We start from the raw sequence: 288,358 nt of genomic DNA, 5'->3' as shown, positions 1-288,358 counted from the left end.
GCAGCTCATTGTATGTAAATTACATGACCTTGGATAACCAGGGCACCATGGAAGAAGTCCCATTCTATCATTGTTGCAGAATAGAGTGAAATCTGTGGGATTTTTAGTGCCTTTTGGGTGTATTACTTTAGGAAGGTTATTTAAGTGCAGGCAGAGAGTAGAGAAGAGATTTACTAAGATGATGCCAAGGATGAGAGGAGACAATTATGGGTAGATACTGAGTCCTCTTTTCACAAGCACACAAGGATTAAGGGGAAGTGTAAGAGATGTATTCATAATTGTGAGGAATTTTGATAAGATAAATGCAGAGTATGTAGAGGAATTGAGCAAGAAATTGGAATCAGTAGCACAAATTTTTTGAGCACTCCATGTGCCCTTAAGAGCTCCTAAATGGCACCTGTGGCACATGCTCATATTTGTGGAGCAATTCATGCCTGATGCCATGTTGGTGCAGGTGTTAGTGCACACACACTGAACTTCTGCCAGAAGTGTGCAGAGCAGGCAGATCATGCTGACAATCAGGATGAAACACTGATTTGACATCAGCGGTGTTATTTTGGAGCTCAGCTCTCTAACTTAGGCACTCTCTTAACTTTGCATCACTGAACATGCATTTAATAGCAGGAATGACTAGCACCACCACCCCCAACACCCCATCACCACCCCACACCACCAATGCTATTTAAAGGGAGCATCAACTACTTATAGTTTGACTCCTTTTGCCTCTTGCTATGATTCTACAAGTCGTTGGTGCATTTTATCATTGGGGTTTCATGTTGCAAAAGTCTACAGGGAGCGGTGTGATAGGTGCTGAAGTACTTTTTGCTGGCACCAAGGTTTTTGCACAAAACCAGCTGCTCCCAGGCATGGGAGCAGTGTGCGTTCCCTTGCAATACAGCATAGCTTGGAGAATGAGCGGAGGTCACACACAGCAGGCCAAGCTGCTGGAAGAGGGAGGAGGAGAAGGGCTCTCAGCAGGAGGCCATATACACCCAGAATGTTCATGAGCAATCCTCCTACCTGGCCCTCCATGAAGAATAATGTGTGAGGCATCTGCACTTCAATAAGGATATTCTCACGAAATTTGCCACTTGATGCAGCCACTACTTCAGAGTAAGGCAAGGAATACATTGTCAGTGGCTGTGAAGGCAACCATTGCGATGAACTTTTATGTGCCCGGTTCCTTCCAGGGTGCAGGGTATTTGCAATACCTCGCAGTTTGTCAGTCACTGTTATGTAAGAGAGGTCACTGAGGTTCTTTAATCAAAGAGAGCTAACTACCTTACACTCTCTCTTGCCAGAGAGAAGCAGGCAGAGTGAGCATGCAGCTTCACTAGGCTTCCCCATGGTGCAGAGTGCCAGCTGCACTTAAGCCACCGTAATAAACCAAAGGATGGCTAGTAAGCAACAAGGGTTGTCCGCGATGAGATGCTTTTGAGCCCCATGCACAACACTCCCATATTTGTATAGCATGCATACAATGAAAGCCATACTACCATACGAAACCTCACCATCAACTGGGGACACCCTTGCCATCAGCTATACACAAGCAACTGAGGAGTAGGAGCATCATGAGGAGAAGGAGGAATAGGACAAATAGGAAGAGAGGAGGCAAATAGTCCCTTTCTGCCCAGGCTGTCCATAAAGAATTCATCCGACTGACATACCCGTAACCACAACCCCAATTTCATCAGTCATCAACAGTCCCACACCTTCTCTTTGTTGCTGACCATCACAGTGTTCTTTTGGCCACAATAAAAGTCAACATAAAAGAAACATTCCAAATTAAATTTGCATAATAAATTAAATCATACCATACTGCAGTCAAAACTAAACTAATCACCCTTGTGTATTCCTTAGTTCCTGTCCTCCATGTGCTTTTGCCTGTCCTAGTGCTCTCTGCAGCTCCCCAGTAACTACAGCAAGGCTGTTGGAAGGCTGCTGATATTCAGTGGAGGTGACTGCCAATGGGCTTATGTGATGACCTTGAATTGCTCCAGGTCTAGAAAGCCTAGGTGCAGACTTCACCATCTCAGCAGGAGTGGCATGATGTGAGGAGGGGGTGAAAGTAAGAGGTGCATGCTTACACGATCTTCAGCTTGTAGATCAGAAAAGATTGTGGGATAAGGGAGAAGATACATTCACTAACTTTGACGACTCATGTCAGGTAATTGAACTTCTTGCAGCACTGCATCCAGGTCCTCAGGACTTGACTCCTGGGATTGACCTCCAAGGCTATCTGCTCCCACTGCCTTTTGACCATTTGTCTGGAGGTCTTCTTCCCCTCTGTGGATATCAGGCATTTCTACCCCTCACCAAGATCTCCAGAACAGTATCTCAAAAACTTACTCCTCTATTGTGCCATTCCTCACTCTTTCCCAGACCAGATTCTCTTCAAGCACAATTCAGCACCAGCTACTTTAAGGGGTATAGGTTAGATTTAAGCAGTTCAGGCTAACTTTGGTGATGTTATGCACTTACAATATTAGCCCCCTATCAGCCAATGAACCTCACAGTTAGCATTGACTAGACTCATATATCATTCATATGAGCTGACAGCTTGAAGCTGCCATACTTTCTGCATTGCATGCACCATCCCCACACCCGTTTTCAGGGGCTATCCAATTTAGCCCCCCAACACTTTTACAATCATCACCAAACAAAGTAGGAGAAGGATTAGGAGAGTTTTATATAAAGTATTGTTAGAACATACAATGCTCTAACAGAAACAGGGGTTGAAGTAAATCTGTACTAGATTTTAAAAGGGAAGTGAAGAAGCAATTGAAAAAGCAAGAAAAGAAAAATGTATTGGTTAATGGCAGATAAATATACCTGGGTATATCTTTCAGAAACTGGGCGTAGATGTAATGAGCCAAACATTTCCTTTGATCTGCAAAATTCCATGATTCTTTTGTTCTTGCAAAAAAATAATGCCCTACTTTAAGTGGGATATTTAAGACCAGGGAGAGATGAAAGAGGAGATTTGCTGAAATTATATCAAGGATGAGAAGCTTAACTATGAGTAGATATGAGAGAAGCTGGGTCTCTTTTCACAAAAAAAGAGAAGCGTCATTTTCCTCCAATATACAATTTGTTCACCTCACTTTGCAAGAATTAATCTCTCCAAATTTCCCATCCCTATTTCCATTCCTCCTGCCCCAACTCCCCTGCCTATCTCTCCTCTCTTTTCTGTTTTTCGTACGAAACATCCATTTCCCCAAAACAAGAACTTGCCCATCATGATTTCTTTCTGGATAAGATCCTCCATATCCTGGACCTAAATAAACTTGGCTCACAGAAGTTGATTATTTCCCTTATTCCCCTATCTTTAGGCCCCTATCTCCTCAAAAACTATCTGTTCAATTGGACATAGGACATAGGAAACATAGGAGCAGGAGTAGGCCATTTGGCCCATCAAACCTACCCCACCATTCACTTAGATCATGGCTGATCATCAAACATAATGCCACTTTCCCGCATTATCCCCATATCAATTGATGTCATTCGTCTTCAAAAATATATTGATTTCTGTTTTTAACAAGCTCAGTGATTGAGCTTCCATAGCCTTCTGATGTAGAGAATTTCAAATATTTTCCACTGTCTGAAGAAATTCCTCCTCATCTTGGTCTTAAATGGCCAACCCTTTATCCTCAGATTACGTCCCCTGGTTTTAGACTCACCAGCCAGGGAAACATCTTATCTACATTCACCCTGTCATGCCCTGTAAGAATTTTATAAGTTTCAATGAGGTCACCCCTCATTCTTGGAAATTCTAGGGAATACAGACCCAGTCTCCTCAATTTCTCCTCATATGACAATCCCACCATCCCAGGGATTAACCTGATGAACCTCTGTTGCTCTCCCTCTATGGCAAGTATATCCTTTCTTAGATAAGGAGACCAAAACTGTGCACAATACTCCAGATGAGGTCTCACCAAGGCCCTTTTTAGCAGCAGCAAGCTATCTTTACTTCTGTACTCAAATCTTCTTGTGATGAAGGCCAACATGTGATTCGCCTTCTTAATTGCTTGCTGCGCCTGCATGCTCACTTTTTATGACACATGAACAAGGAAACCCAGATACCTTTGGACACACACTTCTCAACCTCTCACCATTTAAGAAATACCCTGCCTTTCTGTTTTCTCCTGCCAAAGTGATAACTCAAGGCTGATTCACCTTATATTCCATCTGCCATATTCTAGCCCATTCACTTAGCCTGTCCAAATCCCCTTGAAGCCTCCTTGCATCCTCCTCATAACTTACAACTCAGTTTGGAATCATCAGCAAATTTGGAAATATTACAATTGGCCCCCACATCCAAGTCATTCACATAGATTGTGAACAGCTGTGGATCTAGCACTGATCCTTGCTGTACCCCGCTAGTAACATCCTGCCACCTGAGAATTATCAATTTATTCTTAATCTCTGCTTTCTGTCTGTTAACCAATTCTCAATCTATACTAATATATTTCCCCTAATCCCATGTGCTGTAATTTTATTTACTAACGTCCTATGTGGGACCTTATCAAAAGCCTTCTGAAAATCCAAATAAACCACAAGCACTGGTTCTCCTTTACCTATGCTACAAGTAACATCCTCAAAAAGCTCCCAACAAGTTTGTCAAACATGAGTTCCCTTTCATAACTCCATGTTGACTCTGCCAAACTTAACCATTCTTTTCTAAATGTCCAGTTATCACATCCTTTATAACAGATTCTAACATTTTCTCTCTTACTGACATTAGACTAACAGACCTGTAGTTTTCCATTCTCCTTTTTCCTCCCTTCTTAAATACTGGAGTTACATTTGCTACTTTCCAGCCTGCAAGAACCTTTCCAGAATCTATACCCTTTTGAAAGATGCCTCCATTATATCTCTAGCCACCTCTTTCAACACTCTGGGATGAAGCTCATCTGGCCCAGGGGATTTGTCAACCTAAAAGGCAATTTATGCTAGATCAAAGGCTAATTTTAAAACTGGGGTTGATAGATTTTTATTAACCAAAGGTATTGTCGGATATGGGGCAAAGATGGGTATATGGAGTTTGGGTGCAATTCAGCCAATGATCTTTTTAAATGGTGGAACAAGCTGGAGGGGCTAAAAGGTGTACTCCTGCTCCTATATTCCTATAATAAATGTGGAGCTCATCCTTCCTCTTTCTCCCTCTTTTACTTTAGAGGCTCCCAAATCTCCTTGTGAGATAACCTACACATTGCTGGGGCTGCCTGTCATTGTCCCTCATCATCTTTAGTTGAGTTATTATTGGATGCTTTCAACATCCACACTGTCTATGTCTTTATCATCCAGAAAAAAATTTCCAGATGTTTCATGATGAAAGGTCATTCACCTATAACATTGGCCTTGATCTTCACTTGGGGAAGGGACGGGGCAGGATTTCCAAGCAGGGGTGAGGAGTTCTGGTCATTCAACATGTGTGTTTTCTTTTCAACAAGATCCCTGCTGGAAGCGAGTCTGATTGACAGGCTTGGTTCCCTGTTGGGTGGGAAATACTGCAGAAGAGGCCATAAGCCAGAAGCAGGTAAGCTTATGCTGCTGGGGTCGAGATCACAAAGTAGTGTGGGTGGTAGGTAAGCCATGACTTAGAGGGTCTAGGTTTGATTGCGGAGGATCAGAGCGGAATTGTTGGCAGTAATGGGGGATGATCACTATGGGGACATCAATCTTGGGGTTTCATTCACTGCAGGGAGGTCAGATCATGGAGGGGGTCAAAGATTGTAGGAGGGAGTTTGACTGTGGGGTGCCCAATCATTCAGGGTGGCGGGGTTCCAATCATAGGGGAAGATGCAGGTTAACATGCTGGTCTGGGGGACATCCTCCTTCTTCTCCTGGCTCACGTATAGTGCTGGAAAAGCACTTACCTCCTCCATGCATCAGTGCTCATCTCCCTGTATCTGCTGGGGTCCCAAAGCCCAGAAAACCCGGCCGACTGCCATTAAAACTGGGAAAGAAATGAAACAAGGTGCCACCTCAAAGGTTACTACACAAAATCAGAGTTCATGGTGTAGGGGGTAACATACTAGCATGGATAGAGGATTGGTTAGCTAATAGGAAACAGAGTAGACATAAATGGGCCATTTTCTGGTTGGCAAGATGTGAGAAGTGGAGTGCCACAAGGATCTCTGATGGGGCCTCAACTATTTACAATTTCTATCAGTGACTTGGATTAAGAGTCCAAATGTATAGTTGCTAAATTTGCTAAGGATATAAATATAGCTAGGAAAGTAAGTTATGAAGAGGATATAAGAAATCTGCAAAGTGATATATATAAGTTGTGAGTGGGAAAAAAAATTGGCAGATGAAGTATGATGTGGGAAAATGTGAAATTGTCCACTTTTACAGGAAGAATAAAAAAACAGCATATTATTTAAATGGAGAGAGATGATAGGACCCTGAGATACAGAGGAATCCGGGTGTCCTGGTACATGACTCACAAAAAGTTAGTATGCAGGTACAGCAAGTGATTAGGAAGGCAAATGGAATGTTGCCATTTATTGCAAAGGCGGGTGGAGTACAAAAATAGAGATTTTTTGCTACAGTTGTATAGGGCATTGGTGAGAGCACATTTAGGGCACTGTGCACAGCATTGGTCTCCTTATTTAAGAAAGAGTATAAATGCGTTAGGAGCAGTTCAGAGAAGGTTCACTTGAGTTATACCTGGAATGGGGGTGTTATCTAGTGAGGAAAGCTTGGGTAGGCTGGGTCTGTATCCATTGGAGTTTTGAAGAATCAGAGGTGACCTTATTGAAACATATAATACCCTGAAGGGATTTGATATGGTGAATGCTTAAAAGATGTTTCCTCTTATGGGAGAGACTAGAACTAGGGCACAGTTTTGAAATAAGGAGTCTCCCATTTAGGATGGAGATGAGGAGAAATGTTTTCTCTCAGAGGGCCGTGAATCTTTAGAATTCTCTTCCCAGAGAGTGGCAGAGGCTGGGTCATTGAATATTTTTAAAGCAGAGTTAGATAGATTCTTGACTAACAAGGGAGTCAAAGGTTATTAGGGGTTGGTGGGAATGTGGATTTGAGGTCACAGTCAGATCAGCCATGATCTTATTGAATGGCAGAGCAGGCTCGAGGGGCCAAATGGCCTACCCCTGTTCCTAAGTCATATTTTCTGAGGCACATAGCCTGATTAAAATATTTACCTAAGCAATCTATCTTCCAGGAGTGTGTTGGTTGACCTTCTCCAGTACCACCTCTGTTAAAACCAGAAGTAGGTGTGTCTGAGTTGTGTTGGGCTCGAGTTTGAGATTTTAACATTTTTTTCCATTCCACCTGACCCAAACACCCCCATATTTGGGAATTAGCTCATTTTCACTCTCTACTGATGACCCCTGGCCTACTGAGTGTTCACAGCATTTGTATTTTCTTTTCAGGTGCTTCGTCGTAGCTTATTCCTTTCATCTTGAAAATGTTACATTATACTGATGATCACTGCTTTGCTTTGTCTGTAACTGTGTAATATTCCCTGCTGTACTACACTATATAGCATTTCTGTTAATGTTTTTTTTTGCATGATTGATATATGTTTATATGTCCTACTGTGAGTTCTTTGTATCATACACAATCTAATTAAATGAAAGTATACTAGAAAAAGCTAAAATAACTTTACAAGTACAGGATCAGTAACTACTTATTTCATAATTGATTTGCTGCTGAGTAATTGTAGTCTGGGTTGACCTGCTCAGAGCAACATCAACTGCTCTAACCTACAGTGTAGTCAGTAAATACTGTAATTTAATGCTGCAAGCTTATTCTTGTTATTTGTCTGAAACAATTTTATACACATACATGATTCCATGCTTTTAGCTCTCCAAAGAATGATAGGTTTTGGTTAAGCTATAACTAGCAAACCAATTTAGATTTAAATCCTGAAATAAATTGTGTTTCCTTTTTCAGGGATTACAGCATATTGTAGAGCAAAATGGGCACCTCTAAATACCCAATACAATCCTAAAGTATTTTTTGACCTGCATCTTTAACATTGTTATTCATATTCTATTGAGTGGGGTTAGGACGTTCAATGCCTTTATTAGTTAAATATAGTAGTTCGTTCATCCGCTTCCTTCATAGTCAAATATATCTCAAATATGCCCTTTTATTCTAAATTGGGTTATATGAAAGCTATTACATTGCCTAAAAAGTGCACCTGACTGGTGCTAAATTTAATGAATGAAACAGTCGGTGTGAATGACATTTTGCGCAACTGAATAAGTACATCGTTTTCATTTTCATTTATTTGCATTTAAAATGGTGGGCGTGCTACAGATAGTTGTTCAAGTGCCTAGTTTTTTTTTCACTTGCCATCATGATCACAGCATAGTACATGCATTAAGAAGTATAGCTACCAGTTATACATATTCTTAAACTAACACATCTAATCATGACAATATAAACTGGATAACTATGTATTATAATCCTTTGGCTATGCCCAGTTAGGGATAGTAATAAGTGGATGGAGTATCTACTTTGAGTCCTTTTTACTACATTCAAGTATTTCCCTTTTCATATTCTATTTGGTGAGCAATAACTACATATTATTTAAGAGGATGAGTTCAATGTTCTAGAGTCTGCAGAATCAGACCTTTCATCATAGTCCTCCTCTGTATAAATGGGTTGTTTGGTCACCATTGAACAGCCCTCATCAGCAATTGAAAGCCTAGGATCATTGGTAGGATGAGAGGAAAGTACTGGGGAACTGCGAAAGATGCCAGCTGAGGTGTTTGGGAAAGGGGTGAGATATTGGGATCTGAGCTGGTACTGCTGTTGGAGTGTCATGGTGTTCCATAAAGCAACATCATTTGATATAAATGGACTTCCCTGGTTTCTACTCAAGCTGTTCCTCAGGACCAGTGGGTAGCGAGGAGGCTGAGGAAATGGGTGTTGTAATGGCATGGCCAGCGGGCTTGACATGACATTGCCAGGATCACTGGAGAATCTCAAGGAATCTGGGACCCTGAAAGCTGACCCAACAGACCACTTAGAAGAGGCAACGGGGTAGGAGCCAAAAGCATGTTCAAAAAACGTCTGTCCATTAGAAGATACAGAGAGGACATCCGGAGCTTCTGCAGGTCTATCTGAAGCCAAAGCAGAGCGACTTGACAGAAGAATTTCAATGGCACCAACAAGGTCACCCCCACAACCTTTCAAAATCAGCTCAAGGACTGTAGCTTTGTGATTTGGGAATATCTTCTTCAGCACTTCAATGGGAGGCCTGTTACCTTTTAGAGAGAAAGGAATTGACACAGTTCCAGATAGACCCTCCATCAGTAGTTGGTTTTGGTCCAGATTAAATTTGGAGCTTTCTGGTACTGTTTCCAAGCCGTTGCCATTCTTCTCAACTGGAAATCGTTCTTCATCAATCGCTGCCATTTCAGGGCTTTCAGCTGTGTAGCAATTCTTGTCTTTGGCCAGATCTGGAGAATTTGTTTGTCCTGACTCTTTGTCACTGTACGTTTCCACGGTCTCATCTGCAATCTGGCTGTCTAAACGTTCCGCGTTTAAGTCTAAGGAATAAAAGAGAAAAAGATGAATCTGATGATAAACACCTTAAGGATTTTATCAGAATTCTAAGCTTAATAACGAACCCTGTGGTAAGTCTAGTGCTAAACCATTGAATTGTCAAGAAGCCACAAGCTTAAAATAGTCATTGTATGCTGAGCTATTCTGATTGTCTTAGAATATTCTAACCCAATTAAAAATATTAAATAGTTAGTTATTTTTACTCCTCTGAGCTTTTTTTATCAGCAAGACCTTTTTTTTTTGCAAGAATGTTACATGCTGGGTGTTAAGCCAGTGCATCTATTCACGTATGCTCACATATTTACTAATAATTTATTGATAAGGCTAATGCAAATACTTTGAGGATGTCAAGGCTAGAACGGAGGAAATTATCCATGTGTTGTGCATTGATTTCATCTGTGCCCTAGATGGATCTCAGTCACTTCATGCATGTAGGGCAAGAGAAAGGAAAATGGGAGGAACAGATTTCATCCCCCACATCCATGAGGTTGTTCGCTTCCTTCGCCTTTTTTCAATTATGCTTTTTACTTTCTCAGCTTTTTACTAAGGGAAACCATTTTATTTTGTATTGTCGCACAAAATGAACATGCTTTCAAATACATATTTGTGTATATTATGTAACAAAAAAATGTTTAAAAATCATATTATGAGCAGAAATATACTAACGCTACTATTAAAGTCACACTGTACAGGACCATGAGCAGTTTACTGCTGCTCACTTCCTGAGTTTAGTAAGGAAGCAAATAATGTAATTCATAGCTTCTCTGCAGTATCAAATTTTAAAAGTAGATTGATTCCCAGCATTATCCAGATACCCAATGGCTCTGTGTTGTGTCTCCTTTTGAAATATAACCTGACATTTAGAACTAGTAAAGAAAATGCACAACTTATAATGTTGCAGTACAAACACATGATCATACGAAATCGATGGGCAGGAAAAGTCCAGCTGGTCCATCTTGCCACCTGACACAACCACAACGTAGCATCAAAATTCACCACCAAATTTGCCCACAGGTTCACATAGCCAGCTGCCCACCATCAGTTACATCACCTGAAGGAAAGGTAAAATAAAAGAACCCAAGACCAATCAAAGGAAAACAAAGCTGGGAAATTCCTCGCCAAACCCCATTGGCCACTTAAGCCAATGTATCGAGGAGCTTTTGAACTTGTTATGGGACTGTTACATTTCTATTTATGCTTTGAATTGCTGTATGAAACAATCAGGTCACATTTCTATGCAGCCACCATTAGGCTGAGCTGAGGACAAACGGAGTACAGCTGAACTAACTGAGTGAAGACTTGGGGTAAAATTTTAAGCTCAGTGGACGGGCACGGACTTGACCCGGCTGAGCATAAAGTGATGCGTGATGATGACAGGTGAGCGTCCTGACGTTATTATGCACTCGCACAATATTTCGGGCGGCAGGCACACACTGGAGTCAGCAGCGTGACAGCCGACAGTTAAAAGGTCTGTTAAGACCATTAAAAAGTTAAGTAAAAGAAATTTTTTGCTGCCCGTCCAACCTTACAATTGGTGGGCAGGCGAAAATGCCAAGCAGCCTTTGCACTTTTTTGGAAGTCTCATCCACGGGCGGGATGAAATTTCTAAAAGCAAATCAAAATAAAATTAAAACTTTTATTTTCATAACATATCCCTGCACATGTGACAGAGGCACATGAGGGGGCATGTTTTATAACATTTATTAAAGCTTTAATTTTTTCTGAAATCTGTTCATCTGCCTCAGGGAGATTTGCAAAAGGCAATCGTGAGCATGCGCGAAGTTCACGCTCACCCTGCTCACACTCCCTCCCCAACGCCCGCACAGGCAGTGCTGAGGGCTGAAGCTTGTGTTTCACACTGGGCAGGCCTTAACTGACCTGCCAGCATGAAATCGCGGTCTGTCCCCGATTACAGGCAGCTTCCCGACCACCCCCACCCGTCCCTGTCCCCACCCCCACCCCCATCAAGCCCACCCAACATGGGGGAAATTCTCCCCTTGGGCTTTGATGAGAGGGGAGTTTGGTGAGGGGGAGTGGTGGGAGGAGGATATGTTCACTTCCTTTTCCTATCTTTCTCATCCCATAGAAATTGGTTTTTGCGCAGGGAAAGGAAACAGCTCTTTGGTGAGTATGTGGTAAGTGATTAAGTTCTATTCTATCCGTAAGATTTAAAATAGTACACAAATCAGTAGTAAATTTAATAAAAATACAAGAAAGCAACATTTAAAAAGTGATTAATATAATCAAGTAATTATTAAAATCACATTAAGGATGGCAGGGCAGGTGATGTGTCAAGGCTGCAGCATGTGGGAGCTCCTGAATAACTATGGGCAGGATTTTACGTATGGCTGGATGTGTGCCTGACCTGATCGGGCATAAAATCACATGAGATGATGTCGGGCAAGCGTCCCGACGCCATTGTGCACTCGCACAATATTTCACTCATTGGGCACACGCAAAAGTCTGAAGCGTGCCTGCTGACAATTAAGAGGGCAATTAAGCCCATTAATGGTGCAATTGTCTGCGATTTTTTGTGGCTGGTCCAACCTTACAGTTGGTGGACAGGTGAATCGGCCTTTACATTTTTCATCAAACCTCATCCAAGGACAGGGTGAAATCTCAGTTATGAAGTAAAGTGAAAATAAATACCATTTATTTTTTGTGAGGTATTTTTCAGGTGCTTTATGCATGTTATACATTTTTTTGCCGCTTTTTACACCTTTATTTCATCATTTGTAGCTCCCTGAGCCAGCTGTCTGCCTTCAGGGAGCTCTCTCGCAGTGCTTACCCGTGCCCACAGTAACATCACTGCCCACCCTCTTCCCGCCCTTACCCCAGCAGCGCTGAGCTTTTCAACATGCAGTTCACACTGGCTGACCGTTAATTGACCAGCCAATGTGAAATCGCGGTTGGGGGCCAGTCGCAGTCGACACTCTGTTTCCCAGCCACTCCCAGGCCTGCCGATTGCGCACACCCACCAAGGGTAAAATTCAGGTCATTGTGATCCAGAGCAAGCAAGTCTGCGGTAAGTGTTTGCAGATTGAGGAACTTCGGCTCGGTGTCATTGAGCTGGAGGCTGAGCTGCAGATTCTTGACACAATACGGAGGGGGAAAGTTAGCTGGATGCTTTATACTAGGAGGCAGTCACCCCGCTTATGATAGGATCTTCTGATTTGGTCAGTGGCCAGGGACAGGAGGGTGTGACTTGTGAGTGAGGCAGGTAAGGGGACCCAGAGGACAGGAGTATGAGCCACTGTAATTATCCAATAGGCCTGAGGTTCTCTCAGCTTATTCAGATGAGTGTGGGGACTGCAGGGTGGATGAGCAAACTGACCATGGCACCATGGTACAGGAAGCCATCCAAGTGGGGGGATCAAAAAGGAATGTATAATAGTCAGGGACAGTATAGTGAAAGGCATTGACGCTGTTATCTGTAGCAAAGAGCAAGAGTCCAGATGGCTTTGCTGCTTGCCCGGTGCCAGGGTTTGGGACATTTGCTAAGGGCTGGAGAGGACCTTGCAGTGGGAGGGGGAGGATCCAGTGGTTGTGGTCCATGTAGATAACAACGACATAGGCAGGATGAGGAAGGAGGCTCTGCATAGTCAGTATGATGAGCTAGGCATCAAATTAATAAGCAGAACCTCAAAGGTAATAATTTCTGGATTATTAACTGAGCCATGTGCAAATTGGCATAGGACAAACAAGATTAGAGAAATGAATGCACGGCTCAAAGGCTGGTGTGGGAGAAGTGGGTTCCGGCTTGTGGGGCACTGGCACCAGTATTGGGGAAAGTGGGATCTATACCGTTGGGAAGGTTTGCACCTGAGTTGTGCTGGGACTGGTGTTCTCGCAAGCTGCATAACCAGGGAAGTAGAGAGGGTTAAAAACTGAATAGTGGGGGCAAGAGATCAAATCTGGGAAAATGTGGTAAACCAAATAGTAGAGACAAGGCAAGAGAGAAAGGTATTAATTTGGGAAATGAGAGACTATGACAGGAAGGGACAAAGAGTACAATTCTAATAGTAAATCAGTGGATAAGGCTAGATGCTACAAAAATAATGAAAGGACAAAACCAAAGGCTCTGTATCTAGATGCAGATAGCATTCAAAACAAAACAGATGAACTGATAGCGCAAATAGCAATAAATAAGCATGATCTGAAAGCCATTACAGAGACATGGCTACAGAATGACATAGATTGGGAACTGAATATTTAAGGGTAAGTGACATTTAGGAAGGACAGGAAGTTAGGAAAAGGTGGAAGGGTGGCTCTGTTAATTAATGATGATATTAGCACATTAGAGAGTGATGACTCAAGTTCAGGAAACCACAAAGTAGAAACGGTTTGGGTTGAGATGAGGAATGAAAACGTCAGGAAGTCACTTGTGGGAGTGGTGTACAGGCCCCCTCATTGAAACTACACAGTAGGACAGTGTATAAAAGAAGAGATAATGGGACCTTGCCAGAAAAGTTCAGCAATCATCATGGGGGATTTTAATCTACATATAGACTGTAAAAATCAGACGGGCAAAGGTAGCCTAGATGAGCAGTTCATAGAATGTTTTTGGGATAGTTTCTTAGAACAGCACATTCTGGAGTCAACTAGAGAGCAGGCTATACTAGACCTGGTATTGAGCAATAAAATAGGATTAATTGATAACCTCCTAGTGAAGGCACCCCTAGGTAACAGTGATCATAATCTGATTGAATTTTACAGGGAGAAATGAGTGCATTCTAGACTAGTATTTTAAATTTAAATAAAGGCAATAGTGAGGGCATGAAAGCAGAGCTAGCTAAAGTGAACTGGCAAATGAAGTTAGGGGATGTGTCAATAGAAGTTCAGTGGCAGACCTTTAAAGGGATATTTCAGAATACACAGAAAAACTAAAGGAAAATTCCAAGGGGAGGGCCCATGATCTGTGGTTAACTAAAATTTAAAGGCAGTATCAAACTTAAAGAAAAAGCTTATAGTTATGCAAAGATTGGTGGCAGGTCAGAAGATTGGAAAGAATATAAAGAACAGCAAAGAATGACAAAAAGATTAATAAGGAAGGGAAATTAGAGTATGGGAGAAAGCCAGTTAGTAATATGAAGATGGATAGTAAGAGTTTGTATAGATATTTGAATAAGAAATAGAGTTAACAAAGTGAGGATTGGTCCAAAAGAAAGTGTGTCCGGGGAATTAATAATGACAAACAGGGAGATAGCGGATGAATTAAACAGGTATTTTGGTTCAGCCTTCACTATAGTGGACACAAGTAACATCCTGGAAATAGCTGCAAATCAGGAAATGGCAGGGAGGGAGGAACTCTGGAAAATTACAATAATCAGGGAAGAGGTATTAAGCAAATTGTTGGGGCTGCGGGCTGACAAATCCCCAGTTCGGCACGGACTTCATCTTAAGGTCTTGAATGAAATGGCTAGTGAGATAGTTGATACACTGGTTTTAATTCTCTAAAATTCCCTAGATCCGGGGAAGGTTCCATTAGATTGGAAAATAGCAAATGTAACTCCTTTATTCAAAAAGGAAGGGGGACAGAAAACAAGAAACTACAGGCCAGTTAGCCAAACATCTGTCATAGGGAAAAGGTTAGAAGCCATTATTAAAGATGTTATAGCAGGACACTTAGAAAAGTTCAAAGCTATCAGGCAGAGTCAACATGCTTTTATAAAAGGGAAATCATGTTTAACCAATTTATTGGAGTTATTTGAAGGAGTCACATGTGCTGTGGATAAAGGGGAACTGTGGATGTACTGTATTTAGATTTCCAGAAGGCATTTAATAAAGTGCCACATCAAAGCTTATTGCAAAAAATAAAAGCTCATGGTACAGGGGATAACATACTGGCATGGAAAGAAGATTGGCTAGCTTACAGGAAGCAGAGAGTTGGCATAAATGGGTTTTTTTCTGGCTGGCAGGATGTGATTGAGTGGTGTGCCGCAGGGATCAGTGCTGGGGCCTCAACCTTTTTTACAATTTACATAAATGGCTTGGATGAAGGGGCCAAAGGAATGGTTGCTAAATTTGCTGATGACACAAAGATAAGTAGGAAAGTAAATTGTGAAGAGGAAGTAAGGAGGATACAAAGTGACATTGATAAGTTAAGTGAGTGGGCAAAGATCTGGTAAATGAAGTATAATGTGGGAAAATGTGAAATCATTCATTTTGGCAGAAAAATAAGCTTATTATCTAAATGGTGAGAGATTGCAGAGCTCTGAGATTCAGAGGGATCTGGGTGTCCTAGTTCATGAATCACAAAAGGTTAGTATGCAGGTACAGCAAGTAATTAGGAAAGCTAATAGAATGTTATCATTTAATGTGAGAGGAATTGATTACAAAAGTAGGGAGGTTATGCTTCAGTTGTACAGGGCAATGCTGAAACCACATCTGAAGTATTACGTACAGTACTGGTCTCCTTATTTAAAGAAAGACGTAAATATGTTAGAAGCAGTTCAGAGAAGGTTTACTAGACTAACACCAGGGCCAAAATTTTTCCCTTGGTGGGCGGGCGGGCCCCACCGGCTCGGCGGCGGTTGGGCAGCTGAACTCGCCGCCGAAACGGGGCCCACCGCCATTTTGAGTGGGCGGGCCAATTAAGGCCCACCCAGTGGCCTGCCTGACAGGAAGCGCTATGCTTTTTCATGTGTGCGAAAGAGCGCACACCTCCCTGAGACTAAGTGCTTGTCTCAGGGAGATTACTGACAGTGTAAAAAACATTAAAAATATAAAAATATAAAAATTGGCCATTGACAAGTCAGCGGGCAGACAGCTGATTTCACTGTCCGCCCGCCTTTCTCAATATTTAAGTGGACCAGGATGATGTCGGGGGTTCCTCCCGATGTCATCCCGCGGCATTTTCCTGTTGGCGAGCGGGCCCCGCCCCCAAATCACCAACGGGAAAATTCTGCCCCAGGAATGGGTGGGTTGTCTTATGAGGAAAGACTGCACAGGTTAGGTTTGTACCCACTAGAATTTAGAAGAGTAAGAGATGACTTAATTGAAACCTTTAAGGTCATGAGGGATCTTGACAGGGTGGATGTGGATAGGATGTTTCCTCTTGTGGGAGAACTATGGGTCACTGTTTAAAAATAAAGGATCGCTCATTTAAGTCAGAGATGAGGAAAATTTTTTCTCTCAGAGGATTGTGAGTCTTTGGAACTCTCTTCCTCAAAAGGCGGTGCATGCAGAGTCTTAGAATATTTTTAAGGCAGAGCTAGAAAGATTCTTGATTAACAAGGGGTTGAAAGGTTATCGGGAGTAGGTAGGAATGTGGGGTTGAGGTTACATTCAGATCGGCCATGATCTTACTGATCGGCAGAGCAGGCTTGAGGGGCCGAGTGACCTACTCCTGCTTCTAAGTCGTATGCTTGTATGTATGGATGAGTTGATATAGCATGCTATTAGTCAAAGTTGGAAGCATATCTTCTTTCTTCAATTCTTGTTTATTTTCTAATTGCAAAAATGCATTTGTTTTCATTAAACGAAGCCAGTTTTAAAGTGTGCTATTCATTAAAGTAATCTGGGCCTTCAAGTTGCTCAGTCAATCTAGCAGAAACCCACCATAAATTCATTAGGAGTCCTTCAGGTGTCCTCAGACTCAATCAAAACCTGGTTACTCCAGTTCATGTCTTAGGGCTTAATAGACATACGAACATACAAATTAGCAGCAGGAGTAGGCCACTCACCCCTCAAGCCTGCTCCGCCATTCAATAAGATCATAGCTGACTTGATTGTAACCTCAACTCCACATTCCTGATAACCTTTCACCCCCTTACTTATCAAGAACCTATTTGCCGCTGCCTTAAAAATATTCAAAGACTCTGCTTCCACCGCCTTTTGAGGAAGAAAGTTCCACAGATTCACAACACTCAGAGAAAAAAAAAAATTCTCCTCATCTCTGTCTTAAATGGACCCTTATTTTTAATCAGTGACCCCTAGTTCTAGATTCTCCCACAAGAGGAAACATCCTCTTCACATCCACCTTGTCAAGACCTCTCAGGATCTTATATGTTTCAAACAAGTCACCTCCTACTATTCTAAACTTAAGCAGATACAAGCCTAGCCTGTCCAACCATTCCTCATAGGAAAACCCTTCCAGTTCTGGTACTAGCCTAGTAAACCTTGTCAGAACTGTTTCCAATACATTTACATCCTTCCCTAAATAAAGAGACCAATACTGTACACAGTGCTCCATATATGGTCTCACCAATGCCCTATATAAATGAAGCATTACCTCCTGACTTACTCACAATAAACAATAACATTCTAATTACTTGTTGTACCTGCATACTAACTTTTTCTGATTCATGCACTAGAACACTTAGATCCCTCTGCATCTCAGAGCTCTGAAATCTCTCACCACTTAGATAATATGTTTATTTTTTTATTTTTCCTGCCAAAATGAATAATTCCACATTTTCCCACATTATACTCCATTTGCCAGATCTTTGCCCACTCACTTAACCGATCTATGTCCCTTTGTAGCCTCCTTATGTCCTCTTCACATCTTACATTCCTTCCTATCTTTATGTCATGGGATGATCTCATGGGGAAGCTGTCACCTTCCTTTCAAAGCTGTCAGTGTAAGAGGGTAATGGGTTGTTGGGGACGGTGGTGGCTGTTCCCACATCCTGGTCCTCAGTTGGGATACGGCTTAGCATCAAACATGTTTCATCAACCATATCTGGTCAATACCCAGTGAAATGGGGTTAGTTGAAAGGTGAGTAAGGACTGAATTTTTTTACCTAATTCATGTTTCTCATCCTCCACCCCTCTGAGCTGGCCACCTTTTGCCTGCATTTCTACAGTCTTTTGTGTGAGGTGGGTTGGGGAGGATATTAATCACCAATGCACCCCCAATTAGCCAAATGCTTCTGCCCCTACCCTCGGACATTTTAATTCTTGTAGGGCCAGCAATGGAATTCCACAGCAGCTAAAATTCTTATTTAACTACGTTGATCACAACTTTGTGGTTTATGATGCTTGGTGAGTAAATAATTTATAAACCCTGCAGTACTATGCTTAGCTTTGGAGCAGTAGAGCAAATGTCTGAAGAGCCTGTATCTTTCCTGTACCTGGAATACTGTAATTGATTCTGATTACTTAATCATAGGAAAGCTATTATGTCCCTTGAATGGATACAGAGACCAAGAAAGATGATCCTTGAGATTTAAAATGTGAGGAAAGGTTAAGGTATTTGTGTTTATTTGACTTGAAAAAGTGAAAACTGAGGGTGATCTTACTGAGCTTTCAGGACTTTAAAGTGATTTGATAAAATTCATTCCAGTAAAGCTCCCTATTCTCTGCCTAAAAATGTGTCAGCACTAACTTCAGATGAGCATCTACTTTCTGATGGTGTCAATTTTCTACACCAGCCGTCCAGTGGCTTCTGGGAAGCTGCCAATTTAACGCCAAGTTAGGGCATCTTATTCTGCGGCTTTATGCCCTCTAGGGGCAAATAGCTCGCAGGCATTTGTTCTGTCAGTCTGAACAAGATTCAAACCCAAACTCCAGATGTGAAAGCCATGTATTGAACCATTCAAAACCTGGTGGTTAGCAGAATCGGGGCCATGGAGTCCTATTTCTTTTAAGGTTCCTCCTTAGCCAGGGAGAGCATTCTTGCTCCTCCGTGTCCACATGGGGGAGAATTTGCTGCACGTCGGGCGGACCAGTCAGGAGTGGGTGTAGGCAGGCGCGGAGCAAATTGCTGCCCGCAATCAGCTGCATGCCCTCATTTCACCTGGGCTGGCCAATTAAGGCCCACCCAGCATGATGCACAGCCGGTAGTGCTCAGCGCTACCTGTGCAGACGGGGGGAGGAGGGACAGTCAAGGCCTGTGCTCTTTTACAGGCGCGCTAAAGAGCACAGAAATCTCCCTGAGGCACGGAACTGCATCAGGGAGATTAAGTTCGGATTGAAATTTTTTAATAAACACAGATGGAAATTATTTACACATGCCCCTTCATCTGACAGTATCACATGAGCTGGGACATGTTTGTCAATTTATCAGAATTTATTTATTTATTTAATTAAACCTTCAGGAAACCTCATCCCACCCATGGATGAGGATTCCTGAAAAATGTGAAGGCCGCTTGGGCTCTTTGCCTGCCCACCAACATTAAGGTTAGACAGGCAGCATTGATAAGTGCTTTAATTGTTTTTTTAATAGCCTTAATAGGCAGTTGATAGTTTGGCGGGTGCGCAGCCACCTCCAGCATGCGCCCACCGAATGTAATATCTAAATGACGCGCTCTGATGTCGGGACACATGCCCGACATCACTGTGCATCATTTCAAGCACACCAACATCAAAATTCTGGCCCTGGAAACTTTGGAACCCCTTTGCCCCAACTTCCCCACATTCTCTGACTGCGATCATCAGAAATTTCCAACCCCCCGCCTCCCACCACCAACTCTCCCACTTGCCTTGCTCAGAACCACATCAGCCTTCAGCTGGGCCCGACTTTGCATTCCCAGGCTTCAGCCTCCACGTCATCCACACCAGCGTCTGAAAGCAAATCAGCAACTGATGCTGGGAGTAAAATTTACCCCAGTCTTATGCTGGTGCCATTGTGTGTGTTCCCCTTCCACTCCAGTCAACTTGTGAGAAAAGATTATGGAATTTGTGCTTCTTTTCGTGGTACACTCCCACCCCAGGTTAAAATTGGTGCTTAAATGCACACTGCAAGTTTAGTATTAGGCAAACTGAAAATTTCTTCAAACCTATGTATATAAATGCACCCTTTCTACACCAATATACAAATTTTCTGTTCTCACACTGAACTTTTTACAAATATTCAGCACGGTATGTAAAGTTGTTTTCAGTTTTGAAGTCTTGGGCCTGGCTGAATAAAAGTGAGAGGGGCAGTACAGACAGTGCAGCTACTGGTTTGAAACAAGAGCTACAGTTCAGTTTCCAGCCAGCAGGATATTTGTTTACATTGCTGGCTGCAGATTTAACTTCCGTTTGTGCAAATGTCCTGCACATGGCTAGGCATTTCCCAAATCCTGGAATTGTAAATGTTTGGATAATACGGAAGAAAGAATCCCTGCTTCCCACAACATTTCAGTTAAGGTTAGATTGGTCTATAAAATGTCCAGATTGTCCAGTGGTACCCAATGGTTATCCACAGGTCTGACAGCATCTGTGGAAAGAGAAACAGAGTAAACATTTCAAGTCTGTATGACCCTTCTTCAGAACTCTGAAGAAGAGTCATACAGACTCGGAAAGTTAACACTGTTTCTCTCTCCACAGATGCTGTCAGACCTGCTGTATTCTTCCAGCATTTTCTGTTTTTTTATTTCAGATTTCCAGCATCCACAGTGTTTTGCTTTTATCCAACGTTATCCTTTAGGCATTAACTGAGGGAGTGCTACAATGTCAGATGTTAAACTGAAGCTTTATCTGCCCTCCCAGGTGGATGTAAAAGATCCTGAAGCACTAATTTGAAGAAGAACACCTGGTCGATATTTTTCCCCTAATCAACATCACAAAACAAACAAATTGCCTGGTCATTATCACATTGCCTTTTGTGGGAGCTTGCTGTGCATTTCCTACATTACAACTGTGACTACACTTCAAGAACAATTTCATTGGCTGTAAAGAGCTTTTGGGATGTCCTCCGGTTGTCCACAGGCAACATAAATGTAAGTCTTTTTTTTCTTTTTTAATGCAAATCTACATAACAATTGCAGACATGATGGGGTTAGATTTTGGTTCCAAACTAAATGGTAATCTGATTAAATGGATTGCCTGCCTGCTATAGATGCCATGTGACTTTCATTCTATTGAAATCAGTGGATTGAAAATCAGTTATTTTTGTACTAGGTGAGCAATCCACTCCACCAGTGAAGACAAAAATCAGCCCCATGAAGTTAATATAACATATCAAATATTACTTAGGGCTGTTTGTTAAAGCCAGTGTTATCAAAATGAGTGGTAAAACAAAAGACTAATATTTATATAATACCTTTCAGGACTCCCAAAGTGCTTTACATCCAATGAGAAACGTTTTGCAGTTTTGTCTTTGTTGTCATATAGGGAATTATTACATACCACCTAGTATTTTGTAACTCATGTTGACAAAGTTTGTAAATCACAATTGGTGTTAATGTTTCTGCCTATACTAAAAAACTGGCAGATGGCTCCAATTGGTCTTTAATTATTTTTTAATTGAATTATTTTTTTTTAAATTACTTCTCATTAATTTAGAATTTGTCCAAGTTATGCTTTCCTGATATAATCTGAAGTAACTTTCTGAGCTTAACCTGTCTATTCCACTTAATATTTTGTATATTTTGCGACGGTCCTCTCCAGTAATCCTCTTTCTGGACTCTATGGCTTATGGGCGGAATGTTACAGCCCCGTCACAGTGGGGGTGGGGCCATGAAATGCAGCGAGCCGTTCAAAAGCCCATTGACTTCGGTGGGTGGGATGAGGCTTCCAAAAGCAAAAAGAAACTTTTAATTTTTCGTTAATAACATGTGCCTGCTCATGTGACATGAGGGGACATGTTACATTTTTATTTTTTTATTATTTCTTTTCATATCTTTTCATCACCTGAGGCAGCTCTGTGCCTCAGGGCGTCTATGAAGCGCTCACTCACGCACATGCATGCAGTTTGCACTGGGCCCGCTCTCCCTCCTCCCACCCCCAAATAGGCAGCGTGGTCTGGTGCCGATTGTGGGCGGTGGTCAGCTTCCCGATCGCCCCCACTGAGCCCGCTCCCGCTGAGCCCGTCCATCAAGGGCAAAATTCTGCCCTAAGTTTCAATGACTTGAACTTAGTTTACATTTAGATTTATAACTCCATTGCATCTTCTTCTATACTCAAATCTATTTTATTCGCATGGTGACTACAATTGAACACAATATTCCAATGTGACCAGACCAGCTGATTTCAATGCCTCAAATTAACCTGCAAAGAGTGGTAATGTCCCAGTTATAAATCTTAGATTTCTATTCACTTTTTTAATTATTTCACCTTGGTCAGACATTGAAAGTGTTATCGTTTCCAAACCCTTCCCCAAGATTCCTTGTCCAATCCAATCCCAATCAGTGTGTATTTATGGAAGATGTTTTTGACCAATGTCCACTATTTGATGGGACTGAACTTCTGTTGGATTCTCCTGATTTCCCACCATAGGTTTATTAGAAGTTTAGTAGACGTCCCCCTGGAGAAATTGCAACTTTTAGCCATTTATGCCATTTCCCTGGGGATTTTACCAATCCTCCTCTAAAGTTATAGCAGAAGATTTGGAGAACCCAAGTGGAAATTCCAAGCATACACTGTTAAATTACAATTGTCTTTTGTCTGTTCAGTTGCATTAACAAACTAAGGGCAGGATTTTTCAGTGAGCGGGTAGGAGCCTGACCGACCGAACATAAAACAACGCACGATGCTATCAGCTGAGCGTTCCAACATCATTGCGCACTTGTGTGATATTTCGGTTGGCAGGCACGCGCCAGAGTCAGCAGCGCACCCGCCAACAATTTAAAAGGCCCATTAAGGCCATTAAAAAGGTGATTAAAATAAATTTTTCAGCTGTCCATCCAACCTTACAGTTGATGGGCAGGCAAAAAAGCCAAGCGGCCTTTGCATTTTTTTTGGAAACCTCATCCACGGGCAGGATGAGGTTTCCAACAGCAAATAAAAATAAAATAAATATTTTAAAATTTAATTAATAACATGTCCCTGCACGGAGGGGACATGTTTCATAACATTTTAGAAAGCTTTATTTTTTATTTAGAAAAATGTTCATCTCCCTGCGGCAGCTCTGTGTCTCAGGGAGCTTTTCCAGCGAACGTGAAGTTGCACACTCACCTTCCTCCCCCCCACACACACAGGCGGCACTGAGCGCAACCGCTCGCATTTCACGCGGGGCGCCCCTTAATTGGCTCGCCAGTGTGAAATCACGGTCCTGCCCCAACCACAGGCGGCGGTGGGCTTCCCAACCTTTCCGGCCCGCCTCCGCCGAGGGAAATATCCTGACCTAAATCTTTTGCCAAATACTGCACACCCTTTAATAATGTAGCAAGTTTACATTAATCTCAATATCCTGATCTTGAATACAGAATAGAAGTAACAGATTCCTAAGCACTAACCAAGAACTCCAGTCAACACCCCCTTCCAGACTATCACTGTTCCTCCCTCAGTACTCCATTTTGAACTAATTTGCAGTTCCATAAACTACCTTGGATCCATGTGGTTTTAATTTACTTTGAAGAATTCTGCAATTGCATAACTGTAACATAGAGAGTTCCACAATCTGCTTCATTTGTAACACATTCTAAATAATCAAGGAATTTTATCAGTCAGTCTTCTTCCCCTTCTAAATCTGTACTGTAATACTCTGCAGATATAAAAATCAGTTATAAACATAGTAGTAGTCATGACGAACATTACACTGTACCTACATCATTCACAAATGCCATTTTCCTACAGTAAAGAACAATGCTGTAAAGAAAGGGAAATCAAATAAGCTTTATTAATAAAATAGAAACAGTAAATGGTATCATTATAACAACCAGGGTGGTAGAAGACAAATTAGGTAGACCTTGGTCCTTCCTCATCTCGCAATTCCTATGCTTATAATAAAATCACTTGTGTCTGTAATATACATTGAACCTGACCGAAATTATGAATGTCATGTCATTGGTCAGTTTTTTTCATCCTCACCAGCTAAGTTTTTAAGTATTCATGTTTTCTTCCTCTATTGTAGAATTGTAATTCAGCAACGATATTTTGCAAATTATTTCTTCCAATTCAATGTATCCTCCATATCACATTCTACTAAGAAACTTATTTGACAATATAGTGACAATGACAGTTCCTCACTCGTTCCACTCCACATCCCTAAAAGTAAAATTATCGCATAGCCAAAAAGTCAGAAATGTCCCCCTTAACTTGGCTTCACAACCTTCCCTTTCCTTAACCATCATGAAGTCAGGTCTCCAAGTATTCTGGTCTCCAGTTGCAAATTCCCCTCATATTTCATGTTTCCAATTCACCCAGCTAATTCTCTAATTTAAGCAAGATAGTATAATCTCTCAAATAAACAAATAAATGCCTCAAATATAATTGACTGCAACTCTCAGTAGCCACATCGTGGCATTGACTACCACTCTTTGGGATAATTATCCAGGGACTCTTCTGTGGTTCTATTCCTACTTATCTGAATATCTCAGCAATGGATTCTGGTTTCCCTGCACCATCACCTCTGGAATCACTCAAGGATCTATTCTGAACTCATTCCTCTACCTACTATCTTCCATCTTGGTAATATCATTCATGACCAGGGGGCCAGCTTTCATATACATGCTGATGATACCCAGTTTTATTTTACTTAACCAACTGAATACCTCAATATTGTCAGGCTGTTTATCTGATATCAAGCCTTGGAGGAGTCACAAATCCATTCTGTAATCATTTTCACTCCCCACCAGAAATTCTATTCTATTATCATTAACTCAATCTCCCTCTCCAGCCACTTTCTCAGCTGAACCGAATCATTTGCAGCTGTTGAATCCTGTCCAATCCTGAACTGAGCTTTAAACTCTGCTTTCTATCACTAAGACAGCTTACTTCCATCTCCACTGACCTACACTTGCTCCCCATCACTCATCAACTTCAGGTCCTGGCATAAGCTCGTTTCCATTGTTACTTACTCCATTTCTCTCCCTGGCTACTCTCCCAAACTGAATCAGACCATTAACAACATTATTATTCTGTTCACCCTGACTTGCACTTGAAATGATATAACATGTCCTTAACCAAGAATCCATGTATCCACCTCTACATTATTGAGTTGAAGGAACATGGGTTCATCCAAGACTTGGTGAAAAATACGCTAATTATTTTTACATAGTATAGTTTGTAAAAGAACTGTGTAATGAAGAAAGGTTTAAGTTTGTTTCTCCAATGGACAGTCTTTAATACATTAAACTCTGTAGTCAAAGCCTCCCTGCCACACTCTGTTTTAGACCGTAAGTTTAATCATTTCCCATCTGATCGAGAGGATCCTCTGGTCTTGGTTAAATTGGCTCTCCTAATTGTTCACTGGCACCATAATAAATTATGATGATCTGCTTTATGTGTCAAAAAAAATAGAATACAACTTTAAAATCCTATTCTTCAGCTATAACTATTCATGGCCTTGCCACACACTATCTCCACAATCTCCTCCAACCCTACATCCTCTGCCAAGTCACCATCCATTCCTGACCCCATGCTTCTGCACACCTACTCTAATTTTCCTCATTAAGAATGGCACAGTCTTCAGCCATCCCCGACTACTTTTGGTTAGTTGCAATTAGAAATGATGGACAACTATAGGGTTTGATTTTAATAGCCTTTAGGCTACAAAGTATCTGAAAGTTTAGAAACACATTACATTGACCATGTGGAGTGGATATGCTGGTTAAAGGTTAGATGCTGTGAGAATGTTTCCCCTAGTGGGGAAATCTAGAACTAGAGGGCACAGTTTCAAAATAAGGTGCCACCCAATTAAGATGAAGATGAGGAAGAATTTCTTCTCTCAGGATGTCATTAATCTTCAGAATTCCCTTCCCCAGAGAGCAGTGTCATTGAATATGTTCCAGGCTGAGTTAGACAGATTTCTGACCCAGAGGGAAGTCAAGGATTATGGGGACCAGCAGGAAAGTCACAGTCAGATCAGCCATGATCTTATTGAATGATGGAGCAGACTCAAGGGGCCAAATGGCCTACTCCTGCTCTCATTTCTCAAGGTCTTATGTTTTGTAAAAAGGAAGAGTGAAATGAAAAACCAGATGCTATTCAGAGATGGTGGTTAAGTCGAGAGAGAGAGATCTCACATATGTGACTCAGGGGAGTTGGAGATAAAGGGGCATTCCATTAGTGAAAAATAGAGTGGAGTGATCTTATTTGGAGGGATAGAGAAAAATAATTTATTGAGCAGGAGACATTTAGGAAATGGAGAGAAATAACCTTATAAAGGACAAATACTATTGAAGAAGGGGAAGAGAGTCTGTTGGGTAAGAGGAAAGAAAAATACCTAGTTGAGATTAAGAGGGCTGCCACCAGCTTTACTTTGTGTAGTAGGGTGGCTGCACATTGAACTTAACAGATCATATTTATAAACAGTGCATCATTAACTTTTGATGAGTAATCCCATGGGAGATTCACTAATATATCACAATCAAGCCATTGGTTTGTACTGGATGTTAAATTTCATCTTTCATACATTGGATTCTGAGATTTTGATAGATTAGGTTGAGGAATTCATTTTACTATGAAAACTACAAACCAATGGTTCTGATTATAAAGAATAATGGTTACCAACACCATATGATCCTTGAATTATGGTATTTGAGATGATTCACTTGTGTGTAAAAGGAACGTGGTATAAAAATGTAGCACGTATTAATAATTATCAGCATCAAACCTAGAATCTAAGTTTAACATCTAATTAGAAAAATGAATTTGATCTGAAGTTAATATTTCTTGTCTAATTAATCATGTTAACAGATTTTAATAAACCCCCTCTCAATCTATATTAATATTGATTCATGTAGACGTTTTCTCTGCCTTCTTGAGGCTTTTTCTCATATTCTTAAAATAGAATAACGAGATGTTAAGTGAATAAATCTTATTGGGCAAGATGGGGTCATGGAAGACACTGTTGACCCAAAATGCACCATTATAATGCACCATTATAACATTTAAATAAATTAATATTATTTTGTTTCACATTAACCAATATGAGTCACCATGGGAACACCCTGGGTTAGATCATATGATCCAGCCATGTCTTAGTTCTCTGAGAGGCTCCTCTGATTTTAGATAATGGATACTCCTGAGAAATCGTAATAATCAATTTTATGCGTTTAATCACAATTTCAACATATTTATGTGTGAATATGTTTTAAAGTAGAATGTGAAAATTCTTGAGTGTGTCATTGCTTAAATTTACAAGTCTGTTCTAAAAAAAAATGATGACCCTTCCTTTAGAAAACAACTACAAGTCCACAAAATAAAAAAGATTTTTTGAAGTAGAGAACGGAGTTTGTTGAAGTATATATTCAATAAACTGATGAAAATGGTATCGGAATGTACAAGTTCTCCTGCTAGGATCAAAGCAGTGGGAGCAGAATGCACATATTCATTTCATCTTTATTTCTCTCTGTGATTTTATACTTTGGAGGAACATTCTGATTGCCTTCGTGGGAATTGTAACTGAAAACTGAGACCTTTCACACATATTTTCTTCTCTAAAACTCATTATGTTTCTTTGAATTAGTTTTCTTATATAGCATCATTTACCGTTTGGATGTTTGATATTGCACGTTTTACACTGCCTGTTTTCACCCTTACTCTTGGTTTTCATTTAGGGAATTATGTTACAACACGGCTGCTAGTTTTAGCATTTATCTGCAATAGAATTGATTTAGAAATATTTATTGAGTTTTTCATCATTTGCCAGCTCTGCCGTGAACTTTCCTTGTTTGGTAATTCTGTGTTGTTTCTAGTTTTGTAATAAATCTGGCCCAATTGTTTTAACCTCAAAATAGAATGCAGTTTTAAATATAAAACTTTGCTCCATTTCAGGACGATTTACCAACGGCCACCAATACTGGAAATCTGAAATAGAAACTGAAAATATTAGAAATGAAGGTTACCGTAGCCTATTTTCCCCTTCAGATGATGATCGGTTTAGGATGGGTTTCCATCAATTTAATTTTGCCTTTCGCATTCTGGTGCCATGGACTCGAGTACAAGTCAGACAGCAATTGTGTTTAACGTGATAAACGTGTTACATTTAGAGCAGTATTTAAATACGTTGTAAACTATAACTTTATATAAAGCATATTTTAAATGTTATTAGAAATGTCTCTGTATAGTTACGCTGTTTGAAAAAGTCAAAGCAGTTGTATGTTACTGTTGTTTTTTTTATATATCAATTCAGGCATTGAAATCTCCCTATGAATTTTCTTGGCGCCTTCGCTTGATTTCCGTGTCCAAGGGAGAGAATTTCAGCTCCTCCTATAATGTGTGCCGCTTTGCAAAATGTAAATGCGAGATTTAAAAAAAAATCCTTGAAAACAAAGTGGGTAACGTTTGGGTACGACAGAGGGAGACTGGCGAATCAAACCAGAGAGAAGTTCGGTAATGTTTGGTAGTGGGAGCTATGAAGAATGTGGTATTATTCCGGCAATCTCTTCACAACGAGAGATACTGCCTTTAAATCTGAATAAAGGATCGTTTGGGACAATAATCTCTTCTGACCTTGAATTTCGGTGGAGAAATGCAACATTTACGAATCAATGTCGAAAACGCCAGTGCCTTTGTGATTGATGGCGATTTACTCTCCCTTCTCTCTGGAAGGCTGTTAGGAGAACTGCTGACTGGATGGCAAAGCGCTGTACATCAATGCGGATATGATTATATTTCCAAAGAACTCGCCTGTTGCTTGGTAACATTTCAGTGTTGTTTGACCTTTTTTGAAGAAGTTATTGTTGTCCCACTTCGATTGAATTTGCTCCAGTCTGATTGCTGCAATTTGTTAAGAGTCTTGCATTAAAGCGCGATTATTAATCATCTGATCAAATCCAATACTCCATTCGTCTCATCTATTTTCACATTGAGGTGTTAAAGTCTGCCAGCTGTTAATGCGGCAATGTTTCTTTTTAAAATAAAGTGCTTTTTGGAACCATCGATAAATCCCCCACCGCAACAGCTAGAGGCACACCACAATCAATTTACACATCTTTCTTTATGTATCTATAAATCAGCATTTTAAACTTCGAAATAAAAGCGCTGCATAATCGCAAACCAGCATTCTGTAGCAGGTACGAATAATGTTTTCTGTAACGAATTAAGTTGTATGGTTACAAATATCTCTCTCCTCCGGGCCTTTGGAACATAATTTAATGAAGAATTATTGTCTTCTGTTTTACTAATGACACTGGCTCCTTTATAATTGTGTGCATCATGAAAACAAGGAAACAAAGGTGCTTAATATTGCGGGAAACACCACTTGGCCTGACCAAGGAACGCGTACATAGCATCACATTACATTCTTGACTGTTGGACTACTTCGGGACCTTTCCGCAGTTAATAATATCGGCCCCGGCCTCGACCCCAAACAAACAATTGGTACAAGGTGTTTGAATGTGGAAAATCGCTGGTTATGACGCAAATTTAAATGTATTGTTGCAAAACCTAGCGTAGCAATGAGTATCAGCTGCTAATTAATTACCGTGTGTGAATTTAATATAGTTCAGTTTAAATCAACACCACTTCATTCCTAAATGTCAGAGAATGTATCCTGTGATATAGTGACTGTGAAATTACTGGATTAAATTCCCTGCCGTGTGCTAGTTCTGAGTATAACGATTTCAGAATTAGTAAATTGTATTTTCCAAATCCCACAGACAAATGTGTCTTTTCCCCGAAACTTCCGACCTCCCTTCTGTGCCGCCGAGAAAGAGTACGCATTGCAACAAACCTCTTTACTTTGTAGGCGAGGCTCTGGTTAATCTTTCTTAAATAGAAGAAAATAAGGGGCGATATGTTAGCCGAAGGTTTATTTTATTATTGTTTTGGTAACAGATCACAGTGAAGGCTGTCAGCTCGATTTAATCTCGTGTGTATTTTAAACCAAGGCGAAATGCATATGTTTAAAATAAGTGCATCATGGAATGCCGCTTAAATAATATTATATAAATAATGATCACGTGAATGAAATGAAGCCTGGCCTATAAAATTCTTCAATAACCGGCTCCTTCCTCTTACTGTTCACATCACCTTGCCTGAAACGAAAATGGCCCATTCCAGCCCCTAAATGGGTCACTGCAGGTCTAATTGGATAAGTAGCACTGGTAAAAACACCACAGTTAAAATTTTATCCAAGAAAATCGTTACTACATTATAGCAAAGAGCTAACAATTAAATTAGTTAAACAGATGCAGTTTGGGGAAAAGAGGATTCATCAAACCCCTAATTAAACCAGTGAATAAGCAACACCACCTGCACCTAATGAACGACTCCGACATTAGAACCATCGTAATTTTCTCTAGCCTAACGAAATGTTAGTAATCTAAAATATTTCGATGAAGATGTTCGTTTAAAGATGTTTTAATTGCTACAACAACGTTAAACAACAAAAGACCCAAGTCCATGATCGTCACAATACAACAGATATTGGGTCGCATTAAAACTAATGTTTTATTCATTCAGTTATGGTTTTCTTGTTAATAGATATGTAACGAGTACACAAAAATACACCGGAGCTAAATAACCAGCAAAGCAGATTACCAATCGCACCAAAAGCGACACAGCGCGGAATGCATTTACTGGAAAGATATTGAGGTCTCTGTTAGGAAGGCACGTTCCATATACAGATGAAATAATGGTGGTTAAGCAAAATTCTGCTTAAATTTGCTGTGAAAAATCATTAAAAATATTTTTAAAGAATGATGAATTGGAACACGAGTTTTTCTGCAGAGTGGTGTTTACTGGGTTTAATTTAAGTGAGTGTTGACATATTGGGGTACTGGCCCAATAACTTGCACTCAGATGAAATGAATAACTGAAGAAAGCATTTTACAGCAAGTAAATACTTGTAACATGCGGATACACGTCCAGTAATGGAGGGAAACGTGGCGGAGTTACACACAGCAAGCTCCCACAAAGATGGACGAGACAATGATTCGGCACTCCGTTTTAGTGTGGGACAAATATTTAGCAAGTCACCTGGAAGAACTTGCCTGCTCTTTTGCCAACAGTATCCACCTGAAAAGGCAGACAGTGGCACCATTTAATGTCTCAGTGGAAAGCGAGCACCTCTGACTTTCAGGGCTCTCAGTTCTGCGCTGAAGTGTCAACCTAAATTTTGTCTCCGGACTGGGACATGACTCACAACCTTCTCATCCAGAGGCTGGAGTGTTAACACGGTGCCTCAGCCGACGCGAGGTAACCGAACTCGCCATTTTAATTGAGTTTTCTTTACCCGTCACAGCTTTCAGTTTCGGCATAATATGTCCCCAACACTATTGATAGATATCAAGAAAGCAAAGGGCTATTTAATGTTAGTTAATTCTTGTAACCATTCGATTTTAAACCAATATTCAGAACCAGATTTCCTCTTTAAATTGAGTATTCTTCATCTTTAGACATTAATCTTTACAACTAATTTAGTATTAAATTTAATAACTTGTGATGAAACTAGTGTAGTATTGTTAAGTGCACTCTCCCCGTTCGGTCATATTTCCACTTGAATGATACAGCTGTGATATCATTTACAGAAAGACTCCTTTCAAAGTCCTTCTCCAGTCCTGAAAGCTTTGCATCGAGGTTAATATTAGATTTAACATTGTGATCATATCCAGTATAAATTTACAGCAACTGGTATTGCTATTCCTGTGTACTGCACTCCGACTCCTATCTTGTTAAACTATTTTAAAATGTTACAGCCATTCCAAGCCTGGGTCTAAAACAGCGATGGGATTGCTGCCAGATTGATGGTTACGTCATGTTGTGTGCTGCTTAAGTATGAACGCATCGATGATGTAATTCTCAACGAATTTCAAGACGGAGAGATTTTTATTTATGTGTGTACTGTGCTGGATGTTTGGAATACTTGAACATTTCATGAAAATGCGATAGGCTTAGGATCCTGTTCAGGCTCCAGTTTGCACAGCCTCGCCTCGTCTATTTAAGCGTGGTCACGGAAACCAAATTCATACTCGACCGAGTGCAAAGTCCTTGACTGTGCCGGACTCCGTGCTCGATGTTTGCACTGTACACACGGCTCTTCCGATAGAAAACAGAGCTTGGCCTAAGTCCTGGACATTTTCCAAACGCAGTGCTTCATTTACAGAAAACCCCTGTTTACCTGAAATCGTCCTAATTCCGATCTATTAAACGTATTTGTTTTGTAAGTAACGAATTTTAAAACCATACATTCGTAAAACAACCAAACGGAATAAAAAGTCGATTGTTTCGCATGATCAGATTGTTGGGAGTTTGCCTGTGGATGGATTACTTCCTAGCTTCCAGGTGAAAAGGTCACGGTTGCGTGTTTCCACCCTCCATTCTGACTGCATTAAGCCTGTCCGCAGAGCTGCCCGAAGTTTCATCATTTGTAGGATCAGTTATTGTCTAAAATGAAGATTGGATAAAGACTATTGTAGAAGTGCGGGATTTTGTGTTCAAACTTCCCTTACTCTCCGTATCAAATGAGAGAACAGAAAACGGTTAAATCCTCTTTGCCCCTTCTCCAAAGAACTTAAATCAACATCCTGCATTAAAATAACTCACTTTGCTTCCATCCAAACTCAAATTTTCACTCAGCTCGTGAAACATGCCGGCGGATTTTTCGCTGTTTTTTAAAATCTTTACATATAAAATAGTTCCTCTGGTAAATTGATTTATCCAAATAATCGGCCTTCAACACACAAAGATCATTTCTAATCGCGCATCTCCGCCATTTCACTGATCCCTATCGAGTGGGCCTGGGAATCCCCTTTGGAGGTTATTTCTTTGGCCTTGGTGAGCACTTGGGGGCATTAAACCAATCAAGCGGAAAGTAAAGTACAGTCAGCAGCCCGGTTAACCAGATCTTGTTAGCAAAGATTACTTCAGTTAGAACGGGTATGTTTTTTAAATCATATTAAATGAAATTACAAATGAAAATGAATTCGGATGAAATCTACGGGGAGTTACATATTAAAGGCTGTCCAAGAAGTGCCCGTATAATTATTCCCTAAAAAGGTATCAATGCTATATTTTTAAAATATCCACTAATTAAATCCTTCAGTAGTAACTGCTGTAATACGCTGGTTCTAATTTACAAAAGCAATGGATTCGGCAGACTGGAAGCTGACTGAGAACCAATGCGGATGGAGTGCTACAAATCTCGGTGCTGGTATAATTTGGCTGGAAGCAGTGAAACTTTTTCTCTATTTGAGTCTGTAGTGAACAGGATGAGAGTTTGCAGCAAAGCGCTGCACTTTGGGGGGAAGAACAAACTCCACCTGGTCGCCTGCGGTTTGAAAAGATTTTCTCTGCCTTTCATACCTTTGCTACCAGAGGAAGTTCAGGTCTATGTCCGTAGAAGTTGGGGCTGAATCACGGTTTACACAATGTGCAGGTGTCGGTGTGCGCTCCAATATACACTGTAGGGCTTTGCAACCAGGTCTGCCTAATGATGCGCAATAAAATTTAACTTTCCTAGATCACAGCAAACCCCTGCCTTGTTAGATATCATGGATAAGTTTAGAACATTGAATGAATTTGCTTAGTAAATTATTGTAATCAATTATTTGATTTTTTAAAACTACATTAAACTTAACTCGGAGGCTCGCGACCACATTTGAAAATATAGGCTGGGTGTCAATGTATCGAGCGGGACGTTTTGTTCCCTGTCCAATGGTTTCTACTTATTTTCCTAGTTTGAAAATTCACGGTGTGTTTGTTCTCTGAGCCCTGACAGTGACGACTCGTATCGCTGTAGGAATTTTTTTTTTACAAAATGCTTCACTAAATATGTCAATCAGAAAAACGAATCAAACCAAGTTGCAGTGGGTACACAGGTCAAACCTATCCTCAGTTTGGTTGTCCATTATAGATCCCACATCTAAACCCACTCCATCCACTGTACTTTCAATCGTCATGGCAATCCATGCTACCCAAACCAACTGTTCTGCGGTGGGATCGAATCAAGGTGAACACTTGATAAAAAGTGAATTAAATCAGATTTTAAACAAAAAAAAACTCAATCCGGTGTTTCAAACCTATTTCCTTCCGATTGGTGCATGAATGGAGTTTCCTGATCCTTACCGGCCCTGGCTTGCTGGATGCTGTCTGGCTGTTCCTGCTCCCAGCGCAGCGCCGTCTCTCCGCCTTTGGCTGGAGTGTGGCGAGACTCGGCGGGACCGGGAGCGGCAGCCAGCCCCTGCACGGCTCGGATGCTGTCAGGGATCAGGCTGCCGATGCACTCGTTGGCCTGCTGCCGCCGGAGGGCCACCTGGGCGGCCATTACCCGCTGCCTCTCGATGATCAGGATGCACTTCTCGCACGTACAGTCTTTGAAGCGGCAGTAGCGCTTGTGCCCCTTGAGCCAGGAGAGGACACCGTGATTCCGGCAGCGGGCGCACTTGGGGGTCCTTTGGAGAGGGGGTCGGGGCTGGGACACCGGGCCGGCCATGTACATGTAGGGAGATCCGTACGCGTTCATCTCGCACATGGGCAAGGGGTGAGCGAGGCTGCAGGTGGGTTAAGAAGGGGAGGGCTCTATCTTTCAGCAGGCTGGGAGAGGATCCAGGCCAGGAAAACTCACAAAGTGCAGCAAGAGGAGGGGATCGGCGGAGCCCGCTGGCTACAACTATCTTTTGAGAGAACTTGGGGGTGGGGGGGTGGGGGGCGGTGGTTGGGGGGTGGAGAGAGAGCGATCAGGGCTGGGTCAATGCGATATCCGGCGTCCAGGCGTTCACATCAGCAAGAAGGATCTTTCACACTGACTCAATCGATGAAAGTATGAGCGGAGAGTTGGATGTGCTTACACTTGCACCAAGGCGAGACAGGCAAGGGATCGCCTGAACTGAGAGAGACCCACCTTCCACACAGCTTACACCCTTTACATCAGAGCCACATGCAGACAGGAGACTTAAATCGGTCAGTTTGTCACCGGCTTGCACGGTCATTGTAGTCAACCCGTTTGGTGCCACAGCTCTGCCGTTCCCACCATTCAGGCAGATGCTTTTCTTCTGACAACGAACCGGAGGAGGGGGAGAGGAGAAGGCGCCGTCCCTCACTCCCTCCCAAGTGAACACTCACAATGCAGAGCAAGAGAAGCATCCATCACTGGGGGCGCGCTCCAAGCCTAGCCCTGCCTCCTGCATCACTTCCAACTGGCACCAACTCACTCAGACAAGGTGTCCCTCCGGGCACTTTCAGTTCTGCCCAGCTCGCTCGGCCTTTTTTTCACCTGATGAGACGCGCCCAATGTTAAACCCTGTTCCTCGGTTTGGGAGCACAATGGGGACACACTCTGAGCGCCATCAGTCAGCTCAGAAACAAGCCTGGCATGTCTGTGAATGGAAGAGCCGCGCCTGCTATCTTTACTATTGGGCCACTACTAATTGGTTTAACACAATAACGATCCTAATTTCAACAGAATTCAATGGCGCAGCTGACCTGTCAGGTATTCTGGTCAGTCCGCTGCTCTCGGTGTATCGCATATACGCAACAGCAACAGACACAACGGATACTAGAAATCCGAAATAAAGGCAGAAAATGCTGAAAATGCTCAGCAGGCCAGACAGCATCTTTGGGGAGAGAAATAGAGTTAACGTTTCAGTCGATGACCTTTCGAATACACAAGCTTGCCTTCTGTTTTATGCAGGTTAAGCTAACATTACTAGAATGAACGCTCAGTATTAATATGAACTTCAGTTCCAAAATGTTTGCAGCTTCACTGACAATCCGTGCGGAACGCTGCGGTGTCAGTGCTGCCAAATGAAAACCCCATCCCTCCTGAATTATTACTATATTATTACTCTCGCTCTATTCCCTATTTTAAACATGAAGTGCTATTGAAAGAATTTGTCATATAGCATCTTCCGATAAAGCTGAATAAAAATATTCAATGATAATGAGTTCTGAAGAAGAGTCATATTGGACTCGGTCTCTCCGCAGATGCTGGCAGATCTGCTGAGTTTTTGCAGCACCTTCTGTTTTTATTCAAAGTAATGCTATATTGAACACTGAACTGAATGTCCTTCCATGAAGCTGCCATTGAGAGTAAAGGATTATCTGGCCTCTGCGAGGAAGACAGATAAATAGCATTGCTCAGTGGCGCTTTCACTCAAGCTGCCTGCCTCCTGATATAACTGTTGTTTCAGCCTGGCCGCCCGGTTTTACTATTTCACCAGGGCAATTACATCCTACAGGATCCGAGAATGATACAGCACTGAAGGAGGTCATTCAGCCCATCATGCCTGTGCTGCCTCTTTGCATGCAATCCCTTGCTTTTCCCCACAGCCCGTTAATTAATTTCACCTTCAAGCATTTATGCAACTCCCTTTCAAAAGTTACTAGTGAATCTGTTTCCTTCACAATTTCAGTCACTGCATTCCAGATCATAACAACTGGCTGTGCAAAAATGTCACATCTGGTGCTTATGCCAATGGTTTTAAAACTCTGTCCTCTGGTTAACAACCCTTCTGAAAACAGTTGCTCCTTGTTGATTCTATCAAAACCCTCCATGACTTTGTAAACCTCAATCAAATCCCCTCCTAACCTTTCTGCTGTAAGGAGATGAACCCAAGCTTCTGCAGTTTTTACACATAACTGAAGTCCTTCACTTTTGGTACCATTCCATTAAATCCCTTCTGTGCCCTCTGTGGCATTGACATCCTTCCTAATGTGTCATACCAGAATTGAACACAATGTTCCAGCTGAGGCCTAACCAGTGTTTGATAAAGATTTTGCATAAGTTCCTTGTGTTTATATTCTTTGCATCTATTAATAAATGAAGGATCAATTTATTTTTTTAATTGCTTTCTCAACTTGTCTTGCCACCTTCAAAGATTTTTTATATACACCCCAGGTCTTCCTGTTCATACACTTCCTTTAAAATTGTGCTACTTAATGCTAGAATTTCAAATGTCTGAACAGGCTTCATGGTGATAACCTCTCACAGTCAAATAGCCGACCAACACACACGGTAGTATGCTGACACATGATAAACCTTACAGTCAAGTTATTGGATGGCCATCATTTTTCATAGAACCCTATGAATCATTACTCTGATCATTAATCTACTCAGGAGCAGAGAGTTAAAGGAGAACACTAGATAAAAAGCCACAATTACAGCAGTCAATTTCTAAGCTCATTCTTAGTTGCAATAAAGCCCTCAAAGGATTTCTCACATGGGGCTGAGTTTATATAACTGGAGCCTGATACATACTGTCATTTTAAATGTTCCCAGGTGGTCTGTTGCTTTTAATATTAGCAAAGAGCTGACATTGTGCTCATGTTCTCTTAACATTAAAAATCAGGAGCAGAGCTCTATGTATGCAACAAAAAAAGTATGCTGAATGTTTCTTTCAGGCTGCCTTATTGCAATCCGAAGCAATTCACACCCAGCAGTATATCTCAAATCTTTAGATTGTACATTACACTTTGGGGCCTTGAGTCTTAGATTGGTAGCATTGGTATAACTTTAGCCTTTCCATCAACTTGCATTTTCCAATTATATCCTTCTCTTGTCCTGCTTTTCGATTATCTCAACAGCTTTGAATACTGAAATAAATTGAATGCAGTTCAACTGGATTTAGGATAGGTAGTGGGTAAAATTCATCTTCGTGTACAGTCAATTCAGTAACTGGCATTTAAATTATGTCTATTTGTTAATGCACTGTCCTGAATAGATAGCTTTACTCTGTGTGTTTCCTGAAATCTCACATATATTAAGATGTGCTAAATCTAGACACAATATCATGGCCAATATAAAATCATTGGAAAAAATCTTCCTTAGCTAATTAAACAGCCAATTAATTGATGTAATGAACAGATGCTGGGGCCATTCTAGCTGGAAAGTGGGAAATTTTTGGGTGAAATGGGGGAACAAGAAAGATGATTGTGATTGTAGAGGTCAATCATCTCAACTCTGTGACATTGCCATAGGAGTTCCTCACATCAGTGTTCAAGGTTCAGCTTTCTTCAACTGCTCCATCAATGATCTTACCTCTGTGAAAGAGGTGGGGCTCCAGTACGAGGCTCTGGGGAACCCTAATCAATATCTCTTCCCCATTGTAATCAAGCTCACTATGAGTACCTTTATCTTCCTTTTATATATTGACGTCTAATAGTTGATACCTACTGACCTTAGTTTTTTGAGACACCTTCGCAATGTTTTCTCAAAGGCATTTTTTGGAAGTTTTGGTGTGCTACTTCTTAATGTTTTCCTTTACAAAAAGTAGAAAAAATGAGCCATACATAGGTTGCCATAAACATAGCAAATTGTTTACGCCAATAAAAGTAATTTATAAATTGATCCAGTAATCTGTGCACAAAGGGAAGGAACAAAGATTGTTAAGAGCTTATTGAAACAGGGCAAAAAAGAGAAACCTAGAAAGGTACTGGTGAGAAAGTTTGGGGACTGATATTATTCACATATACAGCAAAATATCTCTGCCACAACTCAAGCCATTGCCTCAAGATGTTCTTGTAAAGAAATGAGTGCTGTTGGCATGTTTGGAATTACTGACAGCACAGTGTTGATATTGCTACAGATGTGATCAGGAGAAAACACAATTTTACCAATAGCTTCCTTGGTGAGGCAGAGCCTTCTCATGCTGAACTCCTCAGTGAGGTTGAGGTAGCCCTGTTGCCTGTCATTGATACACAGTGAGTCTAAGTAGTCCTTCTAACTTGGAGAGATCGTAGGAACACAGGCAAAAAACATTATTAATATAGTTATAAACTGTTAATATATAAAAATAATCCATTTAATTGCGCATTCGGCACATGCATGACTTTCAGCCCTCAAAGCAGACAATTTGGGCTTTTCCATAATTTTCATTGACACTATTGAATATGATGGCCCAATATCAAGTAGTTCCAAAGTTATTGCTTAAGAACTGCAGTATTTCTGCACATTAAACTGATGTGCTTCTGTGCAGTCTGTAAAATGTGGCTGACAATCCCAAGCATAGATTGTGGATGCTATCTAGACAGGATTTACCCAAACACATATCAGTAAGTTCCTAATAAATTAGTTCCCTTTAGTAAATTGATATATTTGTCAATTAAGTAACTTATGAAGCAAAATTCAAGAAAAGAAAACAATTTCAATCCCTAGGAGAATTTTCTATATTAACTGTCTTCTTCATCAAACAAATCAATGCATTAGATGGTTTAGGTTATTTAAGCTTCTTCCTTCTTCAAATTGATCCACATTTTCTCTTACTATGACACCCTTGATTACCATTTGCAGTATATGTTATGGAATGAATAATGTATTGTATTTGATAAATCAAGAGACTATCTGCTTTGTATTTTTCTTTATAATTAAGGTATTTTTAATATGCATATTTTGTCAATGCAAGGTGTTGATATTTTTGCAGCAAAAAATGGGTGTTGAGTCATTTTATATAGATGCCATTCACTTTTCCAGTGTCATTAAACTGCAGGTATAATAATGGATTCTAGACATACATATTTTAGTTTGTGAATGTATTTGGTAATATCAGTGAAAATAATGTTGAAACTATGAATATGTTTACACTAATATGAAGGAAAGGAGAGGGTTAATCTAATTGGTATAAATTGCTGTGTATATTTTAATTAGATTCTTGTCTTACTCCTATCCTTTCATTTAAGTCTCCGGTTATACATAGAATTCAGAGTATGCAAGGTTTGACTATGTTGACTCAGATGTGTGTGATACTGAAGTAATTGTTACTAAACTGCAGTGATGCCTGCTTAATGAAATTTGTGGCTTTCTGAGATATCTTTCCTACAGTTTGTAATGAGGTCAAGTACTGAAGTACTCTGCTCTCGGAGGACCAGATGAACTTTTTAAATTTGAAAACTACACCTTCCTTCTTTTCACAGAACATCTGCAAATGGTTTCTGTACATTTCAGATGCTGCATTTCCTGAAGTGGAGTTATTTTTGGCTACATAAATAGATGGTTTAAAATATCTGAAGAATTATCTTGTACATCTTTCAGAAAGACAAGTGCAACCCTAGATGAAGCTAAGGACAAATAAAATACACTGTCAACTGATAATCATATTTGCTTTATTTGCATGATTTCCATTCTACTGCACATACCAAGGAACATTGCTTCAGCTGTAGAGAAGGTTCTGAGGCCATAGAGCAAGTTTCCATAGATTAGACAAATGTGGGCATTTAATTGCTGCTAATTTGCTGTCCTCAGGATTATGAGGTTTTCCATGCTTAAGAATCCCAAACACCTTCATTTTGATCTTGCAACATTTAGGAGGCTAGCTACTCAAAGTTGATGTCCATCTTAAGTGATGTGTTTTTTTCACTTTGTGTTTGAGACTTCCACAGCAGTTGAAAATGGAGTAAATACCAGTACAACATGCCAACAATACTATGAAATACTTCTTGAAGTATTGTTTTGTGAGCAAGTACATCAGCCATTCTGTGCCAGCAAGTTCACACAAATAACCAGGAGACCATTTCTTGGTTCCTTTTGTCTTGTTTGCAATGGTATTGGTTAGGGAAGGATAAACAAGAGGTTAGCTTCCACATCTATGCCAATGACTCTGAATTTTATACCTCCAACCCTATCCTGCTGTCTAACTGCCTGTCTGACACTAATTCTAGATGAACAGGACATTTAGCAACTCAGAATTGGCAATATCAAAGCCATCTTGGTCAAATCCCCCTGGTACATGACTCCTTTATCATTGATCAAGTCTCCCTTCTTGACTGCTCCCTCAGGAACTAAAGAGTACAATCTCATTGCCTGATTAACCTTGAGCTGAGTCCCAACTCCACATTTAGTCTCAGAAGCACCACATAATTCCATCTCCAAACTCTAATGCCTTTAACCTACCTCATTCCATCTGCTGCTCAAATGCCCATCTATGCCTCCATCACCTTAATGCTCAATCCCACCAATGTTCTTTTTACCAACAAATTCAGCTCAACCTTACACTACCACCAATTCAATCAGAAATCTGTGACTTGTGTTCTATGCCATACAAGGTCCTACACACCCATTACTCTTGTCCTGATGACCTAAACCAAAATGCGTCAACTTTAAAATCCATGTCAGTGCCTTCAAATCAAAGCCTTCTCCAGACTATCGCTGCAATTCAGTGCTGCTATCAGGTTGTACACTGTAATTTTCCAACTCCAGTTTACTGTCTGTTACCTCCCCCCCCCCCCCCCCCCACCCCCCCCCCATCCCCCCACCCCACCCCCCCCCCCCCCACCCCCAATCTTTGATTCCTGGCCTTCAGTCACTGTATCCCTATACTTTGCAATTCTGTTTGTACCCCCTCCATGTTGGTGTTAGTCGATAAAAATACAAAGACAGACTTGAAAAGTTGAGCCTGTTTCCATTAGAACAATGCAGATTCTGGGATGCACATTATGAAACAATGGGACAGGGGAGATGGAAACTGACTGCTTCTATTTGTTAAAAGCAAAATACTGCAGATACTGGAAATCTGAAGCAAAAATAAAAATAGCTGGAAAAACTCAGCAGGTCTGACAGCATCTGCGGACAGGGACACAGTTAACGTTTTGAGTCTGTATGACTCTTCATCAGAACAGAACTTCTGTTGAAGAGTCATACGGACTCGAAATGTTAACTGTGTTCCTCTCTGCAGATGCTGTCAGACCTGCTGAGTTTTTCCAGCTATTTTTATTTTTGCTTCTAGTTGTTGATGGTTCAAAACAAGGAGCTGTAGCCACATGATTAGGTGCAAGAGATTTACTAGTTCAAGCAAAAACTGTGTCATTCAAAATTAAGTTGGATAGGTGAATAAAGGAATATTGGAACAGGGTGAGTAAATGCGACTAGGATGATTTGCTCACATGGAGGGTGTATGTTGACATGGTGGAGTCTAATGGCCTGTTTCTGATTTGCAATTTCTATGTAGAGCCTGTGTATAGCCAAATTTCATCCCTTCAGTGTTTTTTCAGTGTTGCAATGCAATATGGGTTAAAAGTAGCAGGGAGGCAGGGATGCATCAACAACACAGTACAATGTAAAATAAATAAGGGATGTGTGTCATAAACATTCATCAGCTTTATGATAGGATTGAATATAAATAGTAGGCATTTGGTCTAGTAATGAATTATAACTGAGGACTTAATATATGCTCTGATCTTTTCATTGATCTGCCTATTTGCATTTTCAGTTTACTGTAAACAGCAGAGATGCAAATGCAAAATCAATTGGGAACAGGAACTACTGAATACAAGGTTAGCTTTTACAACAAAAAGAATATGATTTCAGAATGTTAAACTGCAGACTGACTTCTGTATGCAGCAGTTAAATTGTTTTTGGTGAAAAACTGTAACAATGCCCACCCACTTCCACTTTGCATTCATACTACCTTTTGTCAATACAGATTGTCACCTGTAATCTATGTTCAATTAGTACAATAGCACCTCTAGAAATACAATATAATCATAACACACAATGGATGACACTGAGATTAGCATACTGCATAATGACTTCTTCCTCAGGGATTATTGAGTCTGTCATTACCCCTCACCCAATTCTCCAACCAAAACTATTGAATTAATAACCGCTGAAATATGTGGGGAATTAAATCTCATTCTCAGTATTGATTTTAAATGTCTGCTTTAGATTACCAGGACAACAGCCATTGGAATGAATTAAATGATCCAAAGTATTGCTAACGTCAATGGCGTATTAGCAAGATATTAGTTTATCAAATATGATTTTGCCTATTTAATGAAATAAAAATCTTCCCAGGATATAGGCAATGATGGCAATTGAGTACAGGAGCAAGGATGTCTTACTGCAGCTATACAGGGCTTTGGTGAGACCACACCTCGGGCAGAATTTTTAGCTCAGTGTGTGGGCGTGCGCCCGACCCTACCGGATGCAAAATCGCACAATATATTTCAGTCAGCGGGCATGCTTCTGACTTTTACACACACCCGCCGACAATTAAGAAGGCAATTAAGCCCATTAACGAGGCAACTGACTCCGGTTTTTCATGATCCATCAAACCTTATGGTTGCTGGATGGGCGAATTGGCCAGGCAGCCTTTACCTATTCATGAAACCTCATCCATGGGCAGGGTAAGGTCTCTGTTATTAAATGAAAGAAAAAGAAAAATTTATAGACAGCATTTTTATCATGCATATGTTTAGGTGACTGATTGCCATCTTTTTCCTGATTTTTAAAGCTTTATTTAATGTTTTTTGGTCTTCAGCTCTCTGAGGCAGCTCTCTGCCTTCAGGGAATTTGTGTCAGCAGTCACCCGCACCTGCACTGATATCAGCGCCCACTCTCCTCCTGCCCCCACCACGGCAGTGCTGAGCTTTTTAGCACATGTTTCACACTGGCTGGCTGTTAATTGGCCAGCCAGTGTGAAATCGCGGTTGGGGGCTAATCACGATCGGTGGTCCGTTCCCCAGCCATTCCCGGGCCTGCCGATCGTGCCCACCAGCCAACCTAAAACCTCTGCCCCTGCAGTATTGTGTGCAGTTTTGGTCTCCTTACCTAAGAAAGGATACACTTGCCATAGAGGGAGTGCAGCAAAAGTTCACCAGACTGATTCCTGGGAAGGCCGGATTGTCATATGAGGAGAGATTGGGTCTACTAGGCCTGTCTTCATTGGAGCTTAGAAGAATTAGAAATGTATTGAAATGTATAAAAGCCTGACAGGGCTGGACAGACTTATGCAGGGATGATGTTTTCTCTGGCTGAGGGGATCTAGAACAAGAGACCACAGTCTCAGGATATGGGGTAGGCTATTTAGGACTGAGATGAGGAGAAGCTTCTTCACTCAGAGGGTGGTGAACCTATAGAATTCTCTACAACCGAGGGCTGTGGAGGCCAAGACACAGAATACATTTAAGAAGGAAATAGATAGATTTCTAGACTTTAAAGGCGTTAAGTGGTAAGGGGTGAGAGCAGGTGCATGGCATTGAGATAGAGGATAAGCTCTGATCATATTGAATGGTGGAGCAGGCTCGAAGGGCCGAATGATCTACTCTTGCTCCTGTTTTCTATGTTTTTATGTACCTATGTTTCTATGGCAACACTGAATTCATTTTGAGCTGAGAAGGTGGTCAGGCTAATTCTTGAAGCATTGCAGACTTTGCTGATGGTTTTAGGTCAGAAACTCCAAGATTTTGACCACTGGTAATGAAGGAATGGAGATACATGTACAAGTCAGGAAGCAATGTAACATGGAGGAAGATTGGAGGTGATTGCATTTCTATGATATTGAAGCTGATATCCTTGTTGGTGATGGAGACTGAAGGTTCAGTGAAAATAAACTTTGTGAGTTTTTGCCATGTATCCTGTGGATTGTACATATACATCAGTTTATCAGTTATGGAGTGATTGGATATTGTGTACATTGGCGGGGCCTCTGACCAAATGAATTGCTCTGTTTTCACAGCTGCATAAATCCATGACAGTTGTGAGGTATTGTCAGAGGTGGTGGCTTTCAGGTGACACGTTAAATCAAGGCCTTATCTACCCTGTCGGGTGGAGATAAAACATCCCATGGCACTTTTTAGAAGAAGAGCAGGGGAGTTCTACCCAAGCTTCATCATTCCACTATCACTAAAACACATTATCTGGCCATTTTTGCATTGCCATTTATGAGCCCTTGACATGCAAAAATTGACGGTTATGTTTCCTGTTACAACAGTGACTATACTTCAAAAAGTACTTTGTTGACTACGAGATTTTGGATGCCCTGAAATTGTGAAAGCAGCCATATAAGTGCAAGTTCTATCTTTAGTTTATGCTGCAGATTTGAGTTTTGTAAATAGTTGAAAGGCATTCGGGGTCAAGATGCGAGCCACTTGTCACAGAAGGCCGAGCGACTGCCATATTCTTTTTGTTGCCATGTTGTTGAAAGGTCTGATTCAGTAAAGCTTCTGGTTAATAAAGTCTGCCCCCACCCCCACCCCTCCTCCCTGCAGGTTGTGACAGTAGGTAGCTCTGCAATGGCAGTGCTATTCATGGCCACAAGAGCTAGTAGTTGGGGCTTTGTCTTTTTGGATGTGGTCACTGCCTGACACATAGGTATCACAAATTTTGCCTGCCATTTTTTAACCGAAGCCTTGCTTTTTTTGAAGTCCTGGTGTAGGCTGGCATGAACTGCTTCAGTGTGCTACTGAGAGCATGCCATACTGCCAGAATCTTTAAAAATATTCCTTCACAGGATGTGGACATATGAATACAAGAGATAGGAGCAGGAGTAGCCCATAAGGCCCATCAAGCCACCCCTGCCATTCAATATGATCATGGCTGATCTTGGGCTTCAACACCACTTTCCCACCTGCTCACCATACCCCTTGATTCCCTGAGAGAACAGATTTATCTGTCCCAGCCTTAAATATAGTCAACACTTGAGTATCCACAACCCTCTGGGGTACCAAATTCCAAAGGTTCACAACCCTTTGAGTGAAGAAATTTTTTCTCATCTCAGTCCTAAATAATTGGCCCCTTATCCTGACACTGTGTCCCCGTGTTCTACATTCCCCAGCCAGTGGAAACAATCTCTCAGTTTCTACCTGTCCCTTCAGAATCTTGTATGTTTCAATGAGGTCACTCTCATTCTTCTAATCTCCAGAGAATTTAGATCCAATTTATTCAGCATCTCATCATAGGGCAACTCTCACAGGGACCTATCTAGTGTCCCTTTACTGTACTGCCTCCAAGTATACCCTTCCTTAAATATGGAGACCAAAACTGCACAAAGTACTCCAGATGTGGTCTCACTAAATCTTTGTACAATTGTAGCAAGACTTCCTTATTCTTGTATTCCAATCCCCTTGTAATAAAGGCTGACATTCTATTTGCATTCCTTATTGTTTGCTGAACATGCATGCTAACTTCCTGAGTTTTGTGTGCACATAAACCCAAGTCTCTCTGAACATCAATATTTACAAGCTTTAGGTGCTTTAGAAAATATTCTGCTTTTCTATTCTTACAAAGTGAAAAAATTCACACTTCCCCACATTATACTCCATCTGCCATCTTATTGCCCATTCACTTAACCCGTCTATGTCTCTTTGCAGCCTCTCTGTATCCTCCTCACCACTTACATTTCCACCCAGCTTTGCATTGGTTGCAAACTTAGATACATTCCTCTCTGTCTCTTTGTCTAAGTCTTTAATATAGATTGCATATAGCTGAAGCCCAGCACTGATTCTTGCGGCACTCCACTAGTCACAGCATGCCAACTTAAGCATGTCACATTTATGCCTAATCTTTGCTTCCTATCATTTAACAATCCCCTGTCCAAGCTAATATATTACCTCCAACTCCTTAGGCAGACTTTTATGTCCCGCAGGCAGGCGCAAGCCCAACCCGATCAGGTTTAAAATCGCATGAGAAGACATTGGGCAAGCGTTCTGACATCATCGTGCACGCACATGATATTTCAGTTGGTGGGCACACATGAAAGTCGGAAGTGCACTTCCGACAATTAAAAAGGAAATTAAGCCCTTAGTGGCGCAATTGTATTCGATTTTTCGTGGCTTTTCCAACCTTACGGTTGGCAGATGGGCAAATCGGCCAGACGGATTTTGCATTTGTCATCAAACCTCATCCAAGAGCGGGATGAGATTTCTGTTATTAAATAAAATAAAAATAAAAATCTGTGGCCAGCATTTTTATCATCTATATGTTCAGGTTCCTGATTGTGATGCTTGGACATTTTTTTCTGATTTTCAAAACTTTATTTCATGGTTTCCGGGTCTGCAGCTCCCTGAGGCAGCCCTCGCCCATGTGCATGCTGACGTCATCACCTGCCCTTCTCCCGCCTCCACCCCAGCAGCGCTGAGCTTTTCAGCATGCACTTCATGCTGGCTGCCCGTTAATTAGCCAGCCAGCATGAAATTGTGGCCGGGGGCCGATCGCGATCCATTTCCCAGCCGATCCCAGGCCTGCTGATCGCGTCCAGCTGCCAAGCTAAAAGTTCCGGCCCATGAGATCTTATCTTGCCTATTAATTTTCTGTGTGGCACCTTACTGATATGCCTTTTGGAAGTCCAGGTGTACAGCATCTACCAGTTCCCCTTTATCTACCCTACTAGTTACATCCTCAAAAAACTCTAACAAAATTGTCAAACATGGTTTCCCTTTTGTAAAATCATATTGACTTTGTCTGATCATACTATGATTTTCTTAGTGCATTGTTAAGACCTCCTCAATAATATATTCCAGCACTTTGCTGACTACTGATCTTAGGCTGATTGGCCTCTAATCCCCTATTTTCTCTCTCCCTCTCTCCTTGAATAGTGGTGTCGCCTTGACTAACTTCCGATCTGCTGGGATTGTTCCAGAATTTAGGGAAGTTTGGAAAATCATTACCAGAACATTCACCTTCTCTGCAGCTATCTTTTAAACCCCTAGGATCTAGGCCAACAGATCCTAGGGGTTTGTCGGATTTTAGTCCCTTCAGTTTCCCCAGCACTTTTTCTCTGCTAATACTCATTTCTTTAATTTCCTCACTCTTTTTAGCACCTAGGTTACCCTCTGCTTGTGGTATATGCAACTTGTGTCTTCTACTGTGAAGACTGGTACAAAGGCCAGGATTTTGCCCTCATCAGGCGGGCACGGCGGATGTGGGCAGGAGCAGTCGAGAAGCTGACCGCTGCCTGCGATCGGGACCCAACCGCAATTTCACGCTGGCGGGCCAATTAAGGCTCTCCCAGCGTGAAACGTGCACTGCAGCGCTGCCTGTGTTGGGGGGGAGAGGAGGTCGAGCAGGGAACTTCATGCACGTGTGCGAGTGCGCGCAGGAAAAGCAGGAAAAGGATGAAGATTTTAAGAATTAAAAATAAAGTATTTAAAATTGTTAAAAAGTATGTGACTCTGTCGATGACATCGTGCAATGATGTCGGGCGAGCGTCCCGATGTCTTAGCACGCTTGTGCGATATTTCGGTTGGCGAGCATGCTGTTGACTCCTGCACACTCCTGCCAACCAAAATATTGTGCAAGTGCACGATGACATTGGGACGCTTGCCCAACGTCATTGCACATCATTTTACACTTGTTCGGGTCAGGCATGCACCTGCCTGATGAGTTAAACATTCTGGCCAAAGTACTTGTTCAATGTGTCTTTGATTTCCTCGTTCCCCATAATAATTTCTCCTGTCTCTGCTTCAAAGGGACCAAAATTTACTTTAGCTGCTCTCTTCATTTTTATACATCTGTAAAAGCTCTTGCAGCCTGTTTTTATATTCCTGGCTATCTTGTGCTCATATTCCATTTTTTCCCCCTTTTTATCAACTTTTTGGTGGCCCTTTGTTGGTTTTCAAAACACTCATAATCCTCAGAATTACTACTATTTTTTGCAAAATTTTAGGCATCTTCTGTTAATATGATACTCTCCCTTTTTAACTTCTTTGGTAAGCTACAGATGGATCTTTCCCACTGAATTTTTGCTTCTCAATGGAACACATTTTTATTGAACATTTTGAATTTTTTCCTAAATGTTTCTGACTCTTTATTTACCACCATACCTTAGTCAACTTGCTCACTCAACCTTAGCCATTTCACCCCTCATACAAATGTAATTGACTTTGTTGAAGTTTCAAATCCTTGTTTGTGATTGGAGTATGTAACTTTCAAACCTAACATGAAATTCATTGCATTATGATCACTAGATCTTTTGCTATGAGATTACTAATTAACCCTGCCTCATTACACAATGCTAGGTTTAAAATGGCTTAATTCATAGTTGGTTTCCACAATGTATTGGCCCAGGAAGCTGTCATAAAAACATTCTACAAACTCATACTCTGGACCACCGTTGTCAATGTAATTGGACGACCTATATGAAGATTAAAGTCCCCCAGAATTTTTACATCGCCTTTGTTACAAGTTCCAATAATTTATTTTTAATGCTTTGTCCAACTAACACAGTTAATGATCCCATAAACTGTTCCCACAAGTGTTTTTTTTTAATTCATTCATGGGAAAGGGGCTTCATTGGCTGGGCCAGCATTTAATGCCCATCGCTAGTTGCCCTTGAGAAGGAGGTGGTAAGCTGCCTTCTTGAACCACTGCAGTCCATGTGGTGTAGGTACACACACAGTGCTGTTAGGAAGGGAGTTCCGAAGTTGATGTCAGGAGGTCCGTCCAGTTTCATTTTCTGAATCTTGCTATGCTTCATCTCTATCAATACTGATTCTACTAGATGATCTAAGTCAAGATCCTTCCTCACTGATGTCCAAATGTCATCCTTCACTATCAGGCTTCTCCTCCTCCCTTGCCATTCTGCATGTCTTTTCAAAATATCATGTACCCTGGAATATTTATTTCCCAACATTTGTCACTGTGTAACAATGTCTATAATGGTGAATAGATCTAAACCATTTATCTCTTTTTGTGCCACTTGTTCACTGATCTTATTGCGGATGATTCACACATTCAGGTATAGAGCCTTTAATTTAGTAAAAGCAAAATACTCCGAATGCTGGAAATTTGAAATAACAATAGAAAATGCCGGAAAAACTCAGCAGGTGTGGAGAGAGAAACAGAGTTAACATTTTGAATCCATATGACTCTTCTTCAGAACTGAAGAGAGGTAGAAATGTGATGGATTTTGTACTGTTGAAAAGAGGGGTGGGGGAGGGGGTGGTCACGTAGGTGGAGCAAAATAAAAGGTCAGTGATGGATAAGAGAGATTTGACAAGATGGACACAAGACAAAGATAGTGTTGATGCGGTGTTAAAGACTAAAGAAGGTGTTGATAGTGGCATAAAGGTAAGATAGCAGAATGTGCTACCAGCATAACAAGGTCAGTGCTCTATGAGAGCAAAATATAAGGACATGTCACAGATGGCCCTGTGCAGGGGGAGGGTTGGAGGAAAAAAATTAAATAGGTCAAAATGGAGGAGAGAGTTCATGGCCTGAAGTTGTTAAACTTAGTGTTAAGTTCAGAAGGCTGTAACGTGTGTAGTCGAAAGATGAGGTGCTGTTGTTTTAGTTTGCATTGGGCTTCACTGGAACATTGCAGCAAATGGAAATGTGGGCATGAGAGCAAGATGGTGAGTTGGAATGGCAAGCAACAGGAAGGTCTGTGTCTTCTTGAGTACTGAGCGAAGGCGTTCTACAAAGTAGTCACCCACTCTGCATTTAGTCTCCCTAATGTAGAGGACACCACATTGGGAGCAGTGAATACAGTAGACACAGGGGAGGCAGTGGCATTGTGGTATTGTCACTGTCTAGTATTACCAAGGTGATAGTCTGGGGACGTGAGTTCTAATCCCACCACAGCAGTTGGTGAAATTGAATTCAATAAAAACCTGGAATTGAAAGTCTGATGATGACCTTGAAACCATTGTTGGTTATTGTAAAAACCCATCTGGTTCACTAATGTCCTTTAGGGAAGAAAATCTGCCTACATGTGACACCAGACCCACAGCAATGTGGTTGATTCTTAAATTTCCTCTAAACAAGGGCAATTAGGGATTGGCAATAAATGCTGCCCTAGCCAGTGATGCCCACATCCCATGAACAAATTTTTAAAAAGACCAAATTGAATATAGTGCAAGTGAATCACTGCTTCCATGCGTTCGGCTTAGGGGCCTTGGACGGTGCGGAGGGAGGAGATGAAGGAGCAGGTGTCGTGGGAAGGGGATGAGGCGTTGAGAGTGATGGAGGAGTGGACCAGGTGTCATAGAGGGAACAGTCCTAATGGAATGCTGATTGGGGAGGTGGGGGGAAGATGTGTTTGGTGGTGGCATCATGCTGGAGTTGGTGGAAATGAGGATGATCCTTTGAATTTGGAGGCTGGTGGGGTGAAAAGTAAGGACAAGAGGGACACTATCATTGTTCTGGGAGGGAGGGAAAGGGGTAAGGGCAGAGGTGTGGGAGGTGGGTCAGATACAGTTGAGGTCTCTGTCAAGCAGAATGTGGGGTAAACTCAGCTCAGGAAAAAGACAGACATGTCAGAAGCACCATGCTGGAAGGTAGCATCTTGGAACAGATGCAACAGAGGTGAAGAAAATGGGATGGAGTCTTTACAGGAAGCAGGAGTAGCAGTGGGAGTCAGTGGGCTTGTAATGAATATTGGTGGACAATCTGTCACCAGAAATGGAGACTGAGAGGTCAAGGAGGGGAGGGGAAGTGTCAGGAGATGGACCATATGAATGTGACAGAGGGTGGAAATTGGAGACAAAATGGCTGAATTTTTCCAGGTCCAGATGAGAACATGAAGCAGTACTGATACAGTCATCAATGTATCGGAGAAAAGGTTGTGGAATGGGGTCTCAGTAGGACTGGAACAAAGAATGTTCCACATACCCAATAAAGAGGCAGGCGTAACTGGGGCTCATGCGGATACCCATAGCCACAACTTTGATTTGTAGGAAGTGAGACAAGTTAAAGGATACATTTTTCAGTGAGCGAACAGCCTTTAATTTAACTTTATCACTAGTATTCCTGCACTGAACCTTACTTGCTGATGCACAATCACTGTTAAACTCTCTGTCCCTTCCTGTCCCACTCTGCTTGTGTTTGCCTGCATTGTTACATTGTTCTGTTGCTTTGACCTTTCTCTTTGGATTTCTAAATCTCCTTGCACCTCAACCTCGTCTCCCCACCTTTAGTTTAAAGCCTGTCCACAGCCCTGGTATACAATTCACCAGAACATTGCACTTTAAGTGGAGCCCATCCCAACGGAACTGTCTTTCCTGAGTACAGGTACCAGTGCCCCTGATTCAGCACTGGCAAGGTCAGCATTTATTGCCCATCCCTAATCGTCCTAGGTGAAGGTGATCTACCTTCTTGAGCACAACTACATTTTTATTTGGCTATTTCAGAGAGCAGTTAAAAGTCAACCAGGTGGCGTGGGTCTGGAGTCATATGCAGACAAGACCAGATAAAGACAGCAGATTTCCTTCCCTACAGGATATTAGCGAACCATGTGGATTTTTATAACAATCTGGTAATTTCAACTAAAACTAGCTTTTTATTTATATTTTAGGTTTATTTAAGTGACTGAATAACTTGGAAACATTCTCTTTCCTCGTTGTATGATAGAATTGATATCATTAGTGAAGCAGTTGAAGTTTATTATGATCAGGTGAGGGAAGGTGGAATGGCTCCCCTCTTTTAACCACAACAGTTTTTTTTAAAGGTGTGCTTGCCAATTCAGTGAATGATTAGCTGTGGTTGTGTTGTAACTATAAAATACACAAACAGACAAGTTTCCTTGAGTTTATTTCAAAAAGGGAAAGCAGTCTAAGTAAAATAATAAAAAATGTTCCAAGTTTCACAAACACACACTCACGCTGGTCTCAGTGATCCTTCTGGTTTGACGTCAAGGCAGTTTTAAGACGTAGACGGATAATTTATCTGTTCTTCTGGTGATAGAAACCACTGGGCTGAATTTAAAAAAATCTCTGGCTGCGGCACATGGATAGCCAAAAACAGCTTGTAAAAATAGATCAAGAAAGAGGGAAAGAGCAGCCCACACAGGGATCTTCTGTTCTTTTCATTTCCAGACTGGCTTGTTTCTCCCTGATTCTTGGAGTAAGTAAGATTTGTAATGTGAAGTCAGCTTTGGTCATGTGACCACATGGATAATATTTCCATTGTCCACATAAATGATTCGAAGTTAGAAGTCATTGCTGCACAATGTGAAATGCATGGTGCTGTTCACACCTACTTATGGTGAACTGGTTCCGCTGCAGCTCACTTGTTAAGTGCTGCTTGGGGACATGAAGTCTGGACATTGAATTTTGGGTACGTGCACAGACAATATAAGGTGTGAATTTCACAGATGGGGCAGAATTTTGCCCTTGGCGTGCAGGATCAGTGGGGGCGGACAGGGGTGGTCGGGAAGCTGAGTGCTGCCTGTGCAGGCAGGAGGAGGAGGGCGAGCAGGCCTCGCATGAACTTCATGCATGCAAGTGAGAGAGCGCAGAATAATCCTTCTGAGGCATGGAGCTGCCTCAGGGAGATGAAGGAGATATTGAAAAAATTAGTAAACAGCAGAAAAATATCGTGAAGCATGTCCCCCCATGTGACTCTGTCCCTCATGAGCAGGGACATGTTTTTAATTAAAAAATAAAAATGTCATTTTTTTGTATTTGCTTTTGGAAATCTCATCCTGGCCGTGGATGAGGTTTCCAAAAAAATGCAAAGGCCCCTTGGCATTATCGCCTGCCCGACAACCATTAGGTTGAACGGGCAGTGAAAAATTAAGCACAATTGATAACTTAATGGCCTTAATAGGCCTTTGAATTGTCAGCGGGTGCACTGCTGGCTCTGGAGTGCACCCGCTGACCGAACTATCGTGCCACTTTGCGTTGACGTCGGCACACTCAGCCAATGTCATCGCATGTTATTTCACGCTCAGTCGGGTCGGGCACGCGCCTGCCCACCGAGCTAAAAATTCTGGCCATGGTTTCATCTCAGCTTTTCTAAACGGAGGGCATCCTACCCAGGGTCATTTAACTAATAACTTTCTGAAGACTTGAGGTAATTCTGAGTCTGTGCAGAAATTTAAAAAGCCACCTGTCTCTCTGCAGCCAATTTCATAGCTTGCTGTTCCAGTCCTTTTGAAACTTAGCAATTTTCAGCCAGTTAATACATAGAATCATCACAGATTTGTGCTAAGTGCAATAGCAGGCTGAAAAAAGGACATTTTACCCATCGGCCGCAATGGTGGCTTTTCACGTTGCATCATCCCAATCCTGCCTCATTAATCATGTATTCCCAGAAACCATGCTGTTTTGAAGGGCTATCATTGCCCACCAAGCCATCACCTCGCCGCTTCCTTACACCAGGAGCCACATTTAAAGTGCAGTCACATGCACTTCTTTCAGTGCTTCCAGCCCGGGACTGCTACAAAGAAGATATGGCCCTGAAAGGCAAGAAGACTGCAGCCCCCAGTTAAGTGATGCATCCCTTGAGTGCCTTTTGGACACTGTGGATGCCCATTCTGATGTCCTCTGCCCCCGCTTTGGCTGCAGGAGGGGCAGCAACATTACCAGTCTGGCTTGGTAGGCGACAGCAGTGGTGATCAGTGCCAATGCTGCACTGAAGTGATCGGCCATCCAGTGCAGATGGAGGATGAATGATCTTATCCCTGCCACCAGGGTAAAGCAACCATCTCATCACTCTAAACTCACATATTCACAAGCCCATCACACATTCATTGGCATCTCACTCACTGCCAGCTCAAGGGACATCACCACCCACTCTCACACACACTCTCACAGCTCCATCTGGCCTCATCTCCTCTGAAGACTGCCCCCTCAGCTATCAAAATCTTGAGACCACTTGCACAGATCAACTTGTGCCCCCACACACAGCCTCGGATACACTCCTTCCCCAGTACAGTTCTCATCCTGCAGCCTCTTCCGTTGCCTGAGGCCACTTCTCCCCCTTCCCCAAGCAAGATCTTGCCCTTCAGCTGTTGAAAAATCACCCCAGCCTTATGCTGGTCTGCAAGTGACCTGCCCATGAGTGCCCCTAAAAGTGATGTGGTTCTGTCTGTGAAGCCTGGCGCTGATGATGTGGGTGCTACCTGAAGCAAGGTGGGCAAATAAATTTCGAAGTCCTGAGCGAAGTGCAGCTTGCTGAGTGCATGTAGCTTATGTACAGTTGTGAAACACATCGGTGTACAATCACGCCGATCTGTTCAGATGATCCCCTGTGGAGAGATGATTTCGGCGAGCTGGGCTTATAATGATATGCCAATGTATTACAATGAGGTTCTCGACATCCAATGGCAGGAAACGTGACCCACCATTGACTGGCAGAGCGGACGATTGGAAACTGGTTTCATGACATCATGAAGCCGATTTTTGACCTTCTCGCCATATTGTCTGCTCACACCATCAAATACACCCGACATCAACGGGCACGGAAAATTCCACCCATAAAGTCATTTTTATAAAACATGGCTTTGTAACACCACAACAACCCCTCCCCAAAACATCCCCTCCCCACCCCCACCACCACCACACAACACCACAGAGAATTAAATGCTGCTATGCTGGCATTTCATTACATTGTTGTTCCAGATAAAAAGGAATAAACACCCATGCAGACTCAGTCACTCACGTATCAATCTTACGCTGCTACAGCTATACTCTGTTCAAGTTCAAATTCCTCACCATCCTCCTTGGATGGGAGACAGTTATAATTCAATCTCTTTTTTGTGTTGGGGTCTGGCCCAAGGGAGGTTTTCGTTTTTCACCTGGTGCCTTCTGCCCCTTTTCTCCCTTCCACATCCCAGTTAGTTGTTGCCTAGTGAGTTGGGTTTCCACTAGCTTCTATTAGTAGTGTTTTGGATATTTTAATGCAACAGGCATACCGTTTTTTGTGGGATTTTAGATAAGTGGAAATTCAATTTCAATACTTGAGTTTTTGAGGGGATTGGATTTCGCAGTCTGCCAAGGAGATAAATTTTCTGCTCCAGGGCTGGACTGCATTGTTGCATTGTCTGTAAAGTCCTTAACCCCTAAATTGCTGTTTCCAAAACCTATGGGTTTAATCATTCTGTTTCTGGTACATGGATAATTTTTATCTCTGGGGTGACACTAGGTGATAAATTGTTCTTGAGCCCCTGTGAGGCACCAGAGTTTTCCTCCTGATCTTTGTCTTTAGTGGGTTAGGAATCTGAATTTCTGGGCTTAGTTAGATTTGAATTTAGAACTCAACCATTTGATTTTTCAATGGGCAATTCCACACTGCCCCTGTGGTATTTCCCCTGTGGTTTCCAGAAGTGTTGCCTGTCTTAGAATGTATTACCTACTCTCTTTCCTTTATTTTGGGGATTGGATTTCCCCCAATCCTGGGGGAAGTGTCCTCTGGGGCACGACTGGTCTGCTGCACACATCTGTAGCACTTCAAGGAGGTAAGGCTTCTCCATCACTTTCTGTTGGCCTGTTTGGGAATTTTCCTGGTCCCCATATAAATCTTGGAAGAAGGTACTTACTAATCATACCTCTCCTGCATTTCCTTCTCCCTCTGCTGCTTCTATTCTAGCACCCTTGCTTTCCTCTGGCTCTATTTTGGCCTCTTTAAATTCTACAGCTCTATCCTCATCTTTTTAAATGTTGTGGGCTCTCTCCTGGTTTTTTAAAATTCTATTAGCTTTCCTTTCGCTTCCTTTATCTTCACTGGCTCTAGGGCTTCCTATGGGATTTTTGGGATTCCCTCAGCCCTCTGCAAATGCACAGAATTTTGCTTGTTCTCCTTAGTCTTCCCAGTCTCCATGCACTGCCATGGACTCCTTGGGGATAATACCTTACAACTGGCTAAGTCGTTACCTAATAAAAGGTTCACCCCCCCTACATGGGTAAGCTTAGGATCATCCCCACCATTGCTAGCCTCATAACTAGCTCACTCTGCAGATATAAATTTATTAAAGGGACCTCTATACATTCTCTAGTAAGTTACTTAACCAGGGCTGTGGCATCCACTCTGCTTTCAGGCGCAAAATCTCCGCCTCCTGCCATGAGCAAAGTTTACAAGCAAGCAGTTTCTCTGACAGTGCTTATCTGCTTTTCCGGCTTTTTATAAAATACAAGGGGTCATTTTCCCTTTAAACAAAAAATCCTGACATGTACTCTGACCCTCTGCCACATTGGCATATAAGCTTATGACCTTCATGGTTATAGGTACTGACTTGACTGCAGCACCCCCTGTTGGTGTTTTGAAATGCAACTTTCCCTCAGGTTTCCAGGCTTTCCACACTGATAACACGTTGGATGTTCCCCTGCAGTCTACCATCTAGGTCCTTTCTTTTAAAGTTGGGGACTGATCTGTCTCTCTTTCACTATTCTCCTTTTCCCTCAAGCCTGCTTTGGCTTCATCTACATCCCTCCTATTTCTCCCTAGCCTGTACCAGATACCAGATCTCAGTTTACTTTGAGTCAGGGGTCTGTGTGTTAGCTCATAGTTGTCTGCTATGAAGGCTGCTTGTCAGGCTTCTGAAACTCTTTGTTCTCCCAAACATGTCTTTATTGAAAGGAGAAGTGAGTTTTTTTAACTTCTTCAGGAGAATCACATCTCTGAGGTTCTCATAGATTGGATCTATCTTAAATTCCCATATCCATCAGTTGAAAGTGAGATGTTTAACCCTTTCCAACTCAATGTAAGTTTGTTTGAGCTGCTTTCAGAAAGTGCAGAGTTTTTGGTGGTATGTCTCCAATGCCAGCTCATACACCCTCAGGATAGCATTTTTGGTCACCTCATAGACTGATAAACTCTCATCAGACAATAGGGAATAAACCTCATGGGCTTTCCCGATTAACCTACTTTGCAGTAGAGGGGTCTAAACCTCCATTGGCCATTTGAACTTCTTGCAAGAGGAAAATGCTTCCACATCCCATCACCAAACTTTGGTATCAGTTGTGAGCACTTTTAAGAGCTCAATACTCGGACCTGAGTTAGGGGCAGTTACCTCACTAGTGATGTCCTCACTGGGTACAGGGGACCTTTCCTTACTCAGTTCAACCTGCCTTAATTCCATTTCCTGCTTTTCCCTTTGGAAAACTCATTTTCTCTCCTTTTCCAGGAACTCTTTCCTCCTTCCTTTCCTAACTCTCTCTTTCTGTTCCCTGGAATTTGCTTTCCGTTTCTTTTTCTTGTTTCTCTCTTTTTTTTTAACTTAGAATACTAGATCTAATCCAGCTGTACCATTGCCAATGCCAGCCTGCCCACTTCAGATTCCAAGCCTGTCTCCTGTTCTTCAGGTGCAATTGCAAAATAGATGGCCACAAGTTTCAGGATTTCAGTTTTTCTAGCTTTTGGACGAATACTTTTCTCTAAATGTCCAGCTATACTCCACAACTTTTCAATGGAAGGGGCTTGTAAACTGTCCCAAGTAATTTCACTCTGTTCTAGGAAGGTATTGGCCTAGAATGTCGACATTTTAAATACTCTATCACTGCAAACTACAACAAACTATGTATGGAAGTTTTAAAATTACTTATACGAATCAATTTGATTCCCACTTTCCAATACCATGTTTGTCTATGGGTCCAATCATGGGCATAGCCCCGAAATTTCAGTTATGATTAGGTAAGGAGGATTTAAATGGCTGCCTCTTTTCCCACTCCTCGTTTGACCACAACAGTTTTTTTTATTTCAAAAAGGATATGCTTGCCAATGCAGTGAATGATTAACTGTTTATGTGCTGTTACTGTAAAAGACACAAACTGACAGGTTTCCTTTGAGTATTTTTTTAAAGAAAGAAGGTAGTTTTTATTGTACTTAACCTAGTCAAAGTAAAATAATAAAAACATACCAACTTTCACACTTACACACACACCCATACACACACTCTCTCACAGATTCACACATACAAAATAGATTACCATGTGGGAGGATAGATTAAGTGATATTTTCAAAGTCCAATAAAGATTAAAGTGATACAGTTCTCATAGGTTGATGACTTGTCTGGATCCAGGCTCAGGTCAGCGGTCCTTCTGGTTTCATCATCAAGGCAGTTTTTTTGATGTGAACAGATGTTTTATCTATTCTTCTGGAGACAGCATCTGCTGAGTTGAGTTCTTTTAAAAACAATGTCTGGCTGCAGCACATGGATTGTCAAAAATGGCTGACGGGGTTCAAGCTTGTAAAAATAGGTGGAGAGAGAGGGAGAGAGGGGCCCACACAGCGATATTCTGTACTGTTTATTTCCATACGGGCTTGTTTCTCCCTGGTTCATGGAGTAAGTAAAATTTGGTGTCTAAAGTCAGTTTTGGTCTTGTGGCCACATGATCAGTACTTCCATTGTCCACATAAATTATTTGAAGTTAGAGGCTATTGTTACACAATGGGGAATGGATTGTGGCTCTTCACACCTATTTATGGTGAACTGGCTCCAAAGTTCTCTTTGTAAAGTGTTGCTCAGAAGCATGAAGTCTGGATTTTGAATTTTGGGCAAATGCACAGGCAATAGGAGGTGTGAATTCCACAGATGGTTTCATCTCAGCATGTCCATTCAAGGGAAGGCACCCCAATTAAGACCTTTCTGGACACTTAAGGTAATTCTGAGTTTGTGCAAAAATTACAAAATCACTTGACTCACAGTGACCATCTTATCAGGTTGCTGTTTTAGTTTTTTTAAAAACTTAGTCAGTAATTTTCAACCAGTGATGACCTAAAATCATTTTTATAAAGCATGGCTTTGTAACAAGTTGACTAAGCTAACTGCCCTGAGGAACTCCTGCAGCCCTGGAGCTCCAATGCCTGGTCCAACAACCATGGCTATTTTCCTTTGTGCCAGGTATGACTCCAGTCATTGGTGAGTCTCTCCTTCTTTACTCAATTGTTTCTGGAGCTTCCAGATATAATACTCAGTCGACTTTGATGTTGAGTGCAGCAATTTTCACTTCTCCTGTCCACATTCAGCTCTTGTGCCCAGGTCTGGAAACAGGCTGTAAGCAACCAAATGATTCTGTCAGAACTCAAACTGAGCATTAGTGAGGAGATTATGAGTGAGTAGATATTATTTGATTGCACTATTGATAAGTCCTTCTGTTATTTTAAAGAAGAGTAAAATAGACTGATAGGACAGTAGTTCACAAAAAGCTTAGCTTTCTATGGATAGGACACACCTGGGTAATATTTTAACTTTGTCTGGTAGATGGCAGTGTTATGTCAGTGAAATACACTGCAGGTCAGTCAGCATCGAAAGAGAGAAAAGAATACTAACAGACATATTCTATGTTTCAGAAGTTTATATTTTGATGTCAGATTTTCAGCATTTGCAGTCTTTTAGAGAAAAAAATGCAGTGATGATTTTATATTCAGCTGAAAAAAATGGGACCAATGTGTGTGTATGTTTAGGTGACTTGGTGAAACAACCTCAGGCTTTAAGGTAGTACTGAGGGAAAAGTAACATAGGAACTTTTAACATATAGATAAACAATCCTTTGCCCGCTAGTTTAATTGTTAACTAAACTATTCTGTAGTTATACTACAAATATCAATTTTGCTTGCCTGCAGTGATCAGCAGGCAGACCGGAGTTATATGGCTGATTGTGCATCATACTGCATTTAGTGGAAAATAATTCAGCAAATACTTGTTTGATACATGTGTAGAGGTTCATTTCCTCACTGTATTAACTTTCATAAGGTAGTGGGAATCCCCAGCCTTGCCTAACATTTCACAAAAAATCAAATAGTATGGTTATAAAATCTCAAGCTGGTTTAGTGGACTGCCTCAGATCTTCCTAACTTTTTCTGTTTTTCATGCAAACCATGTAAAATTGGCTCCTATAAGGTATGTCACAAATTTGACTGGACTCCTGTGTCGAGGACTCTTGCATGTTGAAGCACACTTTGAAATGTTTCATGGCAACACAAAAGTAGCAGTATATTGATAAACTTAGCAGTATTGAAGAAGCATATGTTGTATTTAAATTAGATTCACAGAGCTGTCAAAAAAGACGAAAAATGTTCGAAATGATTTTTATGACCTGAGTGACAGAGATTACAATTACATTTAAACATATAAGGGTTCTTTGCACCACTTAAGTAAAAAACGGTCACATTTATCATTCTTACCAGGCCTAAGTGTATCATTTGTGTCACCTTGGCTCAGTTCGTAGAGCATTTTTGTCTCTGGACCAGAAAGTTGTGAGACAGTATGCACCTGAGTTTGTAATCCACACTGAGAACTCAGGGCAGTTGTGAGGGAATACTGCATTGTGAGATGTGCCCACTTTGATCAGATGTTGAACAGTGAGGCCAGTTCAATGGAGCTTAAAATACTGCTATTTTTGCACATCGCTGATCTGAGATTGGTGGCTGCAGTTATAAAAAGACGTTGCTGTTGAGATTATCAGAAAAGGGCCGCAGATCTAAATTTCTGTTCGGTGTGAGTGTGTGATTTGTTAGACGCAGAGTGCTGTTCCTGGCTGGGAAATGTTAAACGTTTTGGAAATCTAAACGAGTGGGAACAACTTCAAAACACTAAAAAAATACACAGACCCTGTTTCAAACACAGCTTCACACTGCCCTGGAATTATTGTATACTTCCTCTAGCCTCAAAAGCTATCGGAAGATTGCAAAATGGAAATGGTTAGCACTTAGTAAGAACAAACAATTCTCACGTCCTGGCCAATATTCTATAGCTAACACTTTTTTAGCCCTGACTGGTCATACTATTTGATGCTTTTCCCCGCATAATAACAATGGCTACACCTTAGGCTAAGTGCCTATAATATGTCATTTCAAAGCTCCTTGGGGCGATTTATAAAGGGGCTATATAAATGCAAGTACTTGTTATTGTTTTAGACCTCCACACATTATAAAGAGCTTTATAAACGTAAGTATTATTATAGAATTGTTCATATCATTTAAGTTTAAAAAACTTAGAGGACCGTGCGTGATTACTGAGCCTTAAAATACTGTCAAAGCTGAAGCTCCCGCGCAAGTTGTTTCAGTTAAAATTAGGAATACAGAACTCTTTAAAAGCTGCAGTGTGGAACTGTTGATGTTTGCAGTCATGCCGTCGATCATTCCGTTTACTGGAGGCCCACAGGCCCAACCCAGACCCAATAGCACAGAGGCAACTGAAGTCATTTATTTCCAGAAGATCAATCGGTCGTCTTAAAGGTGATTGACGCGCGTGTTTTGCTGAAATAATAATTGTCGCCAGTACCTATATTTCTACGCCGGACCTTCCGAAACAGATCATGAAACCGAAGAGCTTTTAAAGTTTTCTTTAAATATGTGTAGAAAGCGCGTCTCTTTGACGAGATTTGCAGCTACTTCTCGTATTTGGCGAATTGCAATGACAGTTTTCATTGAAATAAATCCGGGTGTATTCTGATTCTGCACACTCTCCAGTGGTTTTTGTTTTAATCGTACGAAGAGTCGTGTTCAGTTAGTTCACAATGTTGATAGTTTAGAATAATTAATTCTATTTTATTTGCATGAGAAAGACAAATAATTCTAAATAATCTCTTACAGAACGTACTTCATTGTGACTCCATAATATTGCATTATACATTTATACATTAAATCATCACAAAGTACGTTACGGGGTTACTTTTAAACCAGCCTATAAATGGCCTGTGCGACTCAAAATCGGCAGCTTTGAGCATTGGGATCCTTTTTCAGTTGCAGACTTCTCCCGGGAGGTTCCAGGTCCATGCTAAAATTTACCACAACATGAGCACAGGCCATGTGTTGGAATCTTGTGGTTACTTCATGTCGCCATAAGTTTTCATTCGATTCTTATTATTGTCATGTATGGTTTTCGATTCCACAGCCCCCTTGACTGTTGACTTGGATTGATTTTAAAATTGGGGATGAAAAGCTGGGTAAAGGATGCAGCAAGTATTCAATTGTTATGAATCGCAGATAGTCAAAGGTCGAGAAGTAAAGATATGTTTGGTGTCTGTTGAGGAAACATTTAAGGGTATTGGCCAATATTAGGGACTGAATAAAATCAGAGCGTGGACAATATCAGAGAGTGGCCAATATCAGAGAGTGGACAATATCAGGGAGTGGACAATGTCAGAGAATGGACAATATCAGAGAGTGGACAATATCATAGAATGGACAATATCATAGCCTGGACAATATCAGAGAGTGGACAATATCAGGGAGTGGACAATATCAGACAGTGGACAATATCATAGAATGGACAATATCAGACAGTGGACAATATCAGGGAGTGGACAATATCAGAGAGTGGACAATATCAGAGAGTGGCCAATGTCAGAGAGTGGACAGTATCAGAGAGTGGACAAAATCAGAGAGTGGACATTGTCAGAGGGTGGACAATATCACAGAATGGACAATATCAGAGCCTGGACAATATCAGAGGCTAGACAATGTCAGAGAGTGGACAATAGCAGAGGCTGTATAATAATGGGAGTGGACAATATCAGGGAGTGGACAATAACCGAGCGTGGACAATGTTTGAACGACTTGGTCCCATGGAAAAAACTGACCGATCATTAAAAATCGAACGGCGCCGCCTGTCCAAACGCCTTTCATCTTCTGCTGGAAGTGCCGCACCATCCGCTTGGGTTTGGTTTCGATTTCTCATTTTTTTTCTCAGTTGTAATGCGACAAGCCTCACCACCCCCCCACCGCCCCCCACCCCCCCCCCCCCCCCCCCCCACTCTGCCCCCGCCCCCACTTTCCCCAAACACCGGGACACTGTCAGCGATTGCATTCCACTTGGCTGCGTGAGATGCTGGAGATTTAAACAGCAGCGACTTTACAAACTCTAATCCCTAAACTGGTTTTATGGGAGCTAAATGAATAAGCGATAGGATTTATTTACTTTTTTTTCTTGTGTGTGTGGTAAATATCTCAGTAGTTTGGCCGGATTGGCTGTGGGTGTAGTTTGGGAATGGTGAAATGTCCCCTGTGTGAGTCAGTATTGTGCAAGAACACCTGACGCCCCCCCGACTCCTATTTCTGTTTTTCAAAAGGGTTTATTCAAGCAAATAATGGGATCGCAGCAGAAAACGTTTCAGAGCAGGAGGCAATGTTAAACTTCACCACATGAACTCCGTTTCCAGGGCTATTAAGCTTTTAATTGGAAAATAGCGGACGGGAGTTTCAAGGTGACTATAATGGGCTAGGTGCAAATTCAGATGTGAATTGTGCACATCCATTGCCAGTGACGCGAGAGGCGGGAATAAACAGTGCAATGCTGTTCAATGAGGGTCGTGCTGTAGTTATTTTGATGGCATGCATGTGATGCGGGCATAGAACAGGACGCTGCACTTTGAGTGAATATTTCGATAGCTTGCAATCCGCAACAAAACACTCATTAATGAGCGAAAACGTTTTTATTTTGAAACAGTGCAAAGATTTAAACAAGTTTAAAGATGATTTCAACGGCTGTATAAGGATACTGTGCACTGTTCTGCATTTGAGGAGCGGATTCTAGGAAGACAGTGTGCACTTAGACCTGCTGAGTTTTTCCAGCATTGTGTTTTTATTTGCACTTAGATGTGGCCTCCTTTGGAAAGAGCCCAATTTGTATGCCAGCAATAGATAGTTTGCATTAAGCAACCGAGCGGTGTAATAAATAGATTTGACCTGTACAAATGATGCAGAATTTGAAATGTGTGAACTAGGAACACACGCGACAAATTACTCAATAAGGTAATTAAGTGCAATCTCCCGAGCACAGGGCCGCTGCAGCACGGGTTACAATTTGTGCATGTGTAATACTTCTGAGAAATTGATGTGTTTTTTTACGCGACTAAAAGCAGTGGCACGAGTAGTGGACGAATTGCACAATAAAAATCAGACATTGTCCTGACAGCTCAGACCCTACTTCGACATTTGTTAGATGGCAAGCATTCAATGAAAAGTTCGGATTGTGTGTTACTCAGCAGGGTTTAGTGATTGATCCTCTATTCACGGTTTAAATTGTGGCAGAATGATGTTGTGCCAAGAAGTAATGTACAGTTAATTTGTCATGTTACTGAACGATTACGACTTCTGCAGTTAAAACTCAAATAACATCATTCGACAAACTCGTTTTCAAAGTAATCGTTCAGTAAAAATCATTTCAGCCTTTGTGAATCTCGCAAATTTTAGTAAATGCTACACTTTACAAAGCATTGAAGCCAAGGGAAGGTTTACAGTTTTACACTGTATTTTATAGGATTATAATGGTTTTGAACATAATCTGTTTTTAATGAAAGTATAGTATCTGACATTTGGAAACGAGTGTTCAGAATCTGTTTTTTAAAATCCTTACAAGGTAGATTAAGACGATAGAAAGCAAGTCTCCACACTGTTTGAATCCTCAATTTGATCGGTAACCTGGCGATGAAACAGATTTATTTACCAGCAATCATTGCCTGGAGAATAAGGGTCCAGGAGATGTGTCAACATTAGACATAATTAAAACATAAAATTAAGACATTAAAAATTGCTCATTAATTGGTTGATAATAATTCCCTTTGGCCACTTTTCGAAATATGTAAAGGTGCGGTGTGTTAAAGATTCAACTTTAGTTTTTGTTTAAAATTGACTGTACGCAAGATTGAGGAGTCAGTGTAGAATTTTTTAAATGAGACATTGAAAATAAATTCACGGTTCTTCAGACACAATCGGAATACACAGAACAAAATCCCTGTAAATGGGGTAATTGAGTGTACACAATGGTCACTGAACTTTAAAAATAATTTGTGTGAAATACCTTGAAAATTCAGCGTGATAAGGCGCTAAATTAATCCAAAATCTACAGGCTCCTATATTGTAAAATACGAGAATAACTCAAGCCAATTGTTACATTACTCAGAACGTGGTGTTTTTTTTTAAATTGAACATACCCGCGTTGTTATTCTGTATACTATTTGGTATTCTGTCCTTTTCTCAGTTTTAGTTCGCCATTGACATTCAGATCTTCGGTTGGTACGGTCACTTAATCTTGTGGCACGATTTGAGAATTAAACTTTTCAGGCCTTGTGTGAAGTGCTTTCCCTGATTATAACACCTTGGCGCGTGTTAGTTAATTAAAATGATGCCGAATTTGCAGAATCTGATGTCACCGTTTCTATCAATCTCGCTGGATGAAGTTAAGGTTGTTTTGGAAGTGCTTTCATAAAGACTGTTGTTACTGGGTGTGTCACCATGCAGTGAAGGTGGCAGCTCATCACTTGCGTTTCACAGCAGAAGCGAGGAATATCCTTTCCCTCCTTGGGACAAACGCAATGTTTCTGTAAAACTTGGCACAAGTAACTAAAAAGCCAGAATAAGAAACCTCAATTCTTACCTTATGTCAGTAAACCACAAGTCAGTGAAGTAATCTGCCAGAAAATGCACTATTTATGCAAGTCGTTGCTTCGGTTATGCCAGCAGCAGACAGCTAGTAATAGCATTTCTCATACTTTGGGCAGTACTTATTTAACACCGGCTGCAACCTTGGCCCTATTCTCACAATAGTGTGAGCATGGGGTCGTCTCTTCACTGTGCCCCTGAGAAAGGCAGGTCTTCCCTTGTGGGGTACAGCGTACCATCCTGATCGCTGGAGCGATCTTTAGTTGCCACGGTAAATTTTTAACTTTCAGAAGAGATTTTCACTTTCACACCGTGATGGATGTGCGTCCTTTCACACTGCAACTTATGCACGACCCTTTATAATGTAAGTGGTGCTCAATCACTTATTTTTCATTAGACACATTTTATACAGAACGATTGGGATTGGGTTGGTGTTAACGAAGACACCGCACCAACGGCAAAAACGCAATGTAAAATATAACGGGACTACTTGGTAAATGTGATTAATTGAATGCCAGACTATAAGCATGTAGTTTAGTAATTTTTGTCAATGTTAGTGTTGCAGGCAATGATTTACTGAAAATACAGTGAAACATATTGGCACGGTTTGGAATGCACGTTCAACATTAAGGGTAAACATTTGTTCCCATTGTGTTAAAATTCCGAGATATTCGGATACTTTATAAAAAATATTGAGCACGTATTCTGATTGGTGTTCATGTAGCAAGTATTTACCAACCAGTTTTTCAGTTCAATTTCGTTTTTGAAATGAAAGTAAGATTACTCCACGAAACGTCACCAGGCCTTAATCCATCAATTCAGTTTGCCTCAATAGGCAATGATCCAAAACCAACAAATCCCTTGATGAAACATTTTTAACGGGGCATTGTGGTGCAACACCAAGTAGGCTGAAAGAGTGCCCTCGTGATTTCTTTGACATAAGAACTACCTTTCACCTGGCTGTCACTACACACCCTTCCAATCTGGGATGGAGGCTGACCCCAAATCTATACTGCAACAATAGTATTATTAAACCATTCTTCATTCATTCACAGAATGTCAGCATTGCTGGCAACGCCAGCATTTATTTCCCATCCCTAATTGCTCTCCACAGGGTAATGATGAGTTGCCTTCTTGGACCGCTGCAATCCATGTAGTCAAGGTACAGCCACAGTGCTGTTAGCAAGGGAGTTCCAGGAATTGGACCCAGCCACAATGAAAAAATGGTGATATGTTTTCAAATCAAGATGGGGTGTGAGTTGGAGGTGAACAAACTTCTTGAGTGTTGTTGGAACAAAGACTTCGGGGAGTCAGGAGGCGAGGCATTTTCTGCAAGAATATCCAGCCTCTGACCTGGCAGGTCCAGTTAAGTTTCTGGTCAATGGTGATCGCCAGGGTCTGAATGGTGAGGGGTTTGATGATGGTGTATACTGATGAATGTCAAAGGAACATGGATAGACCCTCTATTGTTGGAGATGGTAATTGCCTGGCATGAATGTCATTTGCCACTTATCAGTCAAGCCTAACTGTTGTCCTGGTCTTGCTGCATGCAGACATGGACTACATCATTATCTGAGGAGTTGCAACTGGAACTGAATACTGAAAAATTATCAGCAAACATCTGCAATTGACCTTATGAGGGAGGGAAGGTTATTGATGAAGCAACTGAAGAAGGTTGGGCCATAGAAACTGCTGCTAGGAACTCCTGCAACAGTGTCCTAGGGATGAGATGATTGGTCTCCAAAACCCACAACCAAACTGCCAAAGGCAGTTAGCAGCATTTTCTGCAGAGATTCTCCCAATTGTTCACTGCAACTTCAGTGGAATCTTTAGAGAAACAGCATAAAAGGCCGTTATGCTTTCTCTGGGCATTTCCCAATAGACAGTACATGATCAGGAGCACCCCCACATAAATTCTATTTCAATGTTTCTGGCAAACAAAATGAGAACAGAATCTTCTATCCACACAATTTTCTCCTTACCAACATTTTCTGTTACTTTAGCATTAGGACAAAAATAGTTTTGCACCTTACCTTTAAAACATTTTGTGACAGAATTACATAGAAGTAGCTTAAATAAAATATCTTATTCAATTCAGATCAACTTTCTGAAGGGAGGGGAGTGCAAAATGTGGGTACATTTTTTACTCTTGCATCAGATGTTTACGAGGCTGGCTAGGCCCTGAGAAGCTGGTGGCCGGGCGCCTTCTTGAACCACTGCAGTCCACGTGGTGTAGGTACACTCACAGTGCTGTTAGGAAGAGAGTTCCAGGATTTTGATCCAGCGACAATGAAGGAACGACGATATAATTCCAAGTCAGGATGGTGTGTGGCTTTGAGGGGAACTTGCAGGTGGTGGTGTTCCCATGCAGCTACTGCTCTTGTTCTTCTAGTTGGTAGAGATCCCAGGTTTGGAAGGTGCTGTCAAAGAAGCCTTTGTGCGTTGCTGCAGTGCACCTTGTAGATGGTACCCACTGCTGCCAACATGGATTGGAGGTGGAGGGAAAGTTTAAGGCGGTGGATGGGGTATCAGTCAAGCAGATTGCTTTGTCTTGGATGATGTCCAGCTTCTTGAGTATTGTTGGAGCTGCATCCATCCAGGCAAGTGAAGAGTATTCCATCACACTCCTGGCTTGTGCCTTGTACATGATGGCAGACGAGGTGAGTTACACACCGCAGAATTCCAAGCCTTTGACCTGCTCTTGTAGCTACAGTATTTATATGGCTGGTCCAATTCAGTGTCTGGTCAATCGTTATCCCCAAGATATTGATAATGGGGGGTTCAGCGATGTTAATGCCATTGAATGTCGAGGGGAGATGATTACATTTTCTCTTGTTAGAGAAGGTAATTGCCTGGCACTTGTATGGCACAAAAGTCACTTGTCACTTATCAGGCCAAGCCTGCATATTGTCCAGGTCTTGCTGCATATGGACATGGACTGCTTCAATATCTGAGAAGTCATTAATGGTGCTGAACTTTCTGCAAATCATTAATGAACGTCCCCACTTCCAACTTTATCACTGAATGAAGGTCACTGATGAAGCAGCTGAAGATGGTTGGGCGTAGGTCACAACGCTGAACAATTCCTGCAGTGATCTCCCTGACTGAGATGATTGACCTCCAACAGCCACAACCATCTTCCTTTATGCCTGGTATGACTCCAACCAGCGGAGAGCTTTCTCCCTGACTCCCACTGATTTCAGTTTTGATGGGCTTCTTGATGTCACACTTGGTCAAATGCTGCCTTGATGTCAAGGGCAGTCACTCTCACCTCAATTCTTGAGTTCAGCTCTTTGGTCCATGCTTGGACCAAGGCTGTAATTAGATCAGGAGCTGTGTGGCCCTGGCGGAACCCATACTGAGCATCAGTTAGCAGGTTATTGCTAAGTGCCACCTCATAACACTGTTGTCAACATCTGCCATCACTTTGCTGATGGTCAAGAATAGACTGATGGGGTAGCAATTGGCCATGTTGGATTTGTCCTGCTTTTTGTGGACAGCACATAGCTGGGAAATTTTTCACATTGCTGGGTAGATGCCAATGTCATAGCTAGTTAGGGGAGTGGCTATTCCTGGAGCACATGTCTTCAGTACTATTGCCAGAATGTTATCAGGGCCCATATCTTTTGCAGTATCCAGTGCCTTCAGCTGTTTCTTGTTATCATGTGGAGTGAATCAAATTGGCTGAAGATGGCATCTGTGATGCTAGGGACCTAGAGGAGTCCACTTGGCACTTCTGGCTGAAAATGGTTGCAAATGCCTTGTCGTTTGCACTGATGTACTGGGCTCCACCATCACTGATGATGGGGATATTTGTGGCACCTTCTTCTCCAGTTAACTATTTAATTGTCCACCACCATTCATGACTGGATGTGACAGGACTGCAGAGCTTTGACCTGGTTTGTTGGTTGTGGGGTCACTTAGCTCTTTCTATCGCATACTGTTTCCGCTGTTTGGCACAAAAGTTATCCTGTGTTGTAGCTTCATCGGGTTGACACATTTTCTGGTATACCTGGTGTTGCTCCTGGCATTCTATCCTGCACTGTTCATTGAACCAAGTTGGTCCCGAGCTTTATGGTGATGGTAGAGTGGGGCACATGCTGGGCCGAGGTTACAGATTAATTCTGCTCCTGATGATGCCAGTGCTTCATGGATGCCCAGTTTTGAGTTATGTCTGTTCAAAATCTATCCCATTTAGTACAGTAGTAGTGCCACACAACACAATGGACATTGAAGTCCCCTAGCCATATTCCATTCTGTGCCCTTGCCACTTTGTGCTTTTTCCAACTTGTGTTCAACATGGAGAAAGTACTGGTAATCAGCAGGACGTTTCCTTGCCCATGTTTGATCTGATGCCATGAGATTTAATGTGGTCTGGAGTCAATGTTCAGGGCTTCCAGGGGAACTCCCTTCAGATTGTATTACGACTGTGCTGCCATTACTGGTGGGTCCATTTTGTTGGTGGGACAGAGCAAACCAAGTGATGGTAGTGGTGTGTCTGGGATATTGTCTGTAAGGTATGATTCCGTGAGTACGGCTATGTCAGGCTGTTGCTTGACTCGTATGTGAGACAGCCCTTCCCAATTTTGACACAAGCCCTCAGATGTTAGTAAGGAGGACTTTTCAGGATCGACAGGGCTAGGAGCACCATTGTCATTTTTTCCAGTGCCTAGGTCAATGCTGGGTTGTCTGTCCGGTTTAATCACATCAATTTTTCCTGTGGTTTGATTCAACTGAGTGTAAGTCACATGTAGGCCAGAACAGACAAGGATGGCAGATTTCCCCTAAAAGGGCATTAGTGAACCAGATGGGTTTTTAGGACAATGGCTTCATGGACACCATTACTGAGGTTAACTTTTTAATTCCAGATTTATTCATTGAATTTAAATTCCACAAGCTGCTGTGGTTGGATTTGAACCTGTGTCTCCTGAGCATTAGCCTAGTTGCATTGTGGGTGCTGTGACACTACCATATGCCACTGCCTCCCCATTAAGAAAAATGTGATTTGAACAAGAAGCTGAATACTTTTGTTGTGTAACCTACTCTTTTTATATTCCAGAAATACATCACCAGAGGAACCTCTGCAGCGGGCAGCAGAAGATAGTATTTGACTGGTGACATGTCAATGTATACAATAGCTCATTGCATTTCTTAAAGAGAAGATTTATGTTGTGTCTGCATCAGAACAGAGAGCCACACAAATCACACTTCCGTTTCCAAGACATGAGCAATACAGAATAATAATGGAAGCAACGTAAAAATAACTTCATTTATATAACACCTTTCAGAACATTAGGTCGTTCTAAAGTGCTTTACAACCAATTAACTACTTTTGAAGTATAAGACGGAATCTTAATGGTCCTGCTGGGGCTGCTTTAGAGATGGGAACTGAAGGAAAGTTGGAGGGGAGGATATTGGGTTGGCGGACTGAGAAGTTCTCACTTCTGGCCAACCAGCCTCTGATTTGATCTGAAGTCTCAGAAAGCTGCCTACTGTGCTTAATTAGATGGCAGACACAGCCAATTAGGAGGTCACCTCCCATAAGACCACTCAGGCGGATACACAGCAAGTGTATTGTCAGACACAGAAATGATCCCAACCAGCAGTTATTCTTAGAGTGGATAAGATTCCACCCATAGTCACTGTTGTAATGTAGAGAACATGGCAGTCAATTTTCACATAGTAAGATCCCACAAACAGCAATATGATAAATAACCAGATCACCTGTTTTGGATATTGGTTGACGGATAAATATTAGCCAGGACACAATGAGAATTTCCTATAGGTCTTGTGGTGCAGTGGGCAGTGTTCCTGCATCTGAGCCAGAAGCTCTGGGTCCAGGACTTGATGGCCAAGGGAGGTGCGTTCATATCACAACCAAACAGGTTGATTATTAATCTGTAAATCCTTCCAATATGCCTATGGCAAGTGGTAAGAGCGGGAGAGTCTCCTGGTCAGTCATGCTTGATGTGGAGTGATGTCCCTTAAGCTATAGCGACAGGTTAGTGACCTGTTCTAGGAAAAAAACTAGCTACAGAAACAGATGTAATTTCTAGTTACGGGAAGAAAATCAAGACGACAATTATAGAGAGAGAGCTCTTGAGAATTTTACACAAAGAAAATGTTGAGAATTTCCTAACTCTTCTTTGAATAGCATCTTAGGATCTTTCACGTCCACCTGTGATGGCAGAAGAGGTCACAGTTGAACATATCATCTGAAAGATTGCACCTACTACTGTGCAGCACTCCTTCAGTACTGCACTTAAGTGTCAGCCTAGACTACTTGCTCGAGTCCCAAGAGTGGGGGAAACTCACTATCTTCTGACTCAGAGATGAGCGTGCTACCAATGAGCCATGGCTGACACATTGGCCTGGAATTTGCAATAAGAGTAATGGTGAGGCTTATAGTGCTTACTATTATTAAGGAATAAATAAGACAGCAACATCTGGAATCCACATTATGTGCAGTTAAATATGGAGACGCTTATGTTGCTGCTAGAGTTTCTCATGTCTTCCAGAAGCCTCACTGCACTTGTATCTCACTGAGAAACTTGGTATTCAGACACATGAAATGTGTTAAGTTGTGATACTTACTCTCTAGATGCCTAACAAACACTGTAGAATATATTCTGGTTTGTCCAATCAAGTGAAGTAATTTTTTTACTTGGCGAGATAAGTAACGCAGAAGTTGAAAATATGCCATGTAAAGAACAAATACACTGCGCGTGAGCAATGGTCCCTTTAAGATATGTACCTACATAACAGCGCAACAAGCCGGCCACGCATTGCGAACAGAGGTTAGAAGGAACGTTGGTGATGAGTCTTAATTGCTACTAAACAACCACTCTGGCACTTTTAAATTTACCGATTTTAATTATTGTTAGGTATTTAGGTATTTACTTTCTCTTTCTGTCTCCTTTGCCCCTATCTTTTATTTCCATCATTTCTTTGCTCTAGTTCACTTTTTCTACTTGATTTGGCAGTCAAGAACAATTAGAGATGGGCAACAAATGCTGGCCTTGCTAACAATGCTTGCATCCCATGAATGAATTTAAGAAAAATACATTTTCTAGTCTATTTTTACTGGACACAAATTCCATCTCCATAGTGCCACTCTTGGCCACAATATGTGAGCCTTGCACTCTACTGAAGCTGCGTGCTGGACCATCAGCTGCTTCCCGAATGGGTTTCCCTGTGTAAGCCAGAAGCAAGTAAAGGGGTACCATCTTGATGTTATATAGTCCAATCAACTGATGTGACACTGGACTTCCAAATTTGGACCATGCATGTCCAGGCAACATATTTACACATCACTCTACAAAAAAGAAGCATCAAGCTGTAAGGGGCCCTCCAATAGCCTTACTGAAAGAGACAGGTATCCAACTTACAGGTACGATAATAAGATTTTCTGCTATTGCAAAATGTCCAAACATTGTGGGGTGCTTTTGGAGGTGTTTTGGTGAGTTCCTGGATTTGCCAATGTTGCTGAATCTGCTGAAGAATGTCAGAGGAGTACATGACCAATTCACACAAAGGTGGCAACAGGTAATAGGGTTGGAATTGCAGGGCCCCTGAGTCAATAAGGGTACTTCAATTGGATTGGTAAAGGAGTCACACCATTAATTGACCAGTTTATACATGTCACAGTCAATAGTTTACTGGCAACATCTGAAAAATCCAGGCATAAAAATGCTGCATTTATACATTGTAGAGCGAAGATGTCCAAACTATGACCAAAGCTAAAATAAACACAGCAGTTTGCATTAAGAAGTCCCCACAACTAAGCAAAATATTTTAAAGTTTTAGAGATCATTTATTCTCCTCTGTTCAATAAATATTCCCTAATTGAAAGCCTGAATTTCGTAAAGATGAAGAAGGTCTCTGACTTAGCCAGAATGGCACTGGAGAACCGATTCCATAGGTCCTGCTCCTTGCCTGGCACTCACTATTTTTGCTGGGGAAAAGGGGATGGAAATGAGAGCAGGTTGTAGTCTGTACATTTGAGATTCATGGAAGCAGCTGCTGTGCGCTTTACACTTTTCAAGAGAAAGTCTGAAGCTGGAGTTCTTTGGAAAGGTAGGATATCCTTTTGGAAAGGTCCTGGAAACCTTTGGGAGAGGTCATGTGCCCTTTGGGATTGTTTAAAATAGATATAAATGAGTGTAAAAAGTGGATAAGCTCATCGGAATTGTCAAGCTCATTGAAACTGTCAACTTGTCAAGGAAATTGTCAAGCTGTCAAGGCATTTAAATCTAGTGGCATTTAGTTTTTTTTAACAAAAGCTGTCTACAGTTTTAAAAAAATCAGTGCTTGCTATTTCACTTTGTTGACATATGCCTGGGGACTGTTGTTGCAGGATTTATGCTGCACGGCTGATTCCACAACCTTTCATAATCACAGTGGAGTGCCTGTCAGTTCACAGCTTGATTGACAGATCCAAGTGATTATAAAGTCTTTGATATGGGACTATGAATTCAAATGCTTGTTATAAGAAATTAAGTGAATGAAATTTTTATTTTATAAGGGGTTAAGCACTTGAAGGTATATACATATCATGAATGGGTTTTTATGAGCGAGTGTATTTTTAAAGTGAACTTCATTTCATCTCAGCATGGGTTCTGAGATCTGCCCCTGGTGGCTACAGGGTGAGTTGGCAAGGAGGGTGTAAGGACAATGGATGGTGGGTGGGGCATGAGTTGGAACTAAGTTGGCATGGGGCTAAGGGCCATGGAGTGGGTGGAGGAGCATAGGTTGGCATGGAGGGTATGACAGACAATAGGGGTGAGTAGGGATACGAGGTGGCATGGATGAGACATGGGGAGTGTGTGGGAAGGGTGAGGGAGTGTGAGTGTTGGAGGACAGTTTTTGGTTTTATTGTTTTTACTTAACAGCTGTGACAAAGTCCTGGAGCACTGACGCAGGCCTTTCACACAGCCCACCAACGCACCTGGCAGCCCCTGTGGCTGCCTCCATCATCCTTCGGGGTGGGGGGGTGGGGGTGGAATCAATTCTTGTTAACACCCACTCCTCCCAGAACGAAAATCCGACTGTCCAGAGCCCCTTCTCCTGAGTCCAGTTTGCAGAGCTGGGAATTTTCTCGACTCTGTGCCAACTTGGGAGAAGTTTTTGAATACCATTGTTATAATGAAATTGATACTGAAGCATTTTTAATCTTAATATATAGTACCTAACATTACTTTAAACAATCCTCGCCCCCAATGATCCTCTACTTTGTGTACCTTTATTCCTGTAAGTCTGAACTGAAAGTGGGAGGTTAATTTTGACTTTTGGACGAGTAGGTTGATTTTGCAGCTCTGACCAGGCTAAGCCAGTGAGATGAATAGCATCTAAAAGACACCCCAATACAGCTTGCCAGATTAATATTGGGACACACTAGATTTCAGCAAGCTAAGTGTTGGGGAGCATGAGGGTTCACAATCGCTGGAAAGCGGAGCGAGAAGAATGCCCCAGTATGGCAGCAGTCCAATTTATTTTTGTGAGGCCTGGGCAGCAATATTACCAACATCATTTCGAAGTTGCTAATTCCCCATTAACATTAGGCAACAAGTCAAAATCACCCACATTATCTTATTACTTAACTTGCTATTTAACTTGCTCCTTTATAAAACTAAAGGGTTTCATTAACTTTATTTTGTGAGGGCATCAGATTCATCTATTTCCTTTCTGAGTACTGCGAGAGACTGAAACCAAAATGAGAGCCAGGTCATCTGTAATGCCGTTATCAGTCAGCCTCAGGAAGACTCAAAGTTGGCACAAGCATTTGTCCCATGATCTGAAAAAGATTTTGCATTCACGTATAAGGACAAAAAAATATAGCAGCTCTTGGTGCAGTGCAAAATCTTCAGCCAGGTACGATTTGTATTAGTGGGTTTGCCATTGTAGCAACAACACAGGTCTTGTTCCAACAGGGTTCCAATTAGTTAGGTGGACAGAACTGGGGAAGGTGAGCTGTTCTTAGAGCAGCGAAGGCGAAGCAAAAATTTGACAGCAGTATTTAAAATCATGGAAGGTTTAGATAGAGTAAATAAAGAGAAACTGTTTCCAATGTCTGAAGACTGATAATCAGAGGACACAGATTGGCAGATGATTAGCGAAAGAACTAGAGATAACATGAGGGAAAACTTAAATAAAAGCAAAATACTGCGGATGCTGGAAATCTGAAATAAAAACAGAAAGCGCTGGATATACTCAGCAAATCTGGCAGCATCTGTGGAGATAGAAATAGAGTTAATGTTTCAAGTCAAACATGGCTTCTTCAGAACAGAAGGGAATGTGATGGAAATGAGGTGGAAGTGAGAAAAAATGTTTTTACACAACAAGTGATTAGGGTCTGGAATGGGCTGCCTGATAGGATGGTCAATAGCAGATTCAATAGTAGCCTTCAAAATGGAATCTGATAAAAACTGGAAAGAATGGGATTGTGGGGCCAACTGAATTGCTCTGGAAAAGAGCCAGTGTAGACTCAATGGGCCAAATGGTCTTCATCTGTGCTGTACTATTTCCTGATTCTATCTTGAAAGAATTTTGTTGTAAAGCTCCCTTTTGCCTCCTGAGCCATTCCAGTCTTTGTGCAGGTTCATGAAGAAATATTTTCCAGTTCTCAGCTGCAAGCCTTTTCAGAATAAACATGGAATGATGACATCAATCATTAATCCTCTTCCTAGGAGGATCATCACACATCATTCCAACAGTTAGCATCATTACTAGCACAAAACAAATATAAAGTGAATAAAGCTACACACTAAATTAAAAAAAAATATAAATACAGATGTATACAACAGAGTAATTTCAAGGTGGTATAACATCGATTTCAGATGACAGCAACAAACTGAAGTTAATGCTACCTCCTGAATCCCTTTATCAGGTTACCACTGTGCATTCATTTTGAGTTAATCACTTTATTTGATTTTCTTTTTATATGCGTTGAGTGTTTCCTCTACGTATAAAGGTGATGACTTAATGCAGAAGAATGGAACAGTTTCTCACCTTTATGAATTATCACAATACTAGACAATGGAAATATTGTTCTGTCCCACATGGTGTATTTTGAAATTTCATGAGTGCACTTCTCCAAGTTAAAACCAGATCGAATTCCTGATAATCTCTTATTCCTCTGCACATGCATAAAACTCTATTACTTTTCCCTTGATTTTAACCATTTTTTTGTAACTGAATAAAATGGTGACACCTCAATAACAGTGATGCCATTGCATATCGTACCATTACTTTAGTATCACATATCCCAGGAATTAGTCAGAAAATCATGACAATTAATTGTGAGCTTGATACCTGAAGGTTTATCCCCTTACATAATAATTTGCAGTAATTGACACTGCTTAACCAGGTTTTATGATTTCTTAAATCGTTACAGGAGATTTAATTTTTACTATTAATTATTCACTAATAATAAGCAGCATCTTGTGGATTTCATTTTGCCTCAGGAGCGATTTATCATTTCTTTAGAATATGTTTGAAACATAACATGAAAGTGCAACAAAGTACTGGTCATTTTGATTGTTCAAAATGTGTTTTATTGATTTTAATAAGATATTGCAACAGACAGGTATGGAACGAACACCCAACAAGGGCTCCTATCTTGGCTTCTCTACCACTGAGGCTTGTTACTACAGGGCCAGGGCACACTCTTGCTGCAGCATGACAAGTGTGATGAAATGGTCTTTCTTAACTAAACTCGTAAACCACAGGGTAATAAAACTCAATCTTCTGTGAAATCCAATTAAGTCATTATCTGACTGATTGTATCTTTAATTGAAAACAGAAGTGACAGTAAATTTCTGTGATATATCAGGATCAATCGATACTACCATACAATTTGGTCTCAAGAAGTGATTTATAATGTCAGACCTATATAGGTAACTCAACATTATTCTCCCTAAAACCACTGGTGGATGAAATTAAGAGTAAGTGCATTTAATAAAAAAAACAAGATGGCCAAGTTATTGATTACAATGGATGTGGTAAAATCAAAGAGACATTTTTAATGCAGAAAGCAAAGAAAATACAAGTAATTTCTTTTTTTTTTCTATCCAGCATCAAATATATATCTGCCAAGAAATTCAATTCAATTCAAAAATTTCATCCAACATTAAGTCAGTGGCGACTGTATATGTCTTCGATGCTTACAATCATGTTATTACAGATATTCTATAAAAGGACAAAAAACTTACAACACAGAACCAAATTGTTCAAAAACACTTGGTAAAATGCATCAATGTAAACAACGCCAGCAAAAATGATTACTGTTTAGTAACAGTATGCAAGGCATGATTTCTTCAAGGTTTTTTTTTAATGAAATTCAGGAAATCATTTTTGTGAAATCCATATAAAAAGCTAAAATTGGGTGAAAATATTAAATGATCAAAATATCTAGTTTGAGATTCACTGGAGACATTCACCAGAACTTGCAACTTGAGTGGGGGTGTAAACGGGTAATATTGGATGGGCTGCCTGTTACCCACCCCATCGAGTCAATGGAAAGTTGGCTGGTCACTTGATCCTGTATTGTTCTGTTTACACCCTTGCCAACAATGGAACTTCCGTCCATTGCTGTGGAACAAGTAGGGTGAAATGACTCTTTTAATTACACCTCTTTAATTAAAGACTTACGAATAGGAAATCAGAATCACAGTATCCTGCTTTTTTGTCAGGTCATCAGCAGAGCAAACTTTGGGAGTCGGGAAGATCTCATCTGGGTGCTAAGTGTTAAGAGATTGTAAATACAACAGGAAGATTTAGTCTTGTTGATACTCCCAGTGAAATCATAAATATACTCCTTCGGAACACTTTTACATGAAATAGTGAATACAGAAAATCTTCCTGCTCTATTTACAATGTTACTAACACAGCGATCAGAAGAAATGTTCACTAGGTTTCAACAGTTAAAAGTGGTTCGCCATTTTGGGTACATGGTTTTAAGGCTTGGCAGCTGAGTGCAATGGTTTTAGCCTTTTCAAAGAGGGACTGAAGAGGAATAGTGTCTGGTTTTACCAGGTTTAACCCTAAAAATTCATGCCTTAACAGTAACACTTTCACAAATAAGCAATTTTTAAAAAAATTTTCTGCTTATAACTATTCCAATTCCCTATATAAAAAATAAACAAGTTCATATAGTGAGTTATTTTAATGAGCAAAAAAAAAGAGCCAGAAAAAGGAACACTTTGTGTGTACTCACATTACAAGTTTAGCATCAATATGCTTTGCCTGGTTCCAGCTTTCATGTCACTGCTAAACATTTGTAGTAGAAAGCAGTATTAAGGGTGGAAGTGACTCTGAAGTGAAGGGGAATGAGACACCTCCTCCCATTTTGCTTCAGTGTCGCTGCATGTACTCTACAACTACAGGATGGGTCCAAATCGAAACTTCTTCACACCGACGTTATAGCTGCAGTGTAAATGCATCTTCTAACAGATTCAAAGAAGCTATACTTTAGTCAGTCCCCTTTAGTGATAGAATGGTTCACACTGCAACTCCAAAGATGATATCAGCTTCTAATTACATAAGGAAACCAAAGCTCCACTAAGAAGTCTAAAAATAAAAAAATGGTGCAGCAATGATCTTCCACTCTGCTAGGGCTTCCATTTTATAGGAATTAGGCCACGGCAGACTGTATTTTCCTCCCCTTTCTACAATCTTCCACTCTGCTAGGGCTTCCATTTTATAGGAATTAGGCCACAGCAGACTGTATTTTCCTCCCCTTTCTACATCTCCTTTGCAACTAACCAATTCCATGGACATGAATTGCATCTGGACAGATATATAAGTGAGGTTATTGCATCTGTCATTAGCAATATCTGACTCTTAAGAATGGAAAGGGCTTGTGGAAAAGGCTAATAAGAAGGGTTTGCTACACTAAAGAAAAATAACTTCAAAAAATCCATAGGTGAAAGAGAAAAATAAATGAACACAAAGGAGGGAAAACACAAAACATCCTGGGGATGAATTTCAATTTGGGAGTTGGTTGGGGGGGGGGGGTTAATTTGCAATCATTTGCTGTAACATTGATGGGACGAGCTTTACTCCCTGGAAAAGGGTGAATCTGGGATCCCATGGCCCTTCACCGGAGATGTAGGACCCTGCAGAAAGTCCTCCTCTACCCGTGTAACCTTTTTAATGTCAGTGAAAACAGATAACACACAGAGGTTGGGCTCTTCCCCAGACTGAGTTGTTTTCACTTAATACGAGCATGTCTTAAATTTAAGACACAAAAGGAATGGTCCACCTGTGTCAATTTGTTCTGAATTTGCTGCAGTGTAACCAAACAGTTACATCTTTTGTACATTCTGGTGGAAAAATATCAGACACACACACATATATATGCAAATAAATAAAAATAAAATTAACAATAAGTGCACATGCATCAAACCAAGTGCAAAAACACCCTGCCTACATTAGAGTTGAAAGTTACTTACAGACACAAGTTCATTATTAAAATGACCCACTATATGGCAACGCTGCAAAATATACTTAATTTTCACTTGCCACCCTAAACTAGTGTGCGACAAAAGCCTGATGAGGACAAAGTATCAATGCCTTCAGCATTTGCTTTCGACTGTGTCACAGTTATTATATGCAATACAATACTATACATTTTCAACTTATTATACAAGCATTTTAGGTTGCATACAAAGGTCTTAAGTCCTGTTCTGACATTTTGAACTCTGTAGCTCTGTTTAATGATTTCTCTGGGTACAGGGGGGAAAAAACTGTGTTAAACAAATTCTGGGTCTGATTTTCAGAAAGTTCATGATACAAGAACATCTTTCACTTGTGATTTTCTTTTATGTAAAAATTTACATCCGTATCTTCAATGCTTAATTTACAAATGTAAATGAATGATTATTGTAAAAAACATCATCCACTACCACTGGGGGACATGTGGAAGTAGCAGAGAGGATTATTCGTGGGTTGCAAACCTTAAACATGGTTGTACTTTTGATTCTTTAATTTTTTCCAGTAGTAATTTATATCAGGAACAACAGAAAGAACCCAGGACATGAATCCAGATGCTTGTTATTTTAATCTGCAGTTTGAAAGATTTTACTAGATTGTGTTATTAATTATGGGTAGAAATACCCAACACTCCTGGGTATCAAGCCTAGAACCGTTTTTCACTTGTTGTTTTGGTTATGTATTATGCAGGTGGAATTTGTTTCGCTTGATTAGTGGTGAAGATCTCCTCATGTTTATGCCAAACATGTTTGCCCTTTTCAGTAGAAGTATTTCTTTTTTTTTTGTAAATGGGCTGCTACCTTTAATGAAACAGCAGAACAGGGGAATTTCATGTGAACATGCTATTAATATTGCACAGTGGAATTTCAACTACATGGTCGGCTAGGGTGAAAAATAGCAAATTCATGGGTTACGCATGAACTTAATAAAAAATATATCAAATCTGAATATCCAACTTCAATTTTGCCCTGAGAAAAATTAGGAAGAGAACCTGAATCCCATGTAATACAGATCCATGGGTGTGGACATATGTTTGGGTTTCAAACCAATTCAGTTGCCTCGTGTTTACCAAAGACCTTGACAAATCCTAGTGTGAAGTCCCTGACTTTAGTGATCAGTTCTTGCTGATTTTACAGTGATTTTTTTTGGAAGATTAATTCTACATAACCTTTGATTATAAAAAAAACGTGCAATCTGTGAGCCTGTGAAAAGCTTTCAGTCCAAGTTGAGCAAATGCAAATTGCAGTACAAAAAAGACCACAGAATCTGTCTGTTATGGCCCAAAGAGTTATTAGACCTTTGAAAATCAGCCCATTGTTCAACAACTAATTAGACTGCCCATGTGTACACATGATGTTTAAAAATCTGAATCTGTTAATTCAGAGCTGAAGAACAGTGTATGCAGCCTGGCAAAAAATACATTATAGTACATTTTATTTTTATTCTATCAAGTAATGCTTTCAGTCAGGGTGGCAAAGGGTTAGTAATTAATTGCTGTGGCATTATTTATTGAACTGTAGTTTTTGAAACTATTCAACAACAGTGTAAGAAATACAACAAAAACATTTTTTTCTCCATTTTAGCAGAAGCTAAAATTCTCTATTCAGATTCATGCTTTGTATAATCCAGCAGTTTAAACATCACTGTCATTACTCACTCTGCACTCTCAATAATGGAATCGACAGAGAAGGTGCCAGACTCGGTGACAGATTCACACTCTTGTTTAATGCTTCCGGTGCTGACAGGGGAACTGCTGGACAGAGAGATCAAACCTGAGTCCTGACTACTGGAAGGTGAAAATACTGAAATGAAACAAATAGTGAAACCTGGTTTAATACTTTACATGCCTCTGATAATTCATGAAAACATAGCTTTAGCCCACATGTAATTCAGATGTACACAGCATCTGGTAAGCCACATGTTAAGAAAAAACCCTATGGGGGAGGGGGGGAGGGGTTGTGTGGGGGTAGGCATGGGCGGAGCCGATCGGCGCCCCCAGTTGGCTGGGCGCCGCCATTTTACGTGGGCCGACCAATTAAGGGCCACCTAGCCTGACGCGCGCCTGGAAGCATTGATCGCTCCCTGTGCGAGCAGGAGGGGGTTGCCTGAGTCGGGAGTGCACGCTATCACGCATGCGCGTCAAAGAACACAGAAATCTCCCTGAGGCACACCTTGAGGTGCCTCAGGGAAATGAGTTTTAAGTATCAACAGTTTAACAAAAACTTTTTATGACACATCCCCTCATGAAACTGTCACATGAGCTGGGACATGTGCATTCATTTTAATAAAAACATTTCTGAAATTTTTTAATCATTCATGAAACCTCATCCCACCTGTGAATGAGGTTGCATGAAAAATCCAAAGGCTGCCTAGGCTCTTCACCTGCCCGATAACCTTAAGGTTGGACGGGCAACTTTGTCAATAGGCTTAATTCATTCATTAATGGCCTTAACAGGCCTTTGACAGTTTGGTGGGCGCACAGCCGTCTTGGCTGCCCGCCTGCCGAACTGAAAATCTAAATGATGCACGGGATGAACATTCAGCCCATAAGGGATTCTTGAAGCAGTGGGTTAGCAAATTCCTTCCTTTTACATCCAGGGTCTAGTGTGAAATCTACCCCAGATAAATGGGATGAAAGTGTTGCCTAACTTCTAGCTATAGCTGTCTTCTGTGGAATGACTTTGGGCAATCTTAGTCTGATTAATGGACTGGATATGGACCAGCTGCATAAAACCAACATTAAATAGGAATCTCAGTCAGAAAGACCACAGGATGATTGCCTGTGGGGAAACTTACATTTAAGGAATGCTCTTCTGTGGTTCAGGTTAAGGCACATTATTGTGAGAAGCGTTCCCTAAACTGGTTGTGGTCTTGGAATGCTTGGTGCTGACGATGAATGCATAAATTGGAAAATGTTCCATTCCCCAGCACTAGCATCTTTATGAGAGAAGAAATTCACCAAAATATGGCAAGATAAATGTTTTTAAAAATTAGATTTAGGTGAGGTGAGAGCTGAAGATCTAGTTGACAGATGGGGGGGATCATAACAGTTTATATCAGATATCATCTATTGGTAATTCTGTGGTAAACCCTTTTCTGATAAAATCGTGTTTGCCACCAGCACACTTCCTCCTTTATTGGGAAGGGCAGATCGCCTGGGATGGAGACAGAAGACATTTTTCTCCAGCCACCGTCAACAAATGTAGTCACTGGCAGTAGGAGGTTCACCTTATTTCTATTGTAATTGCTACATTTCCTGGAGTTTTTATTTTTTTCAAGAAATATGGGTTTGCAAACTGAGTTCAAGGTAGAACATTAAATGATAATTGATGTTTTGAATGCAATGACTGTCATTATTCATGACTTACAGCAAAATGAAAATTACAAAATGTCTGGTTAATTAATATTGAGCCTACTGAAAATGAAAATGCTATGTAGAGTTGTGGGGCTGGATTTTACTTGCCGTGCAGGGTGTGTTTTCGGTGGGGGGGCAGTTGGCATGTAAAATAGGGCGGGAGCCCAGCCACCATCTTCCCACCCACCCGCGAGCTCACCCCCATAATGGGAGGTGGGCAGGCGCTGAAATTGGTAGCTCATCTGCCATATGTAAATAAATAACTAAGGGTCAACTGAGCTTGTTACCAGGCCAATTAACCCTGATAATACGCTGTCCACACCATAATATGGTTCCAGTGGACAGTTGGAGTGGGTAGTCCGTTTTTTAAAAAGTTTTTAAAAGGGTGAGAAGGGGGATACTATCTTCAGAAGGTGCCCTTTACGCATCAGGGTCAGCCCTCCCCAAAGGTTGTTCCCCTCCTTTCTTCCTACCTGACTGCTCTCCAAAACTCACTACCCCCACTCCCTCCCTAAACTGGCCAAACTCTCCCTTCCCAATACCCCGGATGTACCTCACTTGGGATCCATTGGATCTTCTTCTTGGGACTGGCTGCATTCCTGGCAGTGCTCACTATTGAGGTTTTGGCGTTGCCAGAACTTCTGATGCTGCCAGCCAATCCGATTGGCTGGCAGCTCCCAAGGGTGGGATTTCCTCCTGAGTGATGGGTGGTCCCACTCTCCAACAATTTAGCCCACCTGCAGGTGTTATGGCTGCAGGGCGGTCTGTCATGGAGCGAGTCAGCTTCTAGCTGACTTTCCTTGTGGGAGGGGCAGAGAAGGGGGGAGGGGAGCAAACCGTCCGACCCCCTCCACCGCTGTAAGATGCAGCCCGTGAATTTAGTTACTTTCGTCCATGAAAACAGCATCTCCTCAGCAGTTTGGTCAGCCTACAACATATACAAGTTCATAGGCTAGAGAGGAGGAAGACAAATCTGCTCCAATGCAAAGTTCTTTGGTAGGCTTTTATGACATAGTATTTCCCTTGATTTTTTTTTTATCCTTACTGATGAAGGAGATCCAATTTGTTTTGTGTTTCTCCATAATGCCACAACCAACTGATTCAATGTCACAGCAAAGTGATTCAATGTCACAGAAAAATAATTCATTGGTATCACCTTGCCATTTTTTTGCCCATTTCCAAGGGGCTCACATCGTTTGGTCTCATTTGCATTTCTCGACTTGCCCTCATGATCTTTCTATTGCCATTGTCCTTCGGCCTTGCTCCCTAGTGACAGTGGCCCCTTGCTTTTTGACCAGTTAGCACCAGTAAGGAGCACAGAGGGGCAATGGAAAGGGTGGAAGAGGTTAAGAGGTGACCCTGGAGTGAGATGGGAGGTCAGAATGTTGAGGCCAGGCTGCAGCAGCTCTCTGCTGACTCATGGTAGGGAGCACCATAGAAGATTCACTCTTCAAAAAACAATCCTAAACATTTTTTGTCCATTTCTTCTTCCTTTTGATTTCTGAACAGTTTAAATTTAAGTTGGCTGTACTGACACTCTTCTAACATTAATAAACTGAAGAGCAGAGTACAGAAAATTGATGACTGAGAAATCTCACTGTCTTGACCTGCTCTCTTCACAGACTTTATAGGATCCAGGGATTGAAAACCTATGAGTTGTATGATACAGCAATCTCCATTGATGATGACCAACACCAAAGCATCTGACTTAGTTCCATCATTAGTGAGAAATGATCAAAGAAAGATTTCACATTAATTTTCATTACATAATTGTTCATAAAACATGGGGTTTAGGGAAATGTTTGAAAAATGAAACATGATCAGCACAAACCTTTTGCTGAATCAGAACTATAGCTTGTTCATGTATGGATATTCACATACTTTGTGTCAGGTACTAGTCCTTTTACTTCTAGACACCGGCTGAAATCTAGCATGACTTGTGGGACAAAAATTGTGTCCATCTAATGCTGGTAATGGTCCTTTGTAAAATAGGTTTGGCCAGCTTCAGCCCACCTACAGCTACTAATTACACACTAGATCAGCATTCTCACTCACAGGTTATGGAGAAGGCTGGAAGTGAGAAATGGGAGATCATACTGCTTTGCACGGTGTTCTTCTGAGGTTGGGGTGATGATGTTTCGATGGGCAGAGTGAGACAGCACTCTACATCTATACATGACCTGAGTGTCTGATACTTGAAAGCATTCCGCTCCGAAGCATTAACGTCCCTCACACTAATGACTACAAAAACTCATTACAACAAAAAGTTCACTCTCATTTCTGCTACTCATCAGTTCTTGGGCCTCATTGCCATCTGGGAAACCACTTCTTGATGTAAAAACAAACATCAGGGATGAGTTCTGGTTTGCAATCTCCCATGCCAGATCCCATGCTGGAACTATTCCAGCTGCCAAATGGGAAGCTGGCAACGTTTATTTGTGTGAGAAGACCTGCCTCAAACAGGTGCCATGTACCTAGCATATGCAAATGGGGATCCTAAAACTGGTTGTATGACCCAAAATAAAATTAGTGTATAAGTGGGTGAAGTTTGTGCCATGCCTGCTGTGCCTAATCGTTCTGGTTCAGGCATCCTAACCAGCATCTCTTAAAGAGACTGTTGTTAAATACAGTCAGCAAATCTTTTACAAGTTTCATTTCTGTGGAGCCAGGAGCAGCAGAAGAGGATTGTTGTGGGCTTGATCTTGGCCCTCTCCACATCACCTCCCCCGACAAGAACGTGCTTGTGGGCCATGCCAGCCCAGGCTTGGATTGTGCCTGACTTTACCCTCGGGTCAACTCAACATTACAGCCAGCTGCAAATGCTAAGGCATAGACTGGCAAGCTACATCAGATTGCCGATTGGCACCCACAGCTCGCCTGTTTCATTCACATGGGGTCCAATGCTGAAACCGGCTCAGGCCTCTCACTGACGTCTTCGGTGTGTTACCCGTTTGGTACTGCAAACCAGTGCAAGTTGAATTCCTCCCCCAGTGTTTTCAAAGGGTGGGATAGGGGGAGGGGGAGGGTGAGTAGGGGAAAACTGACAGAACGACAGGCAAAAGAAAGAATGTATTACGAACATATCACTTACTGGCAACTTTCTCCAGTATTACTATAGTGAATCCCAATCTTAAAAAGGAATATCACATTCGTAAAGTTTCTTAGCACAGCAAGTAAATTAAAATTGACAGTTATTCCAGCTGGGTCCTTCTGTTATCTTTTATAATTTGATTTCATTAAACACAAGAGTGTTTTATTGAAGCTGTCAAATAAACCAAACCACACAAATAGACCCAGTAACTTGAAATTTTGTCACATTTTGTGTGTGGCCTATAACTGGAAGAATACTACAATAAAAACTTCAAAATCGAGAGTAGCCAAGCCACGATATTCCTGGGCCGTAATAACCTATCAGATTACCAGCCACGGAAGATACATGAACCAATTGAAAGGTTCTTGACCCACCTAACCTTTACAAATAACAGCTGAGTTCAAATCCACCCACGCCTCTTATTCTTGCCTGGCATAAATGTAATTATGGAGCAGGCACAGTGGTAATTTTTCTCCTCATTAACTTCCTGATTGGTTTCATCCTCGGGCTCCCATAAGGCTGCAATCTGTCAACAATTGCAAGCAGCCAATCATTTAACAATAATGTTTGTGTAGCTAAATGCATGAGGTTCTGGTTGTGTTGCCCGTACAAATGATAATAGCGCACAGGTACATTAATGCCCTGGTGTTAATTTGGCTTGAGTTCATCAAGAGGAAATCTATGATGCAATTAGCAAAGTGCACAGGTAGTAGGATGGTTTGAACTGAGCTAAATCACAGCAGCCAATACAGCACTTTGGTGTAAGTGTCAGTTTATTATGTTTGATTATCTGCGTTCTACCATGCAATGTAAATTAGTGTCAAGGGACTCTCCAACAGAACTGAACAGTTTACAGGGCTACTCCACTATGTAAAAGATAAAAGAGGTATTGGGTCCACACATTTGTTTGTGCTTATAAAAACAAAATAACCTTTATTCCTCAGTTTAAGCAGCAATATGCTCATAAATAGAAAAGGCAGAGAAATAGCAATGTACCAAGAAATTGTAGCCTGCTCATTCAGTAAGATGATGATCCTCCGTTGTAAAAATACAATGTCACCAATACCAAAGAGACATTTCATTTATTTAAAAGAAGTATGGTCAATGACTGAAGCCAAGATCAGGTTCCAATGCAATGTAGACCTACACTCAAGCATTCCCATTTGTTTGAAGAACTGAAAGGCGTGTTACTCTTGCAACTTCACAAAACATCACCAAAAGTCAGCAGGTACGGTAAGCAATTAGAGAGGCAAATGGAATATTGGCTTTTATTGCAAGAGGGATGGAGTATAAAAGTAGGGAAGTCTTGTTCCAACTGTCAAGAGCATTGATAAGACCAAACCTAGAGTACTGTGTACAGATTTGGTCATGTTATTCAAGAAAGGACATACTTGCACTGGAAGCAGTTTAGAGGAGGTTCACTAGACTGATTCTTGGGATGAAGGCGGTTTCTTATAAGGAAAGGTTGACCAGGTTGGGCCTATACTCATTAGAGTTTAGAAGAATAAGAGGTGATCTTATTGAAACATGTAAGATTCTGAAGGGGTGTGACAGGGTAGATGCTGAGAGAATATTTTCCCTTGTGGAGGAATCTAGAACTAGGGAACACAGTTTAAAAATAAGGGGTCTCCCATTTAAGATGGAGATGAGGAAGAATTTCTTCTCTGAGGGTGACTGGTCTTTGGAATTCTCTTCCCCAGAGAACAGTGGAGGCTGTGTCACTGAATATATTCAAGGCTGGGTTAGACAGATTTTTGATTTACAATGGAGTCAAGGGTTATGAGGGACAGGCAAGAAAGTGGAGTTAAGGCCACAATCAGATCAGGCATGGGCCTGAATTTCACAGCGTTGTGGGGGGAGCGTAAAATTGCAAGGACAGGATTCCCTCCGGGGGCAGAATTTTACGTCCTGCAGGCAGGCGCACGCCTGATGCCAACGCCATCGTGCGATATTTCGCTTGGCGGGCATGAGTGTGTGCCGGAGCTGTGCCCGCCATTAATTAACAGGCCACTTAAGGCCATTAGCAGTCCAATTGACGACAATTTTTCGTTGCCTGTGCAATTTCACGCTTGTTGCATGGGCAAAATGGGCCGGCAGTCAGCTGACATTTTCAAAAATCTCATCCACGGGCGGGATAAAAAAGGTCAGCAGCATCACCAGTGTGAGTAGTGAGGAGTTTTGGAGATAGTTTGCTGCTGGTTGCTTACTGGTGCTTGGCAGCCTCATCTCTGTTCTGGGCATCATTCTCAGCATTTCCTGGATTCATTTCAGGACTCATTAGTATTTGCAAAGCCACTGGAGAATTCAGACTGTGTGGACTCTTCCAGGTATCAGACAGCCTTCCATTGCCCTTGTAATGATAATGATTGTAAGTGGTTTCCGCTGGAGCAGAGGGGCAGAAGGGAGAGGAGGCCAGGTGTCCCAATGCAGCTTCCAGGGGAGGGACCTGTTGGAGGAGAGGCTCAGGCACAGGCAGCGCAGGACCAGCAGCAAGTCCAAGGCAGAAGGGGCCACAGAAGACACTACTGTCCTGCTGCCAGGGTTTACAGGTGGCGATGCAGCTACCTCAATATGTCTGAGGTACAGATACTGTACAGGGTCTGTCAATAAAAAGGAGAATCACTGAGCAGCAGACATGCCATGCATTAACAAGCCTTCAAAGCAAACCCACCACGATTACAGTTTACCTCAAGCATAAAGAGGTGATGTCACAGGTCACTGAGTTGATATCTTCTTCCAAGGGCCATGGACACCATGAACTAACATGCCCTCCATTGTAGTGTGCTGACCCTGGTTACCAGCTGCCACCTTAAACAGGTTGAGAGATACTAAAGCCTTGGCTTTATGGGGGGCAGCGCTGATCTGCACTGAATTGTTCTCCAGTACACCAGTAGCAGTGAAGTGCAGCTGAGACACCAAACAGCCTCCAAAATGTAGAGGATGTCAGCCAAGGGCATCTCAGTAGCCAGAGTAGGGATGGGAGCAGCCTGCTTCTACCACTGCTGAGGCCTCAGGGAAGTCACATCAAATTAGCAGGGAAGAGAAGAATAAGGCTACGTTGTTGCACAATGATATGTATATGGGTGTGTGAGAAAAGGTTATTTTGGTAAGTTTTTGTTTTTTTTAGCTTATATGTTATTTTTCACCACTCTTCTGTCATGTCCATTCTTGAGCTGTGTGGTAATTGGCCTATAGCTTGTTTGATTATGAATTGAAGACACCAGCTGATGGGGACCAATGGGGAGGATGTTGAAGGGGTGGTTAGTAAGTTATAGGGCTGGTTTGTGTCAGTGACATTGGTAAAGGGCAAGAGATAAGAGAAGTTTTTTGCATTTTCTGGTGACATTGGTGCAGTGGTGCAAGCTAAGTGAAGCTTATATTAATAATGGCATCCCTCACAGCAACGTGAGCAGCTGGGGGTGCACTGCATTCATCACCCACCTAACCTTCTACTTCCTCCCTCTCCGAATTGTCCGAGGAGCATCTGAGCTGTTCACATTGTTCTACTAGTATGACCAAGCTCACTGCTACACCAGTGTTGTGCTGTGCAAGAATGCGTCGCTCATTCTGGAGACCCTCGCTGGCACATACCGAAAGAAGCCTCCAGATCTGTCGAAACAGTGGAATTACATCTTCAGCATGCCGAATGACAGTTCAGTCATACATCTGGTGGTGATGTAGCATTTAATGTAGCCCTATTGAGTTTCAGAGGTTGGATTTCTGGCACGTGTCATAAGCCAAGTTTGCAATGTGTATCTCTTCACACCTCACAGCACCATTAAATCTGCTTCCAGGTATGTTGAGATCAGACAGCTGGGACAGCTACAGGATGATAGCACCATTTCAACTGCCCAGGATGGCAATCTTTTTATGGGTGCTGCACATTGATGGAGCGGAAGTCCTTGAGGCTGATAAATATGATTAGTTATTTTAGGTGTACCCGGATTGACACGTGTGTGCAATCAATGGTGTCTTGGCATCTGTGGGAAATCAACCAGAGCCTCAAAGCTCAGTGCTTGTTCACTCTTACTGGCATCATCGGTGGCTAAGCTGACATTAATATCACCATAGCAAACAAGCCATCAGTCATCTGTCTTATGAACTGATGTGTGGCTGACTGGGAGATTCTACATTCATCTGCAGCAGAGGCAAAAAGGTTGAGGGCAGTGGTGGCTTTAACAGCCACTGGTCGTGTGAGGCCAACCAGATGAAGCTGGCAGCAGGATATTTTCTAGGACACTGCAGATCTCTGACAACATCTGACATGATGTCCTGAGCCTCCTGAGACACTAGTATTCAGACATTTCAAGAAAACTCATTGTGTGCCTGTAGACTCTGTTATGTGGGTAGGGCTGCACACCACTCTGCTGTGCAACTTCAGGTCTATGAGTAGTAGTCAGCTACAGGTTCTATTGCTGATCATCTTGGTCTTCAACTGAGGTCCAAGCTAAGGCAACATAAGCAGCACCTACTCTGATATGATAGAACAAACCTCCAAAGCATAGGAAGTGACCTTTAACTTGAACATAAGATCAAAAGAATTAGGAGTAGGGCATTCAGAACTTCCAGCCTGCACTGCCATTCAATCAAATCATGTCTAATCTTTATCTCAATTCCACCTTCCCACATTATCCACACATCTCTTAATTCCCTTAATATCCAAAAACGTATCCATCTCTGTTCAACGCCTGAGCATCCACAGGTCTTTGGGGTAGACAATTCCAAAGATCCACAGCCCTTTAGAGAGAAGAAATGTCTCTTGATTTTAGTCCTAAATTGCTGGATTCTTATTCTGAGATGGTGACCCCTAGTTCTAGATTCAACAGCCAGGAGAAATACCGTTCCAGTACCAACCCTCTCAAGCCGCTTAAGAATTTTATGTTTCAATTAGGCCACTTCTCAATCTTTGAAATTTCAGGCCAATTTGGCCTTGTCTACTCAATCCCTCTTCATAGGAAAACCCCCTCATATAACAAACCAGTTTAGTGAACTTTTGTTACACTCCCTCTAAGGCAAATATATCCTTCCTTAGGCAAGGAAAACAAATATGTACACTCATATGGTCTCACCAAAGCCCTATATAACTGTAGTTCAGGCTCCTTTTCTGTTATATTCCAATCCCTTTGTAATAAAGGTTACCATTCCATTTAACTTCCTAATTGCTTAGCATACCTGCATGTTAACTTTCTGGGATTCATGTACAAGGGCATCCAAGTTCCTCTGAATACCAACATTTCCGGTCTCTGACCAATTAATAAATATTGTTTTGCTATTTTTCTGACCAAATTCGAAAATTTCACAGTTCTCACTATTATATTCTATCCGCCACATTCTTGCTCACTCTCTTAACCAGTCTATATCCTTTTGCAGCTCCTTAGAGCTTACTTTCCCATCTAAATTTGTATCACCAGCAAACTTGGGTACATTAAACTCGGTTTCCTCATCTAAGCCACTGGTTTGGATTACCAATAGCTTAAGCTCTAGCAGCAATCCTTCTGGTACCCGACTGTTTACACCGAAAGTGACCGATTTATTCCTATTTCGCTTATTGTCCATTAACCATTCCTCAGCCCATGCTAGTATATTGCGTCCAACCCCATGAGCTCTAACTTTGTGTAAAGAGTGCACAAAGTGAACTCTTAGCGAAAATGAATAAATCTTTTCTCACTAGCAGTTAAGAAAGTAACTGTGAGTATTGAGTACCCTTTGACATCTTGGACTGGGATTGTTTCAATTCACAAAACTCTACTGTGTACTTCCCTTCAATACACTGGTGACTTTCAGGAAGCCAGGAACTCTCTGGACCCAATGTTAGAATGAAAACAGTGTGTCAATATTGGTCTAATTGAGCGATTAGCAAATGGATATAGGTAACCCACCTTTCCCAAGGGGGCTGTGCGCAGGCAGCCTAATGTGCTGGAGCCAAATGAGGAAGTCATTGGGTTGGAGTCGACTTCCCGATGGGCTGTCAGATTTACCAGTTTTAAACCCACACTCGCTCCCAAACCTACATGCTCCTACAGATTAAAATTCAGCCCTATGTATCTGGGATACAGCTCTGCTGATTTGTGCTGCAGTTTTTGCGGCTAACAATAGCCATTGCTTGTGACAAGTTACTTTGATACTCAGTTAAACAGCAGCAGGAAAACAAATTAATTCAATAATGGTGAGGTGTCATCCCACACTGGTGGGTAATACAAACATTCATCTGAAAAGCCCCAGTAACTCTTATGATTGTTGTCATAAAATTGTTTTACATCAGTCAAAGTGAAAGAAAAATCTAATTCCTCGCCCTTTGACGCCCACTAAGAGTAACTGGGAGGCTAGAATTCTACATCATAATGAAATGTTGCTGCAGGAATCAATCAGGGGGACATGACAGCATAAAGTAAATAAAATAGATTAGGATAAAAATTAAAACAAGAATACAGTCTGTGCAATGACATAGACAGGCCAACGTTAGTATATCTAGTCCACTTTCGTCAATTCAGGAGTAATTTTATTTTAACTATCCCCCACCCATTGTGCACATACACATTTGCACACACTTTGCTAAATAAAGAATAACACTCAGTTTGTTTCGCACACCACTTGTCCACCCAAATGCCTGGTAGCCAACACAGCCCCTTAAATGCAATTATTTCAATACATTTTACTTTTATTTTTGCTGTGATATAAACGGTATGCTTGAGCTAACTTTGGTTAACTTCTAATGACAGTCTCTCAGTGATTTTGTCTAAAACAATTACATTGATCCAAATACTCGTAAAAGCCAAGAACTCAGGAATCATTTAATGTGGACTGGACGCTATAGGAAATTATCATGTAGAGGGCAAAGGGTAATTAATGGTTAGTGACCTCCAACCTGGTCCATTTTATCTGAGTCCTGCTTACATCTAGAAATACAGACTTTAAAAAAAATATTGACTGAACAGTGCAATACAAATAAAGCTCAATTTCTGCCAGGTCTGGAAATTGCCTCAAGCTATATAGCTAATCGAGACCTAGTATACGGTGTTACAAGATCACACACTGTTGTTGCTGACAATTACTCTAGTATTAAACACATTATTGCTCATCAGTACAGTAGTCAAATTGGCATGGTGACACAGAAATAGCTGCACAACACTTGCCTCCAGCTGTTTCATGTGTGGGAGTTGTGAAATAGAATGCAGATTTATTTTACACAGAAAAACTCACCCAACTTTTAGAAAAGCACCCTGTGCTAAACCTACAGTTGATGGCTTTTATTTTCTCACTATCACTCAACTGTGCCACTTTATTTAAATAAATAGCCAGTAAAAATTAATCTTTTACTCTCAGTGGAAGTTTTTGCCCCTTCAAATTGTATTCATTTTGGAGGGGTAATTTTAACTTTGGGCGATTTTATGAATTGAGTGATATCATCAACTATCTATATCTATCCTGATTGAGTAAGGTAGATAGTACACGTACAGGTTTAGGTCAGACAGTTTAGTATTTGTAGGTGGATTACTTTTAAGCGTTCCATTTTTTCCACTTAATTTGATATTGAACAGCAAAGCATGCATCAACATTCACAATCAGTTACAATTAAATTGACAAGTTATTGAGTAATCCGGCTGCCCTAATCAGAGCTTTTTAAAAGTCTGTTTTGTCCAAAGCTCATACAAAACTGAAATTATGTGAGACTATTTACCAGAATTTAATACAACTTCCTACTTGGCATCAAAAGAAACCTGGGGAATAACATATCTTTTACGCCTAAGATAAACCTCAGTGGTGCAGTATGATACATGCAACAGCCTCTTTCTTCCCTCTCAATTTTCAGAACAATTATTTACAGCGTGGAATTCATAACATTGATCAATAAACACAAACATGCAGAAAGATCTGAACATTAGGGCGGCATTGGAGAGTGATGGACAAAGATATCCACTGAATGGCAGATTGGAGGTTAATGCCAATGGAGTGGCGAAGCAAGGGTTAAAGTTCATGCAGTGCTTGAGCAGAGGTTAAGTACATGGAGTGGTGGACCAGAGATTAATGTCCACAGATCTCTAGGCAATGAGTGTCTGATTTTAGCTATGATTCTCTAAGAGCTGTAAAGCACAGAGCGGGCACCTTCTACATGAAGATTAAGGAAGAAAATAGAGGGTACCTTATTATGAGATGTTGAGAAATATATAACAGCCAACTAGATAGTATGGGATTTCAAACTGAATCCTGGCAAGTTGGATGATAGTTCCACATCATCTTGGCGTCACAATGCTGCTGCATAAATGCAACTAGCACAAACCAAGTTTTAAAAAGTCCACAGGCATCAGACTAAAATACCCTTTAAGTCTTCATTTTAACTTTTTTTAAACTAGAGACGTGGACGCAGGTCTGCAGCTTTTTCTCTTGGCTGGAGAGGGTATGTGACTTAGACAGATTCTGCAAAAGGGAAAAAAAATGTAAAACTCACTACATAAAATGTCATGAGAGACGTATTGGAAAGATACTTAACTACCTCTCACTGGGAGGCTACTAAACATGTCTTAGCCAGAGGTACTGAGCGAATTCTAATAGCCACATACATAGATTTTTAAAAACTAATTATGGTAAATTTTTGAGAGATTTGATTCCACTGTGGAGCCTTGCTGAGTAAGAGGTCGTAGAATCAGCAGCAGAGATCAAAGCACACCATTTGCTTCCACAGATCACTAATTTACCCTACTATTCTGAAAGGGTAGCTTTATTGTTCTTTATTTAAAATAAAATATTTGAGGAGTTCCACTTACTTGATGTTCTCAAATGATGTGGGCTGCTTTAAACCCACTGTGTATTCTGAGAACAAAGGAGAGCCATATGTGAAGGTTACAGTGAAGGAGGGGAAACAAGAAAATAAATAATATTTTCATATGCCATTAACTTTGATCCCTTGTGGTAGATCCTCTGCTTAAAAATATAATTTGCTAATGGATTTTCTAATTATTAACTACTTCTAATACAGAGCGGCAGCGCTGGTTCCAAATCCTAAAAACCTTCTTTAAAACTTTAGGTACACATTTGACAAAAATGGAGTGGTATTGGATTATGGTGATCTTTGCTCAAATCCTTGTTATTCATAGGGGTAAATGAACTGAATTCAACTATTCTATTACGGCAACTTCTAACAGAAAAATGAAGCTGTATATTACTCTGATAAAAAAAATGTTACTCATGCATTATGATCCTTTGCATTCTAGCAGATTTAGCACACTAAAGTTCCATTGCAAATTTTTGTTTAATTCCTCCTTGTTAACTCTGAGGATGCTATCGTATGCGTGCATCCCCCAAACTTCTCTAGCCAGCATGACCTGAATCCCAGAATAGCCATGCCACCATTGTTGGGCCTCTTTGCCAATGCAGCTTTGAGTTAATTATCTGGAGGTATTTAACAGTGATCCAAGATACAACTTTCCCAACTGTATGGAAGGTAACTGGCATCCACTTAAGTGCTACTCCACAGCAGTGCAACTAAGATAGGATCTCACCAGCAGAGCGAATTGAAGTTGTACTTAAATGCAATGCTCAACCAGTGTTGAGTCAAAGATGGGGGTGGGGTCCTGCAAGGAGAGTAATAGAATTGTTTGTTATTGATAGTCACTTTAGATCTGGCTTAGGTTCCACATTCAAATAGGCTAACAGATTATTAAAATTAACCAACATATGCTACTTTACTGATTGTATAGTTTATAGCTGTGACAAAATTAAATTAATGAGACATAGTAGGGCACAATATCAATAGAGGATTGATATCAATTTACCTAAAAATATAAAGAATTTAAAGTTTAACATGAAAAACGTTTACAGAAGTGGACAAAGCACTAAGGTTTAGTTTCCAAGCCTGAATAATATGAGAAATGTAAATCGTCATTTGAACCCTTCAGCAGGCAGGTGTTCTAAATACTCTGAACAGATTTTGTTATTGCCATACAAAATGGTAGCACAATAGTTTATGACTAATTCCCAGTCAGCTTACAATAAAGGGAATAAATGGAGATTAGGGGGGTAGATTTTAACTTTCACTACCAGACAGAAAACTGGTGGTAGCAGATTGACTTTGAATGAACACAAAATCGGGTGCAGAGAAAAACAGGCCATGATCCAATTCATTATAAGCCTGTTTCTCGTTATTGGTGTAAATCAATTTAACCCTGAGGAGTTTCCCCATGTAAAGATGAGCGTGATGATAAAGCAATCCTGACTGCACAAAGACGACATTGTGCGTGTCCGAAAATTAGCTGTGGGTGTCAAATAATATAAAGTCAGTTGATTGTAACATTTTAAGGTTTGCTCCCAGCACATTGCTGAAGGCCTGCTACATGGATCAGAACAGTATCAAGCTCGGTTACAGCGACCCCCATCACCCACCAGTCCCAAAACAGTCAAACAGCCTGTTGACTACCGTGGTTTGTCTGCTATAACTTCAGTGGCAAAATCCTCAGATAAAAATGGTGAGGCTTTTGCCGTTCTTCTGCCAAAATTATATCAAATGAGCAGAAGAACTCTTTCACTGTCCAGTTCTCTTAACTGAAGATATTTTCTTCCACACGAGGCAAGAACGCCCATTTTAATTTTACATACAAATAGGCATGGAGGAAAACAGATTGCCAAACTGCTGAGTTTGCTTCCTGCTCCAGGTGCAGACCTGTTTCACCCTGAGGAGTTCCCTTCCCCACCCTGGGTGTTCCACTACCTTTTTGAGCTACAACGCTAATACTATGCATCCTTAAAAGTGACCTGATTACTTTGCACTACAAAATGCTTGGACAACTGAAGGAAAGCAACAGACAGCATTCAATAAAGTAAGTGGAGCGCGTGTGCTCATTATGTGCCAGAAGTGTACTGCCTGCTATATTGGTAAAGGCAGAAAAAAGGCATCTTTTACCCGTACCCAAATCTGGCATTAAGCCTTTTACATATCCAAGTAATGTCTGTCTGAGTCTTACCATGCTAAATTGGAATACAGCTGCCGCCGATCTACACATGGCCTTAAAGGGTTTGTTGCAGATCATATATTCAAAAGATGCTTCTCTGAATGTCTAACTGTGCAGGGTGCTCCCCTACTGGCTCCACAGCAGTGTCAAACATGGTCGCCGACCCCCATCAGACCCTCCCTTTCTCCTGAAGTTCTCTTCTTCTCCTGGAATCTACCCAAGGACCAGAATCAAAGTGAGTCAGAATTGAAAGTTTTTCCCACAGCATTCAAGAGGAGTCTGCAGTTTGCTGGCCTCCAGTATTTTAAATTAGGTCCAAATTTAGGTTGACAGGCCAGTACACACCAATTTCTAGGTCAATGTTGCTTTAACAATGTGCATTTAGATAGTGCCTTTAAAGTAGTGAGATATCCCAAGGCACTTCACAGGAATGATTGTCAAACAAAATTTGACAATGAACCACATAAGGAGCTTTTAGGAGAGATGACCATAAACGTGGACTGAGAGGTGGCTTTTGAAGAGCATCTTAAAGGTGAGAGACATAAGGAGGCAGAAAGGTTTAGGGAAGAATTTCCAGAGCTTAGAAGCTGGGCAGCTGAAGGAACAGCTGACAATGGTGGAGTAATTAAAATCTGGCATGTGCAAGAGGTCACAAGCATCTTGGAGGGTTGTGGGGCTGGAGGAGGTTTCAGAGATGGAGAGGGGACGAGGCCGTGAAGGGATTTGAAATCAAGGACAAGAAATTTAGTATTAAGGCATTGCCAGATCAGGAACCAATGTAAGCCAGCAAGCACAGGGATGAGTGAATGTGAATTGCCGTGAGTTAGAGTATGAGCAGCAGAGTTTTGGATGAGAATAGGTTTACTGAGGGTGTAAATTGGGAGGCCGGCCAGGAGAGTATTGGGATTGTCAAATCTAGAGGTAACAAAGGGATAGATAAGGATTTCAGCAACAGATTATCTGAAGTAGAAGCAGAGACAGGTAATGTTAGAAAGGTTGAAGTAGGTGGTCTTGGTGATAGAGAGAATTGGGGTCAGAAGCTCAGGGTCAAACAGAATAATATACTACAGGAAGTGCTGGAAACACTTTCTGTTTTTATTTCAGATCTCCAGGAACCGCAGTATTTTGCTTTTGTTTTAGAATAATATTCTGGTATTTTTTAAATGAATGTAGATTTTGAATACAACGTATGCACAATTCTGTCACAATACATATTCAAACTATTAATTCAAAGAACAGCTACATTCAAAGATACACAAACACATAAATGGCATCTAGTCATGCAATGCAATTCATTTTAAAATTTGAAAAAGTTTCACGTTATTTCTGAGTTATTCCATGGTCCAAAAGAACACAAGTGCCCCAAGTAACATCGAGACGGTGGTAACGACTTCACCCTAACGTAGCTTTGAGCAGTTCAGCGTTATGTCAACTGCACTCATGCACAGATTCAAGCCCTGCATTCCTTAATGATATATTGTAATGTCAGGTGGCAATGCGGATTTACAGTGAAGACTGCCAAGGAGTTTTAGAGCAGTATAGACTCCAGTGAGGCGTATTTCACACTGGGCTGGTTTTATGAAGAACACTTCACCGCCCTGCCACTGTGCCCAGATGATGAATTGTGAAAGAAGCATGACAAGCTCCATCATCGTTTGTAAATCTTAACTGTTCCTGCTCACTAATTCTGGATGCAATTTTCAAAGACAACAGCCAACAGAAGGACAGAGCTTCAGCTCTGAAGGTTATTCAACTTAACGGTGAGCTTAGCAAATGGAGCAATGGTCACACTTTACTTACTACACAAATTATATCCAATAGTAATCATACTTCACACCACATCCTGTTTGACAATACAGTTTATAATATCGAAAATCTCAATGTATTTACACCTTAGCTTCCTTGCGGACCTGAAAGTGTAATTATATTGGATCTAACTTTAAAATATCTATGGAAAACCCTGATGTATCAAAGCATTTTTTTCTGGTTGCATAGCCTAATGCTTGCATCATTGACATGCAAAAGCAAAGCCAAATTAAGGGTCAAAAGACCAGTCAGCAGTTTTCTGAGCTGTAACTATTTTTATCTGGATATCACTGCAATCCTCTCCAACTCCCCAACTGCAACAATGGGGATGTAGTATGAACACGGTATCATATACTTTGCTGCAATATGTGCAACTAGCCCAAGAGGCAAGAGAGAAATGGCAAAGCAAAAGGCACTTGAGAGTTTTGGCTGCCACTGATGAGGTCTACAGTGGTACATGGCTAAACATCCAAGTTGCTCAGAAATGTGGTGTGGTAATATGGTAAGTGAATATGGCAAAACTCTAACAGTATGCAAAATCAATGGCAAACTAAAACAGTCAAATTCGGTAACTAGAAGTACCAGCGATAGTGATTTGCATAAGCAATAGTCTTCCAGGAGTTTCCTTCTCCTGTTTGTGCAATAGCTTGGGGTTGCTGAGGACAACTGTAGTGCCGCTGTTGACCATCTTTATAATTCTAAGAAATGAGAAGACAAACTCATGCCAAAACTAGCTAAAAAACAATAACAGCATGTTAATGATATACGCTATTATTAATATACAAATTAGCCAGTAAAGTCGGATGATTAAGAGGTAAGCCAAGCCACAAGCTCCAATTCTCCAGAGCTTGCTAGTTGATTTACTACAGTTGTTTGCTTTTGTTCTATTTCACTTTCTGGGCCTGACTTGTCTCTGACTTCTCCAACGGTCCTGTTTCTTTCTCAATTCTTAAATCCCACTTGTTAAGGAGATCAGTGGGACCTGCCATTCACAAAGTTCCTGGATGCCCCGTTGCCCTCGATGCGTTGATAGCAGCTCACTACAGTGGAAATTAAATTTGAGCTGATAGATGTAGGTAAAAATCCAAATGGTGCATACCGCAAAACGTTCTGCTCCAGCTATATTTGGCTCATAGTTGGAATGTTATATAGAGGTGGTGGTCTTATCCGCGGATGAAACTCAGGGGCGAGCCTGTCTCCACGTCACGTCACAGCAATTTAATGACCTTCAGGCTGATAATAGGCTCAGAGCAAGGCTTCTGCACCCCACCCCCACCCACCCCCCCCAACGCTCTGGAAGGTGGTGGCTAAGTGGTGTTGTCACTGGACTAGTAAACCAGATACCCAGGGTAATGCTCTGGGGGCCTGGGTTCGAATCCCATGGCAGATGGTGAAATCTAAATTCAAGAAAAAAATCTGGAATTAATGATAACCAGTAAACCATTGTCGATTGTCGTAAAAACCCATCTGGTTCACTAATATCCCTTAAAGAAGGAAATCTGCTGTCCTTATCTTGTCTGGCCTACATGTGACTCCAGATCCACAGCAATATGGATGACTCTTAAATGGCCTAGCAGGCCAATCATTTCTCAAGGGCAATCAGAATGGGCAATAAATGCTGGCTTAGGCAGGAATGCCCACACCCCATGAACGAATTAAAAAAAAATCTGGAAGAAAGTCCCACCTCTGAAATTTGCTGGCCATTTGCCACTGGGAGTGGTGGCCACTCCTGGGACTAAGGGCAGTCCCCTTTAAGGCAAATCCAGGGTTTTGCCGGGAGCAAGCTGGTGGCAGTTGAGAACGGACCACCTTGAGAAATTGAGGGGGTGTCTACTGGGTGACCAATAAGCAGGCACAATTCTGCCCCCTCCCCCACCGGAGCCACCAACAAGCTTGTTTTACTTGGTGGCCTGCATACATGGCCCTGGCAATCACCGTCATGGGTACAATCCCAGTGACAGCAGGTGGGTGACAGGCCTGGCGCCACACCATGGCAGCCAATTTTACACCTTCTCACCACTCCACCCACCCCCATGAGTAGGGAGATAAAGTTCCACCCATTCATTCAATAGTCACTGTTGAAGTCTATTCCATCATGGTACACGCCATTTTGAACAAGATTTGATACCGCATTGTTAAATGGTTAACATTAATGTTTTGAATGCTGAGCAGTTTGGCCCATTTTAATGATTCTTGTCAACTAATTTATTTGGATTCAAAGAGCAGAACTCCCTATCTAACAGCACTGCGGGAGTACCTTTACCACACAGACTGCAGTGGTTCAAGGAGGCCCCTCACCACCAGTTTCTCAAGTACAATTAATTGAAGGACAATAAATGAAGATAAAATAAAAATCCTTTATACTGTCACTCCAGAAAGAGGTAAAAATGAGGGAGAAGAGGGTAATGACTACAAACTGTGACAGCCAGTCATTTGATCAAATGAGACAATGATAATAGGAAAGAAAGTAGCCCTGATATTCTTTAGTGTTAAATGATGATGAATACATGCAACTGTGTCCCAGTTCATTACAAATATGCAAGAAATAATCAAACTTAAGTGTCTACCAGAAAGCAAGGAGAGATAAGTGGATATAATTTTGACTTGCCTACTATAAAAGCGTAAACACTTTTAAGTACCATACTGTTTTTAAACCTATTTTGCTTGTTACTACAGTGTATTGTACAGTATTATACAAAACTAGAGAAAGAGGATTCATTGAGAACATAGGCAACAAAGGAGAAGATGAAAAAGTTCAGAAAGAAATGAAAAAAAATTAGAAAGGCAAAGAGAAATGCAATTAAAATACCCAAGGAGTATATGAAAGAAATATTTTACAGATGCAAAAAGAATAAAAGAAAAATCAGGATGGAGTTGAGCTACAAAGCGATACATATGGCAAACTCATCGGTTATGACAGCAAAATGGCAAATATGTAAATAAATACTTTGCCTTGGTATTTACCTGGGAGGCTAACATGGTGGACCTGATGTTGAAAGAAGAAATCAAGAGGTATAAAGATATTTAGGACAGAAAAGGGGCCAATAATTGATAAACTGATCAAACTAAAATAAGCTAAAATCCTGCAGTTGATTGCATCCACACACACTACAAAGTTAGGGGAGATATCAGAGGGATTGTTACACGTGCACAGAAATTCATTGGAAAAGAGAAAAGAGGACTGGCACACAGCTAATATGTTTCCTACATTAAAAAGGGTAGATAGAATAAGTCCAGGGATCTACAGGCCAATTAGCTTAATGTCAGTGGTAGGAAAGATAATGGAATCTTTAACCCAGACTATAAAACATCCAGAAACTGAAAATATAATAAAGCGTAATCAAAAGTGAAGGTCGTGCTTGGCCACCTTATTGATTGTTTGAATAAGTAACGGCAAGGGTAGATAAGGGCAACATAATAAGATGAAATATATTGGGATTTCTGTAAGGACTTTGATAAAGGACTGCAGAGTAGGCTAATGACTAAGGTCAGAACATGTGGAGTCAGGGAACAAGTTGTAGAATGGATAGTGTTACGACCAGGTAAGAAGGGGCACAATGGTTCCTTTCTTCCTCCACTCCTCATTTGACTGCAACATGTTTTTTTTAGGAAGAGTACACTTGCCAATTCGGTGAGCGATTAAGCACTATGACTGTAAAAAACAAACAGGTTTCCTTGTAAGTTTATAAAAAATAGTATTTATTGTACTTAACACCCAAATCTAGAGAGAAACAATAAAATGGTCCAACCCTCACACACACATGCATTCAAGGGTTCATACACATACAAGTTACACAGTGGAAGACAGGCTGAGTCAGCAACTGCTGGGTTGGTTTTTAGACGCTGCCCGTGGCTTATAGCTGGTCAAACAACAGGCAAGGCTCAAGCTTGCAGGATAGGTGGAGAGAAAGACAAAGAATGAGAAAGAGTGTGTCCACTTGAGGACATTCTTATTGTGTCTCTTCTGTTTTGTGGCCTGGAGAAAAGCAGTTTCTTCAAACACAAAAAAAGGGTTAGTTGGTTCATCACATGATCCTCTCTCACCAACTGACTAATTACCCAAACATAGTCATAGCAAATTGATTGCAGGTCCATGGTTTAGACATGATTAGATTATGGCTGGATGAGTTCCCTCCTCAGCCAGAGTCCAATGTCCAAAGTGATTGTGCCTAATGGCTCCACATCCAGCTGAATACACAGGTTGCCTGGATGTTTTGTGAATAGGTCAGGAGATGGGCCATTCACATTCCTCTAAAGTGAGTATTTATGATGGGTTCTTCTAAACAGGGTGGCTCTATTACAATAGCCATCTTAGAAGTTACTGTTTTAAGTCACTAAAATACTGTTGTTCAGTCTTCTAAAACTCAGTCAGTGGTTTCAGCTCAATACATACATAAAGTTGTTTTGAATATAAAGCATGGCTTTATAACAATAGCAAGACGGCTGCAAAACCAAAGAAGCAGACAGTAGGGATTTAAAATAGTTATTCAGACTGGCAAAAGGTCGGGGGTTGGTGCTTCCACAAGAATCAATGCTGGAACCACAGTTGTTCATCACTTACAAGAACGGTTTGGACTTGGGAATCAGAAGAACAATTTCAAAATTTGCTGACAACGCTAAATGATAAGTTGTATTTAATAGAAAATGACTGCGACAATTTACAGGAAGACATTTAATAAAAATGCAGAATGAGTGTGTAATTGACAAATTAACTTCAACATAGATCAGTGTGGCCTGGTATATTTTGGTTCAAAGATAAGGATATACTCCTTGGAAAGTAAGTGATTAAATGCGTTTGAGGTGCAGAGGGATCTGGGGGTACAGATACACAAATTATTAAAATTAGCATTATTGTTCATAAGGCCATAAAAAAGCTAGGGTTTAATACTAGGGTTTATTTCTGGAGGGATAGAATTGAAAAGCACAGAAGTTACTAAAACTTGTACAAAACCTTGGTTGCTTGGAATACTGTGAACAATTCTTGTCTCCATATTATAAAAAGGGCAGAGACACTAGAGAAAGTCCAAAACAGATTTACCAGAATGATACCCAAACTTAGAGGTATCAGGCAATATAAAACACAATGCAACTCTTTTCTCTAGAAAAGAGAAGACTGAGGGGTGACCTGATTGAAGTCTTTGAGATTATAAAAGGCTTCTATAGGGTAGATGTAGAGAAGATGCTTCCAATTGTAGGAGAGGCAAGGACTTGGGGCATAAATATAAGATAGTTACTTTCTCTCCCCACCACACATATGTAAATATAAGGGCTAGACAAGTACATGAGGGAGAAAGGAATAGAGGGTTACGCTAATAGATTTATATGAGGAAATGGAGGCTCAAGTGGAACATAAACCCCAGAATGGACTGTTTGGGTTGTCTGTGCCATATATTCATTGTAATCCGATGTAATATATGTAGCTAATGAATCCAATATGGAATTCAGGAGTAATTTCATAACCAGAGGGTGGTTAAAATTGGAGCTCATTACGAGAAGGGATAGTTGTGGTGACTGGCAAAGATACACTTAAGAGAAAGCCACATAAATACATGAGGAAGAAAAGAAAGATATATTGATGGGATGAAATGAAGTAGAGCAGGGGGAAGCTTAAGAGTATAAACACTGCCATGGGCCTGTTCAGCCAGCTGGTCTGTTCCTGTGCTTTAAATACTGGGGAGGAATCTGTTCTCTTAGTGGCCCTTACAACAGTGCTATGCAGAGAGCGCCATGGGCCCTACCTGCGTGCCCAACATGGCAGTCTTCACTGATATTGATATATTCCCCAACTGTTTAAATGGGTAACTACATGCTATTATATTTAGCCCAGTTCCAATAAACACCAAATATGTTGTTGCTGCACAGTGTTGTATACATATTTCAAACATGTTAGACCAATTTACACTGTTAATCTTAGCATTATGAGCTTTTCTTACAAAATGTATACCCTCTGGTTATTTTTCAGTAATGTGAATTCAATAACATACCACAATTCATCCTATCAAAGCTCTGATATTTAGATCGTTCAATACATCAAGGTGTCTGATATTTGACAGATTAAATATATTGATGTTTTAACTTCAACCCCCATAATGTTGATAAATGAAGACTTCACTGATTTCTACAGCATAGTGGTAAACATGTAGAGCCTCTTTTTTAAGTCTATCACTGAGCTATGTAGCCTGCTGTGCAGTTATCTTGCATACAGTTCTACATTGAACAAAAATAACTGCAATTACGCAGTGCGTTTAATACAAAAGAATGTCACAAAATGCTTCATAGAGACACAATCCAAAAGAAAAGCAGCTCAAGAGTGGCTCAGCTTCACAATCTGGTCACCACATGGACACAGGTCTGCAGCAGGAGGCAGGTTCAGCCAAGCTTCCTGGAACTCAGAGGACTGCTGAAGAAGAGGCATCTGTGAGGCCCAGGTCAGATGATGAACCTCTAGATTTGGCCTTCCAACTCATCCTGGGGAGTCAGCAGAGGGTGGGGATACATAACGCAGAGCTGCTAGAAGCTGTCAACAAAGTGGCTCATGAGTCAGAGGAATCTCCGCTTGCTCTTTGATGAAGTGTTGCCCACATCTATGCGTATGGAGGTCTCCATGGGGGGGGATGGCAGGCACAGCAGAGACCCTGGTCCAGCAAAATGCGGAGATTTGTGCAACCATGGGTGAGTTCCTGCAGTGGCAACGCGAAAGGGAAATGGGGCACCTTGACATTCCTCCAGCTACACCTTCCCCTCATGGAGGCAGGCCAGGCCCCCCAAACACCCATAGGGAGAAGGAGCGGCAGCTGGACACCCCTGGGTCATCCACTCAGTAATCTCAGAGGCTGTCCTCTTCCTCCGAGTCCCCTTTGGCTGTGAGCCCCTCAACCTCATCCTCTGTCACCACACAGTGAGCAGCTGGCCAATGAGTGATTCTAGACAGAGAACTGTGTGGTGACAGGGCCCTTCGGAGCCTCAGGCAAGCACTCTCCCATGCATGCGGATCCTTCCTGTATCACACTTACCTCAATGTCCTAAGCATTTTGAATGCTGCCTGCTGGTTTCAGTTGTCCATCTGAGTTGACCTGCATCTCCGTTCACACTTGCATGAAGCACCTGATCTCACCCACCACAACTTGTTTCATTTTCAATTTAGATAGCATGGTGGTGATTCAGTTTTTCATTCGCTCACCAGTCCTTTCTCCTCACCCAATCCTTTTCTCCCATCACTGTTGACCCCCACGGCATCACCTTCCACCTAACCTCCATTACCTGCCGGTCACAACTATTTTCCTTCAGGGATGTCCAGGTGAATGTGCATGTTCCCTTCCTTCCTGAAAATCCCACCCCCATCCACATTAACCTCCCACCCCCAGGTTTGGTGTCTGCTTCTGAATTCCCACCAAACATCCTCGCCGTCCCTTCTACCACTACCGTCAAACCTTCACCCTCCCACCTTACCGCCTCACTCTGCCCTCAGTCATTCTCACCATTCCCTCATACCATGTCCACCCTCAGTTCACTCCCCAGGAGCAGTCATGGACTCAACAGACCCAAGACCCCTGCTTTGCACATTCACCTGGACATTGCCCCCACCGCTCACTCTCTGGACACCCCCCCGCCCCCCAAGGATGCCTACCCCTGCTTAATCCTCACCCACCCAGACCACCCACCCCGCTTAGTCCTTCCCCACCCCATCAACTTTGTTCCTCCAGTCTTATTCCTTCCCATTTCCTCACTCTTTCAGACACCCTTACTTGTTCCTCCAGCCTTACTTCCTCCCTTCTCCACACTCTGTCCTCCCCTGGACTCTCTCCTTCCTCTCCATACTCCTTCCTTCCCCTGGACTCCCTCCCCTCTCCACGCACCTACCTCAGGACTCCCTGCCCTCTCCGCACTCCCTTCCACCTTCAAACTCTTTCCCTTACACACCCCCTTACACCTGCCTCCCCAGTTGACAGCTTAACCCCATTACCTCCTCCACCCCGTACTCCCTCCCCCATCACCTTTGCTCCCCCCTCCTAACCTCACCAATGCCTTGGCACCCCCCCCCCCAACCACACCAAACCTCATTTCCCCTGACACCCTCTTCCTCTCTCAGGCGATCCTAGACCTCCCTCTCCCACACCCCGGTAAATCTTCCTCTCTCAAACACAGCTGGACCTTCCTCTCCACCCCCTTAACCATCATCTGTTGTGAGCAGACCCCTCGATAATGTTCCAACTTCCGTGGGCTGCTCCACAGCAGAGAATCCACCACGCATGCCATTGCGTTACTCCAGTGTGCCACTGTTGTTGGGCTCTAACATCTTCTGTTCCTCAGATGTCCATGATGTGGGCAAGGCACTAGCTATAAGTCCTGGGTTCTGTATTTCACACTTGTTCTGCACCGGCGTGACTTCCTGCTGACATGGGTGCATGATCCAGCAAGCAGGTTGGGGGTGGGGGGGGAATGATTCTGGCAGGCTGGCCTTATAATGATGTGCATATGTATTACAATGAGGTTCCCGATGTCCGACGACAGGAACCGTGGCCCACCACTGACGGATTGAGTGGACGATCGCAAATCAGTTTCACAACGTCATGGAGCCGATTTTTGGCCTTCTTGCCATATTGTCCGCTCATGCTGCCGAACATACCTGAAGTCAACAGGCACGGAAAATCCTGCCCAGGGATTGGGTAATATGCCTATGACAAGTGGGCTCTGTCTTGTCCCTATTGAAAATAAACGATGCAAAATAGCTTACATTGGAACCAATCAGAGGGAACACAATAGCTGGAATTCTCCCATCCCGCCCACAGCGAGTTTCGTGGCAGAATCCAGAGACAGATAAAAAATTGCAAATCTGCCATCATAAAAACAAGTCACAATTCTCCTGAAGGTGTGTTCATGGTGAGTTGGTTATCCCGCTGACTAGTGGCTCAAATGCCATTTGCATTCATTAGCATGTCACGACTGCTCATTAAAACAGCTGCTCGCCAGAATCTTGCCATACCTTCCAATCTTCCGTCATGCCAGCGGCAAATTAAATCCGTTTGGAAAAGGGTGGCGTGCACAAGTCGGACCTTAGTTCACTGGTAACTTCGAGGTGAGTGGAACATACCTGCCATAACGCTGCACTGGTCATGTTGCGATGAATGCCACTCTGTTGGGGCTATAGGGTTGGACACCTCCTTCTCTTTGCTTTTATTGTCCTGAGGCACACCACTGTGCTGTGGTACTCATGCAGGTCTTCAATTTCAGAGATCAGTACTTCAACCGGGGTGGGCTGTGAAGCAAGGGTCGGGTTGACAAATACAATGGGGGCAACGGGGAGGGAAGGCTGTGGAATGGCAGTGAGAGGGAAGGGCGAACACAATGGGGGAAATTGGGAGAGAAGGTGATGGAATGGCAGTGGGAGAGAAGGGCGAACACAATGCAGTGAATGGGGAGGGGGGGGCTGTGGAATGGCAGACAGAGAGAGGGGCGAACACTATAGGGGCCTTGGGGTCCACTATAGGGGTCGCCCTCTAATCTCTTGCAGCAGGAGTGGGCAGGAGTCTGCTTCGAAAGAAAGGAATGCCTCCTTGCGATGAGAGCCACTTAAAGCCAATTGCCTCAGTAGCACTGTTAAAGGGCTACTCAGAACTCATTGGCTACATATCACAGTCACTGCATTTCAAGAGTAACACATAGGAATGTAGAATTTGGGAATGCAGGCAACAGTGAAGGAGGCACAACTGTATCATATATGGCATTCCATCATTGAAGGCCTGTCACGTGTTCACCAGGTGTGACACTCCTAATGGGCCAAAGGGCATCCACTCATTGACCATGAGCAACTGACTGGTCATTAAAATGCCACATCAGAGATTGGAGCACAGAGCTAGCTTGGGTCACTCATCTCACCTAAACTTTATAATCCCACGCAGGGTTCAAGATGTTACATATTTGCGATGCCATCTTGGTCACCTCGATGTGTGTGCTAGTGTCGCAGGGACAAGGCGCCTTGCAAGTAGGGCTGGAAAAACTATGGATCCTTACAGTCTCGAAACATGTCAGCTTCTGAGCTTCGCTTTCTTGCCCCTTGAATCATTAATGTTTTCAATGTTTCCTTTCAGAGAGAAGACAAAAGCAGATATTGATCCAGGACTTAATTCTGCCTTTGTCAGGGTCCTAATGCAATGGAGGTGGCAAAGGAGGGAGGGGCAACTCTGCACGCAGATCCAGCAGGAGGGACATAATCAAGTGGAGCCACAGCATGAACAGGAGGGTCAGGAGGAGAGACACAGATAACGGGGGCAACTCGTCAGGCCTAGGGTTTATTGTCCAAGAGTCTATTTACAAATGAATGAGAGGAAATACCACGTACATCTGCACTTGTCCTGAGATCTGATACATAACATATGCCACATTCTTCATGAAGACATGACGCCTTGTGGAGTTGGAGGGTATCCCGTCAGTGGCTTTGATGGTGACCGCTGCACTCAATTTCTTGGCCTCTGGTTCTTTCCAAGGATCAACAGGTGACCTGTATGGCATCTCTCAGTCTGCAACACATAGATGCATAATGGAGGTCACTGATGTCCTTTACAGGAAGGCCCATCATTATGTCAGGTTTGCTCTGGATGAAGATAGCCAGGCTGTGAGATTCACCAGCTTTGCAGCCATCGCAGGCTCCCCAAGAGTGCAGGGTGCAATAGACTGCACCATGTAGCTATACAGACTCCATGGCAGCAGGTCCTAATATTTATAAACCGCAGGGCTATCATTCCATCAATGTACAACCGGTGTGTGATCATCGGAAGCACACAGTGCACATTAGAGCACAGTACCCTGGGAGTTGCCATGACTCCTACATCCTGAGTCACACCCAGGGGCTTGAGATTTTTGAAAGGCCATTACATCTGCAGGGATGGCTGCTTGGGATCCGACTGAAAACTTGGCTGGATGATACCAGTGCATCGCCCTCAGAGTCATTCCAAGGAGAGGTGCAACACTGCTCACAGCTCCAGACACTCCCTTACAGGGCAGACATGAGGGCTTCCGAAGATGTGTTTCAGATGCTTGAACCACTCAAGTGGCTCACTACAATACACTCCCGACAGGGTTTCAAGCAAGCAGTATGTTGCACCCTTCACAATCTGGTTATACAAAGAGGTGACCCCCTGCCAGAGGATGACCTGGAGAAGGATAAGAACTTATCTGAGGATGAAGATCTGGAGGCCCAGGAAATTCAGTAGGCTGCTGAGGGTCAGTAAGAGCACAATTACGCCATTGGGGAAGGAAGACATGGGAGACGTGCCCCTGCTAAGTTAATCGCTGACAGGTTCCAGGAAGAGTGAAGTCAAGTGAGGGAATATGGCCACATCTCTTCTAGCCCTCAATGCTATTTTCTTTCAACTCAGGGGATTTCCACCAACTTGCAATGAGAAGGAGTCCCACATTCACACGTCTTCTGAGTCGCTAGTTCATGATCTTTGCTTTGGTCTGTGGGACCCTGTGAGTAAGCTCACTCTGGGAATTGAGACCCCACTTCGGAACAAGATCAATGTGGGAGAAGCCTTGAAGCCTTCCCCGCCATCTAAAGGTGCAAACACTGCTGTGACTGAGATGTGGACTTGCCTAGGGAGCTCCTCCTCCTGTGCATGTACTGTCTTCTGCCACTATCAATGAGGAGACACAAATGCCGCTAGATTATCAATGCTGATGAGCTGCCCTCGCTCAATGATGTTCTTTGAGGAAGAAGGGTTAGAAACGCTTACATCACATACTTCCAATAAAGTTTTAACACATCTCCCTGACATCACACAAGGGGTGCGGCGACTGGTTCAACTGAGGCTGACATCACAGGAATGTGAATCTCATAGTGGAACACTATCACTGAGTGGGAGGAAGGCTAAACCTCAAAATAAGAGGATTTCAAAGGACAAAATAACAACGCCTTCAGTTGACAAGAACATTCACATAACCATCAAATGTATTAACAAAAGTGCAGTTTAGTTACATGTCTAGCACACTCCTGACCCAAAAGTGACATCAATTTTTCTTAACTTTCCTAACTCTAGCACTACGCCTGGATGCAGCCCAAAAGTCCGCAGCAGAGGTGGAGGCAGCCTGATCTCTGTGATGACCTTAGCGGACGTCCTCTGGTGGCCTCTGGCCTGGAGGGCCCCGGCCTGATAAGGATCACCTGCTCAGGGCAAAAGCGCCCGCAGCGGCCTGAGAAACTGGAGTAGATGGGGTCACAGACACAGGGGGCTGTGAGCAGCTGCACACTCTTGGAGTGTCCTGAGAGGAGGCCCCCGGGGTGTCCAGCTGATGCTCATCCTCCCTATGGGTGCCCGAGATCCCCGCCCTGACTCGTGCAGGAGATGGTGCACCTGGAGGGAGGTCAAGGTGCCTTGTCCCCATGTCACCTACATCCTGATGGTGCCTACCCCCCAGGATATGTGGCCATGGAGTGCAGGGCCGAGCGCAAATCCAGCAAGATCTGCTTGATCAAGGTCTCCATGGTGGTTGCCAACTTTCCCAAGATGACCTCGAGGCACTAGCATGTCGGAGCCACGACATCAGACAGAACGAGGATAGACTCTTCCATCGGTCGCTCTAGTCTGCTGAGTGACTGTCCAATCTCTGCCTAATGTTCCCGCCTGTTGTTGCATCTCCAGCATTGGGTTGACGGCCGCTTCCAGAGGCTCATCGTTTGACTCAGACCTAGCAGGTGGCTGATCCCCAACAGCCGTCCAATTGTTGGAGACCAGGGCTGTCCCTGCCTCCGACTGCTGCGGAGGCGTGTCATTGAGGTGTCCCCAAGAAAGTGAGCCCGAGCCTAATCTATACCTGCAACCAATCAACATGTGTGTCAATGATCTGGAGGGTGCGTGTGAGTGCCGTGTCAGTTCTTCTGGAGCTTCCTCCTCGGATGAAGTTTGGGGGCTCTCACTGGTCGTGCTGGACAGGCTTAGGGGCCTCAATCTCCTGGTGCCTAGAAAATAGAGTTTCAGTTAATGAGCATAAGCTAGATCAGACTGCACGAGACTCACTGTGAATGTCAGGATTTGAAGAACTGATGGAGCTGTGATTCATATTGGGTTGGTGAGAGAGGCCGATCACTTCTTCCCCACAGGAGTGATCCCTGTCCTCCCCAGCCAGCTTGGCTGCAGCCTCTTCAAACTCAGTGAGGGCGATGATATCGGCTGTCCATCCCCCGGTCTGTGTTCTCCCATACAAAAACAGAATTACCTGGAAAAACTCAGCAGGGCTGGCAGCATCGGCAGAGAAGAAAAGAGTTGACGTTTCGAGTCCTCATGACCCTTCAACAGAACTGAGGGGTGAAATATAAGCTGGTTCAAGGTGGGGCGGGGTGGGGGAGTGTTGTAAGGACAAGCAAGCAGTGATAGGAGCAGATAATCAAAAGATGTCACAGACAAAAGAACAAAGAGGTGTTGAAGGTGGTGATATTATCTAAACGAATGTGCTAATTAAGAATGGATGGCAGGACACCCAAGGTACAGCTCTAGTGGGGGTGGGGTGGAAAGACTAACAGGGCATAAAAGGTATAGATTTAAAAATAATGGAAATAGGTGGGAAAAGAAAAATCTATATAATTGATTGGAAAAAACAAAAGGAAGGAGGAAGAAACAGAAAGTGGGTGGGGATGGAGGAGGGAGTTCAAGATCTAAAGTTGTTGAATTCAATATTCAGTACGGAAGGCTGTAAAGTGCCTAGTCAGAAGATGAGGTGCAGTTCCTCCAGTTTTCGTTGGGCTTCACTGGAACAATGCAGCAAGCCAAGGACAGACATGTGGGCAAGAGAGCTGGGTGGAGTGTTAAAATGGCAAGCGACAGGGAGGTTTGGCTCTTTCTTGCAGACAGACCTCAGATGTTCTGCAAAGCGGTCGCCCAGTTTACGTTTGGTCTCTCCAATGTAGAGGAGACCACATTGGGAGCAACAAATACAGTAGACTAAGTTGGGGGAAATGCAAGTGAAATGCTGTTTCACTTGAAAGGAGTGTTTGGGCCCTTGGACGGTGAGGAGAGAGGAAGTGAAGGGGCAGGTGTTGCATCTTTTGTGTGGGCATGGGGAGGTGCCATAGGTGGGGGTTGAGGAGTAGGGGGTGATGGAGGAGTGGACCAGGGTGTCCCAGAAGGAACGATCCCTACGGAATGCCAACAAGGGGGGTGAAGGGAAGATGTGTTTGGTGGTGGCATCAGGCTGGTGTTGGAGGAAATGGCAGAGGATGATCCTTTGAATGCGGAGGCTGGTGGGGTGATAAGTGAGGACAAGGGAGACCCTATCTTGTTTCTGGGAGGGAGGAGAAGGCGTGAGGGCGGATGCGCGGGAGATGGGTCAGACACGGTTGAGGGCCCTGTCAATGATCGTGGGTGGAAAACCTCGGTTAAGGAAGAAGGAGGACATGTCAGAGGAACTGTTTTTGAAGGTAGCATCATCAGAACAGATGCGACGGAGGCGAAGGAACTGAGAGAACGGGATGGAGTCTTTACAGGAAGCAGGGTGTGAGGAGCTGTAGTCAAGGTAGCTGTGGGAGTCGGTAGGCTTGTAATAGATATTGGTGGACAGTCTACCACCAGAGATTGAGACAGAGAGGTCAAGGAAGGGAAGGGAAGTGTCAGAGATGGACCACGTGAAAATGATGGAGGGGTGGAGATTGGAGGCAAAATTAATAAATTTTTCCAAGTCCCGAAGAGAGCATGAAGCACCACTGAAGTAATCATCGATGTACCGGAGAAAGAGTTGTGGGAGGGGGCCGGAGTTTCACATGGTCCACATAAACTGGGCGACCGCTTTGCAGAACACCTGCGGTCTGTCCGCAAGAAAGAGCCAAACCTCCCTGTCGCTTGCCATTTTAACACTCCACCCTGCTCTCTTGCCCACATGTCTGTCCTTGGCTTGCTGCATTGTTCCAGTGAAGCCCAACGTAAACTGGAAGAATAGCACCTCATCTTCTGACCAGGCACTTGACAGCCTTCCGGACTGAATATTGAATTCAACAACTTTAGATCTTGAACTCCCTCCTCCATGCCCACCCCTTTCCATTTCTTCCCCCTTCCTTTCATTTTTTCCAATAATTTATATAGATTTTTCTTTTCCCACCTATTTCAATTATTTTTAAATCTATACCTTTTATGCCCTGTTAGTCTTTCCACCCCACCCTCACTAGAGCTGTACCTTGGGTGTCCTGCCATCCATTCTTAATTAGCACATTCGTTTAGATAATATCACCACCTTCAACACCTCTTTGTTCTTCTGTCTGTGACATCTTTTGATTATCTGCTCCTATGACTGCTTGCTTGTCCCTACAACACTCCCCCTCTCCCCCTCCCAACTTGAACCAGCTTATATTTCACCCCTCTCCTGATATTACTCAGTTCTGCTGAAGGGTCATGAGGACTCGAAACATCAACTCTTTTCTTCTCTACTGATGCTGCCAGACCTGCTGAGTTTTTCCAGGTAATTCTGTTTTTGTTTTGGATTTCCAGCATCTGCAGTTTTTTGTTTTTATCTCTGTGCTCTCTCATGCCTGTTGTGTGCCAGCTTGGCCTGTATGAAGAAAGAAAGTCATGTGATGAGAAGGGATGGAGCAGAGGTTGGATGACATGCATGCTCCAGACAGGCCAGAGGATGGAGTGTGAGCACAATGATAGATGGGATGGTGGTGACGTGAAAGTCTCGGTGAGAAAACAAGTGTTATATGTGTCCCCCACTAATGGTTGCGTGGATTCCTGAAGAGAGTAGCTGTTTGAGTGCATGATGCCATGATGAGAGTTTGATATTGGAGGGAGTTGAAGGATGACTTACTTTGGAGGAGTGGATGAGATCATTCATCCTCTTCCTGCACTGGATGACATTCTGGGTGCAGTCGCCAGCCATGCTGACCTGCCTCCGGGGCCTGGGAGCTGAGACTGCTGCACTTCCTGCAGCCATCCTTGGGTTAAAGCACGTGCCTTTGCGTCTGCACCACTCTGATTAAGGCTTGGAGGGCCTTGTGCATGAAGTGAGTTGCTGCCTTGTTCTTCAGGCTCTCAGCCTTCCTCTTCTGGCTGCCAGACATCTCTGGGGGGTTGGAAAAGGTGAGATTGTGTGTGGGACTGCCATTTAAATATAGCACCCAGGCCTTTGAACCCACTAGCTGAAAGCGGCCACACAAATCAACTCCCAACCCCCTAGGCGATTCGGACCAATAAGCGCCTTTGCATAATTAATGAGGCTCCAAGTGCAAAATCGGGCCAGGGTTCCCGCCATTGCGGACAGCACCACCGAAACCACCCACCAACGTACTTATCTCATTTATGGAAAATTCTGCCCAATGTTGATTTCTGGGACAGTGCATTCTTATTCCCCATTTAGCCTGTGTATGAGGAACACTGCATAATTCATTTGGCATTGCACAGGCAGAAGATAGCAACAGCCCCTCAAGCCTCTTCTACCAATTCAATTAGATTATGGTTGATCTGCACCTCAGATCAGGTCTTGCATTTGACCCCAAGATGAAATTGCAACCCCAAATCTGCTCCATCACCAAGAACACCTACTTAATTTCTCTGTAAAATTGCCTGACCCCACTCATGACTCAGCTCATCCACTCCTGAAACCCTAACCCATGCTCTGGTATAACTAAACTCGACTATTCCAATGCTCTCCTGGCCAACCTTAAGCTCACCTGAAACTATGTTGGCTATATTCTAATTCACACAAAGTTCCATTCACCCATCACCCAATGGTTGCTGACCTACATTTGCTCCTGATGTGGCAATATCTCAATTAAAAAATTCTCATCACTCGTCTTAAAATTCCTTCATAGCCTCACCTCACCCTCTCCGTATGGCTGGAATTTTCTGCCCCCCTTGATGGAGAGCTGCAAGGCCAAAAATCGGTTTCTATGCCATCATGAAACCAATGTGCAATCGTCTACTCCGTCTGTCAATGGTGGGCTGCCTTACCCGCCGTCCAACGTCGGGGACATAATTTCAGGGCATTTGCATCTCATTACCTTGCCCGCCCACCGGAATCATCCCCCCAAACGTTGGCATGGCTTCAGAACGATGTGATTCATTTAAAGGCGTACACCTGGCAGGCTGAACCTCAAGGAGAAATCGGAGGTGAGTGCACACTAACATTGCGCAGCGCTCGTAAGGGTCGCCCGTTTGACTTCAAGGAAAATGCACAGGCAAGCCGCTGACAGTGCGGTGCAAGGGCAAGGACTGCACTGCAGTTGAGGTGGGGTGGGGGGTTGTGCACAAGGCAGCACAGTCTGATGGTAGTGCGCAAGTACACGTGGGCGAGGGGGGGGGTGGGGGGAGAGATGAGGAAAGCAGCCACGCATGAGGGAAACCTTGTATAAAGTGAGCATTCTTCCACAGCTTAGACAGTTCAGGCGCAGCCACATTGACATGCTTGGGGTCAGTCCTCTAGCTTATCTGCCCAGTCAAGCAACGTAGAGGCATGAAAGTGCCACCAACTGCTCCTGGACTTTTCACCCCTCAGGTACCGACTGCAAATTAATGAGCGTTTCAAGGGGCTGCAGAACAATTGGACAACTGGGCACGTTGTACAATCTCTTTGCGAAAGCTGGCCATGGAACAGTCATTGGTGGAGGTGCTCACAGCCCCTTTCTAAGACTTCAGTCAGGTTTGCATCAGTCTCCCCAATGGTTCAAGCTAACAGTCCAGCCTTGCAGTGCAGGTTAGGAGAATAACTGCGCCTGAGCTGACAGTACAGTGTGCAGTCCAGTGGGCAAAGCTGCTGCCAATCCCTCAGGTCGAGTAGCGCAGTGGGCGAGGTTTTGGGCAGCCATGCATTGCACTAAACTCTGGCAATCCAACTGGTGGCCAGCACTCTCTGGCATGAGATAAGAGGCCTTGAGATGGAGCCGGAGCAGCACACATAACCATAAATGGTCGCTAGGAAATCAATGCTAACTCACGTATCTCTCTCTTTCAGCCTGCAGAAGCCTGCTGGCCTGGCTGTATGCCTCATGGCTTAAAGGGAGCAGAGGTGAAGGAGAAGAGAGTGACAGAGGCGCCTGGCTGGGCAGAGGGAGGAGCAGCACCCTTAAGGAGGGGCAGCTGGGGCTCCGGCATATGCCGCATTAAGAGCCACAGCGAGACATCATGGGTCGCCTAGGTAGACCCAGGGTCTACAGTCCTTGACATTCCTGCAGATGACCAAGAACCAATGTCGCAAAGACTGCGCATGTCCAGGGAAGTGGTTGGTGACATATACCACGTGCTGCAGGATTTGGCGCCATGGGGACTTGGAGGGCAACCAATGCCAGTGGCCGTGAAAGTGACCACTGCGCTCAATTTTTACGCCAGTGGCTCCTTCCAGGGCTCCACCAGTGACCTCTGCAGGGTCTCTCAAGCCTACACACATAAGTACATCCAGTTGGTCATGGACACCATATTCATGAAGGCACAGAGCTTTGTGCATTTCACCCTGGATCAGGCAAGCCTGGAAGCAAGAGGGCTGGGATTTGCGCAGATCTTTGATTTTCCACAGGTGCAGGGTGCCAATGACTGCACTCACATGGCGCTTAGATCTCCATGGCAACAAGCAGACAACTATGTCAACCACTAGGGCTTTCACTTGCTAGATGTTCAGCTGGTCTGCGACCACAGAAAATGCAGGCCTGAAGGCCTGCAAACGATTCCCTGGGAGTGTCCACGACTAAAACATTCTCAGTAGGTCTCGAGTCCTTGACATCTTCCCATGCCCACAGAGGCTGTAGGGTTGGCTCCTCAGCCACAAGAGCTACCCACAAAGGATATGCTGATGACGCCCGTGCGGTGGCCTCAGAGTGCAGTGGGCAGTAGGTACAATGAGGCTCATGCTGCAACTTGCACGTTTGTAAGGCAAACCATTGGGATATTGAAAATAGGTTCTGGTGCCTGGACTGGTCTGCTGCAGCCCTGCAATACAGTCCACAAAGGATGTCACACATTGTCATCGCCTGCTGCACCCTACACAACCTGGTGCTCCAACGGGGGGAGGAGTTGCAAGAGGAGCAGATGGAGGGGCTACACATATCCTCCAATGAGGAGGACATTGACAGAGATGAAGGTGATGAGGTTATAAAAGGTGAGGATGATGGCAATGAGGCCATCGTACTAGCCAGCAAGGCAGGTGCACTTGGGAGGCCCACATAGCTGCTAGATTAGTGGAGGACGACATGCAGTGAGGAGACACCATAGATCTTCACAATACATCTGTGAATGTTTGTCTCCTGCCTGGCTGATGGCAGTGCACATACCCTCTGTGATAAGACCCCTGAAATGGAGATGCAGCAGGTGCCCATAGTCTCTACATTCCAGGAGGATGATGATGACATGCAGTGGGGACACTCCATGGATCCTCACATAGTGTATGTGAATGTCTGATTCCTGTCTGACCCATGGCAGATCGCTTGTGCTCTGTGAACAGGGTCATATCATGGAGATGCAGCAGGGAATCTTTAACTTCTGATCCTATGGCACCCTTTGTGAACTGAGCCCTTCAGGACCACACTGTCACTGGGCACAAATGCTGATGAGATGGGGGCCAGCCGTGCCTTAAAGATGCTAGAGCACACAGAGAGAATGACGGAACTCTGTGCTGCTGGTCCAGGATATTCTGACAGCAATGATAAACCTCATTGAGGTGCAGGCATGACTGATGTATCCAGTGACTGTGACGGCACACCATCAGTGTGCTAGGAAAGTTGCACAAAGCACAGGGAGGAGGCCCTGGGCTGAGACACCTGCCTTTATCTTGTGCAGGAACCAAGCTTTAATTTCAGACTGACATAAATACTGCTCAACAATAACAAGGAGCCATAGGCAGGGATAGATTGTTGAGAGTTTATTTCAACAGTCAACGTTATGAACCTGTGATTAATTCCCAGGTCCACATGGTGAAACTACGTTTTCTTAACTTTCCTAACCCTACCACTACATCTTAGTGCTCCCTGGACATTCACAGCGGAGGTGGAGGCAGTCTGCAGATTGCTATGCCCTGTCTGTGATGACCTTGGCGGGCATCCTCTGGAGGGGTGAGACCTGGAGGGCCCCGGCCTGCGTTTGGGGTCCTGCTGTGTGGCAGTGGCACCCTCCTCAGCCTGTGGAGCTGGAGCTGCTGGGGTCATAGGAAGAGGGGATTCAGCTGGGCCAAACACTCCCGGAGTCAGCTGGGTGGATGGTCTGAGGGTGTGCACCAGCCGATCCTCCTTCCTATGGGTGCCGGAGGGCCCCAGGTGACTCCTTGATGAGAAGAGGAAGCTGGATTGAGATCAAATCGCCCTGCACCCCTCTCGCATACACACTGTTGGATGCCAACTATGACGTCAGCAATGGAGTTCAGTCCGTACAGCAATGCAAGACAGATATCCTGGACCAAGGCCTCCATCCTACCAGTGTTGACCTTGGTGCATTTGCATGCCGGCGCTATCATTTCAGACTGATGGCGGACAGATTCCTCCATTGTACCTTGCAATCTGAGGAATGCAGCGGACATCCCTTCCTGATGTTCCCAATCTTGCCTTTGCAGCTCCAGCAACCGAGATAAGACCAAGTCCAGAGGCTCGTCATCTGACTCGCACTCAGCAGTTTTCTGGTCTCCAGCAGTCCTCCAAGTGCAAGAAACATGGGAAGACCCTGCCACTCCCTGCTGTGGATCGGACAGTGCGAGGTGCTCACCAGATTGTGACCCTGAGGGTACTCTAGAACTAGGTCCCACCAAAGTGTGCATCACTGCACTGGTGGAGGGTGTGGATGAGCACTGACACAGGTCTTCAACTGGGGTGTTTTCAGGACCTGAATCAAGGACCTGGGTCATGGACCCCTTGGCTGCTTTCCAGATGTGCCTGCGAAAGCAAGGAGAGATAATTAGTACATGACAGGGGACTGCAGAACAGGGGAACTCAGTCATAGCATGGTTGTCTGATGGATGTTGTACTGCTGGATTCTCACTTGGTTGAGCAGCACCAACCACCTGGACAACTCTATTTTCAAAATCTGTGAGGGCTGTCAGGCATTCCTCCACAAGTCCGCAACCTCTCTCTTTTGTTGTGTGCCTGCTTGTCTTGCATGAACACAGATGGAGAGAGTGTAAGGAAGACGCCTGCCAGGCCAGATGATAAGGATGTTTGTCATGTGTGGGTGGTGAGTGGTGCCATGGATAGAATGAAGACACGATCCGCAGACGAAGGTGTGTGTGAAAGAGTGAATGGTGATGTCTCTTGAAATGGCAGTGAGTGAGATCCATGTGAATGTGTGATGGGCTCGCGAGTGTGTGTGCTGAGAGTGATGAGAAGGGTGACTTACCCTGGAGGAACAGAGGAGATCATTCATCCTCTTTCGGCACTAAGTGGCTGTCCTCTATGGCAGGACGTTGGCACTGACCACCACTGCCACATCCTCCCATGCTGAATTTGTCATCTTGCTTGCTGGTCTTCGCCAAGAGCATGGGTAGAGGGCTTCACGGCGGGCCGCCACACTGTCCAGTCAGCGCCCAAGGGAGCCGTCGCTAACTTTGGGGGCAGCATGTTTCCTCCCTTTGGCAGCCATCACTTTCCAGCAGCTTCCAATGTCTGAGAGAGGGTTAGTTCTGTGCAGGGGCGCCTTTTAAATACAGCTCCCGGCTTATTGGAGGCCTGAGGTGACAGTCGAGCGGGCGAATCCAAGCCCACCTGCCAGTAAACCAGCGCGAAAAGCCAACATTGTGGCCGGAGGGTATAAGGTCAGTTTTCTCGCCCGTTACCACACTTAGTGCAAATCTGGGACAATTCCGCCCCATGTCTGTAACCTCTGCCAACCCTACAACCCTTCAAGATCTATGTGCTCCTCTAATTGTGGACTCTTGTGTATCCTTAATTTTAATCCCCCCACCATTGGTAGCCATGCCATCACTGCCTAGGGTCTAGGTTCTGGCGTTTTTGCCAAAAAACCTCTCCGCCTCTCAACCTCTCTCTCATTTATGATGTTCTTCAAAACCTACATCTTTGATCAAGTTTTTGGCTATCTATCCTCATATCACCTCTTGTGGCTGGGTCAAATTTTGTTTTATAATATCCTGTGAAGCATCTTAGAGCAATTTACAATGTAAAAGGCACTATATAAATGAAAGCTGTTATTGTTGATATAACTTAGCTGCATATAGCCTTTCAAATTCATTTAACATTTTAATTGCCATGTGGGATTATCCCATAACCGTTGAAATTTAAGGGAATACAAGGCAAGCTTACAAACCTGTCTTCATAATTTACTATAACCCTGGTATAATTCTATTCAATCCAAAGCCAATGCATCATTCCTGAGGTTTAAGGCTCAAAAACTAAATACAGTGCTCTAAACGGGGTCTGACCAAGGTTATATATGACTGTCCTTTGTATTCTAGTCCCTTGAGATAAAGGCCAACATTCTATTCGCATTTTTGATTAATTTTTGCATCTGTGCCCTAGAATTTAGTAATTTGAGTGTGTGGACACCTGAATCCTTTCAATACTCCACAGCTCCTAGTTTCTCACTATTAAGAAACTATTCTAATTTGTCTTTCCCAGGTCGAAAGTAGATGATCTCACACTTCCCACACTGAACTCCATTTGCCACGGTTTTGCCCAGTCAGTGGGTGGAATCTTCCAGGCCCCCAGCGGCAGGCAGCTTGGTTGCAGGGAAACTTAATTTTTCAGGAGGCCAAAAATTAGTAGTCCGACAGCTAGTGAACTTCAGCACTTAAGTTCTCAGAACGCTAAAGGTGGATTAAAGGAAGGATCACATTTCCCAACAAACAATATTGGGAAGTCTTTGACATGCATTAGAAAATCATGCATGCTCAGTAAAAGGCCACCTCGTCGGAATTAAGCACCCCCTCCAAATTAAGATCCCTCCAGCAAGAAATTAGAACATTCACTTTTACGACTGCACATAAGGGGCATTCACCTGGGAAGGCAGAGTTCTTCAACGATTAACGATGAGTTGCCAGTGCATTTTCTTCTTTCGGGAACGTCTGTAAATGACAGCCTTTCCTTGAGGCCAGGTGGCGGCAATGCAAGTTCCATGGAAAATGACCAAGGGAGGGAGGAAGGGTTAGCGGAGAAGGTTGGAGCGATGGCCGGGCAAAGGTGAAAGTGCAGTCTCTCCGGGTGCTCTATAAATATGGCGCCCAGACATTTGACCCCCACGAGGTAATGGCGGGAACAGCAACTTCCTGCTTGCATCCGCCATGAGATTGGGCGAGCTCCTTGCGGGTGGAGATGTGATGAGTTGAACAGCACAAGATCGCGTGGGGTCAGCCACACAGTGGAAATCACCCCCACTTCCACACCCGCCATCAAACATAAAACTCTAGAACGGAAGATTCCGGCCAATGTGCCTATGTCCCTTTGCAATTTGTTCTTATCATTCACACAACATAAATTGATCATTAACTTTTTCCATAAATTGAGTGAAAAGTATTTTTTCTGTGTCTACTGTTAATTCCCGATTTAAAGGAAGGCGTGACAGACTTCATTCATTTCTTTGGCCTGAATTTTTAGCTCAGCGGGCCGGTGCAATCAACAGGCCTGGGATCAGCCGGGAAAACGCACCCAATTGGGCCCCCAATTAACGGCCAGCCTGTGTGAAAAGCTCAGCGCTGCCAGGGTGGGGGCAGGAGGAGGGCAGGCAATGACATCAACACAGGCGAGCGCTGAGAGACAGCTCCCTGAAGGCAGAGAGCTGCCTCAGGGAGCTGCAGACCCAAAAATGTTCCAATAAAGTTTTTTTAAAAATGTTCAAGCATCACCATCAGGTGCCTGAAAATATTGATGATAAAAATGTTGCCCATTTTTATTTTATTTCATAACAGGAACCTCATCCCGCCCTTGGGTTTGGTTTCATGAAAAATGTAAAGGCCGCCTGGCTGATTTTCCCGTCCACCAAGGTTGGACAGGCGATGAAAAATAGCACACAATTGCGCTGTTAATGGGCTTAATTGGCCTAATTGTCGGGGTGCACGGTTCCGGCTTTTGCGCGCGCCCACCGAGCAAAATATCGTGCGAGTGCACAATGACGTTGGGATGCTCGCCCGACATCATCTCGCGCAATTTTATGCACAATCAGGTTGGGCGTGCATCCGCCCAATCGACTTAAAATTCAGCCCTTTGTGCGCGATTTAAATGCAAACCCAAAAAACGTGTAGCATTTGCCATATAAAATAACTGAATATTTATTTGTAAGATACAATTATTAATTATTTTACTTAGTTTGGGGCTCAGATGATTCATTTGATTTGCTTTTGAAATAGCAGCATAAACACTGGCTGTTTGTACCCGCCTTGAGATTGCTCATTGCACATAAATCTCCAAACTAGATATATAACTAGAGAAATGGAGGACTGTATTTCCTTTAAAAAAAAATGGCCTCAGGAAAACATTAAAAAACACAAAAGTGTTTTCCACTTAATATCTATCATATTCTTATCAGCAGTTGCGGTCACCTGATTCCTACTATGTAATCAGAACTATTTTTGTTGTGTAGCTTTAGGCACTACTGCAGCTTGGAGACAATAGATAGAATGTGTACATGCGGTGTCCAGCATCCATACTCACAACAACATTCCTTACCATTTTTAGCCAGAATATATAGTTTGCAGGATAAGATAATTGGCAATTGGTTTCAGCAAGTTTCTTGTATTTTAATCTATGAGTATTTTTTAAAACATTTATTATTTTCAAGTTTCGAAAGACATTCTCTCCTGGTCAATTCTGGCATCATTATGAAAATTGTTCCAACAGATGATATGTAAGTGTAACCAAAATTCCTTTTGCCACCTTGTACGATTTACTGCAGATTTCTAATTGGAGATAATGACACCGTCTAAACATTAGGGCAGGAAGAGATTAGAATAGTCTGATCTCAGCGGATCTTGAAAACAGATCTGTAAAGCATACTACCCTGAAAGGATAGCTTTCTAGGTCCTTCATTCTCATAAGAAAACAGAATTAATTCAGTAGATGACCCAAGCTATCTTGAGTAGATAATGGGCAATGTCTTCATGTAAGCAACAGTATTTCTGCTAAGATACAGTGCTTCTGGTGCCTGTTAGTCATTCTTTAAATTTACTTGCACTGGATGAAAGTGGAGAGGGAAAGCTGGAAATCTGTTGGCAGTGCTCTCTTCATTATGGTCGGATGCAAAGGACAATTGTAATGAATGAAGACATGCTGGCCATGCTTCAAAATAAATACAATTGCAAAAACAGTCATCGCAAGCATTCTAACTTCCTGAAATATCAACCCAAAATAACTGTCCTACTTGCCTGAAAATCCTGCTGCTATTGTACCAATTACATTTTTGGTCATTTGGTAAAATACATTAGTGTATCACTCTAGCGTTAAGTTGTACATTGACATTCAATGCAGCCACCTCTTCATTCATACATTTACAGGTATATTACATGTTTCCATAAAGGCATAAACAAATGTTCTACTCAGACAGATTATTAGCAGATTGTGCAAGTATCAGAGTTCAGAAAAGCTGTACTTGGCAATTAGACACAAAGCCAGAATCAAGCAGATGTCCATAAACTATCTCTCAATCTCATTTATTAAGGCACTGAGCTGTAACATTAACCACCGCAATATGCAAACAGGCCTTAGCTTCCAGCCTTTTAATCTTCAAATTCACGCTGAACAATGCAAGATTTGCTCTAACACACACACAAATGAAATGCAAAAATAATTGTTAATCATATTACAATGATGATTAAATTAATTCAACCAATTTAGATCCAATCCATTTACTATAAGTCTATAGCACTTTCTTATAGCTAGGCTCTTGTTCCATTATAATAAACAATTAAGAATTTGGCTGGTGCTCAGGTATTATAGAGATCAGTTACTGGTTAGTCTTCACCTCACTACTTGGCTGAATGAGAAGGAAGTGGTGAGCTGGAAGTGATATGTACTTGCTAAGTGACTTCATTGCAGTTCTTTTAAGTATGTCTCAGTTTGTAGCTACGTGACCACAACCTCTCCTCTCCTAGAACTGGAAGGTGTTAGAAGTTCCAGATGAATCTATGTAACTGACTCCATTAATGTGGTTTTGCCATCTTTTCAAACTATGTGAAGAAATCGTGCATACAATTACCTTCTTGAGAAATTCATCTAGCATTTGGAACATGTTTTAGACAAATCCATAGTTTTTGTTCATAGAAAACAGCAACAAATAAAGTGATGAACAAAAATGTTGACTACAATTAACGGACAGAAGAAACTTTTATTTGTTATGTAGTCCCTGACATTACCTCTGGTGATGGAACAGTTTCAGGCTGAGAAGTCCTCACACTCGTATTCCTTTGGCGAATCTGGTAAGCAAACTAAACAGTGTTTGTACGGCTCATATAGTACTGCCAACATAATGTTTCCATTCCTTTACTAAAGTACTGGAACATTATATTCCTATCAACAGTGATAACTGAGCACTTTCAGAAGAGAAAATGTGGCAAGGACATTTTCAAGAAGCTTTACCTTCATGGACTCAGAGGTTCCTGTCTCCAGAGACACTCAGCAGCTTGCATTGAGTGGCATTCCTGAAGGGTGGTCAGGGGTTCTGGATGTTGTCTAGTGTCATCAGAGAGGATTCTGATCTTGGTGTATTGATGCAAACAACTATTTTAATCGCTGCAGATCGTTTTTTTTCGATGAATTTTAGTCCTCATCGAGAAATGGTAGTGCTGGGGGAATGGAAAACTTTCCCTTTTCAGTTGCCCAGTATCAGCATAAAGAGCTCCCAGGTTAGGCACAGCAACAACAGCTGCACAGTAAAGCTCCCTTTACTTTGCTCTAACAACACGCCTTAATCCTAACCTCAGGAGAGTACTTCCTACTACCAGTGCAATATTTCCATTTCCCATACACCAGTCTCTCTGAGTAAGATTGCCAATTAGTGTCAAATTAAGTGCAGTTTTGTGCTGTGGGTCCATACCCACAAGGAACTGAGTTGAGACTGCCTAGATTCATTTCACATGGGATCCTTACAGCAGCAAAGAGAGGAGATCTTTATCCCATCAGCCTGGGCTGATTCAAAACCAGATACAAGAAGTGAAACAACAGTGTACTAAAATATTGAGCTCCTAACTCCCAGTGTATTACATGAGACAGGAGACTCTCAGACAGGAAACAGTAAAGCTCTTACTTTTACATGCATACATCCTCAAATAAACAAATGAAATTAAACTAGAAACATGGTTAAAGGGAATCTAAACAGCAGTATTAAATTCATCTCTTTTGTCACACAAATCATCTCTTCTGCTGTTAGTTTTTGTGATTTTTTTTTTCAGCAGTTTTGCATTCCTCTATGTACCAAATTTCTGATCTAGTCCATAACTTTTTTTCTCCTGTTGACAATTAGTGTCCAATATTATAACAGATGTAACGTCTAGAGGGCTGAAATTCATTAGGAGCCATCCTGGGGGCTATCCACCTGCCCCTTGCCTGTTCCTTTCTTTCTTGGAAATTCGCTGCTGCCAGAGGAGGTGGTGGAAGCAGGTATGATAGTGGTGTTTAAGCGGCAGCTTGACAAATACGTGAATAGGATGGGAATAGAGGGATACGGACTCCAGAAGTGCAAAATGTTTTAGTTGACGCGTAATATGATTGGCGCAGGCTTGGAGGGCCGAAGGGCCTGTTCCTGTGCTGTACTTTTGTTCTTTGAAATCAGGTACATTTAAATATCTTGGGCAGGTGCCGACACAGCTGGGACATTTACTCTGGCCATGTTGAAGACAAACGGTGGCTGTGCCATGATATGGACGCCGCCCAACCATGAGTCTTTTTTTTTTAAGTGCCCCACAATGTTGAATGCCAGTTTTGTTAACACAGCCAATCACTCTACAAAGACATTTCTAAAACTGGCTATTTAAAATTTACATCCCCTCCCTAGGCCCTTAGCAATCCTGGATGTCAGGGACACACCAAAGGGTTACCAGTGACTGTGCTGTTTCTGATGAAGTAGGAATAGGGAAAATGATACTTGAGGGTATTTGTGGTAGCAATAACATTTTCCTTTAAAAATTGGAGGAACTTCTTTCACAGCAAATGCGAGCACCTTTTAGAAAAAGTACTTTTTCCCACTCGGCAATCAATTTATATTCCACCTCAACTAGTTTCCTACCCCCTGAAAACTCTGCCTCTTGTTGCAGGATAATTCTAGGGATACTGGCATCTCTCTGGTACCTTGTTCAATGGTCTATTCCTCATTTATGAGTCAAGACAATGAATGCTGTTAAGCTTTTTATCTGCGAATAGCATCATAAATCCAATCCAATCTTCACATATATACGCAGATAAAAATGCACCTGCCAGCACAAACTACTGGATATTCTTTTCTTATTCATTCATAGGATGTGGGCTTCGCTGGCTAGGTCGGCATTTATTGCCCATCCCTAATTGCCCTTGAGAAGGTGGTGGTGAGCTGTCTTTTTGAGCAACTGCAGTCCATGTGGTACAGATACACCCACAGTGCAGTTAGGGAGGGAGTTCCAGGATTTTGACCCAGCAACCGTGAAGGAACTACGATTTATTTCCAAGACAGGGTGGTGAGTGGCTTGGAAGGGAACATCCAGGTGGTGTTTATCCCATGTGCCTGCTGTCCACGTCCTTCTAGATGGAAGTGGCCGTGGATTTGGAAGGTGCTGTTTAAGGAGCCTTGGTGAGTTCCTGCAGTGCATCTTGTAGATGGTGCACACTGCTGCTACTATGCGTCAGCGGTGGAGGGACTGAATGTTTGTGGATGGGATGCCAATCAAGCTGGCTGCTTTGTCCTGGATGGTGTCAAACTTCTTGAGTGTTGTTGGATCTGCACTCATCCAGGCAAGCGGAAAGTATTCAATCACACTCCTGACCCTGTGTCTTGTAGATGGTGAACAGGTTTTGGGGAGTCAGGAGTTGAGTTACTTGCCACAGGATTCCTAGCCTCTGACCTGCTCTTGTAGCCGCAGTATTTATATGGCTAGTCCAGTTCAGTTTCTGATCAATAATAACTCATGTCGATGGTGGATGTTGATAGGATGTTAATAGTGGGGATTCAGTGATGGTAATGCCATTGAACGTCAAGGGGCAAAGGTTAGATTCTCTCTTGTTGGAGTTGGTCATTGCCTGACACTTGTGTGGCACGAATCTTACCTGCCTCTCATCAGCCCAGCCTGGATATTGTCCAGGTCTTGCTGCATTTGGATATGGACTGCTTCAGTATCTGAGGAGTCGCGAATGGTGCTGAACATTGTGCAATCATCAGCAAACATCCCCACTTCTGACCTTATGATGGAAGGAAGGTCATTGATGAAGCAGCAATTGAAGCATTGATGATAGCAATGAGAAGCAAAAGAGCAAAAGCCAGGCTACTATTTCCTATCTCTGGTCTAAGGGCTCTGAGTTAGCTAAGAGAAAATTGTTGTACCTGAGCTTTAGTGCAGCTGAGATCAGCAAAAATCAGAACAGACTAAGCCTTGAACTTATGCTCTGTATGACTTTGTGCTATACTCTGCCTTTAATCTCTCATCATTTGGAAGGAGTCTAAATTATATCTTTCGGTTATACAGTGTTTCATCCTTTAACAGTGTACAGCATACCACCTAAAGATTACGTGGTTAACCCATGGCCGAAAACAAATTCTACACTCGAGGGGCTCACAGTTCAACAGGAACTGGCACACTGGTAAAGCAAGCCTGCTGTATGCACATTTTCAAATATAAGATTTGAAACTGGGAACTGTAACAAGCCTCGGCAAATTCTGGAGAATTGTTCCAAGTGTAGGAACTAAACTGGATTGAGGTTTTTGTTTGCTGGATTGTTTGTGGACAGCAGGAAGTCCAATTCCCTCAGTCTAATTCCAGGATTTCCGAAAGGACTACAACTAAAATGCACTAGAATGATAAATATATTCTTCAGAGTGTTACTATATTAAATCTCTGAGCACACATGTACGGCATCATATTGGTGGGCAGCAAAATAATAGCAACATGTTTGCAGAAAAAAACACTGTTGGAGTAGGAGATCTCCAAAAATTGTGGATGACTAGTCTTGCACAAGGTGGAATGGAAACTCACCTCTTTGTTAACTATAAATATTATAACAAGTTTTTGGCAGTCTCAAACCCAATATTTTGCCATAATTTAGCTCAATTGACAATTGCTCAGAGACTGTAAGGGTGCCAGGTGTGGAACGAACATCCACAAAACACGCAGATTTGCACCAGAATCCTACACTTTAGAATCTGTCCTGCCGTGATGAAGGACTTATCTTTAAACACTGCCACTAAAGAAACAAGGAGAAAATATTTATTGTCTTCCCTCAGTTTCTCAGTCTCCTAACAGCATCTCTCTCACTTAGTAGGCTGATTTGCTTTCAGCAGAATGCACTCACTCTACGCACATTAGTGGTCAATCATGTTTTCTCCCTCACATCTGAAGTAAATAAGCATTTCTCTAGCGGTAGAGGATAGATGCCGATGAGGAATGCCAGGCTCTAAGTTGCCTACCGTAGGAATCCAAAATCATTCAATGGAATCCAATGACAAAGGAGTCCTAGTTAGAGTAATCATATCCCTCATGCTAGGACAGCCATGGCTCAGCAGAATTCAGCCACACAGCCATAGCTTGAGATTTTTAAAAAGGCCAGTATTGCTTATGTGCAGAGTGAGTGTACAAGTCATGAACTGACAATATTAGGGGTGCAAAGAGTGCAGTGAAAGGGGGCTAAAGTCAGATCAAGGAACAACAGGAGAGGGAAGTATTTATTTTAATTCCCAGCAGCTATTTTTAATGATGTTAAATTATTAAATGTTTAACGTTTATTAAACAAAGACAATGATCATTCAGTTCTGATTGAAATTCTGGTGAAGAACTACATTTGAATTGTTAATCACACTTTGCTTTCAGATGCTGACTAACTTATTCTGCACTTGCAGCATTTTCTCTTTGGATTAAAGATTTGTAGCATTCACATTGTGTTTACATATAAAAGCCTTGTTTCAGATATGAGCAGGGTAAGCTGGTAAGTTTTCTTTTCGATTTCTATTTTTATTTTGTCATGGATGTTCTTCCTTAGCTAACTATGGGCGGAATCGTCCCAGATTTGCAGTAAGTGCAGAAGCAGACATGAAAAATGACGTCTTACCCGCTGGCCACAATGGCAGATTTTCACACTGTATTGTTGCCTTCCCGACACGTCCCGCCTCATCAATAATGCATTCACGAGAAATATGCCGGATCACTGGAGGACTGGCTCAGAATTGTCCACCACGACGTGACCTCAGCACTTTCTCACTCCGGGCGCCCTATTTAAAGCACATCAGAATGCAGCCTACTTCATGTCTTCAGACCAGGACTGCTCCAGGCGACCCCAAAAGCAAAGAAGACGGCAGCCTCCAAATCCAGTGACGCCTCTCTCGGGCACCTGCCGGACACAGTGGAAGGCCACTGCAATGTCCTCTACCTCCGCTCTGGCTGCAGGAGGTCCACCAGAGTCACCAATCCGGCCTGTGGAGCAGTGGCAGTCAGCACCACTGGAGCACAGAGGAGGTCAGACATTCGGTGCAGGAAGAGGATGAATGCTCTCATCTGTCCTGCCAGGGTATGTCAACCACCTTATCACTCTCAACTCACACACTCACAAACCCATCACACATCCACAGGGATCTCACACTTCAAAGGGCAACGCCACTAACTCTCACACACACCCTCACATGTCCATCAGGCTCATATGGTCTGGAGCTCACTTCCTTGTTCAATCCATGGCTCCGCTCACCACACAAACATTCCACACAGTGCCATGCATCCTGCTCACACTCTCAACATCAACAGCAGGGAGAGGTCCCAGACCGATGGTGGAGTGGCCCACATTAAGCCCCTCACTCACTTTGAGGAGCATGCCATCTCGCTGACTGGTGAGGATATGGACCATGCTTGCAGTGATGGTGAGGCCAGTGGCGAACTGTCTTGTGAGGATCCTGCACACCATCATCCCCCTCTCAACACAACTGTTTGCACTCTCTCTCCCTCCTGCTTTTCACTCTGCTGCCATGCACTAATTATCTCTACTTTGGTTCACAGGGAGCTCTGTCCAAGCGACTGACACCCTCAGCCAGCCAGACCCTCAACTCCTACCACGTCCTCACCTCCAATGAAGAGGGCACCTCCTTCACTGAAGAGCTGGAAATAAGCAGCAGTCATAGCAATTCCCCACACCCTCCAGCAGCGCAGAGACACACACGTCGGTGAGACCTTGACCTAGAGCAGGCTCGGGTTCACAATCTGATGCTCACCGCACGGACATGTATCCACAGCAGGAGGAGCCAGTTTCAGCCGAGCTCCCGGGCAATCGGGGGACGGCTGGGGAAGAGACATCTGTGAGGTCCAAGTCAGGTGACACGCCTCTTGATTCAGCCTTCCAACTCATCGTGGAGAGTCAGCCGAAGGCAGGGGAACAACATGCAGAACCGCAGGGAGCCTTCAACAGAGTGGCACGCAAGTCAGAGGAGTACGTCTGCCTGCTCTCTGATGAAGTGCTGCCCACATGTGCACGTATGGAGATTTCCATGGGCAGGATGGCGGATGCCACGGAGACCCTGGTCCAGCAGAAAGCGGAGATGCAGGCAGACCTGCACTCCATCGCAGTAGCCATAGGTGAGTTCCAGTAGTGGCAACACGAGAGGGAAACGGGGCACCACGACATCCCTCCAGATGCTCCTTTCCCTCAAGCAGTCAGGTCGGGGCCCTAGACAGCTGGACACCCCTGGGTCATCCACTCAGGAATTTCAGAGGCTGTTCATTCCCTCTGAGTCTCCTTTGCCTGTGACCCCCTCAGCCTTGTCCTCTGTCACCGCAGAGGGAGCAGCTGGCCCACAGGACAGTCACAGCAAGCCGGACCCTGAGGGCCTCAGCTCTCCAGAGGATGCAATTGCAGTCATCAGAGGCAACAGGGCTAACTGTTGCACAGGTTGTCTCCACCCCTGCTGCAGATGTCAGGACAGCAACTAGAAGAAGTGGTAGGCCTAGAAATTTTAAGAAATTCTGATCACAAGTAGTTCTACAGATCAACATATTTTGTCGCTTTATAATCTGAAAATATACCACTTTCACTGAATAATGCTGTCTTTCAGCTCAATCTGCCCCCTCTCACACTCACCATTCCCTCTAAGCACACCCACCCTCAGTAGACCCTTCCCTTTCACTTGGACATCCCCCTCCCCCCTTGCTCCGTCCTCCCCTGAACACCTTCCCCTCTCCGCACTCCCTTCTCCCCCAAAACACCTTTGCCCCTCCGCACTCCCTCCCTTACTCCTACCCCGAGTTGCAATATTCTTCCCCTTATACCCTCCTCTTCCCGTACTCCTCCATCCCAACATCCCACCCCCCCCAGAGCTGGACCTTCCTCTCCCACACACAGCTGGAATTTCCTCTCCCACCCGATCATCTGTAGCAGCCCATGGCCAAGACGGTGATGTTCCAAAGCAGACCTGAGACATGAACGGAGACCCCCAACTACCGAGAGCTGCTTTGCAGTGCAGCTGTGCCCGTGAGGATCCATCCAGCATGCGATGCATGTGTTCTTCCAGGTTCCAGTATCTGTAGGACTCCAGCATCTTCTGCTCCTTGAATGTCCACGATCTGAGCAAGGCCCTGAAGGTGAGTCCCACTTCTGTACACTTTGCTTGTCCAGATGTATTCTGGGCCTGCGTGTTTTCCCACCAGCATAACAGGAAATATGGCGTGGTGGTGGGGGGGGCGGGGGTGCAATTCCGGTCGGGTTTTCCTATGCATCCCATTATCAGGATCCAAATTGGGTTCATGTCGACCTCCAGCAGGATTAGTGTTCCGCCATGACAGGCGCCATCTGATGATCCCGCTGTGAGTTCACGCTGGCATAAATCTGATTTCTGCCCCTCCCGCGAATTGACCCTCCCGCCCCCACCATGGCACCTGCCGCAAACAGGACTGGACAATTCCGCCCTTTGTTCTAATGTTTTGAGATATAAGTTAATTGAATAATAAACTACTTCTGGAACAATTTATATGCATTGTAACTGCAGTGTTTTGATACTTGCTGTGCTTTCAATTTTCATGGTGAAAAGGAAACTAACATCTAAAAATGTTTAACAGTGCAAAGGGAGGGAGGTTAAAAAAACTGTACAACAAGATATGGGAAACTGAAAAAGTCGCTCTGGTGCAGTGGGAAGTACACTTTTGAGGCCATAATTAATGCACATTCTTTGGACAGAGCAGAGGAAAATTTACCCTGTATCTGTCCTCTGCTATATATGATCTCGGGAGCGCCTGATGCTGACATTCAATTAAGAAAGGAAAAATGTTCTATTGCCCAGTTCTATTCACCTTGATGTGCACATAAGTCATCCACTCCAAAGAAGGTCTTTATGTGCATGGCACATAAGTTGACTTTGAAAGGGATGTATGCTGAGTCAAGTTGTTAAAACATGCCTTATTTAACACACTGAATTTTTAATAATGGGGGAGAAAAAAATGTTAACCTACCATTGGATTTTACATCCGAGAAAGAGGAGCCATCTTCCAGAGTAAACAGCTGAGGAACACAAGCAGCTGTGCTTAGGCCTTGACCCAGGTATGAGGCAGCAGAGTAGTAAGAATGCATCCTGTACTGTGGTGTCACATTGTGGCCTGAAAACCGGTTCTCTGGAGTTTTCATTTGCTGCAATTAAAAGCAAAGGCATTATTCACCTATAAATCCTTTGTGCAGAAATATAGGAAAGTGTCTCCAGTGTTTGGTATTTTTTTTATTTATGGCATATTACCAAAGTATGAACCAACCCACCGGGATAATTAGACATACAAAGAGGCTATATTGTGCTATTTGTTAAGTTTAGCAAAATAATTCAGAGCATGAAGTTCAAAGAGTTGCTTTATACTCGTAGCTACTTTCATAGTTGAATTAGTGAATAGGGAAAAATGTAATTCAAAGTGGATATACATCAGCACATGGAGGTTTACAGTAAGTAAATGACTGAGGAGCTCCCCCTGTGGATCAGTATGTAAAAATAGTTAGTAGGGCACCTACTTTTGAGACTAGAGTTTAGAATGCATTATGCATGATTTTACAGGTGGCAGGACTTCCCACCCCATTGCTGATAAAGTCGCTGTAAAACTCGTCCCCACTTGGCGGGATGCCCCACAGACATTTAACGCTCTGATATTTAGCCAACTGGACAGGAAGCCTTGCCTCAGAGCTGCCAGCCAACTCTCTGACCCCAGCAGCACCACCAGGAGCAGGTAAGCCTGCTTGGGCCTCAGTAGGAGGGGGTTGGAAAGGGGGCCTCGGATCGGAAAAAGAGGCAGGGAACAGCCATTAATTGGCCGCTTCAGGGTTTCAACTGGCATAAGGGTGGGGTGCTGCCCGTGGATTTGCCCGCCACTCGTTAAATCATGGATAGATTGGCGGGGAGGTAAGGCACCCAGGTATTTAACAGGACACATCACCCCCACTCCCCCTGCAAACCCACCCGCAGGGAACCATAAAATTTTGCCAGTTATTTGGACACAGTAGAGGGAAGTTTAATCTGTAGATGGCCTATGCCACATGAGCCCACAAAACATTAAAAAAGAGTCCAGTTTTTTTGGCGGGTCGTCTTTGAGTTAACTTATCTCATGTGGGCAACAGTACATGTTCAGCTGCTGGGAGAGAAACCAGTTACTATTCAGTGGCTCTCATTAGAAGGTCAGTATGTGTGGATACCAAGTGAGGACAGAACCAGGTTGGCTCTGATTTTTTTTGTAGTTCACTACAGCCGAAAGCCAAGTTTTACTCAATTATTAGCTAACAAGCTGTAAAGCTCCACAGGTTGATTGAGCATTATAGGATCTAAGTAGTATAATTATACGCTTTTAAATAAACATTGAGAAATACAAGCAATATATTTCACTATTTATATACTGAACAATATGTTTGTACTAATCCAGAGAATAATTGAACATGATGCTTCATCTAATACCAAAAATAACAGAAAATGGTTAAATCTACAAATTACCGTTTCTCACTGGATTTCTATTGCATGGTTTCTGGTGTTACGTTGATCAGGTTAGCACTAGTGCAGCTTTGTAAACTTTACAACACAATGCTAGTATTTTAAGCATCAGAATTTCAAAATTACTTACATTTAGCAAAAAAATTTAAAAAACTCCATTTAAATAGTGATTATACAAAATCGTTGCAAAGCACTTCACAAAGGAAAAAAAAAATCAATATTGAGTTAGGAAAGTTAACCAGAAGTCAGAGACAGTTATCGAGAAGAGTTTTAAGCACACAGAAACAGGCAGAGAGATGGAAGAGTTTGTGGACTGAATCCCAAAGTAGCACCAAAAGAGCTCAAGATACTGCCATCAGTGGCGGAGAAAGGGGTACAAGAATACAAAGGCGTCCAGAGGTAGAGGACAATGGACAAAGGAGTAGAAGCCAGCAGAGGCACAAAGGCCAACTTTTGTGCTGGAAAGTTCAAGGATTTTGTGATTTACAATAGTGCTACGAGGGTTACTATTCCTCCAAAGGGCAGAAGTTACTTTTATTGCACCTCAATTTTTAACCACAGAGATCTTACAAGTGCTTGCAAGGGACAATACATGAGTCAAACTCCCTCCCTAACAACGTTGTGGGAAAAATTTTCCCCCCATTGGAGGGAGAAGTGCAGGAGCAGGCGCAGGCAGGCATGCCTCCGATCAGCGCCCCAGATCGGGGGCGCGCTGCCATTTTACGTGGGCAGGCCAATTAAGGCCCGCCCAGCCTGACGTCCACCAGGAAGTGCTGTGTGCTCCTTGTGCGGGCTGGGGGATTCCCTCAGCCAGGAGTGCGCTCTTCTGCATGAAAGAGCACACTGATCTCCCTGAGGCTAAGTGCTGCCTCAGGGAGATTGGCTCCAAATTTTTAAATGTTAAAAAAACGATAGCAAAATTTCCCGGACATGTCCCCTCATGTGACGCTGTCACATGAACTGGGACATGTCCATCACTTTTACTGAAACCTTTATTAAATATTTAAAAACCCTCATGAGACCTCATCTCACCCGTGGATGAGGTTTCATGCTTTCTCTTAAGCCCACCAGGGCTCCCAGCCTGGCCGCCAACCTTAAGGTTGGACGGGCAGGTCCATTAATTATGTCAATTACTTTTTAAATGGCCGCAATTGGCCGTTGATAGGTTGGTAGGCTGATGCGGCTGTGCCCCCGCCAACCTGAAAATGGAACTGACGCAGGGTGATGTCAGAGTTCCACCTGACGTCATCCTGGGTCATTTTACGCGTCGGCGAGTGGGCCCCGCCCCCACTCACCAACCGGAAGATTGTACCTACACCACATAGGCTGCAGCAGTTCAAGAAGGCAGCTCACCACCACCTTCTCAAGGGCAATAAAAACCCACGTCCCATGAAAGAATTTTTAAAAATTTGGCCTTTGGATATTTGAGCTTTTTATGTACACAATGAAAAAAGTAAATGACAGTAAGAGGTATAAAAAGTGTTTTTTTTTGGCAGGTTAGGGATGCAGGCAGATACGTAGCAAATGCAGATTGAACAGGCTGGATTTTACAGGGCACTACAGTCCCTGCCCTTCCCCAGCTAATATAGTGGTGGCAAGTCTGCCCACTATACTGATGGCTCCCCTGTAATAATTTAACACTGGAAGCAGCATTGATTGCTTTAAGGCGAAACTTCAGCCCTATCTCAGGGGGCAGTCCCGCCTTAGAGATCTGCTGGCTTATAGGATGGCTGCCAGCTCTGTAGTCCCAGCAGTTCCAGGCAGGAGCAGTGGCCACTGCTGTGACTACTGGCAGTCCGAACAAAGAGGAGTCTCGGCTCAGACCTGAGTCCAGAGCCCCAGCTCAGATGAAAGCCCAGGGCATCGCTGGAGCCAGGCTGACAGGCCCCATCAAGAGGGAAGTGAGAGGTATGGAGGGCTGGGTTTGAGAGGGTGCGAGGGGAGAGTAAAGGGGGAAGCATGACCTGAGGGGGAGAGACTGTGTGGGTACCTCCGATGGGCACAGGGGACCCGCAATGGAGCTCCCCCAGCCGACTTGCCGACACCAGGCCACACAGCTAAAGCTGCCGGGCTTCCTGCATGGTGTGGGCCTCCAAACAACACAGGTAAAATACTGGCGGGATAAAGCCCTTAGGTGGCCATTAATTATTATTAGGCCCAACGGCTCCACTGCCTCCCACAAAATGACAGGTTGGGGCAGACAGTTAGGTGGTGGGAAAGCCACTTGCTGGATTTTACAAGCTCTGCCTCCCCCCACCTTCAAACCCGTTGCTGAAGGTGCATACAATCAAGCTCGTCATATGAAGTAGCATGTTTTAGGGAAAAACAAGAGAATAGAAATGTGCCTCCAAAAGCATAATTTTCAATGAATGAAGAAACAAGGATCTGGGGCTATAAATACACTGGTCTGGATTCCAACTAGAAAAAGCCATTAAAAAGGATGATGAAATTTTAAGTTTTACATATAGGGACAACAAGGTAACAATGAACCTATACAAGACCCAAGTTAATTCATCATTTTAGTCTGGTGCACAGTTTTGAGCTTTTTATTTGAGGCCTAGAAATGAGCACCATGCAAAGAAAGCGTAATGTAGATGTAGTAGAATGGCATCAGGGATGAGAGAACGTGTAATTATGATTAGAGATGTGTGAGGGAAATAAAAACATTTACAAGGGAGAGGATGTTAAATGAATTTAAAGTCTTCAAAAATATGAAAATGTTAATAGTGAAAGATTAATTCCACCAGTGTACTGATAACAAGTTTAGAATTGGTACCAAAAGGAAGAGGTTAGAAAGCATTTCCTTTCAAGTAACAGGCTCATAATCCATGCTTTACCTCAAGTGCAATGAAGTCAAGTCAATAATTGTATTCAAAGGAAAATTAGCTAAACTAAAATAATAATAGGCACGAAAATCTGATTACAATAGGTAGATGGTAGCATATAGGCAATAGCACATGCACAACACAATGGGCTGAATTGCTTCATCTTGTGCTGAAATATATGTAGCGTGTGTTTGGGAATGATGTCTATATTTGTGAACTTCTCAATGTTAGACAGGTACTGAAATGAAGTGTTTCAGTACTTAAGAGGGGGTTTTTCCTATGAGGAAAATTTGAGTAGAAACAGCTTATACTTTCACGAGTTTAGAAGAATGAGAGGTGATCTCATTGAAACATGTAAGATTTTGAGAGGGCTTGAGAGATTAGATACCCACAGGTTGTTTCCCCTGGCTGGGAAGTTTACAATTAGAAGGATAAGGAGTTGGCCATTTCGGACAGAGATGAGGAGAAATTTCTTCATTTGAAAGAATTGTGAAACTTTGCAATTCTCTACTTTATATGGCTGTGGCAGCTAAGTCATTGAGGATATTCCAGGCTGAGATCGTTAGGTTTTTGGATTCTATGGGAAATGGGGATCCAGCAGGAAAATGGAATTAAGATCATAGATCAGCCATAATCTCATAAAATGGTGGAGCAGGCTCGCAGCACCATATGGTCTATTCCAGCTCGTATCTTTTATGTTCTATACAGCATTGCTGATAGTTGCATTGTGAAGTAGCCAGCAGGAGAGGCCCTTGAAGGGTAATTAGATGAAGGTGGTCATTAATTACATCCTGGAGTTTTAGTTCAAACCCCCCACCCCCACAGCAGGAATGTGAATATATAACCAAGGTATAACCAAGGTTTCCAGAGTGGAGACCACATATGTTGTCATATACTTAATTGCACACTACAGCCATAATCCAAGACACCAGTGACAAGGAAGACGGCATTGGGTAGCTATTGCACAATGCAGATCACCCTCTGTGTTGTGTACAAGGTAGCAAGTGACGCCTTAGTACAGTCTTGCTGTAGTATCAAACTCCAATTGAAAGTAGGCCTATTAAGGTCTGTATCACTATACAACTCAAGAGAGTTGCTCAGTATACTAGACCACTGACCATTCTATACCTCCTTGTGCTGGGTCATCAGATGGCCCTGTAACTGGTGTGACTGTATCTGACTCCTCAATGGTTTTTTGGTCTAGCTGGCCATCTACAGTCTACAGTCATTTACAAAGCAAGATGCGCCAGGCTGGATGGCCGAGAGATAGCAGCCACATCCATTCCTACTCCAGCACATACTGGTTGTTGGGCACTTCCTCAGCAAGTCCATTGACTTGTATGGGAGAAAATCTCAGGATAGTTATGGAGACAGTCATGTGAGACAGTGTGTAATGGCTCTCTCCATCCATCCCCAGCACGTTAAAGCCATAAAAGACAGTCTTTGTAGAATGGAGCCTTGGAGCTTGTGACAGGCGGTGAGTGATGCAGGGTCATGTGAGGTGCTGGCCTTGTCCCCAGTACTGGCAGCTGCAGCTTATTCCTGGGAGATGCATACAGGAAGAGACAGGAACACAAATTAGAATGCTGAGTGGAAGACATACCTTCCAACATAGCATGGTCCTTTGTCGTTCAGTGTTGAAGTGTATGGGAATAAGATTGGGCTTTAGCAGAAACACAAAATGGGCAAAAGTGAATCAGCAGCTCGCTTTACACCCTGTTTTGATCTATTTTCTTAGGCTAGACCTGGATGTGTTCAGGATTTTTGTGTATCTACCCCTCTGATAACTATCAATTAAAATATAAAATTTTCAATAAATAAATCTGAAAATTAGCTGTGAAAACTAAGATGTGTTGAAGTAGGAAACTCAGTGCTATATAGGCTGTATGTGTAGACTACCTGAGGAAAAGAAATAACTGTAAGGATAAATACTGCAATGCACACAATTAAGTAGAGTTATATAACAATACATTTTTAATTTCTTATTATTTTGTATGCTCATCTATTCCAGCATAAAATTATTGTATCATGAACAGAAGCCAATACGACACAGAAGGAAGTATTTATGTAACTGTGATGTGTAGTACACCTTTATTTGTCACACCTTGATTTACATACTTACAGCAAGGTATGTCATTATGGTAAGTGAGAGGCATAACTGTAATTCTTTATGATCTATCAGCAGCTGGTGAAGGACACACTGTTCTATGAGCCACAGGGGATCCAAAAGATATTCTGCCAGAGGCACACCAAGGTAGTTCAAAAACTATCTGAAGAATAAAATACAAATGTCCCCATTTGTGATACAAATATAAATGAATGATGAAGGTTAGAAGGAAATCACAGGGCAAAATCCTGTGCCATCATCAAGGTGAGGGGAGGCATTTAATCGGGCAGGCGGATGGGGACCCTGGCACCTTGCCACCCTCCATCCATGGACAGCCTACCAAAACAAAAACAGAATTACCTGGAAAAACTCAGCAGGTCTGGCAGCATCGGCAGAGAAGAAAAGAGTTGACGTTTCGAGTCCTCATGACCCTTCAACAGAAGACAGCCTACCAGCTCTGCCAATTGAAGCCCTTGAGTGCGCAGCAGGCTCACCTTGCAGGGAGCACAAGTAAACCCTGGTGTGTTTGCTTGCAGGCTCGCTGGGAGGGGGGAGTGTCCCCGTTCAAAGGACTCAGTGCCTGCTCAAGGGACCCGGCATCAGGAATGTGGTTTTGGGGAGGTGGGGGGGCCTCCTCCCTTCCATCTCTCTACTGGGACGCCCTCCCCACCATCAGTTACCTGTGCCTGAGTCACTCCTCAATCTGAGGCCCCGGTGGGTGTAGGACCGGCAGCAGCCACCACCTTCCCAATGGCACTGCTGAGAACAGAAGAGCTGCCGGACTCCGAATAGCCGGCAGTTCTCAGTGGGTGGGACTCCACAAGGTTGTGCCCACAATCCTTTTTGTAAAAGTTTATACCTAGCACAGGGTTCTGATGATGGGCTATACCTAAGATGCAACCCAATCTTCCTTTCAGATGCTAAGCTCGCTGCTCATTCCTAGCATATTTTATTTTTATTGTATGTGTCTATTTTCAGTTTTTTTAATCCCTTGTTGTCTTATCATGCACACTGCAACTTTTCTTCAAATTATTCGTTCCAGCATTTAATTCCTTTGTCACCAAATCAGCATATGTTATAGTGATGTTAATCTCACTTTTCTGTTAATCAATCAGTTTGAATAATGTTCATTTCTTTTCTTAAACTATAATATACATTTTGTTTCCTCAATAATCTTATGCATTCAGGATTACTCATTTAATTACAAGGCTGCTGGATTTCCTGTCAAAACAACAGAATGCATAAAAGGGTAAACAAAGATGATAAAAAAAATAAAACAATTTAAAATGCAGGCGGTTAAGACAGTGTCACAAATTAAAATGCTATACACTCATGACTGCACTCAAATTGTAAAAATGATTTAAATGTTTTCTTAAAACCTACATCATTTTGGTTGGAATTATTGGCTGGAATTGCATTTTGGAACTAAAGAGCAAAATTGTGAAGATTTACTGAATTTTGTTTGAAGAGGCGACTGCAATTTAAATTAGAAAATTAACTTTATTGCAGTGAGCTGGTGCTGACAACACTCTGGACAGCCTAGTAGACAAACAAGGAGCAGCACTGTTACACACTGAAATTCTGTTTCCTGTTGGTCTAATCTATTTCGATATCTCTAAGAAGAATTACAAGAATTTTACAACAATCAAAAGGAAAGTGCTTAACATTAGTAAATGGAATGCAACATTATTTGCAATTAAGCTAGAAACTCCTGGAAATTAGCTGTAACTCACACAGCCTCCGAAAGGGAGAGATAGGTTACCAGGAGAAATGGATGTGACGAGGGATCTTTGCCAAAGCTTTAATGTATCTTTTCAGATGCTGAAACTCTCCTGCGTTTCAAACCTCAAAGCCAAACAACATGTGAATAGTTTTTTATCCAGATTAATTGCCTTAACTGTCTCCCCCATTTTAGTATTTTCTTATCACATTCTTCTAATGCTGTTTTCTCACATGTACTGTTTTTCTCCATCCTTTTCTCTCCACCTTTAGATCCTTTCTATTAATCTTGATCACAAGCAAATGTAGCAAAAAAAAATCACATTTTAAACAAGACAAGGAGGTACAAATTAGATCTTGCTGTGCCCATCATACGGGTGCAAAATGGGCGCAAGGATCAAATCAGGGATCAGCGTCCACTTCCAATTATTACTTGAAAGATATCTGACCTGAGGCCTCAGTGGGTGTAGTATCAGCAGCAGCCACCACCTCCACTGTGGCGCTGCTGAGAACAGAAGAGCTGCCAGCTTCTGAATAGCCAATGGGCCATTTTTCAGATGTCCTTTGTGGCTGCCTAAAACCAGCATTAAGCCCCTTACATATGTAATTTAGAAGCCAGAAAATGCAAATCAAGCAGAATTGGGGCAGTGCAAAAGGAACACCTGCCTGACCCATTCTATGTTAACCCTGTAAATAATTGTGGAATCAATACAATTTGCACAGAGAAGGCAATCTTCCAGTGTGGAAAAGGCCCAACAGTGGGAAGTCACCAGATAAAAATAGGTAGTCAGGTATTACTGCAGGAATTAAAGGCCTGCAGAGACTGCAGTAACATTTGTTCGGTTAACCTATATGAGGAAGTTTTACAAACCTTGAGACAAAGGGGTTTAAAGATGATAAAGTCACACAAGTACCCAGTCGTGACCCAATATATGTGAGTTAATAAACGTGCACTATTTGTTGTATGGGTGTTTGGTGTGGATGCTGTTTAAGTGTTGAGTGTAAACTTGGTCATTTGCAACTTGAAAGAGATGCCCAGCTCTTTTATGCCAAGTTTCTTTTCAATGTTTTGCATAGGGTAACAGTACAGATTTAAAATGTTGAGAGGGAACAAAGTGCAGTGTACAAACTTGATTTAGCTACTGAATATAGGACACTTTTGGGTCACCTTACCTTTGTAACTCCCTTCTAGTCCATTACCTTCTTTCTCATTTGGATCTGGATCCAGGTTTTGTGGATTCCAGAGACTGCATTAAACTGTCCAAGCATCATGATCAGATCTGTTTTAGAGGGTGCCTTGGATTCCCTTGCAATGCATCTCATGCAACAGGACCTCAATTTCTACAATACAAAATCTAGTAGTTCTTCAGCTGTGATGTTCCATTTGATTCAAGTGTTCTGTAATACGAATCTCTTCACTCCATTCACCTTGCAAGACAATAATGTTCCAACTCTCAAGCTCTGATCATCTTAAAAAGCCTGCTGTTGACATTTAACTACTTGCAGGTGTGATGCCAAATTTCAGGGATGGCAAAGCCGGCTGCCAGATCCCCACAAGACCACAGCTGGAACTCAGCCTAAACATATAATGAGGGGCCAGGTCAAAAGTACAAGGACGACCAGAGACACATGGGCCAGGATTTTTCAGAAGGCGGAGTTTCCCATCCCGCCATCCAAAGAGTCAGCGGGGACACATCCCACTGACATTGCCTGCTGCGCAGCCATTTTGCGCTCCAATGAGCGTTCACTGGCTGCAGGCTGGACTTGCGCCCCTCGGTCAGGAGGAAATCCCACCTTAGAGATCTGCCAGTCAATCTGATTGGTTAGCAGACCTCTGGTCCCTGTAGCAACAGAACCTGCAGCGGACAGAAGTGGGACTTCATGCAGGCCATAGAGCCTAGAGCCTAAGAACCGTGAGTGCAGGCAAAGGTTAGTTTTCGGGGTCTCAGAGTGGGGAGGCCTCGGGGGGTGGAGAGTGGGGGATTGGGATATTAGGGGAAAGGCCAGGGGCCAGCGGAGAGAAGCCCAGTGACCACCGGACCTTTGTGGGTGGGGGGGGGGGGGGGGGGGGGGCCTGAAGTTAGAGGGCGGCTTCCGAAATCCAAATATTTTCAGACTTGCCCCACACCCGGGAAATCCTCCCACCAATCTAAAAATTGAGGATGGGCAGGAAACGGCCCTTCGGTGGTCAATAATTAACCACTTAAGGGCCTCAACTGGGAAAGGGCAGACGGCAGATCTGAGGCCTCTCCTATCCCAGCGTAAAATCACTGAGAGGTCAGGACGGGCAGGAATCCAGTGGGAAGCCCATTTATGCTAATTCACACTCACGCCCCACCTAAAAACCCGCTGGCCAGGGTGTGTGAAATTCAAGCGGTGTAGTCAGTGGAAATCCCACCATTCTACTTCCAGCCTATTTCCACAATCAGACTCTATACTTCTGTCTCTGGTTGCTAAACCAATTCTCAATTCATCTAGACTATTTAGCATCTATTCTGCATGGGCTTTAACCATCCCTATTTTTCAAATGACAAACGTTTTATTAAACAGCAGTGTCATGACTAGCAATTTAGACTCAGTGTAAACATTAAGGGCTTAACTTTTCCTGAATCTCAAAGCTTTACAGTAGGAAAAGAGAGATGGGATTTGTCACTTGCCACCCCCCACCCCCCACAACCCCCAATCAACTTTTCAGTGGAGCGAGGGTATAAAATTACTCAGATACACCTACTTCATCAAACCACCACCCCCACGGCTCAGCAGTGTACAATGCATCAATATATGGATAGGCATACTGGGAACAGATGAAGCATGCCCTTAAAATTTTCAACTTAGTGTCAACCTTTAAAAGGAATGCTTTAAAGGATGCAAGGTGAGTACTGATTCAAAAAAGGCAAAAAGCACTGCTGATTGACTTTAGTCTTCCCATGTAGAACTAGCAGAGGAGTGGGGAAAATGGAATGGCCACCCCTGCTGCCAGTGCAGGACCTGTCTCAGTTTCCCCTCACTGGCACATGGTAGCCAAGATGCCATTGCGCAGCACACTTACCATCGGCAGGTCATCAGCTGGGGGCTGGAAATTAAATGCTGCTGCAGTTTCTTAACGGTCTGCCGCAGCTTAAAAGGGAGTTGCCTTTCTTATGGCACAAGCAGGGAAGACAGGTTTTGGAGCTGCAGGACAAAGGTCAGGGGCAAGATGCGTTCCAGCAGGGCCCTGAAGTTTTCAGATACAAGTTTTTGAAAGGAGGCATGTCTTCTTCCCCTCAGATAGTCAGCAGATCTCAAACTGAACTGGTAAAAGGACATAAAAACAAAAAAGCTGCGGATTCTGTTTTTGTTCTGGTAAAAGGACATATTGAAGTGGCACAGTATGTGAACCCAAGCAGTACTCACACCAAAACCTGGCTACAGCACAGCAAGAAGTTTAAAGGCCTGACTAGGAGATCCAAGGTAAGACACCCTGTCACACCTCTCATTCTTTCTGATCTCCAAATCATAACCTGGCAAACTCACTGGGATAGAATTTCCATGGGGTTTCCTCAAGCTCCCTACACAAATTCCACTTAGTTTTAATACTCAGTTCAAGCCACAGGTGAACATTGGCCAATATGTAAATAAAAATAGGGATTAAATTCAGCAGATCCCACTTTTGAACACCCTGCACACAGATGCTAAGGTCTGACAGGCCTTGTGTATAGAGCCCTGGACCTCATCGTCATAAAGTTAGTGCAGCAGAGGGTATAAGTGCTCCAGGTTTGTAATCGGTAAGTGCTTATCCTGTGCGTCTGGGTAGGGGATCATTGGACGCCTTGCAGAAATGATCAGGTTGTAAGGAGGGAGGGATCGAGGGCCTGGGGGTGGCAGTGATTGATGCTGAGTTCCTGCTTTTTATTTTACTTACGCAGTGATTTGAGTTAGTTTTTCTGGAGACTGGCACTGGCTGTGTCAGGGTAAACCAAAGCTGCAGCAGGGAACTAAGGCAGGTGTTAGGCCCTGTATTTGTATATACAAAACAACCATCACCTGCTTCAGGCATGGATAAAGGATGTCCTGTTTTTCCCTTCCCCATATGGTTGGCAACAGTCCTCTAGTCAGAATTGTACATAAACCTCCCACCTGATATTTTGGTTCCTTAGGAGCCCATGTAACACCTGAAAAATAAATGCTACTCAGCACAATTTAACCTCCGTTAACTTTACTGCACTGATATTTGGGAGATTCTGGGCATCGATATGGGGAATAGGTGGACCGGTTTATCTGTCACAAGCTCACTTTCCAGTGTAGTTAGAGCTTTCTCTGCATTAATAATATATGGTCGTCAGTGTCCTCATGAGAAAAAGCACCATATATGAACATTCCAGAGACAGTTCTACCACAGAACGTGATGGTCCGCAATGGTGAAAGTTCCAACCCTCACAGAAACTGGTTTTGAAAAACCAAAACAGGAAATGAGGCTACCAAATGCATGAAAAAAATAAATAAGGTCCGAAATTAATGATCTAGCCCGACTGTGATAGCAACAGGGAGTGCAGCTATGGTAACGAGCAGCTGGACTAAAGAGCTCAGTCAACCATGCCCAGCTCAGCTTCATAACATCACACAACTCAAGCTAGTATTTGCATGGTCACTGTACGTGGAATGCTGTAGGAGGCCCATATTCTCCAATGTGAGATTCTGGGAATGGTACAACAATCTGCCTCGATGGATGATGGATCATCTGGAAGTTTAAGAAGCTTCCAGGAAGCCATGTAAAGAATCTGGCACTAACTGGCTTTCCAGCCACTCAGCAGCCGATTCTGGAATACCCTGCCTGAATGGAAATTTTGTTGTCCCCAGACAGCATATCTTCCTCATCGTTGGGACTCTTAAGAGGGGAACTTTTGTGGGATAGGCTGGATCTCTCTCTGTAATTCAAGCAGAAACCCTGTAGAAATAGCATGAATGGGCTCTGGTACATCCACAGTGCTCTCCAAAATATTCATGGTCTCTATAACAAATTACTGGAACTAGCTGATTGAGACTTATCTGTGAACACAAAAAATGGTAGCAAACAAAAATAACTGTTAGTTTAATGTCCATAGACTGAGAAGCAAAGTAAACTTGAAAAATACTAAAGATTTATTTGTAGTTAAGAGATTTTATTGTATGATTTTGGTGCTTTGTATGTTACATTCATGTGCATTGTTTTTTTTTGCCTGAAAGTTATCACGGTTAAAGTAAATGCAATTAGAACTTACTTGACCTCTGTGAATCCAGGATAGATGTTTTGACATCTGGTACAATTTTGAAGAGTTTCCCACTTGTTCCTCTGGTCAAGTTAAAGTTCTTCAGTGGCCTATCAGAATAATCATGTCTTTCTTCCTTCAACACTGCACTGGATTTTGCTTTGCAGCAATTGCCTCAGCCCATTAATTCTTTTCCAACAGTTCTGTACAATCTGACAAAGCTTGAACATTTTGTTGGGGTTATTTTTGTTACAGTTTTCCCAGAGTGTGCTCTTCCTTTTTGAAGGTGGCAGCAAACTGGATGTTCTAGGGAACTAAATGGGGTGCAGGGTTAATGAGGAAGAGAGTGTACATGATTTTTTTTCTGGCTGCTATTTTAACAAAGACATTACCAACAGGACTATTTCTGGAAGGCCTTATTGCCCAGAATGCAGATCACTAGCCAGCTGCACCAACCACCTATTCCAATTCAATACCTTTCTTGAAACTCATAATAAAATTAATTTTATGGTATACAGCACTGGATATATAGGACAATATATTCTAGATGCAATGCCTGTGATTTTTCAATAAGCCGGCTATTGTGTTTTTTCATTCAGTTACAGGACGTGGGCGCCACTGGGTAGGCCAGCATTTACTGCCCATCCATAATGGGAGGCCCAACCAGAAATTTCACCTGTAACGTATACAAGGCCTTCTATTCATTACAATATTTACATGCCATGTCCCTGCAGTACTAATGCAAGGAGGAACCATGATATTGAAAGTCATACATAGTACATCTCAGCTACAAGAAAATGCTGTCAAGGTGAAACTTGATAGAAGACAAGGTTAAAACAAGCATGAGGGAAAACATAGAATTAGTACAAGCAGCTGAAACACACGGACAAAATACTCAAAAGACTTAAGGTATTAGATCTGCAAGCATTTTGAAAAATTGGGAGGGAAAGAAAATTGCCATGCAGAGACTAATAAATGGAAAAAACATGAGTACTCACCTTCTCATCACTTTCATTTCTCTGAAAATAAAAACACAGGCAATATATATATAAAACCTTTGACCCAGGCACACAACGCAAGATCTGGTGAACGCAACCTATTTTTAACAAACTTGTCTGCGCCCATAAGTCAAAAGTAAATAACAGGAAAAGTTAAAAGGTGTCAAATTATCAAGCTGTTTGAGTTTGTAAGTACTAGTTTCACACCCAATCATTACACTGATATCAGGTCATCAGTACACAGGTACATGGGTTCTATGTTGAACTGCTAATGAGCATTAAGGGAATTTGAAGTCAAACATTCACTAATAAAACAGGGAAGCAGCAAACAACTAGTTGGTGCTCAAACACAATCATCCTGATATTAATAGCAGTAGGTTACGCAAGTAAAGTGGGGATGGAATGGAGTTCTGGTCAGGATGCTGTGAAGTTTTAATCCCACACTGTGCATCTTTTTATTTTCCAGTGGGTTCCCCATTCAAAGGCAAACCAATCAACAGACTTGGTTCCCTATTGGGCAGGAAATACATTATAGGAGGCCTCAGAAAAGGAATGACACATGACACATTAGTGAGAGTGTTGGATTTAGCACGGGGAGGGGGGGAGGTTCCAATCCCCAAAAAAGGTCAGATGGCAAAGGGGGGCAGTTGGGGGCGGAGGGAGAGAGAGAGAGAGGGAGGGGAGGGGGGGGAGGGGGAGGGAGAGAGAGAGAAAGAGAAAGAGAGATAGAGAGAGAGAGAGAGAGAGAGCTGGGGGCATTTGGGACCAATGGCAAGGATAAAGGTAGCTTTGTAGGTTGGAGGAAGCATTCTTGCTGCTCCTGACCCACAAGCAGTGCTATAAGGAAGCTTAGCTTTTCCTTGCCTCCAGTTCTGGTGCCACATTATAGGAAGGATGTGAATGCATTGGAGAGAGTGTAGAAGAGGTTAACAAGAATGGTTCCAAGGATGAGAAACTTCAGTTATGAAGATAGGTTGGAGAGGTTGGGACAGATCTCCTTGGAGAGAAGAAGGCTAAGAGAAGATTTGATAGAGGTGTTCAAAATCACAAGGGGGCTGGATAGAGTAGATAGGGAGAAACCACTCATAAAAGGATCAAGAACGAGAGGGCACAGGTTTAAAATGATTTGCAAAAGAAGCAAATCTAATGTGGGAAAAAAGTTTTCACGCAGTGAGTGGGTCAAGTCCGGAATGCACTGCCTGGCAGTGTGGTGGAGGCAGGTTCAATCAAGGTATTCAAGAATAGAAACAATGTGCAAGGGTTCGGGGAAAAGGCAGGAGAAGGGCACTAAGTCATAATGCTCATTTGGAGAGCCGGTGCAGACACGATGGGCCAAATGGCCTCCTTCTGCGCCGTTACATTCTGTGATTTGAGCTGCTGGACTCCCTTGGCCTGGAAAACCCGGATAGCCAGGGTTAAGCTTGTACGGTTGGCTAAACACAAGGCTCCCAGACCCACTAAAATATTTAACTGATTAACACATCTCCTATAAGTGGATTGATTGATCCCCCACCCCACATCCTGTCTCTGCTAAATCCAGAAATGGGCAGATTGGAGGAGAGTTTGAAATTTTAAGAAGTGTTAACATCTCCCCAACCCAATCCACCCATTCTGATGGGTTAAAATTGACCCCTCTGTGCCTTGGAGTGGTATTACATTAGTTCCTGCTATGAATTCTCACACTATAAATTCTTAATCTAAAGCCTCTGTCAGTCCCTCATAAGATCTTGTCAGGGAACCTGACAATTTACAAATGGCTTTCATGCCATTCCTTACATTGACTGAAGAGACCAAACAGAAGTTTACTTGCTCACCTTGTTACAGGACAGCACAGGGCACAGGAGGAGTGTGTATGAGAGGGAATCTAACTTAAAACAAGGTGAGAAAACAAAGGAGCATTGGGGTAGAGGGGCAACAGGATGAACAGATGTACAGTGGGCAGCTGCATTAGTAAAGACAACATTTAACATATCGAAACTAAATTATGTGAAATTAATTTAGTAGAAGTGCTTCAAATTGCTTCCTTTAATTTGAAGAACTAAAAGGATCCTTTTTAAACTTACATGTCAAGAAACATGAAGGACAAATTTCCTTGTCCTCCCTCCCACTCTGTACAGCAATGTGCCCTTCCAGACCAAACACAACCAAATTTCGTTGTCCTGGGTCTTTAATGTAGTACTTCTGTACACACGTCCCCACCCTTCCTCTGACATAGGCCTGCCTTGGTAACAGACCCAAACCCTGGCTTACAGCTGCGGGATTCAGCTCTTCTGGTTAGTATTGTAGCAGGCCTGAAGATCTGGTGGTCAGTGATCTAAGGTTTTTATTTGATTACCGTAAGAACACCCTCCCTCCCCCCACGGAATTGGTGAGGGATCCTGGCACAAGACCCCAGCTAGCATCTACAATCATCCCACAGTGGGATGTCCCATGGACCAATTTCAGAAAATAGAAGCAGGAGTCTGGGGACACTTTCAGTCCTTCGTTTACATTCAATGGATGCGGTGGTGTCCATTATTGGTCCAGGCCCATCCTGCAGGGGAAGTCCCAGATATCCAAAGGAATATAAAAGGTTTGAAACCCATCAGGTTCCATTCCTCTTAACCTCAACCTTGTAGTTGGGAAATCGGTATTCCCTGTGGAAAAAGAATGAAAATACCCAAAGCTTCCTTATACAGACCATTGTTTTCATACAATCAGCATTTCGCTACCTTAATTATCAACTTATTCATAAGTTCTAATACTTATACTCATTAGCACAATGATGATAATAATATTTTATCACTAGGGAATCAATGTACATCCTACCTGCCACTGGTTTCCTGTCTGACCAGACACTAATGATGCAGAGAGGCCCCGAAGGCTGTTTTTCACAGTTGTCCCTCCCAGTGTGGAGCTTACGTCAGAAGCAGGTGAATCCCCTGCCACCGCCACCTGGTACTGGGGATAGTTGTATAAATTGTTGTAGTAAGCTGGGTAGAGAGATGGCTGATAGAAGTTGCTGTAGTAGGATGAGTCCACTACCAGGTCTGGGGTGGCCTCCAGGTGCCCTCTGCTGGTTATAGAAGGGATATCCTGGAGATGCAAACGCCCCTCTGTAAAGGGAAAAAAAGAAAAGATGAATGTACTACAATTATGCACATTTACCAGTTTTAAGCAACATTCATATCTAAATAAGATTTTAAAGTCACATATAACTCAATGTGTGTTCAGAATATATATGGTTCGAAATAATGTGTTAAATTTTTTTAAGTTAATCCCTCTGCAAAACAGCAAGCAGAAGAATATTAAGCAACATACATTCAGTTATTCTTTCACCAGATTTTTTTCCCCTGAGCAAAACAACAATGTGCATTTATGTAGAGCTTTTAAGAACATAAGAGTAGGAGTAGGCCATACAGCCTTTTGAGCCTGCTTTGACATTCAGTAAGATCATGGCCTCAACTATACTTTCCCTCCAGCTCCCCATAAGCCTTGACACCCATTTTAGGTTAAAAATATGTCTCAGTCTTTAATATGTTCAATGATGCAGCCACCACAGCTCCATGGGGTAGAAAATACAAAAGATTCATGACTCTCGGGGAGAAAGAATTACTCCTCATCTCTATCTTAAATTAGTTTGCCTTGTATTTTTTCTCTAGTGATAGTAATTATTTTCTTTGTTCCTTTTTGTCCCCCGATGTTCTATCATTATTGGGATGCTTTTAGTGTCTTCTACCTTGACGATGGATACAAAACATTTGTTTAAAGTTTCTTCCATTTCCTTGTTTCCCATGATTTATTTCCCAGTCTCATTGTCTAAGCTACTCTCCTTTTTATATACTTGTAGAAGCTCACATTATTTTTATATTGTTCACTCATTTACTCAATCTGTTTTTTCCTTTTTTATTACTTACATAGCAAATTAACACAGCAAAATGTCCCAAGGTACTTCACAGGAGTGTTATCAAACAAAGATAGACACAAAGCCATGTTCAGTGATATTAGGTCAGATGACCAAAACTTTGGGCAAAGAAGTAGGTTTTAAAGGAGCACAGAGGTAGAGAGATGTAGAGATTCAGAGAGGGAATTCCAGAAATTAGGTTCAAATCAGCTTAAGGCAGAGCCAGCAACAGTGGAGTCATTAAAATCAAGGATGCACAAGAGTCTAGAATTTATGCAGTGCAGATATCTTGGAGGTCATGAGTCTGTAGTAAATTTCAGAGATAGGGAGGGGTGAGGCCATGGAGGGATTTAAAAGCAAGGCATTGCCAGACCACGAGCCAATGTAGGTAGTAAGCTCAGGGCAATCTGAATGAATAAGTCTGGCAGCATCAGCGGAGAAGAAAAGAGTTGGCGTTTCGAGTCCTCATGACCTTTCAACAGAACTGGTTCTGTCCAAGGGTCTTGAGGACTCGAAACATCAGCTCTTTTCTTCTCTGCCGATGCTGCCAGTTTGCTGAATTTTCCAGGTAATTCTGTTTTTGTTTTGGATTTCCAGCATCCGCAGTTTTTTGTTTTTATCTGGATGAATAGGACTTGTTGTGAGTAAGGGTACAGACAGCAGAGCTTTAGATGACCTCAAGTTTGCTGAGGGTGAAAAATGGGAGGCCAGCTAGCAGAGAGTGGGAATAGTCGAGTCTAGAGCTGAACAAGTTATAACTGAAGGTTTAGGCAGCAGGTTAGGCAGCAGGTAAAGCTGAGGCAGGTGCAGAGATGGGTTACGTTACAGAGGTGGTCTTGTTGATGGTGCAGGAAAGGGATTAGAAGTTATCACAAGGTCAAATAAGACATCGAGCTTGCAAAATGGTCTGATTCACTCTCAGACAGTGGCCAGTGAAAGGGGTGGAATTGGTGGCTCGGGACTGGAGTTTGTACTGGAAGACAATAGCTTCAATCTTCCCATCAATTAGTTGGAGGAAATTTCTGCTCATCCAGTTTTGGATGTCAGGCTAGCAGCTTGCCAAATTAGAGGCAGCGAAGGGGTAGAGAGAGGAGGGGGAGGTAGAGCTGGATGCCATCAGTATCAAAAATAATTAAAATAAATACCTAAAACACACACCTGTATAATTAAGAAAAATATAACTTTTAGCTGTATTTGTGGGTGGCACTAGCATTTAATAAACACAGTAAATTGCAGTATATATAGAAATTACTCTAAATTAAGAAAATAATTAAAATAAATTAGTAAATTAAAATAATTTAGTAAATAAACTTTATATAAAGTGTTTACTACAGTATTTAAGGTGTGTCAGTGCAGCTCAGCCATGTGGAAAGTGCATCCTGTGGGATGTGGGAAGTTGTGCAGGCACAGAGTGCCCTCGCTGACTACATCTTGCAGGAAATGTCACCAGCTGCAGAAACCTGAGCACAAGTTGCAGAGCTTGAGCAGCAGCCGGAGTCATTGTGGCTGAGGATTCCATGGTTAACTCATTTACAAAGATGGTTATACCGCAGCTAAGAAGTACATAGGCAGAGAAGGAATGGGTGACCACTGGAGTATCTAAGAGAAACAGGCAGGTCGTGCAGAAATCCCAAGGCTTTTCGCTCCCGAGGCTCGCTTTCTAACCACTTTTCTATTTTGATACTGATGAGTGAGAACTGTAGCAAAAGCCAAAGTCTGCGGCACCATAGAAGACTCAGCTGCACGGGGTGTGTGGGGTGGGGGGGGAGGATGAGGAAGAGTGGAAGTGCTATAGTAGTAAGGGATTCCATAGTTAGGGGAGCATACAGGTGTTTCTGTGGCTGTCAACGTGATTCCAGGATGGTATGTTGCCTCCCAGTGCCAGGGTCAAGGATTTCATAGAGTGGCTGCAGCACATTCTTCTGGGGAAGGGTGAACAGCCAGAGCTCATGGTCCACACTGGGACCAATGACATAGATAGGAAAAGGGATGAGGTCCTGAAGGCAGATTTTAGGAAGTTAGGAAGGGAGTTAAAAAGCAGGACTGCAAGAGCGGTAATCTCAGGATTACACCCAGTGCCACATGCTAGTGAGCATAAGAATAGGAAGATTGAGCAGTTCAATACATAGCTGGAGAAATGGAGTAGGAGGGAGGGCTTTAGATTCCTGAGGCACTGGGATCAGTTCTGGGGCAGGTGGGACCTTTAGAAGAAGGATGTGTTACACATAAACAGGACTGGGGCTAATGTCCATGTGTGAAGGTTTGCTAGTGCTGTTGGGGAGGATTTAACTAGGTTGGCAGGGGGGATGGGAACCTGAGGGGAAATTGAGTGCAGAGGAGAAAAACTGGCAGTGGCAAGTAGAGAAGTATCAACTGATAACAAGGACATATCAAAGAATAGTATCATGGTAGATAGAATACTTCCATAGAATTAAGAGTAGATAGAGTTTGATAGAATTAGAGTAAGCAATAGTAAGATGGGGGTCAGAATAAGGGGGAAAGTTAAAAAGCCTGAATCAGGGCTAATGTGCGTGTATGTGAATGCACAGAGTGCGGTTAATAAGATTGGTGAACTGCAGGCACAGGTTGACAAATAGAATTATTATATTATTGCTATAACAGAGACCTGGGTCAAAGAAGGGCAGGACTTGATGTTAAATGCTCCTGGGTACAAAGTGTTTAGGAGGGACGGGAAAGGAAGAAAAGGTGGGTGGGTGGGGTGTGACAATATTGATTAAAGATGGCATTACAGTACTGGAGAGAGAGGATGTTGCAGGGTGGTCAAGGACCGAATCTCTCTGGCTAGAGGTAAGGAATGAAAAAGGTGAAATAAGCACACCAATGAAATAACATTGATTGGTGTGATATATAGACCACCAATAGTAGAAGGGATGTAGAGAAACAAATTTGCAAAGAAATTACAGAGAGGTGCAAGAATTATAGAGTAATCATAATGGGCGACTTCAATTATCCAAATATAGACTGGGATAGGAATAGTAGAAAGGGACAAGAGGTGGGCGAGAGCTCCTGGAATGTGTTCAAAATAATTTTCTGCAGCAGTACGTTTCCAGTCCAATGCGAGGGCATGCACTTTTGGACCTGGTTCTAGGGAATGAGTTGGCCCAAGTGGATCAAATACCAGTGGGGAAGCCTCTAGGGGACAGTGACCATTGTATCAAAAGGTTTAGGTTAATCATGGAAAAGGACAGGGAACAATCCAGAGCAGGGATAATTAATGGGGGAAAAACCAGCTTCGATGGGATAAGAACGCACCTGAGTCAAGTGAGTTGGAATCAAATGTTGGCAGAAAAGACTGTGGCTGATCAATGAGCCATCTTCAAAGAAACAGTGTTGCAGGCAATGTCAAGGTATATTCCCTTGAAGGGGAAAGGTAGGACAAATAAATCCTGAGTGCCCAGGATGACGAGAGAGACAAAGATAAAGATGAAAAAGAAGTGCACATTTGACAGACGTCAGGTAGAAAATTCAATGGAGAGCCAGGCTGAATATAGAAGGACCAGAGGGGAAGGGAAGAAACTAAAAAGAAAAGCAAGGAGAGAGCATGCAAACGGGCTGGCAGCCATCATAAGAGGCAATCCCAAAGTCTTCTATAAGCATGTAAATAATAAAAGGGTAGCATAAGAAAGATTAGGGCCGATTTGGGACAAAAAAGGGGACTTCAATGTGGAGGATGAAGAAATAGCGGAGGTATTGAACGAGTGCTTTGCATCTGTCTTCACAAAGGAAGAAGATGCGACCCAGACTGAAGTGAGAGGAAGTAACTGATACACTGGAAGAACTTACAGTTGAGCATAAGGAGGTGTTGAAAAGGCTATCTTTACCTAAAATAGATAAGGTACCAGGACTGGATGAGATGCATCCAAGTGTACAGAGGAATGTGAGAGTGGAAATTGCAGAGGCACTAATGATAATCTTCCAGTCTTTCGTAGACAGAGGGGAGGTGCCAGAGGACTGGAGAATTGCGAATGTGACACCCTTGTTCAAAAAAGGGTGCAAGGATAAAGCTGGCAACCACAGACCTGTCAGTCTGGCCTCAGTAGTGGGAAAACTTCTGGAAACTATAGTGTGAGGTAAAATCAATAGTCGCTTAGACAAGTGCAGGATAATTAAGGAAAGCCAGCATGGATTCATTAAGGGAAAATCATGTTTAACTAACTTGCCGGAGTTTTTGGAGAATGTAACAGAGAAGGTTGATAAGGGAAACACTGTTGATGTGGTGTATATGGATTTTCAAAAGGCATTTGATACAGTATCACACGAGAGACTTGTGAGCAAAATTCTAGATTATGGAATAAAAGGGAAAGTAGGCACTTGGATAAGAAATTGGCTGAGTGACGGGAAACAGAGAATAGTGATAAATGGTTATTTTTCAGGTTGGAGGAGGTTTGTAGTGGAGTTCCCCAGGGGTCAGTGTTGGGACCCTTGCTCTTTCTGATATATATTAATGATCTAGACTGTGGTGTGCAGGGCATGATTTCAAAACTTGCAGGTAATACTAAGATTGGAAGTGTTGTCAACTGTGACTGGGGTAGTCTTGAACTTCAAAAAGACACAGACATGTTGGTAGATTGGGCAGACAAGTGGCAGATGAAGTTCAATGCAGAGAAGTTGTGAGGTGATTCATTTTGGCAGGAAAGATGTGGTGCGACAGTATAAAATAAAGAGAGACCCTCTAAATGAGGTGTAGGAACAAAGGGACCTCGGTGTGTACATACATAGGCCACTGAAGATGGCAAGGCATGTTGACTGAGCAGTTAATAAAATATATAGTATCTTAGGCTTTACTAATAGGGGCATTGAGTACAATGGAGGTCATGTTAAACTCGCACAAGACACTAGTTAGGCCCTCATCTGGAGTACTGCATCCAGTTCTGGGCACCATACTTGAGGAAGGATATGAAGGCATTGGAGAGAGTACAGAGGAGATTTAAAAGGGTGATTCCAGGGATAAAGAACTGTAGCCATGAAGATAGGTTGGAGAGGTTGGGACTGTTTTCTTTGGAGAAAAGAAGGCTGAGAGGAGACTTGATAGAGGACAGAGTAAATAGTGAGAAACTGCTCCTCCTCAAGGCTGCATCAAGAACTGGAGGGCACAGATTCAAAATAATTGACAAAAGGAGTAAATGTGATGTCAGGAAAAATTTTTTCACCCAGAGGATAGTTGGAGTCTGGAATGAACTGCCTGAAAGGGTGGTGGAGGCAGGTTCGATCGAGATATTCAAAGGGGAATTGGATTGCTACCTGAAAAGACAGAATGTGCAAGGATATGGGGAGAAGGAAGAGGAGTGGGACTAGGTGGAATGTTCTTTCAGAGAGCTAGTGCAGACTTGATGGGCCAAATGGCCTCCTTCTGCACTGTAAAGATACTGTGAAACATAATGGAACTTGATGTGTTTTTGAATGATATTGTCGAGGGGTAGCATGTAAATGAGAAATAAGAAGGGGCCAAGGATAGGTATCTGGGGGACACCAGAGCTAACTGTGGGAGTGGGAAGAGAAGAACAGTTGAAAATATATTAATAATGCATAAATCAGAGCTGCACACAAGGTGTATTTTGCCAAATGGACAGAAGTAACATTTTCAAGAATGCCAGCTTCAGAATATGAAAAGTACAAAAATTGTCTAATTTCACTGCCTTTTTAACAACCCTGGACTGAAGGTACGGCAATAAATTTTCACCAAACATTCTCATATTTCAGAAAACTGCAACTGGAGGAGAAAAATGAAAGTCCAGAATAAATTGATTAACCCTGGGGTTATACTGTGCAATTACTGAATTTTTAAATAATGTCTCAAATAAAACTATTCTAAGAAGAATTAAAAGCTATTTAAAAATTTAAAACTATTTTTAAGAAGAAAGGCAACACTTCAGTGCTGGAATGAAGTCAAGTATAGGACAAATAATGAAAAACATTAAAAGGCCTTTGTTCACTAAGAAAACCTGATGAATCACAAATAAAGCAAAAAACAATCAGGTAATTTCAACACAGTGGCAGGGCGTTAATTGTTAATTAGGATGCTGAGTAATATGAATAAAGAACATTGGAATTCTATTGTGTGTTATTCATCGATTTGCCTGATCTGGCTGCCACACTAGTGCAGCTGAAGTCCTAACAGCTGCTTTGCAACATCTGTGTTGTTAAGAGGTTATTTCTGAATAATTTATTATGTTGCTGTTGTCGCTATCAATAAAGTTAACTCCTACCACTTGCATGTTTCCGATATGTGGATGAAACATTTGCTATGTTTAAATCCATAACAGCATGTAGTAATTTCCTTACATGTCTTAATAGGCTCCATCCTGCACTCCAATTCATCTTTGCAACTGAGCAGTCCCCTTTCTTGACATACTAGTTGAGAAATCTGCCGGGGGTTCTCGCAAGCCTACCTTCACTGGTCAATATATACACTGGGATTCTTACAGTTCCACGCATGATGAGATTGGCCTTGTCGGCAACTTTGTAAATAGGGCCCAAGACATTTGCTCACCATGCAAACTTTGTGCTGAAATAGGGCGCATCAAAGGCATCCTGCAGGATAATAGCTACCCTGATCAGATCATTTCGGCTGTATATTGCACAAACTCATGAGTGGGCCTAAGGCCTTGAAAAGTGCCCAGTCTACTTCAATTTACACTGGAAGGGCAAGGTATCCCAAAACTTTGAGATAGCTGTTTCATGCTGCTACTATGCAGTAGCAACATGAGTGGTATTCGCTGTGAACAGGATGTTGCCGTCAAGCCAAAAAGAGTTCTGGGCCTATCACACAAATGAACAATGCGGTATATGAATTTCGATGCCAGTGTATGTAGGATGTACATCCCAAAGACTGGCGGATCGTATCGAACAGCATGTCCCTTCCGCTGTTTGCAATGGGCAAGGAACAACCAGCCCATGCTTGCAAAACTCAAAACACAATGTCCAACATTAAACATGATTTTGCAATTGGACAACATTTGCTAAATAATCCTCAATGTGCTAAAAATTACACTGACAACCAATTTAAGATTCAGTCAGGCTTGCAATGTGCACATTTGCATTTACTGGAAGTTACATATATTAATACACAGAGCCCTGTTCTTTACAGACAGACAGAACATGTAAACACTGCACCCGTTTCAGCTAAACAAAATAAGTGATAGCGGTTTGCTGGTTCATTCCTCAGGGCAATGCCTTGATCAATCAGAGTCAAGGGGCCTGGTTTAAAATTTCAAACAATGCTTGGCAGTTAACTGTCAGTCACCATTAACTGGTGCATCCTCCATGGCAACACCTTTACCACTGAGTCCACTTGCCAACCGATCAGCACTCTCCTTTCATACAGTATAAAGTTGTTGCTTCCACTGACATTGGCATTCTTGCGATTGTCCTGATGAATGCAAGACAAAAAGCTTTGAGGAGATGTCTTTTTCAGCAATACTCAAGTTCTCTACTACCAAACGACAGAAACGTTTCTTGATGTGTTTTGCTTGTACTAGACACAATGACATTTCAAGGGTAGAAGCAATTTGTTTGTTCTTGGCACCTGAGGTTAAATTTGGGTTGCAGAACACGGAGTTCTGGCCTGATAGTGGGCACCCCTGCCTGTCTGTGAGTGGATTATTGTAGCCAGTTTAGCTGGTCTACTACCTCCTCCAGGGGGTGGTTTGGCAATGGGGAGTTGGAAACAAACTGTGTAAAGTTATAGGAGAATTTCCATGCAGTGAGTTGAGTGATTGCACCTCTTTAATAATACAAAAATATTTTGGCACCCACCAGTGAGCAGGAGAACTACTTACAGAAGGGTTTCCTGGGTCCACTCATTTACATATCCATTCAAATAATGACTATGGCTAATTACTTACTCACATGGAAACTAGACTGCAGCATTTCAAATGACATTTATGATGACATTCCAGGGCAGTAAAACAACAGCGTGCGTGACACCAGGCAAGAAAGGAGCTGCATTTGACCCTCAGATAATTTCACTGTATGCCTCATTAATCTTTTGGTGAAAGGGCTGAGGCCAGAAGGGCACTCCCCTGCACATTTTCAGTCACATTTCCACAATCAGCCACTCACAGTGACAATGTCAGAGACCACAGCACCTGTGTTTTGGCTCGTCATTCTGTAAGAAGAACAAGGGCTCTTGTGACATGTAATCTGAAACAGCTTTTGCTGCTAGCTAGTAGAAGGTGCATCATCCAACTTCAAAACTGTCGCACTCTGTAACTTTAGAACGAATTAATGGGGGTCTCATGCCATTGTTCACATCAAGCCAGATGGCGCACTGTTCTATAATGGCAGGGGTGACAAATCGTTTTTTTTTCTTCATCCATGGGATGTGGGCATTGCTGGCTAGGCCAGTGTTTGCCCACCCCTAATTGCCGTTGTTTAGAGGGGATTTAAGAGTCAACCGCATTGCCACTACTCCAGGAAAACAGTAAAAGCAAAATGGTCTTTCTCTTCTTACAATTAACTTTGTTGTTACCAACTAATTCTCTATGCACTGATCTGTCTTCCTGTGTCAACTTTTTCTCTCTCCCTACATGGCTCTGACACTTGTCTCATTGTGATGGATACCTGTTCACTTGTTTCTGAATCTTTTCCAATCACTCTTTAAATTTCTCTTTTGCTGTGCTTCTTCTCTCTATTTCTGTTTCAAACTGTCCTTGAGTTCTGTTGAAGGGTCATGAGGACTCGAACCGTCAACTCTTTTCTTCTCCGCCGATGCTGCCAGACCTGTTGAGTTTTTCCAGGTAATTCTGTTTTTGTTTTGGATTTCCTGCATCTGCAGTTTTTTTGTTTTTGTCCTTAAGTTTACATGTTCCTTTTCCAAAGTACTCACTACCCTTAAAGCCCAGTATATACGGTCTGGTGCTGAGCAACATGTTATCAGGTTCCAGTTAGGTACTGAATCTGAGAGAGAACTGGTGGAACACTTACAAATGAGACAGAGGGTAGGGGGCTCAAGGCTTGGGCTCTGAAGGAGTGATCGGGCTGGCTCAAGGTGATAGGCTGGGGTTACTCTGTAAAAAGTTGTGTGCTCGGAAGACTGAATCCAGCCTGGGAAAGAGTTAAAGGGCTGCAGTCTTGAAACACTCATGGGGTCTGGGGCTTCAAAGCAGTCAGGGCTGTGCCTTGGATACACTGGATGTATATGCAGAAGACTGGAATAGACTATTACAGCTCCATGGTCAATTCTAAATAGTTCTGAACCACTGCAGATCCCTCTGAAAGGTCAGGTGCAAACTGCACTAAATTTTACAGTTTAGGCTTATTTACATAATTATTCACAACTCTAAGTGCAGACTCCAAAAATCCAGAAATGAAATTAGTGGTGTAAGGGAACAATTGTGCTGAAGTAACATTTAAGTCATAAGGGAGAATTAAAAATTAGTGTCACAGGAAGGGGGAATCTGCTGAAAAAAATCTGAAGATATTTTCAATTCATTAATCAAAGCTGAAGGGCAGAGGATTAAGAAGTTTTGGGTAGAAACTGGGGAAAAAGGAACCCTAGATGCAAGCAGGAGTCTGCTCCGACAACCCACTGTTTAAGGTCTGTTGATGTTGAAGTGTTTTATTCATTCCTAGGATAGGGAGGCCAGCAGAAACGGCTCAATCCCTGTTCACCTTGAGAAGATGACGATGAATCTTCCTAAACCGTTGCAGTCCACAATGCTGTTAAGTAGTGATTTCTAAGGTTCTGGCCCAGCAACAACAAAGGGACTGTGATATGTATGCAGAATGTATGGTGCTGCATGAAGTGTTTGTGAGCTGGGCTATGGGCTATGCCACTCCACAGTGCCATCCTCAAGTTCAGCTTTGTAGAAAATTAGACTACTGCTGTACCTGCATGTGCCAGCCCTTTTCTGCAAAGCCACAGCAATGTCACAGCTCTGTGTATTTGTCTATCTGCTGATTGAGACTCCTACAGTCATCACCAATCGGTATGCTAAGGTCTGAAGAAATGGTGAAACTATTCATACGACGCCTTTGATGCTGAAAAACCATCCAACGTAATCATTAGTCAACCATTTAGAGATGGACAGAACCCCACCAATATTTAGGTGCTACTTCACTACCGTGTTGCACACATTAAAATGTTATTTTTCCAGATGCTAAAAGTTCCAAGGCTGACCTTAATGATATGTTTACCGTTTTATAAATAGGGCAATAAGGAACAAGATTGATGTAATTATAATTTTCTGTATACAATTAAGTTCTATATGTAATTTTGGAGACAATGAAAAGAAAGGACATTAAGTTGATAGAGTGGGCACACCATAGGTTCACTAAGATCATGTCAGAGGTAGGAAACTATCGTTATGGGGTGTGATTTAAGATCCTGGAACTATTTTACTGAGATGGCTCACAGGAGATTTGATAAAAGATTTTCAAATTATTAACTTTTCTGACAGGATGAATAGGCATTATTTAGCTTGGTTGAAGAGTCAGTGACGTGGTTAATTTACAAATGTGACTAAGAGAGTGTGAAGAAGATTAGGAGATAGTTGTTGAGCATGGAATACTTTGTCATGAAGAGTAGCTGAGGCAGAAGCTATTGTATCTTTTATGGTTAGGTAAATATTTGAAGCAGAGGAAGATACAGAGCTCTGGGTAGAGACTAGGGCAGTGACATTAGTTTTGGACTGTTCTAACAAACAGCTGGTTCAGGTGCATTGGTCCAAGTGGCCTCCTGCTATACTGTAAACATCAATGGCCCCGATATTTACGGGGAGACTGAGAGAGAGTGGGCAGGCAGGGAAGCCCAGAAATGCAAGAAAGTTTGCAAGGCCCTGCCGAAATTAATGGCAGATCTTCAGTGGAATTTTTGGACTCAGTTCCGCATCCAGCAGCCAGTCAGATTGAGAGGTTTGCCGCTGCCAGGTGAGGAAGCCTTGTGATACAATGCCACAGCCAGGGAACAGAGAGAAGAAAAGAAAGATCGTGGGAATGAAGGGATCGCAGGGTGGGGTGTGTGTTTGGAGATCACAGTTGGAGGGATGGTGGTGAATAAATGGTTGATCGCAGGGCTGGGGTCCAGTAATCAGCGGGAGGCAGGCAGATAACAGGTTAGCCTTGGGGGCTGGGGAAGACCACACCCACTCCTCTTGCTCCACAAGGAATACACTTACCCAATGGACCCAACGGTCCTCGCATCCAGAGCCCCGAGAAACCCAGTGCACAGCCAAGTAATCCAAATAGCTGCTAAAAACTGAAGCACGTAGCCTCATAATTTACCAGAATTATCGAGCCATCTTTGAGATTAGGTTACCCGCACCACCCCAAACCCACCCAGGAAATTGGTGCATTTGCAACAGGATGGGAATGAAGTTTCCAATTTTAACACCTCTTGCCACTGTCCCACCCATCCTAGGGCTTGAAATTTCCTCTGTGTCTCTATGGTTTAAACAACATTTGCAATGGGATCGTCTTTGTAAATTCACTGCTTCTTCAACACAACATCTAGTAACCCAGCACACCAGCTTTATGCTGTTGTGATTGTGATTCAATACAAATTACGTGGAAAGAACAGGAAACAGGGCTTAATCCATCACTACATGATTGCTGCCTCATTTGCATGTGCCCATCCGAAGTTGGACAGCCTCTTGCACTTGAAATGACAGTGGAAAAAAGAGGAAGGAACGAAATATACAAAGGCTCAGGTGGACTAACTCCTCACCACACTCCCTAGCACCCACTACCTCACTGATTGGCACCCCATCCACAAACATTCACTCCCTCCATCACCGATGCACAGTGGTAGCAGTATGTACCATCCAAAAGATGCACTGCAGGAACACACAACGGTTCCTTAAACAGCACCATCCAAACCCATGATCACTACCATCTAGGACAAGGGCAGCAGATAGATGCGAACACCACCACCTGTAAGTTCCCCTCCAAGCCACTCACCATCCTGACTTGGAAATATATTGCCGTTCCTTCATTGTCGCTGGATCAAAATCCTGGAACTCCTTCCTTAACAGCACTGTGGATGTACCTACACCACATGGGCTGCAGCGGTTTAAGGCAGTAGCTCAGCACCACCTTCTCAAAGGCAATTAGGGATGGGCAATAAATGTTGGCCTAGCAAGCGACGCCCACATCCCCCAAATGAATAAAAAAAAACCTCATCTAAATGGCAGCACAAAAATCAGACAGGTGCCAATAGGAACCAGGCTACAGTGTTATTTTATGTCTTCATCAGCAGATCTCCCATTTACATGTAGACTAAGAGTGACCGTCTTCATGATTCATTTGTCCATCACTTCCTCCAGCAATACACTGGGAAGAACAAGGCCATCTACTTTAGCCCCTGCAAGCTCTGCAAAGTTGCCCCCAATTCCATCCCCACCCCAGCCTCTTATAGACTAAACCAGACAGTTTGCAACATCAGCATTCAATTCAACCAGAGCTTAGCTTCACATCACAAAGACCATCTCCATAACTGCCCATTTTTCCACCGCCCCCACCTTCCTGAACTCCAACCCTAGCCCATTCTCATTTGCACCTTTATCACTCCCAGACTCAACTATTCCTATGTTCTCCTGGCCAGCCTCCCAACCGCCCTAAACCTTTGCTCATCCAAGACTCTCCTGCCTATGTTCTGCTTGCCCATCAAACCACCTTTGTTGACCTACTCAGACCCACCTGCACAGGACGCTATTCTGCCTATCGAGCCTTTGCCGGCTCTTCATATAGCAAGCTCATTAGTCCCATTCCTCTCTCCATCCCCGGAGCTCTGCAAGTGTGCATCCAATTTCGTTTTGAAATAATTGATTGTCTCCACTTCCACCACTCTCGTAGGCAGTAGCCTGTCAAAGGACCTTCACATCCTTCTGAAAGTGTGATGACCAGAACTGCACACGATAGTTGTGGCCTAACCAGAGCTTTATAAACATTCGGCATAACTTCTCTGCTTTTGTACTCAATACTCTATTTATGAATTCCAGCATCCCATATGCTTTGCTGACCACTCTCAATATGTCCTGTCACCTTCAAAGATTTATGCATATGGACCCCCAGGTTCCTTGTCCCTGCACACTCTTTAGAACAGGTTTGTCCAACCTGTAGCCCACTGGCCACAGTGCAGCGCGTGGAGCCCTCCATGTGGCCGCCAGAACGATTGTTGAAAATGCCATTAAGACGGCTCAGTGAGTTTGAAGGTTTCTTCAGGGGCCTGCTCCTCCAATCACAGCCTGTTTTTCTCACTATTGAGCCTATCAGCATCAAACATGGGAGGAAAACAGGCTGTGATTGGAGGGGCAGCGTACATCGGTAACTGCGAGTATTTGAGATAGAGAAAGAGAGACTCTGGAGCGCACCATGCTTTCCATGGGCTGCCAGAGCTCTGGACCAGCTTAGCAAACCACTCCTTCAAGAGAAATTAGAGATGAGCAACAAATGCTGGCCTAGCCAGTGATGCCCACATCCCACGAAGGAATATTTAAAAAATTGGTCGTCTTTATTTGTTACTCATTTTTTAATCATCAATTTATTGTGGTGAGCTTTCTCTTGCTCAGCAAGTTGTTTCTAATCATACATCAGCCTTTTTTTCTGAAATTCAGTTTAATGTTGTGCCAAACCTTATCTTTCCGAAATTTGCTCATCGCAACCCGCACCCCTACCAAGTGTGAGAAAAATTGAAACGCGTGGCCCCCCACGAGAAAAGGTCAGCCAAGCCTGCTTTAGAACTATGCCACTGAGTTTATATTGTCTCTCCCTATTCCTTCTGTAAATATGCATCACCTCATAATTCTCTATATTCAATTCCATTTGCCACCCGTCTGCCCATTCTGCTAGCCTATGTCTTGTTGCAGTTGATTTATAGTATCCTCTCTGTTTGTCACACCTCGAAGTTTGGTATCATGAAAAATTTTGAAAAATTACTGTGGATGTATCTTCTTCTCGTGTCATGGATCCTGACAGTGGAACCGGGAAGTACACGTTACTTTCACTCGTAGTTGGGATCGCTGGCCACGCAGGATCACACAGTGGCTAGTCCAATTAAATATGCAGAGATGAGGGCCACGTCCAATCATGTGGCAAGGAGGAGCAAGAAGTCGCCAGTCCTGCACTTACCTCACGGGATTGAAGTTCCGGGCATCATATTTAAATGGCACCTGGAGAGGCATTCACTCCCTGCCATCCAGCAGACTCAGTGTTGCCATTTGTGAGTAGGTAGTATCTTTGGAAACTACTGCGTCCTCCCTCCATTCTGATCTGCCACCTCCCAGTGCATTTGTGAAACCGCTGCTACCCACCTCCTGATCTGTCACCACCACCCTCCACCAGCCCCTCCCCACCGGAACTGCTGCTGCCCCGCCACCAGTTGATACCCATCACCTGAAATGTCCCAGTGCAGTGGCCTCACAGTTCAGCGATGCCTCCCCACAGATTCTTCTTCAGGCCATCCAGGAATGGAAGGAGGTCCTGTTTCCCAGTGATGGCAGCAGAAGGCCCTCCCAAACTGTCCTGGAGAGAGGTGGCAGCGGAGGTTAGTATCTGTGGAGTCCAAAAGCATGACTGGGTCCAGTGCCACAAAAAGGTGAATGTCCTCTTACAAGGTTAAATGGCACGGTGCAGTCAAGTAGTCACTGCAAAATGACACTCATGAGGGCATAAAGCAATGTGAATGTGCGAGTGTAGAGCGCCAGACAGGAGTTTGAGTTTCAGGCCTCAGCTCAGATGGAACATGTGGACTGAATGTGTGGGAATCACATCTTGCTGTGAAAGTTGAACCAGTTGCAGGGCAGTGTGTGTCTGGAACACTTAATAGGGAGGGAACAGGAGAGGTAATAGGCATGCAGCTAATAAAGGGGTTAAGCAGCCATTGGGATGACACTCAATTCTTCTGTCTGCCTGCAGGACAAACAAGCACATATTGCAATGGAGCGCTCCAAGACTGACCCCTGCCGAAGTAGAGGCAGCCAATTTAGCCAGAGAACAAACTGGAAGCTCAAGTGCAGAAGGAGGGGCCAGAATTTCAAGGCACCCGAATGAGGATGCCTCCAGTCTGGTGTTGGCAACTGGGCGTACAGGAGATACGCATGATGCATTGATGGGAAAAGGGATTGTGCATAACCGTGAACTAATTCTTCGTGTTCTCCACAGCAGGTCCTTGCAGCAAGGTGAAACGGCCAAGCCAGCTTTCACCAAGCTCGACATCTAGCTCTGAGGATGATGACACTGAACACTGAGGATGCACTGTCACATCGTTTACCCCCAATGCTCGACCAGCCCACAGACAGTCAACTTTGTGCGTATGCATTCGTGATTAGGCTCAGGGTCACAATCTGGTGAGCACACCACAGACACGTCCCCGCAGCTAATGGAGGATGTGACAGTCGAGGCCCCTGACAGTCAGAGGACTGCTGTGGATCACGCCTATGCTAAGTCCCAGGCTGATAACATGGCGGAGATGCCCGAGGCCATGCACAGCCATGAGCAAAAAGTGGAGGAGTCCATCCAAGTTCCAAGTACTGTTACGGCTCCGGCATGCGAGTGGTTGGCTTCCTCCATGGAGAGGTTGGGGACCACCATGGACAGCCAAGTCCGGGGGCATAATTTTTCACTCAGAATGTGGGCGCGCGCCCAACCCATTCGACTGTGAACTTGCACAATGATGTCAGGCGAGCATCATAATGTCAGTCGGCGGGTGCACGCAAGAGTCGGCAGCATGCCGGCCGACAATTAAGAGGCCTATTAAGTCCATTAATGTAGTAATTGATATTTTGTTGCCCATCCAACATTACAGTTGGTGAGCAGGTGAATCAGCCAGGTGGCTTTTGCCTTTTTGAAGAAGCCTCATCCAAGGGCAGGATGAGATTCCCAATACAATTTTAAAAAGATTGAAGCGTTTGCACAGAATTTACATCAGCCACATGTTCAGCTGACTGATCCTGATGCCTGGACATTATTTTCAGTATTTGAAAATCTTTACTTATGGCTTTTGAACTCGTCAGCTCCCTGGGGCAGCTCTCTGCCTTCAGGAAACTTTTTGTGAGCACTCCCCCATGCCCGCTCTAACTTCAGCGCTCACTCTCCTCCCACCCCCACCTCCACCCCAGCAGCATGAGAATTTCAGCGCTCCTTTCACGGTGGCTGGCCGTTAATCAGCCAGCCAACAAGAAATCACGCTCAGGGGCCGATTGCGGGTGGCGGCCTGTTTCCCAGCCAATCCCGGGTCCGCTGACCGAGCCCACATGCCGAACTCAAAATCCTGCCCCAGCAGAACAGTGTCTGCTCAGACCTCCATTCCATCTGTCTGCCAATGAGCTCTATGCAGGGGTGGCTGGGCAAGAAGGGGACGAGACAGTTTGATCTCCCTCCAGGTGCCCTTTTTCCTCCTGCATTCAGGGAGGTGCTAACGTGCGCTAACAGGGAGGAGTTGTGCCAGCAAGCCGCCCCCGGAGACATCGTCTCAGGACTCTCCAAGGGTGCCTTGCCACTCCTCCTCTCCTCTGCCAGTTACTGCAGTGCCTCCAGCAGGTGAGGTCAAAGAGGATGCAGGAGGCGCTGAATAAGCCGAAGGCCTCTAGGCCTCAGACTACAAGAGGGTAGCTGCCAAGGTCATCTCAGGCAACGTGGCAACGCAGTCAGCAGGCTGCCTCCACCTCAGCTGTGGATGTCGGGTAGCACGAATACCTTTGGAAGAAAGCATAAACTTAAAAGATTAAATGGCACAAAGCTGTCCAGTCATTTCATGGATGTGCTCAGTTATGTTTAAATATATAGTTCGAAGCACTCTATTCACGTGTGTTGAATGTTCATGATTTTTGGAGCTTTCCTAACTGATGCGGGCTTTTAAGGGGCTGGCACCTCACTGACTATCATCATCTGCAGTAAAAGCACACCATATAATGCAGTTGCACGCACAGGGTTCTTAGCAAGGTCTTGCCAGGATTTGAAGCATGTGTTATTGATTCATGGGCGACCTCTTTGCAATTCAGAAGTGTGTTGATTTGACCGTGCCATGGATAGGGGCTTGTCGATACCAAGGGCCTACAGCATTTTCTTTCCTCTCGGTGGCAGAGGTCACTGGCCTGTACGTTGGTCTGGAGGAAATGTGCCAATTCAGCTGGCATTTACACAGCAACATTTCATGAGGAGACAAAGGGATCTTGCAGGGGCCTCATTCTGGTGGGAATCTGGGTGCAAAGAAGTTGCCACGGGCCTGTCTGGCACATCGCTCCATCGCCCTGGCATCTGCAGCTGGAGCCACACCATCTACACCCTCATGAACAATCAGATCTTCCGCTTCTTCCTCATCTGAGGAGACATCCGGCTCCTCCATCTCCCTATCTCCAAATTCCTCACCCCTTTGCTGCACAAAGTTGTATAGGGGGCAGCAGACCACAATGATCCTGGAGACTCTGTGGCACATACTACAACGCACCACCTGACCGGCCCAGGTAGTGGGACCTCATCTTCAGCAGTCCGATGGTCTGTTCTATTGGTGCTCTTACTGAGGTACAGGCAGCATTATACCTCTCCTCTGCTGGGCTTTATGAGTTCCGCACAGGTGTCACAAACCAGGTCTTCAGAGGCTATTCCCTATCCTCCAAGAGCAATCCCTGCAGTTGCTGAGGGGCAGCAAATAGTTGTGGCACCTGAGTGGGTGAGGATGTAAGATTCATGAGAGCTCACTGGGAAGCAAGCACACACTCTGAAGGATTAATTCACAGTGATCACACACCAGCTGTGGTATGTTGAGAGATTGAACGCCCTTTCAGTTTCTGAATACTACTAGCTGTTCTCAGGGACCTCCCAGTGCCACATATGCAATCAACTGCCCTTTCTCCCTGTGGCAATCCAGTGATAGCACCAAACCCTAAAGCTCCAGCTGCCTGGATCTCAGGTTCTCTGATGAATTGCACAAATTCATTGGCTCTTGTGAACAGGGCATTGGTGCCTCCTTGATGTATTTCTGAGCGGCTGATTGCACATTGCCACATATGCCCCCGTAGAGCCCTGGAAAGACCTGCTAGTGTAGAAATTCAATGGTGTGGTGACTTTTAAAGCTACTCGTGTTGCATTGCCTCCCAATTCATGGAAACATAAGCCCTCCTGAAGCAGCTAACCTAGGTGAGTGACAGAAATCTGTGACATCCTCAGCCGTCTCTCACACTGCCTCTCTGTCATTTGCAGGTAGTTATGCCACCTGCGGGATATTCAATTACGTGCCACTGCTAGGCATCAGGCTTGCCCGAAGTTCCCAGCATCCTGAGCTGCCTGAGCCTCTGCTGGCACCCCTTGTTGGTGTTCTGGCCCTGGGCCACCCTCTGCCAGTTCTTCTCTAACTATGCCAGAGCTAGAAGATGGGTGCACCTGACCCATCTTGTCTGTCTAAGGTGAAATGCGAACAAAGGCAGGAAAAGATCCAATCAGCACGGTCGTTAAAGCCCTCCCTCCTATTCTGACCACTTCTGACCAATGGAAAGCCTTATATCTTGCAATGGCCGCACCTTGGTCCCCACCCACCCCACAGCTTTACTCCAGAGAACGCTTCTTGCTAAAGCAGCCTAGTCTGTGGCACTCACACAGTGACCCTGGAACTTGACCAACTAACATTCAACCGAGAACTTTCCCCCATCATCACCACTCAGCCCATTGGAACTGCGCCACCTACACTCACCCCACCACCTGTTACACTCAAGCTGCCATCGGTCATCCTCAACTCTCCCTCTATCATCACTGACCTGCCCCCTGATACCCTTGACTCTCCGGAGTTCATCACTGACTTTCCATGTATAACCACTGATCTCCCCACAATCGTGTTTGATGTTTGATCTACCATTAACCTTCCCTGTGTAGTCCATCTTCTTCCCTCTGTCCTCTGCAAACCTTTGTAGGGCTACCACTTCCCTCCCTCAATCAGCTATGACTCGTTACCCTTTCACGGCCACTTCCCTCACTCCCTCGGTCAGTCATAGCCGTTCCCCTTTCACAGCCACTTCTCTCATTCCCTCAGTCAGCCACAGCCGTTCCCCTTTCACAGCCACTTCCCTCACTCCCTCGGTCAGTCACAGCCGTTCCCCTTTCACAGCCACTTCCCTCACTCCCTCGGTCAGCCATAGCCGTTCCCCTTTCACAGCCACTTCCCTCATTCCCTGTCAATCATAGCCAATCCCCTTTCACAGCCACTTCCTTCACCCCCTCGGTCAGTCATAGCCAATCCCCTTTCATAGCCACTTCCCTCATTCCCTCGGTCAGCCATAACCGTTCCCCTTTCGCAGTCGTCACCTGATCTCAATGCATCAATGCCACCCACACAAGAAATGCAGCTCCTACTCAGTCCAAATCCACCAAGAAGAATACCTCGCCTCCTGCATGACACCTTTAACCAGTCATGAACCTGAAGGCACATGTTTCTCATCTGCTGGTTTCTTAATTCCAAGTTAATCTCGTGAAGTTGTGTTTTAATGAGGATGCAAGTATGTTCATATGCTAATGTATTAAAAAGTAGTTCCCATCACTTGCCAAGCACGATTCACTATCAATCTGCCGCCAACTTAATATCCAACTTTCATCCCACCATCGGGAAACTGATATTTTGTCTCCCACTCAGTTATTACCCCACCCACCTTGCTTCCTGCTCCGGGAGCTTCATAAGGTTCTGCCCTGTATTTCTATATCCAAGTCATTTATATAACTCAAAAAAAGCAGCAATCATAGCACTGATCCACGGGGAACACCACTGTCCAACAATCTCCAGTCTGAAAAACAGCAGTTTACCACAAGTCGCAGTTTTCTACTCTTAAGCCAATTTTTTAATCCAAGCTGACACTGACTCTCCTATTCCATGACCTTCAAATTTGTTAACAAGCTTTTTATGTGGTACTTTGTCAAACACTTTAAATTTTATACATACAACATCCATTGCATGTGCCTTAAATTTAAAATTCTCATCTTCATGATTAAATCCCTCCATTGTCCACCTCTAATCTTCTCCTTGTAACCTCAACGCACCACCATCCACCACTAACTCTCTGCTCATCTAAGCCAGGCAGTCAGCAGCTCCTAGAGGAGATTGCGAGACAAGGACCCCGAGCCAGGCAGTCAGCAGCACCTAATGGAGAGTTCGAGACAAGGACCCCGAGCCAGGCTGTCAGCAGCACCTAGTGGAGAGTTCGAGAGGAGGACCCTGGAACGAGCAGTCAGCAGCACCAAGGGGAGAGTGCAAGAGAAGGACCCCGAGCCAGGCAGTCAGCAGCACCTAGAGGAGAGTGCAAGAGGAGGACCCTGAGCCAGGCAGTCAACAGCACCTAGTGGAGAGTTTGAGAGGAGGGCCTTGGAACAGGTAGTCAGCAGCACCTAGAGGAGAGTGCGAGAGGAGAACCATGAGCCAGGTAGTCAGCAGCACCTACAGGAGAGTTCAAGGGGAGGACCCTGAGACAGGCAGCCAGCAGCATCTGGAGAAGAGTGTGAGAACCCCAAGCCAGGCAGCCAGCAGCGCCTACCACCTAACATCGCAGGAGAAACTTAAGTTAATTGGTTTGTGAGAAACTGCTGTTAGAGAGCGTCATCAAGTAGCTGAGGTTTAGACAAAAACTTTTTTTTTAAAAGAAAGGGCTACTTTTACTTATGTAAGAAACACAAGCAATGGGGAAATAAAGTTAAGTCGAGGCCAGGTAAAATAAAGTTGCATAAGTAAACCAAAGTAAAATAAAGTTAATGCAAGGGAAGAAAATTGAAGCCATGGCAGGACAGTTCAATCGAGTGGAATGCGTGTCTTGTAATATGTGGGAAGTTGTGGATGCCAGCGGAGTCCTAGACGACCACACATGCAGGAAGTGTCACCAGCTGCAGAACCTTGAGCTCTGGGTTTCGGAGCTCGAGCGGGAGCTGGAGTCACTGTGGCTGAGAACTACGTGGATAGCGTGTTCAGAGAGGTGGTCAGCTTGGAGCCTGGAGGCAGAAAGGGAATGGGTAACTGCCAGGCAGTGCAATAGAACTAGGCAGGTAGTGCAGGATTCCCCTGGGGTCCCACTCACCAATCGGTTTACCGTTTTGCATACCGGTGAGGGTGCTGGTTCCTTGGAGGAGTGCAGTTACAGCCAAACTTATGGCACCACAGGCAGCCCTGCTGTACCGGAGGGGAGAAAGAGAAGGGGAAGAGCAGTAATAATAGGGAATTCATTAGTTAGGGGAAAAAACAGACGTTTCTGTGGCCGTAGACGTGATGGTATGTTGCCTACCTGGTGCCAGGGTCAAGGATGTCACGGAGCAGCTGCAGGACATTCTTCTGGGTGAGGGTGATCAGCCAGAAGCCGTGGTTCATGTTGGTGCCAACGACTTAGGTAGGAAAGGGGATGAGGTCCTGAAAGCAGACTTTAGGGAGCTGGGAAGGAGATTGAAAAGCAGGACCTCTAAAGCAGCAATCTCAGAATGACTCCCAGTCCCACTTGCAAGCAAGTATAGAAATAGGAGCAAATAAACATGTGGCTGGAAAGTTGGTACAGGAGGGAGGGCATCAGATTTCTAAGGCATTGGGACCAGTTCTGGGGAAGGTGGACTTGTACAAGCCAGACGGTCTACACCTCCACAGGACTGGGACAAATATTTTCGCAGGGAGGTTTGCTAGTGCTGTTGGGGGTGGGGTTTAAACTAGGTTGGCAGGGGGATGGGAACCTGAAGGCAAAATCAGAACTGAGAACAGGAGATGAAGAATTAGTGAGTGACTCTGAAAGGCAAAAGCAGCACAGGTTAAAAAGTGTACAGCACAGGAATTTGGCAGCGTTAAAAGGTATATATGTAAATGCAAAGAGCATAGTAAATAAAGTTGATGAGTTAAGGGCACAGAAAGACATTTGGCAGCATGATATCATCACTTTAGCAGAAACTTGGCTTAAGGAGGTGCAAAAATAGCAGCTCAACATCCCTGGATATAGAATTTTCAGGCAGGATAGGGAGGTGGGATAAAAAAGGTGAGGGTGTAGCATTATTGGTCAAAGAATCAATTAGAGCTGTGAAGAGGGATGATATACTAAATGGAGCATCAAATGAGGCCATATGAGTTGAGCTCAGGAATAAAAAACAGGCAGCTAAACTGCTAGGAGTGTACTACAGACCCCAAACAGTGGAAGGGAGTTAGAAGAGCAAATATGTAGACTGATTTCTGAGTGTAAGAACAATAGGGCAATAACCGTTGGGGACTTCAACTACCCTAATATCAATTGGGATACAAACCATGTGAAGGGCACAGAGGGCGCAAAATTCTTGAACTGCATTCAAGAGAACTTTTTTAGCTAGCATGTAACAAGCCCAACAAGATGGGGTGCAATTCTAGATTTAGTCTTAAGAAATGAAATTGGGCAAGTGGATGAAGTAGCACTGGAGGACCATTTTGGAGACAGTGACCATAATAGTTGGATTTAGCATCATTACAGAAAAGGACAAAGATAGAACAGGAGTAAAAGTTCTAAATTGGGGGCAGACAAATTTTACAAGGCTGAGAGATGAGCTGGTGAGAGTGAGCTGGATACAGCTATTAGAAGGAAAAACTGTGTCAAATCAGTGGGAGACATTCAAAGGTGAAGTTCTACGGGCACAGTGTAGACATGTCCCCACAAAGTAAAAGGATGGTGCTGCAAAATCTAGAGCCCACTTGTTATCCAGAAGCATACAGGTCAAGATAAAGCAGGAAAAAAAGCTTATGGCAGTCACAAAAGACTTAATACTATAGAAAGCCTAGAGAAGCATAGAGGTGAGGTAAAAATGGAAATTAGGAAAGCAAAGGGGAAACACGATAAAATATTGGCAGGTAAAATCAAAGGAAATCCTAAGATGCTTTACCAGTACATTAAGAGCAAGAGAATAACTACGGAAAAGGTAAGGCCTATCAGAGACATACATGGTAACTTGTGGATTGATGCTGAAGATGTGGGCAGGGTTCTCAATGAGTACTTTGTCTCTGTCTTCACTATGGAGAGGGATGATGCAAACATTCTAATTAAAGAGGAGGAGTGCCAAATATTAGATACAATAAGCATAATGAGAGAGGAAGTACTAGAGGGATTGGCATCCTTGAAGGTGGATAAATCACCAATGGTTTGGTTGAGTGGGCGGAGAAGTGGCAAATGGAATTTAATCCAGAAAAGTGTGAGGTAATACATTTAGGGAGAGCAAACAAAACAAGGGAATACTCAATAAACAAGAAGTAATTGAGAGGGCTTGAGGAAATGAGAGACCTTGGAGTGCATGTCCACAGGTCCTTGAAGATAGCAGGACAGATGGACAAGGTGGTCAAGAAAGCATATGAAATGCTTTCCTTTATTGGGTGAGGTACTGAATACGAAAACAGGGAGGTAATGATGGAACTGTATAAATGCTAGTTAGGCCACAGCTGGAATTCTGTGTAAAGTTCTGGACACCACATTACAAGAAGGACATAATTGCTCTGGAGAGAGTGCAGAGATTTACAAGAATGTTGCCAGGGCTTGAAAATTGCAGCTATGAAGAGAGATTGGATAGGCTCAGGTTGTTTTCCTTAGAACAGAGGAGGCTAAGGAGTGACCTAACTGAGGTGCACAAAATTATGAGAGGCCTGGATAGGGTGGACAGGATGGACTTGTTTCACCTAGCTGAGGGGTCAATTACCAGGGGGCATAGATTTAAGGTGATTTGTAGAAGGTTTAGAGGGGACATGAGGAAAAATGTTTTCACCCAGAGGGTGGTGGGCATCTGGAATTCACTGCCTATGTTGGTGGTTGAGGCTGAAACTCTCAACTTATTTAAAAAGTACCTGGATCTGCATCTGAAGTGCGGTATCTTGCCAACTGACCCAGGTGCTGGAAAGTGGGATTAAAATGAGCAGCTAGTTTCTTGTTTCTTTATTTTGGCCAGCGCAGACACGATGGGCTGAATAGCCTCTTTCTGCACCATAACTTTTCTATGGTCCTATGACCTCTTCTACATAGCTTCCTTCTTCCTCCTAGGCAACCGCCAAGGCTCCAGCTGTTTGGAGTTCCCTTGTCCTGTTCCCCACACTCTCAAGGTTTGGGAACCTACCTAAAATTCACTTTTTTGATCAGAACTCCCAACACCTCTTTTGGCTCAGCATCCATTTTGTTGATTATGCCTCCCTGAAGCTCTTTGAGTCATTTTCCTATGTTAAATATGCAATATAAGTACAATTTTTTGTTTTGATTAAGCATAAAATCTTGTCTTAGATCTGCCAAGTTCCATGTTATGAACCTGAACACACTCATATTTCTTTTGTGGGATTCAAGAAAATACATCAGATCCTGGCTCCAAGCAAAGGATGGTAAATAACACAAGGTCAAGGCAATGTAGACAGTCATCTTGTAATAAAGATTATAAAACTCTGTGGCAATTACTGTAATGAAGAGCTACCATTTGCTATATAATAATTTTGATTCATTTTGAGACCCAAGCCTGTAAATTCTTGTTGATGATATTATCCAACAAGTATTTAACCCATTTATTTGAAATTCCTCTGTCCATCGTTTTGAAATAATTTAAATAAATGCATTGATTTCTGCTGCAGCTCCAGATCCAGTGCGAATTTCTGCCTAACAACACTCACAACAGAGATGAGAGTAATGAAGATTAAGCTTCTCCCAAAGGATGTTGCCTGAAAACCATCATGAAACAGTTAATTGCTCCTAGTCCCAGACCTGCAATCCGACTCAGCCATTCCTTAACCCCTGCCTCAGTGCCTGATTCATTCTTCCGGCTTTCAACTTTGATTACAAGGATCCCAGGCATATGTCTTGGAAAGTCTCCTAAAGTCTATGTATCCATCCCTTTTTGCAAGCCAGCAGGGTCAGTTATTGCTGCTTCAGTGGATCTTACAGCTTGTCACACTTCATACCTCAAAAAGTGGGTCGAGGTCTCAGACAAGCAAGAATGGCCTTTTAACCAGCCCGCTGCGGCATTCGTCCGCCTCTGTGCCCTCCCCCCACCAAAATGTCTTCCAAGGCAGCAGGCCCAACTCTATCACACCCTCACTTCCCTGGATGAAAAATTGCATATGATGGGGCCCTTTATAACCAGGCAAGTCTGCCTGGTCAGGAAATTTCCCAACACAAGCTACCCACCTCAGTGCTGAAAATCCAGTTCGCTGTCTAAACTGATGGCCATCTGACCATTCTATGGTTGTGAAAGTACTTTGAAAGAAGAACAGGGGAGTTTTTTTCCAGTGTATCACCCAACATTTATCTCTCAACCAACACCGTTATAAAAAAGACAAATTGAATTGTCTCTCGGGGTCAGCTGTGGTTCAGTAGTGGCGTTTTAGTCTCTGCACCAGAAAGTCATAAAACAAAAACAGAATTACCTGGAAAAACTCAGCAGGTCTGGCAGCATCGGCGGAGAAGAAAAGAGTTGACGTTTCGAGTCCTCATGACCCTTCGACAGAACTTGAGTTCTGTCGAAGGGTCATGAGGACTCGAAACGTCAACTCTTTTCTTCTCCGCCGATGCTGCCAGACCTGCTGAGTTTTTCCAGGTAATTCTGTTTTTGTTTTGGATTTCCAGCATCCGCAGTTTTTTTGTTTTTATCCCAGAAAGTCATGATGGGTTCAAGCCTATTCCTGAAACTTGAGTAAAATAATCTAGACTGACACTTCACTGCAGTACTGAGGGAGTGCTGCAATGTTGGACATGCTGTCTTTCAGATGAGACATTAATTCTAGGTCCCATCTGCCATCACGGGTGATGCAAAAGACCCCATGGTAATCTTTGAAAGAAGAACAGGGGAGATCTCCCAGTGCCCTGCACAGCTCTTATTCTAATCTAACATCAGTTAAAAAACAAGGTTAACTGGTCACTTATCTGAACTTTTTTTTTTGTTGGATTTTGCTGTGCACAAATTGTCTGTTGTGTTTCCGAAACTAACAGGAGGGAGTATTCTTCAGTAGTATCTGACACCAGAACATTCTCACAGAACTTTAGTTTCAATGACCATGGTCATTTGCCTTTGTCGGACTCCCCAATTTTCAGATGAAAGGGGTAATATTGCCTTGGGTGAGACCAAAGATGTACTAGACATTCAAAATCTTTGGGGACCTCTCCCTCAAACACCTACAGAAGCTCAAGACCTCTACAACCAAGGCATCAAGTACACGACAATTTACTTTACAAAGCTGCAAATTCCTGACAAAAGATCCTTCAACCCACTTCAAAACTCTGTGAAATGCAGCTTTCTACAAAACAGTAACATACCCCTCTGTGGTGTTTTGGACAAAAGGGACTGATCTATTTTTCTTCAAGCTTTTGGCAATACCAAAGATCCGGATATTATTGCACGGCCCCAGTTGTTGGAGCTTTCCATTTTTGTGACTGTTCCTAATGTTGACCCTTTGATTTTGCTACTTTCTTGCCTTCTTGATGTGCCTGAGTCATTCATTCCTTTATCCTGTGCTCTGCCTGGGTGTTTCCAACCAGGAACTCCCATTCCTACACTCTCATAGCAACGACGTCCCTTGCAAAGGAGGATGCACACACACAAACAATTGCCCACAAGAGCTGTCAGGAAATTTGCCATACATGTATGAGAAGTACAGAGCAGATACCCAAGATCCTTCATAAGAACCAAATCAGACAAGCAAAAGGTCAGCACACAAAGCAAATCTCAAGCCCAGAAGGCCCAAGGCCAAAATGATCAGCAGAAAACCACCAGACAAGAGTTCAGGAACAAGAAAGAGAAACTCAGACTCCAAACGGTGAATATATAAACACAATGAATATACAGATTTTAACAGCAGAAACTACACAGTTTGACTGAGAGATATTAAGGAGAGGAACAAGGGGACACATTGCCACAGCAAAAAGGGACAGTTCCTCCATTTTTAGACAGCATCCAAAGTAAGTCACAAAGTTGAATAGATCCAAGTACCACCCCCCCACCCCCCCAACAGCCCTGTACATAACAAAACAGTCCAAAGCCTATTGTAGCTGAAATCAAAGTCATCTGCCTAAATTTTAAAGAGTCAAAATCGCCAAATCAAATGGAAGAGCTGATCTAGCTCAAGAAGAAGCTGGCAGATGTGGCTTTTCTTCAGGAGACCCCATCTTAACCCTTTGGTGCAAGTCAAATTCATAATGCATTGGGTGGGCCAAATAGTGGCATCCCCTTCCTCATCCAAGAGTGCAGGCTGGACCATTTTCAGTAACAAGCCTCTCCGCTTCATTTTACAGATAACAATCCTGAGAGAGGATGGTTACTCTATCCTAATAAAAAGTTAACTAGCAGGAGAGCTGATCCCAATTTCCAACATTTTATGCTTTGAATGGATAATTCTCCAACATTCTCTGTTTCAAAATCCTGCCTTTCCTCCCAGATCCAAGGCCAGAAAAACAGTGATCATGAGAGTTGACATTTACCATGCCTCCTGACGCCACCATTCCGACCCAGCTGGACGCTCAATGCATAGTGTAGGAATTAATCTTACCCTGGAACGAACGAACGAACGAACGAACGCACGCACGCGCACACACACACGTACTCCAGAAGTGTCCAAGTTACATTTAGTCAAAAGCTGCCAGATCGGGTCTCTAGCCATGCACCAGTGAATGCTGGAACTCACCTTTAGTAACTATCACCACACACCCAACACTGCTAAGTAAACCTAGCACTGCTTGGTGGTCCAGAGATCATGGCCTCCTTGTAGGCACAATTCACTCTGCTGTATAGCATAGAATGGATATGTTAATACCTTCCCTACACTCCAGAAAATTACCAAGGCCATCTAAGGGGGTCAACCAGGAATTACAAAGTACTGCAGACCCAGAGGGACCTGGAACAAAGAGCAGCCCAGAAGGTAAAAACAGGTAGAAGTACTCTTATTCCCCAGTTTTTACTGGTTTTCTATTATAAGGTGTACAAGACCAGTTCAGACCAGTATTCCTATTTCCCAGTTTTTATTGTTTTTCCCACCTGGGAGTTAGCAAATAAGTCGGCACAAAAGATACATATCAGGCCAGACATGAATTTGACAACCCATTATCAGTAGGGCCAGGAAAACTCACACAGCACACCATATAGGCCAAATACATTAAGGGACGAGGAACTGAGAAAAGCCATCGGGTGAAATTTAATCCAGCCGGTCACGGCGGTAACACAGTGGCTGGGCCCATTCAATTGCAGGGGAGGCTCGGCATCAGCCTGCCGGCTGCAGGAAAACCTCCCGCAAATACGTCAAAGGCAGGAAGGGGAAGATGCGCGCAACTCACCCACTCACGACGGTATGTCAATTAGGCTCATTAATGAGCCACTTGACGCCAATTATCCTGGAGCCCAACAAAAGTTAGTGATGGCTCAGGGGATTAAATGGTGGTTGCACAGCCCACAAATCCACTGGAGATTCCTAAGTGATCAGCAGCAACTGTCTCCCCGTTTACTACCCTGAGGATGGTAAATGCTGCTGAGAGGGTATGCATAACTAACGGTAAATCTCTTTCCAATACCAAGATGAAGTCTGTTTAATACGTGGAGAGCATGATCACAGAGATATTATGCCAGCGGTGCAATCACCCTCTTAGCAATCTTGGTGACTCCAATTAGCTGCGAGCTTGAGAAACTCCCACCACCGGATACAACATTTAAAGCCAACCATGTCTCGTCTGCTACACTCAGGAGATTTAACCCAGGCAGTTCATTAAAGCCGCCTTCATCCATGATAATGGTGTAGTCTTTAGAAGACTCAGTTAGGTTAAAGAACTTGCACATGGTCTTTGACGGCAGAAAAGCAAGTTTTATTAATCCATGGGTAAACAACTGGATACTATCCTTGGTTATACTTGCTACTTTCAGTCTGTGCTCTAAGATATGCAGCTCCATCTTTTCCTCCTTCCAAGACTCCTGAAGGCCACTCGGCAAACCCTGTCATATTGCCTGCAGCATTAGAGGAGTGAGGTCCTTTGCTCACACCTCTGAGGGTGGGATCCTTGTTAAAAGGAACTTAGTGCTTACTGGAGGGACCCAGCACTGGGAAGTTGGGGGGAGATGATGCTGAAAGCTAACCCCCTGCCCTTGTCTCCACCACTCCTCCATCCCTCCTCTACAGCGATCCACCCTCCCACGACCCTAATCCCACCCCATTCACCTGTGTCCAGAGATCCAGTGACAACCCCTGATGAAGTCCTTCGAGCATCACCATTTGCAGCCACAGACCCAGTGGCACTGTCAGTAGTGGAGAGCTGCTAGCCTTTGAATGTTGCAGCTCTCAGAGGAAATCTGTTGATGAGCATTTAAATGCCTAACGGGCACTTCATTTGGCTGGACCACCCTCACGGAAACAACGTAGGGTACCCCATGAGATCTCCAACCAGTGGGCCAGGCACCTATCACCCATGTTAAATCCTGGCCATCATGTGTACCCTGTGACAGCAGACAGAATGGTCAAATAATATGTCAGCAGGCTTTAAAATAATCTCTAATTCTTCAGCCCCGCAGAAACAATGATTTTGCAGATTTTATGGTTCACTATATGCCTCAGAATCCCCCACCACTCCACAAGAATTCTGACACTTGCCAATTCCAGCCAAGGAGATCCGGGTAGGAATAGAAGTTTTTGATGTGAGAAAGTCCCAGAACCCAATGAGTATTAAGACAAGGCCTACAAGATTCAGTCCTTATCAGACACCACTCGTACTGAAACTCTTCCAAATACTTTCAACATAGCTTCAAACACAACAATATACAAAAACTCACAGTACAAAAAAAGAACACCTACAGGCCTCTATCCCTACACAATAACTACTACAAAATACTAGCCAAGATCCTGGCAGGCTGATAGCACTTGATCTGCTCTGCTCCATGGTAACCAACAGACTTTGGGTGGAGGTTATCTTGTGTATTTACAATGGGCCAAATGCTTTCCCCAACAGATTTACTGGAGCAATGGTCTGCCTTTAGTCAACTTTAATATCAGTTTGCCATCTTTTAGGACTGAATATAAGCACACCGAAGAACTAAAAACCATACAAGTGTTTGTGTTCCTAACCAAATGAATAAATAAATTACTTTATTTGGAAAGCTGGTGCAGGAAACATAACATTAAATACTCCTTATCTAAATAAACTGCACGAGTCACAATTAATCTATAACTTTGCACATAAACTCCTTATGAGATATGTGATCTGCTCTTTGTCTCTTCCAATAAAAAGGACAATAAACGTTTTAGTACCACTGTGATATATTAAAATTAAATCTGCATTTGTCACATTGTCTTAATTCTTTGTTAGCCAAAACCTGTCACTCCCTGTTCCACTCTATCGCTGCCCTGATAGCATTGTTAGTTAGGTTTGTTCATGATTCCCCTGAAGGTTGCAAATAGCCTTGAATCACACTGGTGTCATGTCATCTCCTGAACACACAATCAGAACTGAAGGAACAACTTGTTTCTCCCACAAAACAACAAGGGTCAAATGACTGCAGGAAAAGACCATTTTGGCACTTGGCTAGCTGCTTTAGTCTTATACGAATACTGGTATTTTTGCTCTTCTTAGTCTATTTCTCTTAAGCCTGCAAGATATTCAGACAATTTAAAGCCTGTTGAGCGGCATCAACAACTACGAAACTTCGAATTACCTACACCAATCAATGTAAATTCGTGTTGTCCATTCTTGCTGCAAGTATGGCAAATAAAAGTAGCAGTTCAAATAAATTTGATGGTCTCAAAGGAAAACTAAAGCAACGACAGGAGTTATTTCTTAGTACGTTTACCAACAGCAGCCCAAAAGCCAGTGACAACACAGTAAAGGCAGAGTTCACACTTTGCCACAAAAGGTGATTCCCTCAAGCGTCTCTGGAGGGAACACTGTTTCCAACAGGACCGCAAGTGGAACGTTCAATATGTCAAGCTCATCAAAGGTTTCTGGACGCTAGATGAACATTTGCCTTCTGCCCAACAAGAGGCTGGCAACAGTTTTGCACCTGCAAATATGTTAACATGCTGCATCATCATGAACCACAACTTAAAACATTTGCACATTGAAAGCTTACGTTTGAAAAGTTGTTTTATGCTGTGAAATCAAAACCAAGGCAGCTTCTCCAAAAGAAAGATCAACAACGTGAAAATTTCACCATTTCCCTCCCCAGGTCTGATCTGCTGAGTCTTTCCAACATTTTCTGATTTTATTTCAACTTCTACAGATTGAGGCAGCCAAGCCAGCACAGCAGAATAGCATGTTAAAGCAGTTCCATGACATGATGTTTGATGATATCTTAAATTCTTAGCACTTGTCCGATATTTGACAAGGATTTTGTAGTACAGCTAGACTTCTTGTATTTAATAACATTTTTAATACAAACTCAACTCAGACTTTTGTGTGCAATTGATTATAAACAACAACCTAAAATTTATAAAGCATAATTGAACTCAAATAATTCAAAACATGTTTAGCAAGCAGGGAAATGAAAAATGTCAGTGGATTATTCGACATGACGGAAGGGTCCCTCCTTATGGATAATGAGAATTCGTAAAACTAGGAGACCCCAAAATTTGATCATGTGCATGTGATTTATCAACACCCCAAGCATGGGAGTGAAAAGAAGCACAATCCCACAAATAAAAAAAACATTCAGCACGAGTTTCCTCTATGGATCTCCAGGTCCATTGACGTAATCTTATTGCAAACTTTGTTTACCCAATTTGTCTGGATTTCCACTGAAGTTATGCAGCCTAATTCAGGGGAACCCCGAGAACAAGGGAACATAATTTTAAAATTGAATCTAAGCCATGCAGGAGTGAAATCAGGAAGCACCTTTCCACACAAAGAGTACTGGAAATCTGGAATTCGCTTCTGTCAAAGGGTTTGGAGCAACTACAGGTAAATGGAATTGAAGTACAGATGAGCTACAATCTAACTGAATGGAGAACAAAGTTCTAGGGTCTGGATAAACCACTCATTTTTCTATATGCCTATCAATTGCTGTAATTATGTAGCTTAAAATGGTGAAATACAGTACAAATAAAGAAAGAAATATCAGTAACCTGTATGATGAGGCAGCAGCCTGCGCAAAACCATGTTCTGAGAAGGTTTCTGGCGGATAATCAGGAATATGGAGAATTGAAGGTTCTTCTATAAGTCTCATTTTTATTAAGATAAATTAGATTTAGTGTTTTATCCTGGAGACCCATATGTTCATACTCCAATTCATTTTCCTGGAATCACTTCAATTGACCTATGGTGTAATTTGATTTCATTGACACAGAATCAGAAGCAAGCTCAAATGGATTTCTCATGACATCACAACCCACAATAAGCCAGATGTTTCTGTCTTTCTTGACACTGTGAACAAGTACAGCTCGTTTCAAGGACCCGTACATTTTAATTTGGAATGGGTGGCGAAAGGTTCACTGGTATTATTGTTCTACTGTCAGCAATCTGATAAATAAAGAGCACAGAGTAAAATATTAAATTGTTGGTAATTTAACGTTCCTGCTGCCCTGTTGGGGCTTCCATTTTGTATGCACATAACGTAAGCAGACCGCAATTGTACAGTTCTACCAGCTGTAGTAGGGAATCTATTTCCCCAGGAGTTGCATGGCCTAGGACAGCGATTTCCTCAAAATATCGGTTTGATTCTAAAGATTACCCTGATAAGATTTGAAAGTAATAAAGGTGTGCATTCACCTATTTGCCATGAAAAAGAAACTAGTTAACAGGGTGACACATTTTAACAATGTCCAGATATTATAAGAGGAGGACAAAAATAATTGCATTTTCTTCTCGTCCTCTCCCTTGGTTTCCCACTTCCACATTCAAACTACGTGGTAATTTTCAATTCCATGTTCCAGCAGGGCTAGTGTTCCTTTTTTTATTCATTCACAGGATGTGGGCTTCACTGGCTGGGCCAGCATTTATTACCTATCCATAATTGCCCTTGAGAAGATGATGGTGAGCTGCCTTCTTGAACTGCTGCAGTCCATGTGGTGTAAGTACACCCACAGTGCTGTTAGGGAGGGAGTTCCAGGAGTTTCATCCAATGACAGTGGAGGTATATTTCCAAGTCAGGATAGTGAGTGACTTGGAAGGGAACTCCCAGGTGGTGGTGTTCCCATATGTCTGCTGTTCACATCCTTCTAGGTTGTGCATTTGGAAGGTGCTGTCTAAGGAGGCTTGGTGAGTTCCTGCAGTGCATCTTGTAGATGGTACACACTGCTGCCACTGTGCGTCAGTGATGGAGGGAGTGAATGTTTGTGGATGGGGTGCCAATCAATCAGGCTGCTTTGTCCTGGATGGTGTCAAGTTTCTTGAGTAGTGTTGGAGCTGCACTCATCCAAGCCAGTGGAGAACATTCCATCACACTTGTGCCTTGTATATGGCGGAGAAGCTCTGAGGAGTCAGGAGGTGACAGATCATCCCAGATTAGCACCAAATGCGATAGCAGACCTGAAAAACAATGTTTTACATGCTGGCCACAATGGCGGATTTTCGCAACATATCATCCCCTCCCGGCCCATGCCGCCTCATTAATAATGCATTCATGGGAAACACGCCGGATCGCTGGCCGGCGGGCTCAGATTTCTCCGCCAAACCGTGACCTCAGCACTTCCTTGCTCCGGGCGGGATACTTAAAGCACAACAGAACACAGCCAACTTCATGTCTTCAGGCCAGGGCTGTTCCAGGCCCCAAAAACAAAGAAGACAGTAGCCCCCAATTTAGTAACACCTATCTGGGGCACCTGCTAGACGCAGTGGAAGCCTGCCACCGCGATATCCTCTACCTCCGACCTGGTACAACATGGTCCACCAAAGTCACCAATCCAGCCTGGGAGGCAATGGCAGTGGCGGTCAGCAGCACTGGAGCACAAAGCAGGTCAGCCATCCAGTGCAGGAAGAGGATGAATTCTCTCCTCCATTCCACCAGGGTAAGTCAACCACCTCATCACTCAACTCTCACACTCTTAACCCATCACACATCCACAGGGATCTCACACCTCAGGGGACAACATCACTAACTCTCACACACACCCTCACATCTCGATCAGGCTCATATCCTCTCGAGCTTACATCCTCATCCTGTCCGTGGCTCCCCTCACCACACAAACATTCCATGCAATGCCATGTGTCCTGCTCTCTCTCTCCATCTGTTTTCATGCAGGAGAAGTTAATTTAGAGCAGCAGGGAGAGGTCCCAGACTGTGGGGAGGTGCAGTGGCCCACATTAGGCCCCTCACTCACTTTGAGGAGTGTGCCATCGCACTGACTGGTGAGAACGTGGACTGTGCCTGTGGTGACGGTGAGGTCGGTGGCGAATACCCATGTGAGGATCCTCTCTCAACACAACTGTGAGTGCTCTCTCTCCTGTTTTTGACTCTGCTGTCATGCAGAAAAGTCTCTACTATGGTTCACAGGGGGCTTTGCCAAGTGACCAACGCCCTCAGCCAGCCAGTCCCTCATCTCCATCCAGGTCCTCAAGTCCAGCGAAGACGGCAGTTCTGGAAATAAGCAGCACAGAAGACCTGTCACAGTGCTTACCCATGCCCTCCAGCAGCACAGATACGCACACCTTGGTGGGACCTAGATCTAGAACAGGCTCGGGTTCACACTCCAGTGGTCACCGCGGACACATGCCCACAGCAGGAGAGGCAGGTTCAGCCGAGTTCCCAGGCGCTCGGAGGACTGCTGGGGAAGAGGCAATTGTGAGGTCCGAGTCAGATGACGAGCTTCTGGATTCAACCTTCCAACTCATCGTCGAGAGTTGGCAGAAGGCGGGGCAACATTAAATAGAGCTGTTGGAAGCCCTTGACAGAGTGGCATGAGAGTCAGAGGAGTGCTCCCGCCTGCTTTCTGATGAAGTAGTGTCCAGGTGTGTGTGTATGCAGGACTCTATGAGAATGATGGCAGATCCAATGGAGACGCTGGTCCCGCAGAACCGGGAGTTTGCGCCCAGTCCTGCGCTCCATCTCGGGAACCATGGGCAAGTTCCTTCAGTGGCAATGCGAGAGGTAAACAGGGCAATTCAACATCCCTCCAGGTGCTCCTCCCCCTGAAGGAGTCAGGCCGGGGCCCTCTGGTGCCCAAAGGGAGGGGGAGCAACCACTGGACACCCCTGGGTCATCCACTCAGGAATCTCAGAGTCTGTCTGCTCCATCCAAGTCCCCTTTGCCTGTGGCCCCCTCAATCTCGTCCTCTGTCACGACAGAGGGAGCAGCTGGGCCACAGGAGATCAGCCAGTACAAGCTGGGGCCCTCAAAGCCTCAGCTTTCTAGAGGATGCACACTGAAGTCATCAGAAGCAACAGGAGAAACCATTGCACAGGCTGTCTCCACCCCTGCTGCGAATGTCAGGGCAGCACTTAGGAGAACAGGTAAGCCTAGAAAAGTTAAGAAATTCTGGTCACAAGTGGTTGCACGGGTGAACACATCTTGTCACTTCATAATCTGAAAATAAACTCACTTTCACTGAATAATGTGTAATTTCAGCTTCACTGACAGGCTTCGCAAGTCTTCCTGCTATATTTCCCCCCCCACCCAGCCACTAGCAATTCAGCTACCTGCAGCCAGGCTACAAGTGGTTCCGGAGAAGTGTGTGTGTGGCAGGGCCTTTTGGAGCTCCATGCAAGTGCTCTCCCACGCACACGAAACCTTCATCCATCACACTCAAATCTCTGTCCCGAGCATTTTCAATGCTGCCTGCTGGGGTTCTCTTTCAGTTGTCCATCTGAGCTGACCTGCATCTCCGCCCACCCACTGATCACACTCCCATGCAGCAGCTGTGCCTGTCCATCACAAGGCTCCGCTCACTTTCAATATCAACAACCACGGTGGTGTTCAAGTATACCATCAGGTCCCCCCATCCTTTTCCCTTCCCCATCACCTGTGTCCTTTCCTCCATTACTATCGATCCTCCGGCATCACCTTCCACCTTCCCACCATCACCTACCAACCTGAACCCTTGTCGTTCCGGCATATTCAGGTGAATTTATCCATTCCCTGTCTTCCCAAGAATCCCAGCCCCATCCACATGTCCTCCCTGACCTGCTCCTTCCCACCCCCAGGGACTGTGTCTGCCTCAGAGTCCCCACTAACCACCCTACCCGCCTACCCCGGCAGACGGGGACACTTAACTTGCTGGGAGGTAATGGGTGGCAGGATAAACTGTTGGAACCCTGTTCTTGTGACTTTCAAGGCGGGTCAAGCTTCCCAATGAACAATGTCAGGAACCCCATTTGCACGTATTTGCACCTCATGCGTGCTCGTTAAAAGGTCACCTCGCAAGGATTAAGTTTGCCTTCCAAATTAAGTTCCCTGCCAGCAAGACTTTAGCATATTCAGTTTTACAACTGCATATAAGTGGCATGCACGTAGTCAGCTTCACCTCTTCCATGATTTTGAGGTCCGTAGGTGTTTCATTCTCCTTCTTGGGGACCTCACGTAACTTCACTCAAGTACCGTTAGCAAACATTGCGCCAAGATTGGATGTGCTGAAGTTAATGGAGGAACAAAAATAAAAGAATGGCCGGGACAGCAACGGAATAGTCGAATCTGGAATTGCCAACAGCAAAATGAGGGTTTCGGTAACAGGTGGGATATGGGATGGGTTGTGGTGAACCATACCACAGAGTTCTTCGTGATGGAGAAGATATGGAAGGAGAAACTGAGCTTCCGGGCAAACAGAACAGCATGATGTTATCTGTCTCAGCTTGTAACAGCGGCTATGAAGCATCACAGGGTCAGTGAGATGGGTAAAGAGTTTACCCCCTTGCAGCTGAAGATAATGGTTTGAGCTGAGGCTTCCTATTGTTCATCTGGAGAAAATTACAGTTCCTCTGAGCCCGGATGTTGGACCAGCAGAAAATAAGTGGAAAAGTAAACTGGGAAAAGAACCGAGATAAAAGCAAAAAACTGCGGGTGCTGGAAATCCAAAACAAAAACAGAAACAGAAATAACTGGAAAAACTCAGCAGGTCTGGCAGCATCGGCGGAGAAGAGCACAGTTGACGTTTCGAGTCCTCATGACCCTTCAACAGAACTAAGTAAAAATAGGAAAGGGGTGAAATATAAGCTGGTTTGGGGGGGGGGGTTGTTAGGACAAGCAGTCAGTAATAGGAGGAGATAACCAAAAGATGTCACAGACAAAAAAAACAAAGATGTGTTGAAGGTGGTGATGTTCTGTTGAAGGGTCATGAGGACTCGAAACGTCAACTGTGCTCTTCTCCGCCGATGTTGCCAGACCTGCTGAGTTTTTCCAGGTATTTCTGTTTCTGTGTTTGGGATAGAACCGAACTGGGATTAATTGGTCATTTTTAGGTTGGCAAACTGGAGCTAACTGGGAGCCATAAGGAACAGTGCTGGGGCCTCAACTATTTACCATCGATATTAATGGGCAGAATTTTCTGGCTGCTGGGCGGGCAGAGCGGGAGCAGGCCCCATCGCTGCCTGTAATCGGGTCCGCGCCACCATTTTACGCGGGCGGGCCTATTAAGGCCCACCCAGCGTGAATCATGGCTCCCGAGGACAGCAGGGGTGGGTGGGTGGCGGTAGGACTGCAATGACCACTGGGTCCAATGGCGACCCGGCAGCCTGTTTAAAAGAGCTCCTGCAGCCTTTCAAAGGCTGACAAACATGGCTACTGGAAAGCTCCCCAGAGCGCTGCTGGTGAACAAGCCAGGCAGTAGCATAGGGCAGGGGGGCACTGTGCCCCTTGTTTCTCGGACGATTGCCTTGCTTCCCTCCTCGAGGAAGTGGCAGCACGGCAGGAGGTCCCCGTGCCCTAGGACGGGAGGAGGAGCCCACCCGCCACATGACCAAACGTGCCTGGGAGGAGGTAGCGGAGACCGTGAGCTCCCACAATGTGGTGCAATGCATCTGGATCCAGTGTCGCAAGCATTTCAACGACCTGTTGTGCCCGGGAAGGGTGAGCACCATGTTGGCATTGGTCACTTAACCCAGCAGGTAGGCTTTCCCTCCCACTCCCCCAACATCCCTCCCCCCAAAGTCTATACAGTGACTGCATTGAATCATTGAAGGCCTGTGTCCTTTGCTGAGTGGGCCAGCAGATATTGCCCATGCCGAGGTCACCCTGAGAGGGTGGTGAAGAGATGGGTTCTGCTCCAGCAGCATGTGGTACACTGAGACCCATATTACTGTTTTGGGGGCAACCTGGAGGAGCTGCACTGAGGCGCAGTGCTGGAACTCCAGGACATGTCAAACTCAGGGTGATGACATGCTTTATGGGGAGGGGAGCTTCAAGGTGGCGTGGCACCGATTGAACAGCTTGCCTGTGCGCTCCACATGCTTGTGCCTCCTTGCTATGGAAGGTTAGACCGTGTGGTGAAGTGGGGGGAGGGAACAGGCCTGGCATCTTTGTGTGAGTGTTCGGCAGCAGCAGGGTGAGGAGGCACTGGAACCCTGCAATGTCCCACTCTGGTTGGGGTGGGCCATCCGCAAAGAAAGTCCAGGTACAAGTAGCACTAATCAATGCTCTTCTTTCCTTTTCAGGAGAAGAATGCACATAATGCTGCCGAGTGGGTGGAGGGTGGCCCAGGTAGCGATGCTGGAGAGGCTCCATGCGTTGGTCCACTGGTGTTGGTGAGGCTAGGGTGCCACAGGCAGGTACGTATGCCCGGCACTGAGGTCAGCATTGTTCTCACAACAGCCATAACAGTGCTGAATGTTCAGTGATTGAAGTTTGCAACATGGCTTGACCATTGCTTATGGAAGGATGAGCGCATAATGATCCAGGGGACAGGGATGAACATTGACATTGTCTCCACGTTAACTGATCCAATCTCCTTGTTCTTCCTTTCGACACCAGAGGAGCAGGGCCGGGAGGAGGAGCAGCAGGGGCCCCCTCTCACACCTGAGGGTCCTGAAGTCTCGGACTCACCAGCGGCACACCATCTCTGCCAGGCAGGCACCAGTGCAGATACTAGCACCTTAGTGAGAATTAGAACATTGGCTAGTGTCCAGGGGCACAGCGGTGAGGGCACTTCACAGTCGCTGGACGAGCTGGCGGAGACAGAGAGTGCCCATGGCACCAGCAGTCGGAGGACTGCAGGGGACCAAGCACATGCTCAGTTGGTGGCTGATGATGTGCCTCTGGAGTCATCCGCGATGCAGCAAACACAGGAAATGCGGCCGGGTGTGCTGGAGCATCTGGGGGAGATACATGAGGCTATGCTTGGCTTGGTGTCAGTGGTGGAGGAGTCTACATGGACCATCGCTGATGCAATGAGCCTCATGGCCAAGCGCCATGCGTCCTCCATGGACAGCATGGTGACTCTCATGGAGAGGCTCCTCCAGGAGACCAATGAGGCCTTCCTGGGGATGCAGCTCGGACCAGCAAGCCCTCACATCAGCACTGACCTCAGCTGGTCAGTGCCAGTATGGGAGATGGTCTGGGCACTAAGTTTCCCAGCTCCGTGCCCATCCATCCACGGTGAGCAGAGAGGTCCGAACCAATCTCACATCGACGCAGCAGCTGCCTGTCGTCTCTGTAGGCTCCTCTCACAGCACTCCGGATGAGGGCGGCAGCTCCTCCACCCCTCTGCCAGTGATCGTTGCATCCGATGAGGCTGTAACGACTGGGGAGATGCCAGCTGTGGAACTGGCAGCTTCCTCCCAGGCGGGGCCAGGACAGGCTCCACAGACCAGAGGACAACTGCCAAGGTCATTGAGGCCAACAGGACAGCACAGTGAGCAGGCTATCTCAGATGCCAGTCCCAGTGAGAGGGCAGCACCAAAACTTAGTACCCGAAAGCATAAACATAAGGCACTTTAGGCACACCATGGGTTTATCACTGATGCTTTTGTGTTGGCCCGCAATTAGGTCTTTATGAGTTGGCGTGATTATGTAACACCTTTGTCATTTTGTTTTCTTAAGTTCCTTTTGTTATAATATTAAATTCAGACAGGTCACCATGGCTGAGGGTGCCTCTTTTGTACTGCAGTGGATGGTTACCAATAATGTCTTGAGTGATTTGTGATATTCAGCTTTATTGACAAGGCCCTTAAGTTAATGTTCCCAACCAGGCAGATTTTGCACTCGGGTATCGAGTGTACAGTCTGCAGCCAGGCTTGTCCTGGAGTTCCATATGTGGTGTGATAGCTGAAGGTTCATTGGATTAAAGCTTCCCGGATGTCCCTGCCACCCTGGGTCAGCGTCTGCTCCCTCAGCATTTCCCTGTGCGTGCTCATCCACGGACTCACTGATGTACTCATCGTGTGCAACCGCAGCCACTGCTTCTACATCTTCTTCGTCCACAGCATCCCCCCTTTCCAGCACAAGATTGTGGAGAGCGCAGCGTGCAACCACTATCAGCGACACACAATCGAGAGGGTACTGAAGTGCACCCCCTGAACGGTCCAGGCATCAGAAGCGCATTTTGAGAAGACCGATGGTTCTCTCCACCACAGCCCTTGTAGAGGTGTGGCTCCTATTGTAGCGCTGTTCAGCCTCTGCTCTTGGATGGCGGAGAAGCATCATGAGCCACCTTCTGAGGGGGATAGCCCTTGTCACCCAGCAGCCAACCATCCAGCTGGGCTGGAGCACTGAAGAGCCCCGGCACCTGGGAGTGTCTGAGGATGTAGGAGTTGTGGGAGCTGCCTGGGTACCTTGCACAGACTTGTAGAATCAGCATCCTGTGATCACACACTATCTGCACGTTCATGGAGTGGAAGCCCTTCCTGTTGACGAAGGCACCGGTAACACCTACTGGTGCCTTGATAGCCACATGTGTGCAGTCCACAGCACCCTGGACGCAGGGGAAGCCAGCAATGACTGCAAAGCCTCTAGTTCGCTCTGTCTGGCTGGCCTGGTCCCAGTGATAGTGGATGAGGGTCAATGCACGCCTGAACAGAGCGTCTGTAACCTGCTTGACACAAGTGTGGACAGTTGATTGGGAGACATCACAAAGATCACCCATTGAGCCCTGGAAGGAACCAGAGGCATAGAAGTTGAGGGCAGCTGTGACCTTTAGAGCCACTAGCATGGGGTGTCCACCCACAGTTAGCTGAGATCTCAAGCCCAATCATCTGATAGATATAGTTGACTGTCTCCATTGAGAGATGGAGCCACCTTCGGCACTGCACCTCAGACATACTGAGATAGCTGCTTCGCCACCTGTATACCCTGGCAGCAGAATAGTGACATCTTCTGCGGCCCCTTCCGCCTTGGGACTACTTCTTGGCACTGCACCCCTTCTGCCTGCGCCTCTCCTCCCAAAGGTGGCTCCCCTGGAGGCTTAATGTGCACTCCTGGCCTCATCCCTCTTCTAGCCCTCCCTTCCTCCTCAGAGATGGTGCCTCCGGTGGAGAGTTCAACTCCCAATCCCAGGCTAAGGAAAGGCTTCCTGAAACCTGCAGGCCCAGAAACGATTCTTCACTGCAGAGTGCTAACCTGAAGGTTGTGAAGACAGACAAGATATGCGTTTTAAAGTATTCCTTCCCACACAGACAAGTATCAGTAACTTTGCAAATTAAATATTAGACAGAGCACACTTGCGACCCCACTGAGCCCTCTTATCCCGCCTGTGGGTGAGGTTTATATGAATGTGTCCTACCCGCCAGTCCGTTGCACCCATGTGATGACCAGAAGATCACACGAAAAAGGCTTTTGAGGCGCTGAAAAATCACTATCAATTGGCGCCTCAAAAGCCTTAAGTGCCCCGTTAATTAATGGTGGGCGCACATCGGGTATCATCGCGCACCTACCCAACGAAATATCGCGATGGCACATTGTGACGTCGGGACGCTTACCCAACGTCACTGCACGTCATTTTACACCGTCGGCGTGCAGGTCCCACCCCCGCATGCCAACAGGAAAAATTCCGCCCAATTCCGAGTTTACTGCAGCCGCATTTATTGATAGTACAAAGATAGGTGGGAAAGCAAGTTACGAGGAGGACGAAAAGAATCTGCAAAGGAATATGGATAGATTAAGTGAGTGGGAACAAATTTGACAGTTGAAGTATAATATTGGAAAATGTGAGGATATCCACTTTGTTTGAAGACCAGAAAAGCAAAATATCATTGAAATGTAGAGAGACTACAGGTTACTGCAGTACAGAGGGATATGGATGTCCTCGTACATGAAACACAAAAAACTAGCGTGTAGGTAGATCAGGTAATTGGGAAAGTAATGGAATGTTGGTCTTAATTGCTATGGGGAGTATATAAAGTAAGAAAGTCTTACTACAACTGTACAGATGTTGGTGAGATCACACTTAGGGTACTGCATACAACTTTGGTCTCCTTATTTAGGGAGGAACATACCTGCATTGGAGGAGGTTCAGAGAAGGTTCACTAGATTGATTCCTGGCATGAAGGGATTGTCTTAACAGGAAAGGTTGAGCATTTTTTTTATTCAGTCATTGGATTTGGAGGTCGCTGGCTAGGCCAGCATTTATTGCCCATCCCTAATTGCCCTTGAGCTGCAGTCCATGTGGTGTAGGAACACCCACAGTGCTGTAAGGGAGGGAATTCCAGGATTTTGAACCAGTGACAGTGAAAGAATGGTGATATATTTCCAAATCAGGATGGTGGGTGGCTTGGAGGGGAACTTCCAAGTGATGGTGATCCCATGTATTTGCTGCCCTTGTCCTAGATGGTAATGGTTATGGGTTTGGAAAGTGCTGTCTAACGAGGCTTGGTGAGTTTCTGCAGTGCGTCTTGTAGATGGTACACACTGCTGCAGCTGTGTGTCAATGGTGGAGGGAGTGAATGTTTGTGGATGGGGTGCCAATCAATCCAGCTGCTTCGTCCTGGACAGTGTCAAGCTTCTTGAGTGTTGTTGGAGCTGCACTCATCCAGGCAAGTGGAGAGTATTCCATCACACTCCTGATTTGTGCCTTGTAGATGAAGGACAGGCTCTAGGGAGTCAGGAGGTGAGCTACTCACCGCAGGATTCCTAGCCTCTAACCTGCTCTTGTAGCCACAGTATTTATATGACTAGTCCAGTTCAATTTCTCGTCAATGGTAACCCCCCAGGGTGATGTTGGGCCTATAATCATTGGAATTTAGAAGAAAGAGTGGTGATCTTGTTGAAACATTTAAGATTCTGGGCGGTCTTGACAAGCTAGGTGTTGAGAGGTCATTTCTCTTCATGGAGGAATCTAAAACCTGGGGTAGTTTCACAATAAGAGGTTGCCCATTTGAGATAGAGAAAGGAGGAATTTTTTTCTCTCAGAGGGTTGTGAATCTTTGGAATTCTATGTCCCAGCGAGCTAAGGTGGCTGAGTTATCGAATATATTTAAGGCTTAGACAGACAGATTATTGAACTACAGGGAGGCAAGGGTTATGGGTGATAGGCAGGCAAATAGAGTTGAAGCCAAGATCAGATCAGCCATCATCTTACTGAATGGTAGAGTTGGATTGAGTGTCCAAAAGGTCTACTTCTGCTCCTATTTCTTATGTTATTTTGAACTGCAGAAGGGCAGTGATTATTACTTAGGAGAAAGGCGATGCCTGGGGTGAGCAGGACAGGTAGTTCAATGACTTCAGCTGTTAATAGGTGTACTAGGCAGGAACATTGGTGAATGAGAAGGATGAGGCAATTGGAGCTACTGTTCAAGAGACAGTGGCAGGTGCCATGATAGCATGAACCCCAAGATGGATCAATTAGTTATAATTTTTATGACTGCCACCTGCACTGGGGTGCCCAGCATTGTGGGAGACAGAAAAGCGTCTTTTGCAAGAATTCAGAGCCTACATTCTTAAAAGGGCCAGTTTACCTTAGAAAATCAATTGGGCTGCCACAGAAAGTGGCAAAATCTACTATTATGGGAGACTACAGTGATTATTTCTCAAAAATAATTGCACTGGTCCCTTAAAGTCAAAAAAGCTCTTCCACTGAACAGTGAGCACAGTGGGGTCCTAGCTGGAGTGTAGCATTGATAAAGCAATACAGATAATATCACTCTGTTATTACTGCCTTATTTGAATATGTTCTGCCATTTCGACCATCAATTCCAGCAGAAAAATCCCAGAAGCGGCAGGAATTGATAAGGAGTTGAGTGGAAGAGTTCTTAACCAATGTTCTTTCCTCACCCTCAAGAAAACCAAAATTCCAAAGTTATTCCTTGGAAAAATTCAATTTATACCTAATTTTAAAAGCTACAAAGGTGACTCAAAAAGCTACTGTCCTTTGCCTTTTTAAAAATGTGTGCTCTCCTTCCCATCACATTAGCTCTCCTTTGCCACAAACCATCCCAAAACTGAGCTTGGGGCTGAGTAACTTGCTCCCAATCCTTTGCTAATGCCATTCCCGATCCAGTAGCTACTCAAGAGTGGATTATTCAACATGCTCTCTAAGTTTCCTCCACCTCTGTGGGGAAGAGTTTACCTTGCACTCAATCTGACTATATGGTAATTACTTGGAACTCATATTAGCAGTCATCAGCATAACTATTACTCAAATCCATATATTCTGTCCAAACTAATTTTGTTTGCTTTGCTACATTAGGGTGTACCTAAATGTGTCTGAGTTTTCTCGCAAAAGATGATGAGGTAGGAATTGAACCACCTGGAGCTCTTTTAAACAGGCCGCAATGTCGCCTGACAAGTGTCCAACTTGAAACTGAGTTAAATTATTTTTCAGGTATCCTACTGCAGCCTAAAGCAGGACCCCTCTGCAAAACTGGGCAGTGCAGAACAGAACAGAAGCTGGGCTTGAGAATTCTTCAGTGGCCACTGTGGCCTAAGCAATGGCTGCCACCAAAATGAGAGTTATCTGCGAAACTAGTGGAGCGGGAAAGAACCCCCCCTCCCCCCACCCCACCCCGACTCCACAGTAGCAATGTTTCCAAAAACGGCCAAACCAATTCTTACCCCTATGTTCACAATTGTTATGAATAAATTTTGTAGCGCTCCTGTGCAGCTCTTCAAGTTTATTCTTAATCCTTCAGCACAGTGAGGTCAGAAAATGGCCCACACACATGTGCTGGCTGAATGGGTAGCCAATTACATGGGGTCAGCTAATTAACACAATTTTTTAAATCTCACAAGTCTTCCCAAGGGAATGTTCAGGCACCTGAGGGAGAGCGGGATTTGATCTCTAAAGGACTGCTGCATTCCTAAAGGGTGTCGACATTTTTTTGAGGCTGGCTTTGGACAGCACGGTTGGCGGAGCCTCAAGGTTTCACAGCAGGATGTGACCCTGAGGAAATTTCTACTTTTTCAGGGGAGGGAAAACGTCCAAATAGAACCAGTGTTCATCAAGTACAATGGGCGGTTACCATTCATGTTAATGTTTTTGTTTCAGGGCATTCCTTACAGAAATAAATGAAAGTCAAGTTCTCTGGGCTGAGAAAGAATGCCAAGGTAGATGTCAATGGGTGCCCATTAAAAGCAAGGCAAAGTACTAGGCATTCACCAAACATTCTGTCTGCAGTATGTTGTCACACTGAGATTGCAGTTCTCAAAACACTAGCCTCAGCTTTAACTAACTTGCTTTTCTGCATCTCCATCTTGGTTTCCTAGATGCATTTGCAAGATCCCTCTTCATTCTTTCACACTAGGTAGGATGTAGGCTGCTCACTGAGGTGCTCTTTCTGTTGTCTCCCAATGTTCTTTTTTTAAAGGGATAAAGCTGTTCATAACCAGCCGCAGAGAACCTGCACTCGTGACTGACCAGCCAAATCACGGCAACATCTCAGCTGCTCTACAAGAAATGGCTCCTCCAAATAACTGGGGTGGAGGCCATCAAGGTAGTGGCAAGGGAGAGATTGGTGGCCTCTTGCCAATCCAACATGGTAATGATTTGCTTTAACTTTAGCCCGGGCTTTAACTCAGGCCACAACAGCAACAGAAAGCGTTTGGGGCAGGAGAGAAATCTCAACGAACTGAACGTTGTTGGGACTCCGAAATACACCTCTGTATCTCAGCTTTTCAATATTTCTGAGCCCCCATCCACCTGCAAAGGGGATTTACCACATTCCCCAAAACATCAGAGTTAAAGTTGTGCATGGTGAGGGTTTGGTTGGGGCAAGGCCCCTGGGGAAACACAGTAGGTTCCAACTAAAATCGGGCCTTCAGCATTTTTACTAACACCCAATATTTGTAGTACATTGAATGCCACAGTAAATGAGGAGGCCATTTGGCCCATCAGTTCTGTATTGAGTGTTTTCTAGAGCAACCCAAAACTCATCGCACCACCCTGCTCTCTCCCATAACCTTGTATCCATCTCAGTCTCAAATATTTATTCAGTTTTCATTTGAAGATATATTGGTTTCTGCCCATGGGAGGTACCACACTCCAGCAACCTTGTATGTTAAGAAATGTACCAAAACCCTTTCCTCCCTCACTTAAGTGATAATCTTAAATCAATAATTCTTATCCCCAATTGCTCACCCAATGGGAAAATGGCAGTATGTTACCCGAGCGCAAACTGCTTCAGTGACAGATGTGGAAATGGACTTAGAAAAATATATAAGAAAAGAAACAACTTGATTTATATTGTGCCTTTCACAACCTCAAGACGTCCCCAATTAGCAATGAAGTACTTTTGAAGTGTAGTCACTTATAATATAGGAAGCACAGCACAGCAAGCTCCCACATAAAGAAATTAAATAAATTACCAGATTGTCCACTTTAACGATCGGTGCAGGCCAGGTCCCTGGCAGAAACCCCCTGCTCTTCTTCATTATAGCGCTCCAGAGAGGACAGACAATGCCTTAGTTTAACTGCTCATCCAAAAGACTAAAACAGCACTCATTGCTGCACTGGAGTGTCAGCCTGGATTTTGAGCTCAAGTCTCAGAAGCAGGGCTTAAACCCACAGCCTTCTGACACACAGACAGGAGTGCTACATACTGAGCCATGGCCGACACCTGAATTGCCACCCACAGTACCTTCAAATGAGTCACAACAATAGAAGTTCAATGAGTTGGTGACTTTTATCCTAACAAGCAGGGTGGTCCTGTACTGGATATAGTCTGCAGCAGACAGAACAAGTCAGTGACTGCCTCCCTGCTGATTCACTGACTGTAAAGTAGATCTCCTCTAACATGCCCAGATAGTCATGCATGAATTGCATGATGTAATTCCTGTACTGCACACCCAGCCAGTGCACCTGCTTGTCCCTCCTCCTCAGGAATGTCCCTTCTTCTTCCAAATCCTGAATGGATGGATACTGGCAGGCACTGTGCAATGCTCATGGTCAACGGAGATTGCAGCTGGAGAGGGACCTGCATGCTGCCGTGGGAGGTGTGCACCAAAGGAGCGCCGATATAGGAAGTAAAAAAGCCCTGAGCAATGAGCGGAACAGAAACAAATGCAATGGATTTCTGATCTAAGTTCATCAAGGAGCAACTGTAAAGCGAATTTCACTAACACCTCGACAAAGCTTTACTTGCTGAAGTTTTTCAAAACAGCCTACAAGCCCAGTAGTACCTGTTGTATGCAGAAGGAGAAACTGAGCTGTAAAACAGTGCGGGAAATTTAGAATGAGAACACTTTGTAGTGAATCACACCACTTCTCAGCTCAGCACGAGCAAAAAGTGCTTTCTCAAACTCTTTGGATACTCTCACACCTGCAAAGTCAGAGGTTCGATGCCAACCTGCCCAATTCCACAGACCACAGTGCTGTTGACAAGAGAGGAAATACTCTTCAAGCATTTTATACATGACTTCCGCTCGATCAGCCTGAATGTGAACTTCTCCAAAGGGAAGATTAAACTGGAAGGATGGAAAACACCATTCGAACTCTGCAACAACCATATTTTGATCTCTCCAGCTATATTCCTTGAAAAAACATTATCTAAAAACCAAATTAGACTGCATTCTTGTGCAATGGATTGGAGCCAAAAGTGCATCATAATGCTACTGAGATTTATAGAAATCTACAGTTTGGCATCTGTCGCAAGAGATAATCTCAACCACAACTTCCATTTATGTAGCGCTATGTAGAAAAACACCCCATGGCACATTAAGAGTACCGTGCCTCTGCTGCAGTCATGCAGTTGACTTTTTAAAGTTAACTTTAAAAGGAAATCAATGATTATCTTAAACATTTTAATTCCTTGTGACATGAAGGAGCATGAGATCAGTAAGCTGAACTCTATGAATGTATTTAAGTGTACATGGATGATAGTCTGTGTTCCCTGATTCAAGAGAAGTGCAGACAGCCCTAAGTGATCACACACACCACTCACAGAAACATTCAGGATACAGTGCTGCTTGGAGCATAATCAACAAAAAGGTTATAATCAAAGAAATTATTACACAAAGGGGAACAAGGAGGGTAATTTTGACTCTTAGCAATAGTGTAAAGCACGTGATGTCAGCTCAGCCGTTGTTAAACATCTCAAATGACTTCAATGGAAGTAAAAATCAGGAGAAGCAGCTTGCTGGATATCTGTGCCAACATCACATGCTTTAAACTATTGACATGAGTCAAAATTATCCCAAGAAGTCTTGATCTTAAAAAGGTCAATATAATATCCTTGGTCTATGTGCATCTGGGAGCACATGATGTAAGCTTCTGCATACTTTGGCAGAGCAGGGTTGGCAAATAATTACAAGCCCCACTCAAGTGGGTCATTTAATGAGCCACTGCAGTGCAGGCAATTAAACTAGGAGGATGACTATTTGGATGGAGGGAGCAGAGAATACCATCTGTGCGCTCTGATATTGTGTCAGCAAATCATAATACTGCCATCGCAATGTAGTGCAACTAACAAAATATTGCCCCAACTTTTAACAAACGATCAACACTAAAATAGGAGGTGAAGAAAAGAGTTGACGTTTCGAGTCCTCATGACCCTTCGACAGAACTTGCGTTCGAGTCCAAGAAAGAGTTGAAATATTTCAACTCTTTCTTGGACTCGAACGCAAGTTCTGTCGAAGGGTCATGAGGACTCGAAACGTCAACTCTTTTCTTCTCCGCCGATGCTGCCAGACCTGCTGAGTTTTTCCAGGTAATTCTGTTTTTGTTTTGGATTTCCAGCATCCGCAGTTTTTTTGTTTTTATCTAAAATAGGAGGTGTTGTGGCTCAGTCAGTAGCACTCCTGCCTCCAAGCCAGAAGCTCTGAGTTTAAATCCCACTCTAGGACTTGCTGGCCACAGGAGGAATGTTCATAGTGTGGTTCAATAGATTGATAATCCTTCCACTGCTGTTCCCCAAAGTAGAAGGGGGTCCTGTGTGAAGATATGAAACCAACACTAGAATATCAAAGCATTTCTGTAATTTCTGTATTATAAGCAGAGCTTGCAAACCTTAACTATGATGGCATATTTGAATTAAGAAACTTCAAAAGTCTAAATGAAAATACACCACATACATCGTACTTTATTCCCAAACTAATACAAATATGCAATTATACTGATTTAGCAGCAGTATAGGGAGGAGTATCCAAAGCACCATTTGCTGTAAACATATCTTCATGTAAATTATGGACAACTTTGGAAAACATTTCAATAGTACTAGGTGTGTAGTGCGACCAGAGCGCCACTCTGACACTTCCTGTTCTGACGAATGATGATTCCCAAAGCCCGAACCCAAGGAACCAATACCGGCATTCCAAGAATCGGAGATCGGATCGGGACTTTGGAGGCCAGGCCGGGAACTACATTTCCCAGCAGGCTGCGACAGCTCTCGAGACTTTCATACATGCGCCAGCCAAGAACTGGCCGCACAAGCGCAGTTTGTGTTTTATCGTTCCTCGGACTGGTGAACGGCCCTGTGCACCTGTTCAGAAGGGGCTAAAGAACTGAACCAGTGCAAAGCTACAGGTCAGGTGACCTGAACAGGAGTGCCATTACAGAGGTGCCCCATGGAGCAGCACACAGCAAGGGGGGAGGGGGGGAGCAGGGAGGGTCCCAGAAATAAAGTCCCAGTTAAGAGACAAAGATAGGGATCAGAGATAGATCCCATTGAATCAGGATCAAGTCTGCGGGGAGTAGACTTGAAGCGAAGTGGGCTTGAAAGAAGCCATGAAGAACTGAGGAGGCAGCTGAAGGTTGGTGACTCCTTACTGATGGCCTTTGGCGCAATGGTGTTCTGCTTGGCACGGCTGAAGATTTGAACGTGTGCTTGGAAGGTGAAGCTTGAGTCTACATGGAGATCCAAAGGAATTGCTGAAGACTGAAACCCTGGAGGTGAACAATGCGCCAAAACTACTTTCCGTTTCCAGCGCCACTGCATTGCGCGCCAGTCATTGCCTGTTTAATGTCTACTTATTTTGTCTTTTGTCCCCAACACCCCGCTCTCGATGTATCGAAATTGCAGATTAACAGCTTGTAAAATAAAACAGCCTAAAATCCACTGGCCTACTCAGTACTCACTGCCAGCCTGAAGGGAGAAAGGCCTCAGTCAGAATTGCTAACAGCTGCCCACAGGAAACAAGACAATTTCTAAAAATCTCCTAGCCCAAGAGCCTGCTATACATGTAACTGGGGGGAAAAAACAAACCTTAAAAAACATCTGACAGCTACACAGTGACCATGAAACACAAAAGCATAACTTCTGTCTTTTGTGCAGAAAGTGAAGTAAGTAAAGAACATCCAAGTCCTGTCACACTGAGTGATGCAGGAGAGGAGAGCTGCAGCTGCCTCAGGGCCAGATTCAAAACTGACCACACCATGTAAATCTGAAACTGAGCTTGGTCCAATGGCAGGTCTGTATCCCTGTGCTGATGTGTGGACAGAGGAAATGTGGAAGAGGATAAAAGAAACATATCCTTGGTTAGGCTGTAAGGATGAAAAACTTGGGTGTAAAGTGCGTGCAATTATTAGCAGCTTAGCACTTTTCACATCCAAGGGATTCAGACTTTTGAATGAATGGCGTTTGTACCGTGGATCAGGCAATGGATCCAATCAGAGCACACGTGTAAAACCTCTCAAAAAAACTGTAGAACACAACCTGTCGAAAGCTCACATCACTGTGCAATGTGTTGTTGAAAAAGCAAATGAAGAAGTTCCTGGAAAAATTTGTGACAACTTGAACACAACCTATCTAAAGGAGACTGGTGCAGTTTACCATTCTGCATACTAATTGGCCCAAAACAACAGACCTTACAACAGACAATTTTGGTATGCTGGAACTTCATAGTGAAAATGATATTGACAAAGGAATTGGGTTGCATTCCCACTACAGTACTGCTGAAATTATTGATGACATAGCTACCTAGATGAGAAAGAAAATTTGCCAGCACATCAAAGTAATCAAGGATAAAGTTTCGATTTTTATTGATGAATCTGCAAGCCCAAGTAGCAAAACTGCTCGAGCAGTTTATCTGAAATTGATAAGAAGGATTATCCACACTTCATGTTTATAGATCTGCTTGAACTTCCAGGTCAAATAGCTGATACAATAGTTAAGTATTTTCTTGAATGTCTTGAGAAACATGGTTTTGATGACTCCTACCTGAAGCAGCATCTTGTGGCTTTTGCTGGTGATGGGGCGAGTGTTATGCTGGGCACCAAATCAGGTGCAGCTAACAGACTTATGAAGCAATACCCAGGTATTATTGTTTGGCATTGCCTGAACCATAGATTAAAAGTTCCAGTGGGCAATTCAGTGGCAGAAGTTAGTGGGGTGAACCATTTCCATTCATTTATGGACAAATTATACACTTGTGTATAACAGGTCACCTCTCAATCTGAGAATGCTGGCAGAATGCATTGCTGAATTAGAACAACAAATTTCCAAAATAGCTGCGTTTTAAGCACCAGGGGCTGGAGTTTCAGCTCGGCGTGCAGGTGCGTGCCCAACCCACACTAGCGTGAAATTTGCGTGCAACGACATCAGGCAAGCATCCTGACATCATCGCGCACTCACGATATTTCAGTCAGCAGGCGCACGCAGGAGTTGGCAGCGCATCCGCCAAAAATTAAGAGGGCCAACAAACCCATTAATAAATTAAAGTGAATTTTTCCCTGCCCCCGGGCAAATAGGCCAAGCAGCCTTTGGATTTTTGAGAAAACCTCATCCAGGGACGGGATGAGGTCTCCAATGTTAATTAAAAATAAGTTAAAAAATGTAAATCTCGTTTTTAACATGTCCCTGCTCGTGTGACAGGCTCACATGAGGGGACATGTTTATCTTAATTTTAAAATCTTTATTTTTAATGTTAGAAATCTTCAGCTGCCCAAGGCAGCTCTGTGCCTTCAGTGAGCTTTCACTGAGCACACCCAGTGTATGCACTGACTTCCACAATCGCCCTCCCCTCTCTACCCAGGCAGCCCTGAACATTTCAGTGCGTGATTCACAACTGCCAGCATGAAATTGTGGTCGGGGCCCAATCACAGGCGGCGGTCAGTTTCGCGGTCACTCCTGGACCCGCCCGCCGTGCCCCCCCCCCACCCCGACGAGGTAAAAATCCTGCCCCAGATGTGTAACAAGTTCATTTCGAACAGTGTCAGGCTGTGTGACACAACTATAAAGCATTATATGTTCATTTCAAACTGGCAATGAAAGCTAAAACAAGGTTTGCTCCTAACAGGAAAACCTATGAGGGTCTGTTGAAGAGAATTTCCACAAAACAGTTTCCCTTAGACTTAGCTCTGATGTGTGACACATTACATGAACTCGGCATGTTCTCAAGAGTGTTTGCAGAATCGCACTACAATGTTTGTGTATGCAGACAAACTAATCCTTCACAGCATACGCTTTTTGCTTGGATTGATAGAGCGACCTGGCACAAAAACTCTTGAGGCTAAAAATGTAGTCGTATGGTGAAAGTCTGGAATGGTTTCGTTAGGGAGCAACAAAATCAGCATAATTATCAGCAGTTTTTGAGCCAATCTTGTTAATAATTCAGAAAAGCAAATGTTCACAACCATGTCATGCCTCTACAGCCCAATCCAGTCATGCAGCTCTGAACTACCAACTGCGTGTTCTTGACAAAGACTATTAGCCAGCTGAAATGCCACCACGTTATGGAGAATAGGCAAGTCCTTCTCTCTGCAAGTGACTTAAGTTGTCACCTACTTCAGAGATTATGTAGAGGAAGCAGGACAACGCATTCCTCAGGATTTACAATTATTACTAAATTGTACACAAGTAATTACAAGCAGCATTGCAGAATGTGAGTGAGATTCAGACAAATAAACTTAATTATAACACCAACACGCTCAAGAGTTCTCATAAACTGGGTATCAGCCCTTATGTTTATTACACTACACAGACCCCGCGCCTGACACACTGGAATCCAACACCTTATGTCACAACCTAGCTCCTATGTCACTGATCCGCGGAAGACTTAAGGACAAGATCAGCCTCTTCTTTGAGCAGAAATGTGGAGCCAGACTCGTGAAAATAATTGTGAAGCATTGGTTGCAGAAATTCAAGAAGCATCATGGTATCACATTTTTGAAAGTTTGTGGTGATAAAGCATCTGCAGACAATGACACTGCTGAAAAATTTATTGATAAGTTTGCTAGGCTAATTTCAGACGAAAACTTTTCGCCTGAACAAATTTACAATGCTGATGGAACAAGTCTGTTCTGGCGATATTCCCCCAAGAAAACATCAGCAACGGCTGAGGAGAGTGCACCAACGGGTATTAAGGATGCTGAGGATAGGCTGACTGCCCTTGGCTGTGCCAATGCGGCTTCCACACATAAATGTAAATTGGCTGGACTCGGGAAAAGGAAATGTTCCAGGGACTTCAAGGTATTTGGACATTACTTGTTCATTATTATGCAAATAAGAGAGTTTAGGTAACTAGGGACAGGTTTTCTGATTGGGTTCACAACCACTTTTTACCAGAGCCATGTGCACATTGTCGAGTAGCTAGATTTGAAGGGAACTGTAAAATCATGTTGCTCCTGGACAATTTTTAAGCACACCCCCTTTTGAACTCTTGGTGAAGAACAATGTTTTCGCAGCTTGCTTCCCCCCCTACATAACGTCATTAATTCAGCCGATGGACCAAGACAATTTTCGGTCCGTGAAACGTAAATATAAAGGTTTCTCCTTAAAAAGTATGCTCCGTGCAGTGAACAGAGGCCAGGTGGTGGAAGGCTTCCAAAAGGAGATTACAGTTAAGGGAACCATCCAAGCATCTGCTAATGCCGGGTGCCTTGTTGATAAAGGCACCTTGACCAATGGCTGGCACAACGTTCGGCCTGCAACGATGTTCACTGAAGATGATAAAGGGCGGAATTTTCCATCCCCGTTGACACCAGGTATCATGGCGAGCATGAGTGGACAATATGGCAGGAAGGCCAAAAATCAGTTTCACACCGTCATGAAACCAGTTTGCGATCGTCCGCTCCACCCGTCAATGGGGGGGCCGCCTTTCCTGTCGCCAGACATTGAGAACTTTATTTTAATACATCTGCTTATCATTATGAGTCCTGCTTGCCGGAATCACCTCTCCACGCTGGATCATCCAGGCACATCGGTGTGATTACACACATAACCTGTTTCACAACAGCAATTATAAGGCGTGCACCTGGTGACTGCACTTTGAGGAGAACTCAGAGGTTGAGCACACAGTAACACTGCACAGCGCTCATGAGGGTCACCTGTTAGACTTCAAGGTCGAGGTGCCGCGCATTCAAGGTGCGGGCAGAGGCAAGTTGTTTTTTCCTGCATGGCTGACAGCGTGATGCCCGGGCAAGGGCTGCACTGCATTTGGGACAAGGTCGGGGGGAGGGGGGGGGTCAAGGGCTGCATGTCAGTTGAGGCAGTGCACAAGCACATACGGGAGGGGGCGGGGAGAGAAGCGGCTGCGCATTAGGGTAACCTTGTATAAAGTAATCATTCCTCCGCAGCTGAGACCGTTCAGGTGCAGCCATACTGACATGCTTGGAGTCAGGGCTCCAGCTTATTTGCCCACTTGAGCAACACAGAGGCATGAAAGTGCCACCAAATGCTCCAGAACTTTTCACCCCTCTGGCCCTGACTGCAAACTAATGAGCATTCTAGTGGACTGCAAAACAACTGGACAACCGGGCAGGTCATACAATCTCCTTGCTAAAGCTGGCCATGGAGCAATCGCTGATGGAGGCTCTCACAGACCCTTGCAATGTCATCATTCAGATTTGTACTAGTTTCCCCCATGGTTCAAGCTAACAGTGCAGCCTTGCAGTGCAGGTTAGGAGAATGCCTGCACCTGAGCTGAGAGCAGTGTGCAGTCCAATGGGCAAAACTGCCGCCAGTCAGGTGGAGTGGGGCAGAGGCGGGTAAGGATTCGGGCAGCCACCTGCTGCAGGGTTTGGCGACACGGGGACATGGAGAGCATCCATTGCCAGTGGTCATAAAAGTGACCACAGTGCTCAATTTTTACACCAGTGGGTCCTTTCAGGGCTCCACAGGAGACCTCTGTAGGATATCACAAGCCTCCACACACAAATGCAACCATGAGGTCATGAGCGCCATATTCGCGAAGGCTCACAATATCGTGCAATTCGTCCAGGATCAGGAAAGAGCACTGGGACTTGTCCAGATCTCAGGCTTCCCATGGGTGCAGGGTACCATCGACTGTACTCACATGGCACCCAGTTCTCCATGGCAACAAGCGGTCAACTTTGTCAACTGCAAGGGGTTCCACTCACTGAATGTTCAGCTGGTGTGCGACCATCACTATTGCATCCTACAGGTCTGCGCACGGTTCCCAGGGAATGTCCACGACTCTTACATTCTCCGTAGGTCTCAGATCCCTGACGACTTCCAGGGTTCGCAGAGTGTGCAGGGTTGGCCCCTCGGGGACAAGGGCTACCTGCAGAGGAGGTGACTGATGACACCCATGCAGCAGCATTAAAGTACAGCAGAGAGAAAATACACGAGGCTCATGTTACAACTCTCACCTTGGTGAAGCAAACCATCGGAATGTTGAAAATGAGGTTCCAGTGCCTGGATCGGTCAGTTGGAGCCCTGCAATACAATCCACAGCGTCTGTCACGGATCATCGTCGCCTGCTGCACCCTTCAAAGCCTGGTGCTGAAACAGGGAGAGGAGCTGGCTCAAGAGGAGATGGAGGAGCTGCACATCTCCTCCACTGAGTAAAGATTTCAACAGGGATGAGGGTGAGGAGGTCCTCAAAGGTGAGGATGACAGCGATGAGGTCATCACACTGGCCAGACAAGCCAGGCGTGGTCAGGAGGCCCTCATAGCTGCTAGTTTCGTGGAGCATGATGACAACATGCAGTGAGGAGACACCACAGATCCTCACATTGCAACTGTGAATGTTTGACTCCTGTCTGGCTGATGGCAGCGCACATACCCTCTGTGATAAGGCTCCTGTCATGGAGATGCAGTAGATGTCCATAGTCTCTACATTCCAGGAGGTTGATGACAACATGCAGTGGGGATACTCCACAGATCCTCACATAGCTTATGTTAGTGTCTGACTCCTGCCTGGCTGATGGGAGCTCACTTGCGCTCTGTGAACAGGGTCATATCATGGGGACACAACAAGGAAAATGTAACTTCTCCAGATCCTATTTCATCCTTCGTCAGCAGAACCCTTCAGGGCCAAACTGTCACAGGATACAGGTGGGGATCAGATGGGGGCCAGTCACACCTCAAAAGGTGCTGTGGGCACACAGAAAGAATGACAGAACACTGTGCTGCAGGCCCAGGACATTCTGGCAGCAATGATAAGGTCCATCGAGGTGCAGGCATGAGTGATGTGACCAGTGACTGTGAAGGTTCACCTTCAGTGTGCTGGGAAGGTTGCACAAACCACAAAGACGAGGCCCTGGACTGAGACACCTGCCTTTATCTTGTGTAGGGGCCAAGGTTTCACATCTGAGTGACACAAACTGCTCATCGTAAAAGCAGCCATAGACAAGGAGACATTCTTGGGAGTTTATCTACAATTGTGAGCATTATGTACACGTGATTAACATCCTTGCCCAGGCTGTGCAACTACATGTTCTTATGATTTGTTAATTTAGTTTATTTGGTTGAACTTGAAAGAGTTACATCTTCTTAACCTTCCTAACTCTGCCGCTATATCTTGGTGCTCCCTCGACATCCACAGCAGAGGTGGAGGCAGCCTGCTGACTGCTACGCCCTGTCTGTGATGACCTTGGCAGGCATCCTTTAGAGGGCCGAGACCTGGAGGGTCCCGACCTGCTTTCAGGGTCCTGCACAGCTGTGGCACCCTCCTCGGCCTGCAGAGCTGGACTTGCTGAGGTCACAGGAAGAGAGTATTCCGATGAGCCAGACGGTCCCAGAGTCACCTTGGTTGATGTGGATGGCCCCAGGGTGTACATCTGCTGATCCTCCTCCCTATGGGTACTTGAGGGCCCCTGGCTGACTCCTTGAGGAGAAGTAGAAGCTGGAGTGAGATCGAGCTGCCCTGGACCCCTCTCACGTTGGCACTGTTGGAGGCCAACTATGGCGTCAGCGATGGAGTTCAGCCCACGCAGGAGTGTAGCACACATGTCCTGGATCAAGGTCTCCATGGCTGCCGCCATCCTGCCAATGTTGACCTCAGTGCATTGGCATAACAGCACGATCTCCTCGGACTGAAGGCAGATGGACTCTTCCATCATGCCTTGCAATGTGAGGAGTGCAGCGGACATCCCTTCCTGCTGTTCCCGTGATTGTCTTTGCAGCTCCAACAACTGATCGAGGACCGAGTCCAGAGGCTCATCATCTTACTCAGACTCAGCAGATAACTTGCCTCCAACAATCCTCCGAATGTCCCTGCCTCCTCCTGCTGCGGAACAGGTTGTGTGCTGTGCTCACCAGATAGTGAAACTGAGCCTGCTGTACATGTAGATCTCACTGAGGTGTGTGTCGCTGCACTGGTGGAGGATATGGGTGAGTGCAGTGATAGATCTTCAAGGGTGCTGTCCTCATCCAAGGAGCTGTCAGCGCTGGAGTCAGGGCCAAGGCTGCCTGAGGGTGAGGTGGCAGATGTGCCTATGAGAGAAAGTGGAGATTATTAGTGCATAGCTACCGCGGTACACAAAAAAATGAACTCATAGCTGAATTGCCAGAGCGATAACCTGGTGCATGACCCTCACTTGGATGCGTGGTGCCAACCTCGCTGTCACCGCAGGAATGGTCCACACACTCTTGGGCCAGCTCAAACATGCAGTCTTCGAAGGGACTGAGGACGTTGACGGTCTGGGACCTCTCCCTTTTATTGTGCACGATCTTGTCCTGCATAAAGACAGGTGGAGAGAGTGTGAGCAAGGCATATGCCAGGCCAAATGAGAAGGATGCCACGTGTGCATGTCTGTGTGCTAAGTGGAGCCATGGACGGAATGTGGAGGCGATCTCCAGAGGAGATGAGGCTAGATGGAGATGATAGGCTGTGTGTGAGAGAGTGAGTGGTGATGTCCCTTGAGTTGGCAGTGAGATGCCAGTGAATGTGTGATGGGCTTGTGAGTGTGAGAATTTAGATTGATGAGGTGGTTGTCTTACCCTGGCAGCACAGATGAGATCATTCATCCTCTTTCTGCACTGGATGGTCAACCTCTTGTGGGCAGCATTGGCCCTGACCACCGCTGCCACCACCTCCCAAGCCAGAGTGGTGATGGTGCTGTCCCTCCTGCAGCCAGAGCGAGGGTAGGTGACATCAAGGCGGGCTTCCACGGCGTTCAAAAGGCGTTCCAGGGATGCATCACTGAATCGGGGGACTGTAGTCTTCTTGCCTTCCATGGCCATGTCTTCTATGCAGCAGCCCTGGGCTGGAAGTACTGGGAGGTGTGCGAGCGGTTGCACTTTAAATATGGTGCCCGGCGTGAGGAAGCGTCAAGGTGAAGGCGTGATGGGCAAATCGGAGGCCAGCCACCAGCAAGCAGCATGGTTCCCAGGAAGGCATGATTAATGAGGTGGAATTGGGATGATACAGCTTGAAAAGCCACCATTGAGGTCAGTGGTTAAAACGTTCTTTTTCCCACATGCTATCTCACTTAGTGCAAATCTGGGATGATTCCGCCCAATACTGATGAACACTTTGAAAGTTTTCCTATGAACGAGGGAAACACATCTGGTAAATGGAAAATGTATTTCAATGGAATGTGCGAATATGCTGGAAGCTAAGGATATCGAGGAAATATTTAACAGTGATAACAATGCTTCCGTCGCACAATCTTTGACTGACGGGGAGATTTCAGAAACAGTGTTACATCAAGATCAACTTGATAAAAATAATGATGACAAAGATGACATGGTGAAGCTGGTAGAGAAAGTGCCCATAGACTATTGGTGGGAATTTCCGCATCCGCCCGCCGCCGCAATCTTCCAGTCCTGCCGCAAGTCAATGGACTTCTGGTTGGGGCGCCGCCTTGCCTGTGGAGGGTCCCACCCACAACAAGGCCGGAAAAACCTGCCCAATATCATTAAGATGTGTGACGGGTTGATCGGTGCACTCGAACAACATGCGTTTATAAGTGAGCAAGAAATAATGTTAATCTATACAATAAAAAACAAACTCTCGAAACTAAAACCAAAGTTGATGAGGCAGATGAAGTTGGAAGAACTATCTAAGAATGCCCACCAGCAGAATACATCAACTCTCTGAACCCTCTCCTACAAGCAGAATCGCAGATAGCACCACGGCAGGGAACTTATTACAGGTACCCTGTATACATTATTCAGTGATACATCTTGCTTTTCAAGCCATTTTATTTATTTTAGATTATAGCTAGCCTATGCTTTGGCTATTGTAATGTAAACAGGCCTCATCCTACACATGGTACCTGAAAACCAATATTATCTAAAATCCGATATACAAACGGCCCTGAGGATTTCAGATAGCAGATATTCAACCTGTAAAATGTTGCATAATGAAATTCTAGCTACACTAAAGAATAATGATTCAAAGTACCACATGGTTCAAAATAAAATGCTTACCACCTAGCGGCACTAATATTTTTCACTTAAAAATCATGATTTTACTGATATAAAACAAAAAAACTGCGGATGCTGGAAATCCAAAACAAAAACAAAAACAGAATTACCTGGAAAAACTCAGCAGGTCTGGCAGCATCGGCGGAGAAGAAAAGAGATGACGTTTCGAGTCCTCATGACCCTTCGACAGAACTTGAGTTCGAGTCCAAGAAAGAGTTGAAATATAAGCTGATTTAAGGTGTGTGTGTGGGGGGCGGAGAGAGAGAGAGAGAGAGAGAGGTGGAGTGGGGGTGTGGTTGTAGAAGCAGATCATCAAAAGATGTCAACAACAATAGTACAAAAGAACACATAGGTGTTAAAGTTAAAGTTGGTGATATTATCTAAACGAATGTGCTAATTAAGAATGGATGGTAGGGCACTCAAGGTATAGCTCTAGTGGGGGTGGGGAGAGCATAAAAGATGTAAAAAAAAATAAATAAATAAAAATTCTTTTTCTCTTTTTATAATGGAAATAGGTGGGAAAAGGAAAATCTATATAATTTATTGGAAAAAAAAGAAAAGGAAGGGGGAAACAGAAAGGGGGTGGGGATGGGGGAGGGAGCTCACGACCTAAAGTTGTTGAATTCAATATTCAGTCCGGATGGCTGTAAAGTGCCTAGTCGGAAGATGAGGTGTTGTTCCTCCAGTTTACGTTGGGCTTCACTGGAACAATGCAGCAAGCCAAGGACAGACATGTGGGCAAGAGAGCAGGGTGGAGTGTTAAAATGGCAAGCGACAGGAAGGTTTGGGTCATTCTTGCGGACAGACCGCAGGTGTTCTGCAAAGCCGTCGCCTAGTTTACGTTTGGTCTCTCCAATGTAGAGGAGACCACATTGGGAGCAACGAATGCAGTAGACTAAGTTGGGGGAAATGCAAGTGAAATGCGGCTTCACTTGAAAGGAGTGTTTGGGTCCTTGGACGGTGAGGAGAGAGGAAGTGAAGGGGCAGGTATTGCATCTTTTGCGTGGGCATGGGGTGGTGCCATAGGAGGGGGTTTAGGAGTAGGGGGTGATGGAGGAGTGGACCAGGGTGTCCCGGAGGGAGCGATCCCTACGGAATGCCGATAGGGGGGGGGTGAAGGGAAGATGTGTTTGGTGGTGGCATCATGCTGGAGTTGGCGGAAATGGCGGAGGATGATCCTTTGAATGCGGAGGCTGGTGGGGATAAGTGAGGACAAGGGGGACCCTATCATGTTTCTGGGAGGGAGGAGAAGGCGTGAGGGCGGATGCGCGGGAGATGTGCCGGACACGGTTGAGGGCCCTGTCAACGACCGTGGGTGGAAAACCTCGGTTAAGGAAGAAGGAGGACATGTCAGAGCAACTGTTTTTGAAGGTAGCATCATCGGAACAGATGCGACGGAGGCGAAGGAACTGAGAGAATGGGATGGAGTCCTTACAGGAAGCGGGGTGTGAGGAGCTTAATGAGTCATCTCATTAGTGATCTTGAAAATCATAATTGAAAGAAATAAAAGCACATGTGAAGCAGAGACTGGTGAAACAGAGTCTGGATTTCGACCTGGAGTAGGAACCAAAGAAGGAATATTTAACCTAAGAACAATCTTCGATAATTATATGTAAGTAAACAAGAGCATTTAGGTATGCTTAACAGATTATGACAAAGCTTTCAATCGTCTTTATCATCAAAAGCTAATAGGTGAACTGGTGAAATGTGACATTGACAGTAAAGATGTAAGATTTATTCAAACCCATATTGGGACTGAATTGCGAGCATCAGCCTAGGAGATGGACAATCAGATATGTTTCCAGTGAAGAGCGGAGTATGGCAAGGCTGTGTACTGTCACCAAAATTATTCAATCTGTACACTGAACAATTATTCAGAGTCAGGTGTACTTCCGGGGTAAAAACTGGAGAACCTATTAAACTTGCAACAAGTATGCTAACCATACAAAGCTACTTGCAGAATCATTGGAGCCTCTAAATAATATCACAGGTCAAGTAAATATGGATTGAGTATGAACTCCAAAAAGACAAAAACAATGGTAGTTGGGAGGAATTAGAAGAAAATAGAGTGAAGATAATGTCACACTGGAACAAGTAAATAAGTTTGCCTACTTAGGACAAATGATGTGATGCCAAAATCAGAAGAAGGATAGAGAGAGCCAGAAGTAATTTTGTGAAGATAAAGGAGGTGTTAACAAGAAAACTCAAGCTTTGCAAAAATATGTACACATGGCTACAAATTACTACAATCATAACTTTTAACAAATTCCCAAACTTATTTCCATTAAGGCAACAGCAACCCATAGGCTTAACTAAACACCAGGCAAAGCATTTTCACCGTACAAATTCAAAATGAGGTTCCTTTCACTTTGGTTCCTGTGGAGACAGTGGTAGGCTTACAGCTACTTTGATCTTACATTGGCTCTGCCCTGCTCACATGAGAACTGCTGAAGTTATACCTAGCACAGCTCATTGAATGTAAATACTCATTGTATCACTAGCCTCTTTGAGCTCCACCTCTTCTAACAATAAAACCCCTTTTATAGTATCAATTTTATTAGTAATATAAACATAGTGCTTGGTCTCCGCTAGCTAGGTTCCAGATTTCACTCGCCTTCTTGAATGCTCTATTTAAAAAATGCAAATGCACTCTACCCCCCTTACATCTCAAACTAGTATACATTAAAGCACCCAGGCTAGCTGACTTTAATCCACTTAAGACACTCCCAGAGACTAAACCCCTATTTGAAATGAAAATTATTTTCCAATAAATTATATACATTAATAGCTTCATGACAGTGAGTGCTATAACTGCCCTAAATGGCATCCATAACGTTTGCATACACTTATGGGGCCAATCATACAGGACGTCCTACTGGTCGCCATAGTTGCGCTGATCTGGCAGGTCACGGAGTCAATCAGTATGCAATGCTGTTTTGAAACTAGTGGTGCCATCTTGGAGTTCAATGCTCCTGCCAATACCGTCTCTTACCTCCGCATAATTGAACACATTATCAGCAGCAGGAAGAAACTCCCAACAGCACTATTTCAAGGAACACAGGAAATAGGGGCAGGAGTAGGTCATTCAGCCCATTGAGCCTGCTCTGCCATTCATCTAGATCATGGCTGATCTTCTACCTCAACACTATTTTCCCATACTATTCCCCATATCCCTTGATATGTATAATATCTAGAAATCAATTGATCTATGTTTTGACTATACTCAAATGACTGACCCTCCACAGCCATCTGGGATAGAAAATTTCAAAGATTCACCACCCTCTGAGTGAAGAACTTCCTCCTCATCTCAGTCTTAAATGACCTACCTCTTATTCTGAGACTCTGTTCCCTGTTCTAGACTACCCCTAGCCAGGGGAAACATCCTTCCTGCATCTACCCTGTCGAGCCCTGTAAGAATTTTGTACACTTCAATGAGATCATTCTTCTAAACTCTACAGAATACAAATCCAGTCTCCTCAATCTGTCCTAATAAGGCAATTCCACCATCCCAAGGATCAGTCTGGTGAACCTCTGTTGCACTCCCTCTATGGCAAGAATATCCTTTCTTAGGTAAAGAGGCCAAAATTGTACACAATACTCCAGGTGCAATTTCACCAAGGCTATATACAATTGCACCAAGGCTTCTTTACTCATCAACTACTTATAGGTTAGTTGCTTGTTGATTTCTTCTGACAGCTACTAGGATTCTACAAGTGTTCTGTGCTTTCTACAGTTGTTTCAATTTGCAGACGTCTACAACCAGTAGCATGGCAGGTGTTAGAGGGCTTCTTCAAGACTTATGCACAATCAATTTGCTCCCAGATATGGGTTTACTTGTAGCCATTCCACTTGGAATATAGGAAGGTTTGGAGAATTAATAGAGGTCATGCAGAGCAAGACAAGCCGCTGGAAGAGGGAGGAGGAGGAAGAGGAGAAGAGTTCTCAGGAGAAGACCACGTCAAACCAGGGTACTCAGGGAGAAATTTTCCTATCTGAATGTCAGCAAGAAACAATGTGTGAGACATCTGTACTTTCAGTAAGAATGTTCTCATTGAATCTATCATCCACTGCAACCAGAACTACAGCATCCAAGCAAGGCAAGGACTGCATTACCAGTGGCTGTGAGTGACCATGGCTATGAACTTTAATGCATCTGCCTCCTTCAAGGTTGGAGCCAGAGATATTTGCAACAACTCGCAGTTTGACAGCCACTGTTGAGTAAGGGAGATCACTGAGGTTCTCTATTCAATGAGAGCTAACTACATTTCATTCTCTATTAGGGACCTGCAGGTGGAACAAGCATGTGGTTTGATGAAGCCTGGAGGCTTTCCCATGGTGAATGGTGCCAGTGTTTGCACGCACTTCACTCTGCCACATGTCTAGTCTGCCTTATACTGAAACTGAGGGGGATTTCATTCCCTCAGCATCCAGTTGGTATGCAACCATAAGCAGCAAGTCATGCATGTTAATGCCCAGCATCCTGGCAGCAGTCATTGTGTATTTTTTCTGCAGTAGTCCGCTGTGTCAGCTGCATGAGCCACCAGGGCAAAACAAAAGGTGGTACTATTCAGACACAAGGGCTCTCCGTTGGTAATATAGGTCATAGCTCCAGTGTACAAAACACATGTATGTAGCGTGCATATAATGAAAGCCATGGTGGCAAATAAAATATTATAGAGCAGACAACTGACATCTAAATCAACACTACTGTTGCCTGGATCACTCTTATACTTGGCAGGGCGGGTGTCAAGATCCTTGGTGATCTGCTGCAGGCTGCACAACCATGCCATCATTAGGATGCAATCCCTGCCACTACCTGAACAGCAAGCATCAGAGAAGCAGGAGCATGAGGAAGAAGAAGTGGAAGAGAAGAGAAAACCCAGATAGCCCTTTTCTGGTCAGGTTGTGCATAAGCTCATCCAAGTGCAATACTTGTAGCAAACAACCCCAATTCCCCAATCATCAGCTGTTCCACACCTTATCTTCCCCTGTCACTGACCATCACAGCTTCCACTTGATCACAATGCCAAAATAAAAGCGAACACAAAATAAACATCCCAATCCAATTTATAAACCAAACCAAGCCACGCTGCATACAACAGTCAACTAAATCACTCTTGTGAATTCCCTTAACGCTTCATTGTGTCTTTGCCTGTTCTACTGCTCCTATACATTACTACCCCAGTGGCGGTAGCAGGGTTGGTGGAAGGCTGCTGACTTTCAATGGAGGTGACCGTGGATGGCCTGGAGGACAATGTCGAACAACTCTGGGACTACATGGTGTGAACTGCACCATTTCAGAATGAATAGCAGCAATTTAGGCTGGCTGGCTGACAGGCAACAGCAAAAGCATTGGCAACATGGCAGGAGTGGGGTGACAAGACAACAGATTCATGCTCCATGGAGCCACTGCCACTCCTTCTGGCAGCATCTCAATAATCCTAGTAACCTGTTGGAGGAGAGTGTGCTGGAATGCTATGACATCCTGTAAGCTCCTTACACTGAAATCTGCAGCCATGATGACAGCAATATGACCTTCCATTGCAGCACACATTTGGGTGACTGCTGTTAGTGCTGGAATGGAAGCTGCAGCATCGGCCATCATACCATGGATGGGTTTACAAGTGTTTCAGTGGAGTTGGCAACCACTACAATGGTGGAAATAATGGACTCCAAGCTCTGCACAAATCCTTATGCCAAGTTGTTGTTGGACTCCTTCATGCTCCTTGACACTGACCATATGCACCAAGCATTTTGTTGTACATACCCATCATCCCCATTCTGTGGGCTGCCTCAGAGAAGTCCTCATTTGATTACTTTGCAGTGGAACCCTTGTGCAACCTTGGAAAGCTGGCACCTGCACCATCCTTGTCTCCTGCCCTTGCTGCAGGCCACTTGTGCCCGGTGTCTCACCAATCACAGATTCTACCTGGAAGCTATCCTTTAAGATATGCACTGTGTCAGTATCTGAACTGGTGACTGCAAGTGTGAAATCATGCTCTGTGTTCATCAACGCTGTCTTCTTGGTGTTCTTTACTACTTGGCCAGGTTAGATATCTTTAGTATCTGCAAGGAAAAAGGTACAAAGGTAAGGTTGCAGTGAACGGAGGGAGAGGGGCTACAGCTTGTAAATCAGAAGAGAGCATGGAATGAAGGGGAAGTATGATCAACGCATCCTTTAAATTTTTTTTGTAGTATGCAGTCAATTTGTTTGACTTAATTAGAGTAGCCATGAGTGCACAGTAACTTAAAGGAAGCAAAGTGTGCATGTCAACTTTTGGTTTGATGCCCAGCTACGTAGCTTAGAGGGAACATTGGGTAGGATGTGAGGATGATGAAGTATGAGGATACTGCTGTTTTCAACCCCATCGCTGGCCATAGCCTCAGCAACAGTCTTCGCAATAATGGTCAGCATGGAGGAACAGGACCTGCAGGTGACAGTAATCTCCAGTTAGCTCCTACTGCCTCTGGTTGTGTGCTGCTTTGACCTGCAAGAGAGGCGGAACAGTGTCAGTGAGTGTCGTGCAATCTGCTTGCCTGATGTGACTGTCAGGTAAATAGCTGGCAGTGTATGCAAGCTGTAAAATGTGGAACTGAGGCTTGCAGCTCCGCTAAGTGTGTGAGGATGCCTTGAAACATATGAATGCCCACCAAAGCAAGATGTGAAACTGAATTCAATAAATCTGATAGGTTATGGGTTAGCACCAAAAAAGATGACCACTAAAGCTGCCATCCTTCAGGAATGAGAATTTGCCACCCCTATTTGGTCTGGACTACATGTGGCTGCTGCCCCACTTGATGCAATTGACTGCTAATGTCTTCTGTCCAATTAGGGACAGGCAATAAATGCTGCTTAACTGACAGCTGAAGAAAAACCTTTTTAAAATGTCCTATATTTGTGGGGCTTTGCTGTGTTTCAATTGACTTCTACCATTTTACCTACAAAGAAGACAGTGAATGTACCTCAAACACCATCCTTTATTTATAAAATACTTTAACGGATAAAGTCCAAATTCTTTGTTGTCTCACTTGTAGGTTCATTACCAAAATTGAAGCAGACACACTAGCTACAAGCATCTGGTTAAACTGGCTTTTTAAAATTTGTCATATCAAATCTGGAATACAAGCTATAACAGTATTTCGCAGTTGCTGGTCAATAAAAGCCCATTAAAACTATAGCTCTTTGTTTAGGGGACATGAAAACTACACAAAGGCAAAATTTATTTTCATATTTTACAATACCTAATGCAGATTCAATGGGAGAAAAACTGCAATTGCCCACCATTTCACTGGTTGATTTTTTAAAAATTGGCACTGAAGTTTAATTTTCAATTCAGATGTTGAAATTAAAATGGTACAGAAGGCACCTTAATAGGAAAAAGACACCTTCAACAAAACAGCAAGAGGTGTGATGATTTAAGCAAAATAAAGAATAGGAACGCTTGTTGTTCCTGAACAGGACAAGCGTTCTTTAAAAGCTATAATAAATTCAGCTATGGTTTAGTTGCCCATATAATTTAGATATCGCAGAAATGCGGTGTTCAATTAACAATGGAATTCCTTTGTGTTTTTAATTGTTCTATGACAACTTGCATTTATATAGTGTATTTAACATAGGATGTCTGAAGATGCTTAGCAGAGTGTAGTCAAAACAATAACTAATCTTGTGTCAAAGGTGAAGTTAGAAGGCTGACCAAAAGCTTGATCATAAAGAGGTAGGTTTTTTTTAAAGGAGAGTCTTAAAGGAAGGAAGGGAAGTGCAGAAGAGCAGTTCAGAAAGGGAATTCCAGAGAATGGGGACCCAGTAGCTGAAGGCACAGCTGTCGCTGCAAGGGCAATGGAGGCTGGGTTGTACAAGAAACTAGAATCAGCGGAACAGTTTGGGGAGTGGCGTGCTTGGAGCTAGAGAAAGTTATTGAGACAGGGAAGAACACCGTCGCGAAGGGGTTTGAACATGAGCCAACAACAACTTGCATTTATATAGTGGCTGGTTTTCTGTGCCAACTGGCATCAGGTGTGTTCAGTGACGTGAGCAGATAATATGGCGTGATCAGTTTCACGACAGTGTGAAACCAGTTTGCAATCGTCCATTCAGCCTACCAATGACTGGCCACTTTTCCCGCCATTGGACGTCGGGAACCTCATTGTAATACATCTACATATCATTATTAGGCCAGCCCACTGGAATTGTCTCCCCTCCCTCCCCGCCCACTGCACACTGGATCATCCGCCCACATGGGTGGGAAAACATGCCAACGTGTTTCACAACACCATATATAAGGCGTGCACCTGGTGAGCTGCACTTCACTCGGGACTTCAAAGTTTGTTTGCCTACCTTGCTTCGGGGAGCACTCGTAGTCATCAGCACCAGGCTTTACAAACAGCACCACATCACTTTAAGGGGGGCTCACAGGCAGGTCTCTACCTACTAGACCAGCCATAAACTGGGGTTGGCTTTTTCAATGGCCCCTGGGATAGGCTTGCTTGGGAAAAGGGGAGAAGTGGCCTCAGGCAAGGGAGCTGCAGGGCAAGTTCTGTACTGGGAAAGGCGGCTATCCCAGTGTGTGTGTGGGAGCACATGTTGATCTGTACAAGTGGCCTCAAGATGGTGAGGGCTGAGGAGGCAGTCTCCAGAGAAGAGGCCAGATGGACATGAGGGTATGTGTGAGAGAGAGTGAGTGATGATGTCCCTTAAGCTGGCAGTGAGTGAAATGCCAGTGAATGTGTGATGGGCTTGACTGTGTGAGTCTGGAGTGATGAGATAGTTGCCATACCCTGGAAGCATGGATGAGATAATTCATCCTCTATCTGCATTGGATGGCCAACCTCTCCTGTGCAGCACTGGCACTGATCACCACTGCCATCGTCTACGAATCCAGAGTGGTAATGCTGCTGCAAATCCCTGAGGCCAGAGCCGGATTAGAGGAAATCGCAGCAGGCCTCCATGGCGTCCAAAAGGCGCTCGAGAGCTGCAGTCTTCTTGCCTTTCGAGGCCTCGTCTTCTCTGCTGCAGCCTTGGGCTGGAAGCACTAAGCGAGCCTGTACTTTAAAGGTGGTGCCTGGTGTGATGAAGCGGCAGGTGCTGGCAGGTGAATCGGAGCCCGTCTGCCATCAAAATAGCATGTATCCAGGGAATGCATAATTGACGTGGTGGGTTTGGGATGATACAGCGTGAAAAGCCACCATTGTGGACGGCAGGTAAAACATCACTTTTCCTACCAGCTGCAGCACAGTGTAAATCTGGGACGATTTGCCCCAGTGACTTTAACAGCAAAAACTTTCCAAGGTGCTTCACTGGAGTATTATCATACAAAGTTTGGCATCAAGTCACATAAAGAGATATTATATAAAGAGATAGGTAACCAAAAGATTCATCAAAGAGGTAGGTTTTAAGAAGCATCTTAAAGGAGGAAAGACAGGTAGAGGTGGAAAGGTTTAGGGAGGGAATTCCAAAGCCTAGGGCAAAGACAGCTGATGACATGGCCAACAAAGGTAGAGAGGTGAAAATCAGAGATGTGCATGGGGCCAGAATTGGAGGAGCACAGCTATCTCAGAGAGTTGTAGAGCTGGGGGAGGCCACAGAGTTAAAGAGGCCATGAAGGGCTTTGAACACAACGATGAGAATTTTAAAATCCATATGTTGCTAATGTAGCTGAGCAGTTCGTGGTGCAGGAAAGGACATGGGTAGTAGTGTGTTGGATGCGCTGAAGTATAAGGGGGGTACAGGATGGAATGGTAGGAGAGCACTGGAGTAGCCAAGTCTGGAGGAAGGAAAGGCATGGATTAGGGTTTCATTGGCAGTTGAGTTGAAAGGTAGGAGCGAAGGAGGGCAATGGTACAGAGGTGAAGTAAGCGAACTGTGGGATAGAGCTAGGCGTGAAAGTTCATCTTAGAGTTGTATCGGGTGCAGGCGAAAACAATCTGGTTCTGCACAAAACAGCAGCTAAGGAAGGGGGTGCAATTGTTGGAATGGGGACAGAGTTTGTACCAAGGGTGAAATCTGACAGCTCCACTTTACACCTCATGAATCAGATGAAAATTTCAGCTGTGTTGAACACATTTCATAATTTCTTGTTAGCTGTGGACCTTCCATTGAACTAACTATGATTACCATGACAAGTACCATTCCTTGTACATTGGGTACAGTAAACCCGTCAAGAACATTACATTAGGGAACATCCTGTGCTGTCTCTTTTGCAGGGTAGTGCCTCAGACTGTGCTGTACTGCATTTTACTGTACTAATGTGCCAAAAATAATTTCTTCAAAGTTTTAAAATATTTTAATCATCAATATATCCATGCAATTTATAATGTAAAAGTAATCACTGATTATTGCGAGAGTCTAAGCAATAAGGAAAATAGAGTTCTTTTGTTAATTTTGTCTTGGATTTATTGAAATTATGGTCTTTATTCCTGCTGACAATAATCTGCTCTTCAAAACATCTTCCAAAAATCGTCTTTTTCACCCAAGCACAATAGGTCACTTTTACCTACCTCCAAATTAAATGCATTTTGTCAAAGATTATTTTAAAATATCAACTTTAATACATAAAATTAGACGAAGACTAATATGAGTACAAGCTGACATTTCCTTCCCAGCACATATTCCGAAAACGTCAAACGTTGCTTTCATTTCTCAAGAAGCTTTGTGAGAATGCTATAAACTTTTATCCCCATAAATATAAGCATTGCAGGGTTTACACCATTTTTCTTTAGTCAATTAGATGTCTGGCATGCACAGAAACCCCACTACTCCATCAGACAATTAAACTACTTGTAGTTTATGCTCCTTTGATATAGATTTGTACATTTTCTCCCCATAAGGACACATTTTGTTTGTCTAAATCTTCATCTCGTTAAGTGCAGGTTAGCAAGAGCTACAGCTTAGGGGCCAATGTGTGCAGCGTACATTTTAAATTTAACTGTAGTTTATCAGTATATGGAATTACTAAGCTTCTTTCCTACTATTTGACCAGCTACAACCATCCAAACTGTTACTCAATAGAGCACAGGGAGAACAATCTCAGCCCTGTGACAAGTCTGCCTTTCCAGATTCCATCAATTGGCGGGAGCTCACACATTAGCAGAATCTTAGAATACTAGACCTCCATGTCATAACAATGCTACAGAAATCACATTAGGCTCAAACTCCCATCACCAGGCTTGCCATCTTGGAGCCAACTCAACCCTTAACGGCATCTGCTTATATCCCCTTTCAGAAGACAATGAGTGGTTGATTGTGAGATGAATGACACGCATGGGACTGAGACTTTACTAGGGGAACAGCAGCTATTAGGAACCAATTCCAAGAGCTATAGTGAGCATCTTATCATAAAATCTGAGTGCATTGCTACCAAACTGAAGGCATGAACCTGGGGCGATCTTCGCTGTTGTGCTTTGAGTAGAGCGCACAAAAGAAAATTGTGTACGGTGAACCTCATGTCCATAAGAGAGCCCATCTGGTTTTACAGATAGAAAAACGACAGCGCCATCACAATCCTCCCAACCCAACTTTCCTCTACGCTCTGTCCAAATGACTATTTGCATCCAAGTAGAACAGAGGAAAACCCACTTCCATGAGCTTGGGTCTCAATTGCTGTACATGCCTCAAGTATGCACAGTTCAACACCTACCCTCATGACGTGGCAGAAAGCCAAATAATTGTTGCTGAAACTCTGCAGCTCCAACTGCTCGAATCACTTTTGGATTGAAGTGTGAAGTGTGGTTTATGTTGACGCAGTGATTTAACAATGCCAGGACCTAGCTGGATAGGAGAGAGGTATGTGTCAATGCAGTGACATGACATTGCTGGAATCAGTGTTAGATCAGAGTGTGCAGTTTATCGATCCATTTGGACCACAGTGAGCTCTATAAAATATGAAATGGTGATCTCACTCGTCATTCAAAATAGGTCAAGTCGATGGACCTGGGCATATAAATTTAAATGAGTAAAAAAATCATATCGAAAGCAGATGCTTATGTTTAGCATACCCGATGCTTGAAATATTCTATGAAGCCAAGCAATGTGGTTGAAGTTACTGAGGGACATTGGACAGTAGGCTCGGTGTGTTAAAATATTAACTGTGCACCAATTAGTCAAATTGCCTTTTCTCAGCTTTACTTATTCTTGCATTCTTGAGTTTTTACATATAAATACTGATTTATCAGAGAGATTCATGTGGTCATACATATTTTAAAACTACTTCCAGGTCTGTAATGATTGTCTGACTTTATGAAGTTTTAAAAAATCTCTCATAACTTACATAGCTTATGAAATTCTATGCCACAAATACCAGTTTCTGAACGACCAAGTTATACTACCAGTGGTACCTTTCACTTAGCTCAGTGGCACTGGAGTTCTTCATGGTTGTATGCAAGAAGGTCGACATCAGCTACACTCGTGATGTTATAAGAGAGCCAGTGATACAACTGTTTATCTTAAAACATTAAAGGAAGTCAAAAGATAATTTATAATTTCCTAGGCAGTGGGATGCGCCACCTGGGCACTTCGTGAATTTAACTTGCTTCTGAACTGGGGTTATGTGACACCCAGTGAAAAGCTCAACGGGTGCCAGAAGCACAAAGATGTCAATCTCGCATTATACTGTACTGCCGCTTCTGTGTCAACGCAATTCAAAACATAGCCTTGGTCATTATGTGGTTGCTGGGAAAGAAATTTGCTGATATTAGTGTCTTATCTGGTTGTAGCTTGACTCAAATATGAGCTGTGTGGTGTGACTGACAGCCACATATAACTATCCTTCAAGAATATAAAAACACACCACCAATAAATAAAAGGCAACTCAGCGCACCGATCTCTTTCTGACATTTAGGCTATTTCAAGACCTGGTTTAAGAAATTGTTTAAAATTTTCCAATGCAAAACTCATATCCTTTTGCTCTTTAGTGACTCAGAAATTGATTCCAAATCCTCCAAAGAAGTCAGTATTTCTGTACTTGACAGCAGTCCATTCCATAAGCCAGTGATCTGAGGCACAAAAGTTAGTCCTTAAATTAAGTACCACCTCTGTCACTTTACATTATAATAATATTCCCCACATCTTCCGTTCTGGTGTTACACAAAACATCTTCCTGTATCACAATAATATTATATTAACTCTTAAGATTTAGCTGATTGAAACTCAGGCAGAAACTACAATGTCATCACTGAGATGGGGGAAGGGAGTTTATCTGGAGTTCTTGCCCTTAATTACCATCAAGTGACTTCTGCTGGGGAATGGATATGAATGAATGGCAGTGAAAAGAGAGCTGTTATGTTCCAAACAGTCGAACAGTACCTACAATATCTAAGCTCATGCTTGGGGCAGAATCTTTCGCTGAGTGGGTGAGCACGTACCCGACCTGCTCGAGCATAAAATAGCGCATGGTGACATCGAGTGAGCTTCCCAGCGTCATCGCGCACTTAGGGGATAATTCGGTCAGCAGGCACAAGCACGAGTTGGAGCCGTGCCCACCATTAATTACAAGGCCAGTTAAGGCCATTAAAAAGGCAATTAAACTATATTTTACATTGCCCATGTGATTTCGCACTCATCGCATGGGCAGAACGGGCAGGCGGGCAGCCAACAACTTGCTTAACCTCATCGGAGGGCGACATAAAAAGGGTCAGCAGCATTGCCAGTGTGAGTAGTGAGGAGTTTTGTAGATAATTTGCTGCTGGTTGCTTATTGATACTTGGCAGCTTCATCTCTGTTCAAGCCTTCATTCTTAGCATTTCCAGGCTTCACTGCAGGGCTTATTGGTGCCTTCAAGGCCCCCAGAGGATTCAGGCCATGTGGACCCTTCCAGGTATCAGACAGCCTTCCCTTACCCTGGTAATGGAGACTGTAGTCTCCGATATGGCACCTCCGCTGAGGAGGAAGAGAGGGGCAGAAGGGAGAGGAGGTCAGGTTTCCCAATGCAGCTTCCAGGGGAGGGACCTGTGGGAGAGCAGCACAGGCACAAGGGCTGCAGGGCCAGCAGGTTAGTCCAACGCGGAAGGGGCCACGAAAGATGCCACTATCCTGCTGCCAGGGTTTACAGGCTGCAATGCAGCTACCTCAATATGTCTGAGGTGCAATGCCGAAGGAAGCTCTGCCTCACAAGGGAGACTGTCACCTCTGTTTGTTAGATGATTGGGCCTGAGATCACCTCCGACTGTGTGGGTGGAAAACCCATGTCAGTGGCTCTGAAGGTCAGTGGCCCTCAATTTCTATGCCTCCGGCTCTTTCCAGGGATCAGTGGAGGATCTGTGTGGAGTCTCCCAATCAACTGTCCCCAGTTGTGTCAAGCTGGTGACAGAAGCTCTGTTCAGGCAGGTACTGATGTTTATTCTTTACCGAATTGACGAGGCCAGACAGGCTAAGTGAGCCAGAGGCTTTGCAGCGATTGCTGGGATCCCCTGAGTCCAGGATGCCATCGACTGCACACATGTGGCCATCAAGATCCAGTGGATAAGTCAGATGCTTTCGTCAACAGGAAGGGATTCCAATCCATGAATGTGCCGATAGTGTGTGATCACAGAATGCAGATTGTGCAAATCTGTGCAAGATACCCAACACGCTTACATCCTGAGACACTCCCAGCTGCCGAGGCTCTCCACCACCCAAGCACAGAGGCAGAGCAGTGTTATAATAGGAGTCATGCCTCCACAAAGGAGGTGGTAGAGAGGACAAAAGGCTTCTCAAGATGTGCTCCTCATACTTGGACCGTTCAGGGGGTGCACTACAATACCCCCCAGAGCAGATGTCACTGATAGTGGCTGCATGCTGTGCTCTCCACAATCTGGCACTGGCAAGGGGGGACCCACTGGAGGAGGAGGATGTTGATGCAGCTGCACAGGCCACAGGTGATGAATCCAGTAGTGAGTCAGAAGAGGAGCACAGTGAGAACGCTGAGGGCGTGGAGGCAGACCTCGGTAATCTCCAGGGAGGCAGGGACACCTTGATCCAATGCTCCTTCAGTTAGGTTACCAAAGATCTGCTTCCAGCTCATGCCAGGGCTGCCACCTCCACCCCGGATGTCTGAAATGACCTTTGCATTTGCAAGCAAAGTCTGCTCAGTGCCTGTGCAATAAAGTATCGAGCCACTCATGTCCAGCGGTTCATACCAGCATACCCTGCACCGGAAAGAAAAAAAGTGAAGCATACTCAGGCCATTAGAGCCAAAGCAAATTTATTGCTATTGTCATACTGAAAGCATAATGACATTACCATTACTGGTTCTGATGTCCACACCAGCAGACATATAAGCCAAACATAAATGATTAGAAAATCACCCGTGAACTATCCCTCTTGTGCTCATGGTACCTTTAACTTACATTTCTAAGTGCTACATCTTGGAGCTCCCTCCCTCGCTGGCACCGGCACTGGAGACAGCTTGCTGACTCTGCTGTCCTGTTGGCCTTGACGTCCTTGGCGGTCTTCCTATGGCCAGTGGAGCCTGTGCTGTTCCCACCAGTGCCACGGCCGGCATCTCCCCATTCATCACAGCCTCATCAGATGCATCGGTCACTGGCGGAGGGGCAGAGGAGGCCCCAGAGACAACAAGCAACTCATGTGCCAACGTGAAGTCGCTCTGGACCTCTGCTCACCACTGATGACGGGCACTTAGCTGGTATACCAGGTGCCTCATCCATCTCCCGCACTGCCAGTGGCCCTTGAGGGCATCGTCTGTGTGATGGCTTGCACCCCTGATTCTGTTCTGGAGCTGCCTCTCCATGAGTCACCACTCTCTCAATGGAGGAGGCAGTGCCCTCGGCCATGAGGGTCAACACAGTGCTCATGCTCCACATGGCCTCCTTCACAACGGAGACCATGGGATGCAGACCTTAATGGATCTCCGCCAGATCCTCCTGCACATCCCACTGGACACCAGCATCTGCCATCTAATGGATCACTCCAGAGGCTCATCATCTGCCCGCGACTCAGCATTGTCCTGGTCCCCAGCAGTTCTGACCGCAGCGCCTTGAGCACTCTCTGCCTCCAACTGCACCTCAATCGAGTGTGAAGTGCCCTCATCAATGTGCACCAACATTCTAGTCGCCGATCTAATGCCCACCGAGATGCTGGTATCTGCGTCGGTGCCTGGTTCAGAGAGCGGGTGTGACAAAGGTGAAAATGAAGCTAGGTGGTCCTCCGGTGTCAGGGGTGGCCCTTTGGGGTCCAGAGAGCAAATATGTGCAGGCGAATCTAAAAGGGAGAACAAGGACATGTCATTAGTTAAAGTCATCACACTGTCACTGTGCATGCCAGGCACCCTGGTGAGACAACAAAGATCTGCATCATGGTGCCAGCGTCTCCCAATGATCAATGGTGACTCCAGATTCAAGGCTCACATCAATGAAGAGACTATACTAGAATGGTTGCACAATCCAAAACTCTCACCTCTGTGCACTAAACTCTTACCGTCGTTTGGCACCCCCGCCTCTCCACGCCTGATTGCACGTGGATCATGCTGGCTCTCCAGCTCAAGGGCATCCTGCTCGAACCTGGTGAGCAGCAGCAGGTTGGGTGAGCCTCCGCCTGTCCATGACCTCTCCGATTGGTTATGGCTTGTCTTCTCCTGAAAGGACAGAGCAGCATTGATTAGTCCACTCTCTACCTGCAGCGCCATTGCAGCCTGGCCAACCTGAGTTGAGGAACACCTCGCAGGGCACATATGAGTCGTGGCCCTCGAGCCGCAAGGCACTCAGTCCAAGCAGACAGGGCTCACCCCCTTGACCAGCTCAGGCGTTATTGACAGTTGGCGCTCAGACTCTAGCACCCCTGAGCTCCATGGGGAGACGGCCACATCTTAACACTTCTGCACACTGATCCAAGCCAAGACTCACCTTTCCTGAGCACGGCAGGTCATTGAACCTCTTCCGGTACTCCACCCACATGTGCCATACCATGTCATGGCTGCTAACCAGCGCTGCCACCTCCTCCCATGCCCTCTTTGTGAAGTGCAGTGGCCTCCTCCTCCCATCTCAGGGGACAAGGGTGACCCTCCAGGAGGACCACGAGGCACTCGTCCAAAAAGCAGGAGGACCGAGTGCCCACCCGAGCTGCCCTCCCTCCTGGCATCTCCAGCCACACTCGACTCCATCACTTTGCTAATGCAGAACAGGCATTCTTCCATGGCAGCCTTCCAAGGGCTGCCAAGGCTGTTTTTAACCAGCCACTAAGTCGCCATTGGGTCCAGTGGCCAACAGGCCCCAGCCCGGCCCTTCCTGACCAGTGAGAAGCCATATTTAACGGTGGGCAGGCCTTAATTGGCCCGCCAGTGTGAAATCACGGTCGGGACCCAATCGTAGGCAGCAGCCCATTTCCCAGCCGCTCCTGGGCCTGCCCACCGGGCCCGCCCATCGAACTCAAAATTCTGTCCTTGAAGTCTGGCAACTTGGATGAAAGCAACTGTTACCTGAGGTATCCTGAGTGACCTCAGAGAAGAGGTGAAAGTGGCAAAACTAAACTTTGCAGTCAAGTCCTCCTCATTTTTTCTATCCCAAGAGATCAGAGCTGTGTCTAACCCACAACACTAACTCTATGGAACTGAGGAATGTAATCGGTTAGGCTTTGATCTTCATTTCTGAAACTCAACAGCATATGCAGCTAACAGAAATAAGATGACTTTTTTTCTCTATACAATGGCTACAATGTTTTTGGACAGTCTGAATCCAATTCCAAAAGGGCATGAGCTTAGAAAACAAAACCAACCCAAATTCAGCAGTAATTATACAGGGAGATGGTGGCATATTGGGAATGTCACTTGACTAGTAATCCAGAGTCCCAGGTTAATGCATGGGGGATATGGGTTCAAATATCATCAACCTGCCGGTGGAATTTCAATTCAATAAATTAAATTAATCCAAGAAAAACCTGGAATTGAAAGTTTATCTCAGTAATGACCATAAAACTATCATCGATCGTTAGAAAAACCCATCAGGTTCACTATTTCTCTTCAGGGAAGGAAATCTGCTGTCCTTATCCGGTCTAGCCTACATGTGGCTCAAGGTCCACAGAATTGTGGTTGACTCTTAATTGCCTTCAAAGGGCAATTAGGGATAGGCAACAAATGCTGGCATTGCCAGTGACGCCCACATCCCGTGAAAGAAAAATTTTAAAAATAATTTATCGATCTCATTCAGAGGCCACAGGATTGCTGGTGAGGCAAACGCAAGATTGTCATACTGGTGCAGTAGAAGGTGTTCTTCTGAGATTGGGACCGGAGAACATTGTTGGAGCAAAGCAAAGAGAGATGGGCCTCCATCTAATGATTCTAAACCTAACCAGGATTGTGTGCTTTTGTTACCGGATCATCAAAATGCAGTGTTCCATTCCCACACTAAGATCAGTCCTCTCCATTTACAGCACTAATACAAAGAAATCGCATAAGCTTTATAAAGCAGTTTTTTTTACTTCTTGCGCGACATCACAGAAAATTGAGGGAGAAGGCTCATCTCCCAATCCAATGAATTTACAGCCTCATTCACATAGCTATGAAATGCACATCTGAGCTCAGATTATAAAGTCATAGAGGTCTACAACACAGAAAAAGGCCCTTCAGCCCATCGAGTCTGCGCCGGTCAAACAAGTCCCTAACTATTCTAATCCCATTTTCCAGCACTAGGCTCATAGCCCTGTATGCCATGGCATTGCAATATTCTGAAGCAGAGGTTAAAATAAGGAAATTATGAGGCAGAGCCATTCCTGGACTGTCCTCGAGTGCCTTTTGGCAACTCTTTCAGACCAATATGTCATGCACTCGGATGTGGTTTTTTCCCCTGTGGAAGGCAGATGCCAAAATTTTTAAGATAAATCTCTAAATGCAGTAAACAATTCTTATTGTGTGCACATGGAAGTCTGCCTGCATCTCATTATTTATTTTCAATAGTCAGTCCTTCTATGTGTATTAAAAACAGACTATGCTGAAAACACCCAGCAGGTCAGGCAGAATCTGGGTATACAGGAACAGAGTTAATGGGTTAGATTTTCCTGGTCCCAAGGAGACAGGGTTGGGGGGGGGGGGTTGGGTGAAAGGGGAGCCATGGCAGAACAATTTCCTGACATGTTCCAGAGAGGTAGGCAGCCAACTGGGCTGGCAAAGGCCCCAGTTAAGGGCAATTTTGATGCATCGTTGGCGTTTTCCAACCCGTACCAAGCCGGGTGCCATCAGAGCCAGAAGCACAATGACCCAGTGGTAGGAAGACCACAAGTGCTGCGAGATCTGATCCTACAGAGGAGTTTCCTCTCCATCCAGATGTCCCTACGGGCTTCCTGAGTCTTTATTTTTCTGTAGTCTGTGCAGGTCCTTTGCTGTGACGGACCTGCCTCAGCAGCCTCCACCTCCCCAAGGCTCCACAGCTGCCGGTTCTCACTTCAGTGATTTGAAAGATAAACTCATGGTAGGACTCAGGTCCCGCTGGCGTCAGGTGTCATGGTGGGCGCAAGCAGACAATATGGCGAGAAGGCCTAAAATCGGTTTTACGGCAGCGTGAAACCAGTTAGCAATTGTCCCTTCCACCGCGTTTCTCACTGCTGCACATCGGGAGCCTAATTTTAATACTTTAGCATTTCTTTATTAAGCCCAGCTCGTAGAATCATCCCACCATGATGGATCATCCGGGCACGTTAGTGTGAATGCACATCAATGTGTTTCACAACTGTACATAAGTGACTTGCTCAGGGCTTCCAGGTTTGTTTGTCCATGTTGCTTCAGGAAGGACTTGCAGTCATCAGCATCAGTATTTGCAGGCAGCTTCACATCACTTTTAGGGGCATTCATGGGCTGATCTCTATCTACTAGACCAGCCATAAGGTGGGGGACGGCTTTTCAACAGCTGCAGGGCTAGGACTTGCTTAGGAACAGAGAAGAAGTGGCCTCAAACAAGGCAGGAGGCTGCAGGATGAGGGCTGTACTGGGAAAGGGGAGCTTCCCAGGGTATGTGTGGGGATACGTGCTGATCTGTGCAAGTGGCCTCAAGATGGTGAGGGCTGAGGAGACAGTCTCCAGAGGAGATGAGGTCAGATGGTGATGTGAGGGTGTGTGTGAGAGACTGAGTGGTGATGTCCCTTGAGCTGGCAGTGAGTGAGATGCCAGTGAATGTGTGATGGGCTTGTGAGTTTAGAGTGATGGGATGGTTGCCTTACCCTGGCGGCACAAATGATATCATTCATCCTCTTTCTGAATTGGATGGCCAGCCTCTTGTGTGCAGCATTGGCACAGACCACCTCTGCCACCACCTTCCACGCCGGAGAGGTGAGACTGATGGGTTTCCCGCGGTCAGTGCGGGGGTAGAGGACATTGCGCCAGGCCTCCACGGTGTCCAGAAGGCGTCCCAGGATTGCGTCACTGAATCTGCGGGCTGCACTCTTTTTGGCTTTTGTGGCCATATCTTCACCAGAGCATTCCTGGGCTGCAAGCGTGCACGCGACTGCAGTTTAAATATGGCATATAGTGTGAGGAAGCGGCGAGGTAACTGCCTGGCGCAAATCGGAGGCCACCTGCCAGAGAGATGGCATGTATCCTGTGGCTGCATAATTAATGAGATAGGAAGGGAACGATACAGCGCAAAAAACCACCATTGAGGCCAGTGGATAAAATGACTGTTTTCACTCACACTGACACACTTAATGCAAATCTGGGACAGTTCCGCCCTCTTTCTCTCTCTACACAGGCACTGCCTGACCTCCTGAGCATTTCCAACATTTTCTGTTTTTATTTTATATTTCCAGCATCCGCAGTATTTCCCTGCATATGTACGTCCAGTTACATGTATTTTTTTGTACTGAATCAGTCCATAGCAAGCAACAAGTCTCCAATGTACCTACTGACAAAATACAATGAGCAAAAACTACCCATAACACTTGAAACTGGATAAATATGCATGTATAATTGGCTTCAGTGAAAAAGGTTAACTGTTAGTCTGCAACACTATTGGGTTAAAAACAATCTATTGCACAATACAAAGGCCAAGGCAAAGGTTCTTGGAGTTAGGCACAAAGGAGATAAACCACAAGAAAGGAAAGCAACAGACCACTAGCCAACTGCTCATGGTGTGGGAACATTCAGTACTCCTTTTATTCTTCTAGTTCCAGTGAACAGATCTACATCTGAAACATTTGAATGGAACAGTGCAATTGTCTTTTGTTTTATATAAATTCCGATCAGATGAGCAAATGAATATTCCTCTGCACAAAATTAAACGGGGCTATCTTCCAACGTCACTAGCTAGGCAGTAATCTGGTGGAGTGAGTCACCTGTCTTTTATAGAACCCGCATTATTTTCATTCCACCAACAGGGTCTATAGCGGGTGAACAATCTGCTCCCCAGATTCCTGTCCAGTTACATAGTTGGAGACTTCCCCCATAAGTCCAGTATTATTTTACTTTGCATTTGGCAGTTAGATCTGATGTGTGCCTGCATTTTTTTAAGTAATTAAAAACCATGCAGTTTTACATGCAAAGCAAATCAAACTAATCACACACAGATTTCAAGTTCATTCTTTACATAAGCTCACCAAACTAGTCCGTAGTGTTTCTTATTAGATGAAGATTTGACAACTGACAATTTTTTTGGATACATTAGTTCTACTTCAATCTTACAAGAACATGCATTGTCAGCATCCCACTTGGTTACAAGGCACAAATCTAGCTGAGGGGTCAGATAATTTGGTGGATTGCAATTCCATGTTGTCAGCCAGTACTTCTTCACGTTTTTTCCTCCGTGCATTAAATTTTTCCAGGAAGCAAAGCCATTTACAGATGCAAAGCTTTGTCCTTAAGATAAATGTGGCCCTCGGAGGAATTTCTGGGCAACAGGAGCTTTTACACCTCTGCTGGTGCTAGTGCTGCTCCTCTCCTGAGGCCACAAACTAATGACAAAAAGAATAGCTTCAACTTTTCTCAAAGATGAAACTGGAAATAATTTACCATCTTCTATTGAGGGCCTCACAGCCTCTGTAAATTCTGCTCTGCTCTGCCTGCTGACTGTTACAGTGTCAATCTAGCAACTTTAGAGCCTGGCATCTTTCCGTCACTAAACAATGAAGATGTAATGCTAAAAACTGCTGACAACAGAAGACAGAAACTCCAGGCAATAAAATCCGAAAAGAGGCTGTTCAGGCCTGGAAAATTTATAAGTATGTGTTTTATTAAAATAATTACCAAAAAAAGAGCACAGCTTGGAGTTCTTTTCCCGAAGAGTGCAACATCCTCAAGGGTTCTGGATGGTGCTAATAAACGCACATGTTTTATGATGTTTATTAGGCCCTCAAATATATTACAGCATTAAAACATCTTGCTAGCCATCTGTAACTGTGTTTTGCAATTTATTACCAGTTGAAATCTACAACCAAACCACAGATTATACTTGGAGCCAAACCACACCTAGCACTAACCATACTGATTTACAGATGAATCTTTACACACGTTGTGTAAAATATCATGCATTTTTGTAAAGAAAAAGGACTGCTGCCAGTTTCACCTACAGTAAAATACACAGATGCGGAATATCTGAAAATAGATTGTACAGCAAAATTAAATTGAACAGTTTGGATGGCTTGTTAGCAAATTACCCTATTTGATTGTATCGCAAAATAAAAAAGGGACTACAATTGAAAATGTGAAAGTTCACCTGTTGTGAGGAAACAAGTAACTGTTATAATGATATGACCAATTACACAGACATTTAACTGTTTGCCATTTTGGTAAGCCACGTTTTACACACACTTTCAAAAAGTAACCTCATTACACTATTCTGATGCTTATATTACGAAGAACGTCCAAAAGGTGTCCGGTATCCGCACAAAGAGAAAACTCAACCATTATCTAAAAGCTTGTGAAAATTTATTTATACTTACAAATTACAGAACATATTACAACTTTTGATCTGCAAAAATGTATCTGGAAAAAAATTGGGATTCCCCATTTCAAGGCAACTGTGTTAGAGGATCTGCAAGGGAAAAAAAACCCTGCCACAAAGATCTGCCAGGACTGAGTACGATTAAGTTAATTTGAACACTTCCTGAGGAACAGGTCACTCAGTTTTAGTTTGAATTTACGTTGGTGATAAGCATCAACAAAAGAGATTGTTACCAAATCTCAAGTGTCGCTCCAAAGGAAACCATAGGTATTTGGCAACAGCGCAGAAAAGCAAAGGATGGAGCTGTTTGTTCGCCATACACCAGAAATGAAAATACTCCTGAAATGTTTCTAAACCTAAGTGGCCTGCCTCGCAACATTCAGGGAACACTTGCCAAATCAGAAGGAGCTGTAAATCTCTGGTTAGAAACACTGTGTTCTGCAGCAGTGATCGGGGGCTGCAACACGATTACCCTTGAAGACGTCAAATGCTGATTCCCCATTTTTCTCAAGGATTGCATTGTCACACTATTTACTGTACGCACGATGCAGGAAACAATAACTGCTGATTTATATAAACAAGAAAAATGCAAGAGCTCTCTGCGCAAAGTACACTGTCTCCAACATCTGCCATGGTCATCAGCTAAAGGCAAGCACAAAAGACTGAACTCATTCCATAGCCAAAAATAAACATTACATACTACTGGTGAAGAATAACCAAGGCATAATCATTACAGAATTGGAATACAAACTTTACTTCTTATAATTTTAAATGTGTATCAGCTTTATAGGAACAGGAGAAGGCCATTCGGCCCGTCGAGCCTGATCCGCTATTCAATACGCTCACAGCTGATCAAAAACTTCAATGCCTTTTACCCACGCTATCCCCATAACCCCTTATGTTATTGTTAATCAGAAATCTATCAATCTCTACCATAAGCATATTCAATGACTGAGCATCCACAGCCCTCTGGGGCAGAGAATTCCAAAGATTCACAACTCTCTGAGTAAAGACTGTATATTGCATTTTCCATTCAATGTGAAAGGTTTGTGCTTGGTTTCATTAAGTCAATGTCAAATCAATGTTACATGTACAAATGTTGTCCTGCTAACTCCACTGCCCTGTTATCCAACAAGTCATTATTATTTTTTGGTTCGAAGCCACAAATCTAAGCCTTTCTGACCTCTACGATGTAGCAGTTTTGAGTCTGAGGCAAAAAAGCAAAATAACACTGTGATGCTCTCACACTTTTAGATCTGAACTCTGCACTCAACCTTTTGAACAACTGAATTGACCGGAGAGATTGTTCTCACAGCACATCTGGAAATCCAGAAGAAGTGCTAAAACCAGGTCAAGTCGAGCGAATTACAGAGGGTTTCAGCATCAAGACTGTCCCAGCAGCTGCACCATTTTCCTTCCTCAAAAGATAGAATATTCACTTTAGCCGCTAAATTGTTTTGATATATTGAGGTTTTACTTCAAATATAAAGATACATCAAAGTAAGTTTTAATACCATTTAATGATCACACTCTGAGCCAAGCCAAAATTCAATTTACAGAAATTGGGACTCTACTTGCATCTACAAACATTAGTACTTGAGTAGAGCAGAGTGAAGGTCCAATAAAACTTTGCAGCAGACATGGAGAATCAGCAATTTAGCTTGCTGTCAAAATACAATGTTTATAGTAGAGAGCAATATTTACAAAACCATCATTCAGTAATTGATATTTATTAAAGTCTTGATCTTTCAAAACTAAACAGGATTCAGCAAAGCTAAAACATGTTTATAAACCTATCTTACAATTTATAAAACATTTAGAAAGCATTTATTTTCACAGTGTTTAGAGTTTGTTTTAGTGTAATTAAATATCTGAAACCCCATTCCATATTTGTTTCTTTTCATTAAAAAATCATAACAGAAACTACTCTAATTAGATTGTAACTTGTTGCAACTTTCTGGAATTAATAGCACTGAACTCTTTGACCATATATTCTCTTCAACTAGAATCCACTAAATATGCACAAAACGTAAAAATCATAAAATAATCCATGTTGCTTTAAAAAAATGTTACCAACATATTGTCAACATTTTATCTTTTAGATAAGGGCGCCACAATAACAACAGAAAAAAACTTCTTTTGAATAAATTCCTTCCACACATCGACTCTTCCTGACTGGTTGATATCTGCTGCTGCTTCTGTACTAATATTAGCACAGTATCTGTACAGGTTCTAATCTGCAATTACAGAAGGAGCTTATATTTTAACTAAAAATGAGAGAACATCAGACCCCTGCTGCAATACCTTCACACAACATTGTGATTTAAAAGAACTTTGTTTTTAACACTCATTAATAGAGAATCTTCAGAAAACACTCCTCTAAACCACATTTTATTGTTAGGTTTACAAAGCCTTTATTGTGGAAAGGAAAGGTAACACTGAGTGGCGCTGAACAAGAGGATACTTATTTGTATCGGTTCAAGCTACATCTATTAACACATGGTGAAATCGAAATACAAGGAATTAAACGGGAACAACAAATAGGTTACTGACGCCATCTGGCAAATCACAGTCATTTTTCTCTTGCCCTGATGGTAAGTCTTCTGTTAAACCACAATATAAATCCATTTATTTAAGCAATTCATCTAAGCACACAATCACTGCACTAGGTGGCAGTCTATTCCAAAAGTTAACAACTTGCTTCAAGCAGTATCTCAACATCAACTATAATTATGGATCAGGAAGGCCATTCAGCCCATCACCCATCCATAAAGGCCAGAAAGTCTCTCAATTGTATCATTCAGTTGTTTCTTAACTAAGTCCAGGGAGATTTAGGCAAAGGTACATAGTGGACGTTCAATTTTTTATTATCTGCAGTCCTGCAGTCCTAGTGAAGTAGAATTTCAACCCAGGTTTCTCAAGTCTTAGCTCACAAATCAGACAGCCAGCATTTAGAGATTAGCTTTGCTGTGCTACGCCGTACTGCTACTAGCACTTGAATGTCTCCCCTATATCTCAGCGACCACTTGTGGAGGTAGTGCTCACCTTGTGGTCAGACCAGAGCACTGTACAGTTTGATCACAACTTCCTTTGACTTAAGTTCTCCTGCACTTAGCCATATAGCTAATCATTCTACTGTCTTTGTTGACTGCTGCTCTGCACTGCCTGAGCACGTTCAGTGCTGAGGTTCCTAGATCAATGTTAATTTCATTTTTGGCTATTTCAACACCACTCATGGAATGTTCATTTTCCTTCCTATGTCCAATACTTTGCTCATCCGCCATTTTTCTGCTCACTTACATATTTTGTCAAACTTCAGTCATTTTTGAGCTTCCTCTTTCAGATTCACTGCCCTTACCAGTTTTATATCATTTGTCAACGTATTGCATAAATCCAAGGACAGGATTTTCAATGCCCACTGGCATCGGGCATGTTCGGTGGCATGAGAAAGAAAACCAAAAATCGGTTTCACCACATCATGAAACCAGCTTGTGATTGTCCACTCAGCCCGTCGATGGTGGCCACACTCCTCCACCATCAGACTCAGGAACCTCATTGTAATACGTCAGCATTTCATTATATGGCCAGCCCGTCAGACTCATTCCCCCCGGTGGGAAAACACGCCGACGTGTTTAACAGCACATAAGCAACTGCACTTGGCGAGCTGCACTTCGCTCAGGACTTCAAGGTTTGTTTGTCTACCTTGCTTCGGGCAGCACTCGCAGTCATCAGTGCCAGGCTTCACAGACAGAACCACATCACTTTTAGAGGGGCTCATGGGCAGGTCTCTACATACCAGATCAGCCCTATGTGGGTGGCTTTTCAATGGCTGCTGGGCTAGGGCTTGCTTGGGAAAGGGAGAGAAGTGGTCTCAGGCAAGGGAAGAGGCTGCAGGGCGAGGGCTGTACTGTGGAAGGAGGATATCCCAGGGTATGTGTGGAGGCACATTTGACCTGTGCAAGTGGCCTTAAGATGGTGAGGGCTGAGGAGGCAGTCTCCAGAGGAGATGAGGCCAGAAAGGCATGTGAGCGTGTGTGTGAGAGAGTGAGGGGTGATGTCCCTTGAGCTGGCAGTGAGTGAAGCACCAATGAATGTGTGATGGGCTTGAGTGTATGAATCTAGTGATGAGATGGTTGCCTTTCCCTGACTGCACATATGAGATCATTCATCCTGTATCTGCATTGTATGGCCAACCTCTTCTGTGCAACATTGGCACTAATCACCACTGCCATCACCTACCAAGCCAGAGCGGCGATGTTGCTGCAAATCCCTGCAGCCAGAGCGGGGGTAGAGGACATCACAGTGGGCCCCCACAACATCCAGAAGGCACTCAAGGGCTACAGTCTTCTTGCCTTTCGGGGCCATGTCTTCTTTGCTGCAGCCCTGGGCTGGAAGCACTGAGTGTAGCTGTACTTTAAATGTGGTACCTGGTGGGATGAAACGGCAAGGCGACAGTGTGGCAGGTGAATCGGAGCCCGCCCACCATTGAAACAGCGTGTATCCCAGGGAATGCATAATTGATGTGGGTTTGGGACAGTACGGCATGAAAAGCCGCCTTTGCAGCCAGCGGGTAAAACATCATTTAACCCGCCCGCTACCACACTTAGTGCAAATCTGAGGCGATTCCACCCCAAGTCTACTGCAAATTAGAAACAACAGTGATCTCAATGCCACTGAGTCTTTGCACACCATATGTGGGAATTCTCTTCCTTCAGCCCAACATAATTCCTGTAACAAGTTTCCAATGTTTTCTACACTTTACCCAATTTCATACCCATTCCCTGGGTTTACCCAAATCCTCCCAGCTTTGAACTTAACTTCAAAGGACCAGGTTATGTCAAACGCCAAAACTAGCTCGGATTTTCTGCAGTCCACTTAGGATGTCCCCTCCTCAAGAAAGTCAAGGAAGTTTGGTCAGGCAGACATTTTCCCTTCTGAAACTACGCTGTTCAGCAGGTTATTGTTGCACAGATAATTCTTAATTTTACTATTGACAATCAATTCCATTTTTTTACAGCATGTTGAAATAAGGCCCAGTGAGTCTGTAGTCGCCTGTATCTGACTGGTCACCTTACTTGAAAATAAGCACGAAACACATTAGCCTGTTTCCAATGTATTTACACATCCCTAATGTCAAGTGACTCCCTAATAATGACTAGCAATGTTTTACAAATCTCCTTTCTAAGCATCTTTTACTCTGAGGTAAATACCACCAAATCCTGAATATTCACTTGTCTTGAAATCTTTCAGACTATTTCTGACTCTCATCTCATTTATATCAAAGTTGTTAAATCTACTGGGCAAGCATGTTGTTTCTGTTTACCTTGTGAATACTTGAAGTAAACATTCAAAATATCACTTGGAGTTCTGTTGAAGGGTCATGAGGACTCGAAACGTCAACTCTTTTCTTCTCTGCCGATGCTGCCAGACCTGCTGAGTTGTTCCAGGTAATTCTGTTTTTGTTCAAAATATCACTTATTTTGTTTCAAGCCGACTTGCATCTTTTCTGGTTCTCATTCTCCTTAAACTAGGTTCAACTTAATTCTTCCCCTGGCTCCAGACAAAAAGTATAATTCCTGCCTTTTCTAAGAATCATCTTTCAGGATATTAGGATATTATATGGCCCGAAATCATTGGAATCAACACATAACTAGGGCAGATGATAGGATATAGTTATGTGGTTAAGCACAAGAGAGGCTGAATTGCCTCCTTCTTGCTGTAACCATTCTCTCGTTCTATGTTACTGGACCAGTAATCCAGAAGCCTGGGCTCATAATCCAGAGATGTGAATTCAGATCCCACAAAGGCAGTTTGTGAATTGGAGTTTTGGTTGTGATAAAAACCCACCTGGTTCACTAATGTCCTTTAAGGAAGAAAACCTGCTGTCATTACCCGGTCTAGCCTAGATGTGACTCCAAAACCACCAAAATGTGATTGATTCTTAACAGCACTCTGAAATGCCCTAGCAAGCCACTCAGTTGTAGTAAACTGCTACAAAAAAAAAGAATAAAATTGGCTGGACTCCCTGGCATCAACCAAGGCATCAGATCCAGGCAGAACAAAGGAACACCAAGCTTAGTCTACCCTGCAAAGTCCTCTTCAATAACATTTGAGAACGGGTGCCAATATTGGGACAGTTGTCTTACAGACTACTCTAGCAACCGCCAAAGCACAGAATCATTCCTAACAGCCAGTGACCCAGACTGTCCATTACCATCCTGGGTATGCCCTGTTCCAGCGGTATGACAGACTCAACAGAAGGGGCAGCACAACAGTATACAATTTGGAGGGAGAAGCCCTGGGAGTCTCCAACATGTACTCCAGCCCCCATGAAGTCTCATCAGGTCAAACCTGGGCAAGGAAACCTGCTGATTACCACCTACCACCCTCCCTCTGCAAATCAGTCAATACTCCTCTACGTTAAACACCACTGGGTGAAACATTAAAGGTAGCAAGGGCTGTGAATGTCCTCCCAAAGTGAAAAACTATAATAAGCAGGATAAAATTCAATCCAGCCAATTACCACCCCATCATCAAAGTGATGGAAGATGTCATTGGCAATGCTATGAAATGGCATTTACTCGCCCACCACGGGTGCTCAGTTTGGGTTCCACTAGAACCACTTGATTTCAGATCTCTTTACAGCCTTGGTCCACACATGGACAAAACAGTTGAATCTGAAAGGTGAGAGTGAGATGAGAGTGACTGCTGCTCATATCAAGGCAGCTTTTAACTGAGCATGATACCAAGAAGGCCTATTAAAATTGGAGCCAATCGAGATCAGGGAAAAACTCTCCACTGTCTAGAGTTATACCTAGCATAAAGGGGGACAAAGGAGATCAATCATCTCAACCCCAGGATATGGCTGGCGGAGTGCCTCAGGGCAGAGTGCTATGTACAACTCTGGTGCCACATGATAAAAAGGATATGGAGGCGCCCCAAGAGGGTGCAAAAAAAAATCTACAAACATAGAAACAAAAATATTTACAACACAAGAGGCCACTTGGCCCATCCTGTCAATCCAAAAAGATTTATCCAATCTAATCCCACCTTCCTGCTCTTTGTCTGTAAACCTGGACATTACAGCACCTAAAGCGCAAGCCCAAGTTTTTCAATGTGATGAGGGTTTCTGCCTCTACCACCCTTCAGGCACTGAGTTCCAGACACCCCCACCCCTGGCCCCGTCCCCCCCACCACCATCTGAGTGAGAAAATTACTCAGTTCACCTCTAATCATTCTACCAATTACTTTAAATCTATGCCCCGATTATTGATCTTCCTGCTATCGGAAATGGGCCATCCTGTTCACTCTATCTAGGTCCCTCATAATTTTATACGTCTCAATTACATCTACCCTCAGGAAACAAACTGCAGCCTATGAAACCTTTTCTGATAGCAAAAATTCCTGGCAACATCCTCATAAATCTCCTTTGTACCCTCTCTCATGTGATCACATCCCTCTGGTAATGCAGTGACCAGATCTGTTTGCAGTACTCAAGCTGTGATCTAATGAGTATTTTATACAGTTTTTGCATAACCTCCCAGCTCTTATACTCTAGACCTCAGCCAAATAAAGGCAAGTATTCTGTAAGCCTTCTTGAGCATCTTATCTAACTGTCCTGCTACCTTCTGTGGACATGCACTTCAAGGGCCCTCTGTTCCTCTACACTTCTCTAAATCCTACTATTAATTGTGTATTCCCTTGCCTTTTATATCCACCCCAAATACATTCCCACAGGCTTCTCTAAATTGAATTCCATTTGTCATTTATCTGCTCACCTGACCAGTCCATTGATAGCTTCCTGCAGTCTACTGCTTTCTTTCTCAGTTAACCACACTGTCAATTTTCATATCATCTGCAAGCCTCTTAATCATTTAAATCTAAATCATTGATATATATCTCAAACAGCAAGGGGCCTAGTACTGAACCTGATGAAATCCACTGGAAACAGGCTTCTTGTCACAAAACACCCATCAAACATAACCCTTTACTTCCTGCCCCTGAGTCAATTTTGATTCCCATGAGCTTTTCAGTTTCTGATCAGTCTGACAAATGGAACCTTGTTGTAAATCTTGCTAAAATCCATGCAGCCTACATCAAATGTGCTCCCCTCAACAACCTCCCTTCCTATCACCTCAAAAAATTCAATCAAGTTAGTTAGACACAATCTTTCCTAAACTTCCATGCTCACATTCCTTGATTAATCTGTGCCTCTCTAAATGGTGATTTTCCCAATAATATGCCCACCACCAAGGTTAGGCTGACCGACCTGCAATTACTTGGGCTACCTCCTGCTCCCTTTTTAAACAACGGTACAACATCTGTGGTCCTCCAGTCCTCTGGCAACATGCCTGTAGCCAGAGAGGTTTGGAAAATGATGGTCAGACCTTCCACTATTTCTTCCCTTGCTCTCTTAACAGCCCAAAATACTTTCACGGATGCTGAACAGCTTAGTATTTCCTCCCTTACTATGCTTATCCCATTCAATATTTCAAACTACTCCTTTTTAAATGCCTTGACTGCTTAGTCCATCTCTTTTGTGAAAACAGACGCAAAGGCTGGGATTTTCCAGGCCAGTCGTGGCAGGAGCCGGCGCTAGAGATTCGGTGGCCCAGCCAAAAGTCCACTGACTTTCAGCAGGACCGGACAATCCCGGCAGTGGGTGAAGCTGGAAAATCCTTCATGCCCTCTCTTTCTTTTCCTAATCATCTTTTTAATTTCGCCCTGCACTTTCTATACTACTCTAGGGGCAGAAGTTTCCTCCCCATTGTGGGGGGTGGGGGGGGGTGGAGTTTAAGAGTGGGCCCATGGAGCCGCGCCTCCAAATGGCACGCCCAATTGGGGACACGCCACCCTTTTACATGGGCGGGCCAATTAAGGCCCACCCAGCGTGACGTCCGCACGGAGGTGCTATGTGCTCCCTGTGCGGGCGGGGCGGGGATCCCTTGAGCTGAAAGTGCGCTCTTTCACGCATGCGCAGGAAAGAGCGCACTCATCTCCCTGAGGCTAAGTGCTACCTCAGGGAGATCGGCTCTACAGTAAAAAATGTGAAAAATAGAAAGAAAAAATTTCCCTGACATATCCCCTCATATGACACTGTCACATGAGTTGGGTCATTTCCATCACTTTTAAATACATTTTAATTACATTTTTAAAAACCGACATGAAACCTCATCCTGCCCGTGGATGAGGTTTCATGCTTTTTCTTATGCCCGCCAGGGCTCCCGACCTGCCCGCCAATCTTAAGGTTAGTTGGGCAGGTCCATTAATTACTTCAATGACTCTGTCAATGGCTGTTTCTGCTGAGCCCCTGCTGACCTGGAAATTTAAATGGGGTGCAGTGACATCGGGAGTTCCGCCCGTCGTAATCCCACGTCATCTTATGCATCAGTGAGCAGGCCCCGCCCCCCTGCTCAGGAAATCCTGACCTAGGTTTTCTACAGATGCTTTTGGCATCTGGTATAAGCTTTTTTTTTGCCTTCCAAGGATGATAATAGGATGGTGAGGTCATATCTCTCAGGAAAGGATGATCAAACTGGCTCTCTTTTTCTTGAAAATAGAATGCTGGGGAGTAACCCAACAGAGGTCTTCAAAATCATGCAAGTTTTGATAGAAAATCTCTGTCGATATATGCGCTAATTATAGAGAGGGGCAAATATGAAGCCATCAAGGCAAGATGGTCACCAATAAATTAAATAGAAAATTCAGAAAAAAGAACTCCTTTGCCCAGAGTGGTGACAACATGGAACTTGTTACCAGAGGGAGTGGTGGAGGGCAACAGAATAGATGCATTTATGGAAAGTCTAGATAAGCATATGAGAGAGAAGGGAATAGAGCATTACTCTGATGGAGTTAGATGAGGAAAGGTAGGGGAAGGCGTAAGTAGATCGTAAGCACCAACATGAACCAATGGTCTGTTTCTGCACTGTATATTCTATGTAATTCAATGATATTTTCGTGTCCAAAAACCAACTATTTTCAGCTGCTTCATTAATGACCTTTCCACAATCATAAGGTCAGAAATGGTGATGGTCGCTGATAACTGCACAGCGTTCAGTTCCATTTGCAATTCCTCAGATAATGAAGCAATGCATACCTACATGGAGGAAGGTCTGGACATCATCCAGGCCTGGACTGATAAAAGTGGCAAGTAACAGTCACATCATTCAACTGGAAGACAATGACTATTTCTAACGTTTGAGATTAACTATCTTCCACTTGAAATGTCCTGGGGGTCATCGTTGGCCAGAAACTTAAGTAGACCAGACATTTAAATACTGGGGCTACAAGAATCGGTCAGAGGCTGGGTATGCTGCAATGAGTGACTCACCCCCCCAAAGCCTGTCCACCATATAAGGTATAAATCAGGTGTGCGTGATGGAATACTCTCTACTTATCTGGACGAATGCAGCTCCAACAATACTCTAGAAACCTGACACCATCCAGGACAAAGCAGCCCGCTTGATTGGCACCCCAACCCCACTTTAAACATTCACTCCCTCCACCACCAATGCACAGTGACAGCAGTGTGTATCATCTACAAGCTACACTGCAGGAACTCACCAAGGGTTCTTCAACAGCACCTTCCAAATCTGTGACCTGTACCACCTAGAAGGACAAGGGCAGCAGGTGCATGGGTACACCACCACCTACAAGTCCCCTCCAAGTCATACACCATCCTGACTTGGAGCTCATCTCCATTAAATACTACAGAGAGTCTGCACTCAATATGTATGCCTGCAGTTATCCTGACAATCGAGGAGACATTAAACATCTAACCTGACCCTAGCCTTAGATAACTCATACACATGAGCTGTGGTCTTCCCCAACCTACCTATTTGAAATCACCTACAGGCGGAACTCAATCAAGCCCTTTAACAATTTATATAGCTCTATCATATCACCCCAAGTATATGTATTTCTAAAGGGAAGCCTTTCTGAATAACTATAGTCTTTTAAGTGATCATCCTCATAACCTTCTTCTGAACTTTTTCCAAAGCTTCAATGTTGTCCACCATGTGAGGAACCAAAATTGAGTTTGGTTTTCAAACGCAGTCCAACTAGAAATGTGTTTTATATTGAATTATTCTGTGCAACTAAATAACCTTGAAGATGCTGCAGAGGAAATTTGCTATAAGGAGTAAGAGAACAATTCTGCAGGATTTATCCAGGGTTATTATGCTGCAACAGACCATTACCTGAATTATAAGTAAGTTTAACTAAAATCCATTTTCTTTGTGTGTGTGCCCACTGTGCTTTGTCTTAAGTTGTTTCTCTGACTTTAATGTTAAATATACTCCAAGCATGCAACTGATGTTGGTTAACTGATGTTGGGTTAAATGTGCACAGAGTAACTTTAGAAAAGATTTTTGAAATTTCTGGGAATTTTAGTGGTAAATCACTGACTTCCTTGCTCAAAGTTCCTGCTTTCAAACTAATATTCTTAACGGCTAAAGATTTTCTTAGCATAGTGATGACTGAAGAAGCATGAAACATTTAATTCAAGAAACACGCTAGCGCCAATTGGTCTAGGAAAGAGAAGGTTGAGGAGTAAACTGATAGAGGTATTTAAAATTCTGAAGGGGTCTGACAGCGTAAATATACAGACGATTCTACTTGTGGAGGAATGCAAAACTAGGGGTCGTAAATACAGGATGGCCACTAATAAATGCAATAAGGAATTTAGGGAAAACTTCTCTACCCACAGAATGGTTAGAATGTGGAACTTGCTACCAGAAGGTGTAGTTGAGGTGAATAGCATAGATGCATTAGGGAAGCTAGATAGACGGGGAGGTGATAGCGTAGTGGTATTGTTGCTTTTCCTGAGACTCAGGGTAATGCTCTGAGGACCTAGGTTCAATTCTTACCTTGATAGATGGTGGAATTTGAATTCAATAAAAATCTTCAATTAAAAGTCTAATGATGACCATGGAATGATTGTTGTAAAAACCCATCTGGTTCACTAATGCCCTTTAGGGAAGGAAATCTGCTGTCCTTACCTGTCTGGCCTATATGTGACTCCAAATCCATAGCAATGTGGTTGACTCTTAAATGCCCTCTGAACAAGGGCAATTAGGGATGGACAATAAATGCTGGCCCAGTCATCCCATGAATAAATAAATAATAAACTGGATAAACACGAGGGAGAAAGGAAGAGAAGGATGTGCTGACAGTTAGATAAAATAAGGTGAAAGGAGGCTTTATTGGAGCACAAACACCGGCACTGACCAGGTGGCAGAATCACATATTTCTGTGCTGTTAATCTGTGTAAAATGCTTCAACAACTGAGAAGCAAAAGATGTTGTTTAACCAAATTGCGTAGGAAACATGACCGTTCAAATAACTGAATAACTTAAACTCCTGATTTTGTATTTCAATTAATCGAAAGGAAAAGTTGCAAACTTACTCCGTGGTGTTTGCATTTTTGAAAAATTGTACAATGTGAGTTATGTCACAAAATCCAAACTCAGGTGCTTATATTCAAAACAGCAAACAAAACTGGGAAAGGAGCTGAAAGTAAAGACTAATATGACCACCAATGACAAAATTTGTAACAGCCTCTTTTAAACAAATCTATTTCTAGTTAATAAGGTTGATTTTGCCAAAGCGTACTTGGGCACATCAACTAGGAAATGATGGGCATACATCGCAGAGTATTCCAATCTGGGGCCAAAAATCGAGAGGGTCTCATCCATGACTTCAGGATGTAATCCCAGCAGCTGAGGCTCCACTTCCAGAGCACATATTCGTAGAATCAATCCTTTGGTAATCAGATGCTGATATATTTTAAATGAAAGAATAGGACGGAATTGTCCCAGATTTGCATTAAGTGCACTAGTGAGCAGGAAAAAGGACATTTTACCCGCTGTCTGCTGTGGCAGGTTTTCATGTCTTATCATCCCAATCCCGCCTCATTAATCATGCATTCTGGGAAACATGCCGTTTCACTGGCAGGCAGGCTCCGATTTTCCTGCCACACCATCACCTCACCGCTTTATCATGCTGGGCGTCATGTTTAAAGAGTAGCTGCGTGCAGGCCTCTCAGTGATTCAAGCCCAGGACTGCTGCGCAAAAGTCATGGCCCCGAAAAGCAAGAAGACTACTGGCCCCAGATTCAGAGATACATCCCTGGGACGCCTTTTGGATGCCATGGATGCCTGCCATTATGTCTTCTACCGCCGCTCTAGCCGCAGATGGGGCAGCAACATCACCAATCCGGCTTGGGAAGTGGTGGTCAGTGCCAACACTGCCCACAAGAGGTTGACCATCAAATGCAGAAAGAGGATGAGCGATCTCATCCAAGCTGCCAGGGTAGTTAGCCATCTCATCACTCTAAACTCATAGACTCACATGCCCATCGCACATTCACTGGCATCTCACCCACTTCCAGTTCAATGCACAATGGCACTCACTCTTTCACACATACCCTCACATCTCCATCAGGCTTATATTCTCTGGAGCTCATGTCCTCATCCCATCCTCACCATACAAACATTCCAAGTAGTGCCATGTGTCCTACTCACACTCTCTCCATCTGTCTTCATACAGGAAAAGCTGGCACACAGCAGCAGGGAGATGAACCAGACCAGGGGTGAAGTGGCCCACATTAAACCCCCTCACTCACTTTGAGGAGCATGCCAGCGCGCTGACTGGTGAGGACGTGGACCGTGCCTGTGGCAATGGTCGGCAGTGAACACCCTCGTGAGGATCCTGCACCACATTGTTCCTCTCTCAACATAACTGTGAGAGTTCTCTCCCCTGCTTTTCACTCTGCTGCCATGCATTAATTATCTCTACTTTGGTTCACAGGGATCTCTGCCAAGCAACCAACACCCTTAGCCAGCCAGTCCCTCAGCTCCATCCAGGTCCTCACCTCCGGACAAGAGGACACCTCCTCCATTAAAAGCTGGAAATAAGCAGCCTGGAGGACCCATCATAGCGCTTACCCACACCCTGCACCAGCGCAGTGACACTCACATTGGTGGATTCTAAATCTAGAGCAGGCTCAGGTTCACAATCTCATGGTCACTGCACTGACACATGTCTGCAGCAGGAGGAGGCAGGTTCAACCGAGCTCCCCAGCACTTGGAGGAGTGCTGGGGAAGAGGCATCTGTGATGTCAAGTCAGATGTCAAACCTCTGAATTTGGCCTTCCAACTAATTGTGGAGAGTCAGCGAAAGATGGGGGAACATCACGCAGAGCTGTTGGAAGCCTTCAATAGAGTGACACACAAGTCGGAGGAGTATGTCCACCTGTTCTCTGACGAAGAGTGTGTTTATGGAGGTCTCCACTGGGAGGATGGCGGACGCCATTGAGACGCTGGTCCAGCAGAATGTGAAGATGCGTGCAGACCAGCACTCCATCACGGCAGCCGTGGGTGAGCTCCTGCAGTGGCAACGCAAAGGGCAAATGGGGCACCTCGATGTCCCTCCAGGTGCTTCTTCTCCTCAAGGAGACAGGCTGGATCGCTCTAGCACCCAAAGGGAGGAGCAGCAGCAACCGGAAACTCCTGGGTCATCCACTTAGGAATCTCAGAGGCTGACCTCTCCCTCTGAGTCCCCTTTGCCCATGACCCCCTCAACCTCATCCTCTGTCACTGCAGAGGGAGCAGCTGGCCCACAGGAGGGCAGCCAAAGCAAACCAGGACCCTCAGGGCCTCAGCTCTCCAGAGGACCCACAGTGAAGTCATCAGAGGTAACATAATGCGTAATGGTGTCTTTCAGCTTCATTTGCAGAATTAGCAAGTCCTTCCCCTGCATCTGCCTCCACCCCCCTACCCCCCACTCAACAACCTACTAACAGTTCAGCAAGTGATTCTGGAGTGTGTGTATGTGGCAGGGCTTTTCAGAGCCTTGTGCAAGTACTCTCCTGCGCATGCGGATCCTTCCTCCCTCACACTCATCTCATCGTCCCGAGCATTTTCAACCCTGCCGACTGGGGTAATCTTTCAGTTGTGCAACTGAGCTGACCTGCATCTCCACCCACCCACTGAATGCACTCCCATGCAGTACCTGCTCCTACCCAACGTGAGGCTCCGCTCACTTTCAATTTTGCAAGATGGTTGTAGTGAAGTATGTCTTCAGCTCTCCCATCCTTTCCCGTCCCCCAGTCACCCATGTCCTATCACTGTTCCTCCCCATCGTCACTTACCAACCACAGCCCTTTTCTTTCCAGGAGGTCCAAGTGAACATGCACGTTCCCTATCTCCCTGAGAATCCCATCCACACTGACCTCCCCGATCTCTTCCTTCCCACCCCCAGGGTCTGCATCTGCCTCCAAGTCCCTACCAACCACCCTCACCGTCTCTTCTACCGCTACCGTCGCACCCTCATGCTCCCACTCTACCGGTTCACTCTGCCCTCTCTCATTCTCACCATTCCCTTCTGCCATGCCCACCCTTATTTTGCTCCGCAGGAAGCAGTCATCAACTCCACAGACCCCTCCTTTAAATGTTCACCTGGACATCCCCCCTCACTCCTCCCTACCTCCTTACTCCTTCCCCCCTCCAAACTCCTTCCTCCCCGGCCAAACTCCTTCACTCACACCTTCCTTCTATCCCTTATACATATGTCCTCAGTTGCCACATTCTCCCCTGTGACACCTTCCTCCCGTCCTCCCTCCCCCCACAACCTCAACACCCCTCTCTCCCCCCCCACTCCATCATACCCCCCTCCCAACCCCTCCGCCATCGGTACACCTTCCTCTCCCAGTCAAACCTGGACCTTCCTCTCCCATCATCTCCCTTCAACCTCCCACCCCACACCCTGTACACCTTCCTCTCCTATTCACAGCTGGACCTTCCACTCCACTCCTCGATGATCACCCATAGCCCATAGCCAAGACATTGATGTCACAGTCACAGAGGTCTATAGAACAGAAAAAGGCCCTTCAGCTCATCGAGTCTGTGCCAGTCAAACAAGTACCTAACCATTCTAATCCCATTTTCTAGCACTAGGCCCATAGCCTTGTATGCCATGGTATTGCAAGTGCACATCCAAATACTTCTTAAATGTTATGAGCGTTTCTGCCTCTACTACCCTTTCAGGCAGTGAGTTCCAGATTCCCACCACCCTCTGGGTGAAAAAAATTCTTCCTCACATCCCCTCTAAACCTCATGCCCTTTACCTTAAATCTATGCCCCTGGTTATTGATCCCTCCACCAAAAGTTCCTTCCTGTCTATCCTATCTATGCCCCTCATAATTTTATACACTTCAATCATGTCCCTCCTCAATCTCCTCTGCTCCAGGGAAAATAACCCCAGTCTATCCAATCTTTCCTCATAACTAAAACTCTCCAGCCCAGGCAACATCCTGGTAAATCTCTTCTGAACTCTCTCTAATGCAATCACATCCTTCTTATAATGCAGATTCCAGAACTGCACGCAATACTCTAGCTGTGGCCTAACCAGCATTTTATTCAGTTCCAGCATAACCTTCCTGCTCTTATATTCTATGCCTCGGCTAATAAAGGCAAGTATCCCATATGCCTTCTTAACCACCTTATCTACCTGTCCCGCTACCTTAAGGGACCGGTGGACATGCACACCAAGGTCCCTCAGGATCCTGGGAAACACCGAGGATCAATCATTCATTGTGTATTCTGTGCCTTGTTTGTCCTGCCCCAGTGTATCACCTCACACTTATCTGGATTAAATTCCATTTGCCACTGATCAGCCCATCAATATCCTCCTGTAATCTAAGTCTTTCCTCATCGCTATTTACCACCCCACCAATTTTCTTGTCAACCACGAACTTACTGGATCTGATCATCCCTCCTACATTCAAATCTAAATCGTTTATATACACCACAAACAGCAAGGGACCCAACACCGATCCCTGTGGAGCCCCACTGGACACAGGCATCCAGTCACAAAAACACCCCTCGACCATCACCCTCTGCTTCCTGCCACTCAGCCAATTCTGGATCCAATTTGCCAAATTGCCTTGGATCCCATGGGTTCTTACCTTCATTATCAGTCTCCCATGCCGGACCTTATGAAAAGCCTTGCTGAAGTCCAAATGGACAAAGTCAAATGCATTACCCTCATCTACACACTTCTTCGAAAAATTCAATCAAATTGGGTCAGACATGACCTCCCCTTAACAAAACCATGCTGACGCTCCTTGATTAATCCCTGCCTCTCCAAGTGTAGATGAATTCTGTCCCTCAGAATTGTTTCCAATAGTTTCCCCACCATTGAGGTTAGACTGACTGGCCTGTAGTTCCCTAGTTTATCCCTTCCTCCATTCTTAAATAACAGTGCCACACTGGCTGTCCTCCAGTCCTCTGGCACTTCTCCTGTGGCCAGAGAGGTATTGAAAATTATTGCCAGCACCCCTATCTCCTCCCTTGCCTCACTCAACAGCCTGGGATAAATTTCATTCAGGCCTGGAGATTTATCTACTATTAAGCCTGCCAGACCACTTAGAAACTTCTCCCTTTTTATGCTAATTTCTTTAATTATATCACAGTCCTTCTGCCTGATTTCCATATCCATGTCGTCCCTCTTACTTGTGAACACCATCACAAATTATTCATTTAGAACCAAATTACCACTATGGTCCTTAACAGGCACTATTCTTTCCCTAGTTATCCACTTATTCTTAATGTACTTGGAAAATAACTTTGGATTCTCCTTTATTTTACCTGCCAATGTTTTATCATACTCCCTTTTTGCACTCCTAATTTCCTTTTTAAGTTCCCCCCTACACATTCTATACTCCTCTAGGGCTTCCGCTGTTTTGACCCCGCAGTATCTGCCATAAGCCTCCCTTTTTCTCTTTATCCAGTCCTGTGTATCCCTCAACATCTAGGGTTCCCTGAATTTGTTGGTCCCACCCTTTGTCTTTACTGGAATGTGTTGGCCCTGTACTCTCCTTACTTCTTTCTTGAATGAGTCCCACTGCTTTGACGCAGATTTACCTAGAAGTAGCTGCTCCCAGTCCACTCTGGCCAAATCATATCTGATCTCATTAAAATCGGCCTTCCCCCCGTTTGGAACTCTGACTTCTGAACCATCCTTGTCCTTTTCCATAACAACCTTGAATCTAACAGAGTTATGATCACCATCTGCAAAATGCTCCACCAGATAGCTCTACCACTTTCCTGGCTTCATTCCCTAAAATTAAATCCAGGACCTTCCACGTACTAGCTTAAAAAGCTCTCCTGGATGCATTTTAAGAATTCCGCTCCCTCTAAACCTATCACACTATGACTAACCCAGTTAATGTTGGGGAAGTTGAAATCCCCCACTATTACTACCCTATTATTTTTACACTTCTCTGAAATTTGCCTACATTTCTGCTCTTCTAGTCCTCTCTGACTGTTTGGAGGCTTATGGCTACACTCCCAGCAATGTGATTGCCCTTTCTTTGTTTTTAAGTTCTACCCATATGTCTTCATTTGAGGAGCCTTCTAAGATGTCATCCCTCCTTACTGCCTGAAGCAAACCCTCAACAGTGACCTTCCACTTTCCCCGAGCTGCTTCGCATATAAATCCACTCAGCATGCGATGCACTTGTTCCTCCGGGGTCCGGTAGCTGTCGGGCTCCAGCATCTTCTGCTCCTCGGATGTCCACTAAGTGAGCAAAGCCCTGACTGTAAGTCCCGGCTTCTGCACATCACACTTGTCAAGACGTGTTCTGCACCAGCGTGTTTTCCTGCCAACATGAGCGGTAAATGTGACATGGGGGAATGATTCCAGCAAGCAGGGCTTATAATGAAATGCAGATGTATTAAAATGAAGTTCCCAACATGTGGCGGCAGAAAAGGTGGCCCGCCATTGACAGGCAGAGTGGACCACTGCAAACTGGTTTCACAACAGCGCAAAACCAATTTTTGGCCTTACCACCATATGGTCTGCTCATACCCGCCATGATGCCCAATGCCAACGGGGACAGAAAATTCTGTCCATAGTGTTTATAAGCTTAATTGTAAGGGTCCTTACACAATCACTATATCACTTTAATGCAGTTTACATTTTAATCAAACACCACCACTTCAGCATCAATGCACAGAAGTTTTAACTTTGCACTGGCCCAAAATCAGCTGTTTAACTCAGGGGTCACATTACTAATGGAACACTCCAGTGTATTTTGGCTCAAGTGCTGAAACCACCTGCCAGAAGCGGTTTCACACATCATTGACTTGGTTGGGTAGCCTAGTCACTCTTTAAATGTAAATGGGATCCTTTGACAGTTACAAGCATATGAACACTTCCACCTGCATTCCAATTTACCAGTAGGTGCATTGTAATATCAGCCAAGCACAGTATTTCAATCCAGCTGCCATAATAAGATTTTGTATTGAAGCAGTGCAATAAAGATCCAATCTGCTGTGCCACAGATGCACATTTACAAATTATCATGGACTGAATTTCTAATCTTGAACGTGATATCAAAATAAGAAAGAAAATGAAGCCCAGATATTTTCCGCAAGGACAATAATTGGCAGCAACATCATCCTGGGCTATTCTCCAGCACAGCTTGCTGCTCAAATTATATAGCCTAATACACACTAGTTCATACAGATGCCCTCTCTGTAGACGAATGGTATGTGAGCTGAAGTGGCTTTTATACAAATTAGAAAAAAATTGTAGAATTTGAAATAATAAAATCACATTTTAGTGCTGGCAAAATCTAGGGGCTTGATGTGATATTTGGACCAGTACAACTGGAATCCTACTTGCCCTCTTCACAAGTTGACTTTAAGGCCTACTTTATATTACTATACATTCTGTTTTTATAGAGTAGCTAGGTGTCTAGGTTTTGTATTTTTTCACCAAATGCATTCTCAGTCTTCATACTGATTTAATCTTTATTGCTTTCTTTTTTCTTTCTGCTCTCTCTTATTGTTCATTAATTTATTTTCATGTTGTTACCCTTATCTTACATATTTTACCCTCGGCTTTAGCTTTCAAGATGTGCTATTCAATGCACTGTACCTTTTTTAATATAAATGTTGGATTTATATAACTGTCTTTTTGCTGGAGTGAGAGCTGTCCACTTGGTTCAAAATTACAGAAGCTGCTACTGACCTTGTGCACTATTGTTAGAGAGGACGAAAGACTCGAACATGAGGTGTTAGATTTTGAAATCTTAACTCTATGCTGTGTCCTGATGGAACAGGCTATTCACCATATTTCACAATACAGAAACAACAGGACTTACTCCCACTGACAAAATACAACAGATTTTCCCATTGAAATTAGTGATTTTCACTATGTGAAATGGTGTGCAGCGTTCAGAAAGTAGCCATCTTTTCACATGGTTGTGCAGGAGAACCAAATATTTAACAAAACAGAATAAAAAGAAATCAACTCAACATAATCACAGCTCCATCAGGTATTAATTGCTAAAGGAAATTAACAAATAATTTTTTTTATTCGTTCATGGAATATAGGTGTCACTGGCTAGACCAGCAATTATTGCCCATCCCTAATTGCCTTTGAGAAGGTGGTGGTGACCTTTAAGTATCTAAAAAGCACTTCAAAAAATGTTTTGGCTATGTACATTTTCAGAAAATGGACAGGCATCTTCTTTTAGCCAGTCTGACATACTGCAGGTAAAAATCAGCATTTCAAAATTGCTTTGAAATAACACTTCCAGCACCCATTTTTTGCTGTTCAGCACATACGGCTGGTCAACTTCAGGTTCACTCGTTGTTGTTATTGTGAACTTTTTTTAAAAATTGATACACTTTAGCTCAACATTTAATTGGCTTCTTTCAGTCCTCTCTCAGGTGATATCTGTGTTCAAAATTATCACTCAAACATCAGAAAAACTTCAATTGCATAACAACTCCGTCATAGCTCGTTAAAGTAACCCTATAGCAAGTTAAAAATAGTAAAAACATTTTGACTTCCTTCTGCCACTGTCACATCGATAATCAACAAAGCAATTCTTGCATTGACAGGAATTGCACTGACTTCACTGCGACCACATGCCCAGTGTTCCAACTTTTACAGATCAACATCCCCTCTGTAAAAAACCATCTTCATGATAAAAAACAATTAACAGTTCCTGATTCCATCTACATTTTGGTAAAGCTATAGCGCCTAGCTAGCATCAATGTACTAAGTGTTGAGAACACACTGAAAGAGCCACTTCTACCTCTAAAAGTAATTTTATAAATTATTTGAGTGGCACCATTCTGTTGTGCACAAAGGTGTAAAAGGTCAGTTTACTGGTGAGATACAAAATTATGGGCTAGATTTTTGTGGCCTGATCCAGGCTATTCTCCTGCACACCGTTTCACAAAGTGAAAATAACTAATTTCAAATGGGAAAATCTGCTGCACTTTGTGAAATGTCAATGGGAGTAAGTTCTGTTGTGTCTGTATTGTGTGAAATATGGTCAACAGCCTTTGGCATCAGGGCACAGCATTGAGTCAAGATTTCATAATCCAATACCTCATGTTCGAACAGAGGCGGGTGGCCTAAAAAATGGTGGTGACGCCATGCGGCCGGGACACATGCCTCTGTTTTCAGCATCACCGGTCTTCCTGAGGGCGTGGGGGTGGTGCAGTGCGAGCCTCCATATCTGTCCACACTCCTAAACAGGCTAATTAAAGTTGTTAAGTGCCTGTTAGAAGCCAGAGTATACAACCTTTCAGAATCTTCCCCGGGCAGCAGGCTTTCAGCAGCCCTGAATCAGACCAGCTGCAAGCAGACAAGGGCCATGTTGGGAGTGAGTCATGGAGGCGAAAAACGTTTCCTTAACTCCTTTGAAGTTAAAGTTGCAGCAGCTCATCAGAGGCTAGGGGAGGAGCTAGCATTAAGAACTTTGCCAGTTCAAGGGGTCGTCAGCCTCCTGGCATCACATGGACACCGGAACACTGGCAAGGATATTTGTGCTCCACCTGAGCATCAGGAAGGCTACAGATGGAAATGGGTGTTGCACCCTCAGAAATTGGGGCCTTTGGAGAAGAGGAGCAGCAGCCTGCACAGGGAGAGGGAGAGTATCGAGCATCAGGAGCTCAGAGTAGAGGAATGAGGGGCATGAATGAGAAGGAAATGATATCCTGAGCACAGGATCTGCAGACAGAGGTGAAGCTACCTGGTCATGACTGAGAAGCAGTGCTGAAGGAGACTGTGAATCTCTAGGCAATGGTCACAGGCACCTGTGTCCTCATCAGTGTGGACCTCTGAGGCATCTCACAGGCAGCTGTACACCTAGGTGACAAGTGCCCTCTTCACCAAGGCTGAATAACACATCAAGTTCCCAAATAATGGGGCATCACAGGCTTAGAAGGCACTGGGTCCAGTGCCTGGGCCAGTCAGGGGTTATCCTGCAAGCCTTCCTGACAGGGTCTTGGTCAGTGTGGTGGTCTGCTGTACTCCCCATAATGTGGCCCTCCAAAGAAGTGTGAGCCTTGAGGATGGTAAGGCCCCTGAAGAAGTGAGCTCATTAGAGGAGGAGCAAACAGTAAGAGAAGTGGAATTGGAGGCAGAGGGAGATGGTGCTGAACAGAAAGTTGGTCCTGCTGCAGCACAAGGTGGCCTCCACCCTCCAGTAAGAGGCCCTTTCTCCTATCCCTCATGGGTGCCAGTCGTCTGGCTCCCTTGTGACATTTTACTTTCCTGTGGTGCAGCGGCAGGCTCCCTCAGGCCACCAGCAGCCTCAGTGATGGCCGTCTGAAACCCGCCGCCATTCCTGCCCCCATTAGCTTTGATTATGCAGGAAACCCATCTCCATATCAATTAAATGCTCACCCCATGGAAAATACAAACTTCAGTCAGCTTTCTACTGGAGATGAGTTTCTAATACAAAGACAGACCCGGTTCCTTTTCCAGCCTCCATGGCAAAAATCTGACCCTAGGTAGGCTGAACTCTGTAAAAGTTGAATTTGGGAGAAGGCGACAATGAAAATGGATTCGATTATTCAGAGAATAACGAATAGCAGGGAATGCTCATCAGGGAATAAACTCACTGAGGAATTCAAATAACATCGTAAATTCTAGGAGCAAAGTTTGAATGATTTACAAAGCAACTTTGGAGAATAAAACTGAAACTACTGCTGGCTAATAATAGCTGTGTCTTTGCTGTGTGTGTTGAGGAGCTGGTCGGGACAGTTCTATTTTGTGTTTGCTCCTTTGTCTCTTTTGGTCAGCCTCGGGTTGACAATTCATGAATAAGACGTGATAATATCTTCACCGAAATACCTAAATATTATCGCATAAGCAAGAATTCATCTGAAGTTGGTTAGATGAAAATATGACAACAATGGGTCATTTGAAACGGAAATCTAATTAAAGGGTTTAGAAGAAGCCATAAGAAAACAAAGTTTTAACAGTTACCAGTGACCATGATCCCCAAATTGGATGAATCTTAAAATCCTACTCTGCTGCTTCTTGAAATTACATATACTGCTTTCATTTTATGTGGAAGACAGCATTCAATGCACTTCTGCAGCAATTTTGTGACAGCAACATGCACTCAATCATTGATGCATAACAATAATGTTAGAGTAATATGAAAGACTTCAATCTTACACAACTAACAAGAAATAATCTGCAGTTAATAAACAGTAAATCTTATCTCTTGTCTAAGAGCCTCCTCTCACTTTACTTCTAACCTGATCAGCCTATTACTCTATTTATTTCTCCCTCATGTGTTTATCCACCTTCCCCTTAAATGTATTTATGCTATTTGCCTCAACTACTCTTTGTGATGTCAAGTCCCATATCCTAATCACCCTCTGGGTAAAGAAGGTTCTCTGGAATTCCTTATTAGATTTATTAGTGACAATCTTACAGTCTACCCAACAATGGAAACACCTCCTCTATGTCCACCCTTAAACTGCTTGATAATTTAAAAGATCTCTATTAGGTCACCAACCAGTCTTCATGTTCGTGTTCTTAGAGAAAAGCCTTTCCTGATAGTAATAACTTCTCTTTTCTGCTATTGCCCTTGTGAATATTTTGTACCATCTCCTGTAGATGTGTTTCTTTTTTGCAATATGGAGACCAGAATTGTGACAGAGGTTGATAGATTTTTGAGCACTATGGCAATTAAAGGATATGGGAAGATGCAGTAGATCAGCCATGATCTTATTGAATGGCAGACCAGGCTTGAAGGGTCAAATGGCCTACTTCAGCTCCTATTTCTTATGTACTTATATAATGTCCAAGTAGGGAAAGTGAAGATAATGATGTGCCTTTTATTTTATGTTGCTGATTATACTGATCCCAGAGCAACTGGGGTCCATTTTAAAAATCTAAATAAACATTCCCAGTCATTATTTTAACATCTTGAATGCTCAACATTATTTTACCTTATAAAAGTTGTTTGAAATCATCTCTAAGCTAATGTGCAATGCAATTTTACTAATTGCATACAGGTTACCAAAAAACTAGGCTTGTCTCAGACTTTTTCCAACATTTTAATTATGAGCCAAATAATCTATCTTGCATGTCTATCATTGTGCAGTAAATCATGCTGTATACAATGATACAAAGCATAACATAGCCGGAGGTAATATTGCATTTGAAATGTGCCAACTAAAATACTAGTAACTCTATGAAAACAAATGTACTATGGATTTTCAATGGATTCCTTAACAAAAATCAATAGCATCTCCACAAAATCTGAACAGAAAATGCTGGAAATATTCAACTGTCTGGCAGCACCTTTGAAGAGAGATCGACCCCTGAAACATTAACTCTGGTTCTCTCTCCAGAGATGCTGCCAGACCTGCTGGGTATTTCCAGCATTTTCTAAAAGATAAAAACAAAAAACTGCGGATGCTGGAAATCCAAAACAAAAACAGAATTACCTGGAAAAACTCAGCAGGTCCAGCAGCATCGGCGGAGAAGAAAAGAGTTGACGTTTCGAGTCCTCATGACCCTTCAACAGAACTGAGTGAATATTTCACCCCTTTCCTAAGATTCACTCAGTTCTGTTGAAGGGTCATGAGGACTCGAAACGTCAACTCTTTTCTTCTCCGCCGATGCTGCCGGACCTGCTGAGTTTTTCCAGGTAATTCTGTTTTTGTCCAGCATTTTCTGTTTGAATTTCAGATTTTCAGCATTCACAAGTATATTGCTTTTCCACAAAATGCAATTTTGAACTGTTAATTACAATATATATCAGAACATTTTTATTGTTGATGTATGCTTCTTCTGATTTCAATAATGAGAATTATATTTTGATTTTTAAAAACTTCAACATGAAATTAAGATTAAAATTACAACTGGGCTCATCAAACACCAGTTAAAGACTACTATGCTAATGAGTTCCTAACCTCACCCATGCAATTGGGAGAAGCTGAGCTTAGACCAACAACCTTCACGTAAAATCAGAAGAGCCGAGCGCAATTCAGTGCACACACCAGATGGAAATCTGAGTGTAGGTGTACTGCCTACTCTCATGGCTATGGGACGTAATGGCCCAAAAAAATCAGGGTAATAGGAGTGAAAATTACTTAAGAAGTTCAACTTCAGTTTTCAGAATGCTAAAATAAAATCCAGAACTCCTGAAACTGAAAAAATGTAATAGAATCATCTGGTTACAAAGGACCTAAGGGTGTATTTATACTATATCAAATAATATACTATATTTATACTATATATTTATACTATAACACAGCTTCCACTTTATAGTGGCACTAAAGTTGCAGAATAACACTAGAGTCGGAAAAGCAGTGTGCAGCTTCCTAAAGTCATTCTTCACCAACTAGACTACTGTGCCAACCCCAGTTTAAAAGTGACAATGATGTTGTTTGCATCCCGGGATATTATTTAAAGGACAATCACCTTGTTCACAAAACTTCTACATTTGAAAGTGCAGGAAATTACAAACAACGTACTACCTGTCTGGAACCCAGTCTGTCAATTTCAGTTATGAACTTTGTTTCTAGCAGGATTTGATTTATTTAAACAGCAACAACCAACACTTTAACTTCTTTAGATAATGAATATCAAAAAATTGAAAGTGTGTACCATACCAATCATTCCACTATATTCCAGTCTCACAACAGTGTGTTGTAACATATGTTTCAGAATATATTCCTTAAATTACTAGTTAGACAAATTGGCTATTAAGAAAATAAAACTGCTGTAGCAACATATACTTAAACATGTTTAAATGTTGCCATGGACTTTTTAACGATCACTTTTGAAGAATTTCAAAATAGGACCAAGCTAAATTACTTACCTTAGAAACACTCACGAAAGGGTGGAAGTGCAAAATTTTCCAAACAGAACACTATAGCATCCAATATTCACCCAACAGAACACTAATGGATCCAACATTCTCCCAACAGAACACGAATGGATCCAACATTCTCCCAACAGAACACTAATGGATCCAACATTCTCCCAACAGAACACGGTGGATCCCACATTCTCCCAATGGTACATTAGTAGTTCTAAAGTCCTGTGAATAAATTATTCCCCCCATAATACGGGCAATGAGTGAAACTGAACTACCCAAAAAGGTTCAAGATGGACTAAATAAAACTGCGCTGTCAACATTTCTGTTTGCATTTCTTTATTAAGTGGCTTCCTCGGTTGCAATACATTAATCGGATTTTCAAATCAAGTGCCTAAAACTAAGATATTAACATTGTTTTCCAATTTAGACACTTCATTATCAACAGTTGTAATTTGACGGGAGATGTTAAACGATTTCAAATTGGCTGCCTAGCTTTTGCAACCTGCAGTTAAACGAGTGTTTCTCTCCAGTGAGATTCCCCCAACCACCGCCCCCCGCCCCCATTCTGACACAAACTGGCCGCGTAGCCGCGCAGAGAAACCTCGAAGCATCACAGGCTCCAAAATGCAAAATCGACCCATCGGTTAAAAGCATTTTCTTCAGTTGTGTAGGTTAGGCAGTTCAAGCAATTTAATGCAAAACCCTGAAAACTCATCCTCCCGCGCTAGGCACCGGGCCTGCTTCGAAATTACCTGACGAAGTGGCCGGTGTGTTGGGGTTCGACGACAACCCGGATCCTCCAGTCCCCAGAGCGCAGGAGCTGTTCGGGGTCGCATTCTCTCTCTTGATGAGCAGCTCCGCGGCTCCAGGCAGCGGAATGGGTCGGCTGATCCCCAGCTCTTCCTCCTGGGCTTGCTGTCTCCTGAGAGCCACCTACAAACAAAAAGCAACCAGTTCAGATCCGGCGGGCCACGATCTGATCTCACAGTTTGTTCCGTGGGCGAAAATGCCGCCTGCCTGATATATCGGTTACTTTTCTATCCCATTTTCTTTTGACTTTAGAATTTGCATCGTAGTAGATTTGTTTTTTTAAAAAATCGGAGAAACCCGCTTTCAATGCTAAATTTAAAGTCTGTAAAAGACGATTTTGGATAAAGTCTAAAAGACAATGTAATGATCAAAAAACTTTGGTGAAAATTATTTGCTTTGAAATGGCCAAATAAAAATCTCTGCAAAATACATTTGAAATTCGGTAACCGTGCAAATCCGGTCATTAAATTTAAGATAGAACGTAATCGGAAACTATTTAATGATTAAAATAATACCGCATTTCCCCAGTGTAAATATAAACGGGGCTAACAGCAAATTGGCCCAATAGTAAAACAGATATAACTTGACTTAAGTTACGAACTCTTGAAAACGGGGCTAAACTGAGGTGTATGTAAGCATTTATCAAGTGCATCGTTCACAATAATTCAGTTTCACATCCACCTCAAACCCAGGTTAACAAATTGTGCCGTTCCAATAAACTCCAAACTGAATTCAGAATGGACAGTATTCCAAATTATAGTCAAATTCATGTTGCTTTCGAAAGCCATAATATATAAACTGTAATTCAGAATTATTCCATCACCCTTTCACGTTGATTTTTCCCAAGTTTCATAAAACATTAACTTCAAATAGTCGAGTCGACGCTTTTGCATGAAACTCCACTGTAAAGGTATTTATGCAAACTCCATATATGGGTTAAATGATGATTTGTACACAATCTTTGGACGTTACAACCCACTTAAAATCTTGCATATAGTATGATTCCACCGTAGTTATATTAGAGAATTTTAAAATCCGTTTGCTGCGACCGTATTTAACTGGCGAATACAGTTACGAACACACAAAATCCATACTTTTAAAGCCTTCGCATTTTTAATTTAGATAATATTATGCCAAGTGGCGATGTTATTGCAATCGTCCTTTACAAATAAAGTTGCTCTGAAGCACAGGTTATTGCACAATGCACTGTTATTTTAGAATTATTCATAACCGAGGTTTATGAAACTGGGGAATAAAAGCAGAAAATACTAGGATTACGCGCAGGTCTGGCAGCATGAGTGTATTTCCAGCTTTTCCTGATTTTATTCCAGATTTCCAGCATCCGCAGTGTTTTGCTCTTATATTTCTGAGATTCGGTATTTGTTTTCGATGGAATATTTATTTTAGAATTACTTTAATTGATTTATATATATATATATATATCTGCACTCCAGTAACGGTTCTGTCATGTCATGAGGCTCAGGCTGCAGCCAGCTTTCGTTTCGAAACACCGCCACTTTGAAAAGCCAGATTTGCACCTTCCCGCACGTTCTTAGTCCAAGGGCTGATGCATCGGAGCAAAATGCTCATTTTTGCAATTACCTGTGCTGCCATGACTCGCTGCCTCTCTGCGATCAGGTTACATTTCTTACACTGGCACTCCCTCCACATGCAGAATCTCTTGTGTCCCTTCAGAGCCGACACGTAGCCGTGATTTCTGCACCGAGCGCACTTGGGCAGGCGAGGCGACTTCTTCGAAGCGGGCGACACAGCGCCGGAGTTCAGAGCCTTGGAGAAATTGCCGTTCACATTACTGCTGGCGCTGCTGTTGATAATAGAGTCGCCGTCGCCCACCCCGGCTGGAGCCGATGCTGAAGACTTGGACCCAGCTCCGTTTGGCATCTTCCGATATATGTAAAAAGGAAATCTTTCTCTTTTTTGGTTATTGTAATAATTACTTGTTTAATTTGGCGATTTGTTACTTCGCAATAGCGATGTTGTAACAAAGTTTTGGATTGTTGCTGGGAGCCCGGCTGCTTGTCTCCGACACAATCCCTGGAACCGCTCTGAGGCGTCGAGCAGCAAATTGGCGGCTTTTTTTTGTTACCTCCGGAGCCAGATTCGCAGCGCGAGGTGTCGGTCACGTGGCTCCACCTCCTCGCCAACCCATTGGCTCCCCGCTTGCCCGGGCTCCCGCGCTCCAGCCCTTGCCCTGGGTCTCTGCATTCCTCTGATCGCAAGCAGCTTTATTGCAGGAAGCCCAGTAAAGCTGCTTCTGGGAACATCCAATCCAGTTTTTAAAAAATATATTTTGAACAGAGGCTATGCCTTTTTAGCCTTTGCGATCACTATCAGCTGGTAGCGAACGACAGCCAATTACAATGTCGTGTAGAATATAATTGAGAGGAAAGAACAGAAAAGGATAAAGGGTGTGAGAATGACTGCAGTGCATCGCTTCCATTGAAAGACACAGACATGATCTGACTCTGCAAATCTCTTCTCTCAACACACTGGCCAGGACGGTTGATTGATCAAAACTAAAAGCACAGACATCATTCCTAATAAATATATTTTTAATAAGAGGTACATTTAAGGGGAAGCTAGATAAACGTGTGAGGGGGGAAAGGAATTAAAGGTTATGCTAATTGGGTAGATGAAAAAGAGTGAGAGGAGTTTCAGTTGGAGTATATATGGCATGAACCACTTGGGCTGAATGGCCTGTTTCTGTGCCATACATTGTATATATTGTACACCGAATACCCATTTAACATCTGCAAGTACCCATGCTATAATTCTGATCACCCTCTGCCAGTTTTGATCACAAGATAAATATGATGATGAAGGCTTTTGGGCCCACCTTAGTTCATTAGTTCAAGGAAACTCTACGATCCCCCTTTTCAGCATCTAATTATTTTGTAAAAAAAAATAATTCCATGCCACTTTCTGCAACTATTCCATCATGAAAGCTTATTCTATGTTCTGAATATGCTTTGTGTGAATTACTCACTGGTACCAGTCTAAAATTTGACTTTTACTAGCTCAAACCTATGTTCTGATGAAAGGTGAAAGGCCATAATGTTAATCTGTCTTTTTCTGAAGCTGACAAGCCTGGTTTCTATTTCTGACATTTTAAGGCCCTGAAATTTCTGGGACTGGAGAGGGCATAAAGCCTGATTTCCATCAGGGAGAGGGCAAGAATTTGTGCCAGAACCTGGTTCCTCCAATAGTCTGACCCATTTAAACTGGCCTTTTAAATCCCATTAGGCAACCTGCAGCCCACATTCAGTGATATTTTGGGGGTGTTCGTGGGGATTTCTACTCTTTGTAGGCTCAAAACTTTTACTGGACTGTGATGAAATTCCTTGAAGAGCATTGGTCATCTTGTCTGAGAGCTAAATTCCTTCTTTTGCAAGAGCTGAAGACTGGAAAGAATGAAATGTCTTTGGCCTGTTGGATTTTGGTCAGGTGGAGCAGCTGAAGACTGCTCTGCCTTACAAGGGTAAATTGGGTCAGATGCTACTTATGCACCCTTGTCAACCCACTCAGCCTTCTCATTGACCTCCATCCTAGGGATTTGGGACAGGATCATTGGTCTTGGGCTAGGGTGAAAGGCGATTTTTTTCTGTCTCATTTGTGACAGTGGACTTGGCCTCAGAAATTTTGACCCCTCTATTTTTATGTCAGATTTGGTTTATTTTCTAGCTAAAACCATTGTTACATTCATTATTAGTTAATTTTTGCGGTGGAAACACTGAATTGAACGAACCTATTTAACAATGTAGTATAAAAATGGTTGCAGCACATGTTTGCAATTATACACCACAATATGATTGTATGCTACCATTGTAGTAACAATAATTGACACAGAATTTTCCTCTTATTCTTATAGGATTAGCTGAGACTTTATGAGTAGGCCTGTAATATTTTCATGAATTGCACCAATTCTGTGTAATTGGAAAGGCTTCAGAAAATTAATCTTAAACAATCAAAACATTGCTGACTTCACATCAGGTCTCATCGATGGCCTTTGTTAAATGCATATTTATGCCGGCAATCAGTTCATGTTCATGCTTTTTAAACTATATCAGAGCCAGCCCAACAAGAAATATCTTTGCACAACTCAAGGGAATGATTATTTAAAGATCCTACTAATCAAGTTTTCTTGGACAGTGATTGGATTAATGACATATCTTGCACCATAGTTCAGCCAAACTCAAGGAATAATTTTTTTGTGTGTTTAGCAACATTTTCAAATGTGTTTTACAAGACAAATACTTTACTGGGTCTCTATACTACTGTTTTTATACTTGTGCACATCTGAATGTAATGCTTGAAATAGTTTGTTATTCTTTCAATTATTTAATGTCTATATTTTTGTAATAAAGTTCATGTAAGGGCAAAACAAACAAGTAAGTTTTGATTAGATCAGGGACCATTTACAAGCAGGCTCCCAGTAACAACACAAATTATGTAATTCAAACTTTTAGTGTGGTTGTACATTAAAGGTGTTGGATGTAATTTCCATATTCAGTTGTTTGCCTGCTGATAGCTTGTGCTCAGATGAAAGATGATTTGTATGGGGATAAAGTTTATAGAGTGTGTTCAGGACAATTTTTTACAGAGTATTTTTCTGGTCCAATGAGAAAGAAGGCACTGCTAGACCTGGTTCTTGGAAATGAGGTGGGCCAAGTGAATCAAGTGTCAGTAGGGGAACTTTAGGGGACAGTGATCATTGTATCATAAGGTTTAGGCTGGTGAAACAGACAAGGAACAATCCAGAGTAAGAATAATTAACTGGGGGAGAAAGCCAACTTTAATGGGGTAAGAATGGATCTGACTCAGATCAATTGGAATCAAAAGTTTGCGGACAGAACCGTAACTGAACAATGGGCTGACTATAAAGAGATAGTTCTGGCACCGTGAAGCTATATTCCCACGAAGGGAAAAGATTGGGCAAAGAAATCCAGAGCTCCCTGGATGACAAAAAAAATAGAGATTAAAATGAAGAAAAAGGGTTCTTATGACAGCTGTTAGGTGGATAATACAACCAAGAACCAGGCTGAATATGGAAAGTTCAGAGGGGAATTGAAAAAGCAAAGAGAGAGTGAAAGATTGGTAGCCATCATAAAAGGGAATGCAAAAGTCTCCTATAGACATATAAATAGTAAAGAGTAGTAAAAGGAGGAGTGGGGCCAATTAGGGACCAAAACAGGGGATTTACACATGGAGGCAGGGGACATGGCTGAGGTATTGTTCTTGTCTTTGCCAAGGAAGAAGGTGCTGCCCCAGCCTTGGTGAAAGAAGAGGTAGTTTAGAACTTGAAGGGTTTAAAATTGATAAGGAGGAGGTATTGGATGGACTGCCTGTACTTAAAGTTGAAATGGTAGCAGGAACAGATGAGGTGCATCCAAGGATACTGAGAGAAGTGAGAGTGGAAATTGCAGAGGCACTGACCATAATTTTCAAATCTTCCTTAGACTCAGGAGTGGTACCAAAGGACTGGAGAACTGCAAACATTACACCCTTATTCAAAGACGGGTGTAAAGATAAGCCCAGCAATAGAGGCCAGTCAGTTTAACCTCAATAGTGAGGAAGCTTTTAGAAATGATAATTCAGAACAAAATTAATAGTCACTCAGACAAATGCAGGGTAATTAAGGAAAGCCAGCATGGATTTATTAAGGGAAAAATGTTTAAGTAACTTTCTTGAGTTTTTTAAAGAGGTAACAGAGAGGGTTTATAAGGGTAATGCTGTTGATAAAGTGTACATGGACTTCCAAAAGGTATTTGGTTAAGTGGCTCACAACAGACCTGTGAGCAAAGTAAGAACTTGTAGAATAAAAGGGACAGTAGCAACATGGATATAAAATAGGCTGGTAACAGGAAACAGTAGTGGCTAATGATTGTATTTTTTGGACTGGAGAAAGGTTTATAGTGAAGTTCCCCAGGGGTTGGTGTTAGGACCCATGCACCTGGACCTGAGGTGTACAAGGCACAATTTCAAAATTTGCAGATGATACAAAACTTCGAAGCATTGTGAACTGTGAGGAGGATAGTGTAGAACTTCAGCAGGACAAAGATAGGTTGATGGAATGGACTGATAAGTGGCAGATGAAATTTAATGCAGAGAGATGCGAAGTAATTCATTTTGGTACAATGAATGCAGTGAGACAATATAAAATAAAGGGTATAACTCTAAAAGGGATGCAGGAGCAGAAGGACCCGAGTGTATATGTGCATAAATCATGGAAGGTGGGAGGACAGGTTGAGGGCACAATTAATAAAGCATACAGCATCCTGGTCTTTATCAATAGGGGCACAACCTGTAACAGCAAGAACATTATGTTAAACTTTTATAAAACACTAGTTTGGCCTCAACTGGAGTATGGTGTCCAGTTTTGGGCACCATACTTTAGGAAGGATGTGAAGGCATTAGAAAGGGTGCAGAGAAGATTCATGAGAATGGTTCCAGGAATGAGGAACTTAAGTTACGTAGACAGATTGGAAAAGTTGGAGAAGGAAAGGTTGAGAAGAGATTTGATAGATGTATTGAAAATCATGAAAGGTGTGGAGGGAGCAGATCATTTCAGCCTGGCACCAGAGGGACCCAGTTTCCACATGTCACCACGAGGAAGCACAGCAGAGAAGATGCTGATAGAAAGGTTGTGTAGTGACAGGGTGAGATGTACATGTTTGGCTCTTTTTCTCTCTACAAAAAAGAGAGTTGCTAGTAACTCATGCAGGTGTCCTGAAGACATCCAAGATCAGGGCATTGGCACCAGTTAGATCTGATCATTGCCAGACGTGGCTCTCCGAACAGCATTCCCAACGCACAAAACTACAACAGCGTTGACTGTGGTACAGATCATTCCTTGCTGTGCAACCCCTAGGGAACTTCACTATAAATCTTTCTCCAGTCCAAAAAATACAATCATTAGCCACTACTGTTTCCTGTTACCAGCCTATTTTATATCTATGTTGCTACTGTTCCTTTTATTCTACAAGCTCTTACTTTGCTCACAGGTCTGTTGTGAGCCACTTAACCAAATACCTTTTGGAAGTCCATGTACACTTTATCAACAGCATTACCCTCATAAACCCTCTCTGTTACCTCTTTAAAAAGCTCAAGAAAGCTTTTTCATTCAAAACAGAAATGCCGTCCTCATATCATCACCAGCCATATTGCCTACCCAGAAAAAAGTAACAGTTCCGTAACTCAATTGAACGGGTGCTCTCTGGCATTCCCACACAGAGTGCAGAAGCGAAACATACTTCACGACACCACTTACAATACTGCACTGACAATAAATAGAAAGCAAGAGTGGAAAAATGCTGATTGGTCTGAGGCTAACATCACTGTGGTGGAACCTGTCATTGAAGCCAAGATCTCCTCTCGTTAATTCCAAGACAGATCCAAGCAAGAAAACTCTGAATGCATTAAGAGCCGCTTGAAGTAAAGTCCAACAGACAGCTAGACAGTTCACCAATGACTACTGGTTACCACACAGGGAATGTCAGAGGCATCTACAAAGGGATCAAAAAGGCACTAGGTCCATCATCAAAGAAAACTGCTCTGTTGAAAACAAAGGCAGGGGAGGTCATGACTGACTGCAATCAACAGTTGGAAAGATGGGTAGAACATTACCTTGAATTGTACTCTAGAAGCTCTAGACACCATAGAAAGCCTGTCTGTTCTGGCAGAGCTGAATTTCGAATGCTCAGAGGAGGAGCTTAGCAAAGCTATTGACTGACTTGCCATGAGAAAAGCTCCAGGTGCTGATGCTATACCACCTGAACTCATCAAGCACAGGAAACCTGCAGTACTGCAGCATCCACACAAACTTTTCTGCCTTTGCTGGAGGGAGGGGATAGTGCCCAGGATATGCATGATGCAAAGCTTGTGACTCTGTACAAGAACAAGAGTGACCACAGCGATTGCAACAACTATTGAAGCATCTCTCTGCTGAGCATCGTGGGAGAAGTATTTGCCTGTGTTGCCTTTGTCAGGCAGCAGATCCTGGCTGAAGCAAGTGTGGTCTGAAATGCCAGTGTGGTTTCAGAACTGGGAGATCTCCAATTGACATGATCTTCTCAGTCCAGCAGCTACAAGACAAATGTTGTGAACAAAGGAGACTACTATATATTACCTTCATCAATCACAAGGCATTCAACCATGTGAGCAGAAGCGGTCTATTTACACTGCTGATGAAAATTGGCTGCCTCCAAAGTTGTTCAATGTGATCCCCTCTTTCCATGACAACATGATGGGTAAGGTGAGCTATGATGGTGCAACATCAGAACCCTTTGGGATCCACAGCGGGGTCAAACAGGGAAGTGTTCTGGCACTGATACTCTTTGGCATATTCTTCTCTTTGCTGCTGTCATGTGCCTTCCAGTCATCTGGCACATGATAGTAGCAAAGACACAGAGGGTGTCTACCTAAAACCAAAACTGAGGGAAAGATGTTCAGCCTTGCTCATTTAAGATCCTGGATAAAGGTATATCAAGTCCTCATCAGAGATTTGCTCAATGCTGACAATGCCATGCTAGCATTACATACTGATGAAAACCTGCAGCAGCAAACAGACTCTCCCAGGCGTGTAGTTGGTTTGACCATCAGCATCAGGAAGACAAATTTCATGGTCCAGGTTGTTGCCATGCCATCATTTACCAGCATTGACAATGTGATGCTGGAGGTTGTTGATGGCTTCACATATCTAGGCTTCACAATCACCAGCAATCTCTCATATAATGTTGAAATCAACAAGCTGCCACTGTTATGTCCAAGCTGAGTAAGAGAGTGTGGAACAACAGCAGCCTGACTGAGAACACCAAATAGTGAGTCCACCAATCCTGCATCCTCAGCAAACTCCTTTACAGTGGTGAGACCTGGACAGCACATGCTAGGCAGGAGAAAAGGCTGAACTGTTTCCACCTTCGCTGTCTCAGATACATCCTTGACATCTCTCAGCAGGACAAGGTCACTAATTCAGAGGTCCTGGAGTGTGCTAATTCCTGCAGTATACACTCATTGCTAAGCTAATGATGTCTCCACTGGCACGGCCACGTTCATCGGATGGATGATGGCCATATGCCAAAAGACCTTCCTGTGCAGAGAATTGACCACCCAGTCACGACCTCCTGGGTGTCTAGACCTCTGCTACAAGGTCACTTGAAAGCAAGATATGAAGATGGCGAACGTTGACACTGACAACTGGGAGACAGTCACTGACTGCCATGATCTTTAGAGACTGATTGTTTGGAAGGACATTTTGAAGAGGCGAGCAGAAACGAAAAGCTCAGATGGCATAGAAGAGAGCCCAGAGAAAACAGAGACCAGCAAATCATGCAAACTTCACAGCCCACTGTCTTCCCCTGCAGCAAATGCGACAGAGAGACTTCCATGCCAGATTGGGGCTCCTGAATCATGCAAACTATCATCTTACCAGACCACCATGGTGCAAACCATCATCTTAATAGATGGAAGGCTATCACAGATCACTAGCAAGGAGGACGGTGGTTGGTACATCCCAAAAGTCCTTTGCTCTCATCGGTATTGCAACTTAATTGTAAGGTGGTGGAGCCAGGTTTCAGACCATTTCTGACTGATGCTGTCACTGGTTCCTTGCAGCAGGTGGCCCAATTCAGGAACTGTCCATCTACTAATGCATTCTCTGAGAAGACAGTCTGCCTAGGCATTGGCAGATAGGTGTGCCAAGGCCAACAGAAATGATTCAACACAACAACACAAGAAATAGGAGCAGGAGGAAACCACAAGGCCCATCGATTCTGCTCTGCCATCAACACGATTATGGCAGACCTTGGAATTCCACTGAATCTTCCTGCCTATTCCTCATATCCCTTAATTCCCTGAGAGACCAAAAATCTGTCTAGCCCACCCTTAAATGTATTCAATGATGGAGCATCCACAACCCTCTGGACGGAAAAATCCAAAGATTCATAACCCTTTGAGTGAAGTTATTTCTCCTTATCTCAGGGTAGCATCTTGGCAGACAGTCAGGCAGTGCTGCATGTTGAACATCCTCTAATGTTTTCTTTCCTGTAATGCTACTGACAGAACAAATATACTGCAATTGAGTGCTACTAAGGAACCATTCAACATAGTTGGCCAGGAATTCACATATTTTAATCTTGTTAATATGCTGACATATCCTTTGGAAAGAGAAGCCTTCACCACCATTAAATGTGCCAAAGCAAGGTCATTTCACTTCTATCAGCAGATGTAGGTGTATAGATACAAACAGGTCACCTCTCATGCAGCCTGAGCTGCCTGGCATCACTCCATAGATCTTCCTTTTCTTCCAAACATGGTTGATAGACAGATTCCTATTAGAACATTCATTAGTGTCAGTAGTGGTGCAATGTGTGATCTTCATATCTGATGTCCTGCATGATAGAACAACAGAAGTTGCCACATTGCCCTGTGACCACCTCTGAATTTGGATCCTTCCCGCCCCTTTGAGGCAAGCACTGCCAGTATTGTTAGTCCCAGGCACCAGAAAATGCACTGCCAAACTTCATTCAATTTCATGCTCTAAACTCATGAGACATCAGAAAAGTGGATTAACATGGGTGGAAAGTTATGCCTTGTATGTATGGTGAACTAAAATCTGCTCACAGTGGTCTGAGCAATTGATGAAGCTTATAGAATGGGAGTATTATTGGTACCTATGTTTGATGAGTTTTGAGGAATGATGTTTTGTGGATTTGGATGACAATGAGGATGTTCCAGGTGGTCTGTCTGTTTCATTTGATGCCAAGTGTCTTACAGATGATCTGTATAGCAGGATTCTTGGATTGATATCTGAGGGCTGCAGTCTCCGAAGTCGTTGTCAATTAATGTACGTACGAATTAGGAGCAGGAGTAGGCCATTCAATCTGCTCTTCCATTTGATAAGATCATGGATGATCTGATTGTGGCCTCAACTTTACTTTCCTTATCTAAGAAAAACTCCAAGGGACGGACACACCATCCATGGTTAACTAGAAAGGTTAAAGATAGTATCAAACATAAAGAAAAAGTATATAATTGTGCAAAGATAGGTGGAAGGCTAGAAGATTGGACAGAATATAAAGAACAGCAGCAAAGGATGACTAAAAGAATAATAAGGAGGGAAAATTAGAGCACGAGAGAAAGCTAGCCAGAAATATAAAAACAGATAGAAAGAGTTTCTATAAATATTTAAAAAAAGAAAAGAGTTAACAAAGTGAGCATTGGTCCTATAGAAAGTGAGTCTGGAGAATTGATAAAGGAAAACAAGGAAATGGCAGATGAACTGAACAGGTATTTTCCATTAATCTTCGCTATAGAGGATACAAGTAATATCCCAAAAGCAGCTATAAATTAGGAAATGGAAGGTGGGGAGGAACTGAGGAAAATTACAATCGCCAGAGAAATGATACTGAGTATATTATTGGAGCTGTGGGCTGACAAGTGCCCAAGTCCTAATGGGCTTCATCCTAGGTCTTAAAACAAGTGGCTTGTGAGATAGTTAATGCATTGATTTTAATTTTCCAAAACTCCCTAAATTTGGGCAAGATCCCAATATATTGAAAGAGAGCAAATGTAACTCCATTATTCAAAAAGGGAAGGAGACAGAAGGCAAGAAACTACAGGTCGGTTAGCTTAACATCTGTCATAGGAAAAATGTAAGAAGCTATTATTAAAGAAGCTATAGCAGGACATTTGGATAAGTTCAAGGTAATCAGGCAAAGTCAACATGGTTTTGTGAAAGGAAAATCAAGTTTAACCAACTTATTGGAGTTTTTTGTAAAAGTAACATGTGCTGTGGTTAAAGAGGAACTGATAGTTATACTGTACTTAGATTTCCAGAATGCATTTGATAAAGTGCCACATTAAATGTTATTGCAGAAAATAAAAGCTCATGGTACAGGGGGTAACATATTGGCATGGATAGAAGATTGGGTGACTAATCGGAAGCAAAGAGTAGGCATAAGTGGGTCTTTTTCAGGTTGGCAAGATGTAACGAATGGTGTGCCACAGGGATCAGTGCTGGGATCTCGACTGTTTACAATTTATATAAATGACTTACATGAAGGGATGGATGGGATGGTTGCCAAATTAACTGTTGACACCAAGGTAGGTAGGAAAGTAAGTTGTGAAGAGAACATAAAGAGGCTACAAAAATATATAGATAGGTTAAGTAAGTGGGAAAAGATCTAGCAAATGTAGTGTAATGTGGGAAAATGCAAAGAGAAGCATATTATCTAAATGGTAATAGATTGCAGAGCTCTGAGATGCAGAGAGATCTGGGTATCTTAGTGCATGAATCACAAAAGTAGTATGCAGGTACAGCAAGTAATTAGGAAAGCTAATAGAATGTTATCATTTATTGCGAGGGGAATCAAATACAAAAGTAGGGACGTTATGCTTCAGTTATACAGAGCACTAGTGAGACTACATCTGGAGTACTGTGTACGGTATTGGTCACCTTATTTAAGGAAGAATGTAAATGCGTTGGAAGCAGTTCAGAGAAGGCTTACCACACTAATACCTGGAATGGGTGCATTGTCTTATGAGGAAAGGTTGGACAGGCTGGGCTTGTATCCGCTGGAATTTAGAAGAGTAAGAGTTGATTTGATTGAAACATATAAGATCCTGAGGGGTCTTGACAAGGTGGATGTGGAGAGGATGTTTCCTCCTGTGGAAGAATCTAGAACAAGGGGTCACTGTTTAAAAATAAAGGGTCGCCCGTTTAAAATAGTGATGAGGTGAACTTTTTCCTCTCAAAGGGTCATGAACCTTTGGAACTTTCTTTCTGAAAAGGTGGTGGAAGCAAAGTCTTTGAATATTTTTAAGGCAGATGTGGATAAATTCTTGGTAAGCAAGGGGGTGATGGGTCATTGGGGGTAGGCGGGATGCAGATTTGAGGTTACTATCAGATCAGCCATGATCTTATTAAATGGCGGAGCAGGCTCGAGGGGCTGAATGGCCTATTCCTGCTCCTTGTTCATATATACCCCAATACCCTTGGACTCCCTTGTCAGTCAAGAATCTATCTATCTGGAATTGATGCTTGGTATTAGTTCAGAAGGAAGGTAAGCAAAGGATCCTCCATGGAATCATTATTCTTTACACCACTAGGGGATGGAGGGCAGACAGTTTAAAAATAGACATTAAAAGCAAGATACACCTGTTTGTAAAAGTGCTTCTACTGCTGGAAACTGAGCCAAGTCGAGGTAGAAAATTTGGGAATTGCTGCCTGCTATGTCAGCTATACCTCAGTAGTAGCACTCTCGCCATTGAGTTGGCAGGTCATTGGTTCCAATCTCATGCCAAGAGACTTGAGAACATAATCTCAGCTGACACATTAATGCAATACTGAGGGAATGTAATGTGAGATGCAAGAGATGCTGCTTTTGGCTAAGATGTTAAACAGATGTGCTGTCAGGTGGACCTGAAAAATCCTATGCCACGATTTAAAGATCAGGGGACTTCTCCCAATGTACAGGCCAAAATTTATCCATTAACCAACACAACTAAAGAAACAGATTCTAGCTATTATTACACTGATGTTTGTGAAAGCTTTCTGTGGGCAAATTGACTGCCATGTTTCCTATTTCACAATAGTGACTACACTTCAAAAGTAATTCATTGGCTGTAAGGCACTTTGAGACATCCTGAGATCATGAAAAGTTCGATATGAATGCAAATCTTTCTATCTGAACATCATGTTGATTTTCCTGTAGGTGATATACATAGAATATGTAAGAACTTTATTTTAAATTCATATATAATGCATGTCAGTTTTTTATGGATAGGGGAAGTAGTGACATTCCTGTGATTCCTGCAATCAGTTTGTCCATAATGGGATTTCCCCCATATGAAAGCAAAATACTACAGATGCTGGAAATCTGAAATAAAAACAAAAAATGCTGGAAAAGCTCAGCAGATCTGGCAGCATCTGTGGAGAGAGAAACAGGGTTAACATTTCGAGCCCATATGCACTTCTCCTGAAGAGTCTGAAGAAGAGTCATATGGACCCGAAATGTTAACTTTGTTTCTCTCTCCACAGATGCTGCCAGACCTGCTGCGTTTTCCAGCATTTTTTTGTTTTTATTTTATATTATATGGGATCCCCGATAGTTGCACTGCATTCATTTTTAATTGTGGCCAATTAATTGTGAGCTTTGCAAACTGCTTTCAATGATTTCCTTTCACCGGACTTAATGCAAGAGATCAAAGAAGAAGAAAAAAGAAAGGATGTTAGGGGTATTAAATGGCATTTCAGGGAGACAGCTGAACCTGTCATTATGCTAACAACCATATATGCAGCCCCATCCATGTCCAGCTGTTAATGAAAGAGGGAAACTACTTCTCTAGGTTCTAGTTCAGCAGGGCGGGTCTTAAAGATCTCTGTCATTGTAAGTACTTTGTTAAGTAAATTTTACCGTAGGGTTGTTGCATTTCTGGCTCCTTTATGTAAACTCACCAATCACACACAAGATTGGTAAAAGATTCAATTTATTTGAAGGCTACAATCAATATATATATATACATGTTACAAGATAGCCCAACAAACAGGTATACTCCAGGGATTCAGCAAACACCATTACTCACAGCAACAGCTAGACTATAGCTGCACTCTAACTGAATGCTAGTCACAGGCTGCTCCACATCCTGGTTTTTTGATGACACAGGTACATGGTTTGCATATTCTCTTAAAGTGATATCCCAACAAGGGTCGGGATAGCACTGGTATTGGCAGACAGGGTGATCATAGCTTTCAACATTCATATCCAGGAAGTTGCTGGGGGCTTCTCATCACTAATTTGCATTGGAGAAAAGCTAAAAGCAGCAATATAGTTAGTGAAGCTCTGCCTCAGAGATGTCTTCACCAATTCCCAACAGTGTTGAACAAAGCAGCCTCTTGTATACTGCATCCCTCTATATCAACAGCCTGCACATTCACAAGAGATACACAGACTGGGATTTTAGTCAGTGCCACAAAGGGCACCGCTGCAGATGCCCCTGGAATTGTCAAGTACTCCATGGTAGACTGCACTGTGGGGAAGCTTTCCTGAACAAATACAGATTATGGCCACATGAGTCATCCACACTGCTAGCTAGATTTTGCAGGGTATTTTAAGACAGGCTCAAGTAAATCTCGTCAATTCACAAGCCCTTGAGTTCTGAATCTTTTGAAACTATAACTTAGAAAGAAAACTGAGCTATACCACAAGCTAGTGTGCTTCCTGCTCCTCTCCTGCCACCACTACTTGATTCCTGTCATCAGTTATGATACAGTTGGTGCTAGGCTATCAAGCTCACTATGTAGCTCCTCCAGGAATTATGTAGCTGTGATGACATCTGTGACAGTAGGTATAACTACTTGATCTGGGCCACCTGTGTACTGGAAGGCTGTTTTTTCAAGCATATAAAGAACAGAAAAGGAACATATATTATAATGCTGGGTGATGGAAGGGAGGTACTGATCCAATTTATAGGCATTGCATCCCATTAGATGGCATCCTGATGTTAATTATCTGATCAAAATGTGATGGGTTGGATCAAATAATCTAGACTGCTATTTTGATGTAGTATTAAGGGAGAGCTGCACTCTCAGGGAACCACCTTTTGGATGAGATTCAGATGGACAAAAAGATCCATGACACTATTCAAAGAAGAGCAGAAGTATTCTTCTGGTCCTGGTCAGTATTTATTCCTCAACCAACACAACTAAAAGGAGGTGAATTGGTCATTATCTCATTGATGTTTGGCACATTACTGTGAGCAAAATGACTAGCAATTTGTTTACAATATGACAGTGACCACACTTCAATGTAATAATTACTTAGCTGTGAAATGCTTTGGGACTTCTCAAAAATGTGAAAGGAAATATATAAATACAGATTCTTTATTTTTATTGAACAGAAATAATAGTTCATTGTTATCATTAAAATAAACAAATGGTTAATGATGCAAATGAATGTAATATCATAGGATACTGATGATACTTTACCAAAAAAGAGCCTAGAAGGAAGTAATGACACTAAAATAATACTTTGGAAATATCCAGAATAGTCAGAAGGTTAGGGGTTCAAGTCCACTCCAGGATTTCAACACAAAAATCAAGGCTGCCACTCCGGTGCAGTACTGAGGGAGTGTTACACTGTCAGAGGTACTGTCTTCCAGATGAAATGTTAAGCTGAGGTCCGATCTGTTCTCTTGGCTGGACATAAAAGGTCCCATGGCACTATTTTGAGAAGAGTTAGGGGAGTTACCCCGGCCTCCTGACTAATACTTATCCTTCAATCAACATCACAAAATCAGATGATCTGGCCATTACCACATTGCTGTTTGTGGGCGCTAACCCTGTGCAAATTGATTGCACACATTCCCTTCATAATAACATCAAGTGATTACACTTCAAAAATCCCTAATTGGATGTAAAGGACTTTGGGATGTCATGTGGTCATGAAAGGCTCTATATAAATGCAAGTCTTTCTCTTTCTTTTATCACTTCAAAGAAAATGAATATGATAGCTCTTAAAAAAATCATAAAGTTCCTAACATAATTGAATACCAGTGAAATGACAAAAAAGAACTGGTGCTCTAGAGATGGTTGAGAACAGAGATGGATTTCAGCGTTCAAAGATTTAAAGAACATCATAAAGATGCATTGTTGCAAAAAAAAAATTGGCTTAAGGACAAGGTTGAAGGGATCTTGAAAATAACTCCAGAGGCAAAACACTTACCCAATATCACTGCTGTTATAAAACAGATGGCTGGGCTGTTGTGCACCCATCGCTGCTTGCTCAAAATTTTGTTCATGCCTCCACGATGGGTTTGCTTCATTTTATGATTATCTATTAATTCTCACTTCGGAAAAACTTTGAGAAACTGTTTAAAGTCCATTTTGAGTCTTTGCAAATAGTGTTTGTCTCTATATATTTTTTGTAAATTATTCATTCGTGGGATGTGGGTTTCACTGGCTGAGCCAGCATTTATTGCCCATCCCTAGTTACCCTTAAGAAGGTGATGGTGAGCTGCCTTCTTGAACTGCTGCAGTTCATATGGTGTAGGTACACCCACAGTGCTGTTAGGAAGAATGTTCCAGGATTTTGACCCAGCAACAGTGAAGGAATGGCAATATATATACAGTCACTTTGAATCTTGACAGTGCAGCATTCACAGGGAAACTATCATACTAGGTACTAGCTGTAAAAGCATAATTATTTCCTATAGATAAACATATGTTTAAAAATACATTCATTCTCTGGATGTGGGCTGGTATTTATTGCCCATCACTAGTTGCCCTGACAAAATGGTGGTGGACAACTCTCTTGAACCCAAGCAGTTTGATTCAATTGAGTAGTTTGCTAGACCACTTCAGAGGGCAATTAAAAGTCAACCACATTAGAAAACTCATTGGGTTTTTATAGCAATCTGAGGGCTCATGTTGACACCATTATTTTCACTGATACCAGTTTTTCACTTCCAGATTTTTTTTATTCATTCATGGGAAGTGACATCACTGGTAAGGCCAGGATTTATTGCCCATTCCTAATTTCCCTTAAAAAAATGGTGGTAAGCTACCCCCTTGAACCTCTGCACTGCATGTGGTGTAGGTATACGTGCAATGCTCTAAGGTAGGGAGTTCGAGGATTTTGGCCCAGTGACAGTGAAGGAAAAGTGGGATGTTATGTGGCTTGGAGGAGAATTACGTGGGTATTCCTATGTGTATGCTGCCCTTGTCCTTCTAGGTAGTAGAGGTTGTGGAAAGTTTGGAAGGTGCTGTCGAAGGAGTCTTGACAATTTGCTGCAGTACATCTTATAGATGGTATATACAACTGCCACTGTGCACTGGTGGAGTAAATGGGTTTTTGTTGGAGTGCTGATCATTTGGCCTCGCTAGTATACTCCATCATTCCATACAATCATAGCTGATCTTCTCCGTCAACTCCACTTTCCTGTCTACTCCCCATATCTCTTTATTCCCTAAGAGATCAAAAATCTAGCGATCTCAGTCTGAAGTATACTCAATGATGGAGCATCCACAATCCTCTGAGGTGCCAAATTCCAAAGATTCACATTCCTTTGAATAAAGAATTTTTTCCTCATCACAATCCTAAATGATTGGCCCCTTATCCTGTGACTGTATCCCTGTGTTCTAGATTTCCTAGCTAGGGGGAAAAAAAACTCTCAGTATCTAGACTGTTAAGCCCTTCAGAATTTTGTATGTTCCAATGAGATCACATCTCAGTCTTCTAAATTCCAATGTACTCAGGCTCTCATCATAGGATAACCTCTTGTCCCAAGAACCAATCTAGTAAACCTTTGCTCTACTACCTCCAAAGCAAGAAGATCCTTTCTTAGCTAAGGAGACGGCAAAATGGCAGTGGAAATGTGTGGCCTGACCAAATCCCTATACAAGGCTTCTTTATTCCTATACTCCAATGTTGATGTTTTTGTGCTCCTTCTACGAGCACACCCAGGTTTCTATGAGCATCAACATTTAAAAGTTTCACACCTTTTGAAACATGTTCTGTTGTTCTATTCTCAGTGAATAACCTCTCACTTCCCCACATTATACTCCAACTGCCACTTCCTTGTCTGTTGATTTAATGGCCAGGATTTTATAGCCCCACTGCGTCATGTCTCCCCCCAGCGGATGCAGCGAGCCATTTAAATCTCCATTCAGTCTGGCGGGACCATAATATCCTGCCGGGCGGGAGGGCCTTAAGATCCTGGCCAACATGTCTGCCACTTTGGGTAGAGTTTTCTTGAATCCAGGGCAAAGGGCTTGGGGGTGGGAATGCCGGCAAAATGGCAGTGGAAAGTGTTGGGACAGACCCAATTTGCTGCCACTGCCATTGAAGTTTCTCAGAAGTGGCTGGGATGCTGGGTGGAGACTGCACTTTTCCGTGGTGCCCAGGAAACTGAGCCTGTTAAAGAGCCAATTAAGTGATTTGTAGATTTTTCCAAAGGTGCATGTGAAATCAGAGCTTCAGAGCATCATTGGCTATAAGGAACAGAGAGCATAGCGGCAGATGAGTGTTCACTGCAGTTGGCAGACGTTGTGAGCAGTAGCATTGCAATACAGCGAGGGTGAGAGTGAGTAAAGTGCAGGAGTGACAAGCTGGAAATTGGGAAAATTTGACAAACACTTTGGAGTCATAAAGATTGATGGGTCTCTCTGAGGTATATCTTAACAGGTAAGCACTGCAAATTATAATGGGTTTCCTGCCCTCTAGCAGCTACCATTATGCTACCACTACCCTTATCTGACCTCGCTTTCAGTCTCGTCAACTTGTGCTACCTTACAATAGAGCGCTGCCTTCTGTTCAAATGTGGATGGCTCACACGTCTGCCACCTGCCCCACATGGCCACACTATCCACTCTGCTTACCAACTTCCTCACTGGCAACAAAATTCTGCCCTGTATGTCTCCTCATAGCTCACATTCCCACCAAACTTTGGTTTGCCAGCAAATCTAGATCCATTAGACTTGGTTTCTTCATCCAATTCATTAATATAGATTGTAAATGGCTGAGGTCCTTGTGACAACCTGAAAATGCCTTAATTGGCCCGCCCACGTAAAATAACAGTGTGGCCCTGATAGGGGGTGCCGATTGGGTTTGTGCCCACCCCCGCACAAGTCCCCCCCCACCAATGGGGGGAAATTTCTGCCCTACATGACTTGGTATATAAAATTTGGTCTGATAATGCTCCTGTGAAGTGTCTTGGCAAGTTTTGCTGTCTTAAAGATGCTATGCAGTTCAATTTGTTGTTGTAATATCACCCAATTATCGAATTGTCACATATTGATCAAAAAAGTTGATGATGAAGATTCTATTAAATACAACATATTAAATGAATCAGCTCTCAAGGTTACACTGAAACAAAGTCAACTACCATTACCTCATCTGCTCTTCTTTTATATTTTATATCTCGGTGTGTGACTACTGATGCACTCAATCCTTCTGTTCTCTCCAATCACCATCCCATCTTCAACCTCCCTCTCATCTCCAAAGTCCTTGAATGTGTCCTGGCTTCTCAGCTCTGTGCCCATCTTTCCTGGAACTCCCTGTTTGAATTTCCTGAGTCCAGCTGTGGCTCTTCTCGCAGCAGTGAAACATTTATAAGCAAAGCCTGTAACTATGATGCTTTATCCTTTTTCATTCTCCTCAAACTTTCTGTAGCATTCAACCATGGCATTCTCCTCCAATACATCTACCCTATTAGGCACCCTTGTGGAACTGCTGCCACATAAATATCCCAATGTAACAAGGACATCTCCAACAATAGCATCCCTTACCTCTCCCGCATCATCAATTCCGGAGTCACCAAAGAATCTATCCTTGGCTTCTCTTTCTCATGTATATGTTTCCCTTTCACGCATCATCTACAGACGTTGGGTCAATTCCCACATCCAGCTCTAATTCCACGACCATCCTTGACCTGTTAACCACCCCTGCATTGTCAGACATCTAACATCTAGTTTTCATGAATTAAAACATCCTCCAGCTCAACATCAGGAAGACCAAAACCATTAACTTTAGCCCCCACCATAAAATCTACCACCAGATTTAGAGCTAGCAAAATAAACCATGTCAACAGGAGGAAAAACTTTTACACACAGTGAGTGATTAGGATTTGCACTGCTAGAGAGAGTGGTAGACACAGGCTCAATGGAGGCATTAAGAAAGGGAATTAGATGGTTATCTGAAAAGAAAGAATGTGCAGGATTTCAAGGAGAAGGCAGGGGAATGGCACTAAGTGAATTGCTCATTCAGAGAGCTGGTGCAGGCATGATGGGCCAAGTGGCCTCGTTCTGTGCTGTAACAATTCTGTGATCCTTGTCCCTTGACCCTGATTTTTTCACAGTCCCTGCATACTGTCTCAGGTTCAACAAAACCATTCAGAAACTTGATATCCTGTATGACTCTGAGTTAGCTTCAGACCCTATAGCCCCCCAACCACAAAGACTGCCCGTGTCCTCCTCTGCAACCCTATCCACCTCTGTTCTTATTTCTGCTACTTCATTGTGCAACCCCATACATGGCTCCAATGCTCTTCTTGTGAGTTACCATCCTGCTCGCACCATAATCTCTAATCTCTTCAGCATGCATCCTATCTGACACTAAGTCTAGCTTGCCCATTACCCCTGCTCTCATTGACTTATATTGGTTCTCCATCCACCAAATATTAATTTTAAATTCCTAGTTCTCATTGCTTCTCCCCACTATGTCTCTGCAATCTTCTTTAAAGTATACCACCATTCTCAAACTGACTCTGGCCTTTTGTGCATCTCCCTTTTGCCATTGATAAGAATGCCTTCAGTGTGGGTTCTGCTCTGCAATTTCCCAACACTTTGCCTCTTCATTTCCCTCTACTCCTTTCAAAACCTTCCCAAAACTCATCACTTCAATCAAGCCTTCAGTTCCTCTCCTAATCTGTCCTTTCCTCTTTTGAAGCCTGTTTCTTTACACCTTTTTCTGAAGTACCGAGAGATAATTGGCAGGATTTTATGCTCTTGAACCTGTCGCTACTGGGACTACAGAGCTGCTGGCCAATCTGATTGGCTCACAGTTCTCTAAGACGGGACTTCATCCTCAGATGGAGGCTGAAGTCTCGGCCTTAGGCACTTAACTTCCAGACAAGTGGATATATATGGCTTTGTGGCAGCCGGCTTTTTTGGGGATGGGCTCCTGAGCGAATTTTTAGTTGGCAGGGGCGATGAATATGGCACCCAATAAATCCAGCCCGATATTTTCTTTAAAGGTGCTACAATAACATTGTTGCTGCTGTCATCATAGTAGTGGAAGTTGTATTAGAAAATTGAACAAAACTAAATTATTCAAGATACCATTAGATTACAAACAAAATATTTGAATTTTCCCTTGTGAAATATTTGACAAAAGTGCCACCAATGTGGTATTGAACCATACACACTAGGGAGTTTCCTGGATGTAAATCACAGTCTGTTTTGAGTTAACTAATCTTAGCTGGGGCAGCTGTTACAGAATTTTAATTGGCTTCAGCCCTCTTCAGGTTAGAGAGGTGAAAAGTAGTAGGCAAGCTTTCTATCCAGGGTCATGATCCAGTGACCTTGCTAAAAGTTGTCATCGGCGAAAATCAATGGAAACGAAAATTGGGCACGGTGTAAAATGGGCTCTAAATTCACCATCACCTGCTTTGTACTATCCCTGTACACCAATTTATACCCCTTGTGAGGAGTTTGGGTGAAAATAGGACCAACCTTGACTATAAGCCCAATATGGTTAAATAACCGATTAATATTCACTCTGTACATTGACATTTGGGCTGGGAATTTTCTCAGGTTTTCCCTTACTCCATTGCCATAACTTCACTGAAGTGCAGTGGAAACTTTGTGATAGTGTCCTTGGAAACATTCCCTAGTAAGAGTCAGAGCCTTGAAGAGCAGGACGAAGAAAAGTGGGAGGAAAATACCACAGTACCATAACCCTTTCACATCTTAATCTATTGACTTTTTCTCATAAAATTGTTTAAAAATGTGTAATGTAAAATAATATTCCATTAAGAACTGCAGGAACCAAATAAGCACAGAAGCTCATCACAGTCCAGCAGAGCAAAGGGACCTGTGGGAGTTATCATTGGTGTTCCAGAGAACATTTCAAACCTGATGACTCTGGCATTCCTAGATAACATATGTCAAAAATATGACATCACTGATAATGAGCTCAGTAGATGCTTGCCTTTATATTCTGTTTATTCTTTCCACTGTTTTTTTTTGTTTTTAAAAAGTATGATTTCCAATTTTTCCGGTGAGTATAGAACTTAGAAATTTTATCCGCCGCCCCCCCCCCCCCCACCCATACCATTTAGAAACTATTTTTGTTTCTATAAGTATGCACTAGGATATATTTTTGTTAAGAAAAAAAATGGCAACAAGGTATATTTAATCTCAACAGTTCTGAAGGATTCACATTATTTTCCATTTACCCTATTATGCAGCAGTGTCACTAAAGTTGGTCCGGTAAGGCACTGAGGACCCTCTTTTAAATTGTAAAGCTGATTCTGATGACATCAGCTGCAATTTTATCCTGAATCCTACCAGGGAATATATTGTGGTTGGGGGAGGGGTTGGGAAACCTAGGACCAGAGATAACCAGGAAGATAAGTGTTTCTTTTTAAGTTCCTTGTGGGCCAGGAAAAGCAGGAGTCTCCTGGGCCCCCACTGCTCTGGGATTCACTCCCCCTGCCTGAACTCCCTTCCCTTTCAATCACTTACAGAAGAAACAGGAGCCATCTCTTTGGGTTTCCAGCAGTGAGCTCCTGCTGTCTGAAATCCTTCATCCAACCACAGTCCAGCTTCCTGCCAGGTTCAGGTGGTAGACTGATGGGGCCTAAGCAGATAATGCCCAGAAGGGCTGGATGATTTGCCATTCGCCTCAGCCACCTGCCTGGGAGTTAAAATTGGGTCTGCACAATTCCAAAGTGCAAATTCACCCCCAATTTCCCATATAACAAGATATGAATTGCAGCTTGGTCATTAGACTAGTACTTAGGCACTTCCCAAGAGATAAGGAGAAAATTGATCGATTTTGGGCACAATCTAGGGATTGCTAAGCAATACCATGTGCAGAAACCTAGGGGATGAAGTCTAACTTTAAGAAACATCAGTAAATTAATTTTTGAGAGAACAGTTGAACAGATTAAAATATTAATTGATAAACACCAAAGAAGCACAGAGATAGCAGAAAACAAATACACCAATTACTGTCATCAAGCCACTCCAATTAACGCTAAAGATTCTTTTATATGGTAAGGGGCTTCTTGTGCAGTTCATGTTCTATAAGTGCCTGAGCGTATAGAATACTGTTCAGAAACTCTATTGCATTATCAGATGATTCTCCTAATTGAATAAAATTCATTTCAAATGAGCTTAGCACATGGTAGGTACACAGGCAGTTAGATCCTCAGGACTGTATTTAGCATTTATTAGGCTTTAAGTCTAGCTGTCCTATGAGTTTTGAAGGCACAAGATTTACTGCCTGAAGGAACTTCTCAGAAAATGTAGTCTTTTAACTCTTTGATTCCATTACCTTCCCATGCAGTAGGAAACTCCACTTGATGAGACCCTGGGCTGGAAAATTAGGACCATAGTATTTAGCACTATCTCGAAATCATGCTCTCTTGGACGGTAGCTCCTTGCTGGGATAAGAGGATTATGGAATTAGCATTTGTTGAATTTGCCTGTATTTTGAAATCTCCAATGAGCAGGGACATTTTTTTCATCTAAAAAGAGCCATTTGCTCAATTTAATTCATTGGGAAATTAATACATTCCCTTCGTGATTCTTTCAGTATCAGCAAACCATTTATTACAAGGAGACAAAAAAAACTTTTTGTTTTCTTTTGCCTATTAAAATAATGCACTCAAATTCAGGCTTATTGACAATAGGATCATTCCAGTAAAGACTGAAAGAAGAACATCTAGAAATGTACACCTTCCACGACTGGCACTCTCTTTTCCCCCTCTCCACTCCATTATTGCTAATGCTTGTCTTTTCCATACGCCAAGAAGAAGCAAATATCAACCTTCTCTTCTCTTTACCCAAGTAGATACTATCCCTTTCCTCCCTCTCTTCACACTGTCTCCCTCAATCCTCTCTCTACTCAATCAATGCTACTTTCCCCTCCCTCTGTTAATGCTAACAGTCACATATCTATCTCCCCTTCAGTTAATGCAAGGAGTCTTTCTCCCCACATTGATGTTAGCATTTTCCTTCCTTTTCCCGATCCCCAGTGTCACTTAGGGAATCATACCATTTTTTGCTGATGTAAGTGATTGAATGTAACTGCACAAGATTTACTGTATAAAGTGACTGAAGTGCCCCTTCAGAAAACATAGATTTTTGATTTTTTGAGCAGGATTCTGGAAAAGTCCTATGCATCAGTGAGGAATGATTACAGAGGATCTCTGGTTCTTGCAAGGATCCTCACCCACTGCAGGGTTCAGCATCTTACAGTAGCAAGGGAAGTGGGTGTCTGATACTGTCACTCTGGGAGGAGCCTGACTCAATCTGATTTTTGACATGAAGGTGGACATGCAGGCAGAGGGTTGCTGTTTGTGTGTTCACAGATGAGCACGATCCTGCTGATCACCTGGGAGCAGAGACTTCCCAACAAAATGGATGTAAGGGCTTTAGCAAAATCTGAAATAGGCTAATAAATTGAGCATTGTTCAGATACTTTAGGGAAAGCCTTGGCTAATTATAATTCTAGCCAAATTTCATTTAATGCCTTTTTGGAAGAAATTTGTGTGAATACTCTTTGCTTTAAAAGCACAACCTTTACATGCAACTCTTTTTTTCAATCTTTTCTGTGTAATAGTGATTGAACAAAACCCAAAACATAACAGTAATGGTGAAAGCATTTTTCTAATGCTCGAATTCAGATTCTATTTCACAAATATCTGATCTAATGAGCTCTTATATTGTCGTACTGCTCTTTAACTATATTTGTTGCATTTATCCCTTCAACCTGTTGTTGACTCCATCGGCTACTCTCACTGCTGAATTTGGCTAGAATTCGTCTCCAATCTTCTGACTCCCATAAAAAAATTAGCACAGAATACCAAATCTCGACTTGTGTGGGCATTGCCTTAGTGATGTCATCACACGTGTTATATGACATACATGATGTACACTAACATGACGTGAATATATCTAAGCAATGAAAATCAAGGAGGTCCTACAATCCACTCTGCCCAATCACCACCCAGGTGGTGAAGATGAGAATTTATCCCAAGATTTATAAGGTTAAGATCAGGAGAGAGTTAATCTTTACTAATCACTTAATCTGAAAGAAAATTTCTGCTCACATGTGCTGACAAAGTCCATTCTCCCTTATGCGGAGAGCAAATGGAGCTGATAGCAGGACTCGGGCCTACCAGTCTCACACTGCTCACAAATTGATAATAAAACCATGCTTTAAACCTGCATTGAAAAGATGGGGGGAAGGGGAATTAAATATTCCCATAAAAATAAAATCTCTTGTTTTAGTAAACAAGCATTTGTTTTGATAGATTTGAACTTGAAACTTAAACAGGAAAATATCAGGCAGGAAGATAATCTCATATCTATGGAGGATGTCCTTCAGGAAATGTTCCAAAATGATTAAGATAATGACCTATCCAGTGATTCTGGTGAGGATAGGGTATCCTGTAGATTGAGGAGGAGTCAAGCATTGGCAATTGTTTTAGAGATTAAATTAGTTTGGATTGGGGAGCCCTTGGTCATACATAATGTGGTCTGCAAATGATTGATTGCAAGTCAGTAAGCCATAGAATACTTTCCACAACTATGATGGAACAACTGGAATTAAACATGGCTTAGGAACTGGTGCAATGCCTTTTGATATTTTTTGTATTGTCTTTCTTTGGTTCTGCTGAACTTTAAAAAGACGCC

At 43.5% G+C, this 288,358-nt stretch overlaps 2 protein-coding genes across 3 annotated transcripts; both read right to left on the bottom strand.

The window, feature by feature from the left end:
• Positions 1-8,565: 8,565 nt before the first annotated feature.
• Positions 8,566-34,762, bottom strand: dmrt3a (doublesex and mab-3 related transcription factor 3a). Of its 2 annotated transcripts, XM_041186600.1 has the most exons (4): positions 34,404-34,762; positions 19,356-19,386; positions 11,340-11,343; positions 8,566-9,530 (listed from the first exon to the last, which is right to left on the bottom strand). In XM_041186600.1, exons 1-4 carry the CDS (start codon positions 34,760-34,762, stop codon positions 8,566-8,568), a joined length of 1,359 nt encoding a protein of 452 aa, XP_041042534.1. The 2 variants fall into 2 exon arrangements, with proteins under 2 accessions (XP_041042534.1, XP_041042533.1); XM_041186599.1 differs by lacking the exons at positions 11,340-11,343; positions 19,356-19,386 and having other exon boundaries at positions 34,366-34,762.
• Positions 34,763-112,210: 77,448 nt separating this feature from the next.
• Positions 112,211-263,820, bottom strand: dmrt1 (doublesex and mab-3 related transcription factor 1). Its single transcript, XM_041185285.1, has 6 exons — positions 263,521-263,820; positions 261,861-262,041; positions 218,866-218,891; positions 151,350-151,634; positions 134,163-134,337; positions 112,211-112,626 (listed from the first exon to the last, which is right to left on the bottom strand). Exons 1-6 carry the CDS (start codon positions 263,818-263,820, stop codon positions 112,211-112,213), a joined length of 1,383 nt encoding a protein of 460 aa, XP_041041219.1.
• Positions 263,821-288,358: the final 24,538 nt, after the last annotated feature.

The sequence above is a fragment of the Carcharodon carcharias genome, chromosome 4, assembly GCF_017639515.1.
Source record: "Carcharodon carcharias isolate sCarCar2 chromosome 4, sCarCar2.pri, whole genome shotgun sequence".
In the NCBI taxonomy this organism is placed as follows: Eukaryota; Metazoa; Chordata; class Chondrichthyes; order Lamniformes; family Lamnidae; genus Carcharodon; species Carcharodon carcharias.
This window is presented reverse-complemented; position numbering and strand designations above follow the sequence as displayed.

Coding starts and splice junctions, on each gene's coding strand:
- dmrt3a (XM_041186599.1), bottom strand. CDS start 34,762: ATGAACGCGTACGGATCTCCCTACATGTACATGGCCGGCCCGGTGTCC. Junction 9,531..34,365: donor CATCCAGCAAGCCAGGGCCG/GTAAGGATCAGG, acceptor TTTATTCCTTAG/ACTTAAACGCGGAACGTTTA.
- dmrt1 (XM_041185285.1), bottom strand. CDS start 263,820: ATGCCAAACGGAGCTGGGTCCAAGTCTTCAGCATCGGCTCCAGCCGGG. Junction 262,042..263,520: donor AGCGAGTCATGGCAGCACAG/GTAATTGCAAAA, acceptor TTTTGTTTGTAG/GTGGCTCTCAGGAGACAGCA. Junction 134,338..151,349: donor AGACAGGAAACCAGTGGCAG/GTAGGATGTACA, acceptor TTTTAATTGCAG/CAAATGAAAACTCCAGAGAA.